General features: G+C 50.9%; 10 protein-coding genes, 2 long non-coding RNA genes and 2 other non-coding genes across 42 annotated transcripts in view; 9 read left to right on the top strand and 5 right to left on the bottom strand.

The window, feature by feature from the left end:
* ZNF605 (zinc finger protein 605) overlaps positions 1-18,503 on the top strand; it is a 28,617-nt gene extending 10,114 nt beyond the window's left edge. For 2 of the 3 annotated variants that reach the window (XM_066371273.1, XM_066371272.1), the window contains exons 3-5: positions 1,808-1,928; positions 2,155-2,247; positions 5,618-7,934. In XM_066371273.1, coding sequence (XP_066227370.1) covers positions 1,808-1,928; positions 2,155-2,247; positions 5,618-7,407 — 2,004 coding nt within the window. In that variant the 3' untranslated portion in view covers positions 7,408-7,934. Of the gene's footprint in view, positions 1-1,807; positions 1,929-2,154; positions 2,248-5,617; positions 7,935-18,219 lie in introns of those variants that run through there. The other variant, XM_066371274.1, reaches the window with a different exon arrangement.
* Positions 18,504-18,571: 68 nt separating this feature from the next.
* On the top strand, positions 18,572-54,906 carry CHFR (checkpoint with forkhead and ring finger domains). 6 transcript variants are annotated; one of them, XM_066371266.1, is made up of 17 exons: positions 18,574-18,877; positions 24,320-24,419; positions 29,225-29,334; positions 30,552-30,611; positions 30,734-30,940; positions 38,289-38,456; positions 40,351-40,510; positions 41,366-41,520; positions 41,611-41,773; positions 44,424-44,566; positions 45,940-46,056; positions 46,502-46,585; positions 47,120-47,190; positions 48,161-48,248; positions 51,025-51,132; positions 51,568-51,640; positions 54,625-54,902. In XM_066371266.1, the coding sequence occupies exons 1-17, from the start codon at positions 18,745-18,747 to the stop codon at positions 54,788-54,790; spliced, it is 2,106 nt and encodes a 701-aa protein (XP_066227363.1). In that variant the 5' UTR covers positions 18,574-18,744; the 3' UTR covers positions 54,791-54,902. The 6 variants fall into 6 exon arrangements, 5 of the variants coding, with proteins under 5 accessions (XP_066227367.1, XP_066227368.1, XP_066227363.1 ...); XR_010749395.1 differs by lacking the exon at positions 54,625-54,902 and adding an exon at positions 53,322-54,560 and having other exon boundaries at positions 18,575-18,877; positions 51,011-51,132; XM_066371267.1 differs by lacking the exon at positions 54,625-54,902 and adding an exon at positions 53,474-54,560 and having other exon boundaries at positions 18,575-18,877.
* Positions 33,451-33,526, top strand: TRNAT-AGU (transfer RNA threonine (anticodon AGU)). The gene has a single exon. It is a non-coding gene; the product is annotated as a tRNA-Thr (tRNA).
* A 3,233-nt stretch (positions 54,907-58,139) lies between the features above and the next one.
* Positions 58,140-98,579, top strand: GOLGA3 (golgin A3). Of its 3 annotated transcripts, none has more exons than XM_066371256.1 (24): positions 58,140-58,465; positions 65,810-66,122; positions 66,544-66,702; positions 69,738-69,850; positions 71,126-71,781; positions 72,203-72,314; positions 74,537-74,843; positions 77,877-78,079; positions 81,112-81,249; positions 82,699-82,860; positions 83,150-83,518; positions 85,499-85,576; positions 86,226-86,489; positions 87,415-87,509; positions 87,865-88,081; positions 89,852-89,995; positions 90,506-90,703; positions 91,406-91,522; positions 91,800-91,939; positions 92,584-92,716; positions 92,926-93,048; positions 93,655-93,819; positions 94,562-94,725; positions 95,276-98,579. In XM_066371256.1, exons 2-24 carry the CDS (start codon positions 65,990-65,992, stop codon positions 95,493-95,495), a joined length of 4,410 nt encoding a protein of 1,469 aa, XP_066227353.1. In that variant the 5' UTR covers positions 58,140-58,465; positions 65,810-65,989; the 3' UTR covers positions 95,496-98,579. The 3 variants fall into 3 exon arrangements, with proteins under 3 accessions (XP_066227353.1, XP_066227352.1, XP_066227354.1); XM_066371255.1 differs by having other exon boundaries at positions 66,544-66,822; XM_066371257.1 differs by lacking the exon at positions 66,544-66,702.
* A 117-nt stretch (positions 98,580-98,696) lies between these two features.
* Positions 98,697-103,180, bottom strand: LOC136395835 (uncharacterized). Its single transcript, XR_010749393.1, has 3 exons — positions 102,928-103,180; positions 99,849-100,014; positions 98,697-99,502 (listed from the first exon to the last, which is right to left on the bottom strand). It is a non-coding gene; the product is annotated as an uncharacterized lncRNA (long non-coding RNA).
* Positions 103,181-103,434: 254 nt separating this feature from the next.
* ANKLE2 (ankyrin repeat and LEM domain containing 2) lies at positions 103,435-126,019 on the top strand. The gene is made up of 13 exons (XM_066371250.1): positions 103,435-103,718; positions 107,273-107,737; positions 110,046-110,252; positions 112,296-112,489; positions 112,566-112,754; positions 113,644-113,766; positions 117,045-117,111; positions 119,183-119,355; positions 120,250-120,356; positions 121,188-121,378; positions 121,776-122,412; positions 123,974-124,105; positions 124,533-126,019. The coding sequence occupies exons 1-13, from the start codon at positions 103,532-103,534 to the stop codon at positions 124,753-124,755; spliced, it is 2,895 nt and encodes a 964-aa protein (XP_066227347.1). The 5' UTR covers positions 103,435-103,531; the 3' UTR covers positions 124,756-126,019.
* TRNAV-AAC (transfer RNA valine (anticodon AAC)) lies at positions 107,821-107,896 on the top strand. The gene has a single exon. It is a non-coding gene; the product is annotated as a tRNA-Val (tRNA).
* Positions 126,020-126,650: 631 nt separating the features above from the next.
* Positions 126,651-134,507, bottom strand: PGAM5 (PGAM family member 5, mitochondrial serine/threonine protein phosphatase). 2 transcript variants are annotated; one of them, XM_066371253.1, is made up of 6 exons: positions 134,237-134,507; positions 131,445-131,623; positions 129,350-129,475; positions 129,182-129,270; positions 128,925-129,055; positions 126,651-127,592 (listed from the first exon to the last, which is right to left on the bottom strand). In XM_066371253.1, the coding sequence occupies exons 1-6, from the start codon at positions 134,425-134,427 to the stop codon at positions 127,442-127,444; spliced, it is 867 nt and encodes a 288-aa protein (XP_066227350.1). In that variant the 5' UTR covers positions 134,428-134,507; the 3' UTR covers positions 126,651-127,441. The 2 variants fall into 2 exon arrangements, with proteins under 2 accessions (XP_066227350.1, XP_066227348.1); XM_066371251.1 differs by having other exon boundaries at positions 128,925-129,058; positions 134,237-134,506.
* Positions 134,508-134,519: 12 nt separating this feature from the next.
* On the top strand, positions 134,520-144,817 carry LOC136395833 (uncharacterized). Of its 3 annotated transcripts, XR_010749391.1 has the most exons (4): positions 134,520-134,614; positions 135,020-135,111; positions 143,227-143,379; positions 144,733-144,817. It is a non-coding gene; the product is annotated as an uncharacterized lncRNA (long non-coding RNA). The 3 variants fall into 3 exon arrangements; XR_010749390.1 differs by lacking the exon at positions 144,733-144,817 and having other exon boundaries at positions 143,227-144,726; XR_010749392.1 differs by lacking the exons at positions 143,227-143,379; positions 144,733-144,817 and adding an exon at positions 135,452-135,555.
* On the bottom strand, positions 138,148-148,181 carry PXMP2 (peroxisomal membrane protein 2). Its single transcript, XM_066371254.1, has 5 exons — positions 148,008-148,181; positions 146,402-146,515; positions 144,790-144,952; positions 141,092-141,211; positions 138,148-138,505 (listed from the first exon to the last, which is right to left on the bottom strand). Exons 1-5 carry the CDS (start codon positions 148,127-148,129, stop codon positions 138,437-138,439), a joined length of 588 nt encoding a protein of 195 aa, XP_066227351.1. The 5' UTR covers positions 148,130-148,181; the 3' UTR covers positions 138,148-138,436.
* Positions 148,182-148,410: 229 nt separating this feature from the next.
* POLE (DNA polymerase epsilon, catalytic subunit) lies at positions 148,411-196,413 on the top strand. Of its 4 annotated transcripts, none has more exons than XM_066371260.1 (49): positions 148,411-148,505; positions 149,894-150,035; positions 151,223-151,303; positions 151,698-151,742; positions 151,906-151,998; positions 152,329-152,483; positions 155,092-155,233; positions 155,345-155,425; positions 156,131-156,238; positions 156,540-156,650; positions 156,913-156,998; positions 157,257-157,376; positions 158,062-158,194; positions 158,290-158,403; positions 158,491-158,703; positions 158,891-158,998; positions 163,619-163,747; positions 163,823-163,925; positions 164,013-164,159; positions 164,451-164,596; positions 167,740-167,888; positions 169,030-169,122; positions 169,305-169,449; positions 171,446-171,603; positions 172,181-172,376; positions 173,437-173,651; positions 175,847-175,949; positions 176,259-176,339; positions 176,450-176,572; positions 177,204-177,413; positions 177,554-177,760; positions 178,015-178,158; positions 179,432-179,572; positions 179,785-179,938; positions 180,013-180,119; positions 180,307-180,483; positions 180,564-180,787; positions 180,949-181,169; positions 181,441-181,645; positions 182,750-182,923; positions 183,740-183,865; positions 185,151-185,283; positions 186,789-186,969; positions 188,529-188,660; positions 188,819-189,012; positions 193,680-193,880; positions 194,179-194,304; positions 194,874-194,963; positions 195,100-196,413. In XM_066371260.1, exons 1-49 carry the CDS (start codon positions 148,444-148,446, stop codon positions 195,211-195,213), a joined length of 6,843 nt encoding a protein of 2,280 aa, XP_066227357.1. In that variant the 5' UTR covers positions 148,411-148,443; the 3' UTR covers positions 195,214-196,413. The 4 variants fall into 4 exon arrangements, 3 of the variants coding, with proteins under 3 accessions (XP_066227357.1, XP_066227358.1, XP_066227355.1); XM_066371261.1 differs by having other exon boundaries at positions 186,786-186,969; positions 193,713-193,880; XM_066371258.1 differs by having other exon boundaries at positions 186,786-186,969.
* Positions 196,414-198,381: 1,968 nt separating this feature from the next.
* Positions 198,382-201,564, bottom strand: P2RX2 (purinergic receptor P2X 2). 4 transcript variants are annotated; one of them, XM_066365995.1, is made up of 12 exons: positions 201,319-201,564; positions 200,971-201,106; positions 200,810-200,881; positions 200,659-200,734; positions 200,484-200,580; positions 200,273-200,353; positions 200,046-200,184; positions 199,635-199,765; positions 199,325-199,415; positions 199,135-199,200; positions 198,956-199,033; positions 198,382-198,643 (listed from the first exon to the last, which is right to left on the bottom strand). In XM_066365995.1, exons 1-12 carry the CDS (start codon positions 201,492-201,494, stop codon positions 198,641-198,643), a joined length of 1,146 nt encoding a protein of 381 aa, XP_066222092.1. In that variant the 5' UTR covers positions 201,495-201,564; the 3' UTR covers positions 198,382-198,640. The 4 variants fall into 4 exon arrangements, with proteins under 4 accessions (XP_066222092.1, XP_066222090.1, XP_066222091.1 ...); XM_066365993.1 differs by having other exon boundaries at positions 198,382-199,033; XM_066365994.1 differs by lacking the exon at positions 200,273-200,353 and having other exon boundaries at positions 198,382-199,033.
* Positions 201,565-209,913: 8,349 nt separating this feature from the next.
* On the top strand, positions 209,914-215,553 carry LRCOL1 (leucine rich colipase like 1). The gene is made up of 5 exons (XM_066363811.1): positions 209,914-210,013; positions 211,546-211,671; positions 211,789-211,914; positions 212,015-212,137; positions 215,404-215,553. The coding sequence occupies exons 1-5, from the start codon at positions 209,924-209,926 to the stop codon at positions 215,551-215,553; spliced, it is 615 nt and encodes a 204-aa protein (XP_066219908.1). The 5' UTR covers positions 209,914-209,923.
* Positions 215,554-216,625: 1,072 nt separating this feature from the next.
* FBRSL1 (fibrosin like 1) lies at positions 216,626-273,614 on the bottom strand. Of its 11 annotated transcripts, none has more exons than XM_066371249.1 (20): positions 272,914-273,610; positions 260,172-260,369; positions 249,859-249,963; positions 248,011-248,046; positions 237,714-237,743; positions 228,304-228,349; positions 226,552-226,888; positions 226,251-226,471; positions 225,540-225,608; positions 225,157-225,371; positions 224,446-224,496; positions 224,156-224,251; positions 223,593-223,661; positions 223,446-223,475; positions 223,192-223,263; positions 222,145-222,277; positions 220,191-220,268; positions 219,917-220,000; positions 219,520-219,724; positions 216,626-218,766 (listed from the first exon to the last, which is right to left on the bottom strand). In XM_066371249.1, exons 1-20 carry the CDS (start codon positions 273,190-273,192, stop codon positions 217,785-217,787), a joined length of 3,336 nt encoding a protein of 1,111 aa, XP_066227346.1. In that variant the 5' UTR covers positions 273,193-273,610; the 3' UTR covers positions 216,626-217,784. The 11 variants fall into 11 exon arrangements, with proteins under 11 accessions (XP_066227346.1, XP_066227345.1, XP_066227334.1 ...); XM_066371248.1 differs by having other exon boundaries at positions 222,145-222,274; XM_066371237.1 differs by lacking the exon at positions 225,540-225,608 and having other exon boundaries at positions 272,914-273,609.
* Between the last annotated feature and the right edge of the window lie 3,891 nt (positions 273,615-277,505).

Genomic DNA, 277,505 nt, shown 5'->3' with positions numbered 1-277,505 from the left:
GGCAGTGGTGGTCTTGGAGGACACATTCTTCCAGTGTTCTACTTTTAGGTAAGAACGTGAATCACGGGGCAGAAGTGATCATAAAACCTTCAGGTGGCCCCCAAAATATTCTTAGCTGGCAATGTTTTTGCTTCTGTTGGCAAAAGACAGCCAAATGGGTGTTTTCCTTCAGCCCCGTTTCTTTACCTCCTTAGCTCATGAAACAGACTGTTGGGTCCCTTCACCTTTCAAAGCCATACCTACCCGCTGAACTAACTCCTCTCTCTGTGACCCTCCCTTCATTCCTGTCTTTACCTTAAAAATTCTGTGGTCTGGCCCTGGCCGGTTGGCTCAGTGGTAGAGCGTCGGCCTGGCGTGCGGAAGTCCCGGGTTCGATTCCTGGCCAGGGCACACAGGAGAGGCACCCATCTGCTTCTCCACCCCTCCCCCTCTCCTTCCTCTCTGTCTCTCTCTTCCCCTCCCGCAGCCGAGGGTCCATTGGAGCAAAAGATGGCCCAGGCGCTGGGGATGGCTCCTTGGCCTCTGCCCCAGGCGCTAGAGTGGCTCTGGTCGCAGCAGAGCGACGCCCTGGAGGGGCAGAGCATCGCCTCCTGGTGGGTGTGCTGGGTGGATCCTGGTCGGGCGCATGCGGGAGTCTGTCTGACTGCCTCCCTGTTTCCAGCTTCAGAAAAATACAAAAAAATAATAATAATAATAATAATTCTGTGGTTTAAACTAGTGCACAGTAACACTGACTTTTCCCTTTTTGTGCAATTCTGTGTCAGAAGCCCAGCTGCCGGGTGCCAGAGTTGCCCATTAAAGCAACAGCCAAAATTAAAGTAATTGAGCCTTTAATCACAGACAGCGATGGTGCAGCCAGAACCTAACCATTTACCATGGCACAAGGGTCAAGGGTCAAGGGTCCAAGTGGATCAGCACAGATGTGGGGTTGTCCCACTTCCCAGGGATCCCCGAACAAGCTCCATCAGTTTTATGGTCGGGGGTCAGGAGGAGGGTGAGGCATGGAAGGGCTGTACGGAGGGAGTAGGAAAGTAGTGGATACTAATTCAGAATGGAAAGAAGTAACTTCAGGTTCCCCTCTCCCTCACTTCATAAGGAGTTCTTGGCCAGGGCCATTCCTTTGCCTTTTGTCCACATGTGCTGTATCTCCTTGTTTCATGGCCTCTGTTACCACCTTATTGCCTCTGGCCCAAAACAACAAAGTATTTGAGAACGTGATTTTTTTTCTTAATATTTCTGGCACCTAGTACAATTCCAGGAACTTTAAGTGCTCCATATCTGTGTTCTAGAAGCTAGCGAATTACCCCAAACCTTAGTAGCTGAAAACACAAAACATTTATTTCCGTTTCTGTGGGTTAGGAACCTGCCAGCTGTTGACCCATTTGGTTCTGTAATCAGATGTTGAGCTGTGGTCATCTCCAGGTAAAAAAGCAGGATGATCCCCAGCTAAGCTCATGCACATGGTTGGGGGACAGGCCTCAGCCCCTTCCTCTTGGGCTTCTGAACAGGGCTGCCTCTCAGAATGGATTTCCCCAGAGAGAGCAAAAGAGGGTTCCCAAGATGGAATTGTATTCTTCTTAAAGTTTATCCTAGAGGTGACATTTCATCACTTCTGCCCTGTTCTGTTCAGTGGCAGTGAGTCAGTAAGTCCAGCCCATATTCAGGAGGGGAGGATTACACGGAAGCATGACTACCAGGAGTTAGAGGTTATTGGGACCAACTTGGTGGCTGCTTACCTCTATTGAGAAGAAAGCCTGTGTTCTACGTGAGAACCACTCAGTTTTAACAGGGATTATGCTTTTCCTAGATATCATTTGAGGATGTGGCTGTGGATTTCACATTGGAGGAGTGGCAGCTACTCAATCCTACCCAAAAGAACTTGTACAGAGACGTGATGTTGGAGAACTATAGCAATCTAGTGTTCTTGGGTAAGAACATTCTTGTGTAATGCAGTGTGTGCCCAATAACTGGAGCCCTATAATTTTACGGATTTTGAGCTTAAGTTTGTATATAAGTCAAAGAATCTTTGAAAGATTTGGAAGATTTTTATTCACTTGCTTTATTCTGTAGCCTCTGTAGTAAGATAGTTTTCATATTTAAGAGTCCTGCAGCCCAAGCAATTGTGTCCAAGGTTTCTGTGTTTCCAACTAACAGGTTATCAAATTATCAAACCTGAGGGAGTTTTCAAGCTGGAGCAAGAAGAGCCCTGGGTAATAAATGAAGAAACCCTAAGTCACAACTTCTCAGGTGAGAACTAATCAGGTGTATGGCATATAATGATAAAGTTAAATCTCAGGTTTTTGATGATACGTTGGCACTCTTGAAATGTTATTTATAACACTGTTTAAAGTTCCTAAGTCTTTAGAGTTGACTCAGGATGGGTGAAATAGTTCTGTGTGACTTAAAGTTCTCTAGATCCTGGTCTCCACATCAGGATGTATCCTCTTTGTGTGGAGCTAAAGGAGAAATGCACCCCCATCTTACCCACATTGGTGGTTAGTCATTCAGCCCTCGCTTCCGTGGATGAGGCTCTTTGTCCAGCTTTTCCAGTCTGTTTCCTTCTCTATGGCCCCAGCCAAACCTTTCCTCCTCTTGAAGAATTCATGGATTTTTTTTTGTATTTGATTTTTATGTTTGGTTTGTTCTGTGATATTATTAATACTTTGAAAAGAAAAATCACCCTTATCAGATAGCTCAGTTGCTTAGAACATTGCCCAAAAGCACAGAGGTCGCTGGTTCAATCCCTGGTCAGGACACATACAGGAGCAGATCCATGTCCCTGTCTTTTTCTCCCTCTCTCCCTTCCTTACTCTCTCAAATCAATACAATAAATATTTTTTTAAAAAAGGAGCCCTGGCTGGTTTGCTCAGTGGTAGAGCGTCGGCCCGGCGTGTGGAAGTTCCGGGTTTGATTCCAGGCCAGGGTTCACAGGACAAGTGCCCATCTGCTTCTCCACCCTTCCCTCTTTCCTTTCTCTCTGTCTTTCTCTTTCCCTCCCGCAGCCAAGGCTCCATTGGAGCAAAGTTGGCCCTGGTGCTGAGGATGACTCCATGGCCTCCACCTCAGGCGCTAGAATGGCTCTGGTTGCAACAGAGCAACGGCCCAGATGGGCAGAGCATCGCCCCCTGGTGGGCGTGCCGGGTGGATCCCAGTCGGGCACATGTGGGAGTCTCTCTGCCTCCCAGCTTCACACTTTATAAAAATACCCCAAATAAAGAAAAAGAAATTTAGCCCCTATCTATTCAAAAACCAATATAAAGCCTTATTCATGTAGCAGCAGTTTTTATGTTGAATTTTGGCTATCTCCTTCCTGTTTCTTTGCCTACATGTCAGTCTAAGTTTCTCTGGCCAAGTAACTTAAAAACTCAGAACCTGAATTTTCTCATCTCTAAATGTGGGTATTAACACCTACTCAGAACCCCTTTGGGGTCTCGTTGCTCCGATCATAAAGCTCTTTGCAAACTGAAAATGAACCGGTCCACCTCTCTGCAATGCTGCCTTCCTTGCAACTTTATCATTCTTCCCCTTTGTATCTTTGCTTATTTACTTTATTTTTCTATGTTCAATTCAATTCCTTTGCCTTCTCTTCTCCCTCCTTACTTTTCCCTTCCTTTCTGGAGGTCAGAACAGGTTTCATAGGCTTCACACCAAGGTGTGGGCAGGCTGCAGTCCTTTCTGGAGGCTCCCAAAGAGTTCCATTTCCTTCCTTTTTGAGCTTCTGAAGTGCACCTTTGAGACCCTGCCAAATCTTTCATCTTGCAGAGTACTTCCTGGGAATATTACCTCACACTTGCTAATGATGAATATCATTCTAAAGTAAACAAACCTTTAAAAGATCACTTTAAAATATTCAATATAAGCCCTGGCCGGTTGGCTCAGTGGTAGAGCGTCAGCCTGGCGCGCAGGAGTCCCGGGTTTGATTCCTGGTCAGGGCACACAGGAGAAGCACCCATCTGCTTCTCCACCCCTCCCCCTCTCCTTCCACTCTGTCTCTCTCTTCCTCTCTCGCAGCCAAGGCTCCATTGGAGCAAAAGTTGGCCTGGGCGCTGAGGATGGCTCTGTGGCCTCCGCCTCAGGCGCTAGAATGGCTCTGGTTGCAACAGAGCAATGCCCCAGATGGGCAGAGCATCGCCCCCTGGTGGGCATGCCAGGTGGATCCCGGTCGGGTGCATGCGGGAGTCTGTCTGACTGCCTCCCCGTTTCCAACTTCAGAAAAATACAAAAACAAAACAACAACAAAATATTCAATACATAGTCATATTGTGGAAATTACAGTTGTATTTTTTGTGTGTGTGTGTGTGTGGCAGAGACAAAGAGAGTCAGAGAGAGGGACAGATATGGACAGACAGACAGGAAGGGAGAGAAGACGAGAAACATCAATTCTTTGTTGCAGTACCTTAGTTGTTCATTGATTTCTCATATGTGCCTTGACTGGGGGGCTACAGCAGACTTAGTGATCCCTTGCTCAAGCCAGCAACCTTGGTTGGGCTCAAGCTGGTGAGCTTTGCTCAAACCAGATGAGACCGCGCTCCAGCTGGCGACCTCAAGGTCTCGAACCTGGGTCCTCTACGTTCCAGTCCGACGCTCTATCCACTGTGCCACCACAGTGGATAGAGCATCAGTTGTATTAGTCTTACAGTCTCAGGCTACAGTTGTATTTAGTCTTACTGTTACACAGAGAATTCTTGTGGTTTGGAATAATTTCCTTTGATAGCATTATATAGAGATTCAATATATAGATTGTAGATTCAGTTAAAATATGAAAAAACCTAAATAGAAATGTTGATGCTGAGCTCTGGAGAACTCTTGGATGATTCTAGGAAGTACTTCTAAGGATTGTGCACTGCTGTTTATCAGTGATTCAGGTGATAGTATTGAATGAATTTGTTTTTAAATTTTATTTGTTGATTTTTAGAGAGAGAGAGAAAGAGAGAGAGAGAGAAAGGGGGGAGGTGAGGAGCTGGAAGCATCAGGTCGTAGTATTTGATGCTTCTCATATGTGCTTTGACTGGGTAAACCTGGGGATTTGAACCAGTGATCCCAGCATTCCAGTGCGCCACCACAGGTCAGGCAGAATGAGAATGGTTTTTAAATGTAACAGTAATACACAAAAGTAATGTTTCCCATCTTTCCGCTGTAAAGTTGGTATCCTACATTGATTGTGCATTGTAATCAATGTTTATTCCTTTAAAAGCATTCAAAAATGGTATATTCTTGCTTTTTTGTGGACTTATTATTCTCAGTCTTCCCTATGCTGATGATGGTGGGGTGCTTACCTGTAACCTTCACTGATCTGTTACTAAGAAGTTTAAGTAAATTAACTACTCCAGGATTTGTTTAGAAATTGTTCCAGTCTTTGTCTCATGATCACTGTTCCTTGAATATATTTAATCTTTTCTTATTTAAAAGTTTGTGTTTATTATAAACATTTATAACTCAAAATGTTTCCATTTCTGTTAAAATTTTTTAATGCCTAATAAGTAGACACTGTATTTGGGAGGGTTTTTTTTGGGGGGGGGGGGGACTGGGATCATAGGCTCCATTTGTTGGAAGTTTTATTTAATAAGCATAATCATTGTGGGATTTACATAGTCTGGTTCTTTTTTTCCTTTTTTAGAAATCTGGCTAAATAGTAATTTTAAAATGTGGCACCAGGATAATCAAGACAAGCTTCAAAGTATGGAGAAAGGGCAAGAATATGATATTTTTGGAAAAACATTTCATTCAAGCATTAACATTGTTCATTTAGGAATGAGACTCCATAAATGTGGCACAGGTCAAAAAAATTTAAAGCATTCTTTCGATTTTCTTATTCCAAAAAGTAACTGTGGAAGAAAGAAACTTGAGCTCAGTAAGAAATTGTTATTCTATATCAAAACTGACCAAACCCATGGTGTAGTAAAGTACTGTGATTGCAACAAATGTAGAAAGACCAGCAGTAAAGGGTCATGGCTCATTACAAACCACAGAACACAGAGAGGAGTCTATCTATGCATGGAATGTGGCAAAGCTTTTAACAAGAAGTCACAGCTTATTATACATCAGAGAACTCACACAGGCGAGAAGCCCTATGGATGCAGTGAATGTGGGAAAGCCTTCTCACAGAAGTCATTGCTCACTATTCATCAAAGGACTCATTCAGGAGAAAAACCATATGGGTGTGGCGAGTGTCCAAAAGCTTTCAGTAGGAAGTCACTGCTTATTTTACATCACAGAACTCATACAGGAGAGAAGCCCTATGGATGCAGCGAATGTGGAAAAGCCTTCAGTAGGAAATCACAGCTTAAAAGACATCAGATAACCCATACAATAGAGAAACCCTATGGCTGCAGCGACTGTGGGAAATCTTTCTCCCAGATATTAAAGCTCATTACACATCAGAGGACACATACGGGAGAGAAACCCTATAAATGTAGCGATTGTGCAAAAGCCTTCTTCTGGAAGTCACAGCTCATTACTCATCAGAGGACACATACAGGTAAGAAACCTTATGCATGCAGTGAGTGTAAAAAAGCCTTCAGCAGGAACTCTCTCCTCATTAGGCATCAGAGGATTCACACAGGAGAGAAACCCTATGAATGCAGTGAATGTGGTGAAGCCTTCATCAGAAAACCACAACTTACCAGACATCAAGTAACACATACAGGAGAGAAGAACTATCAGTGCAGTGATTGTGAAGAAGCCTTCTTTAAGAAGTCAGAGCTAATTAGACACCAAAAACTTCATTTAGGAGAGAAACCTTATGGATGTGTTGAATGTGGAAAAACCTTTTTTGGAAAGTCACAGCTCCTTACACATCAGAGAACTCACACTGGAGAGAAACCTTTTCAATGCAGTGAATGTGGGAAAGCCTTTACCCAGAAGTCAAGCCTGATTTCCCATCAGAGAACTCATACAGGCGAGAAACCATATGAATGCAGTGAATGTGGGAAAACCTTCAGTGAGAAATCAAGTCTCATTCATCACCAGAGAACCCATACTGGAGAAAAACCATTTGAATGTAGTGAATGTAGGAAATCCTTTGCCTGGAAGCCACAGCTACTTAGGCATCAGAGAATTCATACAGGGGAGAAGCCCTATGCATGCAGTGAATGTGGGAAAGCCTTTGTTCAGAAAGTACAGCTAATTAAACATCAGAGAAATCATACAGGAGAGAAAACCTATGGATGCAGTGATTGTAAAAAAGCTTTTTTTGAGAAGGCACAGCTGATTATACATCAGAGAATTCATACAGGAGAGAGACCCTATAAATGTGGTGAATGTGGGAAATCTTTCACTAGAAAGTCACACCTTATGAGGCATCAGAGAATTCATACAGGAGATAAATACTATGGGTGCAATGAATGTGGGACTACCTTCAACAAGAAGTCACAGCTCTTGATCCATCAGAGAAATCACGTACTATAGAAATGACAAGAGTGCAGTGAGTATGGAAAGCCTGCCAGCAGATGTCATCCCCTCCTACCACTTCTGGGGAAATCACAGGAGAGAAACCCTATCAAGGCAGTGACTGTTGCAGAAAGCTTTTACTGGACAGGCAAGTGTCACTAAACAATTCAGAAAGAGGAGAAGTTTTTTAAGTAGACAATATAAGAAAGCATTCTCCCAGAACACAAAATTTCCTACACATTGATGAGTCATCTGACAATACTGTGATAGTACAGAACCTTTTGGTGAAAGCTCATTAAATATTTAAAAGAAGACCTAAACAGGAGAAAAACTGTATTGTCATAGCAAGTGAGAAAGATTTCATTAAGTAATGGGTAACTCAAAGTACACTAGAGAATATGTAAGTAGGGAAACACTGAATATTAGAGGTTTCATATGGAGGAGTAGTCCTAATAAGAAGAATTTGATAAGCATGATCCAATTGAAATAATTCTATAATGAATTTGTATATAAATTATTATAAAAGATGGTCCTTTTTAAAAATGGTCAATGTGTTTTAAGTGTGAAGACTTCTGTTTCCTGCCATGGTGGTAGAACAAGGACTAGATGAACTCTCCTGCCTTAAACAGCTAAAAACTGTACAATATGTATGAAATAATGGTTTTTAGACACATGAAGCACAGGTGTATGATCCCTGGCAGAAGGTGGACAAAGTGATGGGAGTTTTCAGGCTGTAGTTCAGGGAAGGGAACAAACATATTCTTGCTGAACTGAATAAAATTGCTGAACTGGCATTTGAGGAGGCCTTGGTAGCTAGAATTTGCAGGGGGTAGTACTGGAGAGAAGGGAGCTTCTCAGGGAGAGAACTGCAGAAATCTACAAGGCATCCACTGGAGTCTTTTGGCTTAGGACTGATTTGCTATCTGTGAAAAACTACCTGAGGCCAGGAAAAGTAGGCTGGAAAGCAATAGGCTGAATAGTTCCTGGGACTCCATGCATGGCTGAGAACAGTTCCCACCAGCTGGAGTGGAAACATCTTTTAACACATGGGGCATTGGGTAGAATTCCCAGAAGACTCTTGCCTTAGTAGTGATGGTAATTAACCCTAGATTAAAAGCTACTCTGGCCTGACTTGTGGTGGCGCACTGGATAAAGCGTCGACCTGGAACGCTGAGGTCGCCGGTTCGAAACCCTGGGCTTGCCCAATCATGGCACATATGGGAGTTGATGCTTCCTGCTCCTCCCCCTCCTCTCTCTTCCCCCTATTCTTTTTTTTAAATTATTTATTTATTCATTTTAGAAAGGAGAGAGAGAGGAGAGAAACAGAGAGAGAAGGGAGGGAGGAGCAGGAAGCATCAACTCCCATATGTGCCTTGACCAGGCAAGCCCAGGGTTTTGAACCGGCAACCTCAGTATTTCCAGGTCGACGCTTTATCTACTACGCCACCACAGGCCAGACCTCTTTCCCCTTTTCTAAAATGAATAAATAAAATCTTTAAAAAAAGAAAAAGGTAAAAGCTACTCTGGATCCACAATGTCTGATATCGAAAACTTACTGACATGCAAAAAAGCAGGAAGATGTGATTCTTAACCAGTAGAAAAATCAGATAGTAGAAAGAGACTTAGAAAAGACTGAGGTGGTTGGAATTAGTAGACAAATTGTTCATATAGCTATTATAAAAATAAAGTAGAGGAAAACATGAGTTTGATGAAACTTGAAGTAGAAGATTTATTTGTTAAAGCTCAAATGGTACTTCTCAGGATGAGAACAACATCTTAAATTAAAAAATTTTGTGAGCCCTGGCTGGTTAGCTCAGTTGGCTAGAGCATTGTCCTGAAACAAGGTTGTGATTTCAATCCCTGGTCAGGGCATATGTGGAAAGCAACCAATTAATGCATAACTAAGGGGAACAACAAAATGAATGCTTCCCTTCCCCCGTCCCCTCTCTCTTTTCCTCTCTTGGTCTCTCTAAAAATCAATCAATCAATTAAAATCAAATTTAAGCCTTGGCCAGATGCTTGATTGGTGGAGTGTTATCCTGAAGTGCAGAGGTTCTGGTTGATCCCCAGGTAGGGCAAATACAGGAACAGCTCGATGTTACTGTCTCTGTCTCTCTCTCCATGCCTCTCTCTCTAAAAAACAATTTGTGGTAGAATTAAGAACAGATTAGAACTACAAAAAGAATAAACAATGCACTTGAAGAATAAGAATAAAAACTACGCCTGACCAGGCAGTGGCACAGTGGATAGAGCGTCGGACTGGGATTGGAAGACCCAGGTTCGAGACCCCGAGGTTGCCAGCTTGAGCGAGGGCTCATCTGGGTGGAGCAAAGCTCACCAGCTTGGACCCAAGGTCGCTGGCTTGAGCAAGGGGTTACTCGGTCTGCTGAAGGCCTGTGGTCAAGGCTCTTATGAGAAAGCAATCAATGAACAACTAAGGTGTTGCAAAGAGAAACTGATGATTGATGCTTCTCATCTGTCTCTGTTCTTGTCTGTGTGCCCCTATCTATTCCTCTCTCTGACTCTCTGTCTCTGTAAAAAAAAAAAAAAAAGAATAAAAACTACACATACGATGCACACCGAGGAAAAAGATGAAGGGAAGAGAACGGGGAGTCTATTTCTATTACAGTGGTGTAACATACATGTGATTGGAGTCCCAGGAGAGACTAGAGGCAAAAGAAAGTATATGAATAAGTAATAGCTGAAAAATTTCCACATATGGTGGAAAGTATAACTACACATATTCAAGAAGCTCAAAAAACCCAAAACAGAACAAAACATGCCAATGGACATCATGTCAAATTTATAAAAACCAGCCCGACTAGGCAGTGGCACAGTGGATAGAGTGTCGGCTTGGAATGTTAAAGACTCAGGTTTGAAACCCAAGATTGCCGGCTTGAGCATGGGCTCATCTGGCTGGAGGGCAGGGTCACTGGCTTGAGCATGGGATCACAGACATGACCCCATGGTTGCTGGCTTGAGCCTGAGGTTGCTGGCTTGAGCAAGGGGTCACTGGATTGGCTGTAGCACCCCCCCCCCCAATCAAAGCATATATGAGAAAGCAAACTATGAAACAACTAAGGTGCCGCAACTATGACATGATTCTTCCCATCTCTCTCCCTTCCTGTCTTGGGTTTCTCAAAAAAAAAAAAAAAAAATGAAAAAAGTAAGAATACTAAAGTACCTGAAGAAGACAACAGAAATGAAGACTGCAGACTTCTGGTCAGAAACTATGCAAGTAGAAGACAATGGAGTAACATCTGTATTACTGAAAGGGGTGGGAGTGGAGGGCTGCAATCTAGAGGTCTATTACACATCAAAAACATCTTTCAGCCTGACCAGGCGGTGGCACAGTGGATAGAGCGTTGGACTGGGATGCGGACCCAGGTTTGAGACCTTGATGTCGCCAGCTAGAACACGGGCTCATCTGGCTTGAGCAAAAAAGCTCACCAGCTTGGACCCAAGGTCTCTGGCTCGAGCAAGGGATTACTCGGTCTGCTGAAGGCCCGCGGTCAAGGCACATACGAGAAAGCAATCAATGAACAACTAAAGTGTTGCAACGTGCCTGACCAGGTGGTGGCGCAGTGAAAAGCACGTCGGACTGGGATGTGGAAGGACCCAGGTTCGAGACCCCGAGGTTGCCAGCTTGAGCGCGGGCTCATCTGGCTTGAGCCAAAAAAAGCTCACCTGCTTGGACCCAAGGTCGCTGGCTCGAGCAAGGGGTTGCTCGGTCTGCTGAAGGCCCGCGGTCAAGGCACATATGAGAAGGCAGTCGATGAACAACTAAGGAGTCCCAACGAAAAACTGATGATTGATGCTTCTCATCTCTCTGTTCCTGTCTGTCTAGTCCCTGTCTATCCCTCTCTCTGACTCTCTCTCTGTCCCTGTAAAAAAATAATAAATAAAAATTAAAAAAAAAAAATTATATAAAGTGTTGCAACGAAAAACTGATCATTGATACTTCTCATCTCTCTCAGTTCCCGTCTGTCTGTCTGTCCCTATCTATCCCTCCCCTCTCTCTGACTCTCTCTCTGTCCCTGTAAAAAATAATAAAAAAGGATGAAAAAAAAATCCGAACATTAAAAAAAAAAATCTTTCAAAAATGAAAGTGAAAGAATAATTTTCAAGAAAACAAAATCAAAGAGATTTTATCACCTGTAGACCTGCCTTTAGGAAACATTAAAGGCAGTTTTGGGGCAGCAGGAAAATAACACTACATGGAAATTTGGATCTTCAAGAGCAAAGGAAGAGTTCCAGAAATAGTAACTATGTGGGTAAATATAAAATATATTTCTCTCATTTTAACATCTTTTAAAGGTAATTGACTGCATACAGCCAAAGCAATTACAACATATTTTGGGTTATGCTCTATTTAGAAGTAAAGTATATGACAACAATTGTGTTAGGTGTGAACTTTTAAAATTGTTGAATAGACTGCATCATCTGAGTCAGAAACCTGTTTCCTCAGGGCTCAGGATGACTTGGATTTGTAGCAGCTGCACAGGAGTTATATGTGTTGTGGATCTGTATGTGTGCTGGTTTGTTCTCTCTACATCTCCATATCCATTTTCCTCCTTTCTCTGCTTTGCATCCCCGGGGCTGTCCTCCAAGGACTGCTTGGCTGGGGTGTCTGCTTAGTGTAAACATGGGAAGTACTTGTGCAAGATAAACGGATGGGAGGAAAGAGGCTGGAGTATTTACTTGTCCCTCTTGTTGGACCGCAGTTTGGCAGCACCTCTCCGTGTGTCACTGCAGCTCCCAGTGGGCAGCCCCAGCTTTAGTTTAAGACATCCCTCTCCTTGCTCTTCAGACTTAAGGGTGATCACTTAAGTGTGTGCAGCACACTTGGTTCTGCCTTCTGGCTGCTTCCCCTGGTTAGTTTCCTTAATTCTGAACACACATCTGTAAATAGTCCCTTTATCAAATGTTGAGCTGACATTTTGAGTGTGCCCTGTGCTAAACAATGAGCATCAGTTACTTGTGTCCAATGGGGCATAGATGGACATCTATCAGAATTTTCACAAAATATTAATTTTCTATTTGTTCTATTTGTGTTTTAACAACTCAGTACAAATTAAAACAAATATTGAAGTGTTTTTCTGTTTTCTCTTTTGCTGCAAATGTAAATGCTCAGGAGGTGTTGCTGTCTGCTACATATGCAAGTGGTCTCGCAGCTGTTACCCTTCATCAGTAGTAACCACAAAAATTTATGAAGTCTCATGCTATCTCTGGGTTAGCCAAACAACTTACAAGAAGGCATTGTTATTTAAGCAAATTATAGAAAACGATAACTCATTACAAAGTGAGGAAAAAAGGAGCGATAGATTGTACTTCCCAGTACTCTGATTTTTAAAAAGTATACTTTGCAGTTAAAACATCTTCATTTCATATTTTTTTATTATGTTAATTCATGTAACCTGTAACCACAGACAAGAGTTTTCATTTCTGTAGTCATTCACTCTCGAGAACCTCTTCAAAGGCTCCACACCAGTCCCCATCACAAACTGTAACAAAAGAACATCAACTTTTCTAAGATCAAACCAGAGTTGCGGCACACATAACCTCATGAACCATAGTAAGCTAGGTTGAAATAGAGGCCAGTGCAGCCTGCAGCATCCCATCATTTGTCAACTATCTCAGCAATTTCACCTTCGTTTATCCTCTCTCATCAGTATACAAACTCATTTGAAGGGAGAGAATTGCCCTAAGGCTGCATACCCAGCAGTATCTTCTCTTACACCTGGTTCTGCATTACAATCTACATTTTGAAGGAGCGTTTCATGCAGGTTTTCCGTTCTGTGTAACTCCAGGAGGCACCATTCACAGTGTAGTCTGTGTTACTAGACTTGTATGGCGCCCTGGTCCTGACTTTAAGGAATTACCTAGCAAATGAAATGAATATTTTGAGCTTGGGCATAACTGGAATACAGCTTGGTGACAGTTCCCTGCAGTGGTCTCTCTGTAGTAGTCCTGTGTGATCTATCCATCATAAAAAAATGGTTTCTACCATCAGGATTCTCCCTGCCCTCTTTATTTCCCACATAGTGAAAGGAAAGACCATTCTTACTCCCATTATCTTAGTAAATTTTATTTCATGATGTCTCCCTGCAGTTTAGAAGTAGGAGGTGTAACATCTCAAGACCAGCTCAAAGAATGAAATTTAATTAGAAAAATGAAATTTAACTGAGATATCTAAAGAATGTTTTTTCCTTATACTGTCATTACCTTCTAACCCCCACATTCGATCACCACATCAACTCATGTACATTAAATGGAGTCACTTTGGCCTGACCTGTAGTGGTACAGTGGGTAAAGTGCTAACCTGGAATGCTGAGGTTGCCAGTTCAAAACCCCAGGCTTGCCCAGTCAAGACACATATGATAAGCAACTACTACCAGTTGATGTTTCCCACTCCTCTCCTCTAAAATAAAATTTTAAAGTCTTAAAAAAAATAAATTAAAAAATATATATATACACACAGATATATATACATACATACACATATATATATATATGGAGTTTGTCCTTGAATCAAGATATTGTTGACATCCTGTCAGAGACTGACTTAGAATTCTAAGATTAACTTAACATTTTAATTTACTTAATATCTGTATCATTACATTTAGGTATTTATCGATAATCTATAAATTGTTAGAGGTGCCCAACAAAGAGAATGTAGCTATAGAAGCAGTCAAGGCTGAGATGAAGAGAAATACAACTGACATTTGTAACTTGAGATTTCTATCATTAAAATATTTATTTAAAAAGTATCTAGCTCAGTCCTGGCTGGTTGGCTCAGTGGTAGAGTGTTGGCTTGGCATGTGGAAGTCCCAAGTTGGGTTCTCAGTCAGGGCACACAGAGAAGTGACCTTCTGCTTCTCCACTCCTTCCTTTCCCTCTCTCTTCCCCTCCAGCTATGGCTCAGTTGGCTCTAGAGAGTTGGCCTCCGGTGCTGAAGATGGCTAGATGGCTTCAGCCTCAGGCCTAAAAGAATGGCTCCAGTGGCAACTAAGTAACAGCCCCAGATGGGTAGAGCATCGCCCCCTAGTGGGCTTGCCCGGGTGTGTGTGTGTGTGTGTCTCTCTCTCTCTCTCTCTCTCTCTCTCTCTCTGGGTTGGGGTGCATGTGGGATTCTGTCTCTCTGCCTCCCTTCCTCTCACTTAAAAAAAAAATTCTCAAACTCAAACACAAAAAGAAAAGGGATGTTGATTACCTTTCTGGTGTTTGTTAGTGATCATGTAAAGGGGCATTTGAACCACAGCTGCTGCCACCACAGCCATCCAAATGGCAGTGGGTTAATGCCCAAAACATGATCACAGGACAGCGTAGGCAGAATCAAGTTCCATATATTTACAGATTTAAAAAAAAATTATTTTAGAGGAAGAGGGAGAGAAACATCAACTTCTTGTTCCACCTATTTATGCATTCCTTGGTTGATTCTGGTATGTGCCCTGATCCGGGTCCAAACGGGTAACCTTGGCAGATAGGGATGATGCCTCTAACCAACTGAGCTACCCAGCCAGGAAGGTCCACACATTTATCCTATTGTGTATTATGTTTGTATGAAGCAGAATGTGTCAAGTGATGATGTCTGAGATCTGAGACGGGCCGTACTTCCCATACGAGGAGGAGGAGAATGAGGAGGTAAATAGTAAAAAACAAGGCTGTTCCTTTGGTGAAGCGCAGTCTCTGTGCGCTGCTGACTTTCGCTTCAACTGACAGTGCATCTGGGGGTTAAAGGGGCTGTAACAGCTCAGGATACTTCCCTCTGGGCTGTATTTGAAAAGAAAACCTCTGTGCCCATATGATTACTGAGTAAACTATTTGACGAATCAGTATGTGTGAGTGATCTTTTTTTTTTTAAGATTTTATTTATCCATTTTCATTGGAGAGAGAGAGAGAGAGAGAGAGAGAGAGAGGAAAAAGATAGAACAGAGGGAGGAGCAGGAAGCATCAACTCCCATATATGCCTTGACCAGGCAAGCCCAGGGTTTTTTTTTGTGTGTTTTTTTTTTAATTTGTTTTTTTTTTGTATTTTTCTGAAGCTGGAAACGGGGAGAGACAGTCAGACAGACTCCCGCATGCGCCCGACCGGGATCCACCCGGTATGTCCACCAGGGGGCGATGCTCTACCCCTCCGGGGCATCGCTCTGCTGCAACCAGAGCCACTCTAGCGCCTGGGGCAGCGGCCAAGGAGCCATCCCCAGCGCCCGGGCCATCTTTTGCTCCAGTGGAGCCTTGGCTGCGGGAGGGGAAGAGAGAGACAGAGAGGAAGGGGGGGTGGAGAAGCAAATGGGCGCTTCTCCTATGTGCCCTGGCCGGGAATCGAACCCGGGTCCCCTGCACGCCAGGCCGACACTCTACCGCTGAGCCAACCGGCCAGAAGCCCAGGGTTTTTTGAACCGGCAACCTTAGCATTCCAGGTAGACGCTTTATCCACTGAGCCACCACAGGTCAGGCCTGTGTGAGTGATCTTTAGGAACAATAAACTCTGGCTTCCATTCCAGCTCAGTTTCCCAAACCTGCTCTTAACTCCCACAAGTTTCCATCACGTTATGATCAGCTACACCTAAAACTCAAGTGAAAAGCACCTCTCAATTCAGTTGCTGGCTGTGTTGATTTAGTGCACTGTCAAGCCCTTCACTCAGCTGGCTGGGGTAAGGCATCTGTGAAGAGGGAAAATGGTCGCATTTTTCCAAACTAAACTTGGGGACTCCCCTAGTCCTATTAGGCTTAAACAAATAGAACACTTGCAGTTTAGCCGTACCAAGAACATAATTTCCAAGAAAAATAGAGATTAATTATTATTATTATTTTTTTTTTTTTCTGAAGCTGGAAACAGGGAGAGACAGTCAGACAGACTCCCGCATGCGCCCGACCGGGATCCACCCGGCACGCCCACCAGGGGCGATGCTCTGCCCACCAGGGGGCGATGCTCTGCCCATCCTGGGCGTCGCCATGTTGCGACCAGAGCCACTCTAGCGCCTGGGGCAGAGGCCACAGAGCCATCCCCAGCGCCCGGGCCATCTTTGCTCCAATGGAGCCTTGGCTGCGGGAGGGGAAGAGAGAGACAGAGAGGGAAAGTGCGGCGGAGGGGTGGAGAAGCAAATGGGCGCTTCCCCTGTGTGCCCTGGCCGGGAATCGAACCCGGGTCCTCCGCACGCTAGGCCGACGCTCTACCGCTGAGCCAACCGGCCAGGGCGAGATTAATTATTAAATACAAAATGCTTGGATATGGTAACTAACATAAGTGACTGAAAACATTTTTTTTTTTGTATTTTTCTGAAGCTGGAAACGGGGAGAGACAGTCATACAGACTCCCGCATGCACCCGACAGGGATCCACCCGACACGCCCACCAGGGGCGATTCTCTGCCCCTCCGGGGCGTCGCTCTGTCGCGACCAGAGCCACTCTAGCGCCTGGGGCAGAGGCCAAGGAGTCATCCCCAGTGCCCGGGCCATCTTTGCTCCAATGGAGCCTCGGCTGTGGGAGGGGAAGAGAGAGACAGAGAGGAAGGAGAGGGTGAGGGGTGGAGAAGCAGATGGGCGCTTCTCCTGTGTGCCCTGGCCGGGAATCGAACCCAGGACCTCTGCATGCCAGGCCGACGCTCTACCACTGAAACATTTTATTTAAAGGTAGGAGTTGTATTAAATGGGGTGTATCTGTGGGCTTACAAAGAGTTTTCCCCTAAAACTCTTCCCTCAGAATTGCTCCTTACATTCAAGACAATTCACCATGGGAAGTATTTTTTTCCTCCTTATTATAGAAATCACAAACACACAGTATGCAGTAAAACATCATCAATGCACAGGTACCCACTAATTATAGATATGACAATAGCCTCTACCTTATTTTTTCATATCATTCTTTTGGTGAAGCATTTTGAAGAAAATTATAATTATGACATTTCATCCCTAAATACTTTTAGTATTATCTCTGAGAAAAGACATTGTCCTGCCTGACCAGGCGGTGGCGCAGTGGATGGGAGCGTCTGACTGGGATGCCAAAGACCCAGGTTCGAGACGCCGAGGTTGCCAGCTTGAGCGCGGGCTCATCTAGTTTGAGCAAAAAGCTCACCAGCTTGGACCCAAGGTCGCTGGCTTGAGCAAGGGGTTACTTGGTCTGCTGAAGGCCCGTGGTCAAGGCACATATGAGAAAGCAATCAATGAACAACTAAGGTGTCGCAATGCGCAACGAAAAACTAATGATTGATGCTTCTCATCTGTCCCTGTCTATCCCTCTCTGATTCTGTCTCTATTAAAAAAAAAAAAAAGACAAGACATTGTCCTGCATAACTACGATAGTGTAACTACACCCAAGAAAAGCAAGAACCTCATATTGTCCAGTAACTCAAGGGAATAGAGCTGGCTCAATGGATCGAGCAGCTGCCAGGTGTGCGGTTGGTCCCAGGGCATCAGCCTCAGGCGCTAAAAATAGCTCCGTTGATCCAGCATGGACCCTAAAGGGGGTTGCCCAGTGGATCCCTGACGGGGCACATGTGGGAGTCTGTCTCATTATCTCCCCTCCTCTCATTAGGGGGGGAAAAAAAGAAAGAAAAACATTTCTCAAGAACTTAACTATTGTAAAGGCATTATCACTCTACCTGGAGCACAAGCTGGGTTGAAGGGGTTATATTTAAGTATTTAATCATCTAGAATAGTTCCCTTGTGATATACAACAAAATGAAGGGCTTCCTCACTTGTGAAATAAAAAACGAAAACTTTTTTTCTCTGTTACGCCGTACGACAATATTGACCTGAAATTACTCACCTGAAATAACGATAATGGGGTAGAAATGGATCTCAAATTTTAACACGGCTTTTCTCCTAGGACTCTGTCAAACTGGTTGAACCTTGCGTACCTCACTGCACTTCCACACGCCTTTGATAATTTGGGTCGATGCCTGCTCTCCAAGTTACTCCGTCCCTTTTGCCCAAACTTAACATGGCGCCGGCAAAAGCTACTCCGGAGATCCGCGAAAACGCAGTCCTCCGTACCAGCATCAAACATGGCGTCCAGACTCACAGCCTCCCATCTGCGCACGATTCTCTGGCCCCCAAATGCCCACTCTCTATGGCCGCTGTGGGTTCCACTCTAGCCGCGGAGCTCGATGGGTGCCGTCGCCAGCCAATTGCAGGGCGCGGAAGGCACTGGCCCCGCCTGGCTGATCAGCTGAGGCATCCGCGATGTCTGTTGACAGCGGCAGCGCGGCCGGTTCCGGGTTCGGCGCGGGGCGGGGGCTAAGCCGCGCGGCGTGGTCTGGCGGCGGGGGGCACTGAGGTCCGGAGGCGGCGGGGTACGGCAGCGAGCCGCAGCGTGTCCCGACGTCTCCGGGTCTCGGCCGATGTGAATCCGATGGAGCAGCCCGGGGAAGGCGAGAAGCCGCCTCAGCAGCAGCCGTGGGGGAGGCTCCTCCGCATGGGCGCGGAGGAGGGCGAGCCGCATGTCCTTCTGAGGAAACAGGAGTGTACCATCGGGCGGAGGCGAGGTGCTGGCCGAGGGCTGGGGTGGGGGTGGAGGGTGGTGACCGGTGCGGAGGGTGCGGACCCGGAGCGGGCGAGCCGTGCCCACCGGCCGTGGGAGGGAGGCGCTAGGCGTGGCGCCGCGCGGACCAGTGTTTCTCTTGAGAGCGGCCATTGACTCTCTGGGTGCGCCCGCCGCGTCCGCGTGCCTCCTGCAGGTTGCTCCGTCATCGGAATCCCCCTGTTCGGGAGGCCTGTGATTTGACCCTCGGTGCGCAGTCTCCTCCGCCTCTGGCCCGCACGGAGTGTCTCCTCTGACCTCCGTGTCATAACGGCGTTAGGGACCAGTCCGAGGGGAGGTCGCTGGAAAACTCAGAGCTTTGTGGACATTTAAATAACGCGCTCTTGAACAACCAGTGGGTTAGAAAATGCACAGGGAAATGAGAATGGACCAAAACGTACGGGAGGCAGCGAAAGCAGTGCTTACAGGGACATGTGTAGCGGAGGGCCCTTCATTAAAAAAAAACAAAAAACTTAAGTCCTCCCTGCTAAACCAGAGGGAAGGTGCCCGCTCCCGCACTGCCTGCCCTGGCGGCCTTGGCCGCCGTTGACCTCCTCCCTGCTTCCCTACAGGAAGAGCAGTGCCCTGGTCAGGCCGAAAATCTGTTTAGTTTATTTGCATACTTTTAAAAAAAGAATGAGAAAGATTACTGTTTAAAATCAGATGTTTTTGGTTTTATATTACCCCTTAGGATGGACTTTTCAGCTGTTTTAGGTTTCAGTTCTTTTTTATTTTTTTTAATCCCAATATCAACTTCTTTTACAACTTCGGAAGTGCTTACATATCATTAGAAACTTTTGAAAAACAAACTATGTGGGTGGGGGTCCTCGGGTTAGGACACAAGTTACGTTCCTACCACGCTGAAGCTGACAACCCAAATTTTGGTGTAAGTCTAAAAACACCCTAGCCCAAGTCATTGACCTATCCTAACACAGTTGTAAAGTCATCATCTACAGTGGTAGTCAACCTGGTCCCTACCGCCCACTAGTGGGCATTCCAGCTTTCATGGTGGGCGGTAGTGGAGCAACCAAAGTATAAATAAAAAGAGATTTAACTATAGTATTGTTTTATAAAAATTTATTCTGAAAAAAAAAAAAGATTTATTCTGCCAAATTTAGCGAAAATCCGACATAAAGTACTTGGTAATTATTATTATATGCTTTAACTTGCTGTAACTCTGCTTTATAAATTTTGTAAAGTTACTTCCCTACTTTATAAATCACCATTACTGTGGAACCGGTGGGCGGTTAGAAAATTTTACTACTAACAGAGATACAAAGGTGGGCGGTAGGTATAAAAAAGTTGATTACCCCGATCTAGAACATAAAAACACAGCTAAGCCACAGAAAAAGGGAAAGGACATAAATATACTGTACTGTACACTGGACTGTAGTAACAGAAGAAATGACAAAAATGAGTGTAAAAATAGCTGTTGGCGTAAACTGAAACATTCATATCTAAATTTTTTTACGTTTTTATAGGTGTGAGCCAGTAAACTTAAAACATTGTATGTTGAGACTGTCCTTACCAGAGGAAACCTTGTAATTATAATTGATGTAATTGGAAGTTTGGTGAAGGCCATGGAACTGCTGGATTTTCACTTGGCATTGTGCTAACAACTTATCTTTCTGTGCCTTTGTACTCATTACATAGTCACTGGAAAGGTTAAGTGAGGTTACCTGTGTGAAGTACTTAGGAGGGGTCTGATTTAGAGTTAGCCATTGTAACTATAACAGAATATTATAATAATGTCATTTTACATGTTAATACAAGGAGCAAAAATGTATTGAGTTCATTTGCTTCATAATAGAAGTCCTTCCACTGAATGTATTAACTTTGCCAGTAAAACCTACAGTTGCTGTATTAGTACTTCTGCTCAGGCTGCCCTAACAAAGCACACCACAGATGAGGAAGCTTAAACAGAAATTTACTGCCCTGGCCAGCTGGCTCAGCGGTAGAGCGTCGGCCTAGCGTGCGGAGGACCCGGGTTCGATTCCCGGCCAGGGCATACAGGAGAAGCGCCCATTTGCTTCTCCATCCCTCCGCCGCACTTTCCTCTCTGTCTCTCTCTTCCCCTCCCGCAGCCAAGGCTCCATTGGAGCAAAGATGGCCCGGGCGCTGGGGATGGCTCTGTGACCTCTGCCTCAGGCGCTAGAGTGGCTCTGGTCGCAGCATGGCGACGCCCAGGATGGGCAGAGCATCACCCCCTGGTGGGCAGAGCCTCGCCCCATGGTGGGCATGCCGGGTGGATCCCGGTCGGGCGCATGCGGGAGTCTGTCTGACTGTCTCTCCCTGTTTCCAGCTTCAGAAAAAATGAAAAAAACAAACAAACAAAAAAACAACAACAAAAAACAGAAATTTACTTCTCTCAATCCGGCAACTGGGAAGTCCAAGACTAAGATGTCAATTGGTTTGTTTCCTGGTGAGAGCCCTCTCTCTGGATTGCTGCTTCTAGCTGTCCTCACAGGCTGGACAGAGTGCCTGGTGTTGCTTCTTATAAGGTCACAGCCCTCTCAGATTAGAGTCTACCCTCACCTCCCATAGGCCCTATCTCCAAATACAGTCATGTTGGGGTCAGGGCTTCAACATGAATTTTAGGGGTATGCAAATATTCCATAAGAGTTCGAGGACTGGCCTGACCAGGCGCTGGCGCAGTGGATAGAGCGTCGGACTGGGATGCGGAAGACCCAGGTTTGAGACCCCGAAGTTGCCAGTTTGAGCGTGGGCTCATCTGGCTTGAGCAAAAAGCTCACCAGCTTGGACCCAAGGTCACTGGCTCGAGCAAGGGGTTACTCAGTCTGCTGAAGGCCCGCGGTCATGGCACATACGAGAAAGCAATCAATGAACAACTAAGGTGTCACAACGAAAAACTGATGATTGATGCTTCTCATCTCTCTCCGTTCCTGTCTGTCCCTGTCTATCCCTCTCTTTGACTCTGTCCCTGTAAAAAAAAAAAAAAAAAAAAATCGAGGACTGTATTTATTATGAAACAATCATACATCTGCTATGTACAAGGCATTATTTGGAGGGAAAGGGAGAGCCAAGTTTACATGTGGGGAGGGAGATGAGGACCTTGCTTTCCCAAAGAGATTCCCGTTCTTGGTAAGTGATCGAAATGTGCCCCAACCATGTGAGTGATTTTTAACCAGCTGAATGACAAGCAGGGCACATGCCAAGAGTAGAACTTCAGCACTAAGTATCTCAGTTCCAAATTAGAATGCTGATGTTCTAGTGAGCAGAAGCCTGTTCCAAACCCACTCACAAGTCACATAATGTGACTGGGGCTGAATCTGGGGCTTGAGGAGAAGGTCCTTTTGACTGTGCTCAGTGCAATGGGGAGATCTGGAGCACAGATGAAATTAGCCTAGATAAATGTAACGGCACTTCCCATATTGTAGAATGCTGGTGCACATAATCTTTCTAATACTTGAGGTTTATAGAGGCATCGTTCGCATATGGTCAACGTCACCCTTTTGTTGTTCAGTGAGTTTTTTGGGGTTTTTTTTTTTTTTTTTTTGCATTTTTCTGAAGCTGGAAACTGGGAGGCAGTCAGACAGACTCCCGCATGCACCCGACCGGGATCCACCCGGCATGCCCACCAGGGGGTGATGCTCTGCCCATCTGGGGCGTCGCTCTGTTGCATCCAGAGCCATTTTAGCACCTGAGGCAGAGGCCACAGAGCCGTCCTCAGCGCCCGGGCTATCTTTGCTTCAATGGAGCTTCGCCTGCGGGAGGGGAAGAGAGAGACAGAGAGGAAGGAGAGGGTGAGGGGTGGAGAAGTAGATGGGCGCTTCTCCTGTGTGCCTTGGCCGGGAATTGAACCCGGGACTCCTGCACGCCAGGCCAACACGCTACCACTGAGCCAATCGGCCAGGGCCTGTTCAGTGAGTTTTAAGAAATGGAACCACTGCTATAGTCACCCCAGGAAGTTCCCTGATGACCCTTTGGAGTCACTTTCCTCCCCTCAACCCCAACTCAGGGCAACCACCAATCTGATTTCTATCCCTATAGTTATGCCTTTTCTAGAATGTCATCTATGTAGAATCACACAGATTCCATCACAGTCTTTTATATCTGGCTTCTTTGTCTTACATAATGCTTTTGAGATTTATCTTTTGCCATTGTATGTATCAGTAGTTCTCTTCTGTCACTGAATAGCATTTCATTTAGATGTACAACCATTTGTTTATTCACCATCAGTTGATGGACATGATATTGCTTCCCACATTACGTTATTTAAAAATAAAGCTACTGTAGCCTGACCTGTGGTGGCTGAGGGGATGGAACATCAACCTGAGTGCTGAGGTTGCTGGTTCGAAACCCTGGGCTTGCCCTGTCAAGGCACATAGAGGAAACAGAACTATTATGAGTTGATGCTTCCTGCTTCTCCCCCTCCCCCGCACCGCCTGGTCAGGCTAAGTGATTAGATATTAAAAACCTGAAAGCTGCCTGACCAGGCGGTGGCGCAGTGGATAGAGTCGGACTGGGATGCCGAGGACCCAGGTTCGAGACCCCGAGGTAACCAGCTTGAGCGCGGGCTCATCTGGTTTGAGCAAAGCTCACCAGCTTGGACCCGAGGTCTCTGGCTCGAGCAAGGGGTTACTCGGTCTGCTGAAGGCCCATGGTCAAGGCACATATGAGAAAGCAATCAATGAACAACTAAGGTGTCGCAACGAAAAACTGATGATTGATGCTTCTCATTTCTCTCTGTTCCTGTCTGTCTGTCCCTATCTATCCCTCTCTCTGACTCTCTCTGTCTCTGTAAAAAAAAAAAAAAAAAAAAAAAAAAAAAGAAAAACCTGAAAGCTTTTATTCTTTAGATCTAGAGAGAACAAAATATTTGAGGATTTTTCCATTGTATTTTATGAGAATATAGGATTGTGTTTACTATAGCTGCATCTTTAAATTTTCTTAAACAAATACATGTGCCTACTATAATTTGTTCAGTCATATATTCTGAGACTGTTATTGCTCCAATTTTGTATGGTTTATGAAACCTTAGGTTACACAGAGAAGAAATTAAGGACTAAGTTAAGATACTGAAGAACTACATAACTAAACTCTTTAGTATTTTTAAGTTCTTTATTATTTATTAGATTTGCATATGAGTACATATTGTAAAATTTTTACCCAGAAGCTGTTGCTGCTTAGCTGGAGGTAATGAGGCATCCTCTCCCCAATGAGGAATCGGGAAGGTTTAAGACAGAGTTCCTAATCCCTTTACTTTGGATTAGCACAAATCCTTTAAAAGTTTTTCTTTGTACCTTGCTTGATTAGATGTTTCCTGAAGTGCATATAATATGGGCCCTGATTTCTAGTCACATGCAGACATACCCTGGTTAAGCAAAGGGTTGTATTGTATGTGCTACCTACAGTCATACTCCAGGTGTCCCCCTTTGTGTTTTAGGTTGTGACCTTTCATTTCCTGGCAATAAACTGGTCTCTGGAGATCACTGTAAAATTAGAGTGGATGAAAAATCTGGTCAGGCGTCTCTGGAAGATACCAGGTAAGCTCTTTCTGAACTTTTCTGTGTCCTCTTATAGCTCAGGAACCTGGTTTGAAGCAGTGACTGTGGAGAAGAAACAAGGGTTAGTTTCTGTAACACACTAGTTGGCCAGGCCTTTAAGGTATTAGGAAATGTACTTTCTGCTCTCCAGGATGGGATACTTAATGACAGTTGGGTGTAAACAACCCTTCTTGAGTGTATTCAAATTTAAGCAAAAATATCTCAGAAATCAGACTTAAAAGACAGTGAAAAAGTTTTGTTTTTTTGCAAACCTACTTAAGTTAGACTTCTTTCCCCCAAATCAATAAAAAATATTTTAAAAAAATTAATTCTTACACAACATTAGAAGAACATAAAAGAAAAAAGCTTTCTAATATTCCTGTTACCAATTAAAAATGCATATATGTTTATTTTACATTAATGAGATTCTAGTCTGTATCCTGTCATTGAATGTGCTTTTTTCAACTTATAATGTCTATGGAGTACTTGACATCTCAGTGCATCTAAATCCATCTCATTGTTTTATTATTATTACATAATAATGGGAACTTATTATTTTGACTTTTTTTTTTTTTTTTTACAGGAACAGAGAGATAGAGTCAGAGAAAGAGATAGATAAGGACAGACAGGAACGGAGAGAGATGAGAAGCATCAATCATCGGTTTCTTGTTGTGACACCTTAGTTGTTCATTGATTGCTTTCTCATATGTGCCTTGACCACGGGCCTTCAGCAGACCGAGTGACCCCTTGCTTGAGCCAGCAACCTTGGGTCCAAGCTGGTGAGCTTTTTGCTCAAGCCAGATGAGCCCGCGCTCAAGCTGGCGACCTCGGGGTCTTGAACCTGGGTCTTCTGCATCCCAGTCTGACGCTCTATCCACTGCGCCACCGCCTGGTCAGGCTTGACTTTTTTTTTTATAAGTAACACTGCAGTGATCTTCAAACTCTTTGCATTCCTATCTGATTATTTTCTTTGGATAAACTTATAGGATGGAATGCTGTGTCAGAATGTGCCTATTTTAGCTGGTGGCAGTGGCAGATGACTTTCAGCAGTATGCTGAGAATGTCCTTCCCACCAGATAAGTTTTTTTATTTTTGTAAAGGTCAGGAGCTGTGAGATTCCTTAGTAACTAACAGTTTTATGGACAGCAGACTAGGAATTGGGATTTTTTTTCCTTTTTTTTTTTTTTTTTACAGGGACAGAGAAAGAGAGAGAGGGATAGGGATAGCAGACAGGAACGGAGATGAGAAGCATCAATCATCAGTTTTTCATTATGACAGCTTAGTTGTTCATTGATTGCTTTCTCATGTGCCTTGACCGTGGGCCATCGGCAGACCGAGTAACTCCTTGCTCCAGCCAGCGACCTTGGGTCCAAGCTGGTGAGCTTTTTCCTCAAGCTAGATGAGCCCGCGCTCAAGCTGGTGACCTCGGGGTCTCAAACCTGGGTCCTCCGTATCCCAGTTCGATGCTCTATCCACTGCGCCACCGCCTGGTCAGGCAGGAATTGTGATTTATTCAGAGTCCTGGCACGGCTGTCCCTATTGTCATAGGTGGCAGGTGAAGTTTAATGTCCAATTACAGCCATCCTCCTGTGCCAGGTCCTGGCTCTCTCTTTTTTTTTTTTTTTGGTCCTGGCTCTCTTGCACAAGCTGTGTGACAGTATTAGCTTCCTGTAGCTGCTGTAACAAATTACTGCAAACTTAGTGGCTTAAAACAACACAAATTCATGACCTTAGAGAGCTGGAAGCCCAAGTTCAACTCAGATCTCATTGGACTAATGTCAGGGTGTGAGCAGGGCTGGCTCCTATGGTCTCTAGGGGAGAATCTGTTCCTTACCATTTCCAGCTCCTAGGGGCTGCTGCATTCCTTGGTGAGGTGCAGGAGGGAAAAGAGCTAGTCCAGGCAGAAGGAACCACAGGCGCTCTGCATGGTCAGACGAGCAGTGGTGCAGATCTGGGCAGTAGACCAGAGCAGGAGGACCCGAATGCCATGCTCTAACCTGAGAACAGTGGGAAGTCATTGGGGGGGTTAAGCAGTAGAGTGAAATCAGATGTTTTCCTTAGGAAGAATGTGAGAATGGATTGTGAGTAGAATTCCAGCAGCAAAAGACCCTGGCAGTATTGTGCCTGTGCCACCAGTGTTTGTAAGTGAGGCTTCCCTGCGTGCAGCCACAGCCTTTTGATGACATACTGTCTGTGGTTATTTTCACACAATGGTGGCAGAGCTGAGTAGTTGAGATGGAGAGTTCATGACCACACAGCCTGCATTGTATGTGCTCTGATCCATGGTGTGTCTTGATCTTCTGTCATATCTGCACTCAGGAGTCCCTCCTTAGGGAAGTGCTTCCTGTCCCATCTGACTCAGGTCCCTGTGTGTCCCTGCCACATTGGCACCTCTCCCAGCCAGCAGTATATCCCTGATTGACTAGAGTGACCTCCCAACTCCAGTTTCTAACACACTTTAATAGGGAACAGGGTTCATTTGAGCAATGACTGACCTGGCTCATGTTTGCTGGAGGGAGGTCTGTAGATAGAACCAAGCACAGAAGCAGGAGAGAATCTGGAAATCAAATCCATAGCTGATGGCACAAGTCCAGGGGTCCACCAGGAGGCAAGTTAGGGACAACATGTCACTGGAACAGCAGAGGCATTTAAACACTTGAACAGCCCTGATCAGATAGCTCGGTTGGTTAGAGCATCATCTGGATGCACAGAGATTGCCAGTTTGATCCCCAGTCAGACAGCTGTTCCTATCTTTTTCTCTCTCTCTCCCACTCTCTCCTCCTTCCTCCCTCTTCCTTCTTTCTTTTTTTTAAATTTTTTTTATTTTTAATTTTTTTTATTTTTTTTATTTTTCCGAAGCCAGAAACGGGGAGGCAGTCAGACAGACTCCCGCATGCGCCCCACCGGGATCCACCCGCCACACCCACCAGGGGGAGATGCTCTGCCCATCCAGGGCGTCGCTCTGTTGCAACCAGAGCCACTCTAGCGCTTGAGGCAGAGGCCACAGAGCCATCCTCAGCGCTGGGGCCAACTTTGCTCCACTGGAGCCTCAGCTGCGGGAGAGGAAGAGAGAGACAGAGAGGAAGGAGAGGGGGAGGGGTGGAGAAGCAAATGAGCGCCTCTTTTATGTGCCCTGGCCGGGAATCGAACCCGGGACTTCCGCACACCAGCCCGACGCTCTACCACTGAGCCAACCAACCAGGGCCTCCCTTCTTTCTAAAATCAATAATATAAACATTAAAAAATAAAACACTTGAACAGACTGGCTGGTTGCTGGTTGGGCTATTGGTAAGGTAGCAATGCTTTTCCTCAAGAGAATTGTAAGGTGCGCCTAACCAAGCAGTGGCGCAGTGGATTGAGCATTGGACTGGGATGCAGAGGATCCAGGTTTGAAACCCCAGGCCATTGGCTTGAGCACAGGTTCATCTGGCTTGAGCATGAGATCGTACACATGACCCCAAGGTCACTGGCTTGAGCAAGGGGTCATTCTCTCTGCTGTAGCCCCCCCCTTCCCCGGTCAAGCCACAGATGAGAAATCAATCAATGAACAACTAAGGAGACAAAAGAGCCACAATGAAGAATTGATGCTTCTTACCTCTCTTCCTTTCTATCTATCCCTCTCTCTGTCTTTCTCTCTGTCTCTGTCTCACACACACATACACACAAAAGAATAGTAAGGTGACACTTGCGTCTCTGCCTTGTTAAATGTTCACATCATTCCTCTGAAGTATTTTATCATTTTCAAAGTGCTAATTTTTTTATTGATGTATAATTGACAAACAGTGTTAGTTTTAGGTAATATTTATGTACATTACGAAATGATCCCCATAAGTCTGGTTATCATCTGTCACCGTACAAAGCCATTACAATATTATTGACTATGCTGTATATTACCTCCCATGACTCATTTCTTTTATAACTGGAAGTTTGTACCTCTTAATGCACTTCACCTATTTCACCCTGCTCCTCAGCCCCTCTGCACTCTAAATAACTCTGTTCTGTTTGTTTTGTTTTTAGATTCTACATATAAGTGAAGTCTTATGGCAGTGGTCCCCAACCCCCGGGGCGCGAACTGGTACTGGTCCATGGGCCATTTGGTACCAGTTCGCAGAGAAAGAATAAATAACTTACATTATTTCTGTTTTATTTATATTTAAGTCTGAACAATGTTTTATTTTTTAAAAATGACCAGATTCCCTCTGTTACATCCGTCTAAGACTCACTCTTGACGCTCGTCTTGGTCACATGATACATTTATCCGTCCCACCCTAAAGGCCGGTCCGTGAAAACATTTTCTGACATTAAACCGGTCCGTGGCCCAAAAAAGGTTGGGGACCACTGTCTTATGGTATTTGTCTTTCTCTGTGTGACTTACTTCACTCAGCATAATACCATCTAGGGCCATCTGTGTTGTCACAAATGGGAGTATTTCATTGTCTTTTGTGGCCAAGCCATATTCCATTGCATATATGCATCATTTTCTTTATCCAGTCATCTTTCGATGTGTATTTAGGTTGCTTTCACGTCTTGGCTCTTTTGAGTGACGCTGCAGTGAACAGAGGGGTGCATATATCAAAGTGATATTATTGAATTGTCTTCTTAGTGATGGTAAAAAATGAAATTTTGGGAGTAGTGAACACACAATGCAATGTAAAGATGACAAATTGTAGAATTGTACCTCTGGAACCTATATAATTTTAACCAATGTCACCCAAATAAGTTTGTAATAAATGAATAAATAAATAAATTTTTAACTAAATAAATGATTTTAAGTAAGATAAATTGCATTTTTGTTGTCTCTGCAGCACCAATGGAACAGTAATTAACAAGCTGAATGTTGTCAAGAAGCAGACTTGTCCTTTACAGACAGGGGATGTCATCTATTTGGTGTACAGGAAGAATGAGCCGGAGCATAGTAAGAGGGAAGCTCATTGGGTGGACGCATGCATGCTGTGCGGTTGGGAAGTCCTATGCAGCTGGATCACTTTGTGGAAAGAGAGTGTTGAAGCAGATACTTCATATAGGAACAGTAGTGTTAGTGATATTACTTTTACTGTTTATATTGATCCTGGTGTGTGTGATTCCCATTCAAGAATGGGAGAGTTGGCCTTACCAGGCGGTGGCGCAGTGGATAGAGGATTGGACTGGGATGTGGAGGACCCAGGTTCGAGACCCTGAGGTCTCCAGCTTAAGCGCAGGCTCATCTGGTTTGAGCAAAAAGCTCATCAACTTGGACCCAAGGTCGCTGGCTCAAGCAAGGGGTTACTTGGTCTGCTGAAGGCCCGTGGTCAAGGCACATATGAGAAAGCAATCAATGAACAACTAAGGTGTTGCAACGAAAAACTGATGATTGATGCTTCTCATCTTTCTCCGTTCCTGTCTGTCTGTCCCTGTCTATCCCTCTCTCTGACTCTCTCTCTGTTTCTGAAAAAAAAAAAAAAGGAATAGGAAAGTTGACCTTGCAGTCTGAGCTGTATTCAAAAATATCACCATGTTCATGAGCCTTGAACCTCAGAATGGCAGCCACGGAGAAGTGAATGGGGATGGGTTAGGTGCTTAGAAGAAGAACTGTGCATTGTGGGTAGTAAGTCCTAGAATAGAGGACTGGAGGTCATGTTTGGTCCTGCTATGGAGACATTACAGGAGACAGGAAAGCTTAGGCTGGGTTCCAGTGGGGTGTTTCTAGCTCTGAGGGTCTGTCTTTGTGTGTGGAAGAAGAATGATACTGGACAAGGAGAATTAGGAAGGCTTTTGACGTTTATCCCTAAAACAGAAAGAAAGGGTGGCTATTCTCTAGGTTGTCCACAGCATGATCATATTCAGTCCTGGGCCACGCAGAAGGGTCTTATGTCTGCTCCTTTTGTAAAATGACAAGAAGGCATAGATTTCCCACCTACTGGGTGCCTTGCCTCTCCTTCATCTGATTCCAAGCTATTTTCCTGAGGCTTGTTTTAAAGTTGGTTAAAAAGTTTTAGATTATTTGTTTTAAAATCCCTGAAACTGGTGAATGTTGTTAGTAGCTGATAAGTCAAAATAGTTAGCAGGGACCAAGTGACTGAAGGGAAGAAAGAAAAATGAGTTCTGGCTTGGTACGTGAGATGACACTGCTCTGATTGGGTTAATTCCTTTTAGACGTGGCATACCTATACGAGTCTTTAAATGAAAAGCAAGGCGTGACACAGGACTCCTTTGGTAAGTGAGATCACAGCAGGGGACTGTTGATTGTGACAAGGAAGCATCTTTGCTAGGATGTCTTGCCTGAAGCAGCGGTGCTTGACCCCTGACCGCTCCTTGTACTGCTTTTGTGCTTACAGAAGCTAATAAAGAAAACGTGTTCCATGTGACCAAAGATACCTCAGGTGCAGGGCGGGGTGATGAGCCCCATGTCCTTCCGTCGTCACCTACCACTCAGGTGTGCTTTGAGGAACCACAGCCATCAACATCGAAGTCGGACCTCTTCCCGTTGGCCTCTACCTCTTCCATAGAGCCCCCTATAGGGCGAGCACCACCCTCCAGCTCTGGTGAGACGGGTTCTGGGTGGTAGCTGTGTTGCTCTCTGTTCACTAATTTTTTTTTTTTGACAGAATCAGAGAGAGGGTTAGATAGGGATAGATAGACAGGAAGGGAGAAAGATGAGAAGCATCAGTTCTTCGTTGCAGCACCTTAGTTGTTCATTGATTGCTTTCTCATATGTGCCTTGACCAGGGGGCTATAGCAGAGTGAGTGACCCCTTGCTCAAGCTAGCGACCATGGGGTCATGTCTATGATCCCACTCTCAAGCCAGCAACCTCGGGATTTCGAACTTGGGTCCGCTATGTCCCAGGCTGACATTCTATCCACTGTGCCACCACCTGGTCAGGCTGTTCACTAATCTTGACCTATGTTTTTATGACACAGATAAGCCACTAAGGAATTCAGAGCTGGCATCAGGCTCTCAGCAGAAAGATTTCTGTATAATAAATATTCTTGTTACAGACCCAGGAGAAATGCTAAGGATCAGAGGCTATGGTACAATGGTACTTTTCATAGTTTATTGGGAGATAATTCACATACCATAAAATCACCAGGCAACCACTGATCTGCTTTCTGTGTCTATGGATATGCTTGTTTAGACATATCATATAAATGGAATCCTACATTATGTGGTCTTTTGTGTCTAGCTTCTTTCAAGATTCATCTACAGTAGCATGTTACTTCAAAATAGTTTTAGATATTTTGGTCCTTACAAAGCATGAATACTTTACCTTCCTCGCTGTTTACTAGAAAGAAATTCAGACTAGGTGCCATATGATATAAACATTGCCTTGTAGTGTTATTAGCAACAGAATATATGTGTACATTTATTTCTGAAATTGGGTCATATTATATGTATTAATATTTTTAATTTCTTAGCTGTTCTTCTGTTTTTTTCCCAGATTATGAGCAGAATTACCTTTTCAAATTTAAAAAAGCCTTTTTGATATTTTGATTTGAGGAGAATTAACCCTAACCCTAATTTTGATTTTCTATAATCAGGAAAAATGGTATGTTTCCTGTTTATTAAGCTCTGTGATATTCTTCAGTAATGTTTTAATAGCATTCTTCACCTAGTTTTGGGATTTTTATTTTTTTGCGAGAGAGAGACAGATGGGAAGGGAGAGAAATGAAAAGCATCAACTCATAGTTGTGGCACTTTAGTTCTTTGGTTGCTTCTTATAGGATAGTTATTTATTCCTAGAATGCTTGTCCTCTCATTCTTACATTATAGACTAGTCTTCAGATTTTTTTTTTAAACTTTTTTTTTTTTTAGATTTTATTTATTCATTATAGAGAGGGGAGAGAGAGAGAGAAGGGGGGAGGAGCAGGAAGCATCAACTCCCATATGTGCCTTGACCAGGCAAGCCCAGGGTTTTGAACCGGCAACCTCAGCGTTTCCAGGTTGACGCTTTATCCACTGCGCCACCACAGGTCAGGCCATCTTCAGATTTTTTACTGATACAGACCCTCTTAAATTTCAGTGAGGATGATAAGATGTGAGAAACAGAAAAACTGGCTCCCAGAACAAAGTCCAGGGGTGCACAGCCTACCACAGACTTATCAGCTCAAGATGTTACCTGTTGGCCCTGGCCGGTTGGCTCAGTGGTAGAGCGTTGGCCTGGCATGCAGAAGTCCCGGGTTCGATTCCCGGCCAGGGCACACAGGAGAAGCGCCCATCTGCTTCTCCACCCTCCCCCTCTCCTTCCTCTCTGTCTCTCTCTTCCCCTCCTGCAGCCGAGGCTCCATTGGAGCAAAGATGGCTCGGGCCCTGGGGATGGCTTGGCTCCTTGGCCTCTGCCCCAGGCGCTAGAGTGGCTCTGGTCGCGACAGAGCGACGCCCCGGAGGGGCAGAGCATTGCTCCCTGGTGGGCAGAGCGTCGCCCCTGATGGGCGTGCCGGGTGGATCCCGGTTGGGCGCATGCGAGAGTCTATCTGACTGTCTTTCCCCGTTTCCAGCTTCAGAAAAATACAAAAAAAAAAAAAAAAAAAAAAGATGTTACCTGTTTATCACACATTGCCTCATTGTCCTCTTGCTTTTCATCTTGTGGTTTCAAGATAGCTGCCAGTATTCCAGCCACCACAACCACTCTCAAAGGCAGGACCAGCAGAGCCTCCACATCACTGATAATCAGAGAAATGCAAGCCAAAACCACAATGAGATATCACCTCACACCTGTTAGGATGCCTATCATCAAAAAGATGAGAGAGAACACACTGGTGAGGATGTAGAAAAAAGGGAACCGTTGTGCACTGGTAGTGAGTTTATAAACTGGAATAGGCACTATGGAAAACAGTGTGAGGTTCCTCAAAAAAATTGGAACTACATCTATCATATGACCCAGCTATCCCTTTTCTGAGTATATATCTGAAGGAAGTGAAGTCACATCTCAAAGAGATACCTAAACTCCTATGTTCACTGCAGTATTATTTATAATAGCCAAGGTATGGAAATAGCCTAAGTGTTCATTAATGCATTCATGTATTACTTGTATAATATTAAGAAATTAAAGCATAAGCCCTGGCCGGTTGGCTCAGCGGTAGAGCGTCGGCCTAGTGTGCGGAGGACCCGGGTTCGATTCCCGGCCAGGGCACACAGGAGAAGCGCCCATTTGCTTCTCCACCCCTCCGCCGCGCTTTCCTCTCTGTCTCTCTCTTCCCCTCCCGCAGCCAAGGCTCCATTGGAGCAAAGATGGCCCGGGCGCTGGGGATGGCTCTGTGGCCTCTACCTCAGGCGCTAGAGTGGCTCTGGTTGCAACATGGCGACGCCCAGGATGGGCAGAGCATCGCCCCCCTGGTGGGCAGAGCATCGCCCCCTGGTGGGCGTGCCGGGTGTATCCCGGTCGAGCGCATGCGGGAGTCTGTCTGACTGTCTCTCCCTGTTTACAGCTTCAGGAAAAAAAAAAAAAAAATTAAAGCATAAACAAATATTAGGTTGAACAAGTTGTTCAGATGGAAACTTAGCTACCGTTGTATAAACTTGGGGAAATTTTTCTGTCTGCACACCTAAGTGTATACATACTAACAAAAACACAGGTAATAGGGCCAGGGTGCCTACTAAATGTGAGGTAGGGTGCTAAGTGCTTTTGTAAGTTTTAAGTTAATTCTAACTATGCGCATCATAATCGTCATTCTAGAGTGAGAAGCCCAACAGAGCATAGAAAGCCCTTGAAACCATAGCAGGAATGAGACCCAAAGCCAGGAGTCAGCCCAGGAAGCTTCCTCTTTTCTTCCCTTAGTATACAAGATAATTTGTTCCTAAAACAATTATAAGTTTTTTTTCTTTTGGCTATGATAGGCTAAAAAATTTTTTCTTTTAAAGTAACATCATTTGAATGTTACAGACTAGATACATATTATAATGCAGTAACATAAATGAGATCTTTATTAAGGTAGAAATTATTGGAAAGTTTTTTACCTTTCTGTCAAATCCATTTTGATTTATAACTATACTTGCTTATGAAGACCAGTGCTTTCTGCCTGACCGGGCGGTGGTATAGTGGATAGAGTGTTGGACTGGGACGTGGAGGACCCATGTTCGAGACCCTGAGGTTGCCATTTTGGGTGTGGGCTCATATGGTTTGAGCAAAGCTTAGCAGCTTGGACCCAAGATCGCTGGCTTGAGCAAGAGCTTACTCAGTCTGCTGAAGGCCCACGGTCAAGGCACATATGAGAAAACAATCAATGAACAACTAAGGTGTCGCAACGAAAAACTGATGATGGATGCTTCTCATCTCTTTGTTCTTGCCTGTCTGTCCCTATCTGTCTTTCTCTGTTTCTGTAAAAAACAAACAAACCAGTACTTTCCCTGGAAATCACCCATTCTCCCTGTCTCCCTTTGTCACCCTTGTAAAACAGTTCACACTCCATGTCCACCTGTATGGTCTTCATCTTTTTTCTTTTTTCCCATTGATTTGAGAGAGATGGTGGAGGAAGGGAGAGAGGCAAGTATCAATTTATTGTTCCACTTAGTTGTGTACTCATTGATTGCTTCTCATATGTGCCATGACCAGGGGTTGAACCCGTGACCTCTGGGGTACAGGGTCAAACTTTATCTGTTGAGCCACCCGGCCAGGGCCTGGTCTTCATCTTGCAGTGAGGCCTGCAGTACCCTCTTCCTGAAAGGTCTGTACGTGAACTGTGTCAGGTGTGTTACATGGTGACTAATGTGGGATTGGCTCTGATTAGACTGAATGTTCAAGGCTCATCCCAATCACAGACATTGGTGCATTTTTCCTTGTGAATGTGCTGCGTGCCCCCAGCTCCACCGAGCATAGCAGTGGGCACAAAGCATTTCAGAAATGAGTTGAGTGGATGAGTATTTCTAAGGAGCGTATATACCATATTTCCCCATGTATAAGACCATATTTTTTCCAAAAATTTGGGGTCGAAAAACTGGGTGCATCTTATACAGTGGTTGCATTTCCCACTTTTTCATGTTTGTTTTTGTGCTTATTGTTGAAGATAGTGATTTGTCATCAGACACAGGTGAGGAAAAGCTAATGGATGGGGGTTTTGACAGTGATGAGTTGTATGAATTTTATGATGAATGAAACTTGAGTTCAATAACTTTATGTAATACATTATTTTTCAAATTTCGGGCCCCAAAATTAAGGTGCGTCTTAAACATGGGAGCATCTTTTTTTTTTTTTTTTGTATTTTTCTGAAGCTGGAAACGGGGAGAGATAGTCAGATAGACTCCCGCAAGCGCCCGACCGGGATCCACCCGGCACGCCCACCAGGGGCGATGCTCTGCCCACCAGGGGGCGATGCTCTGCCCCTCTGGGGCATCGCTCTGCTGCGACCAGAGCCACTCTAGCGCCTGGGGCAGAGGCCAAGGAGCCATCCCCAGCGCCCGGGCCATCTTTGCTCCAATGGAGCCTCGGCTGCGGGAGGGGAAGAGAGAGACAGAGAAGAAGGAGGGGGGGGGTGGAGAAGCAAATGGGCACTTCTCCTATGTGCCCTGGCTGGGAATCGAACCCGGGTCCCCCGCACACCAGGCTGACGCTCTACCGCTGAGCCAACCAGCCAGGGCCACATGGGAGCATCTTATACATGGGGAAATACGGTGTGTGTGTATATATGTGTGTGTGTGTGTATGTGTGTGCGTGCGTATATATATATATATATATATATATATATATATATATATATCAGGGCTACCGGAAAGTTCTGTCCGTTTCTATCATAACAAGTTTTGACATGCAAGCACGTTTATTTGGCGCATGTGTGCCTCTCTATTTTTATCACTTAATGTATACATACTGATGTAGCAAATTAAGTAAAACAAAGTTGGTTCACGTTAGTCTTATGTGTGAAGCCATAGTGTACCCGTGGCTACTGATAAAGTTCATTTACGCCACTGTATTTGATATGAATTTCAACAATGAAGAAATGCTACAGAAGCATGTAGAAATTTATTGAAAGTGTTTGGTGAAGGTACAGTTTCTGATAGGACATGCAGAAGATAGTTTGAAAAATTCGAAACAGGTGATTTCGACCTTTCTGATAAGCCACGTTCTGGGCAACCATCTTTGATCGGTGACGATGTTGTTAAGACCATGTTGGAACAAGATCCTTTTCTGACAACATCGGAGATCGCAGAAAGGCTTAATTCAGCTCAGCAAACCATTTCGGACCGTATTTGGAAGATAGGATTGGTGTGGAAATATTCAAGATGGGTGCCACATGAATTAAGTCAGAAGAATTTGGATGATCGAATCGTCATATGCACATCTCTGCTTGCTCGGAACAAAATCGAGCCCTTCTTGAACCGGATTAGAACTGGGGATGAAAAGTAGATTACCTACGAAAACATCGTAAGGAAAAGGGCATATTGTGAACCTGGAAAACCTAGCCCTTCTACCTCTAAACCAAATTTGACTCTGAATAAGAGAATGTTGTGTATATGGTGGGACATTCGAGGACCAATGCATTATGAGCTTTTCAAACCAAATGAAAAGTTCAATTCAGAGAAGTATTGTCAGCAACTGGATAATTTAAAGACAGCAGTCCAAGAAAAGAGGCCGGCGATGTTCAAGAGGAAGAAGATCATACTGCATCATGATAATGCCAGGCCACATGCTGCTTTGGGGACTTGTCACAAAATTGCAGAACTAGGCTGGGAAATTCTGTCGCATCCACCATATTCCCCGGACTTAGCACCCTCCGACTATCACTTGTTTTTGTCCTTAAAAAATTTTTTGAAGGGCAAAATATTCAAAAATGAAGACGATGTCAAACAAGCACTGGTTCCATTTTTTGCATCAAAAGATAAAACATTCTGACCTGTGGTGGCACAGTGGATAAAGCGTCGACCTGGAAATGCTGAGGTTGCTGGTTCAAAACCCTGGGCTTACCTGGTCAAGGCACATATGGGAGTTGATGCTTCCAGCTCCTCCCCCCTTCTCTCTCTCTGTCTCTCTCTCCTCTCTCTCCCTTTCTGTCTCTCTCTCTCCTCTCTAAAAATGAATAAATAAATAAAAAATTAAAATACTTTAAAAAAGGGTATCAAAAGATAAAACATTTTTCAAAAATGGGATATACAAACTGCCCTCACACTGGCAAGAAATCATGAATAATAATGGCAATTATATTATTTAATAAAGTTTATTGACAGTTTAGCCCTGGCCGGTTGGCTCAGTGGTAGAGCGTCGGCCTGGTGTGCAGGAGTCCCGGGTTTGATTCCTGGCCAGGGCACACAGGAGAGGTGCCCATCTGCTTCTCCACCCCTCACCCTCTCCTTCCTCTCTGTCTCTCTCTTCCCCTCCTGCAGCCAGGGCTCGGGAGTTGAGCGGAGTTGGCCCGGACGCTGAGGATGGCAGGCGCTAGAATGGCTCTGGTTGCAACAGAGCGGTGCCACAGATGGGCAGAGCATCGTCCCCTGGTGGGCATGCTGGGTGGATCCCAGTTGGGCACATGCAGGAATCTGTCTGACTGCCTCTCCGTTTCCAACTTCAGAAAAAAATAAAAAATAAAAATAAAAAAGTTTATTGACAGTAAGAAAAATTTGTATTTTGTTTTAATCCAAAAATGGACAGAACTTTTGCGTAGACTGTATATTTGTGTTTGGAGCGAGAGACAGAGAGAGAGAGAGAGAGAGATATTGATTTGTTGTTCCACTTATTTATGCACTCATAGGTTGATATTTGTATATGACCTGACAGAGGGTTGAACCCAGAATCTTGGCTTATTGGGACAACACTCTAACCAACTGAGCTACCTGTCCAGGGCACATAACATTCTTATCATGGCATCTTGGACTCTATGCCTGGTTTGAATCAGTGGCGTTTCAACTCCCATTCTCTTGCCTTCTCAGTTGGATGGATCAGAACCTCTTGTTTTTCTCTCTCACAGCTGCCAGAAGTGTTGAGTTCTCCCTGAAAGTGTGTGGGCCACCTGTGACAAGCAATGAAACCTCCAGCATCCCTTCAGCTGTCCCCAGCAGAGAAGGAGCATTCTTTTCTCCATCCAAACCACAGGATCAGGAGGGTCTGGAACCCATTAAGAAGAGATTGAGAGAAGGTTCGAGTCTTGCGATATTCTGTGCCTTGGCCCTCTGACTGCCATGGAGCCCTGGTGGGCCTGTCCCATCTGCCCCCCATGGAGCCTCAGCTTTCACAGAAGCACAAGGATGTATCTCAGACTGACATCTGTAGTTCCTCAGTAGTTTCCAAATGAAATTCAGGGTCCTTTCTTTCCTGCTTAGCATCAGAAGATGCTCTTGGTCTGGAAATGTTGCATCCAAAAAAAATTTATTTATTTTTTTGACAGAGGGAGAGTCAGAGAAAGGGATAGACAGGGACAGACAGACAGGAACGGAGAGATAAGAAGCATCAATCATTAGTTTTTTGTTGCGCATTGCAACACCTTAATTGTTCATTGATTGCTTTCTCATACGTGCCTTGACCGCGGGCCTTCAGCAGACCGAGTAACCCCTTGCTCGAGCCAGTGACCTTGGGCTCAAGCTGTTGAGCTTTTGCTCAAACCAGATGAGCCTGCGCTCAAACTGGAGACCTCGGGGTCTCGAACCTGAGTCTTTCGCATCCCAGTCCGACGCTCTATCCCCTGCACCACTGCCCAGTTATGCTGCATCCAAAATTATATCTCTGTCCTGACACAAGTAATTCTTAAGAATATGTTATCTCTAAGATAGTCTGTACCTCCATATTAAGGATCATTTAGAGAAAAATCTGTACTTTAAAATACAAAGTTAAGAGTGTAAAAAATATCTGGGAATATTGTTGCAGGACAAGAGCTGTAATGTACATCAGGCCTAAGAGCAGCTCACAGATTGGACAGCAGCATAGGAAGTGTCCATAAGGTAGGACTTCAGGGAAAGAGCTGATTATCTGATATAACTGATTAGCTTGGGGAGAAATCTGCAACAAATAGGTAAAAAATAAACAACTGTCAAAATTAAGCCATTTTTAACCCCAGTGAAGATGAAAAGTTATAGAAGAAAACTTAATGATAATTTATTGTTTGGCTCAGCAGTAAATATGTCAGCAAATAACCTACATACAATATATTGAGCCAAAAATTGTGTTGCAGGAAATTGGGAAGGGGCCCAGGGTACAGAATCTTTCTGTACTTTAGTAGATGTCAGAAAGTGAGTCTAAAATCAACCTAAACATAGCATTACAATTCAGAAGCACAAGGTCCACATGAGGGGAAACAGCTAAGACACAGGAAAGCAGTTTCCTTGGAGGAGGTAGGCTGAAGGTGAGAGGCTGGGCAGGAGGCCACTGCTTGTTTACTTTTAGGCTTTTTAACTGTGTTTATTTTATGAAAAATGTTATGATTAGCAATACCTGAGCATTCTAGAAAAAAACAACAGAAGAAAAAAGAATGTTCTAAAAGCTCCTGGTAATGTCTGAGAATCTAAACTTCTCAGCAGTCTCCTATGTATATAAGTCATGGTTTTTGTTTGTTGAAATAAAAATGGTATTAGACACAACTACTATTTGATATCTGGCCTTTATCTCCTTCTTCTGGCTTAAAACAACATAATTTATTCACTCATAGTTCTAGAGGCCAGAAGTCTGAAATCAAGGTGTCAGCAGGGCAGTGCTCCCTCTGGAGGCTCGGAGGGAAACTTCATCCCTTGATTCTTCCAGCTCCTGGTGGCTGTTAGCATTCCTTGGTTTGTGGCTGCATTACTCCAACCTTAGCTTCTGTGGCCTTTATCTCTTAACCATGTCTCCTGATGTCTTTTTTATGTCGTTAACTATTCTTCTAAGTCAAAACTTCCACGTATTGGAATATGAGACTTAGGGCTTTGTTAAAAATGCCCTTAAAATATTGATGAGGACTGTTCTGTCTGCAGGTTGAGACTTCATAAAACAAACAACAAAACAAAAGATTGAGCATCTCTTTCTTCCTTGGTTGTACGGTCACATGTCCCTTTCTTTTGCAGACAAGGAGCCTGACCAGAACCTGCATTTGTTGATCACAGACCAGTGTAGAGATACCCACAGTGCCCTCGAGGAGGTCAGAGCTGCAGCTGAGAAGCCCGACAAGATGGAGGAGACTCTCACATGCATCATCTGCCAGGATCTGTTGCATGACTGTGTGAGGTGTGCACACACTGGGAAGCTGAGGGCTGTGGATGAAGCAAGCCTCTGGGTCACTTTTGGGGTTGAGTCTGCTATTGTTACTATTGCCATTTTACTTGAATGGCTGACAAGCTAAAAACCTGGCCCCAGTGACTGAGGCTACAGAAGAACCCACTAGACTGATGTGGCCTTGGTTTACATGGTCATGTCTAAACTAAGTGCCTAGTCCTCCTCAGACATAGATCAGGTGAAGTTAAGGAAAAGTATTAGTTAACATAGAATGAATGTCCCAGAATGTAGGTCCCAGAAGTGGCTTTGGGAGAACCCTCTCTTCTTGCTTTTCTCTGGAAAGAGTTAGAGCCTATCGAGTTTCAGCCTAAATGCAGACCTTTTATACTTGCTGTCTCTGTTCCTCATATACCTGAAGTGACAGTGTGCTCTCTGGACCTCCTGGAATACACAATTGCCACATGACTTCTACTTTCTTTTAGTTAACTAAGGCTGAGTTAAAGTAGCTTAGATTGAATGCTGTGTTTTCATGTGGGGACTGTTTCTTAAGTGGGATGTGGGAGTTGGGCCACATTCCCAGAAGTTAGCCAAGGATGCAGATGCTGCCAGCTGTGGGCACCACACAGAAGGACAGGCTCCATGCCCTACTGAGGCAAAAGCCTTGGGGCTGGTGGTTTTCTTGCTTTTCTGTTTTGTTACCAACCCTCACCCTAGGCAAGACTACATCCTCCTCTGCAGAAAGAGGCTTGTGCTCCAGGCAGACCATTCCCCATGTACCCTGGAGCCTGGGGGCTGCTGTGCCTGGGTGGGCAGACACTTCTGCATGTGCTCTGCGGGACGTCTGAAGACCTGTTCCTGTTCCCTCAGCCTGCAGCCCTGCCTGCACACCTTCTGTGCGGCCTGCTACTCAGGCTGGATGGAGCGTTCCACTCTATGCCCCACGTGCCGCTGCCCTGTCGAGCGGATCTGTAAAAATCACATCCTCAACAACCTGGTGGAGGCGTACCTTCTCCAGCACCCAGGCAAGTGGGACAGCTGCCAAGATCCTAGAGACCAAAGTTTGTCCCTAGGGGGGCCTGCCCACCAGTAGAGCTGTGTCCTTTAAATTTCAGACAAGAACCGGAGTGAGGAAGATTTGCGGAGCATGGCTGCCAGGAACAAGATCACTCAGGACATGCTGCAGCCCAAAGTCAGAAGGTCTTTCTCGGACGAAGAGGGCAGTTCGGAGGACCTATTGGATCTGTCAGATGTGGACAGCGAGTCCTCAGATATTAGGTGAGCCTGCACCATTTTTTTTTTTCAGTTTATTGAGATGTAATTGACATGCAGCACTATGTAAATTAAGGTATGTGGCATGATTTGACATGTCGTGAGGTGATTTCCATAATAACCAATATTGCTGACTTCTAATCACATACCTTGACTCACTGGCTGTGACGATCATTATTTAACATGTTCCTTGTCCCACCCAAGCACACATATTTTCTTTAGCTTATTTAGTGATTAGGTGGTACTACAGCGTCAGTTCTAATAGCCATTTGTTAGGGTATTGCTGCAGAAAAGACGCTCCCTGGCTGAGAGGGTACAGTTTTGGGAAACTGTATTTAGTCTGCTGTAGAATGCTGAGGCTCCTGATTCAGAAGTCCAGCATCTGAATTTTTTTGTGTGTGACAGGGACAGAGAGAGACAGAGAGAGGGACAGATAGGAACAGACAGACAGGAGAGGAGAGAGAGGAGAAGCATCAATTCTTCGTTGTGGCACCTTAGTTGTTCATTGATTGCTTTCTCATATGTGCCTTGACCGTGGGGCTACAGCAGACCGAGTGACCCCTTGCTTAAACCAGATGAGCCTGCACTCAAGTGGGCAACCTCGGGGTATTGAACCTGGGTCCTCTGCATCCCAGTCCAATGCTCTAGTCACTGCGCCGCCGCCTGGTCAGGCCAGCATCTGAATTTTAACTCAAGGCTGTAATATTTAAAAAGACAGCAAACCCCCCAATTTTTTTTCGTCTTTTTTTTTTAAGTAGGAGGTGGGGAGACAGATGTACTCTCACATGTTTCCCAATCAGGATCCACCCAGCAACCCCCATCTGGAGCCAATGCTTGGACCAGCCGAGCTATCTTTAGTGCTATGGGCCAACACTCAAACCACTAGAGCCCCTGGCTGCAAGAGGGGAAGGGAGATAGAAGGGGAGAAGGAGTAGAAGAGAAGCAGATGGTTGCTTCTGATGTGTACCCTGACTGGGAATTTAACCCAGGATGTTCGCATGCCAGGCTGACGCTCTGTCCACTCAGCCAACCAGCCAGGATTGTGTCTTTATTTCTTTTCACAAAATGTCTCAAATGACAGTCAAGCAAACAGAAAACGAAATCATCTTATTTATCCATCTGGCCATTTATATATGTGTCATGCACACTTCTTTAACAAAGTAAGATGGATTGTACTTATAAATGAGTGTTTTTATAAAGATGAGGTTATACTGTGCATATGATTTTGTAATTTTCTGATGTTTTGCACTCAGAGACAGTGCTGCAGTGGGTTCATGCATTTGTAGTTTCATGCACATGTACAGTCATTTCCCAGCAAGGCTGCACATGGAAGGGGATCAGTCAGGTCAGAGTCTGAGTGGAAAGAGGCCTCACTGAACTTTTTTTTTTTTTTTTTTTTTTTTTTTTAAAGAGACAGAGTCAGAGAAAGAGGGATAGACAGGGACAGACAGATAGGAATGGAGAGATGAGAAGCATCAATCATTAGTTTTTCGTTGCGCGTTGCAACATCTTAGTTGTTCATTGATTGCTTTCTCATATGTGCCTTTACCGCGGGCCTTCAGCAGACTGAGCAACCCCTTGCTCAAGCCAGCGACCTTGGGTTCAAGCTGGTGAGCTTTTGCTCAAACCAGATGAGCCCGCACTCGAGCTGGCGACCTCGGGGTCTTGAACCTGGGTCTTCCGCATCCCAGTCTGACGCTCTATCCACTGCGCCACCGCCTGGTCAGGCTGAACTCTTGACATCAGTGTCCTCAAATGCCTGGCAGGAAGGTCCTGGTGATGGCTCTCCTGTGAATGAGGATGAGCTTCTTCTCATGGTTTTTATTTTTTTTCTAGTGAGCTCTTACCTTTTCTTCCCTCAGTGGTTCCCACCATTGTTGCGGGGTCAGGAAGGCATTTTCTGACTGGATGCGAATGGTTTTTACCATCTGCAGTGTTTGAAAGCCCAGCTGGGCTGCGTGAAGCTGGCTGGGTGGTACACAGCTGCTGGTTTCTTGGAAAGCTCTCTGAGGACATAAGTGTTCAACTGCAGTACATTTTGCTCTGATTTTAATAACGTGCACACATTTCTTGGGTGGCCAGGGTGACGGTCCTGAGTGCCTGGGGTGGCCTGACTGTACCTTGGGATGCAGCACACAGCTTGCCCAGCATTAAACATTTGCGAGTCATCCTGCTCATGTGGGGACTGAGTGGCCATGCTCCGGGGATGTCATGCAAAGCAAGGAATGAGCAAAAGATGCCTTAGGACTGCAGGAGCAGCGAGGGACAGGGGCTCAGAAAACAATACAGAAAAGGGGAACCGGGAGGGGGCAGAGAGCAGATCCTTAGACTGTTCCTGTTCTGGAGTGAGCACAGAGGGACAGGGTGCTCATCCTAGACACACACTGAGCGACGGCAGGTGCTACAGGGCTGAGGCATGAAGTGGAGACAAGGGCCACATATGGAGAAGGTACTGCCAGACTCAGTTATACTGTGCATATGATTTTGTAATCTTTCTATGTTTTGCACTCAGAAACAGCGCTCCTGTGGGTTCATGCATTTGTAGTTTCATGTATGTGTCCAATCATTTGCACTCAGAATGTCACCACTAGCTACGTCCCTAAGAGTAGCTGTCACCCTGCTCTTCTGAGTTCAGGTCTGTGTGCTTCCCTTGCAGTCAGCCATACATTGTGTGCAGACAGTGCCCTGAATACCGGAGGCAGGCAGGACAGTCCCTTCCCTGCTCGGAGCCTGTCAGTGAGCAGGGGGCACCGCAGGCATCTAGTGACATACCATCAACATCCACCAGCATCACATCAGGTAAGACAGCAATGCTTTCTGTGCTTTGACTCTGCTGTGACAACTTGGGATGCTGGCACCTCCCTGCTCTGCTATCCCCTGCCTCAAGTGGTTCTACCACCTCTCATAGCTTGTTGCTTCTTGTATCTGTTTAGGGCTAAGAAACCAGATGATTACATTCACTTGTGGACCTCTGCTTCTGGACATTAGTGGGGATTCAGTCATGATTCTTACATTCAGCCCCCGCAGTCCAGTACATGGGATAGCTGGTGTCCTCTAGTGGTGCTTGCCAAAGCCAAAATGACCATCACTCATGGGCTCCTCAAAAGAGAGAGTGGCCTCTTTCCAGCAATGGGCTGTGGTATTTCCAGAGCCACTTTGAGTTCTGTCTGCTCACTGCCTATTTCCAATGGCTAGGTCCCCAGGTACCATTAAGAAAGGGAAACACATGGAATCTGTGGTTTTTAACCCCACAAAGGTATGGCCTCTTAGCCACTTTTGGCTTAAACCCATCATAAGGCCAGTGATCCAAGATTGTGACCCAGAGCCACATTCTTAAACATCTGCCATAGTGTCATGCCATGGCTCTCTTAGTGACATCCTGTAGGCCGTGTGGACAAGGATGGGTAGCACAGTGCTTAGTCACCTGCTGGCCGCCACTCACTAGCTGGACTCCGTCATCTGCAGAATGCAGACGAAAGTCCCCATTGGGATGAGGTCTGGAGCAAGTGTGCATAATCAAAACCCCACGTGGATGGTGAGTGTCCTGCTAGCCCGCGTACACATAGCACCTGATGCAAGTCAGCCAGTCTTGCCTGCTAGGCCTGTTTATTTGGAGGATGCTGAGAGTAAATATAGAACTTCCTTGTTTTATGCTATATGCTCTATGGCTTGTTCTTTTACTTTTTTATTTTATTGATTTAAGAGACAGGAAGGGAGAAGGAGAGAGCGAGACTTTTATTTGTTCTACTTATTTATGCATTTATTGGTTGATTCTTGTGTGTGATTCTTCAGGGATTCTTCAGTCCCCTGACTGGGGATTGAACCCACAACCTTGCTGTATCAGGTCAGCGTTCTAACCAACTGAGCTATGGGTCTAGGGCAGCCTGTTCTTTCTTTATAGGAAATGGCAGGAAATCTTTGTGCTCTTTGAAATCTTGATACAACCACTGAACCAGAAGATAACTTTGATTGTTTTCAATCTACTTAAACTCCTCTGTTTTGAATATAGACTGTCAGTGGCTGTTGAGGAGACTAGGTCTGACTTCTCCCTGGGTGTTCGCTTAGGTTTCTTTATCTTTGTGTGCACTTTGTAGCCGCCCCTTTAGACATTTTCTAATCTCCTTCTGCATGTGTCCTGACACACCAGCCTAAAAATCCTGTCTGTTCTGCAGCCCAGGATTACGTGTGCCCCTTGCAAGGAAGTCACGCTATATGCACCTGCTGCTTCCAGCCCATGCCTGACCGGAGGGCAGAACGTGAGCAGGATCCCCGCATTGCCCCCCAGCAGTGTGAGTAAGGGTGTGTGTGCTTCTGTCTGAGCATTTCCCACCACAAAGCCTCCCCTGTGTGTCCTTCAGGCTCAGAATTCAAAGTGTGGTGGATGCTTGTGTGTGGTGGGAAGTAAGGACACAGTTTTGTTTTTCCATCGCATAGTCTGTGGTCTCCGCATGGCCATATGAGGCATTCAGTTTTCCCACCAATTGGTAGGCTGTCTCTGCCACGCACCAGGTTTCCATGCATGATTTTTCTCTTTCTGGAGTCTGCACCTCACATCTGTCCCCACATTGGGATACAGTTCTATTATGTGTCACTTTTAAATCTGGTAGATAAATATGATGCTTTAATTTAGAGTCTAGGGGTTGCTATTAAAATTGAGATTTTTGTTTATTTGACGGCCCTTTGACCTGATTCCTCACTAAGGTGTCCTGCCTGATGATTGTGCTGTGTCCACAGGTGCTGTCTGCCTGCAGCCTTTCTGCCATCTGTACTGGGGCTGCACCCGGACCGGCTGCCTTGGCTGCCTGGCCCCCTTCTGTGGTAAAGCCAGTCTTCAACTGCTTCAGCCTCTGCATGTTCTCCTGGTGCACTTGAGGGTGGATGGGGTGGTGTGGCCTGTTGCGTGACTGACGAGGGAGAGACTACTGTAGTTCACCACAAATTAACTACCTTGTCCTGACATACTGTATGGGTTTCCCATTTCAAAGTGTCAATTCAGAACCAAGCAATAATTGGTTTCAAACCAAGTAAAATTTGGGGGATACTGAGTTCAAAGTTAGGAGGATTTATTTATGCACAAGGATCACCATCCCTAAAAAGGCACAGTCTGGCTACATCCTTCAGACTTGTGACAGCAGACCAGGCACTGAGAAGACTCGGAGAGCTGGCCGTTTCAGAAGGGAGGGATGAAAGTCATTGTACTTGTTCTCTGTGTAAAGTTGTATTTTGTTGTGGAACATTTTATTGTTTGTAGACACTCAGATGAAGGAAATGTGGTTATCTTAGCTCCTGGGTGAATGATGCTTTCATGAAATGTCTATAAAATGGATAATGTTGCTTCCCTGCACCCAACAGAACTCAACCTGGGAGACAGGTGTCTGGATGGGGTGCTGAGCAACAACAACTATGAGTCCGACATTCTGAAGGTACTCGGGTTAGGCCAGGGCCAAGAGGAGGCTTTCCCAGAACTTTTTTAGTTCTCTCAGTAACTGTATTTTCTGACTCATGCCGCCACTGATTGTCAGCATCCTATCGGTATACTGTATGTCTGTTTTTCCCTATGTTCCAGACACTGGGTGTTTCCTGTATGCCCATCATGCCATGAATCTACAGCAGTTGCTTCCATGGCTTGACTCTCGCTCGCTCCCCCAGAGGGTTTGTGGGCTGAGCCAGGGCCTTCTCTCCGGTTCTCTTCCTTTCTAATCATTTCCTTCCCCGTGTCAGGAAGCAATCCCAGCTCTTAGAATTTTAGCGTTTAATGTGCACATCAGTCCCTTGCCAAGGACTTTGCCTTCACCCCATTTACGTGCAGCACCACACATAGCACTGAAGGCCTTCACACCTACATTGCACGTGCCTGAGCACCCCTGCCCATGGTTAGATGTGCACTTGGCACTTCCTTGTAAGTTGACGCAGAAGGGGCTAAGCAGCTCGGTGTGTGTGAGGGCAGAGCGCAGATCCAGAGCCTTAGTTTCCTTGTCACATGGTCACAGGCTGGTTGCTGCACTGTGGATGCTCCGCCCAAGGTCAAGTGTCTCACATTCCTGTGCTGGGAACACCCTTGCAGAGTTTTAGAGAGTATATGTAACTCTACAGTAAAGGTTATGAAGCCAGCCTGCCTTTTGAGGCTTTGAAGAAGTATCTGGACAAGAATCTCTGTGCACTGGTTTGTGGATGTGTTACCACATTGATTCTGGGTGGCCTGGTGCACAGGTTCTCTTGGCTGTCCTAAACTGTGGTCTTGGAAGCAGGCCCCCATAAAGACATAGCTGCCCTCCTTGACACATTTAGGTTATTGGGCTTTGGCTTTTTCCTGCCTTCAAGGGCCTTCTATGAACTGGTTACCCTCTTGTCCAAGCTTGTGTTTCTTCTGCTGCCCTTGTTTCTTCATCATAGAATTACCTCGCAGCCAGGGGTTTGACATGGAAGAACGTGTTGACTGAAAGCCTGGTGGCTCTGCAGAGGGGAGTGTTCCTACTGTCTGGTAAGCTCATTGCACTTGCTGTCTTCTTGAGAATGTTGCTTCTGTTCATGGTCTCTTGGCCTCCTGTGACGCAGTCACACCTGCTAGGCCACCTTGGCAGTACCGCCTGTCTGCTCTCCCACATCCATAGTTTTGACCTCCGCCCACTCTGGCAGAGGCAGAGAGGCCCTTATACTTTTGAATTATGTTAAAAGTGGGCTTTGAGTCTACATGACACATTCCAGGGTCTTTTCTCCCAGACACGAATGAGGGGCACAGCCTGAGAGATACTGGATCCACTGCTTGTTAAAACTTGAGATCTAGCCCTGGCCAGTTGACTCAGCGGTAGAGCGTCGGTCTAGCTTGTGGGGGACCCGGGTTCGATTCCCGGCCAGGGCACATAGGAGAAGCGCCCATTTGCTTCTCTACCCCCCCCCCTCCTTCCTCTCTGTCTCTCTCTTCCCCTCCCACAGCCAAGGCTCCATGGGAGCAAAGATGGCCTGGGCGCTGGGGATGGCTCCTTGGCCTCTGCCCCAGGTGCTAGAGTGGCTCTGGTAGTGGCAGAGCGACGCCCCAGAGGGGCAGAGCATCACCCCCTGGTGGGCAGAGCATTGCCCCTGGTGGGCGTGCCGGGTGGATCCCGGTCAGGCGCATGCGGGAGTTGTCTGACTGTCTCTCCCCGTTTCCAGCTTCAGAAAAAATACAAAAAAAACCCAAAAAACAAAAAAACAAAAAACAAAAAACCTTGAGATCTTGTGGCCAGTTGTTCCTTAAACCCTCAGGATTCTCGATGGCCTGTCTTCAGTGTGTGGGTTACTGTGGAGGTGTTACCCTTCTCCCAGGGACACCAGTGTCTTGTAAGATGTGATTTTTGTCACTGAGCAAGGGTGCAGAAAAATCAAGTGATTTTTTTTTTTTTTAAATGAATGACTGGAGAGGTTTGCTGGGAATCCTTCTAAGCTGTTTCTGTATCATGGGCACACTCCAGGGAGTGTCTCAAGTGTTCTCTGCTGGGCAGCTCTGTGTGGTTCCCCAAATCTATCAGCTGGATCTTTTTTAATTGATCAACTGATTGATTTTTGATAGAGAGAGGAAAGGAGAGAGTGGGAAGCATTCATTTATTGTTCCACTTAATTATGCTTTCATTGGTCATTTCCTGTATTTGCCCTGACAGGGGATTGAACCTGCAACATTGGTTTTTGGGAACAATGCACTAACCAATTGAGCTACCTAACCAGGTTCTGTCAGACTAAGTCTTAACTCCTTTCACTTTTTAATAAGAATGACACACTAACAAAAAAACTGTAAGTGTATAGGAAAGTATGAAGGCTACAGTAAAGACCATTTTGCCTTGACTGAATAGCTCATTTGATTAGAGCGTCGTCCTAAGATGTAAAAGTTGTGAGTTCATCCCTAGGCAGGGCATATACAGGAACATCTCTCTCTCCCTCCCTCTCTCCTTTTCCTCTCTTCTTCTCTCCCTCTCCCTCGCTCTCTCTCCCTCTCCCTCCCTCTCCCTCTCCCTCCCTCTCCCTCCCTCTCCCTTCTTCTCTCTCCTTCTCTCTCCCCCTCCCTCCCTCTTACTCTCACTCCCTCTCTCTCCCTCCTTCCCTCCCTCTCTCTCTCCCTGTCTTCCTTTCTGCCTATCTCCCTCCCTCTCTCTCCTTCTCTCTCCCTGCCTCCCTCCCTCCCTCTCTCCCTCTCTTCCTTTCTGCCTATCTCCCTTCCTCCCTCCCTCTCTCCTCTTCCTTTCCGCCTCTCTCCCTCTTTCTCTCTTCCTTTCTCACAAAATCAGTAAGTAAATTTAAAAAAATAAATATTAAAAAATAAAGTGAAAATTATTGGAAAGCCCACCACCTAAAAACATATGCAGTGATAATATTCTCATGACCATATATACACGTGTGCACATAACTTTCATAAATAAAATTCTACCACATAACCTATTCACTCAGCAATATATCTTGGACCCTTTCTATGTCTATAAAGATCTATTCCTTGATTTTTATACATAATATTCTCATAGAGTTTGTTTACCTAATTCATTAATATAGGATATTTAGGGTTTTTTGTGCTTTTCACTGTCAGAAACTACACTGAAGCTGCTGAATGTGCAGCTTGTAGAATTGAAAATAGTCCCCTTGGATAAGTAAATAGGGCGGTTGGACAATGGTAATGGTGCTCACAGCTGAGGCTTCATCTTGTTGACTGTCTTCCCAGGGCTGTGCCTCGGGATTAGGGGCCAGCATCCCCTGAGCCGGCATCTGTCTTTCAGGTCTTATAAATAAGAAAGAGGCAAACAATGGTTTATTGTTGTTTTATTTGCCCATGTTTGATTATTGACAGACTTGAGAATCTGTTTGTTTTATAGGTCATTTGACATCAGCTCATGTTTGTGTTAGGCTATTTGGATTTTGGGTATGGATCTGTGTGATGGCTTTGTTATTTTAGGGTTGGCACGTGTCCTTGGTGTCACAGGTGTTTACCACTGTTTCCTTAGCTCTACCCTTCCCTGTACATGTTTCCATTGTGATGTTTGCTATGGGTACTCAGAGTTACAGACCCTTTCTTCTGTGCCATTTGGTCTTTATGGCATACTTGAAAATAGCTAAAAAAAAATCATTCATTCCTCTCAGTACTTTTTTGGATTTTTGAAAATATTTAATCCAAATGGATTTTACAGTAGAAAATAAGTTGGCATCTGGATTGGTTTTGTTTTTGTTTCCCAAATGTCTAGCCCACTGTCACCCCCATTTATGTCTGTCTGACCATGCCCACATGAGGCATGTTCTTCCAGATTACAGAGTCATGGGGAGCACTGTACTGTGTTACTGCTGCGGCCTGCGAAGCTTCCGAGAGCTGACCTACCAGTATCGGCAGAACATTCCTGCCTCTGAGTTGCCAGGTAAGGACCACCCCCCATGTGGTCCCCATCTGACTTCTGTTTGCTGTGGCTTCTACACTCCTGCATAAAAGGTAGATACTCTGGGCCTTTGCTTCGTGTTCTTAGCAGAAGGCTAAGAGCCATGTCACTGTGCTCTGTCAGGCCGTCAACTGCCTGGTGTTAGTTCAGGGCCTAGGTGTTGGCTATGATGTGGGTTTCTAAAACAAGATGCACCACACGTCCTATAGACAGCTGGATAATCTCATTTCCTGAATTGGGTTTTCAATTAAACATTTTCTCCTTTTCTGAAACAGTGGAAGGAATCTAGTTGTAAAGTATAACAAAGTACTGTGTATTTCAGCTGCAATTTCTCTTTGGTTCTCTAGGTAAGCTTCCTGAGCTGAGTTTGTGAGTGTGGTGTGCACATTACACATTGTGATGTTTTTCCCTTCCTAGTGGCTGTAACTTCCCGTCCTGACTGCTATTGGGGTCGCAACTGCCGCACCCAGGTGAAGGCCCACCATGCAATGTGAGTGATGTTGTGCTCTGCTGGGCAGGGGCAGAGTGTCAGCTCAGGTGCTTGAGGTTAGAAGAGGGGCAGGCACAGTCCTGTAGAAAGGCGGACCTTCGTTCTCCTAACATGATTTTTCAAGTGTGGCAGCCAAGTTGATATCTCAGCTTTTAGGAATGTTTGTGAATTAGCCAACTATCCACTTATAAATATAACTACTTGTCATTTAGGAACTCTGCTCTCCTGTTATTTCATGAAAACACTTGCATGGGAATGTTCGCCTCCATCTTTCACCTCTGTGAGCACAACCTTCGTTCCTAGCCTACTCATTCAAGGGTTATTAGCACTTTCCAGATTCGTGGCTGTGGTCACTGAGAGTGTCCTTCCCAAGCCACAGCCCATACTTATGCCTAGATCTGCACTGTACACTTGGGTCTATCATTAGTGCTGTGAGCAGGTGTCTGTGGTCACTCTAAATTGGTCACTCACTGTTTCCTACAAGGTCCTTAAAGGCCTAGTCACAGTGACATCCACATTGCCACCGAGGTTGTCTTTAGGAGTAAGTTCATCTCCGCTTTTAAATTGTTGGTGATGCCTGACCAGGTGGTGGCACAGTGACTAGAGTGTCAGACTGGAAAGCGGAGGTCCCAGGTTCAAAACCCCGAGGTCACCAGCTTGAGCGTGGGATCATAGACGTGACCCCGTGGTCGCTAGCTTGAGCCTAAAGGTCACTGGCTTGAGACCGAGGCCAGTGGCTTGAGCAAGAGGTCATTCTCTCTGCTGTAGCCCCCCAGCGCAGGTACATATGAGAAAAAAATCAATGAACAACCAAGGTGCCGCAATGAAAAATTGATGCTTCTCATCTCTATCCCTTCCTATCTGTCTGTTCCTACCTGTCCCCCTCTCTGACTGTCTTTGTCAAAAAAAAAAAATTGTTGGTGAGATGATCATATAGTCAGTCACATGGAGCAATACCCCAGTCATTTGTGATTCAAATTATAATACAGTTGACCCTTGAACAATGCAGATGCGAATTTTGTTGGTCAGTTGAAAACCTGAATTTAAGCAGACTGCACAGTTCAAACCCACATTGCTCAAGAGCCAGCTATACTTAGTGCAAGAGACATGGAAAGAACTTAGGTAAGGGCGGCTCCTTCTGAGGAATGACTGGAATAAAACTCTTGCTTTATGTTTAAGCAAAAATAGTATACAGAGCAGACCATTTTATTATAAGAGAAGGAATTTATTTCATTGGTAACTGGCTAACCTTTCTTGATAAAAGCCTGAATAAGAAGAGCAAAGGCACAACTGTCTTCCTCTAGGAATACCCTGCTCTTATTGGAGATGAAAGTGGCTGCACTGTCACCCACAGGGCTGTCCATCAGGCACCATGGGAATGTTGAAGATGCATAGCTTTGAGTCTCTTCTCCAAAAAATGACCTACAGTGTTCAATTTCTATTTTAAAATTTAAAAAAAGGAAAAAAGCTGCCTTTGGGGGGGGGGGGTAGTTTCTTTGATGGTATTAAACATATGCCACTGTGAATCCCCCATGCACACAATTTCTCCTGTGATTGTCCAGTGGGCGATTTCACAATTGTTTTATTTGAATACTTCTTGTGCTCGCTTTGGCAGCACATATACTAAAATGAATACTTCTCTGGTGCTCTCATGTGTAATTTGACTGCTTTCTCCCTGCAGGAAATTCAATCATATCTGTGAACAGACAAGGTTCAAGAACTAAGTGTTCGAGGAGGCACCAAGATGGCTTGGTAGTACAGGGGTCAATGACAGAGTGTTTCAGGAAATACTAAATATGAACATTTTAAGGGCATTTTATACTCCCCCCTCAGGGCACGCCTCGGTCTCTGCGTCCAGCACTCTGGTGTGACTTTTTCTTCTGTGGAGGAGATCCTGTCAGTGAGGCACCAGCAGTGGCCTGGGAGACCCAGGGCGTAACCCTGTCTTCTGAACTTGGGGCTCCCGAACTACATCAGCCAGAAGAGCCATCAGCTGTCCCCACCTACTGAAATTGTGATGAGCAAGTTTGCTCTCGACCTTTCCCACAATTATAGTGAAAATGCTCATCTCTCTTCAAGAAAAATTCTATGGGAGGAAAAGGAAAGTTTGTTAGAGCATTTTGTTGTTTAAGGAAAAGGTTTACAGCCCACAGTCTGTGCAGTGCCCTTCAGGGAATGCCACAGCTCTTACATGCTTTTAAAAAAAAATAGTGTTGGTACTTATCTTCTAATGAGAGTTAAATACCACAAGATAGCACAAGTAATATAATTTATAATTTACAAATTGACTAAAATTGGGGATAGTATGGTATTTGAAAAAAGTAAACTATGTTTCTGTTTATTAATAAAATGATCACATGTCCAGAACTGCTAACCCTGGACACCAACACTGAGTGCACAGCCTCCTTCCAGGTGTGGGTAAGTTGCGGCGCCACCACCCTCAGCCTGCAAGGGAAGTAAAGTGCTGACCCCTGCTGCTCCTCTGTCAGCAGCATATCTGCAGGCCCCACCCAGTGTCCCCATGGTCTTTATTCCTTCCTGCGGGGCAGTGGCCATGGGCGGCTAAGGTGCCAGGTGCAGGTCAGTTCTGGTGGCATTCTGATCCCCCTGAAGCAGCCCCTTTCTGCTGAGCACAGAGGGCCTTTGCTTCCGCTAGTCCTTGCCCTTTCCTCGTGTTGGGTGTGCTGTCATCTGGAATAATACTTGAAATTTTGTTCTTTGTAAAAGAAAAAATGTTTTTATCTTTTGTTAAAATCACCTATTATGTTTGTTTGCAAAATTGTAACTTTTTTGCTTCTCAGGAATAGGGTTTTCAACTCTTGTCTTGCTCTTGATACAGACTGGGAAGCAGCACCTGTTTGTGAGAGAAGGCCTCTTTCCTGCATTCTAATAAACAAGCCGTGTCTGTTTCTCTCTCCTGCATGTTTGTGTGTGTGTGTGTGTGTCTGTGTGTGTTGGTTTCAACGTGCTCCTTGCCATCACAGGGATGGGCAGCTAAAGACGTCACTAATTACTACTACTAAGGAGATTTCACCAAGCTGGCCTTCAAGTGACCCAGGCCTGGATTCCCGGGGTAAGCACCAGCAAAAAGGCACAGGGTCTCTTGGATCCAGTAATCTAAAGGAGCCACTGCCAGTTGTTCCACATTGAAGCCACGATTTTGTGTCTAAGCCCCAGGCTCTACTTGTAGAGCAATGAGGCTTGTCCTCCTGTCCTCCACACCTTAGGATATTGGCTCATCACCCCCTTGGTCCACCTTGTCTCTCCCCAGAAGTGAGAATAAAGGTATAGTCCCTTGGAGAATATACCCACATTTTTTGCCTAGGTTTAAAGAGAACACGAAACCTTGTACTGTACTGGATCCGTTTGTGAGGGGGAAGGCACATGCCACATCAGACTGCAGAGCTCGTGGTACAGGCCAACTCCGGTAAAATGGGTTCCCCGTTTCTAATGAGTGCACAAGCTAAGAACATTGTGGTCAGCTGTAACACTCAGGTGGATCCTTGGGACCAGGGCAGCTGTTTTACAGAGCTGGGTGGGTGTGACCCACACAATGTTTTTATGACTTTATGAATTTCCTATTCCTCAGCAACCTCTTACCCCAGTTGGGCTGAAGTCCTGCCTGTTCTGGTGGTTCAGGATGCCTGTGGGACATGTAGCCAGCTTGTGTAAGGGATACTTCCTCATGTTCTCTGGCTCCTTCACCCTTTTCCCCAGGGCAGGTGCAGCTGAGTCCTACAGCTTCTCAGCCGTTCCCCAGTCCTGAATCTCTCTTGGGTTCCCAGCATCCCCATCAAAGGAGGGGCCAGCCCTGCCCACACACCCTACTTCATCCCCTCTGAGGAACTGCACTAGATCTCCTGATCTGCAGTCCAAGGTGAGTGATCAGTCCTGTGGAGGCCTTGTTGGCCAGCATCTCAGCTTCAGAGCTAGTGCAACGAGAACCTAGCAAAGCGTCCTAATACCTCTGAGCTAACTAGGTGATAATCACAGGCCCAGATCTGAGAGCAGCAGGTGGCATCAGTGGATTTTATCCCAGGGAAGTGCCCAAACCAGGACAGGCAGTGGAGTCCCAGTTGGGCTTTTCCTGCTGGAGTTGTGTAGCCAGGTCAGCCCAAATGCTGCCCAGAAACACCCAGGGTTTGGGTCAGGATTGCTCTGTGGCAACTGCCAGGAGCCTGGTACTAGGAAGAAAGCAAGAAAGAGTTTAGAAAGGCCAGAGTGGGCCTGACTTTGGCTGGATGCAAAAATGTAAACAGTATTGAGACCCTCCTCCCTCTAATGTCGGTCGGTAGCTGTCCAGACCTCAGCTTCCATCAGACAGAAGCAGGTTTTTTGGTAGCTTCTTAATTTGTTCACAGGAAAGCCTGTCCTTGACTTCATCACTGACTTTGAGAGCTGAGCCCCATGCACCTCCCAGACCCTAGCACTCAGGCAGATAGGGCAGTAGAGGGGCAATCCCAGGCAAGAGGAAGACTAGTGTTGAATATCAAGTGTTGCATCCAAGAAAGCAGGCTGGCTGCTGTACCAGCAAGTCCCCAGCCCAGGAAGCCTCAGCCACCCAGGCTTGATCCCTAACGGGAACCCTGGTGATGGCAGCTTAGGTAAATAAGAGTACCAGCCAGGTCTCAATGAATCCCCTTGGAAATGCCAGCCATGTGTGAGGTGGGGAAGCAGAGAACAGGTATTCTTTTGGGGGTTTGTAGCTCCCTGTAGAATTAAGTCCTCTGTGCTTGATGCAGGTGGAGTGCAGCCTAATCTGGCCTGTCTACTCCAACTGCTTCCCAGCCTTACTGCACATGTTACCTCTTAGGTGAAATGGAAACAATACAGCACTTGAGGTCTCAGAATAACCTGGCATCAAGGAAGCTCTTTACCTCCAAGGAGAGCTTTCCAGCACTTCATTGGGCATGACACAGGCTGTTGTCTCTGTTGCAGTTGTGTGCCCCTTGCTTCTGTTACCGGCCTTTCTATTCTATCCCTTTGGAAGTCAGCAAAAGAGAATGCAACAGAGATCAGTGCTTTTGGTACCATGTCTAAGAAACCCAATGGGGAGAGGCATACTATGTTTATAAATTTAAAAACAAAGATGTCAATTTTCCTCAAATCGATCTCTAGTTTTCTAATTCCTATCAATGTCTCAGGAAGGGCTTTTGTAGACAGAGAAGTTATGCTAAAATTTCTATGGACAGCCCTGGCAGGATAGCTCAGTTGGTTAGCATTGTCCTGAAGTGCAGAGGTTGCTAGTTTAATCCCTGGTCAGGGCACATACAGGAACAATATTTCTGTTTCATCTAAGTATCCATCTATCTCCCTTTCTCTCTTGCTAAAATCAATAAATAAACTTTTAAATTTTTTTAAATTTTATTAAAAAAAATTTTTTTTTTTAGTTTATTCATTTTTAGAGAGAAGAGAGAGGGAGAGAGGAAAGAGAGACAGGGGGGAGGAGCTGGAAGCATCAATTCCCATATGTGCCTTGACCAGGCAAGCCCAGGGTTTCGAACCGGAGACCTCAGCATTTCCAGGTCGACGCTTTCTTTTCTTTTTTATTTTTATTTTTTATACAGAGAGAGTCAGATAGAGGGATAGATAGGGACAGACAGGAACGAAGAGAGATGAGAAGCATCAATCATTAGTTTTTCGTGTGACACCTTAGTTCATTGATTGCTTTCTCATATGTGCCTTGACCGTGGGGCTATAGCAGACGGAGTAACCCCTTGCTCGAGCCAGCGACCTGGTGAGCTTTGCTCAAACCAGATGAGCCCCATGCTCAAGCTGGCGACCTCGGGGTCTTGAACTTGGATCCTCCGCATCCCAGTCCGATGCTCTATCCACTGTGCCACCACCTGGTCAGGCTCCAGGTTGATGCTTTATCCACTGCGCCACCACAGGTCAGGCTTAAACATTTTAAAAATAATAAAATTTCTATGGATAGACATGCCCTCAGAACAGCTAGAACAATGAGGAAAAATGATAAAGTGGGAAGAATTCCCTTTCAGGTATCATAACTTTCTGTAAAGCTCCTGGGATAGGCAGAGAAGGAAATCACAGAACAGAGCAGAGACCCGAAAACAGACCCACGTAACAGCCAACTCGTTTTTTGACAAATGTGACCAAGCAAGTGGATGGAGAAAGGACAGTCTTTTCAATCAAGTATGCTGGAACAATGTGACATCCATAAGCAAATAAGAAAAAAACACACAAAAAACCCTCTTAAACCGCACGCCATGCGCCAATGTTTTTTTTTTTTATTATATTTTTAATGGTAAAACGCTACGGCTCCAAATCAGGAGTCAATTTTGCCTGGGCGCACTGGGAAGTCTGGGTTCAGGGTGCCAGTGGGGCCCGAAGCTCCGCCCCCGTTTTCCTAGCCTCACCCCCAACGGCTCCGCGAGCTGGAAGAAGGCCACGCCTACAGCCTGACAGTTGGGCCCGGCGGGGCTGGAGCCACGGATACGCCATTTCCGCCGGAAGCTCAATTGTCTTGTTTCCTGTCGGAGTTGGTCCTGCAAGTGAGGAAGTTGCGTTTCTACCCAGGGAAGGGTCACAAACTCAGTTTCTGAAATCCTTCTCGGGCCAGTGGTGAGTGGGCTCGATGCTGGCCCTACAGCTAGAGAATGCCCCGCCCAACTGCGGCTGCTGACGAGAAGAGGTCGTTCTCTCTTCCGGAACCAAGGCAGCGCGCCCAGGCTGTTTCCGGGGGGTGTGTGTGACGAAGTCGGCGTCTCGTCCCTACCCGCGCCCCGCCCGGCCCCGCCCCTAGCGCGGCCACGTCTCCGCTGGAGCTGCCGGGCCTGGCCGCCACCGCGGTTCCTCAGCGCCCGGGTGAGAGTTGTAAGAAGCTTCCAGGCCCGGACTGTCGGGGAGGGCGTGGGGCCGCGGAGCGGCCACGACGCGGTCCGGGCAGAGGCCGGATGAGGGGCCGCGAGGGCTGAGCGCACCCGTTGGGCCGGCCGCGTCTCCTCCTGGAGCGGCGACGCCCGGAGCGAGCCCCGCTCTACGCCGTTGGTAGCCTTGGGGCCCGGAAGCCTATTTGTGCAGGTGTCAGCGGATCTGGTTTCGTGAATACTCCTCCGTTCCAGTCCCTGGAACGCTGTGTGCGCGTGACGGGGCGTGATTTGTGGCAAAGGTGCACGCAACTGCTGTGGGAGCTGCTTAGGCACCTCGGGCAGCGCAGAAGGCCCTTTGCAAACGTGCTGTCAGGATGACAAGTGTGACAATGGTGTCGCGTGGTTAGTGTTGAGACCGGGTTTAAAGAGTCTGTGTGGCCCTTTGCCTCTCCCTCCACCTGAATTGCATCTCGTTTCCCGGTGCTTAGAGCTGTTTTTTCCGGGGCGGACACTTTCCAGAGCTTGTGGACCCGGTATTGTCACTAGCATAGAGCAGGTGAACAGCTCAGACTTCCTTCATCAGGTATTGGTTGAGTGTTGGTGGTGTGCCAACACTCTCCATGGTAGAACTTGGGATAGGGAACCCCTGCCTTCACTGAGCTCACGTTGTGGAGGGATAGAGACAGTCAGGTGATTGCTGAGAGTATTGGCTGGTGCTTGGATGGATCTGGGAGGGCTTTTTGGCAGAGGTGACTTTTGAGCCAACGTCTCTATGATGGGAAGCCAGGCATCCAAAGTTATGGAATAAGAACATTTCAGGCAGAGTGAGTAGCAAGTGTGAGCACCCTGAGGAAGGAGTAGTTGGTGTCATGAGAAAGGAGAAAAGTAAGGGCAACAAGGATGCAGTGGAGGGAGGGGCCAGATGAGGTGCAGCTCTCTAGTTTATGGTGGGAGGCTTGGATTTTATTGTCAGTGATTGAAAGCCACCAGGACAATGTAAGTCATATGCAGGTGACTCATGGGTTTTTCAAAGGGTTGAATTGTCCCTTTAAAGGGATATTATAAATATAACCCTTTATGAGAGTGAGATCTCAGTGACAGTCTATCTTGAATAGACAGAAAACGAAATAAAAATAATGGACATCATTGAGATTCAAAGTAGCCTTTTTTTCTTTTCTTTTTTTGGCAGTATACTTTTAAGTGAGAATACATTCATTTGGCTTCTATCAATTTTGACAAGCAACAGTTGAAATAACAGTAATGACATTAGTGACCATTTTTTGAGGTAATGGGACAGACCCTGTGCATTTAATGCTGGGAAAAGTTTTGTATTTTTCTTGTCATCTGACTGGTGAGAATGGTTAAGCAGTGTGTCCATTCTTTCACAGCTGAGGTGGCAGGTTTGGGATTTGAAGCCCAGATGTCTCTGCTTGAGCTGTCCAGGAGGCTTCCCAGGGATTCACAATGTGCATTGGTCTCTATTTACTTTTGGTCACTAGTATGGCCTCAGCTAGACATTATCCTCTTAAGGAAATTCTGTTTTATTTTTGACCGTGCTCTGATGTTTCTAAAGTCAACAGAAACAACTTAAGGTGGTATAGATGGAACTGCTACATGTATATACCGAATTCATGTAATCTGTATGGAGAAAGCTGGGAGTCACCCAGGTGCCTAAGACAGTGGTTTCTCAGCACGAGGTCTCTTGATATTAGGCAGGGTTGAATCTGGAGTTAAGAACACCTTGGGAGGGAGGAGAACGCTTTGTGATGTTCTAAGTGATAACTTTGCCCCCTGTCCTTCCGCCAGGAAACACAGAATGGAGGTAGCTAAAAATGGAACTGGATAAGACTCATCTTTTTATTTCTTTAAAAAAATTACAGAATGTATGTTACTAATAACAGCTTCCCAGCTGTCTGACCCTCCTATTTGTCCTGGTTTTGTCAGCAGTCTGAGGTCATGACGCCCTGAATGACTGAGTCATGATAAGTACAATTCCCACGAGGCTGAGAGTAGATGGAGTCTGTCAGTTCATTACCTGTAAGGAGGCTGCAGTGGGACAAGAGACTCTGTCTCTTGTCCTGCTGCAGGAGGAGCTGCACATGAATAGGAGCCATCTTCATGAGTTACCATAATTAGTCACAGTTGCAGGGTCTCGCATTCTGAAGGGGGTAGGACTACTTGCGAATCAAAAGGTTTCTTGTTTAGCAAGAAATCCAAATAAGGGGAATTAAAGGAGTGGAGTATGTGATGACATTGGGCTCAGACAGCTGATTCATTTGTCTCTACTTGTTTTTAGTAGGAATAGAGTTTCTCTGTATTTGAAAAGGCAGTGTTCATACTGACAGATGCAGAAACTATCATTTTGCTTTGGAACCATTAGCTTGGTCTCTAAGGAGTGGAACTCTGTGGAACCAAAGATTTAAGTCATTAGCCTGCCTTGGGCATCAACTCTTAAGTGGGGATGTTTGAGGGGTCAGGGCAGACTTGGAGTGGTGGTTTTTGCTTCCAAGGATCTCACAACGTGATAGATGGGCACATGCACAGTTATGGTGTGATGTGCATGCATGGGTATCGCGATGGCAGAAAGGTGTGGGCCCGACCAGGTGCTGTTCCTGAGTCCCAGGAGAGACTTCAGAATAGCACACATGGTACATGGAAGGAATTTGGGAATTTGCCTGGTGCTTCAGGAGGGAGGGCATTGCAACAGAGGGCCCATCTTCTGCCTGAAAAGCACTCACCTCTCTTTTGTGTGTTCTAGGGAGTACTGCAGTGATGTAGGTGCCTTCACCAATATTTCAAGGCAAAGCACAAACATTTTCTCTTGCTGGGGAGCTTGTCAGGATGACCAGCACATACAATGTGCCACATGCAGTGAGCATTGATTCCATATTGGCTCTTCCACATCTGTATTCTGTAACCTTCTGTCCCTGTGATGAAGGGGACAGCTTAGTCATCTTGTGCTGATGTGCCTCACCTGGATTCGTGGGCTCTTCTCTGTAGCATCTCATCCTGGCCTGGCCAGCATACCAGTAGCCACCCTAGGGAGTCCCTGGGATTGGAGCTCTGGGACAGGCTTGGTGGGCACTGTGGTGGTTTTTCATAGAGCCAGAACCATGTAAATCGGTGATTTTCTGAGGGGCCTGTGGGACCTGCAAGTTCAGTGGAGATTCCAAGGGTCTGTTTGTCTCTCAAACCACCACCACTTGGAAAGTCTGAGGATGAAAGAGGTCACTGGTAATTGTAGACACAAAATGAGATTGAGAACTCACTGCAGTCAGGATTGTGTTTTCTCCAGCCTCAGCACCTCCCTTCCTTGCTCTGATTCAGATGTTGTTTTAGCCTGGCACCCAGTGCCTTTAGATGAGCTACAGTGGATTATAGTTTGTGTTTTCACACATTTCTATCAGCAGTTCTTCCCAGTACAAACCCTTAGTGCTAGTTTGACACTTAATAGTAGATACAACCTTTTGTACAGGGTGGAGCAAAAGTAGGTTTACAGTTGTTCATATGGAAAATAATACAATAATTAACAAATAATAATACAATAAAATAAACTGTTTTGCATACTTACAACTCTAAACCAACCCCGCCACCCCGTATTGTTTTTTTTTATTTTAATTTTATTTTTTTGGTATTTTTCTGAAGTTGGAAACGGGAAGGCAGTCAGACAGACTCCTGCATGCACCCGACTGAGATCTACCTGGCACGCCCACCAGGGGGCGATGCTCTGCCCATCCGGGGCGTTGTTCTGTTGCAACCAGAGCCATTCTAGCGCCTGAGGCAGAGGCCACAGAGCCATCCTCAGCACCCGGGCCAACTTTGCTCCAATGGAGCCTTGGCTGCGGGAGGGGAAGAGAGAGACAAAGAGGAAGGAGAGGAGGAGGGGTGGAGAAGCAGATGGGAGCTTCTCCTGTGTGCCCTGGCTGGGAATCGAACCTGGGACTCCTGCACACCAGGCCGACGCTCTACCACTGAGCCAACCGGCCAGGGCCACCCCGTATTGTTGACAGCACTATTGTTAACCCAAGATGTCTTTGGCCTATAGGGCAACAGACAGCAAGGAGGAATGTGTGGGTTATTAGAGCTTTGAGCCAACCGTCCTTGGGTTTGCACAAAGGTACACTTATATTGCTAGTCATTTGCTTCATTGGTAGAGCAGGTGATGCCAACCCCTGTGGTTGCTGATTCACAGGACAGGGTGAGATTTTCAGAGCAGGCACAGTTATGTGAGCCCTCCTTGTGAAGACCACTGCCTGGCTTCTTTCCAAAAGGGTGGGATTTGTAAGCTGGAGAGGAGTCACGTAAAGTTTTGTCCTGAAACGTGAAACACAGAACAGTGCATAGGATAATATGAGATATACAGTCTGTCCATAAAATCATGGTGCACTTTTACTTTTTATTTTTTTTAATTTTTATTTTTTTCAGGGACAGAGAGAGAGAGTCAGAGAGAGAGGGATAGATAGACAGACAGACAGGAACAGAGAGAGATGAGAAGCATCAATCATATCATCAGTTTCTCGTTGCGACACCTTAGTTGTTCATTGATTGCTTTCTCATATGTGCCTTGACCATGGGCGTTCAGCAGACCGAGTGACCCCTTGCTTGAGCCAGCAACCTTGGGTCCAAGCTGGTCAGCTATTTGCTTAAGCCAGATGAGCCTGCAATCAAGCTGGTGACCTCAGGGTCTCGAACCTGGTCCTCTGCATCCCAGTCCGACGCTCTATCCACTGCGCCACCGCCTGGTCAGGCTCATGGTGCACTTTTGACCGGTCACAGGAAAGCAACAAAAGACGATAGAAATGTGAAATCTGCACCAAATAAAAGGAAAACCCATGCCGTTCCGCTTGGCTCAGCGGTAGAGCGTCGGCCTGGTGTGCGGGGGACCCGGGTTCGATTCCCGGCCAGGGCACATAGGAGAAAGCGCCCATTTGCTTCTCCACCCCCCCCCCTCCTTCCTCTCTGTCTCTCTCTTCCCCTCCCGCAGCAAAGGCTCCATTGGAGCAAAGATTGCCTGGGCGCTGGGGATGGCTCCTTGGCCTCTGCCCCAGGCGCTAGAGTGGCTCTGGTCGTGGCAGAGCGACGCCCCAGAGGGGCAGAGCATCACCCCCTGGTGGGCAGAGCATCGCCTCTGGTGGGCAGAGCATCGCCCCTGGTGGGCGTGCCGGGTGGATCCCGGTCGGGCGCATGCGGGAGTCTGTCTGACTGTCTCTCCCCGTTTCCAGCTTCAGAAAAATACAAAAAGGAAAAAAAAAAGAAAAAAAAAGGAAAACCCAGTTTCTGTAGGATGATGTGGCAGCATGTGCACATGCGCAGATGATGACATAACACCGTATATACAGCGGAACAGCCCACGGCCATGCCAGTCGAGATGTGGATGGTACAGAGGAAAGTTCAGCGTGTTCTGTGGCTCGCTAAATTCGAGTCCGTGACCAAAGTGCAATGTGAAAATCGGCGCGTTTATAATGAAGCGCCACCACATAGGAATAACATTACTCGGTGGGATAAACAGTTGAAGGAAACCGGCATTTTGGTGGAGAAACCCCATTCTGGTAGGCCATCAGTCAGTGACGAGTCTGTAGAGGCTATACGGGATAGCTACCTAAGGAGCCCTAAAAAATCTATGCGTGAGCCCACATTGCACTGCACTGAATAGGTATGAAACTGGGAGAGTTTTCCTTTTATATGATGCAGATTTCACATTTCTGTTGTCTTTTGTTGCTATCCTGTGACCGGTCAAAAGTGCACCATGACTTTACGGACATTATATATATATATATATTTTTTGTATTTTTCTGAAGCTGTAAACGGGGAGAGACAGTCAGATAGACTCCCGCATGCGCCCGACCGGGATCCACCCAGCACGCCCACCAGGAGCGATGCTCTGCCCACCAGGGGGCGATGCTCTGCCCCTCCGGGGCATCACTTTGTTGCGACCAGAGCCACTCTAGCGCCTGGGGCAGAGGCCAAGGAGCCATCCCCAGTGCCCGGGCCATCTTTGCTCCAATGGAGCCTTGGCTGCGGGAGGGGAAGAGAGAGACAGAGAGGAAGGAGGGGGGGGGGTGGAGAAGCAGATGGGCGCTTCTCCTGTGTGCCCTGGCCGGGAATCGAACCCGGGACTTCTGCATGCCAGGCCGACGCTCCACCACTGAGCCAACCGGCCAGGGCTGACACACTGTATTTAAATGAAGTGAATGCCAACATTCCCACAGAATGAGTAACAGTTAATAACACCTTAACTGTTGACGAGGAAATGAGATGATAATATTCTCAGCTACTTTACAAGCAATAACCAGTTGCCAAACTGGGCAAAGTTTTTTGTTCCCTTAAACAGCCTCGCAGAATGGGCTAAACAATGCTGATCCTGCTAGAGATGCAAGACGGGTCTAGAGTGATGCCCACAGTCACCTCCTGTGAGATACTCCCTCTGTCTCCATTCCACGGTGACTGTCTTGCCATGTTCTCAACCCTTGTGCTTCCCCAACACAGTGGCCTGTGACCATGTTCCCATTGCTGGTTCTGAGTGGGGCCTTGGCACCTTCATACCATGTCTCCTGGACAGGGTGCCCTGTGAGCTATCTGAGCACTTAGGCCTGCATGTCTTACACCAGGGGTCCCCAAACTTTTTTCACTGGGGGCCAGTTCACTGTCCCTCAGACCGTTGGAGGGCCAGACTATAAAAACAACTATGAACAAATCCCTATGCACACTGCACATATCTTATTTTAAAGTAAAAAAACAAAACGGGAACAAATACAATATTTAAAATAAAGAACAAGTAAATTTAAATCAACAAACTGACCAGTATTTCAATGGGAACTAGGCTCCTCTCGCTGACCACCAATGAAAGAGGTGCCCCTTCCGGAAGTGCGGCGGGGGCCGGATAAATGGCCTCAGGGGGCCGTAGTTTGGGGACCCCTGTCTTACACAGAAGTCCTGGCCACATGTGTCTATTTATACCCAACTTAGTTAAATTTAATTAAGTAAAAACTCAGTTCTGCAGTTGCCAAAACCTCACCCCCCTCATACCCCCCTATCCCCATTCAGTATGTGACAATTTATAGGGCCAGTTATGGAGCTTCTTTGTCCTAGCTGGACAGTCTGGCCAACACCAATAATGACAGTAAGCACCTTCAGGAACAGGCCCAGGTGTGGCTGGATCAGCATTTTATCCTCAAAACCTAGGATATTATAGGTGCTTACGGATTTTTGTTGAATGAATAAATTTGTATTTGTTTCTTATACAGATACAAATTGGGAAGCAAATATTAATCTTGGAATTGTTACTTCAAATCTGACAATGAGGTTTATAATGTTTTCTTTCTGTTTTTCCTTCTGTCAGGTATCATGAGATTACTTAGTTTGATTTTAAGCCATTTATAAGACTTTAAATCAGTCAAAAATGGAAAACCTACTGCAGTCCTTCCCGGGGAATCCTGACTGTTGGTGATGGCAGAGGCGGATCCTGCCAGCAGCTCACGTGCAGCCCCCGAATGTCAGCCTAGTCTGAGTTGTCTTAACCATGGATGGAGCGTCGGTCATGCATGGTGGCCTCTTGGAGGATGGATCCTGCAGTGGCGCCCCAGTCTGCCCTGATACCGTCCCGAAGGCCCTGGACGCACAGGTCCTACCTGACCAGTGGGATGAAGCCCAGTGTAAGTCACAAGGCACTCTGTGCCGCTGGCACAGGAGGACATGGATCAGATTGTGTTTTGAAGGAAGACCATGGTGTTTAAGACAGTAATGAACTTTTTGTTTGAAGTGTGTTTTTAGTAATCATATGAGTTTTTTTTAGTTGATGCCAACTTTAAAGTAAGTATCAGGTGTGTTAAACCTAACAGGAACTTCCCCACTTTATGCCCGAGCAGGGTGGAGCTGCAATGATTTCCCTTAAGGTTTCTGTGGGTGTTTCTCACACATTATTGTGCTCTTCTCCCAGAGTGAACAGATGTAGGGTGTGGACATTACTCATGCTCACATTTCTAAATTCTTTTTTGTCCTGTTTTAGCTGCACGTATATACGCATATGACCTGGGTTGTTGCCATTATGATAGCCCAGCATGTCCTCCCTTTCAGGTGCCAGCATTGAGATGAACAAAGCTGTGGATGAAGGAGAGAGCCTAGATACGCCCAGCAGGGGAGATGTCTTTCAGAATGGGCCGACACCACAGCTCCCAGGCCCGCCGTTGGCTCTCGGTCCCACCATGAGCCCAGTGGGTCCTGATGCTCCTCCAGGTGTGGCTGGTTTCCATGACAACCTAAGGAAGTCTCAGGGGACTAGTGCTGAGGGCAGTGTTAGAAAAGAAGCTTTGCAGTCTCTCAGACTCAGTCTTCCTATGCAAGAAACGCAACTGTGTAAGCATCCGACCCCTGGCCTTCTTCCCCTCCCAACCCTCCCCCCATGGCCTGTTAGTCACCACCTTCAGAGACACTTTGTTTTGTAAGACGGTGGACTGTGCGTTGATCAGATGGCTCCATTTCAGAAGAAGAGCGCATATATGTTCATGGTCTGGTGTTGATGCTGGTGCTCCAGGTCCAGATTTAAAGAGCCTGTAGTCTTTTGTCATCCTGGATGGTCAATAGGCAGCCTGTGGGAAATCAGTCTCAACAGCGACACTTTGAAAGCTTTCTTTTTTCTTTTATTTTTATTTTTTTATTTATTCATTTTAGAGAGGAGAGGGAGAGACAGAGAGAGAGAGGAGAGACAGAGAGAGAGAAGGGGGGGAGGAGCTGGAAGCATCAACTCCCATATGTGCCTTCACCAGGCAAGCCCAGGGTTTCGAACCGGCGACCTCAGCATTTCCAGGTCGACGCTTTATCCACTGCACCACCACAGGTCAGGCCGAAAGCTTTCTTTTTTTTTAAATATTTTATATATTGATTTTAGAGAGAGGAGTGAGAGAGAGGGAAAGAGGAGGTGAGGGAGCAGGAAGAACCATTTCTTGCTTCTTGTATGTACCTTGACTGGGCAAGTCCAGGATTTTGAATCAGGGACCTCAGCATTCCATGTCGACACTTTATCCACTGTGTCACCACAGGTCAGGCTGAAAGCTTTTTATTTTTTAATTTTTTTTATTTTTGTCAGAGAAGAAAACAGAGATAGGGACAGACAGGAAGGGAGAGCAACGAAAAGCATCAATTCTTTGTTACGGCATCTTAGTTGTTCATTGATCACTTTCTCATATGTGCCCTGACTGGGGGACTATAGCAGAGCGAGTGACCCCTTGCTCAAGCCAGCAACCTTGAGCTCGAGCCAGTGACCATGGGGTCTTGTCTGTGATCCCATGCTCAAGCTGGATGAGCCGCATTCAAGTCAGCGACCTTGGGGTTTCGAATCTGGGTACTCTGCGTCTCAATTTGTTGCTCTATATCCACTGCACCACCGCCTATGCAGGCTGATAGTTTTCCTTTATGAATTTTTTTAATCAACGTTGATTTTGTGCTGATCCCTGGGGAGAAAGGGGTGAACAAGTCACAAACTGGCAGCCCAAGAAACCTCCAGGCCTTTGACTAATACTTACTTTCTCATACCCAGACATAAAATTTTACACAGTGGGGTTGTATTACACATGCTGTATTTACCCCTAACCATTTAGGTCAGCCATACCCTTTAGGTCACATCGCACCATATAGGTCTATAAACAGTCAGGTTTGCATCCTTGCTATTTTAAAGGAGATTGTTGCATGTTTTTCTCACTTATCACTTCTGTGTGGACATTGCCCCAGGCCATCCGCTACAGTGCGTGTCTTGGTGCTCATGCCCACAGCATTGCTGCTGCAGCTTCTAGGACTGCATCCCAGAACCCTGCTTCTTGGTCCAAAGCAATGGGGATTTTTATTTATTTCCATCCCATGTGGTCATAAAGCTAGGCTACTAACGACTCATGCATGAGAGCATGGTGTCGCCCACCTCTTCTTCACCCAGACACTTTCTTTTCATTTTTAACCAGTTTGATGGGTGCACCTGATGCTTCCTGGTTACTTTAATTTGAAACTTGCACTTCCCTGATTACTAGAGCTTTGAGCATCTTATTCTCTGTTGGCCGTTTGGTCAGTGTTTTGTGTGAATTGTCTGTTCATATGCTTGGCCCATTTTTCTTTTTGATTGTTTGCCTTTTCTTCACAGACATTATTTTGTTGAGGCTGTAGTGTTTTTTAAAAGTTTTTGTAAGTTCATTGTCAACATTTAAGTCGAGACTTATCCATGTAAAATCTTGGATTTCTGATCTGAGGATGTGTGATCTCTGGCTTCAGTTGCCCACATGGCAGTGACCTGCAGCCACCTACTGCCTTCCTGGGGAATGTTCACTCATGACCCTGACTCTCAGGCTGTATCTTTGGTATTGAATTTGCAGATTTGGCTTTCCTACCTGTAGCCACAGGCCTGTGGGTTTGTGCCATCTGGACTGCTTAGTCTTGAGAAAAGTATTAGAGGTCTGATAAATGCACAAATTATTAATGACATTGGTGAATTCCTAGTGACATTCTTAAAATTCCAGTGTTAGGTGTTAGGGGTTATTTAAAACAACAGCTGCTTATCTTCTAAGAATACACATCTGAAGGTGGTGTTGTATACACAGTGGTTAAATTTGGACATTTATCTGCTCTCATCAGCGTATTCCCCTAAGCAGCATCCAACATGCATGTCTGCTGTAGTAAAAGGCCTTTGATTTATACCATGGTACTCATGGGTCACCCTTTGTTGTTCAAAGTAAAAAATTTGAGATTAGATATTTTAAATTCTGTTATTGACCAAAAATATAAGATGACTCGTTATTGCAGGAATCTAGGTAAACTGTGGATCAAATCATATCTCCAGATGTCACTGCATAAAGAAAGAACGTTTTGTGTGACATGCTCACATGACTGGGTGCCATTCCATCACTACTGCTCTTCACTGGTTCCTCTGTAACCTCAGAGGTCAGATTAGAGCTCAGTGAAGACTCGCCACAGGCTCTGACTTTGATTTCAGTTCTTTTGTTACTGAGAGGCAAGTTGCCAGTATTCTGTTGTACCAGCTGGATGCTGTAGGGAACCCCGCCCCTGGGTGTGGCCAAGGTGTCTTCTACCAGATGGTTCTCCCCTGCAGCCAGTGTGCAGGGCTCACAGTTTCTGTCCATCTGGAAGTCGGCCTTTCAAACTAGACAGCATGCATTTATGGAGCTAAATCATATTGGTAATGAAATGCAGAATAGCCAAGCTGCTGTCCTGATTTTCCCTCTGTGCCCTGGTGCTTTATGAGTTTCTAAATGACTGTTTCTCCACTGCAGGCTCAACAGAGGCTTCACTGCCTCTAGAGAAGGAGGAGCAGGTCCGACTTCAGGCTCGGAAACGGCTGGAGGAGCAGCTCAAACAGTACAGGGTGAAGCGCCAGCAGGAACGGGTGAGTCCTACCCTTATTTTTTTAATGTTATTTAGAAAATTTAATTTAATAGGGTGACATTGATCTGTAAGAGTACATAGGTTTCAGGTAAACATTTTTATAGCATTTGAACTGTTGATTATATTGTATACCCATCACCCAAAGTCATAATTTTCCATTACCTTATATTTGTCCCTCTTACACCCTTTGCCCACCCCACCCCACCCCCTTTTTTTTGAGAGAGTGAAAGAGACAGGAATGGAGAGAGATGAGAAATATCAACTCATAGTTATGGCATTTTAGTTGTTTATTGATTACTTCTCATATGTGCCTTGATTGGGGGTCTCTAGCTGAACCAGTGACCCCTTGCTCAAGCCAGCGACCTTAATCTGAAGCCAGTGACTGGGCTTCAAGCCAGCAACCTTTGAATTCAAGCCAGCAACCAAGAAATCATGTAGATCAGGGGTAGTCAACCTTTTTATAGCTACCGCCCACTTTTGTATCTCTGTTAGTAGTAAAATTTTCTAACTGCTCACCGGTTCCACAGTAATGGTGATTTATAAAGTAGGGAAGTAACTTTACTTTACTAAAATTTATAAAGCAGTTACAGCAAGTTAAAGCATATAATAATAATTACTTACCAAGTATTTTCTGTTGGATTTTCGCTGTTTGGCAGTTGTTTATAAAACAACTCACTATAGTTAATATCTTTTTAGTTATACTTTGGTTGCTTTGCTACCGCCCACCATGAAAGCTGGAATGCCCACTAGTGGGCAGTAGGGACCAGGTTGACTACCACTGATGTAGATGAACCCATGCTCATCTATAAGCGACCTGCACTCAAGCCGGTGACATTGGGGTTTCAAACCTAGGACCTCAGTGTCCCAGGTCGACGCTCTGTCCAGTGCACCACCACTGGTCGGGCTCAAAAGGAGTTATTTTATTAACTTGAAAATGTTTAGGTTTCTCTAAAGGCATGAACATGGGAGAATAGTCAGGAAGATGTTGTAACGTTGATGTGAATGAGGAAGGACTTGCTAATAGATGTTTTTAATTATAATACCGGCACAATCATTGATGATGTGTGCTTGGATGGTCACTGGATGTGACCAGGGACAGAGAGACTGCAGAGCACAGTGGGTAAGAGCGGAGCTGGAGGGGGTGGGGAGTGGAGGCACACACAGAAGTTGCTGTTTGTCTGGGAGGGACCATCATCTGTGCAGCCTTTCTGGGCAGCACATCTTGACTGCTTTTGTCACTTTCAAACAAATCATTGTGCGTTTCTTTCCTTCTCAGTCCAGCCAACCTGCAGCTAAAACAAGACCTTTTAGCACACTTGATCCTGAGCTCATGTTAAACCCAGAAGCCTTACCGAGGGCCAGCACCCTGGCCATGACAAAGGAATATTCCTTCCTGCGCACCAGTGTGCCTCGGGGACCAAAGGTGGGCAGTTTAGGGCTCCTGGCACATCCTAAGGAGAAAAAAAGTTTCAAATCAAGCAAAATTCGGTCCCTAGCTGATTATAGAACTGAAGACTCGGACACTAGGAATTCAGGTGGAAATCTTCCAGCCACAGACTCCTCCAGGGGCTCCCTGAAGCAGAACCGAGGCAGTGTGACGTCAGTGGTATCTGAGGTCAGCCTGTTCCCTGAGGCTGACGACCTGGAGAACTCGTCCCTGACTGGAGACAACACATCTGAGGCCGACGGGAATGAGAGCGACAGCTCCTCCTACAGTGGCGTCTCCACCCAGGGTGTGCGCGGCCTTCTGGTGAACACACCAGGTGCACATGAAGCCTCCTATGTGGTCAATGGTCAGGAGATTGCTGCCAGTTCCCTGGGCCAGTTCCCCTCCATCTCAGATGTCCTCCAGGCCGCTGCGGCCGAGCACCGAGACCGGGGCCCAGAGTTCAATGGTGAGATGCGAAGCCGGGCGGACAGCATCTGCAGCAGGTGGGCAGCACCCCCAGAACCTACCCTCCAGCATAGTGGCTGTAACACCTTAGTCCTTAATGTTTCATATGCACACGAGTCTGTTGATTTGTAGAAATGGAATTAGAGCTACTCAGTCATCATCTGCAGTACTAGGACATTCTGCCTTCCAGCTTTTGTGCAGACCTGCCTCAAAAAGGGCACAGCTGCTTACCTTGACTCTCACCTCCACACAGGAGTTCCAGGCACACACAGCTGAACATGCCTGACTGCGGGTGGGAGTGTTGATTGGCAGTCCTCCACTGGAATCTGTCTGCTTATTTACTTTAAACCTTTGGGGAAGAGTAGTAGGGGTGTATCTGTGGTTTGGAGAGTGTGGACAGATGTGATCTGATGATCACTCATGTTCCCATTGGCTGACCATTCGTGCCTTTTCCTCCAGTGTGTCCATGGAAAGTTCTGTGGCTGAAACTCATGATGAGATGTTGCAAGTTCTTAAAGAAAAAATGAGACTTGAAGGACAACTGGAAGCCTTATCCCAGGAGGCTAGTCAGGTAAGGGGTGTTTGGTGATATGTCATGTGCTTCCTGATCATTGGGTAGACTTTTATTCATCCTCACACATAGCAGCAGCCAGGCCTCTGTGCTGTGTCTGGTCAGCCTGGATTGTCATCTCAGACTGAGGCGTGTGAGCTTTTCACTGGCATTTCCTGCACCTTTGCCATCGCTGTCTAGATCTACCTACAGGATTTATTCACTCTGATGTCAGATACCCAGCCATGCCTAAGAATCAAATTGTTGTGGTTGACCTCACCTTGTTCTGGCATAGTAACTTGTCATCTTTGCCCCTTTAATGCTTTTTTTGCTTCAGATTCTGCTTTTTCTTTTCTTTTTTGATAGACAGACAAGAAGTTAGAGAGATAAGAAACATCAATTCATAGTTGAGTCACTTTAGTTGTTCATTGATTGCTTCTCATACATGATTCTCTGGGAAGGTGGCTGGCTATGTCCCAGAAACTTGACCAGGGGGCTCAAGCCAAGCCAGTGACACCTTGCTCAAGCCAGCAACCCCACATTCAAGCTGGTGAGACTGGCGACCTTCGGGTTTCGAACCTGGGACATCAGCGTCCCAGGTCAATGCTCTAGTCACTGTGCCATCACTAGTCAGGCTCTGCTTTTTCTTTTTTTTTTTTTTTTTTTTTTTTAGATTTTATTTATTCATTATAGAGAGGGGACAGAGAAAGAGAGAGAGAGAGAGAGAGAGAAGGGGGGAGGAGCAGGAAGCATCAACTCCCATATGTGCCTTGACCAGGCAAGCCCAGGGTTTTGAACCGGCAACCTCAGTATTTCCAGGTTGACGCTTTATCCACTGCGCCACCACAGGTCAGGCTCTGCTTTTTCTAATATGAACCTTGCTGTATTTAGTTAGCATATTCCTGAAAAATCATTTTCCATCCTTTAATTTTCAGCTTTTCTGTCAGCAGTTAGAGTAAATCAATTCAGTTGAATTTGATGCCATGCGCCTGGCATTGAGAGCAGGAGATGTGGTGCTGGGTAGCGTCACAGTGTGAGGGGTCTCTCGGGTGGGTGTTCATGTGCCAGGAGTGGGTGCTCAGCCAATGCGCTGCTCAGGTTTGTTGTGGCTTCTTGTACTGCATGGTCCTGGGACAGACCCATCGTTTTGGGTACTTAAACTGTGCCGATAGGAGAAGTGACTGTTGATATCTCAGGGTTAATTTTGTGGTACATGGTTTTCACTTTGTTGCACTTTAGAAGGTAACTGGACAGTTGTGTTTCTACTTAAGCTGCACAGCCGACCCCGGGACAAGCTAAGAACCTTGTGTTTTTACTTTCCGTTCTTGTCCTCTGGAGTACTGATTGGCTGTGCAATTGTGTCCAAACAGACTTCATGGTTGCTCTGGGCATGATGCTCGTCTCTATGCAGATGTCCTCACTGTAGAATCACATCACTTTTGCTCAGCTAACTTGGTATCTTTGGGGGTCTGTTCTTCTGTTGATTTGGTTATTTGTCTTCATGGTGTCTCATTTCCCCTGTGTGTAGAGGTGCAGCTGTCTCCTCTCTGTGTTCAGGAATTTCCTGCACACCTTGATAGGCTGCCTTCAGGATGGGTGGAGCACGTGCCCTTCACTCCTGTGGATGTGTTCTTCTGTTCTCGGGATTCTCAAGGCCCCACTTTTCTTTTCCCTACTTTATCTGCAGACATTGGCCTTGGAGGTCCCACCACCCAACACAGAACGGTGCCCCAGGTTGCCTATAGCCCCAACTGGCCCCTCAGAGGCCCTGTGTATGAACCATCTCCCTGCACATATGTTGCTGATTTGTTTCCCCAGATCTTAACCCGACTACTGTTCATCTTTGAGGATCCCTCAGGGCTCCTGGTATTCTTCCTTTTCATGTGGGTGTGCAGGTACTGGTGCACGTTTTAGTTTTTTGAACAAATACGTTGACTGACAACCTAAGGGTGAGTGGGCACTTGCACAGCCCTCCCCAAGTGCTGCGTACTGGGGTGCAACTGTGAGAAACATGCAAGTTCTAGTCGCCCTCCTACCCCAGGCCTTTCTGGAGAAACCCGCCTTCTCTGGGGGTGATCATCATGTTAGATGACTGGATGGTTTGGAAAACATGGTGCTTTCCTAGAAAGCTCACCTGTCGACACCTTTCTTTGTCTTGCCTGGTTAGTGTGGCAGCCTTCTTAATGCACAGGATAGAAGGGACTTAATTTCCTGATAGTCAATCTGTTTGGCTTTCTTTCCAGGCACTTAAGGAAAAGGCAGAGCTGCAGGCACAGCTGGCCGCCCTGAACACACGGCTGCAGGCGCAGGAGGAGCACAGCCACAACAGCCAGCAGAAGCAGGATGCGCTTAGCTCGGAGGTGGACACCTTGAAGCAGTCTTGCTGGGACCTGGAGCGGGCAATGAGTGACCTGCAGAACACACTGGAGGCCAAGAATGCCAGCCTGGCATCCTCGCACCATGACCTGCAGGTGGCAGAGGAGCAGTACCACCGACTCCTGGACAAAGTGGAGGAGATGCAGAGCAGCATGCTCAGCAAGGACAGCACAGGTGCGTGCATGGGCTCGGCAGGCCTCTGCGGGCCTGACAGGGCAGGGGCTGCAACTTTGATGCCTGCTCTAGGGACCATTCTTCTTTCAGATGAATGCTCTGGGTGGTGCCTGATTTGTACACTAGGTGCCCGCTTTTCTGAAGTGGGAATTATTTCTAGTACATTTCTGCATGGGTATAAGTGGGCTCTGACCCTGAGTCAGTCGTTGTTTCCACTCACCGCCCACAGAGTCCATCATTGGTGGGCTGGAGCTGCCTGCTGTTCCACAGAACTGCAGGTCCTATTTAATACATGTAAAGATAACGCTTAGATTGTGGATTAGTAGACCTTTATTTTTCCTACCTTGAGTTCAGCTGTGGTCTAGCTGGATTCTTGTGGAGGTCACCTGTGGAATGACAGATGGAATACTGGGGTTCAGGGAACCTGGGCGGCAGGCCATGTACAGAGAACCTTAGGCACTCCACATCCGCCAGGCACCAAGAACACTGGCTGCCAGCTCAGGACCTCTCTGTGTCGACCAGATGTCAGACCCTCTGATGCAGGCTGCAAAATGAGCCTCTTCTGGCAGAGTGGGCAGTAGGCGGTTGTGAAGGACTCCATCTCTCAGCATAAAGTCTGGCCGTAAGGCTTGTGGCAGTAGGTTTTAGGTCTGATGACACAAAGAAAAATGACAGGCTACAGTCACAAAGGCTTTATTCTAAAAAGAAAGCACCAGTGAAAAAACAGAAAGGTAGACTGTTTTTAAGAGCATTCTAAGATACCCAGTTTTTTTGTGTTTTTTTTTGTATTTTTCTGAAGTTGAAAATGGGGAGGCAGTCAGACAGACTCCCGCATGCACCCAACCGGGATCCACCTGGCATGCCCACCAGGGGGCGATGCTCTGCCCATCTGGGGCATTGCTCTGTTGCAACCAGAGCCATTCTAGCAGCTGAGGCAGAGGCCATAGAGCCATCCTCAGCGCCCGAGCCAACTTTGCTCCAATGGAGCCTTGGCTGCGGGAGGGGAAGAGAGAGACAGAGAGGAAGGAGAGGAGGAGGGGTGGAGAAGCAGATGGGCACTTCTCCTGTGTGCCCTGGCCGGGAATCGAACCCGGGATTCCTGCACGCCAGGCCGAAGCTCTACCATTGAGCCAACTGGCCAGGGCTGGGATACCCAGTTTCTTAAGAAAATTATAAAATCCAGGAAGTTCTGAACACAATAGTTTTATTTATTTTTCATTTTTCTGTTTGTTTAAGATTTTATTTATTGATTTTTAGAGAAAGAGGAGAGAGAGAAAGGGGGGAGGAGTGGGAAGCATCAACTCATAGTAGTTACTTCTCGTATGTGGTATGTACCTTGATCAGGCAAGCCTGTGTTTTCAAACCAGTGACCTCAGCATTGCCGGTTGAGGCTTTATCCACTGTGCCACCGTAGGTCAGGTCACAATAGTTTTATGATTCTGGGTTGCAAGGCCTGATGTGACCAGAGCTCATTGGGCAGTGAATAGCCCTATGCTCACACAAAGCTCAGTAACATATTTTTTGCATTTTTTTGGATGGTTTATTATTTAAAAAGAGCCTGAGCCCTGGCCAGATAGTTCAGAGCATCATCCCAAAGTGCAGAGATTACCAGTTCCATAGCCGGTCAGGGCACATACAGGAACAGATCAATGTTTCTATCTCTTTCTATTGCTTTCTCTCTCCAAAATCAATAAACATTTAAAAAAAATAAAGAAGGCCTGACCTGTGGTGGTACAGTGGATAAAACGTCGACTTGAAACACTGAGGTCGCCAGTTCGAACCTCTGGACTTGCCTGGTCAAGGCACATACAGGAAACAACTACTATGAATTGATGCTTCCTGCTTCTCCCCTTCTCCCCCTCTTTCCTTCTCTCCCTTTCTCTCCCTCCTCCTAAAAATCAATAAATAAAATCTAAAAAAATAATAAAAATAAATAAATAAAGGAAAATAGCTTGATCTGTGGTGGTGCAGTGGATAAAGTGTTGACATGGAATGCTGAAGTCACCAGTTCGAAACTCTGGGCTTGCCTGGTCAATGCACATATGGGAGTTGATGCTTCCTGCTCCTGCCCCCCTTCTCTCTCCTTTTCATTCTCTCTCTCTCTCTTCTCTAAAATGAATTTAAAATATCTAAAAGAAGAAAAATGCTTTAAAAAAACCCTGGCCTGACCAGACGGTGGCGCAGTGGATAGAGCGTCGGACCGGGATGCGGAGGACCTAGGTTCGAGACCCCGAGGTCGCCAGCTTGAGCGCGGGCTTGTCTGGTTTGAGCAAAAAGCTCACCAGCTTGGACCCAAGGTTGCTGGCTTGAGCAAGGGGTCACTCGGTCTTCTGTAGCCCCACGGTCAAGGCACATAAGAGAAAGCAATCAATGAACAACTAAGTGCCACAACAAAAAACTGATAATTGATGCTTCTCATCTTTCTGCGTTCTGGTCTGTCTGTTCCTATCTATCCCTCTCTCTGACTCTCATTCTGTCTCTGAAAACAAAACAAAACAAAAACCCTGAAACACTGGAGTTTGTAAGTAAGAGGAGGCTGCAGTGTGTTTTTGAGTTTTTTTTACAGAGACAGAGTGAGAGTCAGAGAGAGGGATAGATAGGAACAGACAGACCAGAATGCAGAAAGATGAGAAGCATCAATTATCAGTTTTTCGTTGTGGCACTTAGTTGTTCATTGATTGCTTTCTCATATGTGCCTTGACCGTGGGGCTACAGAAGACCGAGTGACCCCTTGCTCAAGCCAGCAACCTTGGGTCCAAGCTGGTGAGCTTTTTGCTCATACCAGACGAGCCCGCGCTCAAGCTGGCGACCTCGGGGTCTCGAACCTAGGTCCTCCGCATCCCGGTCCGATGCTCTATACACTGCGCCACCGCCTGGTCAGGCTCAGCCCTGAGACTTTAAACATCACTGCCATGCATGGTGGCGATGGGCTGGGTCCCTGCCCTTCAGAGAGGCTGGCCTGACTTGGACGTTGGAAGAGAGCTGTGGCTCCTACTTTGGGCTGATTTGAGTGCTGTGTGTTCTTGCTTCCAGTGCATGACCTGCGACAACAGATGACAGCCTTGCAGAGCCAGCTGCGGCAAGTGCAGCTGGAGCGCACGACGCTCACCAGCAGGCTAAAGGCGTCCCAGACAGAAATTGCGTCTCTGCAGAATGTCCGGCAGTGGTATCAACAGCAGCTTGCCCTGGCACAAGAGGCCCGGGTCCGACTGCAGGGTGAGATGGCCCATATCCAGGTATGGCCCTGATAGCACTGGTCAGCTCACACTTCATGTCCCATGTGGAGCAACTGCTTTTCCCTAAAATAAAAAGACTTTTGTGTTTAGATTTTACAGATGCATTTTCTAAAAATCTGCTAACCACTTACATAACCCATACTTACCCTGTACAGTAAGCACCTTCGTGACCTGGCACGGGCTCTCACAGACTCTGCTTGAGCACATCTAACCTTAAAACATCCTGTGAACCTAGCTCTCAAATCCACGTCCCCCTGGTCTCGGCCCTCCTGTGATGTTTCTGACATGCACAGAGCATGGCACACATTCCCCTCCTGGCTGGAGCTTCTCTCTTCTCCAGCTGCTTCATCACCAGAACCTCCGCCCTGTCCTTTTTTGTAGGGGGCCAGCACAGGTGGGAGCAGGCACAGGTGCACAGGCATTCTGGGGCTTCTCCCTCTGGATTGCATTCTACAACAGCTGGCAAGTGGCTGAAATGTATTTTGCTTTAAACTTCAGAGCTTTAGATTAATTGGGTTGATATTGGGTTGATAGTGAAGGTTCTAACTGGAGCCTCCACCAACCTCGGGCTTCTTTTTTTCTTTTCTTTTTTTTTTTTTTAGGGAGAGATAGAAACAGGGAGGGAGAAAGATGAGAAGCGTCAACTCATAGTTGTCCCACTTTAGTTGTTTATTGATTGCTTCTCATATGTGCCTTGACTGGGGGCTCCAGCTGAGCCAGTGACCCCTCGCTCAAGCCAGTGACCTTTGGGCTCAAGCTAGCAACTATGGGGTCATCTCAGTGATCCTACACTCTAGCCAGCGACCCCATGCTCAAGCCCGATGAGCCCGTACTTGAGCCGGTGACCTCAGGGTTTCAAACCTGCGACCTCAGTATCCAAGTCAGCGCTCTATCCACTGTGCCACTGCCAGTCAGGCTAGCCTCAGGCTCCATTTGGAATTTAGCAGTGGGTTTTGTCCCTTCTCCTTTTTTTTTGTTCAGATAGAATATTGTGCTTTTTTTTTTTTGTATTTTTCTGAAGCTGGAAACGGGGAGAGACAGTCAGACTCCCGCATGCGCCCGACCGGGATCCACCCGGCACGCCCACCAGGGGGCAACGCTCTGCCCACCAGGGGGCGATGCTCTGCCCCTCCGGGGCGTCGCTCTGCTGCGACCAGAGCCACTCTAGCGCCTGGGGCAGAGGCCAAGGAGCCATCCCCAGCGCCCGGGCCATCTTTGCTCCAATGGAGCCTCGGCTGCGGGAGGGGAAGAGAGAGACAGAGAGGAAGGAGAGGGGGAGGGGTGGAGAAGCAGATGGGTGCTTCTCTTGTGTGCCCTGGCCGGGAATCGAACCCGGGACTTCCGCACGCCAGGCCGACGCTCTACCACTGAGCCAATTGGCCAGGGCTATTGTGCATTAATTAAAACTTTATCAAGTAGAGAATGTGAAATAGCAACTCCACCAAATTCTCCTTTTCTAAAAATCTAAAGTCTACGCATGTACAAAGTAGACATTTTCTTTCTTTTCTGAAGTTTTTCTGTATTTATATTGCACATTTAAGCTACAGGACCAAATAGACAACCATGGCTCTGTTTACAACATACGTACTTAAAAATAAATCACTTGCCCTGGCCGGTTGGCTAAGCGGTAGAGCGTCGGCCTAGCGTGTGGAGGACCCGGGTTCGATTCCCAGCCAGGGCACACAGGAGAAGCGCCCATTTGCTTCTCCACCCCTCCGCCGCGCTTTCCTCTCTGTCTCTCTCTTCCCCTCCCGCAGCCAAGGCTCCATTGGAGCAAAAATGGCCCGGGCGCTGGGGATGGCTCTGTGGCCTCTGCCTCAGGCGCTAGAGTGGCTCTGGTCGCAACATGGCGACCCCCAGGATGGGCAGAGCATCGCCCCCTGGTGGGCAGAGCGTCGCCCCTGGTGGGCGTGCCGGGTGGATCCCGGTCGGGCGCATGCGGGAGTCTGTCAGACTGTCTCTCCCTGTTTCCAGCTTCAGAAAAATGAAAAAAAAATAATAATAATAATAAATAAATAAATCACTTGACAAGTTAACATAATTTTGAAGCTAGGGTGCATTTATATGAGGCATGAAGTATTTTAAAAAGCCAGACTTATGTATCTGATGCCGGTCAGAAATAGAGGTTGGAAGATAAAAACAGGAAGTGTCCAGGGAGTGGCAGTTTGAGAAATGTAACTGCTTTTTTCAAATACTGGTGGGATCCAGCTTCAGTGCTCCTTAGTTAGGGTGTTTACTACAGTTTCCCCCTTGTCCCATGAACACAGACATGTTCCCAAGGCCACCCAGTAGAGAGGAGAGTCAGGATGGTCTTTATTCTGTTGTTGCCTCGAGATGCAGTCCCAGTAAATGACGTCTCCCTTGCTCTGGCAGCTTCTACTCGGGACGTACCCATTGGATTTGGATGTTACATACTCGAAGGTCCAATTGCAGACCTGTGTGTCCTTTAGACTTCTCTTTACTGACTGCTCCTCTGGGTGCCAGCAAGTTTATACCTGGGCTCCTTTTTCTGTAGGAAGCCTGACTGACAGCCTAGGTCATATCTGGGCTAGATTGCCAGTGATATTCCCAGGAATGGCAGAGGTCAGCCTGGTGTATCCAGGACAGCCAAACAGTAGGAGGGAAGGACCTGAAATGTGTCTGGTCACAGCTGGTCAGTTCACCTGAGGGGCAGATCTCCAGTTCCAGCTGCATCTCCATCCAGACGAGGCCCCCACCTTAGGGGCTCACAGATGCACCTGCAGTGGGAACTTCTGTGTAGGTCTTGCCACAAACTGCATATTCTTGGGGGAATGGCCACTGGCCTCTGTGCTGCCAGCCTGTCTGTCTTGGCATACAGAACCCACTGACCCTGTAATCAAGGTGCCTGGCAGGATGGTGGGCAGTGAGGCTCTGTGTGGTGTGGGCTTCTACGGAGCAGTCCCTCATGAGCCATCGCCAGGCAGAGACTCTCGCCCTGGCAGTCTTGGTGACAGGCTAGTCTGTACTTTGCTTGAAATCTACCAACTTTCCACCTTATTTTTTCTTTGCAGGTTGGACAGATGACCCAGTCAGGCCTCCTAGAGCACCTAAAACTTGAGAATGTGTCCCTGTCCCAGCAGCTGACAGAAACCCAGCACAGGTCCATCAAGGAGAAAGAGCGCATAGCCCTGCAGCTCCAGGGCATTGAGGTGGGGGCCGTGCCATCCCGTGGCCAGGGCGTGTTAGTGGTTTTTGTGTTTTGGTCTTCTGGGATTGGACCTGTTTTAGACACTAATCAAGGTTAAGAAAACAGACAAATATATACGTACATGTAAATATTAATGTTACATATATGTGTTTGCATGTTTTTAAAAACATTGAACAACTGGCAGTGGTTAGGTATAGTGATTCAGTTCATCACATTCTCCTATCCAGGTACTACCCAGGCCCAACCCTGCTTAGCTTCTGAGATCAGATGAGATCGGTGCGTTCAGTGTGCTATGGCCGTAGACCTCACTTTCTCATTCAATGGTCAGTGGTAACTTGACTCCTCTGACCCATGGTGGGCCTGGGTCCTGGTGTTCAGCTCAACGGTGGGTGGTGCTGGACAGAGTAGGCAGGGAAGGAGTTTAGTACAGTGCATGGCTGACAGCATTTTAGAGTCTAGCAGTAATAAGCAGTTTCTTGTCTCTGAGCACTCAACTTGCACTACTGTTTAGTCTTCCAGTGTGCGCAGTAGTCAGTGTTAGGGTAGCTGCCCCGCAGTGTTTCCAGGGAAGTGGGATGCAGCAGCTTGGACTGGGACCCGGTACCTGTTCTTTTTTTTTTTTTTTTTCCCTGTTCTTTTTTGAAGCTGTGAGACCCTGGATGATTTCTTGACCTCTCTGACCCTCATTCCGTTTTTGTAGAATGAGAGTTATAATATCTACTTCTTAGGCTTGTTAGGAGAAATCAAGAAGAGAAAAGGGCATGTGACATCTCGGGGGTGTGTGGTATGGCAGTTTTGTGCCTCGAATATCACTGACCTTTTAGTCACGTGGAAGGTCAGTGTCCTGTGACTGGTGTGGCCTCCCATATTCCCTTCTCTGCAAATGGCAGATGATATGGATGTGGGGGAAGAGTTGTGAAAAACATGCTCTTCATGGGCTCCAGCATCAAAAGAACTAGAAAACTCTACAAAATGACTTTTTTCCTGCCAACACACCTTGATGTTGTGTCTTATCTACAAAGTCAGAATGTAAGGGTCCCCATATTGTCCTATGACCTCTGGTCTCTGGTTTTACCAAGTAGTATCAAGGTAATCCTGTGATGGGATGTTCCACTTGTCACACCCTGAGATAGGGACATGCCGTATACCATGAGGTGTCATGCATCAATCTTCGTCTCTGGTCTTCACGGGTTTTTGCTTGCCTCTCCCTCTGCCAGGCCTAAGTGTCAGTGGGAGGGGCCGTGGGCAGAGAGCAGGCAGGGTGGCCTGTCTGTGGGCAGCGGGAAGTCTCCAGCCTTCCACTCTGTACCCCTCGGCTCCTCCCTTTACAGGTCGTGGACAGATGGTGATGTGAATGAGGGTCTTTTACCACCTGCTGGGTTTTCCTGTTCAGTCTTCTGTGGCCATCAGGTTATCCTGCTTTTTAAAAAACATTCTCTTCTGGACCCAGGCTGACATGTTGGACCAAGAAGCTGCCTTTGTGCAGATTCAAGAGGCGAAGACAATGGTGGAGGAAGACCTGCAGCGGAGGCTGGAGGAGTTCGAGGAGGAGAAGGAGCAGCTGCAGAAGATGGCGGCCTCAGCAGCAGCCCTGGAGCAGCAGCTAGAGCAGGCAAGCCCCTGCGTATCCTTGAGTAGGCTTCTGGGGCTGCATTCTACTGGCCTCACTGTATGCGTTTGTGATTATCCATCTGCTGAATTCATTTTAATGTCACATCATCGGACCTGGCTGCTTTCACAAACCCAGCTAGGTGCTTACTTCTGCAAGTGTTCTTGTATGCCAGACCTTCATGTACAGGAGACTGCCAGCGAAATGTCCATGCAAATGGTCTAAAACCTGAACAGGGAAGCAATGTTAATTCTGGAGAGGGTGGTCATACTGAGTCTAGTCCCTTTTCCAGGTGAAGTTGACATTGCACCAACGAGACCAGCAGCTTGAGGCCTTGCAGCAGGAGCACCTGGACCTGCTGAAGCAATTTACTGCAACCCAGGAGACATCACAGAGCCGGGAGCAGGCCCTCAGTGACCTGCAGGTGCGCTACGACGAGCTGCACACCCGGCTGGAGGAGCTGCAGGGCGAGGCAACCACCAGGGACGACACCATCCGCTTCCTGCAGAACGAGAAGATTGTCTTGGAGGTGGCTCTGCAGGCAGCCAAGAGTGGTGGAGAGGAACTCAGCAGAGGAGCCAGATGCTTGGAAGAAGATGCTGAGGAAACGTCGGAAGTTTTGGAGCAGTTAAGACAGGAATTAGGCGTGAAGTCCAGCCAGGTAATGCCATTTGCCATCTTTTTGTATGAGTTGCAATCATGCATGTGAGTATTAACACTGATGATTTGGTTTTTCCTTTGAACCCCTTGTTTTGTAAACATGAAAGTGCGGCCAGAGCCGGGCCCAGGGCTCAGCTGGGGAAAGACCCACTCCCGCTGGTGGTGAGCTCCCAGCCTGCTTTAGCCATTCATTGGGTGTCTTAACAGCCAAGAGCTAGAAACAGTTATTTAGTCTTTGAAAGGAAGCTACCAGAAACACAGTTTCTGTCCGCGGATGACGTGAGCTCAGATAGAGAAAGCTGTGTGGAACTTTTGTCTTTTCCTTCCTATGTTCCTTAGCAGTGGGACTCAAAGGACATGGCAACAGGATAGTCTGGTATCTGCAGGTGAGGTGGGTAGATGGCCAGAGTGTCTGGATGTGTGGACATAAACTAGCACCCACACCTGGGAGCTGTTATGCTAACAACTGACATGTAGGTGAACATTAAAAATATAGACAACCCTGGCTGGGTAGCTCGGTTAGTGTCATCCCATCACGCCAAGATTGCAGGTTTGATCCCGGTCGTGGCACTTGTAAGAATCAGCCAATGATGCATAAATAAGTAGAATAAGTCAGTACCTTTCTCTTTCTTTCCTCCTTTTTCTCTCTAGAATCAATTTAAAAAAAGAAAATACAGATAGAACAGGAAGCTTCACGGTGTACAGGAAGTAGAGTTGGTTGATGTTGGAATAGTTTTGTCCTCTTATCCCACCCCATAAGCAACAAGATGAGAAAAGAAAATGTTAGTAAGGCCCTGGCCGGTTGGCTCAGTGGTAGAGCGTCGGCCTGGCGAGCAGGAATCCCGGGTTTGATTCCCGGCCAGGGCACACAGGAGAAGTGCCCATCTGCTTCTCCACCCCTCCCCCTCTCCTTCCTCTCTGTCTCTCTCTTCCCCTCCCGCAGCCAGGGCTCCATTGGAGCAAAGTTGGCCCTGGTGCTGAGGATGGCTCTGTGGCCTCTGCCTCAGCTGCTAGAATGGCTCTGGTTGCAACAGAGCGAAGCCCCAGAGGGGCAGATCCCCTGGTGGGCATGCCAGGTGGATCCCGGTCGGGCGCATGTGGGAGTCTCTCTGACTGCCTCCCCGTTTCCAACTTCAGAAAAATTAAAAAAAAAAAAATGTCAATGACATTTTTCTGTTGGGAAGTAAGATCGAGGGAGGCTGTGTTTTCTTTGCAGACATTGACCAAACTAAGTTACTTTCTAGGACAGACACATAGGCAGCTCATCAAACCAGCAGGGATGTAGTTAGAAGAATTGCACAAGTTCTGTTGATAAATTTGAACTGTATTTTACTGACAGTAAGAGAATATCTGCCTGACCAGGTGGTGGCGCAGTGGATAGAGCTTCGGACTGGGATGTGGAGAACCCAGGTTCGAGATCCCGAGGTCGCCAGCTTGAGCGCAGGCTCATCTGGTTTGAGCAAAGCTCACCAGCTTGGACCCAAGATTGCTGGCTTGAGCAAGGGGTTACTCGGTCTGCTGTAGCCCCTCTGTCAAGGCACATAGGAGAAAGCAATCAATGAACAACTAAGGTGTCGCAACGCAAAACTAATGATTGATGCTTCTCATCTCTCTCCATTTCTGTCTGTCTGTCCCTATCTGTCCCTCTCTCTGACTCTCTCTCTGTCTCTGTAAAAAAAAAAAAAAAAAAAAAGAATATCAGCTGATACTGGGAAAGCTCTGAAAGAGACGTTTGTTGGAACTAGGCATTATTGATCATGTTTGAGTTTTGCCTGTATTATTATTAACCGAGTCACTGATAGCCATACCTTGGATTAGGACTCTTATTCTGAACACAGTGGTAGGGAGTGGTGGTGGCGTTCCTGTCTCACTGAGGAGCTGTCTTTCCAGCCCTGATTTGGATCAGAATGCAGGTGTATCCCTTGTAGGCACAGGACCCTCCTGGAGCCATCAGTAATGTCTGTGCACGTGTCCCTTGTAGGTAGAACACCTTCAGGAAGAGGCTGCCTCTCTGAAAAAGCAGATGCAGAAAATAAAGGAACAGTTTCTTCAGCAGAAGGTAAAGTTGAGTTGTTGTGTTCTTTATGGAAAAAAAAGTGTCTGAAAACAATCTTCTAAGTGGTATAATCACTTCACTGGAACAAGCTGGTCTAAGAGCATGGTAACGTCTAGATGCATTCAGTTTTTAAAGGTACTTTCTTGACTTTTAAGACATGCCCTTCACCCTCCCATTTTAATGAGGTGTGTCCTCAGTGGGATTGGACCATGCAGATCATTCCCTGTGGTCACAGCAAAGGTGTGCATCACCACCACACTGGCTAAGTTTCTATTTAACACACACTTGGAAAGTGACACCATGACACAGCTTTGACATAGGTCATGGTGCACACATGGTAGACTTTTACTTTCACGAAGCCTGTGTCCATATGGGAGAAAGGAGAGCACATTGCTAGCCAGGAGTGCAGCTCAGAGAAGGAATTGCCAGAATCCTGAAAAGATGGACGATTAAGGTGCCAGCAGTTGGCATGACAGCTCCGCGTTTTGGCCAGACATGTTCAGGAATTATATAACAGATGTCTCAGTGGAGGTTATCTTGGGTGTAGTGAAATGTTATCTATAGCCCTAGATAAAAAGGTGAGCATTTTTGTGTAAACCTAGTGTGCCCTGGGTGGCCCTGCCCACCCTGGCTGCAGCTTCTATCCTGATAGGTGATGGTGGAAGCCTACCGACGGGACGCTGCCTCCAAAGACCAGCTCATCAGCGAACTCAAGGCCACGAAGAAGAGGCTGGACTCCGAGGTGAAAGAGCTGAGGCAAGAGCTGATTCAGCTTCAAGGGGATAAGAAGTCTGCAGAGGTGGAGCAGTCGCGCTTGCAGAAGGAGGTGTCCCGGGTCCAGCAACGGATGGTGGCTCTCCAAGGGCATCTGGAGTCGGTACAGCATGAGCGTGATGAGATGGAGATGCTCCTGCAGGTCTGGGACTCACTGATGGTGAAGGCTGAACTGTGTGGGGCTCCCCTAGTGGGTGGGGCAGCGGTTATCCTGATGGGCTGGGCGATGGTTGCACAGTGGCAAGGGGGCTAGGCTCGTGGAGGGAGGTGGCACTGATAGTGCTGGAGGAAGGTGTCAGTGCCATACAGTGACCCAGGGGTCACCTGGATCTGGAGGGCAGCACAGAGTCCCAGGCTGCAGCAGCTGTTCCTGCTCTGGGCAGTGGGAGCTGGCGAGGGGTGTGACATGGTGTCCCAGCCAAGGTTCCTGTGTGCGGGCTCTGAGGGTGCAGCGGGAGCTAGTGGAGATGGCCATGGTGGCGAGGGTCAGCGACGCCGAGACAGAAAAAGCACAGCGCCGTCCACAGCCTGTCGGGCTGAGGGGCGTTCCTGAGATGAGAACTAGGGGTATGTCAGACCAGGGCTGTTTGACTTCTGAGGCTTTTGAGGTCTCAGGAGGGGGCCAGGAGGCAGGATACAGGGGGGCAGATTAGCTGGAGGCCACAAATTGAGAGTTTTGGGAACAGATGGCGTCGGAGCCCCATGGGTACGGATGGAACTACAGGACACAGGGGCCCAGTGTGGGACACCTGCAGAGCACGTGTCCTCATGGACGTGTTCAGGGCAGCGAGGGGAGCCAGGAGGAGGCCAAGGCCCTTAAGCTAGTTCACTTCACTCCTTCTGGTTCTGGGGAGCCTGGGAGGAGGGAAGTCTTTCTTGGTGTTCCCTCCGTCACTCTGACATAAGCAGCTCGAGACACCTGACCTCTCTGAAGTGGTCACTTGTAAAAGGGCAGAGCTCTCTGTCAGGCCCTTCAAAGTCTGTGTGCTCAAGGTGGCCTTGACACAGGACCTCGTACCTGGGAGGCAGGTGGAACTTCATCCTCACTGGCTCTTCCTCCTGTGCAGTCTCTGCAGTTTGACAAGCAGCAGGTGGCTGCGCTGACGGAGGCCAACGAGGTACTGAAGTCACAGATAGAAGAGCTGCGTCAGGGAGCTGCCAGGTGAGTGCTAGTCCTTGCCCTTTCTGCTTTTACTGTCACCTGTGTTTGTGACCTGCGTTTGTTGGACCCCCAACTCCCACCCCAGCACATCCCACACATGCATGCACACTCTGGTCCTATCAGCCGTGATTTATTCGTGAACCTGTGGTTGGGTCCACGGCTCTGTTGTGTTGGGTAGACGCATGTGGACAGTGCAGAAGGAGCTGGGCAGGTTTGAGTGCAATGCTGGGTGCTGCGAGTCACTGACATGGGCCACATTCAGGAGTCTTGGGTCTGGGGGTGCAGGAGTGGGAGAGATGAAGCTGAGCACAGGTAAAGGGGACTCAGGTGGCCTGTCTTCTCTGCCACACCCCAGAGCCATCACTGAACAGAAGCAGCGGGTGACACGGCTGGGCTCAGACCTGAGCAGCGCTCAGAAGGAAATGAAGAGCAAACACAAGGCCTATGAGAGCGCCGTAGGCATCCTCAGTCGCCGCCTGCAAGAGGCGCTCACAGCCAAGGAGGTAGCTGAGGCTGAGCTGAGCCAGCTGAGAGCCCAGGCAGCAGATGGCCCCAGCGACCTCACACTACATGTGGGTACCATGTCTGCTCTGGCCCTTTGGGGGTTCTCAGGGTGGGGAGCTGAGGGGTTATGAGCATTTCCCCTGAAACCCTCATAGAACCCTAGGAAAGGGGCAGAATGAGTGTGTGGGCAACATTTCTCTAAAATTTGGTATGGTATGTACGTGACCAGGAACCTGAACAGCGTGAAGGTCTTCTCACTTAATCCCTGTGAATCTGTTGGATATGCAGGGTCAGCTCGGACATTCAGTCCTCACTCAGAGTCCACGGTGTCCTTGCTGCAGCTGGCTCCTCTTTACACCCCTCAGTGTCTGAGGGGCATCTCCATGAGCATTGTGTGAGCTTGTGAGGGTTCCAGTGAGTATAGGACAGTCCAGAAAAGCTTTTTGGAGGAGGCAGCATTTGACTGGTCTTGATAAACAAGGCACTGGGGTGGACAGGTTGAGCATCTTAGCAGATGGTTCTGGGAATGGCCTGCACAGGATGGACAAGGGTCAAGGTGTGTCTCAGATGCAGACTGACATCTCAGGTAGGATAAGACATGCAGCTACCCTGTTGAAGGACAATGAGGCTAGGAGAGGCTGCAGCAGGGAGAGAACAGGAATGCATGCAGGTGGCAGAATAAAAAACAGCTGGCCGGGTCTGCGCTGGTGTGCACAAGCATGGGCAGACCCTGTGTCCAGGTTCAGGCAGTGGCAGGTAGCTCTTTTGACAGATGTCTTTGTCCTGGAGGCATGGGGAAGGGTGCCAGTATTATGAGCCCATAGCCTTTTGCTTGTTGATTATTTTTTAGGTAACAGGAGGCTGGCATCACAGGTGGTGGGCAGGAACTCCTGGCTGGGGATTTGGGTTGGGGGGAACTTCATGACATGAGGCTTTCAGACTTGCTCAGGTCCCCTTCCAGCTTTGGGTCTGATGGTTTTTGCTACTTGGAATAAAATTCCATCTGAGTAAATTAATTTGCATTTCATTTATTATTCTCCAATTTGAGTTCCGCTTGTGTTTAGTAGTTTCATTTCTTCTGTGGAGTTTGTTTCTGTCTCCATGATTGTCATACCCGTTGTGTTTTCTTGCCAACTTAAATACTCTTTCTCATTTGCTTACTTTATAAAATGTTGGGAGGGGAGAATTTATTCAAGTATAGTTTTCCTTGTACTATAAAATATTTATTCTTTTAACTTCTTGGCTGATGTGGGGTGGGAGGAGCAAAACCTCTAGATTGCCCTCCGCTTGCTGCAGGACCTCCACCCAAGAGCTACAAGCTGTGCAGTCTATCTTCATTCAGTGTAAGACCGAGCTCAGCAGGTTACTCACCTTCCGGATTCTCATAAGTTAGGCTGAGGTGACGTATATACTCAGACTCCTTATTTGGTGGCTTAGTGGAGAAACAGGTGTGAACATCACCTGTACCCAGCGGCAGGGAGAGTGCATGTGTTTACATGCGTATGTGCATGTGTGTGTGCGCACATACATGGTGCTGGTTATATCGTACCTGCTACAGCTTGTCACAGGTAGTAACTTATAACTTTTAACCTGCAATTCAAAATTTTCTGTATTTTCAAAGCATTTAGCTGAAGGTTGTTTTGTTTGTGAGTCGCTGCTGTGTTTGTACAGTGGTTAGTTAAGTCCTCTAAAGGGGAGGTAGGTGCTGTGAGAAGTATTCACTCATCAGTGTGCTTGGCAGCCTCTCAGGGTCTAGTGACACGGGCAGAGGGAGGTCAGTACCTGCCATGGCCATATTGAAGCCTATGACCCAGTTCACCTTCCTGTCCTGTTGTTAGGAGAAAATCCAGGCCCTGGAGTTGGAGCTGCAGACCGTGGGTCAGAGTAAGGTGATGCTGGAGAAGGAGCTGCAGGAGGTCATTGCGCTGACCAGCCAGGAGCTGGAGGAGTACCGGGAGAAGGTGCTGGAGCTGGAGGACGAGGTAGATGAACTTGTGGCCGTACAGCAACATGGACAGGCCACACCGCTCTGGGTGTGCCTCTAGAACAGGGAGAAGGGGCCGTGGAGTGTCAGAGCCCAGCCTGTGTGCTCGACCAGACCGCTCTGCTCTCCATACGCCATCCGACCGCTTCTCTGGATCTTTGACCGCTCAAGTGCTAGATTCCCCCGCCCCCGCACACGGTAACACCAGCTCTAGCAAGGATGTGTCTGCTACCTCCTGTGTGGTGGGTGTCAGAGGTCTTGCGGCAGTTGTACTCCCACCTAAGACATCCTAGTTGCAAATACCAAGGACAGTCTTGACCTTGGTTCAGACAGGCTTGACTTTTAAAGGTCCCACGTGCCTGTCAGGCCCTGAGACAGGCGCTGCCCCCCGCTGGTGTGGTGCATGGTATCTGTTGCTGTGTTTTGTGTTGGCTGTTCTGTTTCTAGTGGGTGACATCTCTGCTGGCCAGAGCATGTGACTATATGACTTCGCTGGTATTTGTTTCAGCTTCAGGAATCCAGAGGCTTTAGGAAGAAGATAAAGCGCCTCGAGGAGTCAAATAGGAAGTTGGCTCTGGAGCTGGAGCACGAGCGAGGGAAGCTCACGGGCCTCGGACAGTCCAGTGCGGCTTTGCGGGAGCACAACCATGTCTTAGAGACGGCATTAGCCAAGAGGGAGGCTGACCTCATGGAGCTAAACCTTCAGGTACTCAGATTTATGCACAGCATGGTGAAGGCCGAGTAGCACCCCAGGCTTACTGTGCTCTCTGTGTGCTTTTGCCACAGCACTTAGAGGAACAATGTGCACACAGGCCCAGGCTCGGCCAGTAACTGAGTCCTGGGTGAGCTTGGGGCGGGCAACTCCTGTTGTTCCAAACTGGGCTTCCCCAGTTCAGGACAGTCCCATTATACATAAGGGACTAATCCCAGTGGGGGTTTCACCCCAGATCCTGTTCCCAGCTCAGGCTCAGTAGCCTCTGGGAACTGGGGAGAAGCTAGGCATTTCACAGAAGTCCTATGGCCATCAGTGGCCTTGAATTTTCCAGCCATCAGACTTCAGTTTGACACTGTTCCTATACCTGCTGTTTGACCGTTCACATCACCTGCCTCACCATGGAGGTGTTGCCTTTATAACCCTGATTCATGTGCAAATTGGTGGCTGTACGCTTGAGGATGATTATGCGATCATGTGCCTGTCAGCTCAGGTGTGTGTTCATAACAACTTCTGAAATGCAGTCTCCATACTTCCTATCTCCTTTGATTTGGTGGTAACATGTTGTGAGGCCTGTGGTGCCTGCTGCTGGACCCCATGTGGCACTGATCGCAATGGCCCATGCTTTGTCCTGGGCTCTGCAGGCCGTGGCATTGGGTGTCCTTACTGACACGTCCCCTTGGCACTGTGCTACAGGTTCAGGCCATCATGCAGCGCAAACAGGAGGAGGACCGCCAGATGAGACAGCTCGTGCAGACCTTACAGGCTGCCCTGGAGAGAGAGAAGCTGGAAGTACACAGCCTCAGGAAACAGGTATGTGGCCAGCGTCTGACCATGTCTGCAGCACAGCCATGTACAGCCTTTGCAGGGCACATTTTCAGTGTCTAAAACTGGGCGTGGGCACCTTGACACAGCCATTCCTCCAGAAACGTACCACATGCATACTTTTGCTGGCATGTCCCAAGCACAGTGTCATCAGGGCCTGGGTGACAGTGGGGGCTGGAGAGCCTTGGTGTCCACAGGACAAATGAGGGTAAAGGGCATACTGCTTCGGCCTTGGCACCTGCTGAGGTCAGTGTCCTCCTTCCAGGTGGCTGCAGCCAAAGCAGAAGCAGGGCACAACCACCGCCACTTCAAGGCTGCCACCTTGGAGCTGAGTGAGGTGAAGAAGGAGCTGCAGGCCAAGGAACTCCTAGTGCAGACACTGCAGGCGGCGGCCGAGCGTCTCCAGTGAGTGTCCTCAGGTGGAGGGTTTGCTGCCACAAAGTGCCCCTGGAGCTCTCCCCATTTTCAGTTAGCACATGGCACATTCTGCGGTCTTTGTATGAGCAGGTCTGGGAAGAAGATATTGGTCCTGTGTCAAGAAGCCTGTGTTTTCCCTGGCCGGAGAGGTCGTTTGGTTAGAGCGTAATCCCAAACTGTGAAGGTGTGGGCTTGATCCCCAAGTCAGGGCACATACAGGAATAGTTCAACTTTCTCTCACTAAAATCAACACATAAGATTAAAGGGAGAAGCTTGTGCTTAACCCCCACATTTCAGTTTTGATGCTGCTGTCCCCTGTGCACCCTTCCAGCCCTTCATTGACAACAAGAGTTTCCAGTGTGAGGGACAGGCTCCAATGAGGGCATCCTTCAGTTGCTATGACTGTAGGAACTTGGGTTGGTCCCTGTGATGCTGTCCGTTCCACCGTAGTCCCAGGGGGTTTATGAGGTTAGTCAAGTCAGTGCATCTAACATTCTTAAACATTCCTCACCCACGGTGAGCTGTGCGTGAGTTTCACCAGGATGGGTCACATGGAGCTGACACCATTTTGGCGGGGCAGGGTGTCAGGTTGGAGGAGTGCTGTCATTGTGTCTCCTTGTTTTCTGTGCCAGGCTTCAGGAAGGGAGACATGCCCAGGAAGTGGCCCAGTTCCAGGCGGAGCTTGCTGAGGCAAGGACACAGCTGCAGCTCCTGCAGAAGCAGCTGGATGAGCAGCTGAGCAAACAGCCTGTTGGAAACCAAGAGGTGATTGTTGGGGGCGGCTTAGCATCTCAGCTAAGGGGCATGCAGGCCTGGACTCTGCTGCTGGGCAGGCCCAGCCCCTTCGCTCCCTGTGTGCTTGCACAGGGACAGGGTTTTGTTCTAAGAGTGATGTTAAGCAGGATGTATAGGGATAGAGCACTCTGTGCAGAAAGACACTGAAATTCTGCTCACATGACTTTTTCCCTCTATAGATGGAAAACCTCAAGTGGGAGGTGGATCAGAAGGACAGGGAGATCCAGTCCCTGAAGCAGCAGCTGGACCTGACTGAGCAGCAGAGCAGGCAGGAGCTGGACGGTGCCGAGCGGTCTCTGCAGGTACTGGGCACACGGCCTGAGGATGTTGGGCAGATTTTACCTTAGACGGTTGTGACACGAGCCGTTACTGCACCTGCCGCATCAGTGGTGACAGTGAACTGTGAGTCATTCCATTCTACAAGAACCTTCAGGTCATACAGCTGATGGAGGCTAAGGACACCAGAGCCTGGTGCTATGCCTGGGCTAAGCTGTGAAATGTGGCAGTGAATGACAAAGCACATAGGAAAGACCACTAGTTGGTGACACCTCCACACACAGGTGTCTGGGCAGTCCTGACTGCTGTGGGAGGGTCAGGGGCGTGACTGACAACCAGAATCGACTTTTATTCTTGCTCAGTAACTGAGCATGGGATTCACACAGGGGACCCCTGGGGTTTGTTGTAGGTGTGACCAGGGCCACGTCACCAGCTCCTAGCAGAGGCCCTGACACAGGGTAGGAACATGGAGGATGTGAGTGTAACTGAGCGTCACAGTCTCTTGATGGTGGGAGGAGCTGGAGCCAGGAAGGGGCCTCCTATGACAATCAGTACTCCCGACACACAAACGGAGGTCTTTGAGTGCATTTGAGATCTTGTACCTTTGAAATATATGACTTGACATCCTTTAGAATATCAAGTCGGAGCTGGAGATGATGCGGGAAGACCTGTCCGTAACCCAGAAAGACAAGTTTGTGCTTCAGGCTAAAGTGTCAGAGCTGAAAAACAACATGAAAACGCTGCTCCAGCAGAACCAGCAGCTCAAGCTGGACCTGCGACGTGGCACGGCCAGGACGGTGAGCAGGCCGTACCCTCACAGCAGCGGGGACTGCAGGCCTGTGGGTGGGCAAGCGGTCTCTCAGACATAAAGTTGTATTTGACCCTCATTCAGCAACTACTGTGTGAAAATAAGTGGTAAGAATTCTGCCTGGACAACAAGCCAAGTCATTTTATTTTTGTGCATTTTCCAACAAAATGTTTGCTGCTATTAGTGAGTTCAGGTGCCATTTTGTTTTGAGGCCATGGTTTGCTGTGTTAATAAGATCCCCAGCCCCTTAGCGAGCCTGCCTGGGGCTCAGCTTGGGCACCGGAACCCCGAAGCTGCGGTCAAGCCCTGCTCAGATTGTTGTATGCCTGGTGTTTGTCTCTTCTCAGGGTACATACGTGTTTTCCCAGTCAGAGAAGCATCTCGGACTCAGAGCTCTATTAGCACCATTTGTCTGCCTGTGCACAAAGTTTAAGTCTTAGAAAGGGAAGCCATCTGGGTTGGGAAACTTAATTTCTTAGGGAAATTCAGTCAGGGTCATACTCTCTCGTGGGAATTCCCTCATGGAAGCTCACGTTTAGGTCTCAGCTCCATCCTGAGAAGCCAGGACTGTGACTTGCTGTAGGAAGGTTTTTGGTCTGGCTGTGACTGCCAGATGAGCGGACATGCCTTCCCAGGGCTGTGTGGGGCTGGGAGACAGGTCTGGAAGCACCTGTGGTGGCAGAGACCACAGGGTGGACAGCAGAGAGTTAACCACATGCTTTTCTGAACAGAGAAAGGAACGGAGGGGTGATGCCAGCCCTTCCAGCCCCGTGACGCCAGTGAAGGTCCCAGACTGCCCTGTCCCAGCATCACTGCTGGAGGAGCTGCTGAGGCCTCCGCCTGCTGTGAGCAAGGAGCCCCTGAGGAACCTCAACAGCTGTCTGCAGCAACTGAAGTACGACAGGCTATGTCATGTTGCTTAGTCTCTGAATCCCTTGTGTACCTCGGCAGAGGCTGCTGCAGCACTGGTCTTGCCCAGGCAGGGTTGAGCAGGTCTCTGTGAAGTGAGGTACATTGTAAGGTGCGAGTTGCCTGCCTCTAAATGACCGTGAGACTCCCTAAGTCAGCAGGACCTGTGCCCTTAAATTCCCATCAGCGTGAGGCTGTTCAGAGGATGTGGCCATGTGGGGATGTGTCTTTTGATCCTGTGAGGGAAGCCACATGTGAGTCCCTCAACTCTTTTTCACATATCCCTAAGTAGAAGCCTGTTGGCCTCTGCACAGTTCCAAAAATAGTGTCGAAAGCCCCTTAAGTTCTCTGACCCCCATTGCTGTTGCTGTTGCAAATAGAGAGGTTCTGTGGGTCCCTGAAGACACCACAGATGTGTGAGCAAACGGCCATCCAGTTGAAGCTTGTCAGCCTACACATCCCTCTTGGGGAAGCAATGGTATCTGTCCTGGTTCCTCTCTGACTGGCCTTCCTACCTTTGCCCCTTGTGTCTCCAGGCAGGAGATGGACAGTCTGCAGCGCCAGATGGAGGCACACACTGTCACCGTGCACGAGTCACTTTCCTCGTGGACTCAGGGGGACCCTGCTGGCAGCCCCAGTTCCATGGGTGACCGTGCCAACCCCGGAGGAGACGCAGAGCCACCCAGTCCCAGCAGAGCATCCATAGAAGGGCTGGGAACGGTGACCACCAAGCATCCCCAGCCCGAGTGTGTATAACTCCCAAATACTCTCTCACAAGGTTTCATATCTGGGTGAGCTCTGTTTCCCTAAGTGATGGAATTTAAGTTGTGTGTTTGTCTTTACAAGGAGTAAGATAACAGGGCAGTCACCTGCAGCTCATGACCAGCTTCCCCACAAAGCGACCAAATCTTAAAATCCTATTGAAGCACTCATTGACGGTGTTAAAAGTTCTCTGAGGGTCGTTTGCAGGAGGCAAACCTAAGGAGTGACTTGGACGCTGCTCTGCAGCTGCATGTCCCAGTGACCCCGGTCATGGGTCAGCTTCCTTGCTTCCCTGTGGGACCCAGTATGAGCTCACCTTCCTGCGAACGGGAAACTTGATTTGCACCTTTGGTTTTTATTTTATTTTCATAGCCACCCCACCATAGGAAGTATATGTAAATACTGAGAATCATAACCTAATCTTTAAAAAGTATGTTCTTGTGTTATTTAAAAATGAGCTGAATTGTCTGCTTATTGATTGCCTTTTGAAAATCTGCTGTCAGGAAATAATAATGTACATGTAGAACTAAGGGATGTCAGTCAGAAAATTATATTTTAAGAAATATAATTATTTTATTTACTCTACCTTCTAAAACCAAAAATTCTTAGACAAAGAGTGTTTTTTGTTTTTATTTCACTTTATTTTTGAGGGTCTTTCCCTTGTCATAAGTGCACGATGCTCACCTGCTCAACCCGACCCTGCTCAGCCTCACCTTAACTCCTAGGCAGGCTCTCCAGTCACCAGGATGCCCAAAATGATGGCATAGTCACCACACCCTGACCTGATGTGTGAGGTATGGGGAGAGGCAAAGACCAGGAGGGGCGGGTGTGGTTCCAGTCCATGTAACACAGCTTCTGCAGGCCATGCCTGTGCCCAAGTGGAAGTGTGCACCAGGACTCGCAGTCATTGCAGACACATTGGTCTTGGTGGTGACAGCCATCAGGAGGTCCGAAGTCCTTCATCGTCTCACCTGGAGTGCAGTGAGGTTTCTGGAAGAGGCAGGTCAGCCCCAAGAGGAATGGTGGTGAGGTCCCTGTGCTCTTCCAGTGTGTAAAAACCTTGTTTGAAACCTGGCACAAGTGTGGGAGGTTTACTTGTACACACGTCCCACCTAAGTACTGTACTTACACCCGCAGAAACTGATGGACTTGAGGGCTGTAAATTTTCCTGAGTTTGCTAAGAAAACCTAAAGTAGTATTTATTGTAGTAAGTTAGAGAAGAGCGAGGTGAGTGCATGCACACGCTGTGCAGACCTATTGCTTTGAAGATGGAATGACATGTCCAGATTTGGCTCTGCATGAGCCTGTTACTGTGACCTTTATCTCATTTGTGGAGAAAACAGTGGTATTCTGAAGCTGTCTGTGTTCTTTTATATATGCTGTCAGCAGGTTTGTCTGTAAAGTAGTGTTACCGCAAAGACATTTAGTGTTTAGAAAAGGTTCCCCAGCAAATATTGAGACTTCTAAATATGCGTCTTATTTATACAGGGTCAATCTTGAAACAATACTTGAAAACTCATTATAAATGTATCCTACTTTTGGAAATCGTTTTTGACAAAATTGTTTTTGCACCATTGGAAGAGAAAGATAATTTATGTTCTTATTTATTTTGGCTGCATCACCCTTATTTTAACTTTAAAACCAAGAAATGGCACTCAGCCCCATGCCTCAGCAGTTCTCATACCTACTGTGGAAGGGCTGCCAGTTGTTACCGTGTCCTTTCTCTTAGGAGAAACTAATTCTGAATGCATCCATTAAGGGGAAGCTATTCTCTGTTTTAACCCCCTTCCTTCATCTGGCCACCTTCTGTGTGTGCGTGTGTGTGTGGGTATGTGTGCGTGCATGTGCACATTTGCCTCTGGCTTCCTGTCATTGCTCTGTGCCACCTTCAACCTCAGTTCCCATCCTTCAGTCCAGCCAGCGCCTAGCCAGCTTTGGTCTGGGATTCGGGTGCTCACTTGTTTTCTGTGGGCTTCTGCTTTCTTATCTCCATGGGACTTTGCTGTCATTTCTACCTCCCAACATGTGAAACATTCTTCTGTTATGGGCAGAAGTGGGAATTAGGAATTTACTTATGAAAAACGGCAGTCAGGGCTGAAGTATTTATAACAGCAGGTTCACCACTGCATCATATTTGTGTTTCTCTCTCATCCTATGTGATGAATATGCTGTCATGTCCTCACTCAGAGAACATTGGCTTGGGCACCTTATTGTGTCATTACTTATTTTTCTTATGTTGCAAAAGAACCCCTATTGCAATGTGATTATCATTGATTACTCCACAAGCAGATGCCACAGATCTGATAGGTTTTGTTCTACATGGTGGGGCAAATATAGGTTTACAGTTGTTTGTATGGAAAATAATACAAAAATAATATAAGAATAAATTTTCTGTTTCATGTACTCACAACTGTGAACCTACTTTTGCCATACCCTGTAGTTGGAGAGATAATAGGCTATTATTCTTTTTGGTTAGGGTGTGAAATGGGCTCTTTTTGTCCCAGGGTCCAGGTAGCAGGGAAGTTGGCCTACAGCCAGGGCATTAGGATGTCTCACTGAGCTACTCACAGCTTAGACTTTCCTTGTTCTAGGGTACCTACTAGAAAGTCACCATGATGACATGCATTTCTACTTCATGAGTATTTTTCTTAACAAAAATTAAACATGGTATGTAAAGATTTCTGGCAGTGAGAGGGACCAGCATGTCTGAAGAGAAATGTCCCTTCTTTAGGGACCCACGACATTGACAGCACTGTTAATATGTGAGACACTCAGCCTTATTCACACTAGTCCAGTGACCACGTCCCAGGCAAATGCCATGTGTGGTGGTCTCAGGTATAATAGGCTCCTCGGGATAATGTTTGATGGTCTAGAAAACTTGGTGGTTTTAAGTTATTTATTTATGTTAAAATTTATTTCATTAAAGGGAGTCCTCAGGTTGGGGTTGTTCAGGGGAAAGGTGTCACCATGCACAAGTTGTGACTTTAAAAAGCATGTTCATTTTTTATAAATTTAAGCGTGCTTGGGAATTCCTTAAATTTTGGTGCAATAAACTATTTTTTGTTAAAGATTTTCATATTTCATTGGGGGGTTTCATATATATATATATATTGTCGTGTTTGAAAGTAACTTTTATCTTATGTTGTCACTCTGTCCAAATACTTGTCTTGAAAGAATTTCCATGTTGCTGAAGTCTCAGGCTCTGAAATCTAGCTTCTTATGGTGCCTTGACCCGTACTGTTCCCTCTTGTCCCCACGGCAAGTGCTGCTACATGCCAGTCTATATCAGGAGAGGGGTCTGCAGGAACAGGGGATGTTCCAAGTGAGCGGGAGAAAAAAGTGGTAGCTGCTCCCATGCTGCGGACATCCACGGAGCGTCCTGTACTAGGGTGTCGTCGGCCAGCACTGAGCCCTGCTGACACTCGTTCTGACAGCAGCAGGACCATAAGTCTTAATTTTGAGGCACCCAAGTTTTACCTCTTTTATACTTTATTCTTTTTTTTTTACTTTTAATTTATTGATTTTAGTGAGAGTGGAAGGAAGAGAGCAGGAACACTGAGCTATTTGGCCAGGGCTCTTTTTTTTTTTTTTTTTTTTTTTTTTTTTTTACAGACAGAGAGAGAGGGATAGATAGGGACAGACAGACAGGGACGGAGAGAGATGAGAAGTATCAATCATCAGTTTTTCGTTGTGACACCTTAGTTGTTCATTGATTGTTTTCTCTTATGTGCCTTGACTGCGGGCCTTCAGCAGACCGAGTAACCCCTTGCTCAAGCCAGCGACCTTGGGTCCAAACTGATGAGCTCTTTGCTCAAACCAGATGAGCCCGTGCTCAAGCTGGCAACCTCAGGGTCTCGAACCTGGGTCCTCCACATCCCAGTCCGACGCTCTATCGACTGTGCCACCGCCTGGTCAGGCTGGCCAGGGCTCTTTCATACTGTGTTCTTGATCAAGAAGAGTAATCCACAAGGAGAGTCTTCAGTGAAATATGTCACCGATATCTAGCATGGTGAAATGTACAGAATAGAATCAGTGATCAGAGTGTGATTTTGGGTGGGAATCTCTGTTTTTCCCCTGTGACTTTTATCCTCTACCCAGGGGTCAGGTAGCTTGTGACAACACAGGTCTGAATGAGGCTCCCTGACCATCTCTTTTTGTGGCTATAACTTTTTCAAGTATTGAGGATGCAATGTTTCTTTTCCTACAATGACCATGAAGGGAACGGTCACATGCATCAGAACATTTACGTATAAAATTGCTAAACTTTTGTAGGCACTGAATGAATGAGTTGGTGAATTTATTTTTCAAGCTCTAGTTTCGATGTTCCTGTGCTGTACATCCTCTTACCTGGACAGGGAGTCACAGAGGGTCCTGGGTGCAGGTTTTTAGGTAGCTTCCTCCTGGCTCATGGGTGGCAGGTACCAACAGGGATGTGTGTCCAGTGTGAGATTGAGGACCTTCCACAACAGGAGGCTCACTGTTGAAGTCAGGAGGTCATTCCAAAGTCTCATACCTTGAGATTACATGGGAAATACAAACAGGATTATTTACACAGTTGGCATCCAGTTTGATGGATAAAACGACAGCCATTGGAAATCTCCGAGCCTTTCTTCCTACATGAGAAGGAATTCTCAACAATCAGTAACTTGCTAAAACCAGAGCAGCTTTTATTGGAATTTTTCTGCTTCCTTTATGCATGTTTTCACTTGATCGTGAATGTTGCAGAATGTGGTAAACCATGTACTTGGGCAAAGCCTTTTTCCTGAACACAGCAGGAGATACTGAACTGTTGCAGGTCCCTTGTTAGCCTGTTTGGTGTGGGCAGGGCTTCTGGGGCAGGTTTTTCTCTCCTCCAGGCTCATCTGTCAGGTGGAGGGGGAACCTCCTCCCTCAGGAACAGCATGCTTCCAGTGGTGTTGGGATGTGGGGGAGGGATGGCTGTGACTTTAGGAAGCCCCTGGAGGTCCTCCACCTGGTTTGGGAGTCACTAGAGGAATTTTACGTGTGATCTGGGTCAGAGCCCTACAGAGGGCTGGTGCCTCCTTACAGCTAACTCTCACTGGGGGAGCTTCCTTTTGTTTGTGAGCCTTAAATACTTGGACACTTGAAAGTGACTATTTCAGCACTTAAACCCCAGCATATGAAAGCTAAATGCCTCGCCTCATTTGGAACACAACCTTCCTTTAACTGACTTCTCAGTGGTTCTCAGTCACTGGCCCCGCCCACAGCAGAAGTCCTTGTCACCCCCCAGCCAGGCCCACAGCTCCATTTCACCCCCCTTTCTCTGCTCAGTTTAGAACCAAACATAGTTGTGGGGCTCACCCATAAGCTCTCCAGACCTTCATAATCATCCTTCTACTCCTGTTTGAAGCACACATTTGCTCATTCATTTTAGTAGTAACTCACTGGGCCTGCAGAGCCAAGTCCATGCATGCAGCTTGGCTCTTAAATCCTCTACGATATGGCCCAAATCAACCTCTCCGTCCTTTCTTATTGGTTCATTCAACATTTATTGAGTTATATGTACTGCTCACAAAAATTAGGAGACATTTCAAAATGAATATGAAGCGATGAAAGTATTTTTTAAATTAAACAAGATCAGAAAAGCAAACAAGTCAAAGAAAGTAGTTTGATTATGCAAATGAGATGCAAACTCAATTGTGATTGGGTAGCAAGTGACATATCAAAGGCTTCTTTTTTTTTAATCGCTTCATATTCATTTTGAAATATCCCCTAATTTTTGTGAGCAGTGTAGTTGTATCTCCTGCTTTTTCACCACATGGTCCTCCTCTGCCTTCACAGGATGGCAAATGCAGGTTGTGGGGCAGGAGTCAGCTGTTCCAGGCAGTGAGATAGTGCGCAAGGTGTGTCCCTTCCAGGCCAGGGCATTGACTGGCTACTGCAAAAACTCTCCATCTTGGTGACAGCATCAATACCGGGTGGTCCTGCTGGTTAGCATGAGGACCTGAATGAAGTGACAGTGACTGACCCACAGTGAGAGGAAGCACAAGCAAGAAACAATTCTTGTTCTCAAGCCTCTGGGGGATTGTGGGTCATTTGTTACTGCAACTGACCCAGCCTCTCCTGGCCAGTGTCTGTGCCCACCACGTGCCAGGAGTGCTCTGTGCCTCACACAGACACCTTTCCTGCTCTCTGGGACCTGTGCTGCTCTGCCTTTACTCACTAAGTAGACATCTATGTGCTCTTGGCTTTTCAGCACTATACCCAGAGCTATTGAAAAACCAGCTCTCCTCCTTGAAGAAGCCTAATTTAGTATTTGAGGATTTTGTGGATGCTTTAAAAAAAAAAACCCTGGCCAGATACCATACATGAAAGTGATACCTGGCCAAATTGTTGGTTCAACCACTCCCAGAAACAGAATCTTAATCATCTAGTTGGGAATTTTCTGGTCAACGCCATGAGGTCATCACTCACATAAGCCCTCCCCATTCCCCTCCACGCTCCCCACCCCTGCTGCTGCCCCCAAATAAAGGGGCAATCTTCATGATAAACCACTTGCCATTCATTTCCCCCAAAGGAAGGATGTCCGGCCCCAAGAATCATCTACTATATTCGTTTGTCAACAGCTCACTTGCCCCCCACCCTTATAAAAACCTTCCATTTTCCACAACACCTCAGTGCTGCTGGATGCATGAATCACTTAATACAGCCAATTAGATCGTCACATTGACTCGGTTGAATTTTTTTTTTTAATAATTTGGGACTGTGACAAAGGTGCTAGAACATTCTGCAGACTTGCACTTTCACACTGAAAGCTGCAGGGCGAGCTCGCTTTGCGCTCCCAGCAGACGTGTGTCTAACTTCCAACGCAGCAGCATCTCACCGTCCTCGAAACCACTGACACTGAACCGAGTTCACCACAGTACCAGCCAATCCGTTTTATGATTTCGACTGTCAACGTCAGTTATATATTATTATTATTACTATTATTATTATTGATTTGAGAGAGAGAGAGGGAGAGAGACAGAAACATCGATCTGCTCCTGTCTGTGCCCTGACCAGGTTAGAACTGAACCCGTGCCCATGAGAACGACCCTAACCCACTGCGCCATCTGGCCAGGGCCCTCAGATTTTTTTAGATTATTTTCGGCACTTTAAAAATTACTGTGTAGGCCTGACCTGTGGCGGCGCAGTGGATAAAGCATCGACCTGGAAATGCTGAGGTCGCGGGTTCGAAACCCTGGGCTTGCCTGATCAAGGCACATGAGGGAGTTGATGCTTCTTGCTCCTCCCCCTTCTCCCCTCTCTATAATGAATAAATAAAATCTTAAAAATAAAAAAATTACTGTGTAGTTTCCATGCTGCAAAGTTCACCCTTCTGTTGTTTGGCATGCGCCCCGCGCCGCATCCGTCTCCAAAGCTCCCCGCCCCGGCAGCCCCCGCGTGAAGTCACAGGCCGGCTCACCCGCAGTTTTCCCACGCCTCTGGATGCTGCCGCGCCACAGGTGAGGGGATCCAACCGCGGCGCCAGTGGAGCGGGCTGCACGGTTAACAGAAAGTTCTCTCCGAGACGCGCGGCAGCTGTCAGTCTCCGGCCTCCTTCTGCTGGGAGAAGCCGCTCTACGGACCAAGCCGCCAGAAACGGTGCAGTCCAAAAACGTTCCAATAGAATCGTTTTCAGGGAAACCGGAGCCGCCCGGCAGGGCCACACACCGAGGGCCACCGGGACACGCCCCCTCCTGGGGCACGCCCCCGGCCCACGCCCGCTTCAGGACCCGCGTCCCGTGCTGACCGCACCATTGCCTGACGGTGCGTTCTCTGACCCTGCGCCTTCAGAGGTCGGGGCTGCAGCCACACTTTCTCGCTGCGCCGCCGGATGCGCGTGGGAGCGCCCTAGCTCGCGCGTGTTGCCCCGGCCCTGCGCCGGCCGACCCCTGGAGGGGCACCATCAGGCAGTGGCGCGGGCATCCCGAGACGCGGGGGCCTGAAGGGCGCGGGTTCCCTCGGCCGCGACGGCGGCGACGACGACGACGGCGGTGGCGGCGGCGGCGGCCAGGAGGGCGGTGGCGATGCTGTGGCCGCGGCTGGTGGCCGCCGAGTGGGCAGCGCTGGCCTGGGAGGTGCTGGGAGCCTCGGTGCTGCTGCTCGCCGTGCGCTGGCTGGTGCGGCGGTTGGAAAAGCGGCCGCGGGGCCTGGGTCCGAGTGCGGCCCCCGCCCCGCCTCCCCGCGCGTCCGTGGACCCGGCCTTTAGCCCCGGTAAGGCCCCTCCGCTCCCCTGCTCCCGGCGTGGGTCCCACCCCTGGCCCGAGGGCGCAGTTCTGGGGAGAAAGCGGGAGTGAGACTCTGGGGTCCTTAACTGGACAGACGACAGCGCGGCGCGGCGGCCTCTGGGTGTCGTTCTGTCTGTCGTTCGGAGCGTCGTTGCCCAGGAGCCCGCTCGCGTCCGGCGCCCCCGTGTTTCCGCGCAGTCTGCACCCGTTGCGCCTCCCGCACGAGCCTGCGTTCTACGCCGCCTCGCCCGCAGGTCGTGCCGGTGGGAAGGAAATTTTTTTGAGCAGAAAGCGAAGTGGATGATTCCGCCTGGGGCCCTTGGGGCTGAAGGGGTCCCGACCTCTCGACGGAGGAAGGGGCCCCCGGAAGGCCGGCTATGCGGGGATGTCTGTGGCCGCCTGCGCTCGTCCCCCTAACCAAGCTCCAGGCGCCGGCTGGAGTGATGTGCTGACCTGTCCAGTTAGTTAGTTCCATGGTCGGCGCGGCCAGGAAATTCAACCGCGAGACTGGAAACCACTCAAACCCGGGATGTAAGGGGGCTGAGGTGACAGGGTCTTTTTGCATTTAAAAGCATTTCTTTCTGGCCCTGGCCGGTTGGCTCAGCGGTAGAGCGTCGGCCTGGCGTGCGGGGAACCCGGGTTCGATTCCCGGCCAGGGCACATAGGAGAAGCGCCCATTTGCTTCTCCACAGACGCCCCCTCCTTCCTCTCTGTCTCTCTCTTCCCCTCCCGCAGCCAAGGCTCCATTGGAGCAAAGATGGCCCGGGCGCTGGGGATGGCTCCTTGGCCTCTGCCCCAGGCGCTAGAGTGGTTCGACGCCCCGGAGGGGCAGAGCATCGCCCCCTGGTGGGCAGAGCGTCGCCCCTGGTGGGCGTGCCGGGTGGAGCATGCGGGAGTCTGTCTGACTGTCTCTCCCCATTTCCAGCTTCAGAAAAATACAAAAAAAAATTATTTAAAAATAAAAATTTAAAAGCATTTCTTTTTAAATGTTTGGTTTCCCATTTTTAAATCATCTTAGACGTATAAACAATCGATGCAGTACGAAGTAGAGAAAACATGGGCAACGAGGTTCAGCAGCACCAGCCTAGTAGCTGAATGCAAATTAAACGGGTCATGAATGAGAGACCTTACTATACTCCCATTACGATGGTAAATTAAAAATGACCGATATTCCAAACGCTGAGAAACTGGGTCTCATTTACTGCTGGTGGAAATGTTAAAGGTGTAGCCACTCTGAAAATAGGCAGTTTCTCAAAGAATTGAACCTGCACTGCACTCTGGGACATTTTTCCTAAAGAACTGATATTTCACTCTGAAACACGTAGACGAATATTATAACTTGATTTGTAATTGCCCTGAACTGGAACCAGCCCAGAATTCTCTTCAGGTGTGAGTGTTAAACAAACTGTCTCGGCAGTGAAACAGATGTTGGTCCCCTCTGCACCTGCACAGATCTCATTGTCATTGTGCTGAGTTATAAGGACATCTGTAGGTGGTCTGCAGTGTGCAATTCTATTTATATAACATTTATTTGTTTTTATTTAGAAATTTAATTTAATAGGGTGACATTGATCAGTAAGAGTACAGAGGTTTCAGGTGAACATCTCTGTAATATTTGAACTATTGATGGTATTGTGTGCCCATCGCCCCAAGTCAGATAATTTTCTGTCACTATATATTTTTTATTTATTTATTTATTTATTTATTTTTTTTGTATTTTTCTGAAGCTGGAAACGGGGAGAGACAGTCAGACAGACTCCCGCATGCGCCCAACCGGGATCCACCCGGCACGCCCACCAGGGGCGACGCTCTGCCCACCAGGGGGCGATGCTCTGCCCCTCCGGGGTGTCGCTCTGCGGCGACCAGAGCCACTCTAGCGCCTGGGGCAGAGGCCAAGGAGCCATCCCCAGCGCCCGGGCCATCTTTGCTCCAATGGAGCCTTGGCTGCGGGAGGGGAAGAGAGAGACAGAGAGGAAGGAGGGGAGGGGGTGGAGAAGCAAATGGGCGCTTCTCCTATGTGCCCTGGCCGGGAATCGAACCCGGGTCCCCCGCACGCCAGGCCGACGCTCTACCGCTGAGCCAACCGGCCAGGGCCTTATATTTTTTATCTCTTTGCTCGCTTCCCTCCCACCTCCCTCCCCTTATTAACCACTTCTATATGTGGCCATGAGCCTCAGTTTTATATTCCACCTGTGTGGAGTATATATTTGTCCCTCTTTATTCCCCTCCCTCTGGTAACCACTTCACTTTTATCTATGTCCACGAATGTGTCTATATAACATTCTTGAAATGACAGTAGCGATAGAGAATAGATCAGTGTTGCCTAGGGTTGGGGACAGTTGAGTAGTGTGCAGTAGGTGTTTTTGGTGCTTGGTGCCTAAATCTCCATTTGTTGTATGTCTGATATTCTCTGCTTTAGGTAGAATCACTTCCTGAGCACCTGGACTGGAAATCTAGAAATTGTCCAGGCTGACTGCAATCCCTCAAGGCCCTTGCATGACATCTAATCCATCCGTAATTAAGACCTGTTCTTGCCCTGGCTGGATAGCTCAGTTGGTTAGAGCAGTGGTCCCCAACCCCCAGGCTGCAGACCGATAGCGGTCCGCAGAGAAAGAATAAATAACTTACATTATTTCCATTTTATTTATATTTAAGTCTGAACGATGTTTTATTTTTTAAAAATGACCAGATTCCCTCTGTTACATCTGTCTAAGACTCACTCTTGACGTTTGTCTCAGTCACGTGATACATTTATCTGTCCCATCCTAAAGGCCGGTCATTGAAAATATTTTCTGACATTAAACCGGTCCGTGGCCCAAAAACGGTTGGGGACCACTGGGTTAGAGCATTGTCCAAACGGGCAGAGGTTGCTGGTTCAATCCCCAGTCAGGGCACATACAGAAACAAATTGATGTTTTTCTCTCTCTTCTCCCCCTTCTTCTCTCTAAAATCAATAATTTTTTTTTAAGTGTAAAAGAAAAAGACCTGTTCTAATCTGAGTCCTTGTCTTCAGCCCCGTTACTGACATTGGTCAGTTGCTGCCCATTATTTCTTACCTTCTCCCCTGATTCTAACTGACAACGCTTAACCTGTCTCCTTAGATTTAACTGCTATTTCTCCAAATACTTATTTTTTTAATATTTTTACTTATTGATTTTTTTTTGAGGTAGAAAAAAACATTGATTTGTTGTTCCACTTATTTATGCATTCATTGCTTGATTCTTGTGTGTGCCCTGACGGGGGATCAAACTCACAGCCTTGGTGTATTGGGATGATGCTCTAATCAACCAAGCTACCTGGCCAGGGCCTCTTCAAATATATTCATTAAAGCTCCTGCTCAAGCCCTGGCCAGATAGATAGCTCAGTGGGCTAGTGTCATCCTGAAGCACAAAGGTTACCGTTTTGATCCCCAGTCAGGGCACATACAGGAACAGATCAATGTTCATGTCTCTCTTGCTCACTCACTTCTCTCACAAAAAAAGAAAGGGAAAAAAATGTACATTTGAGCTGTCAAATTGATTTGTGTTGTTTTGGGCCTAGGTGAAATGACCATGGATGCCGTCTTAGCTCGATTGAAACTCCTGAATCCAGATGACCTGAGAGAAGAAATTGTCAAAGCTGGATTGAAATGTGGACCCATTACCGCAACCACAAGGTTCATTTTTGAGAAAAAATTGGCTCAGGCTTTATTGGAGCGTGGAAGAACACTGCCATCACACCCTTCTGACCAGGCCGCCAGAGCTCTCAGCCAGGATGCACAGATGATTTTGAGGTCTGCTGTAAGGAGCCCTGCTGAGCAGGTCAGCTTTTCTGAAGAAAAAGATTTTGGTTATAGTGTGGGCTTGAATCCTCCGGAGGAAGATGACTTGAAGTCGAAGCCTTGCTCGGTGCCCTTCAGTGCTGCGACTGTGCTCAATGACCCCAAAACCCTGGTGAGGGCCTCTGCTGAGCCACCTCTATACTATGGGGTGTGCCCGGCCTACGAGGATGCCCCAGCGAGAAACGGTAATGTGTTAGGCGTGATGTTTCTTATAGGGAGGGAGTGCCTGTACAGCAAGGGTAAAGTGATCTTAAAAATCTCAACAGCAGCCCTGGCCGGTTGGCTCAGCGGTAGAGCGTCAGCCTAACGTGCGGAGGACCCGGGTTCGATTCCCGGCCAGGGCAAACAGGAGAAGCGCCCATTTGCTTCTCCACCCCTCTGCCGCGCTTTCCTCTCTGTCTCTCTCTTCCCCTCCCGCAGCCAAGGCTCCATTGGAGCAAAGATGGCCCGGGCACTGGGGACGGCTCTGTGGCCTCTGCCCCAGGCGCTAGAGTGGCTCTGGTCGCAACATGGCGATGCCCAGGATGGGCAGAGCATCGCCCCCTGGTGAGCAGAGCCTCGCCCCATGGTGGGCGTGCCGGGTGGATCCCGGTTGGGCGCATGCGGGAGTCTGTCTGACTGTCTCTCCCTGTTTCCATGAAAAAAAAAAAAAAAAAAATCTCAACAGCAGGCCCTGGCCAGCTGGCTCAGTGATAGAGCGTCGGCCTGGCGTGCAGGAATCCCGGGTTCGATTCCCGGTCAGGGCACACAGGAGAAGTGCCCATCTGCTTCTCCATCCCTCCCCCTCTCCTTCCTCTCTGTCTCTCTCTTCCCTCCCGCAGCCAAGGCTCCATTGGAGCAGAGTTGGCCTGGGCGCCGAGGATGGCTCCATGGCCTCTGCCTCAGGCGCTAGAATGGCCCTGGTTGCAACAGAGCAATGCCCCAGATGGGCAGAGCATCGCCCCCTGGTAGGCATGCCGGGTGGATCCCGGTCGGGCGCATGCGGGAGTCTGTCTGACTGCCTCCCCGTTTCCAACTTCAGAAAAATACCAAAAAAAAAAATCTCAACAGCAATACAGAAAGGTTGCAGGTTTGATCCCTGTACAGGGCACATACAGGAACAGATAGATATTTCTGTCTGTCTCTCTTCTTCTTTCTCTCACTCTAAATCAGTAAATAAGTTTTAGAAAATCCCAACAGGATAAGAAAGAATAATTTATTATTTATTATTATCATAACCTCATCACCCCAAATTAACCACCATTGGCATTTTTTTTTAATTTTTTTACAGAGACAGAGAGTCAGAGAGGGATAGACAGAGACAGACAGACAGGAACAGAGAGATGAGAAGCATCAATCATTAGTTATTTATTGCGCATTGCAACACCTTTAGTTCATTGATTGCTTTCTCATATGTGCCTTGACCACGGGCCTTCAGCAGACCGAGTAACCCCTTGCTCGAGCCAGCGACCTGGGTGTCCAAGCCGGTGAGCTTTTTGCTCAAACCAGATGAGCCCACGCTCAAGCTGGCGACCTTGGGGTCTCGAACCTGGGTCCTCGGCATCCCAGTCCGATGCTCTATCCACTGTGCCACCGCCTGGTCAGGCCATTGGCATTTTTTATAGAAAGTGCTCCTAAAAAGTTCTTTTAATCTATATATAAATTTTTAAAAACTAAGAAAAATATTGTTGGTTAGTTACTATTTGTTAGTTAATCATCTCCCTTCTCTTTTTCAACGTAACCTGAACACTTGTTATATTAATGAATGCAAATGGCCAATGAAGGTATAAATAATTTTCAATATTAAAGAATTACAGTTTGAAACAAGTAAAATAGCATTGTAAAGAATTAATAGAAACTTGATATTGATTATTAGAATGTAATATATATATTATATATATAGTACATAGAGTGAAATTATTTTCTTCCAACCCAGTGATGTCTTACTCTCTGGAAGTAACCATTTAATAACTGCTTTTGTATATATGGGGGTATATAAGTGTACATTGTTTTAATTTTTTTTTAAGATTTTATCTATTGATTTTAGAGAGGGAGGGGGTAGGGAAGTTGCTTCTCATATGTGCCTTAACTAGACTGGTAAGCCTGGGGTTTCAAACCGGTGACCTCAGCATTCCAGGTCGACACTTTACCCGCTGTGCCACCTCAGGTCAGGTGAGGGATGCATTCTTAAACTTTGAAAGCTGCCACCCTCCCAAAGGTAGAATTTTATTTTTAAATATGGAATAGTATTTTTGGATATAAAATTACATGTGTGTGTAAAATATGTATCACCTTCTTTGTATTCACATGCATAGATGATCAAGCTTATTGTGTTTTTTCGGCTAGCTAAGGCCCTTTCTCTTCAGGATTAAAAATCTCAAGCATTAATACAAGAGAAAAGTCAGACAATAGGGTAACAATTGTTTACAGTTAAACACAGGGCCTTTGGGTATGACTACCTGACAGTGGCTCCAGTTACTCATCTTTATTTTCTGTGTTACTTTTCCTACACAGAAAGGATTCATGTTTATGAAGATAAAAAGGAAGCATTGCAAGCTGTCAAAATGATCAAAGGATCCCGATTTAAAGCTTTTTCAAGCAGAGAAGATGCTGAGAAATTTGCTAGAGGAATTGGTGATTACTTCCCGTCTCCAAACAAAACTTCTTCATTACTTTCTCCTGTGAAAATAGCATCACTCTCTAGCAATGGTGGCTTAAAAGGTAAATTGTATAGCAGTTCACAACTTGGCATTGCTATCAAATTTGCCCATGGGTATTTTCGTGCCTGTTTCCTGATATACAGGAATTAGTTTTCTCTGTCTTTACAAGAAGTTCAGTTTGGCAGGAAGTGAAAGCCCAGGCCTTGGAGCAGCTGGAAGAGAGTGTGTTGTTGGTCTGGGGAGACTGGGGACCATGAGGGTAGAGGCAAGGGGGCTGAGTGGGCCAGGCATCTACTCTGGGCTGTGATGCTGACAAGGCTTTTAGAGAAGCAACAAAGGGACCACTGTTACCCTTTTTGTCCTGTTCCCTCTGTCTCCCTCTTTCACTGCTGTCTTTTGGATTCAGGGGCATTTTTTGATGCTGAGACCAATCTGTTTTCTACCTGAGGCTACACCTGTTTCTAGTTCTGTGACACCAGCGTTGACGTAGACAATCTATCTAGTTAGAAACCTGATGATAGGTCTCCTAGCTCAGAATCTTATTTTGTGATAGGTCTTTGTCATCAGCATTGTACAAAGTTCAAGCCTCAGTCTTGTCCCCTTTGGAGCTCACAGCTGTCCTGCTTCCTAGGCTGGCTGCGGTTCAGAGGAAGGAAGGCCCTCTCCGAGCACACGTTGGGCCATCAGTCAAGACTCTCATCTGCTTCCTTTCCTTGGTCCCTTACTTGGCCTTACAAGGGTGCTTTTTTTTTTTTTTTTTTTTTTAATTTTTTTATTTTTATTTTATTTATTCATTTTTAGAGAGGAGAGAGAGACAGAGAGAGAGGGAGAGAGAGGAGAGAGAGACAGAGAGAGAGAAGGGGGGAGGAGCTAGAAGCATTAACTCCCATATGTGCCTTGACCAGGCAAGCCCAGGGTTTCGAACCGGCAGCCTCAGCATTCCAGGTCGACGCTTTATCCACTGCGCCACCACAGGTCAGGCATGCTTTTTTTTTTTTTTTTTTTTTTGTATTTTTCTGAAGCTGTTAATGGGGAGAGACAGTCAGTCTCCCGCATGCGCCCGACCGGGATCCACCCGGCACGCCCACCAGGGGGCGACGCTCTGCCCACCAGGGGGCGATGCTCTGCCCCTCCGGGGCGTCGCTCTGTTGCGACCAGAGCCACTCTAGCGCCTGGGGCAGAGGCCAAGGAGCCATCCCCAGCGCCCGGGCCATCTTTGCTCCAATGGAGCCTCGGCTGCGGGAGGGGAAGAGAGAGACAGAGAGGAAGGAGAGGGGGAGGGGTGGAGAAGTAGATGGGCGCTTCTCCTGTGTGCCCTGGCCAGGAATCCAACCCGGGACTTCTGCACGCCAGGCCGACGCTCTACCACTGAGCCAACCGGCCAGGGCCACAAGGGTGCTTTTTGCATGGGAACCAGAATGATTTCATGCACTTACAGGTTTTCCTCTGAGCAGTTTGTGGAAATTCCCCTCAAAAAGATCTCTTTCAGATTTCTTCAAGTGTTGTGATTAAACTAATAGAAGTCCCTTTGGCTCACTGCCTTTATGGGAATACTCCATGTGCTTTGAAGATCTGAGGAGGAAAGCTGGTGGCCATGTGACCCCCTCTCCCCCTCCTGAGCTCGATGCCCCTTTACAGAGTTTTCCCGGCTGGAGTCCAATGTGTTGTTTGCTCTTCGCTCACATACTACTGCCATGTGTTTGTGCCATGGCTGTAGGCTAGGACTTCGTCCTTCTGCTATGTGTTCTGTCATTCTTTCTTGCCTTTTACTCCTGAGTAGATCATAGGCCTTTGTGGGACAAACTTTTATTGCCCTCATTATAGCACATAGGGAGTGCTGAGAAAGAAATGCTTGTGAAATTAAATGTCTTTTTAATCACATTTATCAGTGGATTATATATTATAGGTTCTTTCAACTAACTGCTTTTTGGATTTCATGTAAATACTCTGCTTTATTTCTTGTTGTTATTGTTGGTTTTCTATTTAATTACTTTAATCTTTATTAATTTTTTTCTATCTTTATTTTTAGTTCCTTTTCAAATCTGCATTATTTGTATATGTAATTTATTGAGATTAATTGTTCTTAAAATCTGTCTCTTAACAGACAGCTTGTGCTTATCTGAGTCAGAAACAGTAAACAAAGAACGAGCAAACAGCTATAAAAATCCCCGCACACAAGACCTCACTTCCAAACTGCGAAGAGCTGTGGAGCAGGGAGAAGTAGACACCTTCTCTGACCTTATCTGGAGTAATCCCAGGTATCTGATTGGGTCTGGGGACAACCCAACCATCGTACAGGTAAGCCTGCGTTCAGCTTCATTAGCTTCCTGTCTGTGGGTGACAAAAAGGAAGCTCAAAATCTGTTTTCCGTTAGGAGGGATGTAGGTACAACGTTATGCATGTTGCTGCCAGAGAGAATCAGGCTTTCATCTGCCAGCGGACTCTCGAGGCATTGGAGAACCCTGAGTTTATGCGGCTCATGTACCCAGATGACGCCCAAGACATGTTGGAGAAACGTATTTGTTACATCCTCGACCTGTACCTGAACACTCCTGACAAGGGGGTGAGTGTGCCACATTCTCTTTCTTCAGTGACATTACAGCCAGTCTTATGGTTGCAACAAAACTCGTGTTCCTGGTTTTGAGTATTAATGCATTCCTGCATTATGTCAGTGCATGTGGAGAGTCAGGAAAGAGACGTGTATTCATTGAGCTCAGAGCGCTTAGAAAGATGGTTGGAAAATAAGAACCACCCACACACACAGGTCCACCCGCCAGGCAGGGTGCTGTGATCCCCAGGCCACTCACTGGTCTGCAGGCAGCAGTTGATGGTGCAGTTGTGGAGATCCTGGGGAAGGATCCCTCCAACAGCAAGTCAGAGCACTGAGAAGCATTGTAAATAATAGGGGCGCTATATCTTTTTAAATTAGTGATTTGGTTTTTTTTGCATAAATCCCCAGAATTGCTGGGTCATAGGTATTTCTATTTATAATTTTTTGAGGAACCCCGGAATAGAGAGTTTAGTTTATATTGGTATTAGCTGGTAGAGAATTTTCTTTGAGTACACACCAATTTCATAGACTGCTTTATTCTGGATGTTGCCTTCATCTGTTTATTTCACATTTTGAGCACTGATTATAAGACATCACAGCAGGACCTGTGTTGTTTAAGCGACTCTTTACTGGGCAGGCATCACACCCCAGCTTCATTGTAAGCTCTCTGCTAGACCTAGGCACCAGGCACTAGATACATGGTGACTAGGGCACTGTGCTGGGCTCAGGCCCTGGTATAAAGTGGATATGTGGTAGCATGCCAATATTCTTCAGCTATAAAAACGTCTTGTGTTGTCAAGGTTTTTGTTTTTGTACTAAATACCTGTTTTCATCATAAAGCAACCTTATGAAACAAAAGTGTGTAAATAAGAAATAAGTGTTCTTCCTCCGCACCTCTCAGGGCTATGACACACCGTTGCATTTTGCTTGTAAGTTTGGAAACGCAGATGTGGTCAACGTGCTTTCTTCACATCCTTTGATTGTAAAATGCCCACGGAATAAATGTAATCAAACACCTGAAGATGTAAGTACCTATTAAAATGCTGTTGCTGTGTAGTGTTAGAAATGAAAATACATAAAATTATAGTCTACAGTTACAACCACTGTGAAGTCAGGAGGCTGTAACTCTGTGAATGTGTGTCTCACGGGCACACTGTAGAATTTGGCTGCTGAGGAAGTCGCATCTGCAGAGCCTGAGGGCATGAGCTGCCCCAGTGTGCTTATTTTATTTTCCCAGAACAGGCAGTCAGTTGTTTTCACTAGCTCACAGCCTTTTATCAAGTTCCCTCAGTGTACATACCTCAGTTGACCAGGTTCAGAGAGAACAGAGGAGGTGGTTGTTATGGTCATGATGGTGGAGATGAGGGTGGTGGGGGTGATAAAGATGATGATGCGGATGGTGGTGGTGGTGGTGGTGGTGAGGATGGTGATGAAATGATGAAGATGATGAGGCTGATAGTGGAGGTGAGGGTGGTGGTGATTATGATAAGGATGATGATGCTATAAACAGCTGACATGCTCAGCTCAGGGTGTGCCAGGAGCTCTCCTAAGTCTCTCCCATGTATTCCCACCTGGCCTGCACAAGCTTTATGAAGCAGCCTGTGTCATGACCGATACTGGCAGCTGAGCAGAATGCACCTTAGAGAGAGCAGAGGTGTGTCTGGGCCTGTGAAGTGGACTTGACCATAAATTAGAGCTCTTAATTGATTGAACCTGCCAGCCCTTTGAGAATAGAACCTGTAAGAACCCTGTCTGGTAGCAAATGCCTTCTTTGTAATTGCTGTGCTTATGTAGTAGTGCCCACTTTCTGGATAAAATTTAGAATACACGTGAACAAAATAAAATCCAGACAATTCAACAACTCAGATTTTAACGTTATTTTGCATATATCTGACTCAGTGTTTTCTGTGCACATGGTATGTATATTTTTTTCAATATAAAATGATGTGTGGTAACACGTTTTTAAACGCATTTGACATGGCCTGACCTGTGGTGGCACAGTGGATAAAGCGTCGACCTGGAAATGCTAAGGTCGCCTGTTCAAAACCCTGGGCTTGCCTGGTCAAGGCACATATGGGAGTTGATTCTTCCAGCTCCTCCCCCCTATCTCTCTCTCCTCTCTCTGTCTCTCTCTCCTCTCTAAAATGAATAAATAAAAATAAATTAAAAAATTACAACCTTACCTGTTTAAAAAAATTTTTTTTAAAGCACTTGACATCTCAGACCCAGCCGAGTGGCTTTGTTTTGTTTTTTGGGGTTTTTTTTGTTTTTTGTTTTTTTTCATTTTAGAGAGGAGAGGGAGAGACAGAGAGAGAGAAGGGGGGGAGGAGCTGGAAGCATCAACTCCCATATATGCCTTGACCAGGCAAGCCCAGGGTTTCAAACCGGTGACCTCAGCATTTCCAGGTCGACTCTTTATCCATTGCGCCACCACAGGTCAGGCCTAAGAGTAGCTTAGTTTGTTAGAGCGCAGTCCCAATACACCAATATTGCATTTCGATCTCCAGTCAGGGCACATACAAGAATCAATCAATGAATTCTTAGGTAAGTGGAACAACAAGTCATTGTTTTCTTTTTTCTTTTTTTTTTTTTTTCTTTTTTTTTTCTGATGTTGGAAACGGGGAGGCAGTCAGACTCCTGCATGCGCCCAACCAGGATCTACCCGGCATGCCCACCAGGAGGCGATGCTCTGCCCATCTGGGGCGTTGCTCTGCTGCAACCAGGGCCATTCTAGCACCTGAGGTAGAGGCCATGGAGCCATCCTCAGTGCCTGGGCCAACTTTGCTCCAATGGAGCCTTGGCTGCGGTAGGGGAAGAGAGAGACAGAGAGGAAGGAGAGGGGGAGGGGTGGAGAAGCAGATGGGCGCTTCTCCTGTGTGCCCTGGCCGGGAATCGAACCCGGGACTTCTGCACGCCAGGCCGACGCTCTACCACTGAGCCAATCGGCCAGGGCCGCCTTTTTTTTTTATTTGCAGAGACAGAATCAGAGAGAAGGATAGATAGAAACAGACAGACAGGAAGGGAGAGAGGTGAGAATCATCAATTTTTCATTGTGGCGCTTTAGTTGTTCATTGATTGCTTTCTCATATGTGCTTTGACCGTGGGTCTACAGCAGACCGAGTAACCCCTTGCTCAAGTCAGTGACCTTGGGTCTAAGCTGGTGAGCTTTGCTCAAACCAGATGAGCCCGCGCTCAAGCTGGCAACCTCGGGGTCTCAAATCTGGGTCCTCCACATCCCAGTCCGACGTTCTATCCACTGCGCCACCTCCTGGTCCAGCTCATTGTTTTCTTTTTCTCTCTCTCTTTCTCTTTCTTTCTCTTTCTCGTTGTCTCTCTCTGTAGAAATTAGTAAAGAGCAAAATATAAAAGCATTTGACATCTCTTATAATTAGTTACAGACTTAAAAAAAAATAGCCTGACCAGGCAGAAGTGCAGTGGATACAGCATCGACTTGGGATGGTGAGGACCCAGGTTCGAAACCCTAAGGTCGCTAACTTGAGCCCAAGGTCACTGGCTTGGCTGGAGCCCCCAGCCAAGGCATATATGAGAAAGAAATAAGTGAACAACTAAAGTGCTACAAGAATAAGTTGATGTTTCTCATCTCTCTCCCTTCCTGTCTGTCTGTCCCTGCCTGTCTATGTGTCTATCATGCTAAAAAATAAAACCACTTAGTTGCACTAATTCCCAGGTACACTGTAGGAATGATTGTATTACAGGTTGTTTCTCACAGGCTGGCAGGAGATGATAGTATGGTAGTTCCTTCCTTATTTGAAGGTTATTGGTTTTTTTATTCTTTTCTAACAAAAATGTTCTTGTCACTACAATTCTTCAAGGGTTTACAGAGTTGATTACCGTAGTTGCATAAAGGAAACCTCTGTGTTCCCTGCGACATAGGTGTTCCGTGTCAGCCCTGCCATAAGCAGGGTCCCAGACAACAGGACTCAGAGAACTGAAAATTGTGTCTGTCTCCACATCTCTGCTCTGACTTGATCATGCAGTCTAAGATTTCTTTTTTATGCAGAAAATTAGCAAATATGCAGCAGCATGGAGAAAGGAAATAAAGTTCACCCATGCTCTCAGAGGTTTTTATTTCTTGTCCTGGCTCCTTAAGAATGTTTCAAAACGTGTAGAAGAAAGCTTGTACTGTTCAACCTGCGATTGTTTGGGCTTTATGAATATTGAGCATTAAATACTATCCTTATTTTGTTCACTTAAAAACTTGCTTTAATAAAACTTTAATAATAAGAAAATGTGATAAATTAAGATTTAGAGTGAACTTCACTTAACTGTTTTTTTAAACAGGTTATTTGTGAAAGAAGCAAAAATAAATCTGTGGAGCTGAAGGAGCGGATTAGAGAATATTTAAAGGGTAAGGAGGGGTGTCTGTGCTGGAGTGTGAGGCCCCTTTTTGGGCAGGACCTGGACAGCACCCCAGCCTGGTTGTGTTCAGAGTGAAGCGAGGGTTGCTTGTGAGCCCATTTGGCAGCCCTCGTTATGGTTACTGTTTCCTGAACTCTCTGCCTTCTTATAATCCCTCCTTTCACATCTTGTGTTGTTCTGAGAGACACTGTTATTGGTCACTTGCCTATTATCCATGGCCTCACCCCTTACCCTCTGCTGGCCACTCATGCAGCAGATGTATCTGACCTTCCTCAGGGAGAAGTGAACAGGAGGGGTTGTGCCTGAGCCCCCTGGTCATTCAGTCGTTCGTCAGGAACTCCCTGTCATCCCATTCTGCATCAAGCCCTGCCCCTCCTCCACAAAGTGAGGTTGTTCCTCCCTTCGCTCTCCGGCAGTCCCCACTCCTACAGCTTGGCCACCCTGGATCTCATTACCTTGGACTGAGAGTTGAATTGCCTGCTCAGCTTTTCAAGACGTGACCTGCCAGTTCTGTGGGGGTCTACCTCCATTCTCGGTGACCTCTGGTCAGGAGTTTGTGGGACTTGTGCCTCCTAACATGTAGCTTCCAGAGTGTGAAGATGGCTGGTTTCCAAAAGGGACCTTTCCCACCACTTTCCTCTGTGTTGTTTCCAGTGAGGTTCAGGTGATGCAGTAGAAGTGCCTTTCCCTGTCACCTTTAGCCAGAGGTCTTTGACCTCCACTGGTTGGAGCCTGTCTCTCCTCTCTTGGTTTCCTTTTTATTCTAACCTCCATAGGTGGTTCTCCATTTAACAGGTGCTGCTGCCACCTCCTGCCTTTTTTTTTTTAATTTTTTTAAACAGAGACAGAGGGAGAGTCAAAGAGAGGGATAGATAGGGACAGACAGGAATGGAGAGAGATGAGAAGCATCAATCATTAGTTTTTCGTTCTGTGTTGCAACACCTTAGTTGTTCATTGATTGCTTTCTCACATGTGCCTTGACCGCGGGCCTTCAGCAGACTGAGTAACCCGTTGCTCGAGCCAGCGACCTTGGGTCAAAGCTGGTGAGCTTTGCTCAAACCAGATGAGCCCGCGCTCAAGCTGGCAACCTCGGGGTCTCGAACCTGGGTCCTCCGCATCCCAGTCCGATGCTCTATCCACTGCGCTACCGCCTGGTCAGGCCACCTCCTGCTTTTTAAAAAATTTTTTTTTCTTTTAAAGAGAGACGGGAAGGGAGAGAGATGAGAAGCATCAACTCGTAGTTGTGGCACTTTAGTTGTTCATTGATTGCTTCTCATATGTGCCTTGACCAGGGTGGGTGGGGTTCTGCAACCAAGCCAGTGTGACCCCTTGCTCAAGGCAACAACTTTTGGGTTCAAGCCAAAGACCATGTCGATGACCCCACCCTTAAGCCGGTGACCCATGCATGCTTAAGCTAGTGAGCCTGTGCTCAAGCGGGTGACCTTGGGGTTTTGAACCTGGGATCTCAGCATCCCAAGTTGATGCTCTACCTACTGTACCACCACCAGCCAGGCCCACCTCCTGCTTTTGTAAATAAGGTTTATTTGCACACAATAGCAAGGTGTCTGTGTACATGTCTCTGGAAGCTTTCCTGCTGTACCCTGCCCTGTGACCTTACCACTCTGTTCTTCGTGATTTCACTGCAGTCTCCCTTTTTCTCCCTTAGAAATGTTTAGTCAGTTACACCAAATTGTAACATACAAAAAGGATAGGGAATTGGGAAAGAAGGGCAGTGAAAACCTTTTATTTTTAACATTTCTCCAGTTCTGACTTCCACTAATCTTGTTGACACAGTCTCAGTCTTTTAAGTTCCTGGGATGAAGAGCTGTATGCTCCTTCCTTCCTTTCCCAAGCAGAGGAAGAGTGTGGGGCTCATTGAATGAGTCTGGCACAAATGGGCCTCTTTACCAGGTCTGTCGTCTCCAGAAATTTGCAGCCTTTTTGTTGTTACTGTGGAATCACTTGCGTTGTTTCTTAGGCTGTTTCCTGGAAGCCCTACATGTGCAGTGAGGTGAGGAGCCATCCAAGCAGATGGGATTAGCTCTGGTGTTCCCCCCCAGGTCACTATTATGTGCCGCTCCTGCGAGCAGAGGACATGTCTTCCCCAGTGATCGGGGAGCTTTGGTCTTCAGACCGGACAGTGGAGGCCACTCATGTCGGCTGTGGTGGAGGCAGCCCCAGAGACCCTGTTCTGACTCTGAGAGCCTTCGCGGGACCCTTTAGTCCAGCCAGGGTGAGTTGCTATGGAAGCTTCTGGAATGAGCTCCTAGCTATACCCCCAAGAAGTGCTTAGTATTCCCAGCCTATTCCTTTGTGGTTGGTCTCCTTGGACGGCAATAAATTAGTGATGACGCTTTGGAATGTTTGTTGGAGAAATAAGGTATTGTGACCTTGTGCCTTGCTGGCCAGCCAGGGAAGATGTGGTGGGGAGCCTGTACCTCAAAGAAGTGACGTTTACCTGGGCCGACCCTCCTGTGCCATTGTCACCAGGTTCTCCCCATCAGTTTATAGACCTCTCACGGGCACTGCCAGTCTAGCTAGGCTGTCCTTTCCAGTGTTCTCGGACTGGTTTTGTCACAAGGAAACTTTCATTTGCAAACTTGCAAGTTCACCTTCTGGACTCAGGTATTTCATACAGTGGTGTATATAACCTTTCCTCTTGTTGAAAAAAAAATCTAAACAGTTACCATCAACTGTAAAACATCTCCCAAAACAAGTGGTGTCAGTTGTGATTAAATTCAGCTACATAAAACAAAACTCGAGTGGGTTAAAAACAATCATTTATTTTTCTTTCATGTGGTGGAAAAATGAAAGACTGGAGGCCTCTGGGTAGCGCTCTGTGCTGTGCTGCTCAGGGTGAGGCTTCTTTCTGAGGCCTGGTGCAGCTCCGATCCCACCGCCCACCAAGGGCTGCAGGGAGAGATAAGGGCTCCTCGTCCCTCCTCACCTCAGTCAGAATACAGCCCGTGGTCTCTCTTAGCTGTAAGACAGGTGGGCGTATTGCCCAGGGTGCATTGGGAGGCGGGGACTCTGGGAGCATCCAATTGGCTCTGTGATACTAGTGGTCCTTTACATTTGCCCGGTGGTTTGGATGCATAATACAGCTCAACCTCTTTTCTCTTCATAGGCAGAAGATTTTCGCAGACTCTGGAAAACCCCGCCTCGAGAGAAAGCAGGCTTCTTTCACAATGTCAGGAAATCAGATCCAGAACGAGGCATGGAGAGAGTGGGAAGGTACTTAAAGGCATCACATGAGTAACAGCTGAGTGGTGAAGTCATTTTGTATGCCGTGTGATTGTATGTTGACTGGGGGTGGAAGCTCGTGTGACATCTGCCTCAGAATCAGAGTTCCCAGGTAGTGCTTACCAGAATATTCCAGCCCTTTCCTGAAGCTCCGATTCCTTGTAAACCTTGTACACACTGCATTCCCACCCCACGGCCATAGCAGTCAGACAGCCTATGAGGGATGTTCATGTGTTTGGAATGAGGTGCCCTGTGTTGGGTGCTTTTTTGGCAATGGGAGAAGATAGAACACAAGACTCAGGGTGGCTGGTAATTGCTGGAAACAATCAGGGAGCTAAATTACAGCTTGAGCAAAGAAAGCATTATTGAATTATTTTAGAACTTTTTCTCACAATATGTGCCCAGTTTCAGATTTATAGCTTGAACCTGAAAAGGACTATTTTTAAAATTTCTATGTGCCTGGCCAAAACCAGAATCATATCCAACTTTATATCATTTTATGAAAACAAAAAGGTCTCTCTGTGGAGTTTTACTATTTCGCCTTTTACCTTTACACTTTGTTAATGAAAGGTGTATTTTGGTTGCGCTCTCCTTCCTACCCAGTGACTGGTTCATTCCATCATGTCCCATCTCCATGAGAAAACTGCTCAGTCTCATTATTAGGAGTGTGCTGTTTTAGAGGATGCAAAGTACTATCTTAGCCCCAAATTTAGAATAAAATAGAATCGTAACAAAGATTTCAGCCTTAACTATTTTCTTTGTAATCAGATCTTGGAGGTTTTGTTCGTTTCATAACTGATCACTTGTGCTTTATTCTTACAGGGAGTTGGCTCACGAGCTGGGGTATCCCTGGGTCGAGTACTGGGACTTTCTGGGCTGTTTTGTTGACCTTTCTTCCCAGGAGGGCCTGCAGAAACTGGAGGAATATCTCATGCAGCGGGAATTGAGCAGAAAGGCCCAACAAGACATGGTTGAAAACGAAACCTGTATCCAGGAAAAAGCCTCTGGCTTTGGTAAGGACATGTGGGGTGTCCCTGCGCTTGCAGGACCTGAACCTTGTCCTGTGGCCATCAACAAAGAGCTTGTGCCTGTGTATGTACAAAATCCTGCTGCTTCTCTCTATGCATCATATCCCCAGCACCCTGGTGTCCTCGATTAGTCAGAGGCACCAGGCGCTAGCCTACCTCTACCTGTGGCTGCCCTTGGCCTTGGCTTTCTTCTCATTTTCCTGGAGGCTCTGTTTGTAGGGTCCTGCTTGCCCTTTCCCTGGAGCATGGGGGATGGTTTGTCTTGTGTCTGCAGAGGAGGCTTTGATGAGGATTGATTGTCTTGGGGATCCACACTGTGCTGAGTGCACGTCATGCAGACTTTGTTACCCACACCTGAGGAGCTGTTTTGTCTACCTGACAGGCTCTCATGGGAAGTGCAGTAATTCCATCTCTATGAGGGCCTTTCTGGATGAAGATGATGACGTGAGCTTGGAGGAGATTAAAAACCAGCAGAACACAGCTCGAAACAACAGCCAGCCCACAACTGGGGCTTTCAGAGACTCAGTGTGTGACATCCTTCCCTTGGAGCAGAAGGCAAACCTCATAGAAGCCTCGGTGCCAGCCTGTCCACACAGCCACAGGAAAGAGTTATGCAGCCCCCCAAGTAGCAGCAAGACCCAGGGTTGGAAGAGGACGAAGACTGCTGGCAGAGAAGAAGCCCTCTGGTCCCCTGTCTCTGGCCTGACTGTTGAGTTCAATAAGCTCAATTTACAGAAAGTAGGAAGTGGCTTTCCTAAGACACCAAATAAAAATAAAACGAGAGATGAGAAGATCCTGGCATCAGGAATGGACAGTGATGTGTCAGAGTCTCCTGTTGCTGACAGACTTGGAAACAACCAAGCAAGGACGGAAAGTGTGATGTCAACGGGGATTGCCAACATGTGCCTGGGTCCCCACAGTCCCGGACACGAGGCCCAGCACATCTACTCTTCTGTGTCCTCCGAGCCCTCCCAGGTCCCCACTACGAAGGAGCCTGTCCAGAGGCTCTTCCTTTTTGGGTATGAGTTGGGTGTGTGAGTACATGTGTGACACCGTAGGGCAGGGGCATTCATGCACACTGACATGAAGGAATGTGAGCGTATGTGATACTGATTAATTATCCTAAAGCTTTCCTCTGCCCACAACCTGGTGCACATACATGCACCTGTAGTTCCCGTGTGTCATGTATTTGTAGTTCCTTGCGACTTCTCAGTCTTTCTCAGCTGGGTCTTCAGGTTGGTGGGAAACACATAATTTCCAGCTTTTCCTTGTGTTGCTGTTCTTTCTGGGGAAGTAGTCATCCCCAGAATGACTGAAACTGTCCTAAGAATGTAGCTTGCCTGACCAGGCAGTGGCTCAGTGGATAGAGCGTCGGACTGGGATGCAGAGGAACCAGGTTCGAGACCCCAAGGTCGCCAGCTTGAGCGCAGGCTCATCTGGTTTGAGCAAAGCTCACCAGCTTGGACCCAAGGTCGCTGGCTCAAGCAAGGGGTTCCTTGGTCTGCTGTAGCCCCATGGTCAAGGCACATATGAGAAAGGAATCAATGAACAACTAAGGTGTCACAATGAAAAACTAATGATTGATGCTTCTCATCTCTCTCCATTCCTGTCTGTCCCTATCTATCCCTCTCTCTGACTCTGTCTCTGTAAAAAAAAAAAAAAAAAAAAGAATGTAGCTTGTTCTAGGAAGAAAGACCTGGGGTTCAGCCTTCGTGTCTTGAGTGGTGGCCTGTCCCAGGTCTCAGAAGTGGAAATAGAACTGCATTTTCATAGCAGGGGGCAGGTCCTGAGGGTGCTCTCCCCAGGTCAGCGTGTCTTCTCTGCCACCTGAGCCTCTGCTTCGCAGCCTGGGCCCCAGCCTGACAGCTGGTGCTTGAGGTGGCGGCGGTGGACCAGCACCTACACCTGTGCTGGGTTTCTGAGTTAAGAATGCAGTGGTGGGGTGGGACCCTGGCCGGTTGGCTCAGTGGTAGAGCTTCGGCCTGGCGTGCAGAAGTCCCAGGTTCGATTCCCGGCCAGGGCACACAGAAGCGCCCATCTGCTTCTCCACCCCTCCCCCTCTCCTTCCTCTCTGTCTCTCTCTTCCCTTCCTGCAGCGAGGCTCCATTGGGGCAAAGATGGCCCGGGCGCTGGGGATGGCTCCTTGGCCTCTGCCCCAGGCGCTGGAGTGGCTCTGGTCGCAACAGAGCTATGCCCCAGAGGGGCAGAGCATCGCCCCTGGTGGGTGTGCCGGGTGGATCCCGGTCGGGCGCATGCGGGAGTCTGTCTGACTGTCTCTCCCCGTTTCCAGCTTCAGAAAAATACAAAAAAAAAAAAAAAAGAATGCAGTGGTGGGCGCTGGCTGAGTAGCTCAGTTAGTTGGAGCATCATTGCAGCTGTCTGGGGTTGTGAGTTCAATCCCCAGTCAGGTATATACAAGAGTCAACAACAACATGACTAGTGGAGTGACACATCAGTGTTTCTCTCTTCCCCCTCCCTCCCTCACTAAAGATCAACAAATAAATTTTTTAAAAAGGCAGTGGTGTTAGAAGTCTATTTTTAATCACGTTTTTCCTTTTTCTCTTTTTTAATGCCTTCTAGAGATGAGCCATCCAAACTGGATCGGGATGTTCTGGCAGCTCTGGAGTGTGCAGACGTGGACCCGCAGCGGTACCCTGCCGTGCACAGGTGGAGGGATGCTGTCCTGTGCTACCCACCCTCTGACAGACAGAGGTACCTGGGGGCCCTGGGGTTGCTGCTGCTAGCCTCCAGATCCACCTGATTCTGACCTACATAAACATGGCGATTCCCCCAGGACACTGGCCAAGCTAGCCATGACACTTGACCGTTCAGCCATGGCTGGGGCACCTCAGAGCAGAGGTCTGCAGTGGGTGGAGAGGCAGAAGGGGTGGTGTTGACATTGGAGGGTGCAGGGAGGGCTGCCCAGGGTTCCTGGTCACAGTCACGTGGGATTTGTGTGGACAGTGAAAATGGGCTTTTAATCTTCAGGGCCCAGGTTTTGAGATTCTGAGGTTCTGAAGGCCTCTTATTGGAGCCACAGTGATCCCCAGGCTTAGGTGCAGCTCAGTTCCTGTTGTGGCCTCTTATCTCCCCGCACTGCCGACCCTCTGTGCTGACAGACAGTTCTTGCTTTCCTCAGCTGGCCGAGCCCTGCGATAAAGGAGAAGTTGACATCTCAGCTGCTGGATCTTGATTTCTCTCCCAGCTGCAGCCCAGGGAGAAGTGGTTCCTCAGGGGGCAGCCCCAGGAAGCCCAGCCCCACCCACCAGTCCCCCTGCATGGGCAGCCCGGGGCGCTACAGCCCTGCCAGTGGGGGCCACCTCCGCAGGATGGTGCGCCTGGCCCAGCTCGCAGCCCTGTAGGGCTGGCGTGCGCTGCTGGGCTCTCGCTTCATGTTAAGTAAGGTTAATGGGTTTATTGCTAAAACTCACAAAAAAGGATGTATTCTGATTAATTTATTCTCATTTTGAGAGTAAATGAAGTTTAGGAAATACCAGTGTTTTGTGTAAAATTTAGATTTCTGTTGTTTTGGGAGATGTTGATGAAAGCAAACAAATTTTCTAACGACGTGGTAATGACACAGACCTCGTTCCCGTCCTGGTCGTATGTGTAACATATGGGTAGCCAAGGCCACCTTTGCTCCCACAAATCCTGGCAGGTCCCCAGAGGTAGCTGGCTGTGCTGGGGGCACGCTCACTTCAACTCAGTTCTGAAAACTAAGGTGAATTTTGTCCACCTTCCTTTTCTGGGGAGGGTCTTTCGCTTTCGGGTTCTTCTCAGACGAAGATGAAGCTTTTCTCTTGGATGAGATCTGTAGCCATTGTGAGACATGTGATATGCAGGACTCAGCAGCAGTCATGAGCTGTTTTCTTTTTCACCAGCACTGAGCTTCGGTGTATTTTATGACCAGTAAGTTGTTCCTGTTGAAATTATCCTTTAATATAGAATTCATTTCAGTTGGATTTCCTTTATAAAAAGTGTCACATTTTAGTATAGAAACTAGAGGGTTTTGACAGGTTTGAGCCCAGTTCAGTTGCTTGAATGCTGGTACTTTAGGTCCCCCCCCTTGGATCTGTGTGCACAGAGTGTGGGGGTCCCCACAGCTCCCCGTGTTACACCAGACGCCCAAAGACGGACACCACAGTGACAGACACTCTCACACGTGCAGTGTTTGTTCTGTGAATGTCCAGGGTGGGATCCAACTGAAAACCCTACCAGTGCTTTTACTGACTCCAGTGCCTTCCGTAAATCACTTTTTATCTTCCTGAACTTGCATTCTGAGACTGTACAGTGATACTAACTAGGCGTGAGATTTTCATTCATAAAAATTATTTCTTTCACATAACAAGACAGGTCAGGAGTATTAGAATCAAGATTTAGATTCGAAACTTCTAATGGTTGTTACACAAGGTGTTTTCACATATAGCATGACAATCTAGATCTAGATATAAGTAGAATATAATTCTATTGTAAAATCCAATGCATTTAAAAAGGCATCTTTTTCTCAGAAGAAATCAAAATACAGATGTATTCATCATGTGGAGGTTTTTTCTAGAAGCTTACCCCACTGTCCTGTATATTGCTGTAGATATTCAGATGGAAATTAAAACGGTGTTTTTGTTGTAATCTTGCTGGCTGCTGTTCCTGTTTTGTTAAGCGTTGGCCTTGACTGGTCCCCATGTTTCTATCAGGCAGTGGCAGTCCCAGTGACTAGCTTCCATTAATGTCGTTGGGCCCTGAAAATGACTATCCAAACACCTTTCCCCTGCTCCTCAGCAGTGTCCTCAAGTTTCTGGTTTCTGAAATGCCCTGCTTCTCATAGGTCTTATCAAGGGCAGGAATGCCACCAAAAAGGCAGGTCTGCAGACAGAACAGGAAACAGGACCTGCCTCCACCTTCAGGCTTGTGGGGTCCCAGGATCCAGGGCTCATGACTGGGGACTCCTGGCCACTCACCCACTGAGGTTAAATGTGAGTGCCGCCTGTTATGCTTGTGGTTTTAGAAGTTGGCACAGGTTTTGGCTTAGTTGTCAAAACTATTCCTAGGAAATGGTGATGGTTGCTGCTTCTAGAAAACCATTTACGGCGTCAGGCTTACTGTCCTGGGTTAGGGCCTGTCACCAATGTGCCTGGCAGGAGGTGCCCAGCAAAGCCATCAGTCGTCAGTGCACAAAATACTGTGGAAGTTCTCTGCTAAAACTGCTTTAGCAAGTTTGGGGCTGCTGTCTTCCTGTTTTCTTCAAAACAGTCACAATTAGTACTTTGAAAACCAGTAAAATAAAACTTTATTTTGTAGTCATTTCCAAAGTTGACAGAAATAGATCAAATATCCCATTTAGCTGCACTGATTGCAGAAAATGTTCATAACCACTTCATGGAAATTGTACTATTTTTATAAATTAGCAATATTTGGGATGGACACATCATGTCTAAATATTTTAACCCATGAGCATAAAAGTTGAACAGCCAGAGGCAAACTAAAGAATGAGCTGTCACCCCCTGGTCCCTCCCTCACCTGCCCAGGTGCTTCTTTGGGTCTGGAGAGTTTAGATCCAACAGTATCAGGGGTGCATGACTTTGGAGTGAGACATGGGTTTTCAAAGCAAGAACCCAGATGGAAAATTTTTAATTGACAAATACTTGACAAGAGTTTTAAGAAATGGAAAGAATGCACGAAGTGAAGTTATGAATGGAAACTGCACCCTCCTCCAAGTCCCTGGTACCCAACAGGCTTTGCTGATGGAGCCTTAAGAGGTCGTGTGGCCAGCTGTGTTTGTGACCAAAGACCCGTTGGTGCAGATCTGCCTTGTTCCCCAGTGACATCTGTGAGGCCTCCTTGAACTCCACTGGCTGGTCTGACCTGAACGTTCCCCTTTTCTGTCCTGGGCCAGAGGGACTGAAACGCGGCATTTTACATATTTCCCTCTGCTACTGCCTGGTCCTGGAGAAATGCAGTGACCGCAGTGCAGGCTGAGGAGGGGACGGAGGGAAGGCATCTGTTCTTAGCAGCTCCACGACAGAGCCAGGCATGGGCGAGGGGAGCAGGCCCTCAGGAGCGAGAGATCTTGTCAGGAGGCATGAACCCTGTGTCCCCAAGGGCTCTGAGCGCCACGCGGCCATCAGGCCGGACCACCAGGTGGGTGATGCTGCCGTTGTTGAGGGAGAGACGGAGCCAGCCTTCTGGAGGGAACTGCAGAGCTCTGGGTGGGAAGAGAGGAAGACATGCTGGACACAGCGGGCTGAGCTATCAGCCCCCAACCCTCAGAGTAGATGCCAGAGAGACTCCATCACACTGAAACAAAGGGGTGGTAGCAGCCAGCTTGTGGTAGGGAGCGACAGGTCAAGACCTGTACACAAGTCAGAAATGACTGGTTTTCTCTAAACATACAATTTGTATCCAGTGTGAGAGATGGGCAGAGGCAGCCCAATTGTGCAACATGCACTCCTGGGCCTCTCCCCAGGAACCACAGGGGCAGTGATAGCCCACGGTCCTGCACCATTTCCATGCTCTTAAAAATGCTGTTAGGTACAGTCAGTATTTGCTAAAAAGTTCAGTATTACTGGGTCACCAGGCACCCTCTTCCTGGAGCTTGGTAGGGACAAGCATCACCCCAGCTCACCCTGCAGCCTGCGGCTGCCACATGTTTTCTCGACTTAAAGGAATGACAACCTTCATGCTCTTTAAGTCTCTGAGTCACCCTTACTGTCCTCAGAGTATCCTAAGTTAGCCAGCAGAGTGCCCTCAGTAACAATGGAGACACTTTGGCTCCTTTCGGCCCTTCAGTTAACACAGGTCTCCTCTACTCCAAGCCTCCAAGTATTCCTAGTGCATTTTCAGAATGGGGGTCACCTAGCAACTGCTTAGGTTGGTGCTGTCCCAAAATATGGAATAATGCTGTGTCCACACAGCACAGTAGCCACCCAGAGCAGCAAACAGGATGGCCCCCAGGAAACATGCATGTGCTGAGCTTTGAGGCTGTGCCTCCAGGGCACTGGAGTTGGAGGGTGTGGAGCCCAGGGAACCCTGTCCCTAGCAGCACTCATCTGGCTGGGTGTTCCTAAGCAAGCTAGGAATCCCGGGCTGCTCACTGGGGCGCAGTACATATGACATCTGAGGGGGGAGATATAGTCCTAGCCACAAGCATGGTGAGCGGGGGAGCTGGCTGTGCTGTGTCCTGTCCTGTCCCTGCCAGACTCATCATTAGAAGGGGAACCCCCCAACAATGGAAGCGCTCGACACTTGATGATGGATCTGGAGGTGAAGGGAGGTAGAGTTACTTTAAATACATAAGCACTCAGCTGGCCTTTCCCTCTGTGACACACAGCTGCAGCTCAGGGCCGGCCTTACGAGGGCCCTGAGACTTCTGTGGAGCCAGGAAATGAAGACACCGAAGCCTAGGAAGGCGTTCCCCATGCCCAGTGCTGGAGCAATGCAGACGTTCTACCAGATGTGAATGGCCAGAGAGGTGGGAGGAGGAGCAGCCTGGCTGGCAAGAGGGAGACCGGGCCAAGTGTGCCTGCGAGACCCTCACCGGCACACGATGTAGCGGATGACATTGGCGTGGCAGATGAAGATCTCGTAACTGTCCTCCTGCTGCTTGGCGTCCGCCCGGTGGATGTAGTTCCGGAAGGCAGCCTCGATCCTGGCTCCATCTTCGTAATACTGCTGGGGGCAAAATGAGTCACCTAAGTGTGGGGCTGAGAGCTGGGGAGTGGGGGGTGGACAGCAGGGGGTGCCACCCATGGTGGAGGGGCCAGGGAGGGAGACCACTGTTGTGGGGGGCTTTACCACAGCCTCTGGCTTCCAGTGAGACACGGGCGGGTCAGGCTCGATGGGGGCACCTTCCCTCAGCAGGTCTGTGCTGACTGTGGAGACGCCTGTGAGGAGCAGTGACTCAGGACAGTGACTCCACGTGTCCCTTCAGTGGCTGAAGGACCTGGAGATGCCCGCACTCACCTGGCAGGTGTTTGCTGATGATATCAGTGGTTTCTACTGCACGGGTCATGGAGGAATGCACAATTTTATTAAACTTCAACCCCAAGCTTGCAAGTCGGAGACCAGTTAGCTCAGCCTGTTCGCGGCCTTAAAGATGAAACATGGAGAATTACGTGCTGCTGGAGTCCCTCTTCTTTACCCCGCAAATACTTGTCTTTACCCAGAACCATCAGGGTCAGGGGGACCCTGGGCAGGCCCTCCTGGGGGCCAGGCATCCAAGAGGTAAAACAATGAGATGATCCAGTCACCTTCAGCCCCATGCATTAAAAAAAAACAAACCAATGACCAAGGTAGAGCATTGTTAACATCTGGATTGGGTCCTACTAATTAAGTGGGTCCTTTGTACCAGTCTCACTCAACTTTGTCCAAAGACTGAGTCATGAATGCCTGTGACCCTGCTGGCTATGCAAGTACCAAAGATGAGAACATGGAGACCCGATGACCCCAGCATCACTAACTACAGACCACGCAGAAGCAAGTGCTTGTCCCCAAATATGTCTGAGGATCTGGTGGAAACACCCTCAGAAAGTCATTCAGCTGCCTGTGGTGACACCCATGGATGCAACTCCACTTCCCATTTTTGCACCCAGAACCAGATCAGCACGAGAGGCACAGTCGGCTGGACAGACCAACAAACCTTGACACTGCCTGAATTTCAATATGTGCACAAATGCAGAACATCCCATTTCAAAAAGGAAATGTTTAGTTTAACTAGTAGGTGGTGCAGTGGCTAGAGCATCAAACTGGGATGCTGAGGACCCAGGATTGAAACCCCGAGGTTGCTAGCTTGAGTGCAGGCTCACGAGCTTGAGCACAGGGTCGCTGGCTTGAGCCCAAAGGTCGCTGGCTTAAGTATGGGGTCACTGGCTCAGCTGGAACACCCCCACCCACTACCTCCGTCAAGGCACATTATGAAAGCAATCAGTGAACAACTAAAGTGCTGCAACTACGAGGTGATGCTTCTCATCTCTCTCCCTTCCTGTCTCTCTCTCCTAAAAAAATTGTTTAAAATGTAAACTCTACTTCAGAGCACCCTGCATGGCTCTTCCCAGGAATTTCTATGTATGCACCAGCTCAGGGCACAAAGTCCAGGGTTGGGCGACTCATCCATTGCACTATCACGCGGCAAGAGCAGCCCTATGCCAGACGGACAGTTAAGACATTCTGTCACTGGCCCTGGCCAGTTGGCTCAGCAGTAGAGCGTAGGCCCAGCATATGGAAGTCCTGGGTTTGGTTCCCGGCCAGGGCACACAGGAGAAGCGCCCATCTGCTGCTCCACCCTTCCCCCTCTCCTTCCTCTCTATCTCTGTCTTCCCCTCCCTCAGCCAAGGCTCCATTGGAGCAAAGTTGGCCCGGACGCTGAGGACAGCTCCGTGGCCTCTGCCTCAGGCGCTAGAATGACTCCGGCCACAACAGAGCAATGCCCCAGATGGGCAGAGCATCGCTCCCTAGTGGGCATGCCAGGTGGATCCCAGTAGGGCACATGTGGGAGTCTGTCTGACTGCCAACCCCACGCTTCTCACTTCAGAAAAATATATATATATATAAAAAAAAGATTCTATCACTCGTTCTCACCTATTTATTCTTACAAAGCTGTCTGTGAACATACATATCTGTACATACTGGACACACACTCAACAGTAACATAGGTTAAGTAAAACACTACACATGAGGTGCCCCCTTGCAGGCCCCTGGAACACACTGAGCCCCTGGTGGGGTCTTTGGACGTTATCATCTATGGCAAGACCCACCGCACAGGCATCTCATATCACACTACACAAACGTTTCATTTTTTACAAATTGAAGACGAGACCCTATACCAGCAGAAAGATTACAACTGGCTTTACTACCGTGGTCTGAAACGACACCCACACTATCTCCAAGGTCTGCCTGTAATGTAATTTTTTTAAGTTGAGGATGTTTCCAAAGTCTGTCTGGTATCAGAAGCGAATAATTACTGGTAACGACAACCCTCGAATCTAGGCAGAGGGTCCCTGACACAGGTTCAAGGAGGCAGGCTGCAGGGGTCAGTCGGGGCTGAGCGCCAGCCACATACCCAGGGGTGTCAGGGTGCGGTCCTTTTCCCGGGAAGCGTCCACATGGTACTGGGAGTGCCTGATGAGGAAGATGTGCCGAGTGGCCTTGGCTTTGCAGTGGTCTATCCTGGACGCCACGTCGTCATCTCCGGAGTCCAGGTTCCTCTTGCGCAGGTTGACCAGGGACAGCGGTTCTCGCCTAATGTTGAGATAGGAGACAGTATGTCCTGTGACCTTTCTTCACACGTCACCCTTGAGTATTTCTGACAAGATGGTCTTTCATCTTGGGAACACACAGGGAGGAGTCAATGCCCTCATTCACCCCTGAGCTCAAGTGCCAGGCTTGTTGTGGGTAACTAGACGGGAAGCAAAACAGACATGCAAAGCCCTTGTGCAGTCTGTTCTGGAGGGACAGACTGGTAACAGCAGAGTGACTAGTGACAGAGAAATGAAGCCAGGTAATAGGAAGGACTGGCTGTGGAAGGACGGCCAGAATCTCATTGAAGGGGACACTGAGGCCAAGTCTCAAACTGTGCTGTCCAATAGCAGCCACTAGCCATGTGGCTAAATTCAAAATAATGAAAATGAAATAAAATTAAAGCTCCACTTCCCCAGTTGCACTAGGCATTTTTTTTTTTTTTTTTTTTGCAAGAGAGAGATAAGAAGCATCAACTTATAGTTGTGTCACTTTAGGTGTTCACTGATTGCTTCTCAAGCCAAGCCAGTGACCCCTTGCTCAAGCCAGTGACCTTGGAATTATGTTGATAACCCCATGCTCAAACCGGCCACCCTGCACTCAATCAAACTGGTGATCTTAGGGTTTTGAAACCGGACTTCAGTGTCCCAGATTGATGCTCTATCCACTGCACCAGCAGGGGTCAGGCACCAAGCACATTTTAAGTACTCAGTAGCACATACAACGGTGAGGAGAAAATGTTTCCGTTATCATGAAACGTATATTCTGAAATTTAGGAGCTGATGCAAGGACCAGGGACACATCAACAAAACCATTAGAAATGACATGGGACAGCAGATGTGTCTGGTGGCTCACAGAACTGAAGTTAAGAGAAACTGAACATCTGTGATACTGGCAGAGGCAAACAAGAACGTACTCAGCTGTATTAAGTTCTGGGGGAGCAGTGCTGACTCCTAGTGCTCTGCCTGGCCGGTGCAAATCCATGGTGCCCATGACACAACTAGGCTGCGATGCCATGATGCCACGATGGCAGGTGTGGGGCTGAGCCAGAGAAGATGCCTGAGAACTGCAGGCACATACAAGGGTACCACATGGGAATGTTCCCAGGAAGAGGCTGCAGATTTGGAATTTTCCGCATGGAGAGTCCCCGCTTCCACGAATCTAGGCTTAAATCTCAAAGTGAACCTGTTTCCTTAAAAAGGCCTAAGACATTCAGAAGATTGTCCTGATGTCTATAAAAGAGAATATGGCCCTAACAGGACAGCTTAGTTGGTTAGAGCATCGTCCCAATATGCAAAGATTGCAGGTTTGATCCCTGGTCAGGGCACATACAAAAACAGACTGATGTTTCTGTCTGTCTGTCTGTCTCTCTTTCTTCTCCACTCTCTAAAATCAATAAATTTTTAAAAATAAGCAAAATAAAATAAAAGGAGATGGCTCCCAGTCTAACCATAAGAAACACAAATTTCAACTGAGAAACATTCTATAAACTGTCACTGTCATCAAAACAAAAACGTGAGAAACTGTCTCAGCCAAGAGGAAACCTAAAAGATATGAAGACTGTCATGTGGGACCCTAAAAGAGACACTGACAACAGGTAAAACCTGACTTAATCTCAATAAAGTATGAGGTCACTGGTTGTGGCAAATGTGCCCCACCAGTGTAAGATGTTAACAACAGGAAATAAGGTGTGGAGTGTACAGGAACCCTGTTATCTCTACAATTTTTCCGCAGATATAAAACTATTCAGAAATAAGTTTATCTTTTAAAAATTAAAGGTTAAAATAAAAAATACCTATTTCATTCCGGATACAACCAGGCTAGGAGTAAATATTAGTTCTGTCCCCCTCACCCAGCAAAGTGTCCAACAGGAGCTGGGAATGTTTGTCCAATAGAAACACGACACCAGCAACGTTGGTAATTTTAAACTTCCAAGCAGGCACATGTAAAAAGTAGGAAGAAACAGGTGGAAACTTCAGTAACTCACTTTATTTAATCCAATGTATCAAATATACTATCGGCACATAAACAATATTTAAACATCTGCACTACTTTGGTTTTAAATTTTAAGTGAACATTAAGTGAAACTAAAAATTCCTGATCACAGGAACCACCTTTCAAGTACCTCAATACAGACACGTGGTTGGGGCCAGGGACTGACCCAAGGTCCCTGGAGGCGTCTGCTAGTCACGTCCCCGCGCGTCCTCCCTGCACGGAGAACCCTTAAGGCGCGGCGTCATTCCGGGGCACCGACACCCGTCCTGTCTCGGCTGTTCAGACCAACATGCCACATCTAAGCCCAAGAGTTACAAGCCGAGAGAGGGGGAACAAGGGTGACAGCCCCAACGAGAGGTCCAGATCCTCTACCTAAAACTGAACACCACCACTGAGTCACAACGACCACTACCCCGGCTTCCTTTCCATGTACACCGTCCCCGAAAAGACCCTCCAGACCGACGAAGGGGCTGAGGCTGGGGTCGCCTCCCATCACAGCCAGAGACCCCGCACGAAGCCCGCTTCCCTCCGCTGAACCGACCAGCTCAGACGGCGCGGAGCTTCCAAGGGCCCGGGAAGACCCACCGCCCGGCCGCCCCACTCCACCGGCCGGCCCCGCACCTGTCCCAGTTCGGGTCCCAGACTCCGGGCCCGGGGCGCGCGGCCCCCGCCCAAGCTGGAGGCTCGACCGCGCGCGGCTCCGCATCCACGCTCGCGCGGGGCTTCCCCACGGCCACGGCCGAGAAGAGCACCGCGGCCGAGCCCCCCGCCAGGCCGCAGGCCGCGAGCTGCAGCGCCTGCCGGAACGCCATGCCGGCCCGTCCCGCGCCGCGCAAGCGCTCGGGGACGGGGACCGCGCGCCGCGAGGCACACGCTTTTCCCGGAAGGCCACTTCCGGCGGGCGGCCGGCGCCGCTGGGCGGAAGTCCCGCCTCCTGGGGCGCACGGGCCGCGAGGGCCTCTGCGACCGTCTGTTTCCGGAAAAAGGCCTGGCAGCGCGGTGAGCAATGCTTCTGTGAGCTTTTCCTCCGTTTGCTGCGGAAGGGGGGGGGGGGGTAGGTCCAAAGGTCCGAGTGCAGGTCACTCCTCCCTTTGAGCGCGCGTGTTCACGTGGCGCCGCCCTGGGGTGCACGAGGGCAGCACTGAGCCCCGCCCTTCGGCCGGGACAGCGCGGGGACTGTAGTGACCGCTCTGCGGGAACGGGAGCGGAGGGAGGGCGGGAGAGGCGGCCTCGGAGATGAGAACCTGGGGTTTGGTTTAGTGAACTGGGAGTCCTCCGCGGGGCCCGTTTGTACTGTAGTAGAATGTACACACACGAGGTTACTGTCAACCCCGTACCCGGGGCGTGACGCACGTCCACACTGCCGCCGTCACAACCCTCCATCGCCACTCCTTTCTCTTCTAGAACGGACGCTGGGCACTCGCTCCCCCCTTTCCCTCCTGGGCAGGCTCCCACCATCTGCTCTGTCTCCGTGCGACTGACTCTAGGGACTGCGTGTAAGTAGAATCACGTAGTATTTGTTCTTTTGGGACCAGCTTATTTCACAGTATAATGTCTTCAAGATTCATCCATGGAGGAGTCAGAATCTCCCCTCCCCCTTATTAAGATTTTATTTATTGATTTTACAGAGAAGGGGGAGAGGTGGAACAAGAAGTATAGTAGTTGCACTGTAGCTGTTCATTGGCTGCTTGTCATATGTGCCCTTTACCCAGCAAGCCCAGGGTTTCCAACCTGGGACCTCAGCATTCCAGGTCAGCGCTCTAACCACTGCCCCAACACAGGTCAGGCAAAATCCCCCCTTTTTTTTTTTTTTTTTTTTTTTGTATTTTTCTGAAGCTGGAAACGGGGAGAGACAGTCAGACAGACTCCCGCATGCGCCCGACCGGGATCCACCCAGCACGCCCACCAGGGGCGAAGCTCTGCCCACCAGGGGGCGATGCCCTGCCCACCAGGGGGCGATGCTCTGCCCCTCCGGGGCGTAGCTCCGCTGCAACCAGAGCCACTCCAGCGCCTGGGGCAGAGGCCAAGGAGCCATACCCAGCGCGCGGGCCATCTTTGCTCCAATGGAGCCTTGGCTGCGGGAGGGGAAGAGAGAGACAGAGAGGAAGGAGGGGGGGGGTGGAGAAGCAAATGGGTGCTTCTCCTATGTGCTCTGGCCGGGAATCGAACCCTGGTCCCCCGCACGCCAGGCCGACGCTCTACCGCTGAGCCAACCGGCCAGAGCCAGGCAAAATCCCCTTTTTAAGACCAAATAAGATTCCACTATGGGGAGACCACATCTTGTTTATCCCATCATCTGACCATGGACACTTGGGTCATTTCTACATCTTGGCTGTTGTGACTAACGCGGCTGTGAACATGGGTGTGCAAATCTCTCTTGGTGTCCCTGCTCTCAGTTCTTTTGGGTGCATACCCAGTAGTAGAGTTCGTGGGTCATCTTTGCAGGTGTTTAAGTTGAAAATCAGATCAGACATGATCTGATTTACATTTTAAAAATCGACTCTGGATATGGAAAATGAATCTATTATCTATGAGCTACCCATATCTTTGCTTAAACTTGGTGTCTTGAACCCATACATTTATGTCTCCTAGAAGATTCCTAAGACAATAGTAAAACGATTAAAAAAAAAAAGATAAGTACACGAGGACATTTCTGAGTCTACAAGAAAGAATCAATCAGTTGACAAAGTTTTGTATATGTGCTGCCAAAGTGAGCACTCAGCTGACAAAATTTTGGAAGCTAGAAATGGGATCTTTGACCTGGGAAGATGGATCACCATTGCCTGTAGTGAGGGAAGCCAAAAAGCAAGTTCACGCAGTCCAGTGAGTCTAAAAGGTCTGGGGAGTTCCAGACATTGGCTCCCACCTCGGAGGACAGGACGTAGATGGCGCTGAACAGGAGGGTTGCCTTTTACATCCACTCCGTCACCTGTACATTCAGGTGAACACTTCACCACCATCATGGCAGAAGACTAAAGAAATTCCATTCCAGAGAATTTGAATGAAGGACTGGATTTGAAACGCCAGTCAATTGAGACTGGAATGCAGTAACAACAGTGAGATTATATGAAAGTCACATACTAATAAAGGGGACCTCGAACCCCTTTCCTCCAATTAACCACAGGAATGTTGGCTACGAGGCTTATACCCAGTTCCACTACAAACACTATCCTTTCCCCAGGCAAGAAATAAAGAGGACCAGCCCAAGGGAAGGCCTCAGTTATGGAGAAGGGGTGATTCCCAAGAAAACCGGTCCCTGCTTGGTAGGCCTACAGTGACAGTGCTGTTTGATAAATGCAGCCCATTCACACTAAGCTTCCAGAGAATTCCTGAGTGACTTTGAAACACTGAGACACAAGCAAGGATCAATAGACATTTCAGGAAATCCTGATTGGGAAAGATCAAAATAAGGAAAATCAAGCTCTGGTTAAATACAAATAGCACATGGAACAAATGATTTCAGAAAATGTATAATTAAGATCCAAAGGCATATATCCAAGACACTAGGGTGCGATACTCTTATATTAGGAAGGAATGTTTAAGAGAGAAAAGGGGTGGGAAAGGTTATTGTAACAGCATAAGGAGGGCAGAAAATCAGCTGAAAGTTAGCAAATGTTATAAGGTTTCTTAGAACATCAGGGGAAAGTCCAGCTCGAACATGGGCCAAAGTCAGTGCAAGGTCCATCACACCAGACACTTTTTTTCTGTGGCATCAGGTAACTAAGTAGTAGTATGTTTTACCACAGTTGTTTGTTTTTTTTTACTTCTTTTCCAAGTGAGTTGAGGGGAGATACAACTCCTGTAAGTGCCCTGACCAGGATCCACCTGGCAACACCTGTCTGGGGCCATGCTCACAGGGAGCTATTTTTAGCACCTGAGGCAGAGGCTCCACAGAGCCATCCTCAGCGCCAGGACTGATGCGCTAGAACCAATAGAGCCATGGCTGGGGGTGGGGGGGTGGGGGGAGCAGATGGTTGCTTCGGTGTGCCCTGTCCAGAAATTGAAACTGGCACATCCATATGCTGGACTGACACTCTACCATTGAGCCAACCAGCCAGGGCTTACCACAGGTTTTGTTTTTGTTTTTTTTGTTGTTTTTTTAAAAATTTTATTTTTTTACAGAGACAGTCAGAGTGAGGGATAGACAGGGACAGACAGACAGGAACAGAGAAATGAGAAGCATTGATAGTTTTTCATTGCGCATTGCGACACCTTAGTTGTTCTTTGATTGCTTTCTCATATGTGCCTTGACCGCAGGCTTTCAGCAGACCGAGTAACCCCTTGCTTGAGCCAGCGACCTTGGGTCCAAGCTGGTGAATTTTTGCTCAAACCAGATGAGCCCACGCTCAAGCTGGCAACCTCGGGGTCTCGAACCTGGGTCTTCCGCATCCCAGTCCGATGCTCTATCCATTGCGCCACCGCCTGGTTAGGCACCACATTTTTTTTAAAAGGAAAGATGTGAGGGTAGCCCTGATCATGAATTTTTTCCAAAGCCACAACAGTCATTCTGAGAAATTAAAATCACCACTGAAAAAGCTACATTATAGTTTATTGTGATTCTAATTCAGTCCAAGGTGACAAGTGAAATCATCTTTACTGTATTTTAGTTTCTAGGCAGTACCTCCTAGCTCAGCTACTGCCTTTTTGAAATACAAGATTCTGACATGAAGAGATTGCTGTTTCTCCATCATTTTAGGGCATGTTGAATCACGTGATCTGGAGTCAGATTAGTCTTGACCTGGCTGTTCCTGCAGTCACCCTGGGCAGGAGAGCATCCCCTCAGACAGAGCTAGTGTGCTTGACATTCTCGTCAGGCCATCCTCACTTCCCCAGGGAGGCCAGGTAGGCATACCAGAACAGAGCCACCGTGTTGGCAAAAAGCACCCGGAACTGCCAAAGAACACAGGCCAAAGTCAGTGCAAGGTCCCTCACACCAGACACCAGTCCTTTAGGACAGAGTTCCTTCACTGTTGTATTTACGGGCCATTACTTTGTACAGAGAGCACTGTGCTAGGCCCCCAGTGGAGAGGTGTGAGGAAGACAAAGAGTTCCACCTAACTACAGGCCAGCCGGGAAAACACAGTAACTGTCCCTCACCTTCCCTTCATTAACACTTTGGTTCCTGGCTCAGCCTCTCTCACCCCAGGACCAGCCATCATGCAGGTGGTTTCATGCAGCTCTTCTGATACCTACATGACCTGCTCTTCACTCAAAGCTGTTACTGTCCCATTGCCATGCTTCAGTGATCTCATAGATAAACCCCTACCTGAAATCACCTCTAGTCAGCAAGTCTACCTGGCATACAAGCTCCATGGAAGAAGCAGTCTGGTTTACTTCATTTATCACTATACTCCACGTCTAGAGCAGTGGGGCATACAGTAGGTGCTCAATAAACAGTTGAATAAACCACTGCCCCTTAAGCATCTGCCTGCAACCACCTAAAATGGGAACTCCAACTGAGGCAGGAAAGTAAGAAGCTAGGAAAATTCCTTGGCAAGTGGAATGGTGAAACTGAGATGGTTAAAAGGCCGAGCCAGATAAGTCCCAAGGTCTTATCTTCCGTAACCAAGGACACAAGAGCAGATGGTTTATACATTTCTGATCCCGCTGGGGCAGACCTGCCTTTTCCAGTCTGGTCCAGTCCCTCTCTCTCCCCAGTGACATTCTTTGAAGCTGAAGCTGACCAGAGAATGACCCTGACTCCTCTAAACCCTCGCTCATCATAAAGGGCACATCTGATGGAAAGCTGATGAATATCCTATTGAGATCCTCCCAGAAAATTCCAGCCTTTCAGAAAGCAGATAAAGACCCTAAGACGACAGACCCAGTGCTCACTTTCCCTAGAGCACACTCATGCCTCCCTTCACCCTTATTTCCTGAGGTGGGTACCTTTCTTTCAAAGTTCTAAAGGTTCCTACGAGACTTGCAGCCAGGGGAGCAGTGGGAGCTCCTGAACCTGTCTCCAAGGGCCCTCCTTTAGCCACTATAACTACTTCCTGTGTCCACGCAGCCCAGCTAGCTAACTCCTTTTGCCTCTGTGACTTTTAAAGGGCCAAGGCAGCCTTGCCTAGACTCACTCCTGTGGCTCTGATCTCGCCTCTTCTAACTTAAGTCCTTCCTTTCACTGTCCCCAGTTTTAATAAACGTACTCTCAAAATCATCTAGATTCATGTGAAAGCTTTCCTGCACAAAGTCAAGAACCCAGCCATTCCAAATGGTGCCAAAGCAGACCCGCCTCAGTCCTGGTCCCTTTCCGGTAACACAACTACACAGCATTCTGTCCCTACAGATTCAGTTTTCCAGCCGGTCCTCTGACAACCGTAGATTCCCTCCATGTCCTCAGCCATCCTGTCTTCTTACGTCTTTATTTCCTTCTCTATATGCCTTAGATTCCATACCATAGCTCTAATTTCCTTACCTTCTAGTTCCCAGGCTGCACCCCTGCAAAACCTTTGACCCTCCCTGTCTCTCACAACCTGAACCCCAGGCCTGTGCACATGCTGGTCTTCACCCTCTGTGTCAAATGTGCAGTCTGCTTTTACTCCCCTCAATCCAGCCCCAACCCACCCTCTGCCCTCCAGAGGAAAGAAGGTATAGACAGAGGTCCCCAGGAACAGTCACTGCTTTCCTCTCTTGACATAAAATGCCTCTTCTGATACCTGAGGCCCCTCCCTGTGGTGGGACAGCACATGCACCTCTCTCCATAAGACTGATCTAAGTTTCTAGCTTCACAGCTTCCTCCCTACCCTCGCCCAACTGTTCTAGACTTACTGCAAAAACAAGCTGGCTTAATGCTGATGGCCTCCTCTCCTCTGGAGCCTGGTGTGCAAGCAGCGGTACCTGCTTGACCAGCGCACCCCCCCACACACACACACTCCCCATAAGAGCCCTAGGCCCTGGGTTTCTCTCCTACCGGCTTTCCTAGGCGGAAGAAACGTGGCCTCTGTGTTGGTACATTTGGTTGGTGGGCGAGTGCTTGTTGTGTGTGACCACAGGGGAGGAAGGGAGCAGAGCACAGGAGGCCTGTGGACCCAGCTGTGGATCTGTATTTGCTGCGGGGCTGTAATCAGCCTAGGACGAGCCCTTCGAGCAAATTTCCACCCCTGGGAGCTGGACGCACAGGAGTGATACTTCGAATGTAGAGACGCTGGATAGGATAAGGCGGGGCTTGCCACGAACTGAGCGGCGCGCCCCAGCAATAGGCTTTCACGGCCGCATTTGTGCTGTTCCCGGACTGGGCTTTTTATAAATGTTTGCGGGACAAATGCATGAAGGTGGACATCTGCTCGGGAGCTGCACCCCACTACGGCGCTTTGTCCCTGAACCCAGAACTTAAGGATTCCGGGCGGAGTCTAGAACCTGGTGACACCTAAGCTCGAGGAAACAGATTATTGCCAGGGTGGCAGATGGCTGGTGGGAAGCAGCCTCTGGAGGCGGCGGATGTCCTGTGGCCCTTCGCAGGGCGGCCGGCCTCACCTGCAAAGGGACGTAGTTGACGTTGATGAATTGCACTGGGGTCCAGACGCGCCAGTTCATCCGCAGCGCCGGCCAAAAGGCGCTCCTCACCTTGGCAGCGCCGGCAGCCGCGTCTCTGCCCTGGAAAGGAGGGAAATGCGGATGGTGAACGAGCCCCACTGCTTCTGATCTGAGATTGGGGCACCAGGGTCTGGGGTAGGGGTCCAAAACCCTAACACGGTGGGGGTTTTTAAACTAGACTTTGCTCTGTTTACACGTTGACAGCACACATATATGTGTAATGAAAGGTGCAGTTTAAGGAGCTCACCCACCGTCCAGATGGAAGAAAAACCAGAACAGGGAGCACTGCTCACACTGGGTGACGTTTGCCCACGACCCTCGGACAAGGCTGACCTGATACGATGGTTTGATCCATCATGCTGCTGCTGGCCCTGCGTACCTGAACTGCTACTTATGGATCAGCAATTAGGTCTTTCCAAAATAATCGCCAAAGTTGATGTATTTCCTATCAAAACTTGTCAGTTTTTAAAACATGGAGCCCCCACCACCCGCCCGCCATGGCCAGGTGGTTAAGTGGATAGAAGGTTGTTTTGGTGTGCTGAGGTCCTGGGTTGGGTCCCTGGTCAGGTCACATATGAGAATCAACCAATCAACGTACAACTAAATGGAACAACCAGTGGGTGTTTCTCTCTCTTCCTCCCCCCCACAAATCAATGGGAAAATTTTAATAATGGACCCCCCAATATTTATTCTAAATGCCCCAATGAAGGATAAATGCACAACAGCCACCTCGTAAAGGATAATGATGGAGGTCTACCTTACTACAAAATTTAAAATACTATAAAATATGGTGATGAAGTGTCTCCCCCCATAAAATCAATAAAAATATTTAAATGATGTGATAAGTTAATGTTTCAAAATACAGAGAATTGTTAAATGGTAATGAAACAATTAGCTACTTAAGTGTTAAGCTATTAATACCAAGACAGAAGTATATCTCCCACTCTAAATAAAAATAAAACCATGAGAATACTAGGGGAAAGTACAGAATATTTCTTTTATCTTTGGGTTTATCAAAGTATACAAAATAAAATCATAAGAATAAAAGAAAGTATAGGAGAGTATTTCCAACATCTTCCTTTAAGGAAGCCTGCAAAGGAAGCAATGTTAGATCTGAACACTGGATTTTCAAAACTTCTTTATGGAGACACTATAAAAAACTTCATTTTTATAACTTAAAAACTTTATATGAAGTTAAAAGACTAACATCAAAAATTGGGGGAAGCCTGACCTGTGGTGGCACAGTGGATAGTGTCGACCTGGAACACTGAGGTCGCCAGTTCAAATCCCTGGGCTTGCCTGGTTCAGGAACATACAGGAAGCAACTACTATGAGTAGATGCTTCCTGCGTCTCCCTCTTCTTTCTCACTCTCCCTCTCTTTCTCTCCCCTCTCTCCAAGAAAATAAAAATAAATAAAAAATGAGGGAAAATGCCTAACATTTGTGTTTGGCACAGGATATCCTTAATATAAACAGATATACAGCCTGACCGGGCGGTGGCGCAGTGGATAGAGCGTTGGACTGGGATGCAGAGGACCCAGGTTCAAGACCCCGAGCTCACCAGCTTGAGTGTGGGCTCATCTGGTTTGAGCAAAGCTCACCAGTTTGGACCCAAGGTCACAGGCTTGAGTAAGGGGTTACTCGGTCTGCTGAAGGCCCACGGTCAAGGCACACATGAGAAAGCAATCAACAAACAACTAAGGTGTCACAATGAAAAACTAATGATTAATGCTTCTCATCTCTCTTTGTTCCTGCCTGTCTGTCCCTATCCATCCCTCTTTCTGACTCTCTCTGTCTCTATAAAAAAAAAATAAAAGAAAAATAAAAACAGATATACAAATCAGTAAGGAAAAAGCAAGCACTGTAATAGAAAATAAGCAAAGCTCACAGAAGCATATAAAAAGGTGTTCAACTTCATAGATATAAGGTACAATATTTTTCACCTATCAGATTGCAAACTTTTAACTTACAAAAAAAGTTTTCCATTGATTTGAGAGAAGCATCAATTCACTGTTCTCCAGTTGTTCCCTTTAGTTGTGCACTCACCGATTGCTTCTCATATGTGCCCTGAACAGGGTTTGAACCTGTGACCTCGGTGTGCTGGAACGATGCTTTATTCACTGAACCACCCAGTCAGGGCCAATGGCAAACTACTTAAAAGGAAAGTACAACCACAGTTGTCAGGAGTGTGGGAAACAAACCTCATACAGATGAAAAAGCTGTAAGGGGTAAGTACACTGGAGTCACAAAGGCTGGGTCCTGACCCTGACTCTGGACCCGCAAATCACAGGGATCATAATAGGCCAGTTATTTACCCCTCGGGCCTTGGCTTACACAGCTGTCAAATGGGGTGGAGGTGGGGCCAAAATGACATGAAGCGCTCAAGACAGAGCTTAGGACAAGGCAAGTGCTCGATAAATGTCAGCTGGTGCCATTACTTCTGCCTCACCACAAGGAGGATAAAGGAGGATGACCTTTTCAGACAACAGTGCTAGGAATTAACCAAACGGGAATCCTTACACAAAAGGGACAGGCATATGGTGGAGTGCTGTAACTTGATGTCTATGATCAATGCGTTGGCTGCAGTGGCAGCTGGAGTGTGTGTGATTGTGAGTGTGTGAGGTCTAGTGTGATCCCACACACATCATTTATGTGTTGGGTACTTGATGCGTTTTGGTAACTCCACACATATAGGTATAGGATTTTTGCTTTTTAATGAAAATAAAAAGAGAAACGGCCGTGGTACCCTCACTTCTAATGTGGGCATCCTTTGCTTCCTCCTGGCTCAGATTTCCTTAGGACTTCCCAAATGTTTCTTTTTACTGCCAGGGACTTATCAGCAATCACTGTTAAGTCTAAAGAAACATCTTTCTTACTTATACCCTGGGTCACTTTACACAACAAGGGGTATTCTCCTGTGTTAGGAACAAAAACGCAAGATGTTTCAAAATAAAACCTGAGAAGCCTTCACCTGGCTTTGATCAGTTGAAACAAATTTCAAGGCAGAGCATGGCATAACTTTGGCAGAGCAGAACAGAGAACAGGTAGTGGGGGTTGGAGGTGCCAGGGGACTGGGAAGGACCTTGCCTCGGACACATAAGAGCAGAACTCTCATGCAGTGGGCTGTGACATGAAGTCTGGGCTGTTGAGGCAGCTCTTCAGAGCACTCAGGATGTCCAAGCACTGAGTCAGCTCAGGCTTCTGCACCACCGGGATCTGCAGCTCCTAGACCACACATCTCTTTGGCAGTCTTGTGATGCATGTGGACCCTTTTCAGAATCATGTTTTATAATCTATAACATATACAGGACCACAGAGGAAATAATTATACTGAAGACAGATATAAAAGTATCCAGAAAAGTTTTATGATGGACTGGTATAAGTGCTTTATTCACACATTCAGTGACAAGACCTAAGAGCACAAGCATCAGGGATACTCAGGGATATCTAACTGATGTGTGACTGGCACTGTGAATACAGCTGCGCTTTGCTTCCCATATTCATCAAGGAAAATGTGAGCCTTCCGTTTGAGGGTCACAAAAGGTTCACAGACCCCCCTGAATTCTACCCCTGGATGCCAGGTTAAGAATCCCTGTGCCCAGTGAGAAGTTGCTGTAAGTGCTGCGGCAGGGACCAACCTCCAGGAAGTTCATGACGAGGAAGAACAGCAACAGGAAAGCTGGCGCAAAAAGGAGGCGGTCCAAGAGGAGCCTCCTGACCCCTGCCCAGGGGACCTCGGGAGGGATCCAGTGCTCCATGAAGAGGTAGAAGAAGTGACTTAGCGGCCCTGTGAAGAAGAACCTGAGGCCCCCGGGGGGTGAGCTGGACCGCCCTTCTCTGGTCTAGGCTCACCCCCAACACCAGGTTCCCAACCCCGCCTCCCGGTGTCTCTGAGCACTGACCACACAGACCTGTGGGCCTTCTGGAAAGCATGCCTTCTTTAAATGTCACAGGAATTCCTTTTTGCCTGACAGACTAGACTCCTTCCTGCCTTGGACCCACCCTACCTTCATGTGGCCAGCTCCTTCTGAACACTGTTGGCTTGGAGAGTTCTTTCCTGATTGTTCTAGATAACAAACCCAAGACTGTCTCTGCCACTTCTCATTCCAGACCCCATTTTGTTCTTTTCATAGCATTTGTCACTGCACGTCATGATCTCATTTGTTTGGTAATACCATATAGTGTCCTTTCTTCACCCCCTAAAACTTCCACAGGATAGGATCACGTCTGTCCATTCACTGTTGTGTCTGCAGTGCCTGGACTGCAGGGCCTGGCTCAGAAGGTGCTCAGTAGTAAACAAAAGGACACACTTCTGATGTCGGAGCTTTCCATCAAACCCTCTAGGGTCATGAGCCAGGGTGGAGAGAATTGGACCCAACCAACCACAACATCTATTGAGACAACTGACCTGCAGCTTCATAAAATTCAGCAATAAAAAGATGGGCAGAGACCCAGGGGGTCTCCCAACGTCTGACACTGAAACTCTTTAAACAAGTGGTTCTCAGTTGTCCTTTCCCATCATGCCAGAGAAAGACGAGTGGCCTAGAACAGGGGTTCTCAATAGGAGGAGAAAGAAGTCTTAAGGATGGAAAACTGGTTGGCTAAGGCCTCCAAGGTGATTCTGGTACACTCCCCCTCTCTAGGGGTGAGGAGGGGCTTATAGCTTTAAATACATTACGGAAAATGTGATGAATAAAATTAATACTTAAAAAAATAATTATTTGTGAATTATGAGTTAAAAAAAATCACTTGTTGCAAAACATTGCAAATTAGTCCATCTATACAAAAACTATTGTTGGCCAGAGAACTCATGGATTTAATTAGTAACTCGTGAATCTCTGTGCTTTTGCAATTCAATAAGTGGTTCAGAAACTGGATGTTTTTCAGGACACCTAAGTATTTCTTTTCTGAGGGTTTATACTATGAAAATCACTAACTGGCCACACTTGACTGTTTTCTACTTTCAGAGGTCTTTGAGTCTTAAAGTCTGACTGTAGTTTCAGGTGAGTTATCCACTCTTTGTTTCCTCAGGCCAATGAAGAGGCCACTCTCACCCATCGAATTCAAAACAACCATGTAAAACAAGAAAATAAGTGAAGGTGACGCTATCCGCTGTTCTGATTTCACCCATGATTACTTCAGTGCTTTTAAAAATTATTTCCCCAAATTAGTTTGTTCCAGAAATTTGATACCTTAGCTTTGTTGTACTTACTCTGCTACTGGGTTAGCCAGCCCCATTATGGAACTCACCCATAAATGGCATATCTGACAGGCCCACTGACATCTAGCTTTTGAGAGCAGCTTTCTTTTTTCCGCTTCTTAATCATCTGGGCCAGGAAGTTCCCAAGTGCTGACAAAATGCCACTGTGGAGAGACAATAAGACATCAGGAGTAACCAGCATGCGGGCTCTGTTCCTGCCTGGAGTTAGCAGGACTGTTCTGAGATCATGCTGGGGGTGGGTAGAGATGAATCCTCAACAAAGCAGCTGCAATGCAAGGTCCCTGTGTCAAAGGGTGGGGACAGCAGAACACACACAGGATCAGGGAAGATCTATACTTGGTGGGCTGGTCGGTGTCGTTATCCTTTTGATATTACACTATAATTTTACAAAAGGTTACCATGTGTAGGAGAGAGGTAACAGGAGGAATCCTTATGATGAAAATATTCTGCATTTTGACTCTGCTAATGGATAAAACCTGTACATATAAGAATGCTATAGAACTACACTCATACACACACACGACAAGTATAGGAAAAGCTGGGGAAATCTGAATATGATATGTGCATTGTATCCATGCTGGTGTTCTGGTATGATATTGTGTTTTACAAAATGTTACCAAAACTGGGCAATGTTAGGGAAAACGGGGCAAGTAAGTGTACAAGGGACCTCCCTGCATTATTTCTTGTAACTGCATGTGAATCTAATGATCACAATAAAAATAGGCCCAGTCACTCCAAGCCTTGGTCTACAAGGAGCTCTCTGAGCTAAAATATCCAAAAGTCTTAAGGTGGGTAATAAGGACCTTGATCTGGTCCTGGGTTCTTTCTTCCTCATCTTCTCCCCTGCTCACTGTCCTTTTTTTTTTTTTTTTCAGTGAAAACAGACCTTTCCACTCCTCAGTCATTAGCTTGCTCCTTCCTTAGGACCTTTGTATATGCTGTACCCTCTGCCAAAGAACATTTGCTTCCCTTCTTTGCATGCCCTGTGCCCTCCCTCCATTCAGGTCTCTGTTCAAATGTCACCTCCTTGGGTACGTTCCATTTTATATATTTACCTGCATTTTGTCTAGTTCTTCACTAGAATGCCAGCTCCAAGAGGGTCAGAGCCTTACCTACCTGTCTTAAATCACGGCGGATGCCCGGCACACGGGAAGCACGGAACACACTTGTAAAAATTAGTTAACTAAAAGTAATGACAGGGTGTGTGTGTGTGTGGGGAGCTGTCTTATAAAAAGTTTAGCGCTCCAGATCAAAGGGCGGAGCTCATCAGCAGCACCTGGGCGCTGTGCTAAGAGAAACCTTGACCACCTCGCCCCTCTCATTCTCAGAGGGAGGGCTAGACCCCCGCCCACACACACAACACCAGGCCCCTCGGCTGCGGTACGATGTCTGCAGGACGACCCTCCCGGACTCAGAGCTTTCCTTGTCTGGCTCCTCGGAGTGCTCAGCTTCAATGCCTACAAATGACCGTGCGGTGCCCGCTGCACAAAACCGCAGATGCCGAGCAGGTTCCAAGCCTTGGGAAGCCGATTTTACACGCGGGATTTCGCTTCCCCACTCAAACCCCCCGGAAGGCGTCTACACGGCTGGGTCTCCGCGGCCGCCCCCGCCTGGCCCCGTCCGCGGCGCGCCAACCTGGTGGCCGCCTTGGTGAGCACCGGGTAGAGCCGCAGGAGGCGCAGGTACTGGGCGAGCACCCGCCGCGGCAGCGCCCCGAGCCCGGCCGAGGACCGCAACCTGGACGCTGCCGGTGCCATCGCCAACGCGCGCGCACGGCCCCCACCCCGGGTCCACTATGCGTGGGGCGTGGGGACGGACCAACATTTCCCGCCCCGTCGCCACCCGCACAGCTGCCCATGATAGAGCTCGCCGTGCGCGGGCCGCGCGCCTCCGCACACTTTTCTCTGGGTCCCTAATGGGTCGCCTCCCCTCGGGCGCCGACGGCGATTGGAGTGCGGCGGGGCGGAGCGCACCGAGCCTCCTGATTGGGCGGCGGTGGGTGGTGCTTCCTACTTCTCGCGAGAGTTGGTGGGAGCGCGCCAAATTTCTCCGGTGCAGCCGTGGCGGCGCGATGGTGCTGAGGAACTGCGGGCGTCGGTACCCGGAACCGGGCGTGGACAGCGAAGCTAGCCGGTGCGGGGCGCCCCGGTTGGGCAGCAGGCTCGGGCCCTTCCTCCCCTGGGGGTTGCTGGGCTCACGTTGAGGAGGCTGCGAGCGTGCGGTATGCGCGGGGCGTTCGCCGGGAGAGGGGTGGCGGCCGCGCCCCCGGCCTCACAGAGACCTGGCGTCCGAGCGCCCCGTCGCACACAGTCTCGTGCTTTGCACGCGTCTGTAACCTCGCGAACCCCGCTTACGGAGCCCCCGGAGAACCCCGTCCGCGCAGCACACGCACCGCATGACCCACGTGACCGACCGCTGCTTGCTGCCAAAGTAGAACTCGGGTCCGACTTGGCCATCGACATTCTTGCTTTTTTTTTTTCTTCTTTTTTTCTTTTACATTGTACCGTGTTGCTGACTTTGCAATTTCCTTTCTTCTTTTAAAAACCTATTTCTATCTTACGAAACCTACTAGTAATCTGGTTGAGTCTCTATTCCCCCCCCCCCCCCCAGGAATGGTCAGCCTCCAGCAGAGGTGCCTGCACGCATGCCCGTGGCTGCAGATCCCACGGGCTCCCACGCACCCCGGAGGGAGGAAGGTGCCCAGGCTCTGAGATGGCGCGTGAGACCTCTGACTTTCCAAGTGCTTTTACAGTCATTGTCTCTTACGATATGCAGGAAGGTCTTGTATAGTAGTAGGTATTGCTAATTCCATGTTACCAACAAACTAATAACAAATTTAGGAATTAGCATTTTAAAAAAAATTCTTATTTTGAGATATTGTAGATTTTCACGTGGTAAGAAATTGTGCAGTTGGAGGCCCACACTTGCCGAGTCAAGACACATACAAGAAGCACCTGCTAGTTGATATTTCCTGCTCCTTTCCAGCCTCTCTCCCCCCTCCTCCCCCTTCCCTCTCTCTCCCTTCTCTTTTAATAAAAAAGCCTGATCGAGCGGTGGCGCAGTGGATAGAGCCTCAGACTGGGATGCGGAAGACCCAGGTTCGAGACCCCAAGGTCACCAGCTTGAGCCCAAGGTCGCTGGCTTGAGCATAGGGGTCACTCGGTCTGCAGAAGGCCCGTGGTCAAGGCACATATGAGAAAGCAATCAATGAACAACTAAGGTGTTGCAATGCGCAATGAAAAACTAATGATTGATGTTTCTCATCTCTCCATTCCTGTCTGTCCCTCTCTCTGACTCTCTGTCTCTGTAAAAAAAAGAAAAAAAAAAGCCTGACCAGTGGTAACAGTGGATAGAGCATCCACATGGGATGCTGAGGTCCCAGGTTCAAAACCCCGAAGTCACTGGCCTCAGAAAGGGCTCTTCTGGCTTGAGTGCCGCCCCCCCCCCCCCACCCCACCCTGGGCACGTATGAGAAACAATCAATGAACAACTAATGACTGGCATTCTCTCTTGTCACTCAGGGAGGATGGCCCCTCTTCCTCTGTCTCGGCACTCAAGCGCCTGGAGCGCAGTCAGTGGACGGATAAGATGGATTCACGGTTTGGATTTGAGAGGCTCAAGGAGCCAGGGGAGAAGACAGGCTGGCTCATCAACATGCACCCTGTAAGCACCTGAGCTTTTCCTCTTCCCTCCTCCTTTGTGCCCTTTGTGGTGGCATAGCCATGGGAACCTGTTGTCTGAGTGACACAAGTAGATAAGGGCTTGTTTGTAGCTCTACTTTTTAACATCCTGGGGCCATAGAAGACATTGAGAAGACCAAAGTCCCTATTAACTAAGAACTCAGCTTTCAAGAATGAGGGAGAAATTCAGAGAAATCCTTGTCTAGAGGCTGTTATGCTGGGGTTCTTGTGAATGGGGCTTGTGGGAGGGTTTTGTTTTTACTTGTTCACTTTTTTTTGTGGCAGAGACAGAGAGGGACAGACAGACAGAAAGGGAGATGAGAAACATCAGTTCTTCGTTGCGACTCCTTAGTTCATTGATTGCTTTCTCATATGTGCCTTGACCGGGGGCTACAGCAGACCAAGTGACTCCTTGCTCGAGCCAGCGACCTTGGGCTCAAGGTGGTGAGCCTTGCTCAAACCAGATGAGCCTGCGCTCAAGCTGGCGACCTAGGGGTCTCGAATCTGGGTCCTCCACAGCCTCTGACGCTCTACCCACTGCGCCACCGCCTGGTCAGGCTATCACTTATTTTTTATTATGAGAGTACATTTAAAGCTGGCGAGAGTTTAGGAGATGCACACTTGCCGAGACAGCTCAGCAATGGATGTGCACGAAAGAAAGGCGCTGCTGGACTTAAGAAAAAACAAGATACAACATACAGAAAAGATGGACACGGGACTCCCAAGCCCTAGGACTGAGAGCCCAGATCTCTGCAGCCTCATCAAATTTATTCGTGTCTTTGCTCATCAAGCAAATTAGCAGAGCCTGGGTCAAATTAGTCTACAATGGATTCAGGTGCAGAGAAGGATGATTTATACCTTTCTGGTATGTAGGGAAAGACCATAGGGATCAGCTGTTTCCTTTAAACTTATTAGTGCTCGCTGGGCAGCATTCTGTCCCACAGGACTTGGCGTTCCAAAGTCTGCACCAAAGACTTGTCTCAGGGCAGTCTAATCTCTCGCCATTTTCCTACACACACCTGTGAGGGAAGAACAGGGGAAGGGAAAGGTGTGGGTGTGCTCCCAGGAGGATGAGCACGCTGGAAATGTTCTGTTTTTAAAGAGTAGTAAGAAGGTGCCCTTGTACTGTGTAGAGGAAATCTCATGCCCATGGTGACGATTGTATTGTAGATTGAGATTTTAGATGAAGATAAACGCCTGGTCAGTGCAGTGGATTACTACTTTATTCAAGATGATGGGAGCAGATTTAAGGTAAGCCCCTGAACCCCAAGGTGAAAGCCACCGAGTGATGAGGCACAGCTGGGCCCTTAATGATGAGGGTTTGTTTAGCTCTGCAGCTATGAGGAGAGCTTGGAAGGCCTCCAGGGCTACCTGGACCCCATTAGTAACCTGGGTCCTTAAAGCGCCTCAGTCACCACTTAGGCAGGGTTTGCTAAGAGAAACTAGCTGGGAAAGACTGTCCCTTAGACCGTTGTCCAGCCAAGTGTGCACCCCCTCAAAATCTGTTGCCCCATCTCTTAAGAGATGCCAAGGTCAAGGGTGCACTGGATCTGGGCTGCTCACGGGTATAACAGTAAGCAGCCTGTTTTCACCATTCTCCCTTTTTCTTTCTTATCACCCCTGAATGGGTTGGTGACTTTTGCAGGTGGCTTTGCCCTATAAGCCATATTTCTACATTGCAACTAAAAAGGTAAGTCTGTAGTTTGTAGAATCAGTTCAGATGAATTGTTTCTCTTCCTTGGCAGGGGTGGTGGGGTGTGGGGCGTCAGAACTGGAAATAGGCTTCTAGAGAAACAGCAGGGAAGGAAATAGATTTTAGGTGTGGGAAGTCCTTATATCTGGTGTTGATTTAGGGTTGTGAGCGAGAAGTTTCATCTTTTCTGTCCAAGAAGTTTCAAGGTAAAATTGCTAAAGTAGAGACCGTCCCCAAAGAGGATCTGGACTTGGTGAGTGTCACTCATATGTTCCAGGGTATGTGAAGCTGGGTCCACTCTTCCAGGAGTTACATGGCAAGAGGCCTCATTTGGCACCTGTGGGTATGGGGTGGTATGGGTCATGGGGCCTTCATAACTAGATGCCCTCTTCAGAGACCGCACTCATGGTCTGTACTTCTCGTGGTATAGTTGGTGCCACATGCAAAGTTGGACAAGGTGCTGTGTGGCATTGCCAACTCTTTGACAAATGCATTTACCTTTGAGTCGTTCTGCCCTGATTTTCTTTCCCCAATAAAATCCTTTTTCTTTTGAACTCATAAACATGATTTCTTCACTCCATAGCCAAATCATTTGGTGGGCTTGAAGCGAAATTACATTAAGCTGTCTTTCAACACTGTGGAGGACCTCATCAGAGTGCGGAAGGAGATCTCCCCCGCCGTAAGAAAGAACCGGGAGCAGGGCCACACCAGCAACACCTACACGGCCATGCTTTCCAGGTAGGTTTTGTTCTTACAGGCAGAGTAGCCAGTCAGTTCACAAGACTGTTCCTCGTTTTTCCTAAGTTGGTAAGATGGATACGAGGTGGGAAAACTCAGCAATTAAGTTACCTTAATGATTGACAAGGTTCAATGTAGAAGCACTTCTGAGCATTTCAGTAGAATTTCTAATTTTTTTAATTTACTGCTTTTAGGAAGAGAGAGAGAAAGAGAAACGTTGATTTGTTGTTTCACTTATTTATGAATTCACTGGTTGATTCTTGTACGTGCCCTGACCGGGAATCAAACCCACAACCTTGTCCATTGGGAGGATGCTTCAACCAACAGAGCTATCTGGCCAGGGCCTTTAGTATAATTTCTTTTCTTTTTTTTTTTTTTTACTACAGAGACAGAGAGTCAGAAAGAAGGATAGACAGGGACAGATAGGAACGGAGAGATGAGAAGTATCAATCATTAGTTTTTCATTGCAACACCTTAACTGTTCATTGATTGCTTTCTCATACGTGCCTTGACCACGGGCCTTCAGCAGACCGAGTAACCCCTTGCTCAAGCTGGTGAGCTTTTGCTCAAACCGGATGAGCTCACGCTCAAGCTGGCAACTCGGGGTCTTGAACCTGGGTCTTCCGCATCCCAGTCTGACGCTCTATTCACTGCGCCACCGCCCGGTCAGGCTTTAATAGAATTTCTTATGTGCTCCATTTATGTTAAATAAGTTGTGGTTTCCCATGTTGTATTTTACTTTCTATTTTAGCTGTCCCTCTTTTCTTACATGGGGTGGGTTTGTTGCTCTAAAATTGAGTTGCTGTAACACTAAAGACATTTTAGATTCTAATTCCACCCCCTTAACAATCTTTTCATGGTTTATGGCAATTGTTAAGCTGTCTACACATTTTATTAAGTGCCTCCGTTTACATAGCACGTGTTCTCCATAGAAGCTTGGATATTATACGGAGAAATTTAATATAGGACATCAAACACTGTTCACAAATGTTTAGACAACAATAATAGAGCAGGGTAAGAGATTAAGAAGGTGAAATCTTGGCAAACTAAAATTTGTGTTGACTTTCGAAAAATTAATCGTATCTTCTGACAGAAGATCAATTTGGAACACTAAATATTTTGCAAACACCTCTCCCCCACCCCAACCCATTAGTGGCCCATAAATTACTTTTCAGAATATTACAAGGTGTAAACAGACTAAGTTTTCAAAATCCCGAGTCACTCTAAAACTCATTGTCTGTCTTTTCCCCCCCTTAATTGTTCATTCAGTATTCCGAAGCTTACTGGACTAATACTAGGGTGAATATTCTTTTTTTTTTTTTTTTTTTTTATTTATTTTTTTTACAGAGACAGAGAGAGTCAGAGAGAAGGATAGATAGGGACAGACAGGAACGGAGAGAGATGAGAAGCATCAATTATCAGTTTTTCATTGTGGCACTTTAGTTGTTCATTGATTGCTTTCTCATCATATGTGCCTTGACCGTGGGGCTACAGCAGACAGTAACCCCTTGCTCAAGCCAGCGACCTTGGGTCCAAGCTGGTGAGCTTTTTGCTCAAACCAGATGAGCCTGCGCTCAAGCTGGTGACCTCAGAGTCTTGAACCTGGGTCCTCCTCATCCCAGTCCGACGCTCTAACCACTGTGCCACCGCCTGGTCAGGCTGGAGTGAATATTCTATTGACAATAATTTCTTGCTTGAATATGGTAGGAATAACAATGATACAGAAATATAATGCTCACAAAAGTTAGGGGATACTTCAAAATGAATATGAATGACAAAATATTCCCTAATTTTTGTGAGCAGTATAGTTACCATTTACCTGTCTCTTGACCTTGCCGAGAGCCTTGTGATTGTTACCACACAACACTCCCTGAGTGGGCCTGTTATTGTCACTCTGGTTTTCTTTTTCTTTTTTTTTTTTTTGTATTTCTCAGAAGCTGGAAACGGGGAGAGACAGACTCCCGCATGCGCCCGACCGGGATCCACCCGGCACGCCCACCAGGGGGCGATGCTCTGCCCATCTGGGGCGTCGCTCTGTCGCGACCAGAGCCACTCTAGCGCCTGGGGCAGAGGCCAAGGAGCCATCCCCAGCGCCCGGGCCATCTTTGCTCCAATGGAGCCTCGGCTGCGGGAGGGGAAGAGAGAGACAGAGAGGAAGGAGAGGGGGAGGGGTGGAGAAGCAGATGGGCGCCTCCTGTGTGCCCTGGTCGGGAATCGAACCCGGAACTTCTGCACGCCATGCCGACGCTCTACCTCTGAGCCAACCAGCCAGGGCCGTCACCCTGGTTTTCTTGAAGAATAGTTTCAATGAGGGCAGGTCACACTTGTAGATGTGCCTCCCAAGTAAGGATTTTCCTTCTTTATTCTTTTAATTAGGGTGTAACCTACATCCTATAACGTGTGCATGTCATAAGTTTACACTGAATTTTCTTGTATCTGGCCTGCTGCTCAGTTAGGAAGTCATCCAAGATCACCCTTAAGAAGGGCCTGTCCTGGTCCTCTGAGCCACCTTAATTTAAATTTTGTGTTTACTCTGTGTGGGCTTTTGTTCCCCCTCCACAGCCCCTCATGAAGTGTAGTTGAATAAGCTGCTCTCTCTGTTTTTCAGTGTTCTGCAAGGGGGCAGTGTGATTATGGACGAAGAGGAAACCTCTAAGAAGATTGCCGACCAACTGGATAACGTTGTGGACATGCGAGAGTACGACGTGCCCTATCACATCCGCCTCTCCATCGACCTGAAGATCCATGTGGTGAGTGGTGTGGCTTATGGGTGCTGCTCGAGAGCTGGAGGTGGGATTGAAGGGTAAAACCATGGAGAAACAGACTCGGAGCTCTTTAGTTAACGGCTGCACGTCCCACAGGCTCACTGGTACAACGTCAGACATCGAGGAAGCACCTTGCCAGTGGAGATCACTCGTCGGGATGACCTCGTTGAACGGCCTGTAAGTGCTGCTTCCATTTCCTCCAGCCCAAGTTTCCCACTAGTTTTTGGAGAGGTCTAATTGAGTGCTGAAATGTGAATTTGATTCAAAGGTTTGTTTGCTTCTTTTTCCTAAATACCTTCTGAAAAGAATTATGAAGTCATCATTTTTCTGATCTTTTTCTGACCCACAACTATAATTTCATTTGTGCCTGTGCATCCTTAGGTGATGTGGTGTTTGAGTTGGGCTGGATCTGAGCGTTTCGGGGACCATCCCAGTTTCCGTTTGGGAAGTTGTAGTGAATGATATAGTAGAAAGTGGGTTCATAACAGGAAAGCCCGGATTCAGGGACAGCTTCATGATCTTGGGGAGCCTGTACTATTTTCTCATTTTCAAGATGAAGATGTTGACTCTGAACCACAGTCTTGTGTCATGGTTGTAACGCTGTCAAAATGAGGTCATGCGTTTTAAAGAGCTTCGAGACTCAGGTGTTGTACAATTCTAGGCTTTTCCTACAATCTACCCTTAATTCGTAGGTGTTGAGTTGTCATTCCACCTGTGAATTATGGTATTCTTGTTGGCCAGTCAGCCTCAAGATGCCTGTTCACTCTTTTTGGGAACCTTTCCCTGTGGCAGATCAACTCTTAGTTTTAGCAGCAGGAGGTGAAGAGCAGCTGATTGTGGGTGTGGTTTGTGGCTGATTCATGTTACATTTTGTCCCTCTAGGACCCTGTGGTTTTGGCATTTGACATTGAGACCACCAAACTACCCCTCAAATTTCCTGATGCAGAGACTGACCAGATTATGATGATTTCCTATATGATTGATGGCCAGGTAAGCAGTACCTTTTGGGGTGTGACCTTGTCCCCAAACCATAACAGTATCTACTCCACAACTAGTATTCTCTTGGGTGAATAATGAATGAGTAGAGTCCAAGAAAGTGAATAAGCAAGCTGTTTTGACACTCAGCCATGTTCCTACCTTCTGATGGAAATCTGAGACTCTCAGGGTGTGGGGAAGCTGAGTGCCCTCCAGTTGATGCTGAGGTTGTTGTAGTCGGAGTTTCTGGGCCGTGTGCTGAGGGGTGTGCCTCAGCGTTGTGTCTAACCCACGCAACTGCTGGTAAACTTTCCAGGGCTACCTCATCACCAACAGGGAGATCGTTGCAGAGGACATTGAGGACTTTGAGTTCACCCCTAAGCCAGAGTATGAAGGGCCTTTCTGTGTCTTCAATGAACCCGATGAGGTACAGAGGTATTGCTGGGAAGCTGCCAGTACTGTAGTGGGACAGGAAGAAGGCATGTGGAGCCTTGGCATGCCTACAGTCAGAATAGCAGCTTCTGGGCTCTGTTCTTTGACGTGGTCCTTGTTCACATGCAGGCTCTGGTGGGGGCAGAAATAAAGGACTGCCATGAGGTTGCTTTTCCAGTACTTTGGGAGAAGTACTTGGAAGTAGCTTGAGGAAGAGGAAAAGCAACCTTCTGAGTGCAGTGATTTATTGAATTCAGGTTCATCTAATCCAGAGATGGTTTGAACATGTCCAGGAGACCAAACCCACTATCATGGTGACCTACAATGGAGACTTTTTTGACTGGTGAGTCTAATGTCTGACTTGTGAGTAACTAGAAAGTATTTGGGTAGGTACTTTACATGATATAATGGATATGCTTAATGGTACTAAACTGTGTGTGAGAAATGGTGTCAATGAAGAAAATTGGGAGGAGTGGCGTTTGAGGAGTTGACGTGAGGAGCTCCGGTGTTGGTGCAGTGTCCCATGGGGGCAGTCTTTCCTGTCCCTAAGGAGATTAGAGACTAGCCTCCCATGTGGTTATCAACCCTCTCTCATGTCTAGGCCGTTTGTGGAGGCTAGAGCAGCAGTCCACGGGCTGAGCATGTACCAGGAAATCGGATTCCAGAAGGACAGCCAGGGCGAGTATAAGGCACCCCAGTGCATCCACATGGACTGTCTCAGGTAGTTCCCACAACTGACCTCTGGAGGAAGTTAAGATGGGCACAGGGTCGAGGGGCATGGGGTGTCCTTGTGTGTGTTGCTTTGCTAACTGGATCATGTGCAGAGGGGTGGTACATTTTACAATGGGTCCTGAGGGCAGTGGTGTAGTGAACATAACTGGTGCCCAGGGCACGACACTTTATTGGCGCCCCCCTCTCCTTCTACTACGCTTTTCTTGTTTGTCTTGGAGACCATTTGGCGCCCCTCTGCGAGTGGCGCCCGGGGCATGATAGACCCCCTTCTCCCCCTTCACTATGCTACTGCCTGAGGGGGGAGGAGAGCAGGGCAGTCCCCAACAGCAATGACAGGACAAGCTGCAGGAGGGTCTGGGAGAGGCCTGGGGTGTGGGTTCCTGCCCACCTTCTATTTCTCCCTGAGGATGAAGGAAGGTTTGGGGGCCTGAGGCTGTGATCTAGCATCTCCTGTGTTTGTAAGTGTGTCTGTGAAACTAACAGGATCCAGGTGAATGGTTTTCACAAGGGGCCTGTGCTGTGTGGGGTCTCAATGCAGATCTTGAGGGTACCTATTAGGTCTCTGCATTTTGCTGTGTGTGTGTGTGTGTGTGTGTGTTTAGCTTTGTTGCCTCTTCACAGGTTCTTAAACTTGTCTCAGAATCACCTCTGGCCTTTGCTCCCCTTCTTTCCAGGTGGGTGAAGAGGGATAGCTACCTTCCTGTGGGCAGCCACAACCTCAAAGCAGCCGCCAAAGCCAAGCTGGGCTACGACCCTGTGGAGCTGGACCCTGAGGACATGTGCCGGATGGCCACTGAGCAGCCCCAGGTTCATGTGCTGTGCTGACTCTGGGGTTTGGGTTTTGAGAGGGATTAGTATCTCAAGACGTGTCGTTGCCCTTATCTCTCTTGTTTTCTCCTCAGACTCTGGCCACTTACTCAGTGTCAGATGCTGTGGCCACGTACTACCTGTACATGAAGTATGTCCACCCCTTTATATTTGCCCTGTGCACCATCATCCCCATGGAACCTGATGAGGTCAGTGCCTCTCCTGGTCTTGGGCAGCTGATGCAGACGTGGCTATGGCATTTTGTGTGTGGGTTCAAGCCTGTTGTTTCCCTTTAGGTGCTGCGGAAGGGATCTGGGACACTGTGCGAGGCCTTGCTGATGGTGCAGGCCTTCCATGCCAACATCATCTTCCCCAACAAGCAGGAGCAGGAGTTCAACAAACTGACCGACGATGGCCATGTGCTGGATGCCGAGACTTATGTGGGCGGCCACGTGGAGGCCCTAGAGTCAGGCGTATTCCGCAGTGACATCCCCTGCCGGTTCAGGATGGTGCGCCCCTCCTGGGTCTCCCGGGGCTTAGTGGCACCCATAGCCACAGGGGCTGAAGTGAGGCCCTCACTGGGCATCCTTTGGCCTGCTCTGGTCCAGGACAGTGCAGCATCCCACCTGAGGTAGGTTGATTGGTGCCAGAGCATTTTCCCATCTAATCTGTGTCCTTCTTGGTCATTTGTACTAGAATCCTGCCGCCTTCAACTTTCTGCTGCAGCGGGTAGAGAAGACCATGCGTCACGCCATCGAGGAAGAAGAAAAGGTGCCTATGGAGCAGGTCACCAACTTCCAAGAGGTAACACTCCAGAAGGGGAGAAAGTGTTCATGTGTACTGCCTTGTAGACTGCTTTTTTTCAGTTGTGTGCGTATTATGCACCTACTGCATTCTGGTGCTTGGGCACTGAGTGGGGTGGGAGACTTTCACAGGCTCTGGGAACATGGTGTTGGGTCTCGTGCCTAGATCATTTGGACTGTGTAGGCAGTGAGGGGTCATTGGAGTCTTTCCGTTTATTTCCTTGTTAAGGAGACTTAAAATGATGACAGTAATTTCTAGGAATTACAGAGTACAATATAGTGACTGTAAAATTCATCAAATACAAATCAAAAGTTTCATGTACCGTGTGTCACCTGACTGGAGACCCCAGGCACCTCCCCCTGTTCTGGTCCTGGTCCCTCTGACAAAACATGTCCCAGGTCTCTTGGGCTCTGCAGTAAGCACTGCAGCGTGTTTACTGATTCCTATGGGGGGAGTTTGACCAGTTTTAGAATTCAATTTAAAAAACACCTTGTAGCAGATTCAGTAGGCCAAACTCAAACAAGAATATGAGCACATTTTCTACAAATTACGAAGATTTGCTACAGCTCTCACTTACTTTGGGAGCTCCCAGTGAGCCACCCTGGAAAGAAGAGAGTCTAGGTGTAATGACAGATGTGTTAAAGATCACCTTATAGCCCTGGTCGGGTAGCTCAGTTGGCTAGAAGGTCCTCCTGACATGCCCAGGTTACTGATATGATCCTTGGTCAGGACACATAGAAGAATCAACCTGTGATAGCATAAATGAGTGGAAGAACAGATCAATGTTTTGCTTTTTTTCTCTCTCTCTTCCTTCCTTCCTCTCTCTAAAATTAATAAATGAAAAGAATTTTAAGCCTGACCAGGTGATAGCACAGTGGATAGAGTGAGTGTTGGCCTGGGAAACTGAGGACCGAGGTTTGAAACCTCGAGGTCACCAGCTTGAGCGTGAGATTATGGACATGACCCCATGGTCGCTGGCTTAAGCAAGAAGTCACTGGCTCAGCTTGAGCCCCCGGTCAAGACACACATGAGAAAGCAATCAATGAACTAAAGTGCTTCAACTATAAGTTGATGCTTCTCATCTCTCTCCCTTGCTCTCCCTCCCACTCTCTCTCTCTCCCCTCCCCACCCCCAATAAAATAATTTTTTTTAAAAGACACCTTACAAGGGATAAAGGTGCACCTTCAAGTCTGGGAAATCATGAAATGAGTGAGGAGAGCTGATTAGAGGGACTCAAGGCACCTTAGAGAACTAAATTATATAATACTACTAGGTTAACTCTTTAAAGGAGTTCTCTAATTTTGAGTTGCATTTCTTAACTACAAAATGAACTTACCAAGTACACATTTACCAGATGTTCTGGTTTAACTACAGGTTACGTTTTGGGGAGTAAATGAAAATACGTGACCATCAGAAGCCTTTTTAGCATTATCTCCATGTAATTTTTTTTTTTTTTTTTTTGTGACAGGAAGAGAGTCAGAGAGGGACAGATATGGACAGACAGGAAGGGGGAGAGATGAGAAGCATCAGTTTTTCATTGTGGCACCTTATTGTTCACTGATTGCTTTCTCACATGTGCCTAGACTGGGGGGCGCCAGCAGACCGAGTGACCCCTTTCTCTATCCAGAGACCTTGGGCTCAAGCTGGTGAGTCCTGCTCAAACCAGATGAGCCCGCGCTCAAGCTGTTGACCTTGGGGTCTCGAACCTGGGTCCTCAGCATCCCAGTCCAACGCTCTATCCACTGTGCCACCGCCTGTCAGGCTCCATGTAATTTCAGTGATAATTTTTGTTAGGGCAATACTTTTAGTTCTAGAAGCTCTTGGTTCTTTTTCAAATGAGCTCTGTTTACTTATTAATGTAAAAAGTGCGCTCTTTCTGTGTTTTACATGTTTGGTGTCTTGTATTTTTTTTTATAAATAAATTTTTATTTTAATGGGATGACATCAATAAATCAGGGTACATATATTCAAAGAAAACATTTCCAGGTTATCTTGTCATTTAGTTCTATTGCATACCCATCACCCAAAGAGAGATCGTCCTCCATTACCCTCTATCCAGTTTTCTTTGTACCCCTCCCCCTCCCCCTCCCCCTCCTTCCCTCCCCCCACCTCCCGTAACCACCACACTCCTGTCCATGTCTCTTAGTCTCGCTTTTATGTCCCACCAATGTATGGAATCCTGCAGTTCTTGTTTTTTTCTGATTCACTTATTTCACTCCGCATTATGTTATCAAGATTCCACCATTCTGCTGTAAGTGATCCGATGTCATCATTTCTTCTAGCTGAATAGTATACCATGGTGTATATGTGCCCCATCTTCTTTATCCAGTCTTCTATTTTTTTTACAGTGAGTAAAAGCCTTTAAGCAAACTCTTGGCCAATACAGCAAGAATCCATAAAAGAGTAGTGTCCTTAACATGTTCACCAAGTCCAAGTTGGCCCCATCACCATACCAAATCCCTGAAAAATGCAACCCAACCACAGTTCAGTCTGTTAGGAGCTGTCACAGGGAGCAGGAGTCCAGGAAAAGTCCACATCCAGGAAAAGTCTGCATGGCACTGGAATTGTTGTCACCATTCTACACTTTGCAGCTCATGTCCAAGTCCCAGTGACTGCTGCTTCTAGCTGGTAATGATTCAGGTAGACTGGAAAAGCCATTTGTAGCATGCGTGGATATGGAGCTTCTGTTCTCCTCTGCCTGGAGAGATGAGACCAGGGTGCTTTTCCCTGGAGCTCTGCAACTGTGGCATGGTAAAGAGAACCTTGGGATACCCTAAGCTGGGTGGCAAAGGTAGATTCATAATAGAAGTTGGCAAAAGGGGGAAAGAGAGCTCTAAATTAGGAGTAGGTCCCAGCCTGAAATATGAGTGGGGCATTGAGGTAGGAGGGACAAAGGAAACACTATATATTAAGCAAAGCCGAAGAAAATAGGACTATCAACACCCACAACAGAGATCTTTGAGGGAAGAATAAAAAAACCTGACTATTCAGGCAAAACATAGTTAAGTGGCCCTTGTGCGAATGAGATCAGTTTACCTGCTTCTTGGAAGAAATACCCTAGGCTTGTCCACAGTGTCGTAGATGGGGCCGACGGCCCTGGGCACCTTCAGCCTTCAGTGGCAAACCCCAGCTTTCTGGGCAAGGTTAGGTCATAGGTGACTGGAGCAGGGCTGGAAGAGACTGAACCCTCCCTTAGAGGAGTGAGGGGGAAGCCTACCTTCCAGTGTCCCTGTTTCCTCACAGCAGAGGCATGTAAGCCTGGCAGGCTAGCTCAATGACCTTCCTTTCCACTATTGAAACAGGACCTATTTTTCTTTTTCTTTTTTTTTTTTTAAAGAGTTTATTCATTTTAGAGAGGAGAGAAAGAGAGAGGGGGGGAAGGGAAGAGCAGGAAGCATCAACTCCCATATGTGCCTTGACCAGGCAAACCCAGGGTTTTGAACCAGTGACCTCAGCATTCCAGGTCAACTCTTTTTTTTTTTTTTTTTTTTTTTTGCTATTTTCTGAAGCTGGAAACAGGGAGAGACAGTCAGACAGACTCCCGCATGCGCGCGACCGGGATCCACCCGGCACGCCCACCAGGGGCGATGCTCTGCCCACCATGGGGCGATGCTCTGCCCATCCTGGGCGTCGCCATGTTGCGACCAGAGCCACTCTAGCGCCTGAGGCAGAGGCCAAGGAGCCATCCCCAGCGCCCGGGCCATCTTTGCTCCAATGGAGCCTTGGCTGCGGGAGGGGAAGAGAGAGACAGAGAGGAAGGTGCGGCGGAGGGGTGGAGAAGCAAATGGGCGCTTCTCCCGTGTGCCCTGGCCGGGAATCGAACCCGGGTCCTCCGCACGCTAGGCCGACGCTCTACCGCTGAGCCAACCAGCCAGGGCTCCAGGTCAACTCTTTATCTGCTGTGCCACCACAGGTCAGGCCTATTTTTCTTTTTAATTTACTTACTTTAGTTTATTTTTAAGAGAGAGAAACATTGATCTGTTCTGCATGTGCCCTGACCAGCGATCACACCCATAATCTGCATATCAGGAGATGCTCTAACCAACAGAGCTATTTGGCCAGGGCAGGTTTTTCCATGTTTTTCTGTTTTTGTTTTAGTGTGGTGGGGGGATATTGAGCTGTTCCTGTATGTGCCCTGATTGGGGATTGAACCAGCAACCTTTGAGCTCTCTGGCCATGACATGTATCTTGTACTTTTCTTTTTCTTTTTTTTTTTTTTCTTTTTTTTTTTAATTTATTCATTTAAAAGAGAGAGAGGGGGTAGGGGTAGGAAGCATCAACTCCCGTATGTGCCTCGACTGGGCAAGCCTAGGGTTTCAAACTGGTGACCTCAGCATTCCAGGTACATGCTTTATCCATTGTGTCACCACAGGTCAGGCACTATTTTTTTTTTAACATTCATTTTAGAGAGGAGAGAGAGTGTGTGTGAGAGACGGAGGTGGGGGGGAGCTGGAAGCATCAACTCCCATATGTGATTTGATAAGACAAGGGCAGGGTTTTGAACCGGTGACCTCAGCACTCCAGGTCCCTGCTTTATCCACTGGGCCACCACAGGTCAGGCTATAATCTCCAGTTTCTATCTTGGTTACCAGCCTCCACCTTCTTCCTCTTTCTCTGTAGGTGTGTGATCAGATTAAGACCAAGCTTACCTCCTTGAAAGATGTTCCTAATCGAATCGAGTGTCCTCTTATCTACCACCTAGATGTGGGGGCCATGTACCCAAACATCATCCTGACGAACCGCCTACAGGTAAGACAAGTTCCTGCATCAGGATGGAGTTCTTTCTGTGTAACCCCTAATTGTTCCCTCCCATCCCCTGTGCAGCCCTCTGCCATGGTGGACGAGGCTACCTGTGCGGCCTGTGACTTCAACAAGCCTGGGGCAAACTGCCAGAGGAAGATGGCATGGCAGTGGAGGGGCGAGTTCAGTGAGTGCTTGCCTAGGTGGGGGACACTCAACGGGAAGCTGATGGGCTGCTCTCTGTCACAGACTTTTCTCCTGTCACCTTTCCTAGTGCCGGCCAGTCGCAGTGAGTACCATCGGATCCAGCACCAGCTGGAGTCAGAGAAATTCCCTCCGTTGACCCCCGAGGGCCCGGCACGCGCCTTTCACGAGCTGTCCCGTGAGGAGCAGGCTAAATATGAGAAGAGGAGGCTGGCAGGTGAGCAGCCTCAACCACTTTGGGGCCTTTATTGGGCTGTGCTGGTACAGCATGGCCCAAGTTCAGTTAAACCAGTCGTGGAAACACATCACAGTGATCAGCTTCTGTAGGCTCCCTTTCTTCATTTCTCCTTCAACAAGTGCTCAGGTGCTCTCTTTCCCATGGTCTCAGCATGTTTGGCCTGCTCATACTGGGGCTGACCACATATCTTTGTTGGCCTCTGTTGCATCCTGGCTTCCTTTGCCTGTCTCCCATGTGGAGTCTCAGTGCTCCCCTTTTCTTGTGCTTCAGATTACTGCCGCAAGGCATATAAGAAGATCCATGTGACCAAGGTGGAAGAGCGCCTCACTACCATCTGCCAGCGGGAGAACTCTTTCTACGTGGACACTGTGCGTGCCTTCCGGGACAGACGCTATGAGTTCAAAGGTCTCCACAAGGTGGGTCTTACTTTTCTCAGATGCAGACCCTTGCTAGGTGTTGTGTGGACAGTGGTGTATATATAAATACCTCACTTTCCTGCTTTTGGTTCTTTAGTGTGCATTCTCAGTGAATTGCTGGATCAGACAGTGATGGTGTTTTTAATTTGGGGGGAACCACTAGACCAGTGGTAGTCAACCTGGTCCCTACTGCCCACTAGTGGGCATTCCACTTTCATGGTGGGCGGTAGCGGGGCAACCAAAGTGTAAATAAAAAGATAGGTTTAACTATAGTAAGTTGTTTTATAAAGATTTATTCTGTCAAACTTAGCGAAAATCTGACATAAAGTACTTGGTAAGTAATTATTATTATATGCTTTAACTTGCTGTAACTGCTTTATAAATTTTACAAAGTAAAGTTACTTCCCTACTTTATAAATCACCATTACTGTGGAACTGGTGGGCGGTTAGAAAATTTTACTACTAACAGAGATACAAAAGTGGGCAGTAGGTATAAAAAGGTTGACTACCCCTGCACTAGACCATCTTAATTAAGTTAACTGTTAAGTTACTAGTTCATTTGTCTACCTCACTGACAGTGTAGTGACTGTCTTGTTCAAAATTTAATGAGGCCCTGGCCGGTTAGTTCAGTGATAGAGCATTGGCCTGGTGTGTGAATGTCCCGAGTTCAATTCCCGGTCAGGGCAGAAAGGTGAAGCACCCATCTGCTTCTCCACCCCTCCCCCTCTTGCTTCCCTCTCTCTCTCCCTCTCTCCCTCTCCTGCAGCTATTGCTTGATTAGAACGAGTTGGCCCCAGGTGCTGAGGATGGCTCCATGGCCTCCACCTGAGGCACTAAAAAATGGCTCCAGTTGCAACAGAGCAAGGGCTCTAGGTGGGCAGAGCATCACCTGCTAGTGGGCTTGTCGGGTGGATCCTGGTTGGGGTGCATGCAGTCTGTCTCTGCATCCCCTCCTCTCACTAAAATTAAAAAAAAGAAAATCTAATGAGTAACCAGCACATAGTAGGCACTCTATGAGTCTTAAGTTTCCTGTTCCTTGAATACTAAACCTTTAAAGACATTTTTTCTCATATTAGATGGGGAATTTGCTGAAATACTTTTGGTCTCTCTAAGACTTTATTTAATGGTTTCAGAGAGAAGGGGGGAGGAGCAGGAAGCATCAATTTATGGTAGTTGCTTCTCCTATGTGCCTTGACCAGGCAAGCCCAGGGTTTTGAACCAGTGATCTCAGCATTTCAGGTTGATGCTTCATCCACTACGTTATCACAGGTCAGGCTCTTCATCTCTTTATCAGTTGCTTTTACCCAGGACCTCCTGAGTAGCTCTCGTCCCCCTAAGTCCACTTAATACAGACACAGACAGGTCTGGCTCCTCATCTCAGGTCACTATGGCTTCAGGAGGTTGGTGATGCAGTGTCCCAAGCCCACCCCATAACCTCTCTTAGCTGAGACTCACTTCATCACACAGAGTAGTTGGAGGTAATCTGCTAATGGTAGCATCACCGGCATGTGTCAGGGGTATCCCTCAGCCTCTCTTTGAGGTGTGGCATCCTGGGAGGTACAGTCTCTGTGGGCATGAGAGCCAGGTGTCGCCATTTGCCCCCATCCGCTGGGGTTGAGGCTTACTGTGGTCCTGCATCCACCCAGGCCTAGCATACGTGATTTGATGGCTTCTAATCTAATGCTGATTCTCTAGAGCTTTTGTTCATCAGGACATTCACCAGTACCTGGAATGTGCCAGACACTCTTCTAGTACAAAAAGTGAATCAGGAAGTGAGATGAAGGAGCATGTTATATGTCTGACTGCTGCTGTGCTGCATCTAACTTTGCAAACAGGGAAGAAATGCGGTTGGAGTGCCTGAAGGCCCGTGTCAGTCACCCTCCTTGGTGGTGGTGGGGCCACTTGATTGGGGTAAAAATTGACATGGGGTAGATCTCACCCTTTCAGAGGGCAGTTCTGTGGCTTTTGACAAACATTCAGCTGTGTAACAGCCCCCATAGTGACAACAGGTTCATTACCTCCCAACATGTGGTATAGTGTCTGATAGGTAGTCGTGGTCCCTAGACTCCAGCTGATGAATGCATTGGTACCCCAAGGGGCTGCTGCCAACAGTGTACACTTTGATCTCTGTCAGCAGTGACTGAGTTCTGTTGTTTGAGAATCCCTGTAGCACAGCTTGTCAAGTGTATCAGATAAAAGAGTGAGTGGAATCACTAGGCCTCTGGCAGAGCAAAGTTCCTGCTCTTCAGATATGCATTTCATTGGCTTCTCCAAGTTTTCGCAGTCAGGTCCTAGGCTCTGTCTCTGGAGGCTGAAGTTGCCTCAAGTCTGAGGTACCCAACTGGGTTGTTGCTGTAATAGAATATTTTCTCCTAGTCTCAGTCCTCACAAGAAATAAAAATGGAGCATGGAACCTGACCAGGTGGTGACACAGTAGATAGAGCATTGGACTGGGACTCAGAGGACCCAGGTTCGAAACCCCAAGGTCGCTGGCTTAAGCAAGGGGTCACTCAGTCTGCTACAGCCCCCCAGTCAAGGCACATATGAGAAAGCAATCAATGGACAACTAAGGTGCTACAACAAAGAATTGATGCTTCTCATCTCTTTGCCTTGTCTCTCTGACCTTATCAGTCCCTCTCTCTCTCTGTCACACATACACACAAAAAGTAGAGCATGGACATGTTCCTTTGTGTTTAGAAGGTTTTTTTAGAATGTCTTCCTCATATGAGGCAGTTTTAAATGTGAATTGGGACACATGGGAACTACACACATCCTTCTGCATTGCTCCTTGGTTGGGGCCATGCAGATATAGTAGAAGACAAGTTGATACCATATTCTCAGTAAGTTTCTTTGGGGTAGAAACAGCATAATGGTACACAGGAGCATGTCCTCCTCCCTAGAAGGTGTGTGCTGAGGTATTTAGTGTCTCCAATGTGAGTGGCAGTCCCGAGGTGGGTGAGAGTGGAAGGGGAGGATGGATAAAGGAAATGTGGCAAAATAGCAACAGTGTTCTCTAGGAGGAACACATCTGGTCTTCTTTCTACTTGTTTTCAAATTTCTGTATATTTTAAATTTTCGAAATAAAACCCTGGCTGTGACTAGAGTATGTGATCTGTCATCTGGGAGGTGTGTTGTGTTCCCAGGTATGGAAAAAGAAGCTCAGTGCAGCCATGGAGGTGGGCGATGCAGCCGAGGCCAAGCGCTGTAAGAACATGGAGGTGCTGTACGACTCACTGCAGCTAGCACACAAGTGCATCCTCAACTCCTTCTATGGCTATGTCATGCGCAAAGGGTACGCTCCGCCCGGACACTTGCTGGGGGCCGTAGGGCATGGGTGGGGGGAGGTGAGGGCCACACCAACTCACAGGAGAAGCAGGAGGGCATCGGCACTACTAGACAGGGTCATCTGAACATCCTGGGTAGGAGAGAGCAATTTGGTAGGTTCTGTCCTATATATGTGACTTACAGAATGTCATCACTGGGACCGGGGAGACAGTCCCAGCATTTGGCAGTTGCTAAGCAACACTGTGTGACTAATGAGGGGTATAAAGTTGATTGAGAAGTTGAGTGTGAGACAGAAGAAAAGCCAAGGTGGAGACTTCCCAAGGTTAGGCGCCACAGGAAGATGGGGCCAGGTGGGGCCTAAATGTGTCCATTGGACACAACCTGGTCAGTGGGGCTTCTGGGAGAGCAGGTTGTTGAAGGAGGTCTGGCCATTATGTGCAGAGACTCAAGGCGGGTCAACAGGTCAGCTCTGGAGGAAGAGAAATACAGTGGGTGGCAGAAGGACTGGGTTTAAAGAAGGGCCACTTTATTTGTGTTGTCACTTTTAGTTGTTCATTGATTGCTTCTCACATGTACCGTTACCAGAGGGCTCAAGCCAAACCACTTAACGCTTGCTCAAGCCAGCCACCTTGAGATCATGCTGATGATCCCACACTGAGACTGGTGACCTCGGGGTTTCAAACCTGGGACCTCAGTATCGCAGGTCGATGCTCTGTTCACTGCACCACCACTGGTCAGGCAGTTTGTGTTGCTTTTTAATGGCAGGGTGTGGGCAGAGAGCAGGCCTAGAGCTGAAGCAGAGTTTGGGGCAGGAGGCACCTCTAGCTAAGATGAGGTGCGGAAAGTGAGCAAGGAGAGTGCAGAAGGCTCATGGGGACACCTACCACCTGGGCTGCTGTGGAGAGTTCTCTGAGGTGGAGGTTGTGATCTGTTGTGCTGCCTCCTTCCAGAACTTTCCTGAGCTATGCCCACACCCTTAAGCAGGGACAGTTCTCTGTCTTCAGCGCAGATGTGAATTCTCCCTTAGTCCTCCTGTCCTGCTTCAGAGTCCCTTTCATGGTGTCCTTCTCTTTCTCCCCCTCTGAACTCTCCTAATCCCCCTCTGGAGAGAGACCCACCCACCCACAGGCTCTGGCTGTTCTTCCCAGGGCCCGTTGGTACTCCATGGAGATGGCTGGCATTGTCTGCTTTACGGGGGCCAACATCATCACCCAGGCACGAGAGCTGATTGAACAGATCGGGTGAGTCTGCCCCCGGGGGTGGCATGGCCTTCTGGGGAGGGTTGGGGTGGGAGGGAAGAGGCCAGCAAAGACAGTTGGAAAGTGGGAGGGCTTCTTCTGCTGTCAAGACTTGACACAGGTTTCTTGCTACACGGAGCCACAGTTCAGCATCCATGTGGCCTCATTTCTCTGTTTCTCTGAAGGAGGCCCTTGGAGCTGGACACAGATGGAATATGGTGCGTCCTGCCCAACAGCTTTCCTGAAAATTTTGTCATCAAGACAACAAGCATCAAAAAGCCCAAGGTGACCATCTCCTACCCTGGGGCCATGTTGAACATCATGGTCAAGGTGAGCCTGGGTTTCCAGCACCACCACTCTGACGAGGACTTGGGAGAGGGAACTGTGTGGGCTCCCACTCTGCTCTCCTTACTAATAACTTCAGACCACATGCCTCTGATTTCAGACTGTTTCTCTGTAGCCCAAGGATTTGTACAGAAAACCCTGTACTCAAAAGTTACTGGCGTTTATGTTCTACTTCAGCACAGCACCTAGACTGTTTTGCTTTTAACTTTTTGTTTTGGAATAATATTAGACTTACAGAAAAGTTAAAAACGGAACAGACAATTCCTTTATACCCTTCAGCCTGTTTTTCTTAATGTTAACATGCTCTGTAAACCGTGGCACACTGTCAGCATCGAGGAATTCAGGTGGCACAGCACTATAACTGAACTACAGTCTTTATTTGGATTTCCCAGTTTTTTCCAGACCCTGTGCTGGGTTCAGGCATCCTTCTCCTTTACCTCCTCTAGCCTGGCAGCCCCTTGGTCTTTCAAATCTTTCCTGACCGGGACCTCTCCCTTCCATGAGTACTGATGAGGTGTCTTGTTGACTGCCACTCAGTTTGGATTTGTGTTTTTCCTGTGATTAGACTGAGGTTTTTTGGGTTTGGGGAGGAATGCCACAAGTGACATGCCATGGGGCACTATTGGTGTGTGGTGTTGGGATCTTACTCTGGTCACCAGGTGCGGCCGCCACTTTCCCAAGGCCTTGTTCTAGAAACAAGAAGGGAGTGTCCTGTCCACCATGCATCAAAGCACCACGGGAACAGTAACTGAGTAGATGTCTGAAACTGTAGGTGTCCACTGGTTCAGCAGCATTGCCTCCCCACTGCCGCAGTCGTCACTGGTGTTCCTGGTTTTTCCCTCTGTGGTGATTCAATTTCTCTACTTCCTGTACATTTTTAATTGAAATCCTTCTATTACAGAGTTGTCACCCTTCCTTCCCACTTCCTTCCTCCCTCACTAGTCACGTAGTTGTGTGTTTTATGTCCATGTGGTCTCGTGAACATTGTTATCTTGAGCTGTAACTGGCCACTGTCCTGCTGTGTTTGCGGCTCGGCTTGTTCCCCTGGCCACTGGGCTCCTTCACATTAGCACTCCCGTTTCTGAGACATGCCTGTTCTAGGGTGTGGGTGTGGCTTTGCTTGTTTTTGGAACACTTTCTTCCTGCTTCATCTCATGTTTTCCTTGTTCCAGTCCTGGAATCAGCATTTCTCTAAAAAGCCCTGTTCCTTTTCCTGGAAATGGTAGAAATGTTTGTGCACTTTTATTTCTGTCCTCAGTCTTAGACTACTTGCTCAAAAGCAGGCTTGTCAGTTTCTTAACTTAGCCCTTTCTTCCCAAGCCATGAGCAGGGTTCTGTCAGCTGTCAGTAATATCATTGGGTTCTTCTCTCCCAGTCTGCAGTCCCTCTTGGGGTTACCATGCAGCCTTGTTGAAGATCTTCTAATTTGCTTACAGTAAAAATAGAGTGCAGTTCTGTGGAATTGTGTGTCCCCCACCACAGAGCCACACAACAGCTTCGCATCCCGTAGTTCTAAGTGCAGCCTCTTAGTCATCAGCTTCTCTCCCATTTCCACATCTGATATCCTAGTGTATATGTGTTTGTTTGTTTAATTGATTTGGGAAAGAGAGAGACAGGCACAGCAGTCTGTTTCTGTATATGCCCTGACCAGGGATTGAACCAGCAACCTCTGTGCATCAGGTTGATGCTCTAACCAACTGAGCTATTTGGCCAAGGCACCCCAGTGTGTTCTTGTGTGGTCATTTTGCATTTTCCAAAATGTCCTGTGTATGGAAACGTGTGTAACCTCTGGAATCAGCAGAGTGCACATCGGTTCATCGCTTTGGACGTGTATCAGAATTTGGTCTCTTTCTCTGCACAGTTGTTTCTGTTGTACAGAAGGCCCCATTTGCTGATCCCTCCACTGCTTGGAGGGCAACTGTTTGTGTCCAGGTCTGGATGATGACAAGTGAGGCTGCCCCTCTTCGTTCTGGTTTTGCAGGAAGGCTTTACCAACGACCAGTACCAGGAGCTGGCTGAGCCCTCCTCGCTCACCTATGTCACCCGCTCAGAAAACAGCATCTTTTTTGAGGTAGATGGACCCTACCTTGCCATGATCCTTCCGGCCTCCAAAGAAGAAGGCAAGAAACTGAAGAAGAGGTATGAATCCCACAGCTTCTGCTTGGGAAAGGAAATGGATGAATTAGATTTAACAGCCTGTCCAGGAAATGGACCAGGGGCCAGGATGGGGACAGACCTCAGTTCTGTCATTTGGCCTTTTTGATTCAATTTGGAAAGCTTTTGTCAACACTGATGCCACCAGCTCTGTTCTCCATCTGTTAGATTCTGGTTCTACAGGCTGCAGGCCCTTAAATTAACATTTTTAAAAATTGATTATTTGCGAGAGACAGAGAAGCATCAAGCTGCTGTTCCACTTATTTATGCATTAATTGGTTGATTCTTATATGTGCCATGACTGCAGTCCCTCTTGGGGTTACCACGTAGCACACGTAGTACTCATGAGCAAGCATCAAATTCTGTAATTTTGGCATATTGGATTGACACTCAAACAAACTGAGCTACCAGGCCAGAGCCCTTTAAATCATTTTCAAGTTGGAGAGAGAAACCTCAGGGTTGAGAGGTATTTACTGCCAGGTGGATGCAAGAGAGGGTCAGAAGGGCAGTGAAGAGCAGCCAGCGTTGCAAGCTGTATCATGACTGCTCACCTTGCTTCTAGGTACGCCGTGTTCAATGAGGATGGCTCTCTGGCCGAGCTCAAGGGTTTTGAGGTGAAGCGTCGTGGGGAGCTGCAGCTCATCAAGATCTTTCAGTCATCTGTGTTCGAGGCCTTTCTCAGGGGCAGCACCCTGGAGGAAGTGTATGGCTCTGTTGCCAAGGTGGCCGACTACTGGCTAGATGTGCTCTACAGCAAGGTGAGGCCGCCTCCCCACCTGGCTGTGAGGAATCCTACAGGTAGAAACCCTGTGACACGTGAACTAGGCTGATGCTAATGAAATCCCAAGACTCACTGAGTGCCCTCGCTTCTGTAGGTGACAGGGTTCTATGAAGGAGACAGATAATGTGATCAAAATGGAATCTAAGAAAAAATTTGCCAACCATCACATCAACTTCTTTGAGTTTTAAGTCTTTGTTGGCTCTGTAAATGCTACTACAGTTTAATGATGGTGCTGGCTTATCTTTTTTTTTTTTTTTTGTATTTTTCTGAAGCTGGAAATGGGGAGAGACAGACAGACTCCCGCATGCGCCCAACCGGGATCTACCCGGCACACCCACCAGGGGCTACGCTCTGCCCACCAGGGGGCGACACTCTGCCCCTCCGGGGCGTCCTGGCTTATCTTTTAATGTGCCTTCTCATGGAATGTGTCGTTATCCCTGTGCTCCCCTGTAGTGTTTGTGTTTTACTGAGGTTGTGTAGGTTAATTTATATATCTACTTCTCTACTATTGGGTATCAAGTAGACTTCAGGTTTCCGTTGTGATAATATTACATCAGACATCTTTGTACAAAAAAAGAAACAAACATTTTTATATAGATGCTTTTCTCTCTCCATCGTTGGCTAGAAAGAGACTTTGTGTGTGAAAAGAATACTGGAATATTCTGGAATATTCTGGAATATTGGCTGGCTCCCTTTGCTTTGTGGGTGTCTGGTTCTTGGCATGTCTTTTCTACATACAACTGACTCACACACGAGAGTGAGCACCAAGGGGGAAAGCACACGTAGTACTCATGAGCAGGCAAAACTTACGGGCTTTTGGGGATGGGAGGTCAGGTTTGTGTGTGCACAGGAGCCCAAACCAGCATTAAGGCTTTGTGTGTGGTTTTAAGTCTTGCTGTGTCTGGTACAACACAGCCCTTAGAATACTCAGTCTTCACCTCATCTGCTGGGGAAACATGATTTCATGGGAAGAAGTCCTGGGTGAGCTGGGGACACTCCTTTACCTCTATGTGATGTTTTGCCCATTCTTTCTCCAGGCAGCTAACATGCCTGATTCTGAGCTGTTTGAGTTGATCTCTGAGAACCGTTCCATGTCTCGGAAGCTGGAAGATTATGGGGAGCAGAAGTCTACATCTATCAGCACAGCCAAGCGCCTGGCCGAGTTCCTGGGGGATCAGATGGTGAAGGACGCAGGGCTGAGCTGCCGCTACATCATTTCCCGGAAGCCTGAAGGCTCACCCGTCACAGAGAGGTGAGAGCTTCCAGGGTTAGGGACTGAGCCTCAGACCCTCTGAAGATGAGATGATAGGAAGGACTTGCTGGACCCTGGTAGGACCCCAGAGTGTGCATGGTGAGCCCAGCCACCTGGAGCACCAGAGAACCTAGGCTCTTGAGGGTCAGCTACAATGCACCCCATCTTGAGGTCCAGTCACACCCTTGAGGACACTGGGTGCACCCTGGTTGGAGAGGTGATAGTGGAACAGCAAAGGACTCCATCGCATAGCAGCTTCCAGTCTCGACTAGAAACGTCAGGGTCAGTGGGGCAGTTCTCCTATCACCCCATGCTATTTGGGCTGTTGAAGCTGAACAAGGGCTACACGAATGGAAAGGAAAATGCAGTAGATCCAAGGCATGCTTTTCCCTGTGGGTGGCACATAAACTAAAAGGAAGGACCACCCCTCCCTGTTACCACGTGACTGTGGGCAACTTGGGAAAGTGCAGAGCACTGTCAAGAAAAGCTGGTTCAGAGACGGCCACTATAGTGCCTCCTCCGTGACAAGGTGTGTCTCTTGCCTGGAGTCTGGCAGCCCTGTGACTTGCTACGACAAATGGAATGTGGCAGAAGTACCATGTGACTTCTGAAACCTAGCTGCAGATGGCCTTGCAGTTCTGCTCTGCCCTTTAGTTTCCTGGAGTGGCTGGAGAGGCCCAGACCACGGAGCCTGAGAGGTTGTGTGCAGAGGGAGGCCACCATAGCTACACAGTGACCCCAGAGGGGACCATCTGAATTGCAGACTCATAAGCAAAAAGATAGTTATTTCAACCCATTAAGTTTTGGGCTGGTTTGTATACAGCAGTAAATAACTCATAAAGCTAGAAACTTAAGTAGTCAGTGTTCTTACCTTCATTAGGAAGACCAGCAGAGAAAAAAAATGAATTAAATACCGCAAATATTTTCTTAAAAAGAAACTCCCAGTCATAAAACATGGAATTTACTATAAGGCTAAAATAGATTATACAGAGTAAAATAAAGATTCCCTATATATCAGTAAGAAGACAGCCCAGAGAACAAATGGACCACTAATAGGAATGGAAATTCGAAGCAAGTGGCCAGCACATGTGAAGATGTTCAGACACAGGAGCCAGGAAATGCACCTTTTAGTTGGAGACAAAGATTGATGATACCAGTTGTTGATGGCCATGTGGACCAGTGTTCACAGTGTACATGGGACCATGGATGACAGTCACTTCAGAGAGAAACCAGTGCATGGGGACGGAGAGGACGCCCGACTTACTGCATAGTCAAGCACTTTTGGGGACACGCCTTGCACAGCTGCCATGTTTACATTGTGCTGAGTGGCAAAATTTGGGAATGCGATAAGTGACCTTCAAGCAGAAAGTAGATAAAGGTATCTTATGCAGTAAAATGCTGTACGAAGTTGGAGGGGCTCACAGCTATGTTAGACACTGAGAGTTCAAAAACAGCAGGTTACAGGGTGATGTATACAGTACAGCACCTCTGTAGCGTTTACAAATATGGAAAACATTCATATGTTTATGAGTACATGCAAATAAAAGTGGTATAAAGACACACAGGATCAGTAATAAGGACTGAGCTCCTTTCTGTGTGAGGAGAGTCAGTAGGGCTGCATGGGGTAGGGGAGGCTTCATCCTTGTCTCTATTTTCATACATGAAGTAAAATGGCAGGGCTTGAAGCCTGAGGACTAGGTTGGGTCCACAGGTGTTGGCCGTCTTCCTGAGTTTCTTTATGTTCATAAGATTTCACAGTAATAGATTTTTCCATCAGTGAATAAAAGGGATATTGACAGTTGCCCTATCACTTTGCTAGTGACATGCAAACTGGCTCATTCTTTCAGGAAAGCAGGAAACCCTTCCTGTACATTACCCTAATTATATGTGTGCACATGATATGTCTTCTAAGTGAGGGTATTGGTTAATGGCTCTGTTCACAGTGGTGAAACAACAGACCACATGGCCAGTGATGATGAATGGTTATTTTATTGCAATAAAGTATTATTTTAGTTATTAAATACAATAAACATTAGATATAAGGTATAGTTTATGCAAAACAACAGCATTAAGTGAAAACAGGTTACAAACTAGGTCTGAGTCCTTATTTCCATGTAAAGTGCTGTACACTGATGAGCACCGTGCCAGGTGCAGGAGATGTTCTGGCTCTGAGCGCTGTGTCTCTCGTCACCCAGGGCCATCCCACTCGCCATTTTCCAGGCAGAGCCCACAGTGAGGAGGCACTTTCTCCGGAAGTGGCTGAAGAGTTCTTCCCTCCAGGACTTTGACATTCGGACGGTGAGTGCTGATTTGTTCTGCTATCGGAAGGTCAGGAGGAAAACTAGACAGAGCAGCATCCCTGACTCCTCAGCCTTTTGCCTGGAGTCTTCACTCTTGGTGTCCCCCTTTCTGACATGTGAGGGGTGAGGAAATAGTTACCTATTAGGGTCCTGGCGCTGCAAGCATCATTTAAGCCCTGTATCTCAGTTTCCTCTGACAAATGGACGCTTTCATCATAGAATTTCTAACAGGAAAAGTAAGACATGGGGAGGTGCAGTGTTGCTGCTGCTGCTTTTTCACATGCCCTATCATTGTCCTTACACGCAGATTCTGGATTGGGACTACTACATTGAGCGGCTGGGCAGCGCCATACAGAAGATCATCACAATCCCAGCAGCTCTGCAGCAGGTGAGGTCAAGAGCTACAGAAGCAGGGCCCAGTGTGGCTTAAACACCACAAGAACCTGGGCATAGCCTGAACTCACAGTCAGACAAGTGATCAGTCCCACCTTCATTTAGGTAAAGAACCCAGTGCCACGCGTCAAACACCCTGACTGGCTGCACAAAAAACTATTAGAGAAGAATGACATCTATAAGCAGAAGAAGATCAGTGAGCTCTTTGTCCTTGAGGGCAAGAGACAGGTAATGGGACCCAGCCCGGGACAGCAGAGGCCACGATGGGCAGGACTGGGCCAGTCCACGGGCACACGGCACCAGGGTCCCCATGCTACTGTCCGTGAGGTTGGGTGCTTCCATTCGCGTGTCTGGAATTATTTTTTTCTAAAAATGTACACCTTGATACTCTGCCTTTTCATTCCTCCCAGGGTTCTTTTATGATAGGAAGCACTGAATCCTCGGGCTGGGTGAAGAGCCATCTTACCATAAATGTAGAGTGTGCCTGTAGACTGAGTGATTTGGAACGAGTCACTGTAGCTTGAGACTTCTGTTTTCTAAACTGTAGAATAGAAACTAAAAAATATTGAAGACAGTATAATGACAGGTGTGAGGTTGGGAGGGAGGAAGAAGGGAGCTTACCTGCTCTTTGTAATATATTTCTTATGAAAAGGACAGTTCTGGACCAAACAGAATGGTGGCACTTCAGTGACATTTCTGTTTGACCGTCTACCTTACCTCACTATTAAAGTGAAAAATAGTTTATAGTCTATAATGAGTACTTTTGGGTGCAAGTACTTTATCCCATTCAGATGGTTTTCTAGAAGTGGAATTTTCTGAGAGAGAGCTCGTGTTTTAAGTCCCCTTTGGGTGGCTGTAGGTGGGCATGGCCCAGGCATCAGAAGGCACCCAGAGCCTTGGTGCTCCCGACATGGAGGACTTCGGCCTTACGAAGCCACCCCGCACACTTGTCCCTGTTGCTACAAAGAGAAAGACCCTCTGGGAGAGCCAGGAGGAGTCTCAGGACCTGGGACTGAGAATGTCTTGGCAGGAGATTTTGGGGCAGCCTCCAGCCCTTGGAACTACCCAGGTAAGAAGCCCTCAGGCATCGGGACTGGTCAGTGGGTAGAGGGAGCAGATGCTGGTTTGGCCCACACGGGGATGCGCCGTCTCCCAGAGGGTCTACTGAACAGTATGGAGACCCTTAAGTTATCCTATTATCTGTCCCAGGAAGAGTGGCTGGTCTGGCTCCGGTTCCACAAGAAGAAGTGGCAGCTGCAGGCCCGACAGCGCCTCACTCGCAGGAAGAGGCAGCGTCTGGAGGCAGAGGGTGTACCACAGCCCAGGGCTGTGCGAGACAGGCCAGCCACAGGGCTGGGGAGCTTCTTGCGAAGAACTGCTCGCAGCATTCTGGACCTTCCATGGCAGATCGTGCAGGTGTGGACAGGGATCCCTGGGAGTGTGGGACACCCTGGGGCAAGAACATGGCCAATGGGAAGGGGTGTCTGGCCAGCTCAGGATCCTGGGGACCATCCCTTAGTCTGGGATGGATTAGAAAGGGCAGATTTTAACCTCCATGCGTCTGATTGTAGCTGGTGCTGGAGGCCACCTAGGAGGTGGCCTGTCCACAGGTGTCAGGTGCTTTCTCTGGCAGGCTTACATGCACAACTGTGCAATTGGTTCCCTTTCAGATCTGTGAGACCAGCCATGCTGGTATGTTCAGACTGTGGGCTGTCATTGGCAGCGACTTGTACTGCATCAAGCTGAACATCCCCCGTGTGTTCTACATAAACCAGAGGGTGCCCAAAGAGGAGGAGGGTCCTGCATATCGCAAGGTACGGGAGGCAGCTTGTGCCTCTGAGGTTGTCTCCACAGCGATTGAGGTCAGAGGCTGGTGGGCTGTGTAGCCCTGAACGAGGTGTTCTGGAGCCTCCATCTCCTGAGAACCTTCTCAGATACTGCAGTAATTATTGGACCGTCTGTGAAGGAGTAGGCGCAGAGCAGGTCTCAGTGATAGGAGCTACTGGTGTCCTTGCCCTGGTGGACCATCCTGTGTCTGATGTCCATGTAGCAGGAAAGGGGCAGGGTGGACACTTGTCAGTCCGTATGCACTATCTCCATAGGCTTTTCTGATATGAAAGCTTTATTATAACATAATTCACACACCATACAGTTCATTCATTTAAAGTACAGTTCAGTTGCTGGTAGCATGTGGAGTTGTGCAGGCAGCACCACAGTCGACCCTAGAACATTTCCATCACCCCTAGAAAGGCATCCCGGGCCCCTTAGTCTCTCCCCCAACCTAGTAACCGCTGGCCCACATTTGCCTCTAGATGAGCCCAGTGTGGACATTTCGTATATTTGGTACTGTGGGTGGGCCTCTGCCTCCTCCTCACTCAAGTCCTCATCAGCTCTCACCCGGTGTCTCTGAGCACCTGGCTTGCACCACCCAGAGTACTGTCATGGCGGCTGCCCGTGTGCACTTCTCTGTGGGATGCTGACATGTGGGTGAGACAAGACCTGCATGCTGGAAGCTGGGGTGAGTGAGGAAGCTTTCAGAAGGTGAAGCTCCATCCCAGAGATGCAGCAGAATGTGGACATGGAGGCAGAGGGTGTATGTAGCACAGCAGGGACAGGTGTCCTAGAGCTCCTGTAACTTACTTGGTTGTAACAGTGGAACTTGGGAGAACAGCATTCCTTTTCCTTTTGGGATACTCTACCCTTTGGGTGCTTTCCCTGCTTCCTCCTTCACCAGGACTGCCCCACTTTGTCCCCCATGGGCTCCTCTCCCCATCCTCTGACCAGGAAAATGGTTTCTTGGGTTTTTTTTGCATCCTGCACCCTCTAAACCCAGGAGAAGATAGAGGAAAGTAAACTGGGAGCATCTGCCTCACCCAGTCACTGCTTATCTGCTTCTCAGAGGCCTCAAGTTGTTTCTGAGTTGTGCTCTGAGCTTTTAGTTTTACACATTAGAGTGAAATGGTGTGTACTTCATGGTTGTGAGCACTGGAAGTGCCAGAACTGTTTAAACAATGCTTGTATGTGTGTGTAACAACCATCACCACTTAGCTTGGCCATGTAACAAGGTCATCACTGTGTTGTCCCTAGGTGAATCGAGTCCTTCCTCGCTCCAACATGGTCTATAATCTCTATGAGTACTCAGTGCCAGAGGACATGTACCAAGAACACATCAATGAGATCAATACTGAGCTGTCGGCCCCGGACATTGAGGGCGTGTACGAAACTCAGGTAACTGCCTTACCACCTGAACTGAGCAGGAATCTAGCTGGACGGATAGAGGAAAAAGAACCCACGTAGGGCACAGACAGGCTAGCAGCAGCCACTATGGACTCTACCACAAGGACAATTTCAGCAGCATGTCTGCCAAAGACAGCCTAGAGCAGATGGCTATGCCCTGACGGCAGCCCCCCAGTCAGCCTTCCCGCCCTGACCCTTTTCAGGTGCCATTATTGTTTCGGGCCTTGGTGCACCTGGGCTGTGTGTGTGTGGTTAATAAACAGCTGGTGAAGTACCTGTCAGGCTGGGAAGCAGAAACCTTCGCTCTCGAACATCTGGAGATGCGCTCTCTGGCCCAGTTCAGCTACCTGGAACCAGGTATGGCGCATGCCAGCTGCCCCGCTGGTCTCCATCTTCCACATGTCTTGGATGACCTGTATGTCTTCCTGTAGGGAGCATCCGCCACATCTACCTGTATCATCACACACAAGGCCACAAGGCACTCTTTGGCATCTTTGTGCCCTCACAACGCAGGGCGTCCGTGTTTGTGTTGGATACTGTGAGTTCCTGGGGCAGGGGTATGGGAGGGTCAAACCACAAGGCAGGGAAATCCCAGCCCCCTGCCTTATTGTCAGAAGTCTTTGTCCACAAGTGCCTATGGCAATTGAATTAGATCTGGAACCTGAGAGGCAGGGCTATCAGCCATGTCCAGGGGTGAGGGAGAGGTTGACGTGGCCCTTGTCCAGGTACGAAGCAACCAGATGCCCAGCCTCAGTGCCTTATACTCAGCTGAACACAGCCTCCTGCTGGAGAAAGTAGGCCTTGAGCTCCTCCCTCCCCCTAAACACACGTTTGAAGTTCGGGCTGAGACCGATTTGAAGACCATCTGCAGAGCTATCCAGCGCTTCCTGCTGGCCTACAAGGTGAGTGAGGTTGGGGTGCTGCTGTGTGAACCCCTCCCCTCATGTTGGGTCCCCCTAGCCCCTTTCTCCCCTGTACCCAGGAGGAGCGCCGTGGGCCCACCCTCATCGCTGTGCAGTCCAACTGGGAGCTGAAGAGGCTGGCCAATGAGATTCCCGTCCTGGGGGAATTCCCGCTGGTGCCTGTCCGTGTGGCCGACAAGATCAGCTATGGAGTCCTGGACTGGCAGCACCATGGAGCCCGGCATATGATTCGCCACTACCTTAACTTGGATACCTGCCTATCGCAGGCCTTTGAAATGAGCAGGTGAGCAGAGCACAGGGCTGTTTCTTGGCTTTGCTGCTGCTCTGCCCACCTGGGTTGTGGCTGATCTGTCAGTCTCTGACAGCAAGTTGGTCTTCCTGGTTCCCCCCACCCACCGGAGGCCAACCTGGGACTTGCCCACAACCGTGACCTTGACCCTTCAGGTACTTCCACATCCCCATTGGGAACCTGCCTGAGGACATCTCCACCTTTGGCTCCGACCTCTTCTTTGCCCGCCACCTCCAGCGCCACAACCACCTGCTCTGGCTGTCCCCTACACGGCGCCCGGACCTGGGCGGGAAAGAGGCTGATGACAACCGCCTCGTCATGGAGTTTGAGGACCAGGCCACTGTGGAGATAAACAGTTCAGGCTGTTACTCTACAGGTGGGTGGGTGAGGCCCACAGGTACTTTAGGGCTGTGTTTCTGCCATTTGTTGTCATTCTGTGGTGGAGAGAACGCTCAGCACTGATCCTCAGAGCTCAGCCAAACAGGTGTGGGATGAGTATAGGCTGGACTCTGTGGTCAGCCTGAGTGGAGTACTCATTGGCCGCCATGGCAGCTGCAGGCAGCAATAATGTTTCTGGGTTAGTCCTTGCTGGGGTCGGGCTCTGAACCCATGGGGTGGTCAGTGCACAGATTGGTCTTTGTGTGCAGTGTGCGTGGAGCTGGACATCCAGAACCTAGCCGTTAACACCATCCTGCAGTCTCACCACATCAATGACATGGAGGGGGCCGACAGCATGGGCATCAGCTTTGATGTGATCCAGCAGGCCTCCCTAGAGGACATGATCACTGGAAACCAGGCCGCCAGCGCCCCGGCCAGCTATGATGAGATGGTCCTGTGCTCTAACACCTTCAGGTACCCGAGGCCTGTGTCCCGAAAACGTATCCTGACCTTTTGTTCTTGTGCCCTCTCCTCTTCAAAAGCAGAATAACTGAGTTTGGGGTCTAGAAAGAACATTAGAAATTCTCTTATCCTTTGCCCTTGTTTTGGGAAACTCAGAGCTGAGACAGTATCATCGAGGCTTCCCTCCACCCACCCCGTAGAGTCAGAAATGACTGTGGGTACAGGTTCCCCGTGCTGTGTTCTGGGCCCCTTCCCCTGGCCAGAGGCATGTAGGAAACCTCCATTTAACTCAGGGTGTGGAGAACGTGGACATTTATCAAGTGTCTGCTGTGGGACACACAGCAGGACATGAACTAGGGTTCAGCCAGGCAGAAAGTGGTGTGAGTTACAGAGTTTGGGTGTCAGAATTGCTGTGACGGGGTGACACTGTGACAGGAAGCATGCATGCTCTTCACGGCTCCCATGGCTCCACCTGGGGGTGTGGCCATTGCCCGCTGTAGAGATGAAGAAATTGAGGCATGGGCTGACAGCATGCTGTGGTCACACCGCAGCTGAACAGCAGGGTTGGCCTCCAAGAATACATGCTGTGATTCCAGAACCAGGCTCTTCAGCCATCAGTCTTGGTGCCTTCCCACAAGAGGACAGAACTTGGGAAAAGATGAGGAGGGTGGCAGAAAGGCTCAGGGACAGATGTGCACAGTGCAGTTGGGGCCAGGGGCTTCTGTGCTGGGAAGTGGACAGTTCAGTCCTGAAAGATGGGGTCGGACCGCAGGTTGCAGAACTGTCCCTCCAAGTGAAAAATGGCTTCATGGTGCCCTGTGCAGTCATTTGGGCTGTTGTAGTGAGGCGCACGGTAAGGATGGAATTGCCGCATGTGAGAAGAAATCTTGCTAGACACCACTGTCTGTTCTGGTTCTCCTGGCAGGGTTACATGCCCGCTGCACACCCACTGACTCTGGTTTGTGTCCTGGTGCTGAGGGTGAGGGAGGGTTGAGAAGTATGTGGGGAGGTATTGGGGCCTGGCCTCTTCTGAGGAGTGTGGGGAGCTGCGGAGAGCCGAGTGACGGGGTTTGGAAGGGGATGGGGACCAAGGGGGACACACTCTCATGCTTCTAGGATCCTGAAGAGCATGGTGGTGGGCTGGGTGAGGGAGATCACGCAGTACCGCAATGTCTACGCTGACAACCAGGTGATGCACTTCTACCGCTGGCTGCAATCCCCGTCCTCACTGCTCCATGACCCCGCCCTGCATCGCACACTACACAACATGATGAAGAAGCTCTTCTTGCAGTGAGTGCCACCAACCCCTGCATCCCCAGACCCAGCACCTGTGAGATCGTAACGGTCCATTGTAGCTTCACACGGGCGGCATCCTTCCAGAGAAGTGCTGCAATGTAGCACTTATGCCGTGTTTTTGCACAAGTGGTTGTACACTGTGTTCTGCACCTCCTTGTCGTAGTTAATGGCAGGTCTTAGAAGTCTGCGTGGGGTTATACTGTCCACACTACTAGACAGTCAGGCTGTTCCCAGAACTTGGTTGTTACAAATAACCAAGGAATGGCCTATGTGTCGGGTCATGAGAAGGCACCTGTAGAATGATCTCCAGGAAGTGACACTTGCAGATCTGGTAAATTTTACAACTGGGAGAAATGCTGTGGGTGTGTTGCCCAAGAGCTCTCGGGCATGATCATGTGGTCAGACATGATCGTTCTGCCAGCCCAGCCCCTCCAGCGTGGTGGGCATGGTACCGACCTGGTGATGGGAGTGGCTGTCTCATGGGCTCCTTATTTCAATCCTTGTTATGAATGAAGTGGGACTTTATCTCTGCATTCTTTGTCCTTTTTTCTCGTTTTTGTTTTTTCCTCATTTATTTGTATTGAGTTCTTTTTATATAATAGCCATTTTCTTTGATGAGTTGCATGTTTTTCTTTTCTGATTCTGTTTGGCTTTGTTAATGGTGAGTTTTCCACGCAGAAATCCTCACTCAATGTTTTCGAGTTCTAAACATGTTTAGAGTGGCTTTTCTGCTGATCATCAGCTTTTCTCTAATGGTGTCTTCTGGGATTCTCTGTAGCGTCTTTGTTGATTCTGTGCTTGGGTCCTCAGGCTCATCGCTGAGTTCAAGCGCCTGGGGTCATCAGTTGTCTATGCCAATTTCAATCGCATCATCCTCTGCACGAAGAAGCGGCAGATCGAGGATGCCCTCGCCTACGTGGAGTACATCACCACCAGGTGTCAGCATCGCCTCCTCCTCAGTCGGCTCTGCTGTCCTGTGCTTTCTGCTTGCAGACCTCCTGTAATGTGTTTGTGGCATTGACGTCCTTCTCCTGCCTTTAGATATCTGAGAAAGCCTGTATTTCACCCTCATTTCTGAAAGATAATTTTGCTAGGTATAATTGTATGTGAATCTTTGAGTGTTTGTTCTGTGTTTTTTTCTGTATAATACCTGTCTTTATTTTGTTTATTTGTTTTTTTAAGTGAGAGGAGGGGAGATGGACTCCTACATGCTCCCCAGCTGGGATTCACCTGGCAACCTCTATCTGGGGCCAATGCTCAGACCAGCTGAGCTATCCTTAGCGCCTGGGCCCAACGTTAAAACCAGTTAAGTTACTGGTTGCGAGAGGGAAATGGGGTAGGGGGGAGGTGGTTGCTTCTGACATGTGCCCTAACCTGGGATCGAACCCGGGATATCTGCACACCAGGCCGATGTTCTGTCCATTGAGCCAGCCGGCTAGGGCCTCTAATATGTCTTTAAATTCACCAGTCTTTGGCAGTGTTTAACCTCCTTCAATCCCACCCAGTGTATTTTTACTTTAGACGTGCTGTCTTCCAGAAGCTTGGTTTTAGTCTTTATTTCTAGAGTCCACCTAACATGTGGAGTTTTCCTTAAACTCTTTGGACACACAGTTATAAGCACTTTCATGTCCTCTTCTGCTTATTTTAACATCGGTGTCATCTCTGATTTGTTGCAGTTGGTAGATTTGTCTTCTTACTCTGTTCTGTGTTTCTCTGCTTCCTTGCAAACTGGTGATGTTCAGTTGGATCCTGCCTTTTGTGTTGGATGTGTTTGCATTCCTGTAACTCCTTTGGGGCTTTATGTTCTGCTTCTTGGAAACAGTTTGATCCTTTTGGGCATTTCTGAGATTTGTAGGCAGGGCCAGAGCAGCATTTAGTCCAGATCTCACTACTCCCCACCCTTGATTCAAGACTTCTATGAGCACAGCCCAGTGCCCCATGAGCTGCAAGGCACTCTGGTGGCGGTAGGAATAGGTTCGTGGGATCGGGCTCTGGGGAGAGCTTAGGGACCAGCCTTAGAGAACTCAGTTTCTCCGCAGCTGTCACCTCCCCTGCCCTCCATGCTGTTACTCCCATCCAGATGCAAAAGTCTCCTTACTAATGTTTGTCATTCCATAGGAAGTTTGAGGGTTTTAACTGAGTGGAGGATAAAAAGGAAAGTGGAGGAAAGAGGGAAAACTGTTAATTTCACTTAAGCAATCTCTGTTTTGCTCTTTTTTAGCATTCATTCTAAAGAGATCTTTCATTCCTTGACAATTTCTTTCTCTCGATGCTGGGAATTTCTTCTCTGGATGGATCCCTCCAATTATGGTGGCATCAAAGGAAATGTTCCATCTAGTATCCACTGTGGACAGGTGAGGTGACCAGTCCTGGGTACTGAAATGACATTGGGATCCACATCTGTCCATTTGCCACACACTATGATCACAGGCTGAGTGCCAGGAATAGCTTCAAGTCTTGGTGGTACAGCAGCAAACACAAGAGTCCCTGCTGTCACATGTCTGAGGGAGAGGTCGTGAGCAAGCAGATAAATAGGTGTAGAATCAGGGTCAGCAATGGTGAGGGCTCAGGATCAATGGCCGGGGCCAGGAATTGATTGACGTGGGGAGGTCCTGGAGGCCTCTGAGGAGGTGACAGGAAAGTGGAGTATGAACAGTATGTAGTAACAGTAAGGCCCAATGACTGGGATGGGGGCAGTGTTGACAGGTGCAACCGAGAGCTAGCCTGGGCAGGCCACTTGTGCCCAAGGCCAGGATGGAAACTTGTCTTTTAGTGACAGAATTGTGAGTAGGAGAGTGACAGGCCCTGACTTACACTGTACCCAATGTGGATAACACTGTAGGAGCACAGTTAATGTCATACAGGGCAGGGTAGAGGCAGGGAGAGAGACTCACTGGGTACTGAAGGTGGAGGGGCCGCGGGGATGGATGTGGGGTGACACACGGGCATGTGCTCTGTGTGTGTGTGGATCGTGCCCAGGCATGTGAACCCAGGTGTCTGTTATGAGGAGGACAGGACAAGAGCAAGTATGGGGTGAGGGGTGTTATGCTCTGTTGGAATGGGTGGTGGTTTTCCACACCTGATGTTTGTTCAATATACGCAAACAAGGTGGAGGCACAGGTCAGGTGGTAGCAGGGGTATTTGGGGAGGGGTTGGGAACGGGAACTTGAGGTCATTTGTGAGCACGGCAGCTGGAGAGGTGGTAAGGTCACTTGGGGTTGTGTGGTTGTGAGGACTGAGCCCCCCCCCCCCCGGGTGGGTCCCCATGAGGAAGTGCCTGTAAGTGGGGAGTCAGGAATGGGAGCCATGCTGCTGAGAGCCACCAGGAGAGGCTGTCCTTGGGTGCTGTGGTTGGGTTGAATGTCCGTGGGGACCTGAACGGGAGGGTAGAAGGTGCAGGCAATGTTGACAGGCCCTGGGAAGGCAGTGGTGGTTGCTCTAACGATGGCAGATGGCAGAATTCATGTGTTGAAATGGAAGGTGCTGTTGAGAGCAGAACCTAGTCGGGCTGAGGCATCACAGAAGGGCACTGACCCATGAGATCTGGAACTCGGACCAGAGAACTGGTTGCCCAGAGCACCATTGGTTCGTTCTTCCCTTCCTGGGCAGTGGGAGAGAGCGATTGTGGAGTGAATCCTCAGAAAGGGCAGACTGAGAACAACCATTTTCGTGTACTGAGCGTTGAACACCAGGCATATCACACAAACGACACACTATTAGGGCATCCTACGGGACTCTGATGGGCTCAGGAGGCGAGTGGCCCGACAAGGTGGAATCAGGTAGACCAGATTTAACATACACACTTTGGGGGTACTTCCCACTGTTACGGGCAAACACAGCTGGGACTGTGTTACAGCAGGACTCCCAGGAAGAGGGCAGAGCACAGGAGGTGGAGGAAGAACCGGAGGAGGTAGAGGGCGAGGGTGATGACGGTGTGCAGGAGCCAGATATAGAGGACTTGCTGGAAAACAACTGGAACATCGTGCAGTTCCTGCCACAGGCAGCCTCCTGCCAGAGCTACTTCCTCATGATCGTCTCAGGTGAGCTGTCACGTCTGTGTCATCTGTGGAACAATGTGGCCCTGGTCCATTTACCTCACATGACAGTAAACAGTTGGGAAATCGGGTCTGCCAGACACACGCCTATCATCAGGGTTCCTGAGACCTTCGCCCTCTCATGGTGCCTGGTGAGCAGGGCTGCCCCAAGGGGGCCCCCCCAGGTCTGTGTGTGTACACATGTGGTAACTAAAGATAAACCCCAAGTAGGAAAGATGAAACACGCTTCCTGAATCAGTTGCCCACAGATTTTGTGGATAAATTTCTGCCATTGGGAACTCCTACCATTGATTGGGTCGAAAGGGTGTAAAGCAGTGGTAGTCAACTTGGTCCCTACCGCCCACTAGTGAGTGGGCATTCCAGCTTTCATGGTGGGCGGTAGCGGAGCAACCAAAGTATAAATAAAAAGATTTAACTATAGTAAGTTTTACAAAGATTTATTCTGCCAAACAGCGAAAATCTGACATAAAGTACTTGGTAAGTAATTATTATTATATGCTTTAACTTGCTGTAACTCTGCTTTATAAATTTTGTAAAGTTACTTCCCTACTTTATAAATCACCATTACTGTGGAACCGGTGGGTGGTTAGAAAATTTTACAACTAACAGATACAAAGGTGGGCGGTAGGTATAAAAAGGTTGACTACCCCTGGTCTGAAGGTTTAGTATTTACAAACCAAGTTATCCAGGTTGATATGCAAACAAAGCACATAAACGAAATACCCGTCATAATTCAGAGTTAGTCATAGAGCAGCAGAACAGTTAATGACAAGCTCAGTCAAACTCAGCGATGCAGACATATTCACGTAACTGCAGAGGTAGTTTCATTTGTGACTATTTTTTATATTTTAGTCTACTTGTCCCAAGTCTCCTTTTCTCAAGTTCTTTTGCAACATATGGGGCCCTGGCCGGTTGGCTCAGCGGTAGAGCGTCGGCCTGGCGTGCAGGAGTCCTGGGTTCGATTCCCGGCCAGGGCACACAGGAGAAGCGCCCATCTGCTTCTCCACCCCTCCCCCTCTCCTTCCTCTCTGTATCTCTCTTCCCCTCCCGCAGCCGAGGCTCCATTGGAGCAAAGATGGCCCGGGCGCTGGGGATGGCTCTGTGGCCTCTGCCTCAGGCGCTAGAATGGCTCTGGATGCAACAGAGCAACGCCCCAGAGGGGCAGAACATCGCCCCCTGGTGGGCATGCTGGGTGGATCCCGGTCGGGCGCATGCGGGAGTCTGTCTGACTGCCTCCCCGTTTCCAGCTTCGGAAAAATTAAAAAAAAAAAAGAAAAGAAAAGAAACATATGGGCCTGGTGTGCTTACCCCAGAATCAGGTCTGTTTTTGTCTCTGTCCAGTGAAGGTTGATGGGAGTTGCATTTATTTACATAGCGCTCTCTATGCATGAATTTAGGCATCAGTGTGCCTGGCTTATTCTCATTTCTGTAATGGACTGGGGCTCTAAATGCAGCAAATAGAATCATTACCAATAACATTCCAGCCCAGGCTGGCCAGCCACAGGGTCTTCCTGAACCCAGTGTCCTGGGCCTCCCCTCTGCAGCGTATATTGTGGCCGTGTACCACAGCATGAAGGAGGAGTTGAGGCGCGGCGCCCCGTGCAGCACCCCCGTGAGAAGGCAGGCAGCCAGCCAGCAGTCCCAGGAGGCCCAAGGGGCAGCTGGAGCCCTTCCCGGTGAGTGTGCCCTTGCTGTGTGAGGCCACTGTTGTGCCTCTGACCGGATCCCACTGTGCTCCTTTGGGTCCCCCCTCCAGCATAGGGTCCCCATGTCCTTTCCTTAGCATCCTTGTTGCTGTGTGAACTGGGAATTGAGATGTCTTTTTCTCTTCCAGGAATGATCACCTTCTCTCAAGATTATGTGGCAAACGAACTCACTCAAAATTTCTTCACCATCACTCAGAAGATTCAGAAGAAAGTCACGGGCTCTCGGAACTCAGCTGAGCTCTCAGAAATGTTTCCTGCCCTGCCTGGTTCTCACTTGCTGCTTAATAACCCTGCGCTGGAGTTCATCAAATATGTGTGCAAGGTGAGGATGCTCACTCTAACCTGTGTGAGGAGCTTGCACTACCGTTAACATGTGTAAGGCAAGGGGCCAGGAGTAGGCCACTCGTTTATCCCACACTCACTGTGCACCATTCCGTACAGCCACTGTGTGAGCTACTTGGGGTCCTGGAACTTGTGCTCCCGTGAGGGGGACAACAGATCAGTGAGGGACAGGTGAGTTCAGGGAGCACGGGTGCTGTGAGCTGGGATCAGAGATGAGACCTGTTACCAGGAGGGTCCAGCCATATATTCCCAGGGAAGAATGCTGTCTGGACAGAGGGGTCCAGAGACCCTGGAGTGGGATGACCTGGGGCTTCTGGTGAAATGGCAGGTGCTCGAGGTCAGGTGGGGCTATTGGGCCAGATGAACCACACAGAGCTCCCAAAATATCCAGGCTTCTGTAGAACCTCAGAGGAGAGCCTGCTTGGATGCCAAATGCCTTTCTGGGAAAGGAGATTGAATCAAGTGTGGGATAATGTTACCAGACAAGGACAAGTAGGCGCCCTCGCCCAGAGCACTTGACTGTCCATTAAGTCACTGCCCAGCATACTGCATGGACGCTGCAGGATCAAGTCACTTCTGACTGTGGCAGAGAAGTGGTGTAGTGGACCTTTTCAGTTCCTTGGTGGACTTTGGAATCTTTAAATTTTACTTTAATTAAGGTATAATTTACATACAGTAAAATTTACCATGACATTTGGCACAGGCACACTCTTGGGACATTGAACATTCCATCACCCAGCACAGTTCCTCACCCCTGGTTCATGCTGATCCTTCTGTCCCTGTGTTTGCTTACTTTTTAAAATTTGTACGCAGAGTCACTTACTAGAGTACAGTTGTTGGGTTTTCACAGAGGGACAGAGCTGTGCCACCAACAGCAAGGTATAGAGCAGTCACTCTCACTGAAAAGTCCTTGTGCTGCTCTGTGGGACTCGCCCCTTCCTCTCACTTCTTCCGTGGTGACCTCTTCCAGAGTATCACGAGGGGAATTGTGGGCCTGGCTTCTGTCACTTAGCAAAGTACACTGCGGTTCTCCATGTTGTGTGTCTCAACAGTTTATTCCTTCCTGGCCAAGTGGTGCTCCATTCTGCAAGAACCAGTTTGTTATTCACTCACTGACAGAAACATTCAGGTTGTTTTCACCTTTTGGCGATTATTTTTTTTTTTTTTTTTTTTTTTTTATTTATTCATTTTTAGAGAGGAGAGAAAGACAGAGAGAGAGAAGGGGGGAGGAGCTGGAAGCATCAACTCCCATATGTGCCTTGACCAGGCAAGCCCAGGGCTTTGAACCGGCAACCTCAGCGTTTCCAGGTTGACGCTTTACCCACTGCGCCACCACAGGTCAGGCCTTTTTGGCGATTATTAATAAGCTGCTGTGAACACTCATGTAAATTTTTGTTTGAACATAAGTTTTGTTTCTCTTGGTTAAAAACCTGGGAGGGGATTGCTAGCATGTATCATCTGTGGTGTTCTGAAGTAGCTGCTCTGTTCTGTATTCCTATCAGCAGTATCACAGGTCCAGTTGCTCTACCCCCACCAGGACTTGGGATTAATTTTCAAGGTTTTAGCTGTTCACATAGCTGTGTGGTAGTATCTCATGGGTTTGCTTTTGGTTTTGTTTTTAAGTTGATTTTAGAGAAAAACAGAAACATCAGTCTGTTCCTGTATGTGCCCTGACCAGGGATCAAACTGGCAACCTCTGCACTTTGGAACAGTGTTCTAACCAACCAAGCTATCTGGCCAAGGCTATATCTTGTGGGGGTTTTTGGGTTTTTTTATTGTTGTTTTTGTCTTTTTCCAAAGCTGGAAACGGGGAGGGAGTCAGACAGACTTCCGCATGTGCCCGACTGGGATCCACCCGGCACACCCACCAGGGGGCGATGCTCTGCCCCTCTGGGGCATTGCTCTGTTGCAACCAGAGCCATTCTAGTGCCTGAGGCAGAGGCCATGGAGCCATCCTCAGCGCCCGGGCCAACTTTGCTCCAATGGAGCCTCGGCTGTGGGAGGGGAAGAGAGAGACAGAGAGGAAGGAGAGGGGGAGGGGTGGAGAAGCAGATGGGCGCTTCTCCTGTGTGCCCTGGCCGGGAATTAAACCCGGGACTCCTGCACGCCAGGCCAACGCTCTACCACTGAGCCAACCTGCCAGGGCCTATATCTTGTGTTTTAACTTGCATTTTTTTATGGGTTAAGTTTTTGTGTCATCTGAGACATACTTGCTTTAATCAAGGTCACAAAGGTTTTCTCTTGATTTCCTCTACAAGTTTTATAGTATTAGGTTTTACGTTCAGTCTGGGATCCATTTTGAGTTAATTTTTTTTATTTTTATTTATTTTTTATTTTTTTATTTTTTTTGTATTTTTCTGAAGCTGGAAACGGGGAGAAACAGTCAGACAGACTCCCACATGTGCCCGACCGGGATCCACCCGGCACGCCCACCAGGGGGCGATGCTCTGCCCCTCTGGGGCGTCCCTCTGCCGCGACCAGAGCCACTCTAGCGCCTGGGGCAGAGGCCAAGGAGCCATCCCCAGCGCCCGGGCCATCTTTGCTCCAATGGAGCCTTGGCTGCAGGAGGGGAAGAGAGAGACAGAGAGGAAGGAGGGGGTGGGGGTGGGGGTAGAGAAGCAAATGGGCGCTTCTCCTATGTGCCCTGGCCGGGAATCGAACCCGGGTCCCCCGCACGCCAGGCCGACGCTCTACTGCTGAGCCAACCAGCCAGGGCTGAGTTAATTTTTGTATAATGTGCATATTAGAGATTGGGGTCCATATTTCTACACGGGCGTATCCATTTATTCCAGCACTGTTGTTGAAATGATTATCCTTCCTCCATTGTATCATCTTTGTGCCTGTTTGAAAACGTAATTGGCTGTGTGGGTCTGTTTCTGGATCTCCGTTAATCTGAACATCTGTCCATCTAGATTTCTGTTACTTTATCAACAAGTCCTGAAACCAGGTAGTGTGACTGCGCTCCAGCTGCATTCTTCTTTTTTTTTTTTTTGTTGTTGTTGTTGTTATTTTTTTACAGAGACTGAGAATGAGTCAGAGAGGGATAGACGGGGACAGACAGGAACGGAGAGAGATGAGAGGCATCAATCATTAGTTTTTCATTGCGCGTTGCAACACCTTAGTTGTTCATTGATTGCTTTCTCATATGTGCCTTGACCACAGGCCTTCAGCAGACCGAGTAACCCCTTGCTGGAGCCAGCAACCTTGGGTTCAAGCTGGTGGGATTTTTGCTCGAACCAGATGAGGCCGCGCTCAAGCTGGCGACCTCGGGGTCTCGAACCTGGGTCCTCTGTATCCCAGTCCGACGCTCTATTCACTGCGCCACCACCTGGTCAGGCTGCATTCTTCTTTTTTGGATTGTTTTGGCTAGTGTGGTTTCTTTGCTTTTTTGTATAAATTTTCAAATTTGTTTTAAAAAAAAAGTCTTTCTGGAATGTTGACTGCAGTTGTTCTCAATCTATGGGTTAGCTCAGAGAATGGACACCTTACTGTTGAGGTTCTTAGTCTGTTTCTCTAGGGCTTTGATTTCCTTCATCAGTAGGGTAGTCAATATATAAATATACATATTTGCAGTGTTTCTATGTGTTTGGTGTTGATTTTATTTTATTTATTTATTTTACATTTTTTCCATTGATTTGAGAGAGGGAAAAGGAGAAAGAGAGAAAAGCATCAGCTCGTTCCCTTTTGTTGTTCTGTTTAGTTGTGCACTCAGTTGCTTCTCATATGTGCCCTGAGCCAGGATTGAACTTGCAACCTTGGCACGCTGTGATGATGCTCTAACCATCTGACCTACCGAGCAAGGGCGGCACTCATATTTTTAAACTTCAGTATCCAGTTGTTCACTGCTAACAAAGAAATTGATGGAGTTTTGTATAAACTTTGTTTCTTGCAACCTTGCTAAACTTTAGTTTTAGTAGCCTTTTTGTAGATTCTTTGGGAACCTACAGTCTGTTGGTTCTCATTACAAGTAGTATTTGCGAACTCACCTACTTCCTAAAATCTACTTATCTCACTGGCTAACATGAACTTCAGACTGGACCATAATCAGTCCTCCCAACAGGGTCCTCTTAAGTGGCATCTGGTTCTGGCTCCTGGCATCATGCTAGACAACAGAGCTTTAGGGGTGGGAGAGACCTCTCCTTATGGTCAGGAGGGTTACACTCCTCCTCCTCCTCAGCTCACATGGGATTGTAAAGCTCCAGCAGCAGTGGCTCCAGATGGGCAGAATGTCAGTCCCAGGCGGGGGTTGCTGGGTGGATCCCAGGCGGGGTGCATGTGGGAGTCTGTCTCTCCGCCTCCCTGCCTCTCACTTGATAAAAAAAAATAAAGCTCCAGTAAACTCAGGACTGTCTGTCATTTAGGAAGAAGGGGCAAATGAACACAACAGGCAGAGCCAACTTTGGTGTGTGCCTGAGTCCCCACAGTTGAGGAAGTTCATCAGACCTGGGGCAGGGCCGGGCCACCGCTTGTTGGCCGTGTTAGGGAACTGCTGCTGTAGAGGAGGCAGCTGTCCTCTGACAGGATAGCAAGGCTTGAGATGGGTCTGTGAAGGTGCCGCTCACAGATTCGCCTGCAGGGTTTTCTCGTCCAGGCAGGGCAGCAGGGAGTCCCTGGGGGCCACCCCTCACCTGCACTTCTTCTGTACAGGTTCTGTCTCTGGACACAAACATCACAAACCAGGTGAACAAGTTGAACCGGGACCTGCTCCGCCTCGTGGATGTCGGCGAGTTCTCAGAGGAGGCCCAGTTCCGAGACCCCTGCCGCTCCTACGTGCTCCCAGAGGTCATCTGCCACAGCTGTAATTTTTGCAGGGACCTGGACCTTTGCAAAGACCCCTACTTCTCTCAGGTGGGCTTCATGAGAGATCTGTCTCCACCCGGTGTCAGTTACACTAGCTAGCTTTGACATGAATTAGAAATAGTCAACTGTCACACACTAGAACATTGTCCCAGTAAACATGTAAGGATGATGTTGGTGTAATGAGCATGTCCAGGAGCCACATGAGCCACCAAATGCAGTTAACACACATCTCATGAGAGCTCTCCTCTCTGCAGTCTCTTCTTAACGCTGGTCTTTTCAGCCCAGTGTGGGGACATTGCTGAAGAAAACTGGGTAGAGGGTGACCTGCTCCCTCTCCTTTGCCCAGGATGGAGCTGTGGTGCCCCAGTGGCTCTGCGCCAACTGTCAAGTCGCCTACGATTCGTCAATGATCGAGATGGCCCTGGTGGAAGCCCTGCAGAAGAAACTGATGGCCTTCACCCTGCAGGACCTGGTGAGCAGCAGGGCCTGGCACTGGGGCTTTGTTACACACCACACACACACGCAAACCCACGCACAGGGCTTCTCCGTAAGCAGTTTGTACCCATGGGAAGCTAGAGGTGTGTGCTGGTTTCAGGTCACAACCTGGCCCTCTGAGATAACCAACTCTTGGGCCAAGCCTCATCCACAGCCCAAGTGGTTTAATCTGACAGCATCTATTGGACACCTACAGTGGCCAAGTGCTGGCTTCATGGACCATGTGTTCTAGTAAAGAGAGACAGAAAACACGATAAAGTGTATAAGCTGGATGCAAGTTGAGAACCTACAGTGTGTGTGTCTTTGTGTGACAGGGAGTATTCAGCGATAGATGCAGGGACTTCTCAGCAAAGACCCGAGGAGGGGTGGGGTCTAGGCAGAGAACAGTGGCAGCTGTGACCTGGAGCAGGGGGGTGCCCACAGCAAGGGTGCTGGAAAGCAGCTGAATGTTTGGATGAGGCCTGCTGTGATGTCTCCATTTTATCCACAGTTGAGGTGCAGCTATGGAGGGCAAGGGGTTCCTGACCAGGGCTTTCCTTGTTTCAGATTTGCCTGAAGTGCCAGGGTGTGAAGGAGAACAACATGTCCGTGTACTGCAGCTGTGCAGGTGGCTTCACACTCACCATCCACACCAAGGTTAGCACTGCAGCCCCCTTGGCTATTGCCCTGTCTGGCCCTTGCCTGCATCCACTCTCCTTGTGCACCTAGGCCTTGGCCTGCGTCCCTGCACCTCCTGTGGGACTGGGCCTCATAGTGACTGGTCCTTTCACAGGTCTTCATGGAGCAGATTGGAATTTTCCGGAACATTGCCCAGCACTACGGCATGTCATACCTCATGGAAGCTCTGGAGTGGCTGCTGCAAAAGAACCCCCAGCTGGGCCCTTAGCAAGCTGTTCTCTCTCTCTGCCTCAGCTTACCAACTCGTGAACATGTATGGAGCATGGCACCAAAGAAACACTTGGAGCTTTCGGGGAGTGGGTCACTCTGCCCAAATTAGCCAGAGCAGGAAATGGCCCACCTCCGGGTTCCTGGTCCCAGCCTTCATCTGGTCAGCCGAGGGCCCGAGAGCATCTCCAGCGAGGGGCCTGATGGGTCATTTCTCATTACACACATGTGGCTTCTTTTGCTGTTGCATGGCCCTGTCCTTCCCGTCCTCTTGAGCTGAGAGCGGCTAAAGGCCAGGTCCAGGGTGAAGTGACACCAGAGTAGGAGTCTGCAGCCCCCGCTCCCTAGTCACTTGTTACTTCAGAGAAGCGCCATCCCACAGCTTCAGCGCATGAGTGTGGACCAGTTCCAGGAATCAGGATGACCGCATGGGGACCTGGGTGTCTCATACAATGGGTTCCTGGGACTCAGGCTTCTCTGTGGAGACTTCCCAATCAGAGCAAAGGCTGCAAGGGGTTTATGTCAGGTGCAGTCACTCATCTGGGCCAGGGCTTCTTGGATGGGGCTTGGCCGCAGCCACCTACCCTCAGAACCCGCTTGTGCACAGAGGAGAGCCCGGGAAGGGTAAGGTGCACTTGACAGCATGTTACCACCTGGATAATTTTTCACCCATAAGACTTTAGATTCTTCCAGAGGGAGGGCAGAGAAGGAAACAGCAGGTGCAGTTTTGTCAGGTATAGGTAGATTCTAGTCTCAGCCTCAGGGATCGCCTCAGGACCTCTGACCTTGCAGGACACCCAGCTCAGAGTGTCCTGCCCAAGGCCTGGACTCAGCACCAGCTTATTCAGAGCCCTGTCCTGCAAACTGAGGTGGGGGGCAGACTGGGGATGGCTTCAGCACCAGAGCCTTTACTCAGCACCAGCTTCTCTGTTCATTCTGTTCTATTCAGCTCCAGACATAAGGCAAGTTCTCTGTACCTTGTTTTTAACAAAATGTACTGCTTACAAAAATCTGGATATGTTGTTGCTTTGTATTCATTTTTGAAATATCCCCTAACTTGTGAGCAGTCTACTACTGGGAACAGGAAATGAAAAACCATCAAGTTGGTGAGATGGCAAACTCAGAAACCCTGAATAGTGGGCTCTTGGGAAGCCCAGATGGGCTGTGGGGGCCCCACAGAGCCTGGTTTAAATTTGTCCTTGCTAGCTAATTTGTGTCAACACTCAGTTACACTTTGAATTTTCATCTGAATTCTACATTTCTTAAAATATATGCTGTATGTTTGCACAGCACCCCAGTCTAGGGAAGAGAGGGAGACTAAACAGTGAACAGCTGTCTGTGTGCTTTGTTGGCCCCTGGTTACCACCCACTGGGCTGGGCCTGGCCCAATGGCAGAGAGAGAAACCTGACGCAGGCTGGAAGATGGACAGAGCCCAAGTCAGCCCCAGATGGAGATCAAATCAAATTAGGGCTGGGAGGATGTGTGGTAAGCTAGGCTTCCTGGTAGTGATGCTGGAGATGTGCCCAGGGGCAGAAGTGGGGGCCAGGCCAGCTAGCAGCCTCACCCTGGACATTGGACTCCCTGTCCCTGCAGCAAGATGAGGCATTGGGCACCCTGGCCTCTGCAACTCCTGTTTCCCAGAGGCCAGCTTGGACAGGGGCATTTGGGGTGAGAGGCCCTGGTCATTCATGCTTGGGAAACCTGAGCCCCTGGCCCCAGTTCTTGAGCTTACATCTCAGCCCCAACTGGAAGAGCCAGTTTCGCTAAAACTAGAGCTGAACATGCCTGAGCCAGTCAGGATGTCCTAGGCTTTTGGGTGACCTGAGCAACTGACATCCCAGGGACAGAAGGGTCTGTGGGGGGCTTCTGGAGTGTTTGCTGGCTAGCTCTAGCAAGTGGAGCCAGCCCAGCTTTTCAGTGTGGGCAGCTGGGAGGGTCATTCAGACTTGGGGGCCCCAGAGCTGGTGTGGTTTGAACCCTGGTCACATGTGAGATGTGCATTTGGCTCATTCCTGCACAGTAGCCATCACTGTTGCTAGAGAAACCACTGACCAGGCAAAGCTGCTAACTGTAATAATTGTAGCATCCCAGGATGTAGTAGCCAGATTACCTACAGGCCTGACCAGGTTGGTGCTGGCTTCTTACATTTGCCCTTGCCCTGTCCATTCCACTTCCCAGCACCAAATTCCTACCTTGCAGTGTCCCTCAATCCAGAAAGGCTTTCTGGTTTAAAAGCCAGCGGGGGACCCGGGTTCGATTCCCGGCCAGGGCACATAGGAGAAGCGCCCATTTGCTTCTCCACCCCCCCCCCCCTTCCTCTCTGTCTCTCTCTTCCCCTCCTGCAGCCAAGGCTCCATTGGAGCAAAGATGGCCCGGGCGCTGGGGATGGCTCCTTGGCCTCTGCCCCAGGCACTAGAGTGGCTCTGGTCGTGGCAGAGCATCGCCCCCTGGTGGGCAGAGCGTCACCCCTGGTGGGCGCGCCGGGTGGATCCCAGTCGGGCGCATGCGGGAGTCTGTCTGTCTCTCCCCCTTTCCAGCTTCAGAAAAATACAAAAAAAAGCCTGACCTGTGGTGGCGCAGTGGATAAAGCGTCAACCTGGAAATGCTGAGGTCGCAGGTTTGAAACCCTGGGCTTGCCTGGTCAAGGCACATATGGGAGTTGATGCTTCCAGCTCCTCTCCCCCTTCTCTCTCTCTGTCTCTGTCTCTCTCTCTCTCTCTCTCTCTCTGTCTCTCCCTCTCCTCTCTAAAATGAATAAATAAAATTTTAAAAATTAAAAAAAAAAGAAAAATACAAAAAGAAAAAAAAAACAGTGGGATCCAAGTTTTCCTTTCCCTCGGACACACCACCTCCTGGCTTCTATCTTTGTTGCCACCCTTTTTCCTTAGTTTGAGTCTTGGGGTGATCCCTGTAGGGAGCTGGTGAATGCATTTAGGGCAGTGCTAAGACCAGTTAGGGGGTTGTCCCACAGTCATCCTGTCTCCCACCCCTACTGGCCTGGTTGAACATGATGATCCTGGCTGGATATGGAGGGCAGCAGCATGCCTGCATACTGTACCAGTCTAGTAAAAGTGCTTGCAGCCCCCTACACAGGAACCCAACATTGTACATTTATCTTCAGAGCCTCAAGACACTTCTCCCAAAACATGAGGCCAAATGGTTCTGGTCACAGGTTTATTGGATTCTAGATATGTAACTTCTTGGCTAGGAGGCAAGCAAAGGGTCTGGGCAAATAATCCCAGACTGTGTGGGTAGAGACTGTAAAGGTCAGGGACAGCTGGAGAACAGTGCTGCCCCCCTCCATCAGCCCACTGCCCAGTTGCACAGGGTCCTTTGGTTCCCAGTTGTGAGGAGACATGTTGTGTGGGGGCAGGGCCTGGGTTCTACACAGGTCCCAACCATACTTCAGGGCCAGGCCCAGCCTTTGTCACTGTGAGGGGAAGTGGAGGTGGGCTCAGAGCTGGGCTAAACCTCGGGGGTCTGTGAGCATGGAGTCCTGCTGGGAAGGCTTGGAGGCCCCAGGCCCTGGTCCTGCACCCCAATTGGGAATGTCCACCATCTGCTCAGATGGGGCAGAGGTGGGACAAGGCTGTGGTGGCAGGGCAGCCTGGGCCTGACTCTGCCCCTCTTCCTGTGGTCTGCCTGGGTCTGTGGAACAGGGACAGGTGGGCGGAGGGGCCTGGCCCAAGACAAGGGCCAGGGTCACAGGCCAGCTACTTGGGGAGTGTCTTGGCGTACACACCTTGTCAAATTTCTTATGGCTGTAGACTTTGTTTTTGTTCATGAATGTTAGCAAGATCCAGTCACACAGGAAGGAGCCCTATGGCCAGCAAGACAGATGTGTGAAGGCTTGGCAGGACCCCCCAACCACTATACATACACACTTGCACACGTGCCTGGACCCCAGGTTGTGCTCCTTACCACCCCAATGGAGGTCAGTGCCGTGGCCACATTAATGATGGTGGGAATCAGACTGAACTTGCCTGCCTGGGGAGAGGAAGCTGCTTTAGACCGCAGGTGTGGGGTCATGTCATGGGGGACATGGAGCTGTACCTGCTCAGTCCTGGCCTGTCCCAGCTGAACCCAAGGGAGGGAGGGATGGCTGGTTTACCTGTCCATGCACGATGACATCGATGCGGATCCCATAAGCCTTGATGAGTGTGCGGGTGGTGCTGCCATTGATCTTGTAATACTTGGCAAACCTGGGGTGGAAGGACCCAGAAGCATTTCAGAACCTAGGACTGGTTCCCAAGCCCTAGCTACCTGACCCTAAGGAACAGGAAGTGGGGGCCTATCAGAAGGCTGCAGTTCCAAGACTGCTGACCACTGGCATCCCTAGGCCTTTGAGCATCTGCCCTGTTGGCTTCTGGAACCACCATAGCCAGGTGGATGAGGACCCAGTTGTCCCAAGGCCAAAGTACCTGAAGTTGTAGCCGGATGAGGCTGGCACATGCTTGGGGTCGAGTCTCCGGAAGGAGTACTTGGGGTTGCAGTTTGACGCTGACAGGTCCAGGTCACAGTCCCAGTTGATAATGGCCCCAATAACACCTCCCTGCCCAGAAGTGGGCACCGAGATGGGGGTCAGGGCGAGTACACAGGACTCTCAAGAGCCCCTGCTGAGGCTGTGGGGAGGGTGCACTTGATGGAGCACCCAGGGCAGCTCAGAGAGCCAAGAGCCAGGGTGCTCAGTGAGCGCCCCACTTCTGAGGCGTGAGAGAACAGTAGGAGCTGTGTGACCAGGAGTCAATAATTTAGGTGGGCTGGCTGATCCTCTGCAAGCAGCACCAGGCTGGTCAAGACTGCGAAGGGACTGGGCAGACAGGAGCCCTCACCTTGTGTGCCAGCTCGGTGAAGTTCTCTCCCGCCTGCTCCACGATGAAGCCCAGCCTGAAAATGGGGCAGTACAGGTGGGACACCTCATGGAAGGTGCAGTGTTTCAGGTAGCTGTCCTTTCGGTTCTCGATGTTGCCCCTGAGGAGGCCCAGTACATTAGGTGAAAGGGGCATTCCCAGGAGGCAGCTCCCCTGGCCAGTCCTGTCACCCACCCTAAAGCTCTTACTTGGAGAACTGGAATTTGGGGTAGTGAATGCTGTTCTTGATGAGGATGGTGAAATTGGGGGCCATCTTACCAAGAAATTGGCTGAGGAGACACAAACTAGGTGTGTTTAGTCTCCACCCCAAGCTCCCCAGCAGCACTGCCTCCCCCACCCCAACCCCAGTGAGGAAGGAACAGAGTCTGTGAGGTGGGTCCCAGCTGGGTGGGAGCACACCTGACCGAGGCCCCATCTTCCACTGGGCACCAGCCCGACACCTCGCAGGTCTTGGCGTCCCCATGGTAATATGGTACGCAGCGCCCGGTCCGCACACCTGCGGGCACAGGTGCTCAGGTGGAGAGGGGCGCACCCTGGCTACCGCCCCCAACTCCGCCACCACCTCCACACTGACCATTTCCAAGCATGTCCAGCTGCCCGGCCACACAGTCATCATCGGAGTTGCAAGTGGCATTAGTGACCCTCACACTCTAAGAAGAAGAGCGCTGGGTCAGGGGTCGGACACCCTCAGTCCCTCACCCGCTCCGCCCTCGACCCTGCCTCACCTCGGGACAGGTTCCCAGGGTCTGGGAGGGGGTGACCTCGATCCTGGTGATAATGCTAAACACGCTGCCTCCCTGGACTCAGAAAGAGGGGACGGTTGGTCGCCGTAGGCAGCTCAGCCACCATCGGTCCAACTCTTGGGGGTGCTGAGAGCGGGGCGCACCTCGGGGGGCTTGACGTACTCCTCCACGTCCCACACTTTGTGCTCCGACGAGGTGATGCCCTTGACTTTGGTGATGACGGAGCTCTCGGGGCCCGTTTCTCGGTCCTGGTAGCTCTTCTGCACGATGAACACGTACCTGTGGGGGCACAGGGCCAGCTCTGGAGGCGACCGGAGACCTCACATCATCCCCCTGCTCCCGCTCTGGGGACCCTTTCGACCCCCTCTGCCTCGGGAATCCCGTGTCCTCTTTGCCTCCGCTGCTCCAGGAACCCTCGTCCTCCTCGCCCCGGAGACCTCGCGTCCTCTCTGCCCCCGCCCTGGGCGCCCCCCGCCCCCGCGCGCACCCACCACACGAAGTAGAGCAGGATGAGCAGTTGCACCGCGCGGTACACGACGCCCAGGCGCCGGTTCTTCACCACGATCACCTTGGGCGTCTCGTAGTCCCAGAAGGCCGACCAGCAACCCCGGGCCAGGCGCCGGGCCGCGGCCGCACCCGCCGGGGGCTTGGGCTCTGTGGCGGCCATGGCCCCGCCGCCGGGGAAGCCGCGGCCCGGAGTTCCGACAGTCGGGAAGGCGCGGAGCTGAGCGCACCCGGGGCTGGGGGCGGGGCTGGGGCTCCGCGGGGGCCGCCCAGAGGCGTGGCCTGTCCCCGCCCCACCCTACCCCCAAGTCAGGGTCCCCAGCGGGCTCGGGGCACCGGGAGGGGTCACCCAATGCACCTGGCAGGTATCACCAGGCGGGCCCTGCAGCGGGAGCTCCTGGAGCGGTTGGAGCGGGGGTTGTGGGAAGGGCGTCCCCGAGGGAGGACACTAGGCGTCTGCGGGGGGTGGGGGGCACATTTTCAAGACAGGGTGCAAGACGTGCCACAGAGTCTCGCCATCTGCTGCTCCGCGCTCATTGAACTGGAAGGGCAATGCTATTTAAAAATACACAATGTGCCCTGGCCGGATAGCTCAGTTGGTTAGAGCGTCGTCCCAAAGCACAGAGGTTGTGGGTTCCATCCCCAGTCAGGGCACATACAGGATGTGATGTTCCTGTCACTCTCCCTTCCTCTCTCACTAAAGCCAGTAAATAAGAAATACATGATGTTATGTGTTGTACCCCAATAAAGCTGGAAATATATATGTAAGTCTAAAGTACGGCAATTCCCAAAGGGCAGCCTGTGATATCTGCCCTGGGCTCAAGAGATCCTGAGATCCTCATCTCTGTAGCGTTGGAGCCTTTCTGGTCCAGCTGCTCCCCCACCACACACCCTGCTCCCCTCACCTGCATCAGGCAGTGCCTCCAAACTCTTCTATCCACTTCCAGTCCTCCCCAGGGTACCAAGTGTAGGAACCGCAGGAGGGCTCAGGCAGAGCCCAGAGGTGGAGGTTGAGGAAGAAGACAGAGGTACGGAGGACAGATGCAAGAGACTGAGTCACAGGGCCAAGAAAGAGAAGGCAAGAAGGGGGAAAAGTGATAAGTAATTGAAGAGAATTATCTGATTTGAACGAAGACCCGTGTCTGTAGGTTGATATGACTTGCTGGGCTCAGGGCAAGATGACTTTAAAAAGAGGTACACACTTACAAAGTCTGGGTGAAACGTCTGAATTCCAGAGAAACCCACGCCACACTGCAGGTCACCTTTCGCCGCGGTGGACTGCCGAGGCATTTCCTCTTCTGAATTATGTAGTGTTTTCTCCTTATCTTCTCTCGAAAGAAAAGATATAAACTCAGGTTTGTCCAAGAATTTAATGATTTATTTTATTGTCTTAGCTGAGTTTTCTGCCCTGTGTTGTTATGGAGAAGGGTCAGACCACAAGGAGCTTATGAGCATATCTAACAAGGTAGCTTTGTATTATATGGAACTCGGGTAGTCCCCTAAATCCAGTGCCAATCCTGTGTTTAAGCGGAGTCTGGGGATTCCAAAAGTTTATTGTGAAGTTTAGATTTTTATTTATTTATTCATTTTTATTAGAAGGGGGGGGTAGAGAGAACAGGAGAAGGAGCAAGAAGCATCAACTCCCATATGTGCCTTGACCGGGCAAGCCCAAGGTTTTGAACCAGCGGCCTCAGCATTCCAGGTTGACGCTTCATCCACTGCGCCACCACAGGTCAGGCTTATTGTGAGGTTTAGATAAGGTGTCTGAATGTCTGCTGGTAGGAAATTTAAGAAAGCAAGTGGAAACTTCTCATGTAAATTTGTAACAACAGCTAAGGTGTCTATAATTAAAATCTATAATTTGCATAAATACATTTAAATAGGTTAAAAATTAGCGTTAAGAGGACTGAGTCTTAATCCTTTTTTTACTTAAGGCATTTTAACAAATGAAAAAATTAAGTTATTTAATTGAATTCTAAAACCTTCGGTTAAATAGAAAGATTATTCTCTGGCAAGAATAGAATTAAAAAGTTATTTTTTAAAAAAAGTTATTTATAGGCCCTGGACGGTTGGCTCAGTGGTAGAATGTCAGCCCGGCATGTAGAACTCCCTGGATCGATTCCTGGCCAGGGCACACAGAAGTGCCCATCTGCTTCTCCACCCCTCCCCTCCCCCTTCTCTTTTTCTCTCTCTTCTGCTCCCACAGCCATGGGTCCATTGGTTCCAGCACATCATCAGCCCCAGATGCTGAGAATGGCTCCATGGAGCCTCTACCTCAGATGCTAAAAATAGCTTGGTGAGCATGGTCCCTCATGCATGGAGCATCAGCCCCAGACCGGGGGGGGGGGGGGGGGGGGGGGGGGGCTGCCCAGTGGATCCCAGTCAGGTGCATCCCGGAGTCTGTCTCTCTATCTCCCATCCTCTCACTTGGAAAAGAAAATATATAACAATGTAAAATCAACCAAGTGTTAAGTAAAAGTTCAAATAGATTTCCTTTTCTAAACACCTTTCTTGAGATAAGACTCACATGCCATACAGCTCACCCATTTAGGATGTACTATGCATTGTTTCTATAGTGTAGTCACAGAGCTCTGCAAACTTCACCTCGATCTAATTTTAAACATTTTCGTTTTATCACCCTACCTAAAAGAAACCCCATACCCAGTACCAGCCCCTCCCCTGCTCACCCTACACACTGTCCCTGTCCCTAGGTGATACTGTCTACTTGTGTGGTTTCAACTGATGGCTCAAACACTCAGCCTGAGCTCAGGTGACATTGCTTTTCTCCTCCCACATGGACCCTGGCCGTCTCTGGGACTCCTCCCTGACTGATGCAGGGGAATGTGGTGCTGCCTGCATCCTGGGCTGGTCACCTCAAGTCCTCCTGGGACTCAACACTGCTTCTGTGGCAGCCAGACATGAGGAAGGGTGTGGCCTAGTCTTCACCTCTCTCCTCTCTCCCATTACCTGCAGACCCATCCTCAACGCTGCCTTCTTGATCACCCATGCCCTCCCTCCCAGCATCCCTACCACATCCCTTAAACACACCCAATGCCCTCTCTGTGACCCCTCTGATGTTGGGTCCATTTCCCAAACTAGACCCAGAGCTCCTGGTGGATGAGGGGGACACAGCTGGTTCCTCTGCATAGCCCAGGACAGTGCCTGGCACATAGCCAATTGTAAATAAGTCAGTAAATGTTTATTATGAACAAACTGTGCAGAAATAGACAAGAGAGAACAATGTTCTAAGAGGACAAACACGCTGTTTGTCCAGAGCCAGGCACCCAACCTCATCCCATCAGACACACAGCAGGCCGACGGGAGCTCAATGGTGGAGACCAGAGGCGAATTTAATTGCGAGCGCACTGGCCGCGTGCCCTGGGCCCCTACTTCTGAAGGGCCCCACAAAACCCCAATTTTACACTTTTTTTCTAATGTAAGAGGCCCAATATTTTCTTCTGCGTCCAGGGCCTCAACCAACCTTAATCCACCTCTGGCCCAGGTGGGGAGGGAGCCCAATGTGAATGGACAGGGGGCAGATTCGGCTTTTTGGGCTGGTTCTGAGTTGTAGGTAGAAAAAAACCAGGGTGGTGTCTGACCTGTGGTGGCGCAGTGGATAAAGCATCAACCTGGAATGCTGAGGTCGCCGGTTCAATACCCTGCACTTGCCTGGTCTAAGGCACATATGGGAGTTGAAGCTTCCTGCTCCTCCCCCCTTTTCTCTCTCTCCCTCTCTCCTCTCAAAATGAATGAATAAATAAATAAATAAATAGATAGATAGATAGATAAAAACCAGGGTGGTTTCGGTCACCGATCCAGTACTGGCTGTCCAGATAATTGCTGCATTGGATCCTCAGATATTGTGTGGGCCAGAGGCTTCCCGTCATGCATGGCCAGACATGGTCCACTGTACATTCAGTCTCTTGGCCGGGATGATGAAAGACATCCTTGCAGGGTATAGAGCAGGAACAGGACCAAGAAAGGATTGGGAGGTGCCCCCGTGACTTTGCGACAACTTGGCCCTGTGTGACTCTCCACTTTGGGGGTTGTAAACCAACCTGGCTGGTCTCCCTTCTACACAGCGGAGCAGATAGGACCTGAGAGAAAAGGTGGGAGCAATTGTCAGCTACCAGGGGCAGTCCTTCTGCAGGGAACATCTGATCTCATGCCTTCACCCGCACGGTTGGTTTTTCTGTGTGTGAGTTTGCCAGCGCCTGCCGGCAGGGCTGAGAACCTGGGCAGGGTACACCTCAGCAGTGACACCTTGATTGCGGGTGCCAGAGGCTAAGCCAGCCTTCCTATGCCCCTTGTGGAGATTCAGAGGCACCGATGGGAGGGGTTTATGCTCAAAACATGGTAGCTGTGGTTTAGGGAGCTGTACTGTCTCCAGTTTGGCATGTCAGCTCTTATTTGGCAGATTGAGATGCTGTGGAATTCCATCTGATGTTGGTGTTTGGAAGTAAAAAACGGTGGAAAGATGTCTGGTCTGAGAGATTGATAAACAAATAGATAAGAGACTGCAAACATAGAATGTATTTCAAAATAATAATCAGGGGCTGTGAATAGGCACTTCTTCCAGTTCAGAAGCAACTACGCACCCTGGGCCACCTGAGACGTGCTTTTATTTATTTATTTATTTATTTATTTATGGTGGTAAAATACATACAACGTAAAATTTACCACCCTAACCATGTTTACATGCACAGCTCAATGGCATTAAGCACATTGACACTGTTGTGCAGTCACCGCCACCATCATCTCCAAACTTTCTCATCTTCCCAAACTGAAGTTCTGTCCCCACTACTCGAGAATTCCCCCTCCTGCACTCCAGCCCCTGGTGGCCATCTACCTACTCTCTGTCTCAGTGGATTTGACCATGCTTGGTCCCGACAGAATTTGTCCTTTTGGGACTGGTTCATTACCCTCAACATAATGACCCCAGGTCCATCCATGCCACAGCCAGTGCCGGAATTTCCTCCCCTTTTAGGTGAATAGTGTTCCATTGTGGGAATGGGCCACATTTTGATTATCCGTTCACCTGCCAGACACTTGGCTTGCTTACACCCCTTGGCTGTTGTGAATGACGCTGCTGTAAACGCGGTGGACTGTACCTTCCCATAAATGGCATTCCCCATGTGGGCACAGTGTGTGTGTGGCTGTGTGGGCTGGGGTTGACCAAGCACATCGTGCCCAATTTGTTTTTGTTTTTTTTCCCAAGACTTTATTTATTCATTTTAGAGAGAAGAGAAGGAGGAGAAAGAGAGAGAGAGAGAAGAGGAGCAGGAAGCATCAACTCCCATATGTGCCTTGACCAGGTAATCCCAGGGTTTTGAACTGGTGACCTCAGCATTCCAGGTCGACGCTTTATCCACTGCGCCACCACAGGTCAGGCTCGTGCCCAATTTGTAAACGGGGCCTGGGAACTTCTCAAGGGCCTGTGAAAAGGTTTGAAATCAGAAAAAAAAAACATTTTTTCCCCTAAAGTTAAAAAAAAATAGTGCAAATCTGACATTTAAAAATGTTTGAACTGTGATTCAAATTTAGCTTTTATGTAGTTATAATAAGTGCATTTGATGGGTTTGATACGCCATGGAAACAGGGCTTACAAAGTTCGGAAATGGCTATGGGCTTGCCGATAAATTTTTATTTTTTTTTTACAGAGACAGAGAGAGAGTCAGAGAGAGGGATAGACAGGGACAGACAGACAGGAACGGAGAGAAATGAGAAGCATCAATCATTAGTTTTTCGTTGCACATTGCAACACCTTAGTTGTTCATTGATTGCTTTCTCATATGTGCCTTGACCAGGGGCCTTCAGCAGACCGAGTAACCCCTTGCTTGAGCCAGCGACCTTGGGTCCAAGCTGGTGAGCTTTGCTCAAACCAGATGAGCCCGCGCTCAAGCTGGCAACCTCGGTGTCTCGAACCTGAGTCCTCTGCATCCCAGTCCGAGGCTCTATCCACTGCGCCACGGCCTGGTCAGGCATCTGTTGTCATTTTTCTAGAATCACATGATTAGAGGCATCTAAGACCTTTGACCAGCTGTGAGGGAAATACATTTGAGTTCATGCCCTGTCGCTGTCCTTCAAGGTGAGCAGGAAACAGAAAGGGGTATGGTCAGCAAAATGTACCCATATCCGTGGAAAAGAGGGAGGCTGCTAGCTAAGGACCAGCAGCGGAGTCAGACCAGAGGCAGACAAGTGGGGGTGCCACTGAGGGATGAGGCCTTCCTCTTCCGTCCACACCTGCCGGTGCCCCTACCACCATCACTGGGCTCAGGAGCAGTGGTGAGAATTCTTTCCAGGACTGAGAATGAATCCACCCCCACCCTCTGGTGGCTCTAGGGGAAGGGGTGTCCCTGCCCCCCCAGGCAGCCCCTCTCTCAGCCCCTGGCTGAGCTCAATCTGTGCTCTCACCTGGTTCACTGCTCCCCTCCCACTACTGTGTCTCTCCCTCCTCCCTGGGGAGACTCGGGTTTCTAAATTCCAGGCCCAGAGAAGACAACCAGAAAAGCCAGAGGGGGAGGGGAGGGGAGACTTGTGACCTCAACAGTCTGATAAGCTTGAAAAACTGAATTATGCTGCTTTGCAAGGCAAATAACCCCAGGAGAGGACAAAGGGGACAGAGGTGTGACTTCCTGGAGTCATCGGAAGACCAGCGGTTTGGGTGGGGGGAAGGGAGGGGACAAGACACATTTACCCCAGGAGCCTACCTGTCACTTCACAGAAAGGAAAGCTCACTCCCAGGAGGGCTCAGGTCTCCGTAAGGTGCTGCAGGGTCAGAGCTGAGGTCTGATTTGAGGCCTGAGGAGCCTGAAGTCACATCTCAGGGGCCAGATTCTGAGGGGGTGGGGCTTACAGACAAGGTCGGGGGATGGAAGGACCCCTGTGGAGAGGGGGCGTGGCAGAGACCCTGGTGGCGGAGACCCCAGGGGGCAGAGCAGGGAACACGGACGTGGGCTTGTGGTCCATGTGAGAGACACATGAAGCTGTGACCATATAGCCTGCCCACCGTCCCCGTCCTGTGCCGCTCAGCCAGGCGGGACCCGGCGTGGCCCCGTGCCCACACACAGGCTGTACCGCAGAGCTTGGGAGGATGTGCCAGTGCCAGGCCTGCTCCTCTCAGAGTTCTGGCCGTTTAGGGAGTGACCAGACGGCTGCTGGGCATGGGTGGCTCTGTTGTGAATGTGCTCAATTCTGCTGTTTTTGTTCACGTTCAAATGGTAAATTTCTTACAATTGAAGAGCCTACAAATTGCCTACAATTGAAGAGCAGGCAGCCAAGCAAATACCGACGGGCAGCATGCAGGCCAGGCAGCTCAGGCCTAGAGCTGAGGGCAGATCCAGACTCCTGGTGTCAGGCCTGCACATGTGCCCTGGGGGTGCCCCATCTCCCCATGCTCATCTCCCCATGCTCATCTCCCCAAACCGTGGCAGAGTGAGGCCCCAGGATATGGATAGGGTCAGCTGCTCTGGTAGGTCTCCCCAGAGGGATGCACAGGAGACCAGTGGTGCCCTTCTGACTCGAGGGCGCCCTCCAGCGACCAACATGCTCTTGTTTAAACTAATAAAGGGCCTAGTCATCCTGAAAGGAAGGGTTGTTAAAAACCCATTTCCGGCCTGATCTGTGGTGGCATCTACCTGGAACACTGAGGTCACTGGTTCAAAACTCTGGGCTTGCCAGGTCAAGGCACATATGGGAGTTGATGCTTTCTGCTCCTCCCCCCTTCTATCTCTCTCTCTCCTCTCTAAAAAAAAAAAAAAGAATTAAAAACAAACAAACCATTTCCGCATGACCAGGTGGTGGCACAGTAGATAGAACGTCTACCTGGGACGCTGAGAGCCCAGGTTCGAAACCCAGCAAGTCTCAGGTTTGAGTGCAGGGTCACTGGCTTACTTGAAGCCCAAAGTCGCTGACTTAAGCAAGGGGTCAGTGGATCAGCTGGAGCCCCCTGGTCAAGGCACATATGAGAAGTAATCAATGAACAACTAAGGTGCTGCGACTATGAATTGATGCTTCTCATCCCTTCCTGTCTCTCGTCTCTCAAAAAAAAAAATCAAAAATCTACTCAGCTATACTCAAGCCATGAAGATACCCCTGGATTCACAGTATTACTCAATGAAAGGAGGCAAGAGTCTAGGTCCTTGTGGGAAAAGCAGACCTATGGGGGACAGGAAAAAGATCCTTGTTTGCCTGGGGAGGGGGCACAGAGGATTTTTAGGGCAGTGAAACTACTCTGTGACATCATAATGATGAATACATGTCATACATTAGTCCAAACCCATAGATTGCAACACTAAGAGTGACCTTGGGGTGATAATAATGTATCAGTATTGGTTGCTCAGTTGTAACAAACATGGGACACCAATGTAAGATGTTAGTAGTACTGGAAATTGAGGCAGGAGGAAGCTCTATGTACTTTCTGCACAGTTTTTCCATAAACCTAAAACTGCTCTAGAGATGAACATCTATTAATTTAAGAAACATCCATTTTGCAAGAGGAAGATTGGGAGGAGGAGGGAAGAAAGTGGGTGCCCACACCGGGTGCCTCGGGAGCAGAAGTGGCCCTGGGTGTTGACAGGACTTGCCCGCCCGATGGCGCATGCCGGGCACTGGTTGCTGCTGTTCTGCGTGCTGCTCCAGTCCACGGTGGTGAAGGAGGAGGTCCTGCTTGCACCCCGCAAGGTGAGCTCCAGCCCCACCTCCCTGCACCAGGCAATGCCTCCCCCACTCAGCCCTCCCTCAAGGCACTTGGGGCTTCCCGGCCTGCAGGCACCCAACCCCGTGTGCTCTGTGCCTGGCTCCCTTGATGCCCCAGGATCGCATGTTCCTGTAGAAGTCCTCCTCTGTCCTCTTATTTTTCACCTCAAAATTGACTCCAGACCTTTTAATGAACCTCCATGCTTGAGGCAGCAGCTTCCAGTGGGCTCCAGCCCCAGGTGTCCAAGGTCAGTTATTTTTTTTTTTCCCTTTCTTTTTTTTATTAAGTGAAAGGCAGGAAGGCAGAGAGACAGACTCCCGCCTGCACCCCAACCGGGATCCACCTGGCACCTTCTTCTGGGGCTGCTGTTCTGTTGTTTGGCAACTGAGCTATTTTAGCAGCTGAGGCAGAGGCCATGGAGCCATCCTCAGTCCCCAGGGCCAACTTGCTCAACCATTCAAGCTATGGTTGTAGGAGAGGGAGGAAGAGAGAGAGAGAAAGAAGGGGGAGTGGTGGAGCCTGATCAGGCAGTGGCGCAGTGGATAGACCGTCAGACTGGGATGTGGAAGACCCAGGTTCAAAACTCTGAGGTTGCCTGCTTGAGTGCAAGGTTGTTGACTTGAGCAAGGGGTCACTTGCTCTGTTGTAGCTCCCCATCAAGGCATATATGAGAAAGCAATCACTGAACAACTAAGGAGCTACAATGAAGAACTGATACTTCTCGTCTCTCTCCCTTCCTGTCTGTCTGTCCCTATCTGTCCCTCTCTCTGACTCTCTGTCAAAAAATAAAAAATAAAAAAAAAATAGAAGGGGGAGGGGTGGAGAAGCCGATGGTCACTTCTCTTGTGTGCCCTGACTGGGGATGGAACCCAGAACGTCTGTACAGCGGGCCCACACTCTACCCACTTAGCCAACTGACCAGGGCCAGGTTTATTATTTTTAAATGAATTAATATATAAATATGTGACACTTCCCCCCATGTTAGTGCCCACTGCAGCAGATGCTGTCATGGGTAACCCACACCCACAGCAGTGATATTTTGAGTTGGTAAAAGAGTTTTTGAGACCAGAGGTTTGAGGACCTCACTTAACGCTGACGATGGCAGCCTCTGTGTGGAAGGCTAGACCCTCAGCTCTGGCTTCTATTGCTCTGTGACCAGGTCAGGTTATTTCCCTCTCTGAGCCTGAGTTTCTCACCGTGAGCTGTTGTGCAAGTGTGTGAGGCACGTGGCCCAGCTCGTGGGAACTTCTTTTGCAAGCACTTCTCCTGCTCAGCTCCTCACAACCTTCCTTCAGCCTTATGCCTCAGTTTACCCTTCTGTCCACGTGGCTCAGGACACAGACAACTCTTAGCTCCCATCCCCCCTTCTCCATTGGCCTCCTGGCCATCCACCCTTCTTGCCCAGGAGAGCTAAGTTTGAAGGCTGGTGGGACACCGGGAAACTGACAGCAAGAGGGGTCCTTTTGGGAGTCTCCTGCCACCCTGGGAGCGGGTACATGCGGCCCTGACTTTGCAGGGGACTGGGAAGGCCTGTGAAGATCACTGGGAGTGTCAGAGCCACTGCTGCGTCACCAGCAGCATAAAACTGCAGCAGACCTGCAGGCCCCGGACCCTCTTCATGGAGTGCATGTTCTGGCGGAAGGTGCGCGCAGAGGGTGGGTTTGCTCGCGGAGGAAGGTGGATGGGCCAGAGGGTCACCTGGCTCTGGGAAGGTTCTCGTGTGGCAAAGGTCTGGCCTCTCCCCCCCCATCCCCCGTAGCCCAATGGCTATAAATGCTCGAACCACCTGGAGTGCCGCAGCAGGTGCTGTGTCACCAACAGCAAGAGCCCACTCACGTTCTGCACGCCCAAGATGATGATGTTCCAGTGCCTGCCGTGGGGCAAGGTGAGGGTGCGGGCGCGGGCGGTGGGGAGGAGCGCCTGCCAGGCTCCATCGGGTGGATTTTTAGGCACCTGGGACACCCAAGGCCTCTGTATCTCCCTAGCCCAACTGGGACTACTGCTCAGGCCACAGTGAGTGCCAGAGCCAGTGTTGCATCCGCCTGACCAAGGTCACCGCCCCGCGCTGCGTGGCCCGCAGTGGGTTCCTGGCGCAGTGCCTGCCCCCGGTGAGTCCTGGGGAGGTCGTGCAGCCAGTGTGTGTGTATGGGGCGGGGGGGTTGGAAAAACCGTCAGAAGGACACAGATCATGGGCAGAGTGAGGATCCAGGTCTGTCAGGGAGCCCGTGGAAACGATGCTGATGTGTCTGGTGAAGGGTGAGGACGCCTGGGGACAGGTGACAGTGGGGCTGCCACCACCCCAGGGGTGGAGGCCTGAGAGAGGACCCTGCCCAGGAGCTCTGCCCTCCTGCCCCTCCCATCTCCTTCTGGAACCTTCCACTGGCTGCATCTCGCTAGAGGAGCAGACTGAGGTGAGGGCGGATGGAGGTGGGGGAGCACAGGGAGCAGAGACGGGCGTCAGGGACAAGACAGCACTGCCCATGTGTGAATACTGAAGTACACGTTTTGATGGTGGAATCCATAATGTCTGTCTGAGAATAAAGGGGTCTCTGATTCCCAGCAGTCAGGACCCACAGATGTTCAGTACCTGCATCCTGCCATGGTGTTATCAGCACCCAGGCACAGCAGGCGTTCACAGAAATGTGTCAAATTATGGCCAAATGAATCAGATAGTCCCACTGGTGTCCTCATCCCAGACAAGCTGAGTCCATCAGCAAAGTGGGAGTAATATCTGGTGTTTTTATTTTTATTTTTTGAAAATTGACTTAGAGAGAGAGAAAAACACGTCAATTTGTTTTCCACTTGTTTATGTATTCATTGGTTGATTCTTGTATGTTCCCTGACCGGGAATCAAACCCGCAACCTTGATGTATGGGGATGACGCTCTAACCAACTGAACTACCCAACCCAGGGCCCATCCAGTGCTCTTAAGATACCGCATCCCGAAAGCTGACTTCCTTCTGCTCCTGTACGTAGGTCCTCTGTCTCTCTTTATTTTCTAATTTTTTGCTGTGTCCTTTTTTTTTTTTTTTGGGCTGTGTCCTTTAGTGACACAAACAGGTATCTGTCCCTGGATCTCGGCGATGGCCCCTCTGTGTCTTGTCACGTCTGAATTAGTGGGAGCTTGCCCATGTCACGCTGCTGGTTCTGAGACCTGCAACTTAATGACTTAGCATCAATAAACTACTGATTGAACAAAAGTGTGTTTTGTCACATCTATTTTTTTTCCAGACAATAAAGGCAAAAAAAAAAAAATCTATAGAAAGTTGTGGAGACCATGAAAAAACAGTCTGCTCAGGCCTGGTGCAATAGTGACTTCCTGAGAAGCCCTGTGAATCAGTGATCAAGTGGGACCTGGCAAAGCGAGGCCATGCATCCCGCATCCCCTCCCCCCAGGGGTTTACATAATAAAGACACTTAAGTGTCTCTTGTCACGGCAAGTAAAAATAGTCCATTGTCCCGGACTGAAAGGGCTCCCTAAACATTGCTGACAGTACAGGAAATACAGGGACAAGTGTGGACAGTAGAGCTGAATCAGGCTGAACACCCACACCCTGGCGGGCAGCGTTATAGCCACACCATCTGCAAGACCCTCATGGCTTTGTTTCTTTGGCCTGTGGGACCTCTCTGTCGATTTGCAAGGAGAAGCCCCTTGGGAGGCGCGTTCCCCTGGAGGTGGCTGGGTGAGCGAGCCTGGTGCACAGGCTCGTGTCTAACATCACACGCTGCCCCATCACAAGTCAGCAAGACTTCAGGTTCCGTTCCCTCAACATCTGTTCTCTTCTGCTCAATCAGCTGGATCTTGTTTTATTCAGGTTCCGAGGTCTCTCGTATAAAACTGGCTTTTCCTTCCTTTGCAGGTAGGGGTGAACTTGTGGCTCATTTCTTTTTTTTTATTTTTATTTATTTATTTTTTTATAATTTTATTTTTTTAATGGGGTGACATCAATAAATCAGGATACATATATTCAAAGATAACAAGTCCAGGTTATCTTGTCGTTCAATTATGTTGCATACCCACCACCCAAAGTCAGATTGTCCTCTGTCACCTTCTATCTTGTTTTCTTTGTGCCCCTCCCCACCCCCTATCCCTCTCCCATTCCCCCCTCCCCCCCGTAACCACCACACTCTTATAAATGTCTCTTAGTTTCACTATTATGTCCCACCTACGTATGGAATAATACAGTTCCTGTTTTTTTCTGATTTACTTATTTCGCTTCGTATCATGTTATCAAGATCCCACCATTTTGCTGTAAATGTTCCGATGTCATCATTTCTTATGGCTGAGTAGTATTCCATAGTGTATATGTGCCACATCTTCTTTATCCAGTCATCTATTGATGGGCTTTTTGGTTGTTTCCATGTCCTGGCCACTGTGAACAATGCTGCAATAAACATGGGGCTGCATGTGTCTTTACGTATCAATGTTTCTGAGTTTTTGGGATATATACCCAGTAGAGGGATTGCTGGGTCATAAGGTAGTTCTATTTTCAGTTTTTTGAGGAACCACCATACTTTCTTCCATAATGGTTGTACTACTTTACATTCCCATGTGGCTCATTTCTGATAATAAGATCTCTGTAGAGTGTGTTGTGGGGGGACTTTCATGGAAAAAATGGGGTCCTCCTCCTCTTCCTGCCTGGAACTCAGAAGTGATGGCTGAAGTGCAGCAGCCACCTTATTACCCCGAGGAGACATCAAGTACCATGGAAGCAGGAGCTAAGGATAAGGAAGCAAAAACAGTCGGACCCGTGTGTTTAACGACCTGTGGAGGGAGGAGGACAACACTCAACTCTTAAGACCAGAATCCACAAAGAACCTGAACCCTGTCTTAAGTCATCACCTTCACGTCCAGCCAATCTCATGACTGATATCACCCAGAATACGGGTTTCCCTTTTATTTACTATTTGGAATAGATTTCTTTATCTTTGAAGTCAGAGGCTTGCATGGAGAGGTCATAGTATGTAAAAAAAAAAAAAAAAAAAATACACAGCACATTGCCTGACCTGTGGTGGCGCAGTGGATAAAGCGTCGACCTGGAATGCTGAGGTTGCTGGTTCAAAACCCTGGCCTTGCCTGGTCAAGGCACATATGGGAGTTGAAGCTTCCTGCTCCTCCCCCCCTTCTCTCTCTCTCTCTCTCTCTCTCTCTCTCTCCCCTCTAAAATAAATAAATAAAAATAATTAAAAAAAAATACACAGCACCAAGTCCATTTGAGAGGTGGTCCTGGTTGATGCCATAAAGATACCAGCGGGATCACTATTCTTAGCTCAAAATATTCTGGAGGTTTCCGGAGTGGAAGCCAGACCTTCACGGCTTCTGCATGGTATGACCACCTAGGTCTCTGACCCCAGCTCCTCTCTGTGTTCCTAGGATCCTGTCTCATTGTCTCTTGGATCTTCCCATCTCCGGGCCTTTGCACTAGCTGTTGTCTCTGCCGATGCTCCCCTGGAACGCACCACCTCCCCCTCTGAAATCGTCATCAAATCTCACTTTCTCAACGGGACCTCCTTGATCACCTAGTAACGCCCGCCCCTCTTGTCTTCTCGTGTATTGGGCCTTCTGGGACACCATCCGGGGTACTTATTTGATGGTGCCTCATTCCTGAGAAGGTGGGCCCCACGTGGCAAGCACTCTGCACCCAAACCCAACCAGGATGCAGAAGGGAGGTTTCTAGGAAGTACGAAGATGGCAGCTCAACTCAGCACAATTCCCAGGCTGGCCACCAGGTGGCAGTGTGGGCCTCATCTGGTCACACAGGACCCAGGTGCCCCCAGGTGCCCCCCTCTAATGAGATGGAGCGTGGTCAGCGGGGGCCTCCTCTGCAGATCCTAAAATTTTTCCTTATCTGCAGAAAACAGCAGTGTGCTCACTGGCTACTGCCCTAGTGTGGGTTAACCAGGATGGAGAATGTGCGTTTGAGGAATTTCAGGGAGACACGTAACTTCAGAACCTCCGTCTGATTTCTGGCACAGGGGTCACTCTCCCTTTCTCAGGCATGTCATCCCCACCCCAAACCCCTACTCCTTCCTTTGGCTTCTAACTCAATTATTTCATTCCTTCCCACGATCTCCCTGGACTCCCAGGCAATCTCGGTCAAGGGAAGACCCTGAATTGCATTCACCTCCAACTATACCCATGGGTGAGCTCCCTGGGGGGCTGGGGAGCCTGTGTCCCCTCACTGTCATGCTCCCTCCCTCTCTGAGCACCTATGTCTCCAACAAAGTGTCGCCTGGCTCAGCATGGTGCTGGGACAGGGGGCAAGGCCACCTTCTGAGATGTGACCCTGGAGCCAAAACCCAGAACACACAGCCAGAACTGAGCTGTGAGGGCAAACAGGCGGTGGGGTAGGGGTAACGGGAGGAGAGCAGGGCTGAAGGCAAGATGGGGTTCCAGGCAGAGGCTGGGAGGAAGGGGTTCCAGCAGTGGCAACAGCCCTGGGGGACATGGGGTGGTGACGCTGGAGGCAGTGAGGACCAGGAACCACTCACAGGACAAGGGTGTTTGACAGCCCAGGACCCTCCCGCAAATGCCATACAAAACTTACTTGACCACCTTTTTATCCAAAATCAATGGTGTATTTTTCTTCATCAACTGACTGAGGACAGAATGTTTAAAATCACCGAGCCTACCGTGGAGACACGTGGCTGAATTACAGAACATGGCTGAATCAACCGACTGTGGGTGTCGGGAAACAAGAGGGGGATGTTCGTGTAGTTATGAAAACAAAACTGAAACCAAAAGGACATCACACAAGATGTTAGCCGGTGGAGGGACAATACTGAACAGATGTTGGCTGATGGCCATCACAAAGGAAACATAAGTTTTTGTGACCAACTTTAGACTCTTCACTTCTAAAATCCTACTTGTCAGGGATAGTTCGGAGAACACAGCACAGTCAGCACAAGGGTCCACAGAAGTATCCACGTGGCCAGTGCCCGAGGCCGATGCTCGGAGCTGGGGGTACTGCCAGAACCTTCCCCTTGGCAGTGACCCTGCATGGAGCACTTGCATAGTTGAAAGGTCGACCAGAGCTGCAGTCAGACTTCTGAGCAGTCCCCGACAGCGGGCAGGCTTTGTGACCGCATTTAACAAATAGACACAGGGCTCTCTAGAAACTTTTTATAAAGTGTACCTAGATTAGCAATTTAATAACATCATATATTTATGTTAATAGACTATTTACACTTGTTCCATTTTTATTTTACAAAAAAAACTGAAAAAAAGAAATCTTACATCTCTGCATAATAAGGCAAAAGACCAGTTTTGTACATTAATTATTATTTTAATATATATCTGTAACTTCGGTTCCAAGTACCAAGGGAGGGCCAGGGCCAGGCCTGAGTGGGGGCCTCACAGTGTGTTGGACAAAATGACCGTTTTTTCCTCCATAAATAAGACAAAAGCCTGGGGCTCTGGAAAGGGATCTGAGGCTGTGAAACCACAAATAGGAACTAAAAGTTAAAAAGCAAAACTTCTTTTTCTTTTAAATGTCTAAGAGCACAAAATTGAAAAAAATACAAATCTATTATAAACGCTTTCACCTGTGGGGGGCAAAAATGTATAAACTTGAATTTTCTCCCCTTGGCCTGATCTGGAGCTCGGAAAACATCTCCCCAAAGAGGCCGAGTGTGAAACCCCGACCACAGGCTGTGGTGGAGGGTGGAGGGGCGTCACGCAGACCGAAGGGGCTGTGCTTAGTTCTGGGACGTGCACGTAGGGGGTCAGCAGTGCAGGTGCAGAAGGCCGAGGGGCTACCGTGCCTCCACCTCTGGTGGGTTTCGCGACGGAGAGTAGTCCGGGGCCTCGCTGGGCACCGCGAGCGGCGTAGTCCTGCTCCTCGGCGGTGGCCCGGGGGGTGTGGGCGGCCCGCCCACGGTCACCAGCGACGGCGGTGCACCAAGTGCGGCGTTGGCAGGCGGGGTCCGCGCCAGGAGTCTGTTGTGCAGCGTGGCGGCGGCGGGCCCGAGGCGCGGGTAGTGCAGGGCGCCCAGCGTGGGCAGGAGGGCCGCGCCATCCAGGGCTGGGCCAGGCAGGTGCGGGGCGGCGCCCAGGTGCGCGGCGGGGCTGGACAGGTGCGGGGAAGCGCCCAAGTGCGCGGCCTGACCGGGCAGGTGCGGGGAAGCGCCCAAGTGCGCGGCCTGACCGGGCAGGTGCGGGGAGGCGCCCAGGTGCACGGCCGGAACGGGCAGGTGCGGGGAGGTGCCCAGGTGCGCGGCCCGCGCGCGCTCCAGCTCCTCGCGGCGCGCCTCCCGAAGGCGCTCTGGGCTGTGGTCGTGCGGCTCGCGGTCGCGGTAGGGGCGCTCCGGAGGATCGAGGAAGGCAGAGTGCGGCGCGCGGCGCGGCAGCTCCAGGCTGCAGTAGGCCTCACGCAGCGGCTCCCACGCGAAGGTCAGGCGCTCTCGGCCCAGGCCGAGTTGCAGAGGCGCGCGGTGCAAGCCGTCCCCAGGGGTCTCGGGAGCGTCGCCATCCTCCCCGCGCTCCTCCTTAACCTTCACGTCATCCCCCGGCGGCTTCCTGGGGTCCCAGCTCAGGAGGCCGGCAAGGCTCAGGGTGTCGCCCAGGGCCACCTTGCTGCAGGGGGACTGCGGACATGTGGCCAGCTTGGCGCCATCTTCCTTGGCTGGAGAGCGGCTCTCCTTGACGCGTGGCTGGCCCTGGCTGCGGAGCGGATGGCTGCCGACAGGGGCTGCGGGCGAGGCCCGGCTCAAGAGGCGCGGCTTTTCCAGGAGGTCCCTGGGAGTGAGACACCCTCCCTCAGCCTTGGGGTGGGACAGAATTCTGCTAAGACGCCCCCAAAGCAAGCGGTCTGCTACGAAGTTTCCGCCTGGGCGCAGTGAGGCCACTGCCCATCAGTGACTCCATTCTCCTGGTGGGTGCTTTGTAACTAGAAACCGGCACCCCCAAGGCCGTTCCTCTATTTCTACTCCTCCCTCTTTCTGTAAACAAGCTGGAAACCAGTTCTCCATGGGGACTGGCTGCTGGTCCTATCAATCAGGACAGATCTTCAGTCAGGACCCTAGGGGTGAGTATCTGCCAGCCTGGGACCACCTTCCCTAGCCCAGACTCAGGGGTGCTTCTTGGCTGACAGCAGGTGGGACTGTGGCCAACCCCAGGCTGCATACCCGATGAGGAATCCTAGGACACCCCCACCCCCGTCCCATCCCTCGAGTATGTTGGGGCACCCCCCCAGCTCATTAGCCCCAACCTGGACCATGTGGCAGCATCTTCTGCCCACCCAGAGCCAGGGCTCAGTTAGCAGGATCCCCTCCCCTGTGGATCTCAGCTTTCCCAGAGACCCTGGTGTTGACAAGCACACCTTCCCTGCTGCCCCCTCCTCAGGAGGGAGAGACCTTTGCCCAGATGGCTCTGCCCAGATCCTGCCACCCCATGAGGGGTCCTCCCTCCCTGGCCTTTCCCAGATGTGAGGGTGCAGCCTTCACCCCTCTCCCGATGAGGGAGATCATGAGAGCCAGGAACCCCACTCACCGCTCCCTGTCCTCCCGGCCCTTGTCTGGCTCTCGGTCGTGATTGGTCAGGGCTGAGACCCGCTCGGCTTCCACAGGTTTGGGCCAGGGGGGTGGCGTGGGGAAGGATGGTGGTGCCTGGTGCAGCCGGTTCCAGGGCTCATGGGGGCTGTGCAGGCTGTGCAGTGAGGAGCCTTCCTTGGGGGCAAAGATGCTATTCCCTGCAGCTAGTGAGGAGGGGGTGGGGCCATGAGACTCTGCCCCCCCCCTTGCAGGACTGTTAGGGAGAAGCATACAGTTCTTGAACCCCACGCTAGCACTATGATCCCGCTGCAGACCACACAGGGAGCTCACGCGAAGGGGGCAGGGTGGGGAGGATGTGCGTGCATCCCGGAGCAGGCGTGTGGCAGGTTACTCACTCAGCGCGTGGCTGCCCAGGCCTCCAAAGGCGCTGCTGCCCAGGCTCCCCAGGCTCCCCAAAGTGCTCGGTCTGCTAAAAGGGTCTATGGGGCAGCAGGGGCTCAGGGGCCTGTGTGGCTCTTGCTGGGGCTCCCATGAGCACCCTCCCCTGTGGCTCTAGAATCTGGTAGGTGCCAACGATGCAATCTGAGGGTTGCCCGGGTTCTCAGGGTCCCCTCCCCACCCACCTCCAGCCCCCAGCCCTGAGATCACATAGACCTCAGGGGCACCCACCTGTCAGGTGGCCAGTGGGCAGGAAGCTGCCGGGATGGGCTGAGGGTCCGAACTGGTTGGTGGCGAGGTGGGCAGCACCTAGGAGGGGGCAGGTCAGTGGGACCTGGAGCACCTGGGCTCATCCCTGGAGTGGGGCTTCCTACCTCCCACTTGAAGGGTGTGACCAGGCAGGAGGACCCCAAAGGGGAGCAGGAAGGAGGTGCTGATGGCAGGGCAGCCCCTGAGGATGGAGACTGGGCCTTCACAGGCTGCGCCTGACCTTGGTGACCCTGGAGTTTCTGAGAAGCTAATGGATGATGGATGACCCTGGCTACCTCACAGCAGTTTTGGTCTTGGGTCCTGGTGGACACGGCCTGAGTCTTAGCTGCTAAAGATGGCAGCTCTTGCTGCATGTCCCAGCTACAGGACACAGCCCCCAGGGGCACCATGGCATCAGCCCCCAGCCCCCAGAACGGAGCCTCAAGGGCGAGCGGGGGGGGGGGGGCACCCTTCACGCTAGAGGGTGGATTTCTGGTGAAGATGGTGATGTGGTGTCCCTAGTGTCCTCCAGCTCCATCTTTGGAGACCCCAACAATGGTGCCTCATATCCCTTGGTGGTGGCTGCTGCAGGCGCGTCCCACCCTAGGCACGAGGTGTCTAACCTCTACGAGCTCCTGGCTGCAGTTGCCTAGGTTTCTAAGTGACTCATAAGCCAAAGAAATCAACCCAGAAACTGGAACTAGCCTGCCCAGTGCTGATGGGAACGGTGTCAGACACATGGTAGGCGTGGCTAGGGACTGTGTGTGTGTGTGGGGGGGCAGCACTGGGAAACGAGGCACATGGGGAGGGTCCGTTGCAGATACTCTTCACTTCCAGCTCCCAGAGTCAGGATAACACTCCTGAGCGTGGTGCAGGGCGCCGCCTGACAAGCAAGTGGGCACCGATGGCACAGCTTGGTCTGGGTGGGGCATGTGCCAGAGAAGGGGCTGCAGAGCAGGACCAGCGAGGGGAGGGCAGGAGCTCAGGTTCTGAGCTGCAGAGGCCCCAGCCTGGGCCCCACATGGAGCTCCAGCCTGATGGACACTTCCCTGGGACCCAGACACCCGAAGACGCCTCTGCTCAGGCTGGCCTCTAGGCCACCGGGACACTGTCAAGAGGCCAGCTGGGGTGACCCTATCTACACCTTTCCCCCAGCCTGCTGACAAAGGCTGTTCTCAGCCCACACCCATGGGCCAAGTGGAAGCAGTGAGTGTAGGAAGGGGGGTGAAGGGGTGTCCTCTGAGGAGGCGACATCCTGCAGGTACTGACAGCGGGGAGGGGAAAGCAGCAAGCCTGAGAAGGCTGTGCACAGGGGTGGGGGGTTTCTCCCATTTTGGAGAGGAAAGGCTTGTGCAAACGCTGGTGTGCTATGCTCTCCTCCCATGCAGGCAGGGGAGCCCATGTGACCACCCTCAAGAAAAGCCTGGGCGCAGGGTCCCTAGGAGCTCCCTGGGAGGTGGCAGGCACGTGTGGGGTCACAGTTTGGTGTTGGGAGAATTAAGCTTGTCCCAGCTTCACCCCACAGCCTTCCCTCTGCTGCCTGAGCTGTGTCCTGCCACTGTGAGCCCCCTCTTAGCCGTGGGGTGGTGTGTGTTGAGTCCTGCTAGCGAATTGTAGAACCTGGGGGGCTCCCGGGGACCCCAACATAGCACAGCTGGTGGGGGGAACATGGGGTTTCTGCCATTCTGTGAAAAGCCAAAGCCCTTCCCAGAAGGGAGGTGGTGTTGGAGGAGGATGTCAGAAACCAGCCCCCAAGGCGGGAGTAGGGAGGGTGCAGGCTGGGATCAGGTCTACTGTGGGGAGGGCCCGCTGAAGGGCAGAACAGCCAGAGCTCGGGAGTGACATGTGTCCCAACCTAGCACCAGCCAGAGGGAAGAGGCCAAAATAGCCGTCCGCTTCCCTGGCCTGTGGGCGGCCCAGCGCCAGGAGGTCTTACCTGAGCTGGAGAAGAGGGACTGGCCCAGGTCCTGCGGGTAGTGGAGGCCTGCGAGCAGGCCCGGGGCGGGGGCTCTGCCCAATAAGTCCAGCTTGGCGCCCACCTCCAGTTTGTGGGGGTCCAGCTGCATCTGCTGAGGGACAGAGTGTGTCCAGGGCAGCCTGCCTGGGTACCACACCTTATCCCCGACGGGCACAGCCTACAGCCCTAAGAGCACCGGCTGCCACCAAGCGCCACAAGAGGCAGAGGGACCCCTGAGCCCTTCCTAGCTCCACCCCCGTGGCCTCGGCCCTTCCTGGGCCTGCGGGTATCCTGGCACTGGAGGTGCTTTTGCTTACAGCAATGACGTCAGGTGCTCTGAGCCCCCCACGAGCTGCCTGTGAGCAACGCTGGCTCCTTCACTGACCCTCTGGGGTCCCGCAGGAGCACCTACACTTGGAAACACACAGTATTTTGTGATAAACCCCTTTTTGTTGACCTAGCCTTTATAGCACACTCGGGACATGAGAAGACTATAAAATTGCAAGTGGGGATAACTTACTGAGACACCAGCAAGCGGGTCTCAGGGCCCTTCCATGATGCGGGGGCCGTGTGCCCCACCCTGGTCCCATTAGAGGCCTCTCACAGTCCCCTGGCCCAGGGTCCTCAGGTCCCCTGTGGCTGCCTCTCCCTGCATCACTCAGGGAAACTTCTTCGGAGCCCCCCCAGCCAGGGCGCCTGGCACCACCCTGCTGGAATGGCCACAGTCTTGGCCCTGAGTTGGGTTCTCGGTCACTGGGCCTCCCAAGAGCACACACCACCCGGAGTGCTTCCAATCTCCTTCACTCCTCCCAAACTCCAGCCTGGGTGGCCCTGGGTGACATGGAACCACCCCCACAGTGGGGAGTGACCTTGGACTCCCACCATCCTGTCTCTTCCCCACCTCTGACCCCTCAGAGCCCAGCCCAGCCCAGCCCAGTGCCCAGGCAGGGGCACGTGGCAGACATCAGAGGGTCTGACATTCATGTGCACCCACGGTCTGGCCAGTCGGACAAGCGGCCGGCTCACCTTCATCCGCTGCTGATGGTGGTAGGTTTGCCAGGCGATCTGCACGTGCACGGCACACCACTTCCCGGGTTTCTGTGACGGAAGGGCGACATCTTCAGGGTGTGGCTCTGACCTCCTCACTTGCCCCCCCAGGTTCCTTGCTGTCACAGGGCACCCCCAGGACCACCCAAGAGGTGCCCAGAGTCCTCCCCAGCCATGGACCCACCACACTCTCCGTCCAGGGCAGACGTGCACAGGTGTGCACACACACTCACCCTGACTGCTGTCCGGTACAGGTCAGACACCTGTCGTCGACAGAGGAGTCAGTGTTAGGTCCAGGCTCTGCAAGCAGCCGAGCCCCAGGAGTGGGTGGGGATGTTGCCCAGGGACGGGGGGATGGCGTGGGCCCAGCTGTCACCTACCCCAGGGCCCTTGTGGAGCAGGCTGTGGACAGCGCTGGCCCGGCCTGTTACCTCAATTGGGCTTGAAGTCTAAGGGGAGAGGGACAGGGCGTGAGAAGCTGCAGAAGCGCTGCCACCTTGCCGTGCACACTGCCACCTAGGCCTGCCTGGCTTTCCACCGAATCCTCGGCCCAGGAGGGAGGGAGGAACAGGTTCTTGATGCTGACATGCTTAGACCAGGGTCTGGGCGTAGGGAGTGTGCGCAGAGGGAGCCCAGTCACTAGTCCTGGGGCCTCTGTGCTTCCTGTCCCCCAGACCTCACCCCTGCACAGCTCCCCCATCCAACCCCGAGCAGCCTCACTGAGGAGGGTGAACAAGCACGACGCAGGGCTCTCGCAGGCCCTGGTGCGCAGCATGCTCCCCACTGGCAGTCGCCTATACTGCAGCCCCACTGAGGGTACGAGGGTGCTGCCTTGGGGCTGAGTCCCCACAAAAAATGAAGGTCTCCAGTGTCCTGTGCACGCTGCCACCCTACCCCGGGGGATACCTCTGTGTCTGCCCCACCTCCCAGGAACAGCCGGTACCTTGGGCTGAAAAGCGCCCTGCATAGACCCAAAGGGGCCTGGGTGTGGGAGCAGGGTGGGCAGTCCCGGGATGGCAGGAGGGAAGGACGGGAAGAACTGCAGAAGAAAGAGGGAGGGCGTTCCAGGGCTACACTGAGCAGACCAGCCCAGGCCTCTAGCGCCCCCCCCCCCCAGCCCTTCTGCATTGGCAAACAGCAGGAAGACCTGTGGGAGGCACAGCCTGCCCTCCACCCCACAGCCACCAGCCCTGCCCACAGCAGGCCACGCAGGATGGAGGCAGGGACACTCACGTTGGAATGTCGCAGGTAGGGGCTGTCCAGCTTGGGTGTGTACTTGTCAAACTGGAGGGGAAGAGAGTGTGAAGGGTGAGGCCCACCCTGCACATCAGTGCCCTCCACGGGCCCCTGCCCACCCTACCCAGCAGGCCTGGCGGTAGCCTGGATGAACGTCCTGCCTCTTGGGGCTGCTAGTCTGTAGCCAGCTGTCCCTGGGCCCCTGAAGGCACTGGCCCCACGGTCCTCCCGTCCTAACAGTCCCACCACGGGAGGAGAAAGGGGTGCACACGCCCGCTGGGCCAGCAGCAGAGATAGGAGGTGGCAGCTGCAGCCATGCTGGGGGCATAGAGACCAGGGCGGGTGGTCAGGCTGCAGGGCAGAGCCCAATGGGAGCTGCGGGGTCTCCACCCCAAGAGCAACTGGCTTATAAGTCAAGTCCTCTTGGCCTGGGGAAATGGGAGGGCCTGGTTCCTGTGGACCCTCAGTCCAGTCTGGGCCACCAGACCTGCTATCTTGTGAACCAAGATGTCTAGGACCCTGAGTGGGGACAACTGGTCCCAAGGCCATGTCACATGTATGCAATGTGGGGCACCTGTCCAAGCCCAGGACGGGGGGACCAGAGCAAGACCAGGAGGGGCTGGGTGGACAGGAAGGGATGGTGTCGGTCTGCGTGCAGGCGGAGTGCATGTGCCTGCTGCCTGTCGTGCCCGCTCGGGGGCTACGCACCGGCGGGGGTGCGGCGGGTGGCAGGACCGGCGGCGGGGGCAGCCCCGCGGGGAATGGGGCGAATGTGTGTTGGTGCTGGTGTGTGTGCTGGTGTGTGTGTTGGTGCTGGTGGAACTCCGCCCGCAGCAGAGCCCCCGGGCCCAGGGGGGCGCCGGGCCGCTCGGCGCTCTGGACCAGAAAGCGCGCGTTCAGCTCTTGCCTGAGCAGCTCGGGATCTACAAGAGAAAAAGAGAGAGACGGAGAGGCCCGTCGGCCGCGGGCTCCCGGTGGGGCGCGGCGGATAGTCACCTGGCACTCCCGGGTTCGGCAGGCCAAGCCGTGGTGGCCGCTCGCTAGGTGCGGACCCCAGGGTGGAGGTAAGAGAGGGGCCTGTGACCATGTACCAATCAGAATCCCCGCATGAGGCTGGCAATACATGATTGGCTGGCTGAATGAGATCAACAGGCTGGCATCTAAAGGCAAGAGAGAAGACCGTGAGCCCCGGGCCCACTGGCCGCGGGGAGCTTGCCCGGGGAGGCCACCCAGACCATGTCCTGGCCCCATCCCGGGCACTGAGCTGCCCCCAGCCCGGTCTGAGCTGAGTCAGATTTTCAGAAAGACACGGGGAAACCATGAGGGACCTGAATTCAACCCTGAGGGGGACAAGTGCCAGAACCAAGCAGGAGGGGGAAGGCCAACTCTGCTCCCTCCACTGCAGACCAGCCCGACCCGCACCTGCAGAACCCTAACCCCACACACTAGGATATGGATGGAAGACACAGCAGGCCCTGGGCAGCCTCCAACTCCCCATCCCCAACTGCTTGATCAGGTCTGGCATGGGCTCAGAATGGAGTGGGCACATGTCTGTTCATACACATGCGTGTGCGTGACTGAGGCCCTGGCAGGACCACCTCTGCACAGGGCAGCCGGACCCCCCTGGGAAAGGCAACCTTCCGGGGGTCTGTGGTCAGACAGCAGCGCCTCTGGAGCAGGGGTAGGCTGTGCCTTGGAGCCTGGCACCCCTCGCCTGCCATTCCTTGCCATATGCCCGGAGTGAGAATCACGGAGCGAGGGGACAGTGACCCTGGCCCCTACAAAAGGGCGCCCGAACCTACCGGCAGGGTGTCCTGGGATGACCAGGCTGTTGGCCGGCAGCGCCGGGGGTGGGGGCAGTGTCGCAGGTGCGGCAAACATGGCCGCTGCGTGGTGCTGGTGCTGGGCCTGTGATCGGAGCGCCAAATGTGAGGTAGAGAGGTGGGCACCTGGCCCGTGCGGCGACAGGGATGCGTGCTTCACGAGCCCGAGGCTGGCGCTGCTGCTGGCGCTGCTGCTCCTGCTATGGGGATGGGGGGCTCAGTGCCCACCGCCGAGTGCGCACGCCCATCCACCAGCCCCAGCCCACCATGCGACGCCCACCTGAGGCTGTGTAGGCTGTTGTGCGCAGCCTGGCCCTGGCTGTGGCCGTGGCAGTGGCCGGGGAAGGCGCCCAGGGGTAGAGGCACGTGTGTTGGGTGTGGGGCCCGGGGCTGTGGGGGCGCGGGCAGCGGCTGCGGGGTGACACGGGGCAGGGCGGGCGCTTCCTTCTTGACTAGCGGGCTGGAAGGGGTGCCGGGCGCGCGGCCGCCGGAGGGTGCGGGGCTGCGCACAGACGGCAGGAAGGGCGGTTCGGTGCTCAGCTCGCGGCTGCGCTCCAAGCCTGAGACCTTGGGCGCTGCCCCGGCCTTGGTCTCGGACTTCTCGCCCAGCGGGGGGCCTGCGGAGAGAGGGCCCAGGGTGAGCCAGCATTTGATGGGACCCACGAAGGTCCCTCTTTCTGGAAAGACCCAGTTGACTCTGGGCCAGTGGCCTAGGGGAAGATGTGCTGTTAAGGAGGAGGCTGCTGCGCCCCCACACAGCCTGGGTACCCACCACCTGCAATGACTCCACTCCCCTCTGAGCTGTGGGTCTCAGCTCTGGCCATGACCTCACGCTTATGCCTGTTCATTCCTCAGCTCCCCTGCCCAGCAGGCCAGGTAGAGGGCAGGTATCCAGGCCAGAGGCACCACTGCCACCCATCTGGGCTATTTTGCCTGGAGGAGGTGGTGTCCCGGTTTCCCAGGAGGAGCAGAAATCCAGGTGGGCCTCGGGCCCCAGGACGTGGGTCCTCTCGGGTCACCTCAAAGCCTTGGCTAGTTCCCTGAACTTTGCTCACACATGTGAGTGGACCCTGGTAGTGGGCTAAACTGTGCCAAACAGATACATCTAAACTAGACCCCCATGCTTATTTAGAGAAAGGGTCTGTGCAGATGTAATCACACTAGCAGTCTTGAGGGGAGGTCGGCTTGGTACAGGGTGGGCCCTCAACGCAGTGGCAGGAAAAGCACAGCCACAGCCCAGGGCAGCCCAGGAGCTGGAGGAGGCGGGCCTGTCCCCTGGAGCCTTTGCAGGGTAGTTATGACTCCGTAACCCCAGGCTTCTAGCCTCCAGAACCACCAACACTTGTGGTTTCAAGTGACCAAAACAGTGGAACCCATTGCTATGGATGCCGCCTGTATGTGCCACAGGCCTGTCCTGTCCAGTCACATCTGGATGGAGCCTTCTGAGCACAGGGGCCCCCTTTCTGTGTTAGGCCTGGTGACGACCCCTCTGGGCCACAGCCAGGACCAATAGGCTGGTCACAAAAGCCTATCCTGGGATGGACACCAGCATCCACTCCCCAGGGCAGTGACAACTAGGAGAGCTGTCTGGGACAGTGGAATGTTGTACACCTGCCCCGTCCACACAGGGCCACAAGCCAGGGGGCGGGCAAAGCCGAGGTGGGAGTCTGACCTACTTCATTTTGGTGTAACACATATGTGCACTGTCCGCATGGCGGCCAGCCCACTGTGAGACGGCGGAGCTTGCACAGGTGTGGAGCCACCTGAGCTTGTGACCCTGGGGAGATCGCGAGGACTCCATTTTGGGAGCATCGTCAGGTGGTAGGCACCCAGGCCAGGGCCACGTGGCTCTGACAGAGGCCCCACCCCTGCTCCCTGTCTTCCCTCTTAGCTTTCTCCTGGGGACACTTCCTCAGTCACAGCATCTCACTCCTCGGTCTCTGCACCTGGAACCCAACCCACGACCCTGCTGACTTCAGGATTGACCTGTCCCTTCCCAGAGGCTGGAGTCCAGGCCATGGGACGCACTTACCTTTATCTGCTGCAGGGGCAAAGAGCTTCTCGGAGCCCACAGATGCCTGGAGGAGAGAGGAGGGTCAAAGTGAGCAGGTGAGCCCAGCCCTGGCACCCAGGGGGCAGCTCTGAGCAAGTTCCTGTTTAGCCCACAGCCCCCACATAGGTGAGTGGCCACACAGAACACTGGGTCCATAGAGGAACCACAGATGCCTACTCAGCAGCGATGAGGGGGCTCTGAGTCACCCTGCCAGGTGGGGGCTGGAACTTGGGAACCTGAGCCTCACTGGGCGTGGTGGAGGAGGAGGGGGAAGAATCCGGAATGCTCAGGACATCACCTGCCACGCCTCAGACCACCCTGGCCATGGTGATACGCGGTCAGGGTTGGGATATGGCCCCTCGATGTCTGGATGGATCCCCTATGGCTCAGGAAAATAAGCTACGTGAGGCTGCCCCCAGCAGCCCTTTCATTCCTGGCTGTGTTTGTTTCTAAACACCATCAAAATGTGGTCTGTGTGCCATGCCATCTACCCAGTGAAGATGTGCACTTGAGAGGTGTTTAGTGTATTCACGGTCCTGAGCAACCGCTACCTGGACCAGTTTTAGAACATTTCCACCCCCCACCCTCCCATCTCCCCAGCACCGCTGCTCTGCTCGGTGTCTACAACGACCCCGTCCTGGACTTCTGGGTGCACAGAGCAGCCAGAGGCTGCCGCTGCTGTGGGGTGTCTAAAATACCGAAGGGCATGCCACGAGGATAGCCGCAACCAAAACCCAGAAGACGGCAGGTGTGGCAAGGTCGTGGAGAAACTGGAACCCTGTAAAACAGTGCGTCCACTGCAGGAAACAGGATGGGGCTCCTCAGAAGGGTTCAACAAAGAACTGCCGTCTGACACAGCAATCCCACCACTGGGTATGCACTCCAAAGAACTGAGAGCAGGGACTTGAGAGATTTGCACACCCATGTTCACAGCAGTGTTAGTCACAGCAGCCAAGAGGTGGCAGCAACCCAAGTGTCCATGGCTGGATGATGGACAAGCAAGACGTGCTGTGTCTGCACAGTGAAATATTATGCAGCCTTAAAAAGGAAGAGAATTCTGATTCCTGCGACAACACAAAATCTTGAGAACATATTGCTCGGTGACATAAGGCAGTCACAAAAGGATAATTTCTTTTTTAAATGACATACAAGATCAGATGGGTTTAATTGATATTCTCAGAGCATTTCACCCCAAGACAGGAGAAGATACATTCACAAAAGGACAATAACTGTGTGAGTCCACTTAGGCGAGAGACAGAATCACAGAGACAGAAAGAGGTGGCTGTGAGTCTGTGGGGAGAGGCAGGTTGCCCAGGCAACTGGGGTGTGATGGAAACTCAAGGTTAGGAAAAGGGAGGCCAAGACCCTGCCTTGTTCCTTAGGTCAGAATAATTGTGGAATGATTGCAGACATAAATGAAGAAACAAAACCATACACGGTAGCCTATACAATCGTGCTGGAATGGTAACCTTGGTAACCACGTCCCCCAAACCCAAAGAGAAAACGGCAGCAAACGCAGTCTGGAAAACACAGCCAATGGCAGGCAGAGATGGGGACCCTTGACAGCCAGCTGCAATGGGAGGAGGGGACCCAACAGGGAGGGTGGGAGCTCAGGCCCCACCTCCCCATCTGAGTGTAGGCAGTGGAGAGTCTGCCCGCCAGCCTGCCAGACCATGGGGGACCCCTGGGGCAGCCCATGCCCACCCACACGGACACAGGGTCAGTCTGTGCCCACCCAGGGGCACCACTGCCATGACCTCTTCCCAAGCTTCTTTCTACGCATGTTTGTTTTCTCCTGCGCAGGCTATGTTGTGAGTAGCGGTCAGAGCCCCCAAGGAGTCTCGTGGGGGTGGGGGTCTACCTGCGCTGCAGGGGAGGATGGGGCAGGGTCTCAGTCGGGGGGGGGGGCTGGCTGTGCCTGCCTGACTACCCCATCAGAGGGCCACCCAGACCCTCAGCCTTCCCGACTGGATCCCTTCCCCACTGCCAGCGTAGTGGCAGCCTCCCCTCTAACGACACCATTCCCTTAAGGGTGTTCTGATGGCCCCTCTGGGTGACAGGGACAGAGCTATCTGCTCAGCAGCCTCCAGGGTCCCCAGCTTGGAGATGCGGCCAGCAGGCCCCCTATTTCCAGTTGGCTGATTGCGATGAACTGAAGGGCTACCGGCTCAGCTGGCAGATGGGACCTGCAGAGCAGCACTCAAAACATCGTGGCCGTGACTTCTCTCCATCAGGGCCTGGGTGGGGGTTTAGGGAGCCGGTTCATCTAAGGCTGCCAATCCCTGCCATGTTCTGGTTTAGTTCAAAGCCATGGCCCAGAGCACCAGATCTTGGGGTCAGGAGGTGGTGCCCCAGACACTGGGAAAGGGGAAGTGAGGGGCAGGAGGCAGGAAAGGACAGCGGTCTTCCCAAGCCTTCCAGGCCCCTGGGATGCTGCCCTGGCAAATGCAGGTTCACTGGTCCCCATTCCCCCTCTGCTACAGTTGAAGTTTGCTCAGGGAAGTTGAGTTCCTGCAGGTAGGGGTCCTGGCAGGAGCTGGCAGGTTTCTGCACAGCGAGGGCCTGGCATTTGGCCAGCCTTGGTCACACCCATCTGAAGGGTGGGCGGTGGCACCTCCCAGCCTCTTCCCAGCGCAGGTACAAAGGACACCTGCTGGAACTAGCCCCTGGACCCAGGAACTGGGTCCTTTTTATTCCACAAAGAGGGTCTGTGACTGGGCAGCTGACTCAAGGGAGGTGGGGGCAGCCCGAGAGTGGCCACCAGACCTGTGACAATAACTTCCTGAGGATTATCTGCTGGGATGTGACCCATGGGAGCCGGCAGCGACATCCTTCTCCAACGCTGGCACAGAGCCGGTTTGGGGTTGGGAAGTCCCCGGGCTGCAGGTTCAGGGTCCCGATCGAGAGGTGTGCCCGGCAGAGCCAGCACTGACTTTCCCGAGGTGCAGTAATCTCGGCGGCGGCGGCGGTCAACGCGCGCTTTGTCTGCGTGGACCCGACCCGCGGCACAGCCTCCGCTGGCCGCGCCCCGCCCCAGACAAAGAACTCCAACTCCAGGCAGGTGAGCGCGGCGGCCGCCGGGAGTCCGGGTAGCCAAGTCCGCGCCGGGGCGCAGACAAAGGCGTGCACCCGAACGACGCCCGGCCCCGCCTCCTCTGCTAGACTGCATCCGTACCCGCCCGCCGCCACGTGCGCCCCAGGGCAGAGCCGGACGGGCATTGGGTCTTTCCGCGCCCGGTTCCGGAGAGAGACGGGGTGGGCACAGCGCCGGGGGCCTATTCCATGCCTCGCTGCTCTAGAGGGGGTGGTTGCTCTCTGGACCCCAGCCCCAGAAGTCCTGGGTCCCTCCCCGAAGCCGCCAGCGCTCACTTACCGCGCGGGCGAGCCAGGTCCTGCGCGCTCTGCAGGCGATCGCGGCTAGTCCTCTGGCTGCAGCAAGAGCCAGAGCCAGAGCTGAGCGGCATGGACGCGAGCGGCGGAGCGTGGGTCCCCGCCGGCCTCGACCCGTCGAGGTGGCCCCTCTCCCGGCGCGCCCTGCCTAGCCGGAGTCCGGGCCGGGGGCGTGCATGTCCGCGGCGCCACCTCAGAGCTCTGGGCAGCGTTCAGGGGGCTCTGGGCCCCCGGGCGCCGTCGGAGGCGGCGCGGGGCCCGGCGGCAGAGGCGGAGGGCGCACTGCTGATGGGCGGCAGGCGGTGGTGAGTGAGTGCGGACGGGCGGGGCGGAGGCGGGGCGCGAGCAGGCCCAACTAATCCAGCCCCGAGGCGCAGATCTGTCCGCGTGGGGCCGCCCGCCCGGGTCCGAGCGGTCGCCGTCCCATCTCGCTACCAGATAAAGGCTCGCAGTGCCAGCGAACGCTTTGTGGACCCGACTCTTCCCAGGTTCAGAGCAACGAGTATTGACGGCTCCTACGCCCACGTTACGGAGGGGGAAACTCAGTCAGGGAGCAGCGAAGTCGATGAGCTGAAACTTGGAGGGCAGAGCCCCCACACCTGTCCAATGTAAGCTCTGCCCTCCCTGCATCACGGTTTCACCGTCTTGGAAACGGAGATGCAAGTGGGAGAGCCAGTGGTTATCCTAGTGCAGACTGGCTCCTGGCAGCCTGTGCCAACCCTGGCCACCACCGGAGCTGGGCACATTCTGTGAGCAGAAGCTGAATTCGGATCCAGGAGGAACTCCCGCCCCCAGGAAGGCTGCGGGTGCGTCTGACACCCATCCAGGCCCAGATGGCCTGCACCTCCATTCCAACGCATACAGGCGGAGCACCCACCCTGTGAAAATCATGTGAAGAGACCCAGCAGGGCAGGTTCCTGGGATGGAGGGTGCCCCACCTCTAAGCTACCGTGGAGCTGGGGGCACCAGGTTGGCTCTGGTGGGTTGTCCAGGGACCTGTGGCCTGTGAATCTGAGGATGGCAAAGCAGAAGTCAGGCTGCTACTGGGGTCAGGTGCGCCTGATGCAATCCCAGGGTCCTTAAGAGTTAAAGACGTTAGCTATCCTGCTGGCTTCGTACTTGGAGGAGGGGCCAGGAGCCCAGGAATGTGGGTGCCTCTAGAAGCTGGAGAAGGCGAGGAACCGAGTCCCCTGAGCCTGAGAGACCCACCCAGTGAGACCCTGTGGGACTTCTGGCCTCTAGACTGTAAGATGACCAACTTGCATTTTCTGCCACCAAATTTGTGGTAACTCGTCCCAGCAGCCACAGGAAACTTGTGCTTGCACCCAGGAAACCAATGAGGATGTGTATGTGGGAGGCCAGCCTGGGGCACCCAGACACCTGTCAGCAGGCCTGAGTCAAGCTCAGTCTTATGGGAGCCATCTGGATGCACAGGGAATCCGCAAGATAAGCGAGACAGGCAAGCACATTAGTAAAGGGCCCAAGAACGACAGTGACGGGCAGTCAGGGCAGTTCTCCCAGGGAAGCCCAAGGGAGGAGGAGCCAGTGTTGAAGGCCCAGACGTGGGAATCACTGCGGACGAGGGAACCACAGGATGAGGTTCCAGTTTAAGCAGGAAAGAGATTGGATCCTTCTATAGAGCTGGGAACCTAGGAGGCTGCTAGGAGCTGCTGTGACAGCCAGAGGTGGGGACGAAGAAAGAGGGGGGTGGGGCATCTGCTGAGATGGGGACAGGGGCTGTTCCCCTGGAGACGTCAGTCCCTGAGATGGTGACCAGGGTGCCTGTCATAGGGCTGTGAGGATGGAGGAGCCCTCTGTGTGAAGGGGCCTTGTGTTGCAGTACTCCTGTCTGATGGGAGGCAGGGAGAGGAGAGGACATTGCTCCAGGCAGGGTCCCATCTCTGTCATTCCTGTGTGAGCCGTGGCAGGTCCCACGCTCATAAGAGCTGACATACACCTCAAACGAGGTCCTGAACCCTCAGCCGAAGGTGTGTCCTACCCTCATGCATCCTCGAGGTGAGGGGCAGACACTGAGGCTGCCCCACTGCCCTCAGTTGACTGGAGACCCCGCCTCTGGCAGGAAGGGTTCCAGGAGCTCGTGGTGATGGGGACAGCTGTCAGGAACTACGTGGCCGCTGCTGGGCCAGCGCCAGATGCTGCAGCCAGGAGGTCTGCTGTCCAAGGGAAGCAGCCCCAGCCCGGCCACATCACCCCATCCAGGACAACTGCCAAGGATGGGGCTGTGGAACAGGGACAGGCTGGCTGGCAGCTCCCCAGTCCCACACAGAAGGACCCAGCGGCATGGCTATGGCCTGGGGAGGATCCTCGCCAGCCGCATGCCAATTGCCAGTGTCCACACAGCAAAAGCCAGAAAACCTACAAATCTCGCAGACAGGCTGACCTCATGGTGAAATTAGACCCTGCCTACTCTCAACCAAAAATGCAGATTCAGTCAAAGTGGCCACAGCCAAGAGGGGAAAGTGCAGACGGTGCCAAAGACGAGGGTTTCACAGAAACGAGGAGACCCAGAGGAGAGCTGAAGGAGGATGTGGGAGTTGGGCCTGATGCGGGGTGGGGGCTGCGTGAGCCTCTGAACCTGTTGAATTTGGAATTGGGGTCTCTGCGGGTGTGGTTAAGACAAGGACCCCAAGACAAGGTCATCCTAAAATCGGGTGGCCCTAGTTCCAGTCACTGTATCCTAAGAAGAGTAGAGACACAGATGCAGGGGGCCCAGCCCATGAGGACAGAAGTGAAGACTGGAGCCACGTGGCCACAAGCCAAGGACACCCAGAGCAACCATGGGCTAGACAAGACAGGAGGGACCTTCCCCTGGAGCCTGTGGAGGGAACTTGGCCCTGTGATGTGTGGGCTCTGTACCTCTATTCTCCAGGAACGGGAGAGGATGAATTCCTGTTGTTTGCACCCCCGGGCCGCGGTCCCTGAAGCCCGTGAGGTGTGAGGTGGGCTCTCTGACCAGCCTCTGAGAGTCATGTGTCCTCACCAGCATCCAGAGCAGAGTCACAAGCTCCACGGGGCTTTCAGGGATAAACGTGTACAAGTGTGTGTGTAGGTATGTGAGTGTCATGCATGAATGCACGTGTGTGTGTATGACGCAGGGAAGGGCGGTGGGCTCCAGTAGTGGACAGGGCCCATCCCAGGCAGCAGGCAATTAGGAACCCATTTAACAAAGAGGAGACTGAGCCTCAAACGGTGGAGGGCTGGCTGGGTTTAACTCTGTGCTGTACTACTGTCCTCAGAGGATCCCCATCCTGCCCAGCCCAGTCCCGCCCATTCCTGCAGCCCGGAAGCTGGACAAGGCTGAGTGCTGGGAGCACAGTCCGGCACAGGGTCTGGTAGAGGCGTCCTTGAGGGCAGGCTGTGGCCATAGGCCACGGGAGAGAGTGCTGGCCAGCGGGCCACCTGGCTGGGCCACTTGGGCTGACAGCAGCCAGTCTGGGCCCAGCAGGCCACCTGAGGAGCCCCACACAATTTTTCACACCATATTTTTCCAATAAAAAAACAGTTGGACACAAACTGCAGTCTCGTGGAGGGGCCATCTGGCTGCACGGCGCCTGAGCGTTCTGGCAGCATAGATCCCCCCACAGCCGCGCCCAGAGTGGGTGGAAGTGAGAGGGCTCAGGTGTGGGGAACGAGGGTAGGGGTTAGGGGTTACAGCACAGGTGGGCAAGGGGACCGTGGGCAGGGCCTGGTGCGTTAGGAGGGTGGGCTGCATTCGCAGGGGAGGTAGTGGAGACCTAAAGCTGTCTGCACACCAGTCCAAGGGCCATGATGGCCGGACAGGACCCCAGGCCCTGGCAGGTTTGGGAGAAGCAAACTGGCCAGAAGCAGGAGGCCCAGCTCCTCCTGCTGCCGCATTCAGAGGAGGTTTCCTGGGGGCGCGCCCACCTGCCCTGCAGTCCCCGTGCCCAGCACGTGCAGAGCCCACAGACAGACCTGGGACAGGACATTGTCCGTAGCTTCCCACTCTCCTGTCCAACCTGCCTGTGGGCTGTCCCTTGTCACTGGGCCTGTCCTCCCAGTGCAGCTCAGGTGTCTTCTGACCGGCTGTTTCCAGGCCACCTTGCGTCAGAGAATATGACAAGTTGCACTTGTCAACCCGCTCTGCAGAGCATGAGTCCCTGAGGGCCAAGCGAGGAAGCGAGGGTTGGGGAGGCGTCCAGTGGATGCCAAGGAGCTGCCGGGGGCCGCTCTAAACATCTGCTGTCAGTCACGCACCAGGTGAGGCCCGGCATTGCTGTCAGTGACTCTGGTCCCTCCCTCCATGTCCTTGTGGCCACACAGTCAGGACTTCTGCTGTCCTGGAAATACTGTGGACACACTTGGCCTTCTGGCTGGGCCAGCTCCTCCTACAATGCTCAACGGCCTCACCAGGCTAAGTGCCAGAGGAAGGAAGTCACAGCACCCAGAGGGCAGTGGCTTTCTCTCTGCTGGGGGGAGAGGGAAGGATGGTGACTTTGGCTGAGGTCCTGGGCAAATGTCCACCAGGGCATCTGCTTAATGGGCCTGGAGAATGTCCCTCACCACCCAGAACCTGGCTGGGCGAAGGGAGACAGAGCAGCTTGGGTCTCTCCGACTATCCAGACTCCCTGCTCATTGTCCCAAACTCTGGAACCAACAGCTTCCAGCACTGGGTGACCTTTGCCAAGGAGGATGCAGAGGGGTTGGACCACAGGCGATTCTCATGGTGCACAATCAGTGTCCAGGAGGGCTGAGCACTGGGGACCCGGGCACGGTGAGGCCGTGTGGATGGACCGCCGGGATATGGCACATGGCACCTGACGCACTTGGAACAAGGTCTGAGCTTCTTCCTGTGATCTACACAGCATGGCCCTTCTGGGCTCTCCCTCTGTCCCAGTCCCACGGGATGCTTGGCACCATCATCCCTGCCTCGCTGTGCCAGTCCTTTGACCAGCGGGGCGGGAACATGGAACACAGGTGGCACGGGTGCTACCGCACAGCTGCCTCCATGGACCGAAGCGTGACTGAGGGCGGAAGCCACGTGCCGAGGACAGCCAAGCGGAGAGACGGCAGCTTGATGGCCAAGGACAGGCCGTACCAGCCTGTCTGCCCACAGCTGGACAGCTCCTGCTCAGTGTGGTCAGGACACAGGTACACAAGAGCTGCGACCCATATACCCCGGACCTCCCAACAGGACTTACTCCATTTCACAAAAACTCGCCTAAACACATGTTCGGCAGGCCCTCCTGTCCACAAAGTGCTCCTGGGTACACCTCTGCACGGCCTGGACACTTGTTCTCCTTCATGCCCACTACCCTCAGCGGGTCTCCCACAGAGATGAGGACTCCCAGCCCTGTGAACCTCACCATTTGTGACTCTACCTATGGTACGTTCCCATGTTCACCAAAGACAGTGCACCCAACCCGCCCGGGTCCCAGCTGCGTGGCCTCAGTAGAGATCTCTGAGTCTACCTCAGGGCTTCTGGACAAGTAGACACTCAAGGTCATGACCCACTCCCCACCCCCCAGCGCAGATCTCAGTACAGATAGCTGCTGATCTGACAGCTCTGGGCAGCCTCCCCCACAGATGACCAGGACCGAGGCTCCCCAACCCCAAGGCCAACGCCGCTAGGCTGCGCTGTTGCTGCAGAGGGGCTGGGTTATGCCCGCACTGAACACTGGCTGCGTCAACCCCAGTGAGCGGCTTCCCCGCTGTCCCTGACGCTAGAGTGGAGTCTCTGTGTTCTGGGGACACTGGGGGCTGCGCCTGGCTCCAAGGGGCATGTCCACGGCACCCCCGACCCAGTGATGCCGCTGCTGGGGCCTTGTCCCGCAGTCCCAGGGAGCCCACCACAGATGTCCCGGGCACCTGGTCCTCAGCCAGGTGAGGTTGGGACCCCCACATCTGGAGAGACCATGTGGCCCCTGTACCCCTATAGGAGAACCAGAGCCTTTCTGCCAGGTCCCCAAGACAACCTCCTGGGGTCAATGTCAGCGGAGGGGGGTGAAGCAGGGGCTTACCTTGTCATCCCCATCGCTCTCGCTGTCGCACTGTGGGGAGAGAGAGAGGTGAGTCAGTGCCCATGGCACCGCACATGCGGCCCACCCAGTGTCGCTGGAGGCCGCAGTATCCGCACCAGAGCGGACTGAGCGTGGGATGGACAGAGGGTGGGGCTCCAGTAACCCCACATCCAACTCTGGGCCTCAGGCCTGGGGCAGGGGTGTCCTCAGCCAGTGGGCCCAGGCCACAGGCACACCCAGGTTGGAGCTCCATCGCAGCCGTGGGGTGTTAACGGCGAGGGCAAGGCCGAGGTGAGAGAGAGGAGAACATTCGACTGGGCACATACCCCCACCCCCCAGAGCAGACACAGGGCCAGAGTGAGCCATGAAGCCCTCGTGCCTGAGCCAGCCAAGGCCCTCCTGACCCCAGGGCCTGCTGGAGCCCAACCGTGAGTGGTAGGTAGAGCTCTGTGGAGGGGCAGCAGGGAGGGCCCTGGGGAAGATGAGGGGACTGGACAGGCCAGGCTAGAGGTGCTGCCAACAGGGAGGGAAGGCAGGGTTACCCACCCTGCTTGCCCCTGAAGATGCTTCCGGTAGAAACTGCTTAGTGTTCGTTCAACTGGTTAAGGAGAGACAGTGGCCATCACACAAACTAACCCTTGTTTCTAGTGTCAGGGAGCAGAGTTTTAACAGAGAAACATGCCTCTGGAAGCCACGGCAATTTCCTCCTTAAAGAACACGAAGAAATCTATACCTTCCCACCAACTGAAATTATGACACGTTCATACCCAAAGGGTCCCACTGCTGAAACGCCTCTCTGGGCCGCACAGGGAGTGCTGCCCTCTCCCACGTGCCGTTTCTGAGGGAACTGCCCCTTGATTAACCCAAGCCACCAAGTGCAGTCACACGGCCTGGGGACGTGTGGCCCGGTCTCCTGTCACACACCACACAAGGTGGGGAGACTGCGGGTGGCTGAAAGGTGGCGGGGGAGGGGGGGACGGGGATGACAGCAGAGGTAAGCATGGGAGACAGGGCTGGAGAGACGAGCGGTCGGAACATACCGAAACATGCAAACAGTCATTGCCTTGCGAGCTGGGACTGAACTCTGCTGTGGGACCAGAGGGAAGTCAGGGTGGTGACTATGCCAGGAGAGAGGGGTAGGAACTGAGGGAGCTGCACACCCATCAAGCCACTGGGGGTCGGGCCTTGTGTCCACACACCTGTCACCTGGGCCTGGAGCCACCTCAGGCCGTCCCCCCCCACCCCACAGCTCCTGGGTGGTGGTGTCCCCGTGAGAGCTTAATGACCCACCACCAAGGAGGGGCGAGGGCATGGGTCCTGCCATTAACCATGCGGCACACGCCTGTCAGCGGCACAGGCCGCGTTGTAAATGAGTTCACATTATTAAGTCTATTGAATTCATCTGCACTGCTATGGAGTGGGAACTGAACAAGGGGAAGCCGGGACTGCCTCGTGGGACTGCCCACAGAGGTGACCTTCATGGGATCAGGCTGGGCTGGGCAGCCCTGGAGACCATCACTCCCATGCAAGTGGGGTCCAGGCAGAGTGTCTGCAGAGGAAGAGCAGACCCCAGGGCTCTGGAGCAGATGCCTGCTCTCATTCTGTGCAGCCACCTATGCTATGCAGCCCTGGGCAAGTCCCTTGACCCCTCTCTGCCTCTGTTTATGTTTCTGTGAACCAGGGACAACAGCCCACCTACAGGTTGTTGTGAGCTTAATGGAGTGAATGCATGCAAAGGTTAATGAAGTGCTGGATATGTCCTCAGCATGACTGACATAGCATGATGGTACCTTCATCACCACCATCACCACCAGCATCACCACCATCGTCACCTTCACCATCACATGCCTTCACCCCTTCCCTCATGTCAGACCAGCCTTTGCCGGCATCAGGGCGCCTGCCTGGCCTGGGCACAGACACCTCCCCCCAGACCTGCTGCTCCTGCAGCACCTGCACAGGAGCTCTGCTCCCCACCCCTCCCCACGGGGAGACACCAGTTAGCACTGCGGCCCAGCCGCAGCTACACACGCCTTTTTCTCCTCTCGGTGTGAACACAAATTACTGCTCCACTGTGGAGCTCAGAGAAAGGCCATCTCCCATTTCTCACAAAACAAAGGCATGAAAAATCCATGGGCTGGGGGACCCCATCGGACATCACAGCGTCTGGGCCTGGATCAGAGATACCGTGGGGCAGGGGGAGAACGGGGGGCAGGGGTCTCCGTGGAGCAAAGGCAACAGAGGGGCCCAGAGGCTGTCCTGGTAGACAGTCCAGTCAGACCCTGCCCTGGAGGAAAGTGCTGAAAATCACCCTCAGCTCTGCCTCTGCCTTCCCCGCAGCTTCCCACTCAGGTGACCCCGCCTCAATGCAAGGGTCAGAGGGCCGAGGGCCAGTCACGGCTAGACCGCTCCTCACGGGCCGGGGCTTGCTCCCAGCTTGCACCATCACCTGCAAAAGCCCCAGCAGCTGAAACCTCAGACACCGTAGGACACCAGGCTTAAGTACAAGTGCAAGTGACAGTCCACTCCACCCACCTGAGCAGGAAGGTCTGAGCTGCTGGACAGTCGGTGCTGACCCCTTGCCCCAGGCAGTACCCATTTGGCCTGAGGTGGGTACACGGGCTTTCTGTGGGTCTAGGGTCACCCAGGAATTCCAGGCCACACAAGTTCTTGGAGGGGTCAGTGTTCATGGGGTGTGTCTTCATTGCTTGTGTGTGCCATGTGTGAGCCCACTGGCCTGCATGTGTGGGCGTGTTCTAAAACATGTTAAAGCGTGCTCTGAGGCTTCTCACACATGGACATCTGGGCATCCTGCCCATTGGGTGCTCCACCCTACAGTGTCTTGGCAGGTGTCCCAGTGTGTATGCGTGGCACCTGTGTACTCAAGTGACCTGCCACGGGGTCACAGGGCCACATACGAGTGGCCAGGAGCGCAGGCTAACAGCAGCGGGTCTCAGAATATGGGCTCTCGCTTACCCAACACTGCTCCTTGGAAAGACGTGAAGGAGGGGGAGAGTGCCCATGCACCTGCTGGGGCTTCCCTTGCTCCGTCTTGAGGGCGTGAAGTGCTTGCCTCCTTTGCTGCTGCAAAGGCCCCCTCAGGATGCAGACAGGAGCCAACTAAGTGGCTCACGGGCAGTGGAGGGCAGAGCAGCCAGGAGGGGTCATGCTAAAGGGCCAGCCTCAACCTGGGTTTGGGCTCCGCCAAGTGGAGCCCTGGGACTGGAGGGCTGGTGAGAGTGAGGGCAGGGGAGAGGGGAGCCCCTGGCACCCCACTGGCAGGGGGGGTGCACCCACCACAGACCTGCCAGTTGACGACTAGGGGATCTGAGGCAGAGTGATTCCCTCATGGTGGCTGAGACGGGACAAGGCCCAGCATCACCCCAAGGGCCTGGGGCCGCCCTGGCACAGGAAGTCACAGGTGCACCTAATTAATTATGCACAAACCGGATGGCAGATCCTGAGTCCCCTTCTTGGTTACTTAGCTAATTTACTTTTTATGAGTGTTTAGGCTTTAGAGCAAAACAAAGCACTAATTACCCAATTAACAAGCAATTGAGTTACTACAGCCTAATGGCCCAGGCACAGACCCCTCTGTGAGCGGATGGCAAGCGAGACCCACTTAGCAGAGACTCACGTGGCACTGTCACCTGTCACAGGTGGGCCAGCGAGGACAGCTGGGCCGGAGTTGGCCCTGACCAGGATACTTCTCTGGTAGCTGCTTAGAGGCCATACTCCTCACCAGCCTGACTCCCTCACCCCATCCCTCGCCACAGTCCCAGGGCAAACCTGCCGTCTCCAGTGGACCCTGCCTCCCCCAGGGCCACATTGTGACTGCAATAGCGCACACGCACACGCACGCTGCCCACTCCTGTGCTGACAACCCCTCCTTCCCTGTCCCCCACCTGCCCTTCTCTCCATGGCTGTCACAGAGGGGATCTCTGGGCTTCCTCAATCTTCTGACCCCGAGACCTAGTGGCAGCTGACTGCCCAGCAAATGTTTGGGGACAGCAAACAGTCGTCACCTTAGGGCTTCTCCCCAGCCACCCGACCCACCTGTGCTGCGGGGCACAGGCTTTGCTGGGCAGCAGTATGTCTGACATCAAACCCATCTCCCTTTTTCTCATTAGCGATTCCTCCCATGCAGCCCTCGCAGGCCCCAAATAATTAATGAGCCTGTGTCACAGAATGAATAAAACACGACCCCCAGCCCTCAACTGACCTTTTACGGAGTCGACTATATTAATATATTCTCGTGTTGTCAGACTCAAAGTGCTAACTGCCTTATGAATTATTTATCAACACAAAAAGTCTTAACCAGAACAGCGTTAACATTAATTCCTCACCGTGAGTCCCAGCAGCCCAGCCTGTTCCATATAATTGATTCTCAGCTCCCAGCGGCCCCGCCCAGTGCCCACCAGTGCCCCAGCCCGCCCTGCCCTTCGGCTGTGGCTCCTGGCACACGGGACACAGCTTGGAGGGATCCAGTGGCTTGTCCAGAGCATCTGTGTCCTGGCTCCAGGGACAGCACCACGCTCATTACACAGCATAAATGACTAGCACAGCCTGACCAGGCGGTGGCGCAGTGGATAGAGTGTCGGACTGGGACGCGGAGAACCCAGGTTCGAGACCCCGAGGTTGCCGGCTTGAGCGCTGGCTCATCTGGTTTGAACAAAAGCTCACCAGCTTGGACCCAAGGTCGCTGGCTTGAAGAAAGGGTTACTCAGTCTGCTGAAAGCCCACGGTCAAGGCACGTATGAGAAGGCAGTCAATGAACAACTAAGGTGGCGCAACAAAAACCCAATGATTGATGCTTCTCATCTCTCTCCATTCTTGTCTGCCTATCCCTCTCTCTGACTCTCTGTCCTCTGTCTTTATAAAAAATAAAATAAAAAAGTGACTAGCACAGGCGTGAAGAGCAAGCAGTACGGTGGTCCCAAATGGTGTAGACCCATACCACAGTGGCATGCATGTAAGGAGATCCTCCCATCCAGGGCTGGCCAGTGCAATGTGGCACAGGGGCCATCACGCCAGCCCCACAGTGGCCTTGGCCTCTGGGTGCCCCAAGCTGTCCACCACCCCACAAGAGACCCACAGGTGCAGGAGAACTGCCCAGAGCTGAACCACGAAGCAGCAAGACAATAGGACACATGGCCTGAGTGTCAGTGCCTTCGAACATGTCCCAGAGCCTTCGGGAGAGTGGCAGGAGGAAGGGGCCAGTGTGAGGCTTTTGGGGACTGGGGTGGCTTCTCCTAGCAGTCCTGCAGAGTGACAGAGGCCCAAATCCAAGGCCCAGTGAACGCGTGACCCACACTCCCCAGTGGGAGCAGTGGGCTAGGGCATGTGTGGGCTTCCCTGCAGTGGCCGATGCCTCTTTCAGGAGCCTGCTCCCAATTTGAAAAAAAAGTAATGGGGGGGTGACTTTTAAGGGTTTTTTTTCCCTGAAGTAAGAAGCGAGGAGGCAGAGACAGACTCCCGCATGCGCCCAACCGGGATTGACCCAGCATGCCCACCAGGGGGCAATGCTCTGCCCATATGCGGTGTTGCTCCATTGTAACTGGAGCCATTCTAGCACCTGAGGCGGAGGCCAAGGAGCGATCCTCAGTGACCGAGCCAACTTTGCTCCACTGAAGCCTTGGCTGCAGGAGGGGTTAGATAGAGAGAGAGAGAGAGAGGAAGGAGAGGGGGAAGGATGGAGAAGCAGATGGGTGCTTCTCCTGTATGCCCTGGCCAGGAATCAAAGCCGGGACTTCCACATGCTGGGCTGATGCTCTACCACTGAGTCAACCAGCCAGGGCCTTAAATGTTTTTAAAATTGACTGGAGAGAGAAACATTGGTTTATTGTTTCAGTTACTGATGTCTTTACTGGTAGATTCTTGTATGTGCTCTGACCAGGGATTGAACCCACAACCCTGGTGTATCGGGTGACATTCTAACCAACTGAACTGCCAGGCCAGGTCCGGGGAAGGGGGCTTTTAAAAATGGTGGGAGCCCTGGCAGGTTGGCTCAGTGATAGAGCGTCGGCCTGGCATGCAGAAGTCCCGGGTTCGATTCCCGGCCAGGGCACACAGGAGAAGCTCCCATCTGCTTTTCCACCTCTCCCCCTCTCCTTCCTCTCTGTCTCTCTCTTCCCCTCCTGCAGCGAGGCTCCATTGGAGCAAAGATGGCCCGGGCGCTGGGGATGGCTCCTTGGCCTCTGCCCCAGGCGCTGGAGTGGCTCTGGTCGCGACAGAGCGACGCCCCGGAGGGGCAGAGCATTGCCCCCTTGTGGGCAGAGCGTCGCCCCCTGGTGGGCGTGCTGGGTGGATCCCGGTCGGGCGCATGCGGGAGTCTGTCTGACTGTCTCTCCCCGTTTCCAGCTTCAGAAAAAAAAAAAAATGGTGGGAAAGTGCCAGTTAGACTCCAAGCTGTCTCTCAGGTGAGTATCCTGCCGTCGGATCCAGCCTTCATCCAGCCCACAGCACAGGAAACCTTGGCTGGGCCACACACCCAGGTCACCCCCAAGGCTGGCACAACCAAGTCCAGGGCTCTGGCCCCGGCGAAAACAGGCATCTCTAAAACCTCCTACCTGCCTGGCTGACAATCCTCCAAGCTCCCACAAGACTGGCTCAGAAGAGTGCCAACCGGGCCACACGTTTGGGCTGCTGGGACACTGCAGAAGCCGCCAGGACCCTTTCCTTCCTTGTCTGTCCCTGACACACCCACACCTGCCCACATTCACCCTCAGCGTGATGTCCCCTCTGGTTCCTCTAGGGACATCGCCCTGACCACCAAGTGCGGGCCAAAGCATCAGCTCTGGAAGCACAGGCTGCCGACATTCCCCTCAGTGGGTGTCCGTCTGGAGAACAGCCCTGTGGTGGGGACATTGCTGGTAACAACGTCCCCCTTGAAGTGAGGCTGTGAGGATGGGTGGAGCTAAGGCAGCTCATCAGCCTCACAACAGCTGCCTTGCCTCCCCTGTCCTTGTGGGCACAAGCCCTTCCACACGCGCCTCATAGGCTGGGCTGGGGTGCCGGGCTGGCCTCTGGCCTCCACAGCATCTAGCTCCCCATTTCTCCTTAACAGAGAAGCCCCCACGCCCTTGCGTCTGTGTCTGTGTCTGCCAGAGACAAATTCTCAGATCAGCGTGTCCTTGGTTGCAAGCAGTCAAATTAAGAAAATTACTTTCTAGCCTGACCAGGCGGTGGCGCAGTGGACAGAGCGTCGGACTGGGATGCAGAGGACCCAGGTTTGAGACCCCGAGGTCACCAGCTTGAGCGCAGGCTCATCTGGTTTGAGCAAAAGCCTACCAGCTTGAACCCAAAGTCGTTGGGTCCAACAAGGGGTTACTTGGTCTGCTGAAGGCCCGTGGTCAAGGCACATATGAGAAAGCAATCAATGAACAACAGGTGTTGCAACGCGCAATGAGAAACAGGCATCTCCAAAACCTCCTACCTCCTAATGATTGATGCTTCTCATCTCTCTCCGTTCTCTCTGTCTGTCCCTGTCTATCCCTCTCTCTGACTCACTCTCTGTCTCTGTAAAAAATAAATAAATAAATAAAATTTTAAAAAAAGAAAATTACTTTCTTTTTTTTTTTTTTTTTTTTTCCCCATTTTTCTGAAGCTGGAAACAGGGAGAGACAGTCAGACAGACTCCCGCATGCGCCCGACCGGGATCCACCCGGCACGCCCACCAGGGGCGGTGCTCTGCCCCCCAGGGGGCGATGCTCTGCCCATCCTGGGCGTTGCCATATTGCGGCCAGAGCCACTCTAGCGCCTGAGGCAGAGGCCACAGAGCCATGCCCAGCGCCCGGGCCATCTTTGCTCCAATGGAGCCTTGGCTGCGGGAGGGGAAGAGAGAGACAGAGAGGAAAGCGCGGCGGAGGGGTGGAGAAGCAAATGGGCGCTTCTCCTATGTGCCCTGGCCGGGAATCGAACCCGGGTCCTCCGCACGCTAGGCCGACGCTCTACCGCTGAGCCAACCGGCCAGGGCGAAAATTACTTTCTATTTAGTTCCAATTAGTTCTGTGGTGCCACTGAGCACCTGATGGTGTGCTGGGAGGTGGCCCCGACCTTCTGGGGCTGAAGCTGTTGAGGCTGAGCAATAACTGGCAATAAATCTGAGTAAATTAAGCCCCTTTAAGTACTGTCCATAAACCAGGTCAGATGCCAAATGCCCACCGTCACCTACTGTGGGGACATTGCTGGGGAGGCAGGACAGCGCCACCCCTGCCAGGCCTCAGGCCCCAGCCACAGACATGCACAAGTGGTGAGGGGACATGTGATGCCACATGCCATGGGTTTCACAAACAGACACACAGACATGTGGCACGCCTGCAGAATGCCAGTCACACACACACAAGGTGAGCCCATGCTACACTTAGACACTTACATGCAGTTACATACATGTGGTATGCACGTACCCTCACATATACACGCATGTTTGCTACATTCACGAACACATGGTCCACATGAACAAGCAGGAGAGGCCCAGACACACAGAGACAGCCCAGAACAAATATAACTTCTAGGTGCAGGTAAACATGACCCCGCTAAGGCCACATGGAAACATGTGTGTCACAGACACACATACACATGTCAACTTATGAGCACACAGCAGATCCTTCCCCTCACACAGCCAGCCACACGTGGGCTGCATGCAAGGCAGGCACACGTACACGGAGGCCCTAGCCTGAGGGCACTGGCATCTCGACAGGCTCCATGGTGGAGTCCTGACAAGAAGCAGGGTCAAGCTGCCTGGAGCCCCTCCCTGATGACCCCCAGCCCCAGACCTGCTGGGGCTGTGCCTCCTCTTGCTGGGCACGGGACACTTGGGTTAGTCCAGCTCCTCCAGCCCTCGGGGAGGCGGCCTCCGCCTGGCTTCCGCTTCTCAGAGGGCCAGGCTCCTGCCTGCAACCCCATGCCAATTGGACAAGAGGGCACCAGGGCCAGGCTGCAGGGACTACGGGACATGCCTGCCCCCCAGGGTCTCCTACACCTGTCTGCAGCCAGCATGGGGAACCCCACAGCCAAGTAAGAGGCGGGGCCCCGTCCCTGTCACCACCTGTAACTCCTGTGCAACAACCATGGGGGTTAACCTGTGAGCAGCTGGCACATTAATTATGGGTTCTTCTCCAGGAAACATCAAAGCAGTGCTTGGGAGATTGCAAATGCCACACCGCGAGTCGTGACTAGGAAGCAGCGGTGTCCTGGAGGCTCAGTATGGCAAGTTACTCCAAATGGGGCGTCCCTGGGCCCAGCCCCTCTGGGACCCTTGGGGACCCACACATGTCCCTCTCCCTGCCTGCCAGTGGGTGTCCCAGCCCCCCACTCTCCCGTTTACCACTCAGTTCTCCCCTATCCAGCCAGCACCACACAGTGGGTCACCGCTACCACCTCCCATCTGGGTCTGTCTGCCCTGTTTCCGTGGAGCCGGGTCCTGGCATAACTGACCAACACTGCTTGGCCAACACGGTCAATTCCAGTGTGGGACAGCCCAGGCCCCGGGAGGAAGACGCAGCACAGGAGGCCCACGTGACCGCAAGGACAGATAAGCACACCAAGGCTGCCTGAGGAGGGCAGAGTCCTCCCAGAAATGCACTGCTGAGTGGCATGGGGCCACCACCCAGAAGTGTACAGCACCCCTAAGCCTGGGAAGCTGGGTGAGGAGGGCCACTGGGAACGAAGGGGTTAGTCACACATCCTATAAAGAGCTGCGCGGTGATTGAGAGAGCCGCCTGCCAGGCCCTGGAGCTCTGAACTCACAGTAAATCAGGGACTAGAGAATGAGGCAGGCGGAGCCCAGGCCTGGCCCTCCAATGAGCCCGTAGGGCAGTAAATCTGCAGAAATGGCTTTTGTGGAGTTCTGGGTTTTTCAGGTGTCATTAACATTCCTCCCGATACTTAAGGGGAAATGAAATAAAGTCCTGGGCGGGGGGGCACAGGGGGCAGTGCAGGGAAGGCTGCACCACAGAGCTGGACAGGCCGGGCCTCATACCTGTGTCCAGGCTGAGTGCCAGGACTCTCTGGCAGGGACGAGCGAAGTACTAGGAGATAGGGTGTCAGGACGCTGGGGGGCAGCTGCTCCATGCCCAGGACCCCCAAGTCCAAGTGCTACCCAACAGGACCCCACTCCCTCAGAACCTCTGCCTACTTTGGCCCCATCCTCAGTCCCCTGCAAACCCCTCTTCTGGCCAGCTGTTATCAGACAGGACCCCCCCGAAGGTCCAGCCCCAGGGGCAGAATTGAGAAAGGGAGTTTGCACATTTCTGCAGTTACTCCAGAGGGGACAGGATGTGCAGGGAGGGGGTAGACTTACGGAGTAGCCTCTCCCTGAGACCGCCTGGGCCGAGCTCTGCAGGAAGGAAGAGAACAGTCAGTAACCAGGGCCGCAGTCCACTGGCCACCTGTCCTCTGGTCCCTGTCTGGACCATCAGGGCACCACCATCCCTGGGTACAGCTGCCAGGATGCCAAAACAGGCCCATGGACCACTCCTGGGGCCTTGGCTGGAACTACAGGCTGGGGGTCAGGACTGAAGCCACTGAGGACACAGTTGAGCATCAGAGACCCCTGACAGGGTTGGCTACGCCCAAGGACCTGCACTGGGACCTTCATTCCTCAGGGATGGGCCCAGCCCACATGTGGTCCCTTTCCTGGGCGCTATGCTTTAGGGGATCCCCTCTGTACCCCAGTCAGCCTGCCCTTTGCCAGCCTCCTAGGGTCCCAGGGATGAGGGACCTCAGTGAAAGCTCTCTGGAGGAGGAGCTGGACAGGTAACAGACGGGCTCAGATGGCAGGGTGAGCTGTGGCCTGGAGGCCGAGAGGTCCAGGAGGGTGCCCGACAGGCTTAAGGGACCACCCTCTGCCTCGAGTGAGCATTTGGGTTCTGACAGGTGGAGGCATTTAGGAGGTGGGTCCCACCCACTGCCTCACAAAAAAGGTGCTTCACACGCCCCCCAGGGTACTGGTGGTCACCACAGCTGACCTCCAAGACACAGGCTGGCAGGATGGGGTGAAGGAGAGGACAGAGAGACAGATGGCGACACACAGGGTGTAGGAACTGGGGGGCGCCACAGACCAGATTATAGAGCACTCTGGTTGGAGCGGAGGTCTGAATCAAGAATTCTTTCAGAAGGTGGATGACCACAGCGAGGAAGAGGCTGCTCCCTGTTCCACAGGTACCCTTGTCCAGCCTCTGCTGGGGCAATGGGACCCCTCCCGGCTGCAGGCAGCCCCTTGCCAGGTCCTCAGCTCCTGGGGGTCCCCACTGGGCAGAGCTCACATGGGTAGCCCCAGCCCAGGAGGCCCCACTGATGGGGGTGGCTGGGCTGCCGCAGCTGCCCCGAGCTCACGCCCTCACGCCGGCCTTGCTGTGGTGAGGGTCCCCTTCCTTCTTCCAGCTGACAGAAGAGCTGGAACTAGGGCGCCTTCTGCCCCAGACAATTAGTGGCCTATTTTCCCATCTTGTGGCAACAAGACTGAGCCGGGCAATTAGGCCTCCTCTGGCCTCTGCCCACGCCCCCCATGCCTCCATTTAAATGATAATGAGGACAACTCATTCAATTCAGTCTTCCTGGATGGCTACTTCAGCAGCTGGGGGTCAGAAAGACAAAGGCCTCTTCCAGGGTTGCCTCCTGCGAACCTTTCTGCCTGGGCACCCTCCCTCAGGGACCCCTCCCCTACTCCCAGCCCTTGCTGTGTTCCCCCATCCCCTCCCTCCAAGCTCTGGGCCCTGAAATCCCCAGTGGGGAGGGCTGCCCAGCACCACCATTGCTGGGTCCCAGGTGCCTCCCACCACCAGGGACTTGTCTGCGGGGACACTGGAGGCGTGTCCCCAGGCTCAGGCCACCTTAGCATCCAGGCTGAGATCAGCCGACACTCCTGCCCATCGCCCGCCTGAGCTGGCAAGACCAGTCCCCAGGAGCAGCGTCACACTTCTGCACATGCCCTGCAGGACCGGGACCACCATGGGTCTAACGCAAGTTGAGCCCCCGCTTCCCTGTCCAGTTAGGCCACCAGTGGTGCCCAGACTGTGCCCACTGCAGCAGGAACCTCTGTCTTCACCCAATCCCTCCTAACCAGAATCCTCATTAGTCGACAACTGTTCAGAGAACAGCCGGCACTGTCTGCGGAAGGCGGCAGGGTGCGAGTGTCCAGGGTACTCACGTCGCTGTGCTGGTCACGGGAAGCGCTCCGTCGGGAGCTGGTGGCATCACGGAAGCTGTCGTCCTCACTATTGCGGTCACCCCCTCTGGACATGGCGACCTTCATCTGGGGACAGGAGAGACGACTCAGCCAGCACAGACCTGACCCTTGTGTGGCCGCCCGCTGTGGGGGAGGGGCACAGCCAGGGTCAGGCCCCTGCCCCACCCGAAGGGGCTGGATCTGGGGAGCCGGCAGCTGGCCTGCACAGCGCTGCCCAGAAAGAGACAGCCTACAGAGCAGGGGCTCACAGACAGGGACCTGCAGCCAGCTTTGTCCCCTCCTCCAGCCTGGGGAGACTCAGGGCCAACATGCCCCCCTAGCTACACCAAGCAGGGCGGCGGTCACCGGGCCACCAAGACAGGTGGCAACTCCACCCCCTTCCTCTGTGGGCGCACACTCGAAGGCTCCCTTCAGAGCCCTCCATTGTCCCAGGCTGGCACTGGGGCCGCAGGGCTGGACAGAGACTGGCCACTGGGTGGGAGCCACTGCTCAACTTCTCGGCTCCATCCTGTCACCGGTAGGCCTCCACGGCCACTCTCTGCCCCTCATACAGAAACCCCACGAGATAGTTTGTGCCACTTCACAGGGGAACAGGGGCCCATGGAGTTTACAGGACAATGAGGGGAGTGGACTCAGAATCCTGCTCCTACTTTCATTTTACCTGGAAATAAGATCTAATCTCACAATGGTGCAGGGCAGTGATGTCCATCACAGCCCCTGTCCCTTGCCCGCCCACGCCCACGAGGCTCCGGCCGGCTCAGCCAGATGCCCCTCAGAGCCCCTGCTCCCCACGGTCACCCCAGATCCTGAGATGGGGTTTCAGCCCCCAAAAGCCACAGGCCCTCCGTTGTGTGACCAGCAGAGTGTAAATGACAGGACAGAACCAACTCCCATCCTGTCTGGGGCCCTGGTGCACAGGGAGGGCCTGGCTCCCAGGTGGTCCTGACCCGCGGCAGGCCAGGATGGCGAGGCACCTATATCTCCAGCCCAAAGTCCCAAGCAGCCCAAGCTGGGGTCTGGCTGTCCTGTGGCCTTGCCTGCCTCCCAGCTGCTCAGAAATACTGCTAGCCAGCTATGCCAGGGGCCAGGCATGCTACACCTGTTTCCAGGTGGAGTTAGAGATGAGATCAGAGGCCTGGTTCCTTCAAGTCCATGTCCAGAGCCAGAGGGTGCCCTGACTGCCCTGGGAAGGCAGGTGGGAGGCCCTGTGCCCAGCCCTGCCTTGAGGTCCATCTACCTGTCCACCCATACATCCATCTACCACCCAACATCTGCCCATCCACCTGCCATCCATCCACTCTCCAATGCTCGCTGAGGGCCTACGAGCCATCTCTGTTCTGGACAGAGAACAAATGAGGTGACCCCTCCTGACGCCTACAGAGGAGAGGGTGTCACATGGTCAGCAGATACCTACAGGTGCCAAGTAAGAAAAGCAACAACAGAGAAGACAGACAGGTTCTGAAAAGTGAGGAGGCAGCAAGGGGGCAGGGGCGATGGGGCTTGCAGGGGGAGGAGCTCTACACATTTGCTGTGGTGCAGACGGACCTCATAGGTTCCAGCCACCAACAGCTTAGCAGCAGCCTTACAACAGTTCTGAACATGCAACCCTTGGCCCCTGCAAGGTGGCACACCACCAGAATGTGTCCTCGGGTTGGTGGAGCCAGATCTCTGCCTTCAGACTGGTGGCTATGAGGAAACAGGCAGGGCATTGCACAACCCAGGGGGTCAGGCCATGGTTCTCAGAAGGCAAGGAGAAAACCTCTTCCTCAGACTCGTGTGGCTGGGGCACTGCCCTCTGAGCAGTGGACGAGGGATGGGCCCTGGGGTCCTGAGCTTCCTCTGTGACCTCTCCCCTGCAGGAACCCCATCACAGGCTCTGCTGCACATTTAGCGGGGATGTCTGCCTCCCGGGCTGTCACGGGCTCTCACACAGGCACGTGTGGTCCTCCTCGGCAAGCAGACTCACTAGGCAGCCCGTCTAGGGGTCACTGCTGAGAAGAGACCCAGGAGGAAGGTCCCAGCAACGCCCCAGGGCTGCAGGAGTCAGGAATGGCTATGCCTGGGACAGGTCCAAACAAGGAGCCACCCGTACCCCTCACAGTCAGTAGCAGGCAAGCTCACTGGAACCCCAGACCCACACCAAGACCTCAAAGACCAGTATTTGCATAGCACTAGGAAAGCTCAGCATACTCTACCTCCCAGGGGCCCCCAGAGGGGTGCCCACCCACCAACACATGGCCTTCTCCGGCCACACCCAGGCACAACACCCATCCTGCGGAGACCACACCCCCACCCGCAAGTGAGGCCCCCTTCCCCTAGAGCCCCCGCCCTGTGCAGACAGAGCAGAGGAGCCCTCCATCAGCACACTCGATGGCTCTGTCTCAGCACAAACTGCAAACAGTCTCCTCAGCAAAGGCGCGCACAGTTACAGTGAAGAGGGGAATGGTGGATCTGGGCTGTGCAGGGCACAGTGCACCCTGGTGAGTCTCACACTCACATCCCAGCAAAGGCTTCACCTCAGACAGCACTGTCAACGTCGCACGAGGCCCAGGAGCACGCACATGAGTGCAGACAGGGCAGGCGTGGCTGACTGCACACTCACCTGTATGCACATGGTGTGTGTGTGTAGGCGCTCTGTGACCACAGGACTTGACCACCCACAGACACCTGCAGACCAAGGGACAGGCCCTGGGAAGTGTAACAGAGGGCAGAGACACCCGCCAAACACCAGCAACGACTCCGTCCCCAGCAGGCTGGAGGGAAGGGACTAGACCGAGGCCCCCAGGACCAACTTCACTTCACAACACCCCGGCAGAAACTGAGACAGGCTCCCAGTGTCCCAGGTGCCCCACCCTGTGTCTACACGCAACACACACAAACACACGTGTGCACAGCCCAGGCCACCCAGCTCTCACTGCTGCTCCCTACAGACCCAATTCCTCTCAGGGAGCAGCCTCCCCAAGGTTCCCACATCCTGTGTCTGGATCTCAGACTTTCCCGAGCCCCCCAGGAGCCTCTAGTGTGCACCCCAAGATCCAGAGGCCCCAGCCCAGTGGGACCACGGTGGACGGCCTAGCTGGCCGCAAGGGTCAAGCATGTGTCACGCCCGCTCCGGCCCATGGTCCTGCTCAGCTCAATCCAGTCAATCCAGGTTCAGTGCGTTCTGCAGGCCAGAGCCGCTCACTAACCCGGAGCAGGTGCTCAGTTCAGCGAAGGTGGGGGGATAGTCCACCCACCCAAAGCCCTCACAGGGCCGGGCCATGTAGGCGGTGGTCCCCCAAGCCCTCCCTCATCCTCTGGGCTGTAACCACAGCTCTGCTCAGGAAGCCCATGTGACCAGGGCTCCCTATCCCCTGTACTCCAACTACTTGCTCTTTCCTCTGACAACTGGCACCCAGCTCTCTGGGGCTCAATGGGGCTGCCCAAACCCACCTGGCACAGCCACAGTGGGGACTGCAGCAGACAATCACATATTTCATTTGTTCTGCTGAGGAAGCCCCGCCCTCTCTGGGAACCTGAGTCCTTGGGGCAGGGCCTGTCCAAGACGGGCCTCCTGTAGACAGAGAGCCCACGCAGCGGGGTGGGGCTGGCGGAGCCAGTTGACAGGGGGTGTGTGATAAGGCCAAGGCCTCTCCCCACCCAGCTGCTCACACCACTGGCCTTCCACGTGGCCCTCTGCTGGTAAGAATGCACAGCTGGGTGGGAAGAGGAAGTATTTGGGGGAGGGGGGGGCGCTCCAGGGAAGAAGACCAGGCATGCCCTCTCCAAGATGCTAGTACCATGGGGTGGCATGTGTGCCCAGCTCCTGCCAGAAGTAGTTCCATGAGCCCTCCAAGGCTGTGTCCACCAGACTGGACAAAGGACCCTTCAGGCTCCTGTGGCCCCAAGTGAAACAGGGAGGCTGGCTGGCTGGTCTGTCACCCTGCATTAGGCTCTCCTCATGTCCCCCGCACAGGGCCTGGCATAGTGAGGAGGGCACAGGCAGTGCATGAGGATGACCCAGTGTCCCTGCAGCCAGCAGTGTCAGGGGGCACGCTAATGCCCTCGGAGGCTGGCCACTCCCCCATTACTCCATAGTTTCCAGTGGGGTTCAGATGGGTGGACAGGTGGGTGAACAGATGGAGAGAGGGGTGAGTGGAGATGCTGACCCTTAGTCAACAGGCTCTGGGCAGTGAGGAGCAGCCGTGTCATGCCCCCAGAATGGTTTCAGAGGGGACCTTGGGGCTGTGTGCCACCAGAGCTGAAGCAGGGTCCTTCGGGCTCTGTCACGCCGGTTTTGGGCTGAGCCACTCAGACTGCTATGTGGCTGTCCCCATCCGTCCAGAGGACAAATGAGCTGTTTCAAGCCACCAGCACCTCCCTCCAGCACAGCCCCCCATCTTCCCAGACTGCCCAGCCCTCGTCCAGCATGAGTTTTTAGAAACATAAATCAGTTTATGTCACTATGCTGCTTAAACCCTCGTAGTCCCTCTGCGGTGGTGACGTCCATACTACGAGCAGCCCCAGGGTCCCACACCCTCTCACGCGCACCAGGCACACGCCCATCCCTGGGACGCTGGCCAGGCGGCTCCTCGTCACTCAGACCTCCCTGACCCCAACCTAAAGGAGCCCTCTCCAGCCCCAGGAGGCATGTCCTCTCAAGTTCTTCCATTCCTGTCACTCATCAGGAATCGGAGCTTCCTGTGGGCAGGGATTGTCACCTGTCCACCACTGCAGCCCAGCCCAGGCAGGACAGGTGGGGCAGGGCTGCTACATGTCCCAGCGTCCACTCTGTCCTCTGTGTCCAGGCCACACGGGGCAACACTTGGTCACCAACACGGACAGCCAGTGAGCGGTGTTTTCCAGAATCTGCTCACTGACTCTCAGTCCCTCAGCCAGGCATGGGGTTACAGGGCTGGTGGCGGGTGCAGACAAGAATTGGGGAACCACCACCCAGGGCAGGGGCAGGGTGGTAGCTGGGCGGGTGGGGCAGGAGCTGAACAGGTGAGTCAGCCAGAGGAAGGCAGGACAGGGAGAAGGCTGGACCACAGGGCCTGTGGAACATGCATGCTCAAGACTCAGGACTCCACCCAGATTGAGGTGGAGGAACCTCCCAGAGCCAATGAGCTCCTCCGAGGGGAGGATATGCAGGGAGACAGGGGACGGAGAGGCTAGCAGCCTCACACTGCCTCTTCCCTTCTCACATGTCCAGTGATGAGCCACATCCTGTCTGCTGGAGCAGAGGGTCTGCGGCCAGGGGTGATGTGCTTTGCTCAGGGTGGGTGTTCTGGCCACACAGGCACTCACGAATAGCACCTCAGCAAGCGGGTGGCTGTACAGGGGTCCATCTTCCCCAGGTGTTCACCGAGTGAAGGGGCAGGACTGTCAGGAATGACTGGGCATTCACCTGCAGCCGGGGCCCACCCATGAGCACCGTCATGCACACAAGAGGCAGTCAAGCCCCTCCCAGGACGTCGTCCCCCCCCCCCCACCCCCGCCTGGAGTGGGTGTCCCAAGCAGACATGGAAATGACACACAGACCCACTTCTAGGATTGGGACCCTGTTAGGGGTCACCCATGCTCATGCCACGCCCCCCCCCCATGGATCCCAAGGGGTCTCCTTAGAGAGCACCTGCACGGTAAACTCCATCTCAGTATCGCATGGTCCAACATGGATGCCCCTCCTCCACCTGGACAGCAACAACCTCAGCCACATTATCTTCTCTGTTCCTCAAGGCCAAGCAGGGCCAGGTACAGCACCAGGGGCTCTCATCCCCTCCCCAAGACCCAACCTGCAGATGGGGAGATATAGGCAGAGACCTGTGCAGGGCTTAGAAAGGACACCCAGCAGAACATGGTGCCCAGGCTCCAAGCTACATTCAAGGGGTCCCTGGGGCAGCAGGGCCCTCTCCCAGATCTCCAAGACACCCCTCAAAGACTCACTCCATCCCCACTCTCCAAACAACAGGGTGGGCCACAGCCCACATCCTGGGTCTTGGGGCCAGTTCAGTCACCAGGGCCCAAACCTCCACCACCAGGGCCACACAGCTGTGCCCTTTGGCTAACAAGCTAGATCATAAAATGAGATTTAGCCTTGGCACTGGCCAAGTGTCTCAGTGGATGGAGTTTTGTCTTGGTGCCTGACATCACGGGTTCAATCCCTGGTCAGGGCACATATGAAAAGCAACCAACGAGTGCACCACAAAATAGAACTAAGTGGAATGAGTTGATGCTTCTCTCAAATCAATGGAAAAACTTTTACAAAATTGGATCTAGCCTCCAACATTTCCTATTTGCCAAATCCACAGAAAACCTATCTCCAGATCTGGCCACGCAGGACCTGCCTTTCCTCCCGGCAGCATGAACAGCAGTGGACTCCCAGGACACAGCACACATGGTCCAGTCCCCCACAGCAAGCAGCACTCCCCTCAGGGTCCATCCCAGCACTTTGAACAAAAGCATCTGGAGCCACAGGGTGGGGACAGGGGTCACATAGCGCTTTGTGGGCCCCTCTGGGTTCAGATTGAACCCGAGCCCCTTCCTCAGCCAGTGATCACACAGGGAACAGAGGAGGCCCAGAGTCCACCCACCCCAGGCTCACAGTGGGGTGTCCCAGGCCCTTGCTGTGGGGTCCCATGGTTCTTCCCTCTCTCCAGCCTCACCCCTACTAAGTGATACTCAAGTGCCTTGGCCAGCACTCCCAGGGCAGACAGGCTTAGGAAAGCAGGGCTGCAATGTCCTCATCCAATGCCCCTGAGATGCACTCAGACACAGTGTGCAGCAGGACCTGGGGCAGGTACTCACACTGTCCCACAGGTGGGGAGGGTCAGGGCAGGGGACACACATACACCATCTGAATCCCCTTCCACGTAGGAGCTTAGGGGACAGGACAGGACAAGCTGGCTCCTGAGGGCAATGATGGTAAGCTGGAGACCCCAAGACCACACCACATGGCCCCTCCTCGCCGCTCCCCCACTGCTCAGCTGGATGTGGAAAATGAGGTAGGTCCAGGTGCACAGAAAACCACTAGTCAGAATAAGTCACACATCACATACGACACACTCATCTGTTAAATTACAAACACAGATGCTGTTATAAAAATAATGGCACGGCACTTTTTATTTTCTTTAATCAGAAAAATAAGCCCCACATTTCTGGGAGATCCTGGGTGAGGACCAGGGCATCAGGCTGCAGGGTGGACCCCATCCTGGCTGGTCAGGACCCCCACAGGGCCAGAGTTCCCATGAGCAAGAGGGGAGGGGTAAGGTCTAGAGGTGGGGGCACCCCAGAGGGCATGGTCAGCACTGGAAGTGGCCATCACAGGCAGGTGACACTGTGCACAAAGCGTTGAGTGGGGCCTAGCTAGGTGGCACCCCCAGGTGGCAATGCGCCTCTCCTGAAACGGCTGCACCCCCTCCCAGGGCTCCTGGAGTCTGGACTCAGAGCTGAGCTCCCACCCCACGCCTAAAATCCCAGCAGCGCTGGCATGGGCCTGCCCTGTGCCAGGGGTCTGAGGCAAGGGATGGGAGCGGGAAAGGGGGGGGGGTAGAGACGCCCTGTAGTGTGAGGTCTGTCCCAACAGGGGATGTCCTGGGGACCCAACAGCCAGAAAGCTACAGAGGCTGAGGGCATTTTGGGAATGGCCCCCGACCCTGCAGACCCTATTGGTGCAGAGATAGGGAACGGGATGTGCTAACCCACCTCTCTGCTTGGCTACTGGGGTACTGGGGTGGAGGCAGAGTCCTGGAGGGCCATCCTTGCCACCAGCAGCTTCTACCCAACCACAGTCATAGGACCCTGGAGGAGGAGGGAAGACCAGCAGAGGCCATGCTCTGCTTGGGGCAAGGAATGTACACTGACCAGAGGGGAGAGGAGGGGCCTGAGAAGGTGAGGCCGGCAGCTCACACACTACACACACGCACACGCGCACACACACACCTGGGGGGCGGGCACAAAGACTCCAACGTACAAGGGCGTGTGGCACTTTAGAGGCACATAGACAGAGGGACCCCAGCAGTCCCTCTCCCAGAGCATGTGCGTCACAAAGCAGCGGGCACGGGAGCAGAGCAGATGTGTTGGGAGATGCCAGGGGTCCTCTCCTTCCTTCCTGGTGCAGGCAGGCCTTGGGCTGGTGTCAGCCCTGCCGGGACTCCCGCCTCTGCCGAGCCTGTTTTCAACCGCACACAGCCCGGCCTGTCTGGAGAAGACCTCCAACCAGTCTGGCAACACAGCTCAAGCTGCAGGGTGAGGCAGCTCTGGCCCTGCCCAGCGCAGCCACAGGTGGTAGTCTGGAAAACGGGTATCAGGCTCCTGGGCTCACGTATGGGGCCTGTCGCGCCACCGAGGGGGTGGAGGATCGAGTCCGTCGTGACCTCAGGGGCCAGCAGGGACGGCCCAGGGACAGGAGTGAGAGCTGGGGCTGATGGCCCTGAACTAGGTCCAGCAGGGACCGCCGAGGCTGGCTCAGTGGTCCCAGGAGCGGCCGGCGGGGTAGGGTTGGCCGTCCCAGTAGTGAGGGGCGCTTGGGGATGGGCAGCAATGGCTGCGGCTTGCAGGGTGGGCTCGGGCCCAGGAGCGACTGCAGGGGCTGGCAGGGCTGTTTGGGGCGCAGGAGCGGCCGTTTTCGTCGGCAGTTCTGTTCTGGACCCAGCAGCGGCCGTTTGGGTGGGTGAGGCTGTTCTGGGCCCATGAGTGGCTGCTTCTGTTGGCATGGCTGTCTGGGACCCAGCAGTGAAGGTTTGGGGGTGCTGCGCTTCTCTGGGGCCTCAACTAACTGCTGGGGCTGACGGAGGCCCAGCAGTGACCGCTGGGGGTGACTAGGTTGACCCAAGAGGGATCTCCGGGGCTGGCCTGAGGCCAGGAGCGCCCGCCGGGGACGGCAGCACTGTCCTGAGAGGGAGCTGCTGGGCCGGCGGCGGGGATGCAGCAGGAGGAGGGACTGCGGGGGCTGGCAGCGTGGGCAGTGGGTCAGCAGGGAGTGCAGGGGCCCGCTCCGCTGTCCTGAGGATGCTCGGCTGGGCTGGCTGTGCAGACACGGGGCCGCCCACAACCATGTGGGCCAGCAGCGTTGCCAGAGGGCCAGCAGAGAGCGCCGGGGACGACAGAAGGGGCAGGGAGCTGGGGGGGAGCGCAGGGGACGACACAGGGGGCAAGGGGCCGGGCGGGAGCGCAGGGGCGGGCAGCACTGCCTGGGGCCTAGGAGTGACCACCGTGGCCCGCAGGGCTGAGCCAGAAGGGACCGCAGGGGCCGGCTGCGCTGATCTGGGACTGGAAGCAGCCGCTGGGGCCGAGAGGGCTGACCTGGGCCCAGAAGTGACCGCCGGGGCCCGCTGTGCTGACCCGGGAGTGGCTGCTGGGGCTGGCAGGGCTGCCCGGGGTCCGGGAGAGCCCGGCTGGGCTGGCAGCGCTGACACGGGGCTGGGAGTGACCCCTGGGGCTGGCTGGGCTGGAGCTGCTGCGGGCGCTGGGCCGGGCCGATCTGGTCCCAGGGGTTGGCTGGGAGCGGCCCCCCTTCTGGGGAGCACACCTGCATGGAAGAAAGAGTACGTGTCCACCCGGGCCAGTGTGCCTGCAGACCCCCCATCCAGCCCGGCCCAGACATGCTGCCCCGCACCAGCAGCCCCATCCCCAGTGAGCTGAAAACGGTGAGAAACACCGAGAACCCCTCCCTACAAGAAGGCGCAAACCAGTAAGTCCCCAAAGAGAGGAGCAGCCACAGTGCTGAGCCACACCCAGGGCAGAGCCCAGCACTAGGCTCTAGGAGAAGCCCTGGGAGATCGGCCCCACCCACCAAGGCCCTTCCCAGCACCTGCAAGCCCGGGTGGGTGGGGCTGTTCCCTGCAATAGACCACCAACCACACGCCCCTCCCCCAAGACACACTGCACTTCACAGTTTAGCAGATGCAGAGCGCCCAGCAATGAGCCTCGTCCCCGCATGGGACACACGCTGGACACCCTGTGGATGGCGGAGCCTGACGGACGCGATGGGGAGACGGGGCCAGCCTAGCCACAGTGCACCCTGGGCCCTGCTGAGCACACCCCCCACCCTGGCCCGCACCTTGCTCTGGCTGCGACCCACCCAGGCAGGTCTCCTGCCTCTGCCCAGGGTCCAGGCTTGCAGTGGGCACCCTAGCCCCAGTCTACATGTGCCCACACCCCACGCCTGAAAACAATGGAAGGCGCTGCCAGACAGGCCAGATGCCAAGGGTGGTGTCCAGGTGCTGGTGTGTGCCAAGGGCACCCGGGGAGGGGAACACAGAGCCTATGGTTCTCTGTAGGGCGGGCCTTGCACTGACCTGCTTGGCGGGCTGCAGCGGGACCTTTTTTCCCCGGTCACAGGTAGGTTCTGGGTCCTGTTCAGGGCTGCCCACTTCCAGGGGCCGGCCGTTCTCACTTGGCTCTGCAGACGGGCAGTTTTCTGACTCTCGGGGCTTCTTGACCAGACGACGTTCCCATTTTTCCTTTCGCTCCTGTGGTTTCAGGGCCATGTCCTTCTGTGGGGGAGGCAGAACAAAGCCAATTAATCAGCAGTGAGTGACACACAGTTCTACACAGTGTCCCTCCAGTGACACAATTTACATCCTGGGCAGGTGACAGCACCTACCTAGAGGTGCTGAGCCCAGGTGAGCTGTCAAGCCAGGATCACACCCCAAAGGAGCCTCCCACGCTGGCAGGGCCACACGTGAGCAGAAGAGCGGGAGGTGGTCAGATGAGTGTGGGCAGACCTGTCAGGACCGTGGATGGTATGAGGAGAGTGATGCTGGTCCACAGCTGGGTGGGGTGAGGCAAGCAGCTCTCCCCAGGAATGCCAGCTAGTGATGGGTGAAGGATCACCTTGACTCAGCATGCAGCCCCGCCCAAGCTCAGCAGGAAGCAGGTACCCAGATTGAGTACAGCTTGGGCCCTGGTAAGGCGTGGCCCTTCCTGGGGTGCCACTTGGACTCCTGGGCTGAGGGCCATCATTGCATAGCTGACCACAGGCAGGGGTGGCCCAGCTCCAGCTGCCCATCCCCTGCTCCTGAGCCACCTGCACGTGTCTAGCATCCTGCCGCTGTGGAGTCCTATCTTGGAAAAGTGGCCCCCATCTCAACTAGGTGTGCAGATCTACAGGGGTCCCAGACCCCTTTCCCAGAACAGAGACCTGTGCCTGTCTTGCTCACAGCTGCACCTGGTGCCCAGGCAGGGCTGGCACATAGCAGGTATTCAATGCAGCATGGTCCCACACACCACCGTGCAGAGCTCCTCTTGTACAGAGCTGTACAAGGTGGCCCGCCCACCTGCAGCCCCTGCCCAGAGCCCAGCAGAGTCTGGTGTCCACTGGTAGTACGCAGGTGAGGTTATCACCTAGTGGTCTCTTGCTTGGGTCCAGGGGGACAGGAAGGCACCAGCTCTTGGGCTGCAGAAGAGGGAGGGAGCCAGAAGGACGGTGATGCGACACACCCACCCACAGTTGAACGTCCCAGGTGGCACACTCACACTTCACAGGAAGTATCCCTCAGTGACACCTGACAAAACTGTCCCTAGGTATTACCGTCACACCCCCACAGGAAGTGCTTCCTGAGGACCAGAGAGGAACTGGCCAATGAGCCAGCAATGACAGTGGCCACCTCTCCCAAAGCTGGTGTCTGCTTTCAGGTGGGCACCTGGCTGGGGTCTCAGAGGCATCAGCCCACCTGGTGGTAGGAAGGACCAATGTCCCAGTGTGTCATGGTCCCATGGCTTGGAGGTGGGGACAGAAACATGCCATGCTTGCCGACAGAAGTTCTCCAACCTCATGCCAGCAGCTGCCTCAAGACATGCCCCACCCTCCTTGTGCTTCAGAGGGTCCGCAGTTCCCAGATCACTGAGGGGACCCACAGGCTAGTCAGCCTGGAGCTACCACTCCAGACACAGGACCCCCCACAACTGCCTGCCACATGTGATTCCTGGCCTGGACGGTAGGGTAACTGACCACTCAGCACAGGGTGTTGAGCAGACTCCGTCCCTCTCAGGGTGGGACACTCCACACCCCAGGGTTAGACTCTGCCCCTCCACCCCCAGGGTTTTCCCCAACAGCCCAAGGAAGGCACAGGCCCAAGGCCACATAGACCAGGGCTCACAATGGGACTAAGACACCACCACAACTGTTCACAAAAGGTGCTGGAGCACCTTTTGACCTTGGCCCACACCAAGAACTGGTGTGTGCACTCTCCTGCATAGGGGGCTCCTCCTGCATCCTCACATCCTCACCCACTCCCTAGTGCCCACTGAGGGGCAACAGAAAAGGAGAGAGAGGAGGCTGGCCATACTGGGGGCCCCTGTAGGTCAGCGGCCATGAGGGCACATGTGGGGCACTTGACCTGGCCCATCGGCAAGGCTGGAAACCCTCTCGTGCAAAAGCTGTCTCCCTCGTCCTAGAATTCAGGTCCCAAAAGACTGTCAGCTTGCCCTATGCCATGTGGCTCTGCCCAAAGCTCCATGAGCTCCTGCCTCAGTATCAGGTAGACCCCAACTTCCTGTGTGTGGGACAGGCCTTCCCCACACTCACCTTCTGGGGCTATGACACCCGGGACACTCACAGACCATCTGCATTTCTGTGTCCTCCCCTGGAGCACCCAGGCATCTCAGCTGGAGGAAGCCACTCTCCCTGTACCTTGGCCCTGGGCTCTGTGGGTCCCCCCACTTGCATTCATTAATCTGGCAGTGAGCACCAGCTCGGCTCCAGGCACAGGTCACCAGCTCAGAAGGGAGCCAGCCTATTGGGCGAGTTGTCATGACACCCAAATGTACAGGAGAGTAACACCAGCAGGAAGCAGAGGGAAGTGGCTCCTTCAGAGCTGCAGGGAGGAGCCTGGGCAGGGCGGGGAACAGTGAGTGCAGAGGCCCTGAAGCAGAAGCCAGGGTGGGGGTAGAGAAGCCACCTGCCCCAGGAGGCAGCAGGTGAGCTAGGGTGGCAGGCAAAGGCCCTCCTGGCTTCTACATCCTGGCTCCAGGAGAGGCTGACACCCACCCCCACCCGAGTTCCCTGTCTTGTAAAGAAAACCACAGCTCCTCACATTCTCTGAGGCTTTGAGGCAGGGCTCACAGGGTCCAGACACTGCTGCTCCCACACGGAACCCATGCCCTGAGAATGGCCCCAGATAGCCCTGGGCTTCCTGGAGCAGAAAACCTGTGCCATGCACTCCCAGGCCCTCGGTCACAGGACTCCACCCTGCACTGCTGGTGAGTGCAGGAGAGCTGGCCCTGCCCAACAACCAGGGCTCTAGGAAGCCTCTGCTTCCTCCCCTGTATACAGGGCAGCAGCTACGTCTGGCTGTGGGGAGTGCTCTGTTTGGGCAGAGCCACAGGGAGGAGTGAGGCCAAGGCACATGGGAGCACACTGACAGCCAAGGCACTGGGTCTGCTGAGTGCTTTACAAACAGCTGCTTGTGCACCCATACTGGGACCCCACAAAGGTGGGGGCCCTACTGTGCACAGAGAGAGACTGGGGAGTGCTGAGGTTGCAGTGATGACCTGGGGTGAGCCAGGATGAACTCCAGCAGTCCAGGCACTGGACACTAGTGCCTCAGGACCCCCCAGCCAGCCCTAGGAGCTGTCTGCTCCCACCATCACCAAAGGGGATAGAGGCTGGCAGTGAGAAGACCCTGAGGGGGTGTCCAGGAAGGGCCTCAGTCAGCGCTGAGCCCAGGACCGCCATCTACCCATAGATCCACCTGTGTATCATCCCACAAGCACACAGACCCCTAGCACCCATGCCCAAATGCAGAGAGACCCTACATGGCGGGGGTGCAGGCACAGAGGGGCATGACCCCTGGCAGCCTAAGGCAGTGGCCCTGCAGTGAGGCCCATGGACCCTCTCAGACATGCAGGTGGATGCCCGTTGCTGTGAACCCCTGATTAGATTTTTCTGTAGCAATTCCATCGTCTAGTCAGTTCCCTTAAACATCACTACTGTGTAGCAGCAACAAAATTCCTAACTGTACTCCAATAACACAACCATGAAGACGGAAGTGATCTAAGCTGGCAAACACAATGTTCACATCCCCTCCCTGGGGGCCGAGGCTGCTTGCTGTCCTTGCGCTTGGGCCTCCAGACCCCCAGATCCTGCAGGCAGAGACACAGGTACAACCCTCTGGCAAGGTGGGCACCCTACCACCCCTGGAATCACACTGAGATCTCTGCCTTAGAATGTGGGCCCACTCTCCTCTTCCTGCCCTTTGAAAGAGGGAGGCCCTGTAGAATGACATCACAGCTGGACAATCCAGGCCTGGAGCTCCTCCTTTCAGGGGCCAGTAGGCCACCTGTCTCCAGGATCCTCCTAGACAGACCTCATCCCCTCACGGTTCCGTCAACGGCTCTCTCATTCCAGGAGCTCAAGCCAAATCCCACCTGTGCCAGTCTGAGTGCAGCCCCTACCCCCCGCCCCACTTGGCAGACCGGACTCCCTTCAGTACATCTGCCCCAAAGCTTTGGCATGGCTGTTCCCTCACTTGTCACCCCTGTGGTTCACTTACCCTAACCTTCAAGTCTGGGCTTAAACTTCCCACCCCCACATTCAGGACCAGGAAGCCTGGTGCACCTCTAACACCTGTTGCTGACATCTCAGCCCTAGTGTGGGGACCATGGGCAGTGGCCCTTCCAGCTACACTGCTGAACAGAACAGCTCACCTCACACAACCCAGTCACAGCCACCTTCTCCCACGCCCAAGGCCTGTCTACTGACCCCCAAGAAAGGCATACTGCCTGATAGGTCCCTTGCTCCTCCACCTGTACGTGGCTGTCCTAAGTGTTAGACCGTCCTCGAGGACCATCCCCGCAAAGGCCTCCCCGACACCTCAGCTGCTCCAGAAGTGTCCAAATCCTGCCACACTACACCCGAGTCCCTCCTGGTCAGTCTCCTGCTGGCTTGCTGCACTCCTCCTCAGTGACTTCTTACTGGGGCCCTGCACTGACCACCCAGGTCACTTTCTGACTCACACACAACTGGTATGTCTTGTTCCCAGCTGCCGTTCTGACAATTAGGCTTTGAGGTCAGTCTCCGCCCCTCCCAGCCTCTCACCCGAAACCTGGCCCCACAGCTCAGCCCCTCTGCAGCATACAGCATGTCCCTGCTCCCCTCTGTTCTGGAACCTGCCCAGCTGCTGCAAAGCTGTCACACGTGGAGAGCCTGCTGGGGCTGCAGGCCTGCCCTGCCTGCTATGGAGCTGCCCAGGGAGACCGTCTCTGGAGCATCTCCTGCCCGAGTGCTGTCCCGGGAGAGAGGACAAATGGAAAGAGGCCACAGGACTAGCTCAGAGAAGGGCTCCTGCTGCCCCCACACACCCTTGTGAGGAAGCATCTTCCCGGAGCAGGAACAGGAGAAGTGGGCTTGACCAGGCGTCAGCCATACCTTACCTGCTTCACTGGCCTCCTCAGTGCCATGGGACCAAGTCTCGACTCGGCGTGAAACTGAGGTCACCTCCAAGAACAGGAAAGCCAGGATGGCCACACATGGTCCCAAGCCAGGGAGTTAGAGCCCAGGCTGCACAGGTGGGGTCAGACAAGAGAAGCCCTGCCACTCTGGGCACCCACAGCCTCTAACCCCAGGCCCCCTGAGGCACAGCACAGATTCACTCCCCATGCCTGGTTCCAATTCTGCTTTGCCACTTGCCAGCTGTATAGACTGGGGAAGTGACTTTACCCCTGTGCCTCAGTTTCCCTGTCTAATACAATGGGAACAGCACAGCTCCTACTGCAGGGGTTGCTGGGAGAATGAAGTCAGTCAGTGTCTCACCAGGTGCAGAGACACTGCACCTTTGCCCTGACCTTGATTGCCGTCTTTCCTAATCCCATGACTCCTGGCCTGACTGTGATCTGCTGGCTCTTGTCTCCCACCGCTCCCTGGCAATGGGGCACCTCACATGAACAGGGCTCTGCTCCCCACCACGGACTGCCAACACCACGCTCTCTCCAGGGAACCCCTCTCTTGTCTGAGGCCCACAGGTGTCTGCAGCTAGGGCAGCGCGTGCAACTTTGCACCCACAACCTCTGCAGGGTCCAGGAGGCAGCACAAGCACAGCACTGCTACAAGGAGGAAGCAGTCAAGTATGGTCAGACACTTCAGTAGGCTGGGGTCTGAGCTGGGCAGCCTGTGGAGCAGAGACACACCTGCCAGGCCTTCTGCCAGGAGGTCCTCCCCACACATACTATACACACACACAGCCCCCCACACATAGGTAGCACACCTCACAAACACCCACACTGTATACACATGTATACTCACAACAAGTACACAACTGTGTACACACTATGCACACACAGGCACTGGTACCGGTGTGCCGGGAAGTCGGGCGGGGGCAGTCCACTCCTGCTCAGGCTGCGCACCAGGGTTCTGAATCAGCTCTCTCCCATGTCACCTTCAAACGGAGCCTGGACCACAGGGTCCTGAGAGCTGAACAAGGATGAACCTGATGTGTTTCTGGGAGTGTTCCCCAAATGATGTGGGCAAACCAGGACCCTGAACAACCTCCACATGGACTGAAACCAAACGCCACATCCACCCTGACTCCACAGCACTCAGTCCACGAGATCTCGGATTCCAGCCCAAGGGAGAAAGTACCTCCCGTGCCCCTGGGGACTGGCTCCCTGCTCCGGCCCAGCCAGCTCTGCCAGCAGCCCCACTGACCTTGTCCAGGCACCACAACCTGAAAACCCACCAGATGCTAGGAACCTCCCCAAACCTGCTGGGGCCTACTCAATCCCCTCCCGAGCTCCCTAGTACTGTTCTGACAGCCTCCTTCCAGGCACCTGTAGTCACCTGTCCGCCTGCTCTGCCTGGAGCAACCCCCGCAGAGGCATTGGATCTGGGATGGTCGCACCCAACAAATGCCAGCAAGTCAGGGAGGGAAGGACAAGAGTCTGCCCTCTGGCCTCAGTCTCTTTCTCTTCTGAGGTACAGCAACACCGCATGTGAGCATGGCCTGCCCCAGGGCCGCCAATGCAGAGACCCCAATGAGTGAGAGACAACAGGAGACCATCCCCAGTAACAGTCTGGGGGGAGGGCCACCAAGGGCCAAATGACGAAGGTTGGCTAAGACCTTGCCAGCTCACAGGCAGGCTTCCCAGGTGGCTCTGTCCTGGGTGGGCCTCCTCGGTGCCTGCTTTGCTCACCCTGCTTCCAGCCAGCTGGTCCCACAGTTTCCTTTTTCACTGTCTGCCTCCCTAATGCGAACGGAGCCAACTAACTTAGCACCGGCAGGTGGGGCTAGACACAGCCCCGGGAGTTCCTTCCCAGTGCAGAGAGGGGCTGACGGTTCCCATGCCACCCTGACTGCTCCAGGACACAGGCAGAGAGGCAGCACAACCAGCAACACAAGACAACCGCAAACCAACTTTTCTTAGGAACATGATGACCAGATCCCAGCTACAGGACCAGCCAGGCAACCTGAAGTGAGATGGCCCACACACATCACAGGCAGGGCAAGTACTGGAATTCAGGGACAGCCTGACATCACCCCACTTGTGGTGCTGGCCCAGGCGAGACAGAGTCCACGTGAAAGATTCACGCCCAGGTTGAGGGGAAGGGAAGAGGCTCACCAGAGGGAATGAGCACCCACAGGAGGGCCATGGGACAGGAAGGGAGGTGGGCGGGAACACTGCAGGTCCTGGCAGATGCCACGTGGCCACTTGGAAACTGGCAGAACTTAACCCACAAATTGCCTAGGTACAGAACAGATGGGGTAGCAACCAATCAGGAAACACTGGACACAAGGTAGGGTGGGCTAACAAGCACACAGACCCTCGTCAGAACAGACCTGGCACCACCACCCCATGGAAAGGCAGCCACCTCCCCACTTTTCAAAACCCTGAAAAAACAGCATGCAGCACACGGACGCCCCAGGTCTAGGAGCTTCTCTCAGGAAAAGCACATGCATGGGGGTTCTAGGTGGGAAGAGACATCTGTGAGTACACCGACACCACCAAAGTCTTCACAGGGAACAAAGGCAGAGGGTCTGACCTGTTGGGATGAGAGCAGTGAGGAGAGGCTGGGAGGGGCTTAGACACAGGGGTGACAACTCCCTGCCAGGGGAGGGGGAGAGTCTGACCCCAGCTTGTGGAGACAAGAGAGTAAGTCACTCCAACACATGGGGAAAGAACCTTCTGAGCAGAGGCAAGGTAGATGGCAGGGTCTGGAACTGTGTCCACATGTGTGCCCAAAGACCTTTAAGAGGCAGCTGTGGTGTGCCTACAGGTGCAAAGGACGGAGGGCAGCGAGGGGCCACAGTAGGCAGTTACTGAACTAGAAGCCCAGAGCTCAGTGAGGGGTGGGGACAAAGCCACTTCCGTGAGCTCTGGAGCATTTGCTGGCCAATGGTGTGGGACAGCAGGAGTGACCGCTCTGTCCTGCTGCAGCTGGCCCAGGACACAAACAGAGGAAGTGAAACCCTTCCGGGAGCTTCAGGGAGGGGCTGGGCCAAGTGTGGCTGAGCAGCAAGGTATAAGCCTTCCCTCCCTGCCCCATCCAGGCCACAGATGCCAGCTGAGGTGGGGCCCACAAGGTCTGCAAGGGCTGGCTAGGTCAGGGCCAGGTGCACCGAAGGGGACCCGGCAGAAGACAGAAACTGGGAGGAGGGGGCTGGGACCCACTACACATGTGTATACAGACACACGCATCCCTGGGACATGAACACACTACCATATATGTGTACACATATGGCACGCACATATGCACATGCTATGAACTTGTAGCTCTACCCAGAAACTCAGACTGGGAGCAAAGGCAAAGCAGGCTGTGCCTGCCACAGGGAAACCCCACCCGCTGACGCTCAGCCTCCCCAGGGCTGCCCCCTGCGCCCTGCAGCCTCCAGGCACTCAGCAGGGGAAGGATGTGGGGAGGCAGACAGCTCTGCCCCCTTCCCCACCATCAGGTGCTGGGGCAGTGTTAAAGGGACACATAGGGAAACTGAGGCCCAGAGGACAGCACTATGCACATGACACCCAGTAATGGTGGGGCAGAGGTGTGGGCTGTGTGACAGCCCAGGAGACCATCCCTGCCCATCTGCATGGGGCTCACGACACCTGCGCCCAGGGGTGGGATGAGCCAGTCAGCCAGCAGACTCGGGTCAGGGCCACATGGTGCCATACCATGCGAGCATTCGCCGTGGTCCCCCTCTCTCGATAAGATGCATGATGACTGGAGGAAACACTGAAGACACCCTCCCAGCCTACATGGCACGGGCTCTCCAGACCGTCTGGGTGTCTATGGTGCTCAGAGGGGTGGCCTTTCCTGGAGTTCAGGCAGCAGGCCCAGGCAAGGCCACCTGCTGCTGCGTCTGCAGATTGCATGCAGGACCCCACTCAGCTCAACTCAGATTCCTCCAAAAGAGCACTGGGAAGACACAGCCCACTTTCAGGGGAAGGTTTCATGGTTCTACAAACTGGACTGCAGAGGGCAGACCCTGGATGAGGACTTCACCACCCTGGGTCTCAGCTTCATCTACAAAGGGCGTGCAGGACAGCACCCTCAGGGCCATCATCACATGCTCCCATCACACTGCTTGTCTCTCCCACCACAGGGCGCTGACCCACAAAACAGGAGACAGTGACTGTACAGGGACCCCAGCCCAGGCTTCTAGCCCACAGTTACCAAACCTGCCGCGAACTGACACGGCTAGTAATTCCAGGTCCTGAGTGGGAATGGCAGAGAATTAAGAAAATAGACTTAAAGAGAAAAAGGATGGGCTCGGGAGAACTCTCCCATTGCAGAGATAGCTTGCGAAAGGCGAGTCTCCATCCCCTTACCTGCTTTATTTATAGGGCAAAGTGAGGCCATAGCAAATCAAACAGATCATTAAAACAAAGTCACATTTCCAAGGCATCCCAAGAATTCTCCCAAGTGCAGAAAATCCCCACCATACATAATATCTTAACTTCACAAAACAAAGGATAAAAAGGAAATTGCTTCAAGTCTTTCCTAGGGACTTGGTGGATAGGACAAGTATAAAAATCCAGCACTACAGCTAACATGGAGGTGTGGAAAAAAACAGCCTTTAGCAATTTCACTAAGCAAATGAGGTGGGGGGGTTCCAGGCAGACTGTTAGCTTTCTGTCAGTTTCCTACACCTGTCCCCAAAAAATCTAAACCTCAAAGACGCTGTTGGCTTGCAGTCCCCAACACAAACCTGCTGCTACCCTGGAGCAGCGGACATCCACAGGGGCCAAAGGGGCCATGCAGCAGCTTTGCTCTCCCCCACTGGTAGGGTGCTCCTTGGAGGGAGCAGCTCCCCATAGCTGTGGACCCTCATTCTATGCAGGTCCTAGGCTTAGTGCTGCACCCCATCACGTAATTGCAAAGTCCTCGCCCTCTCTGGACCTCAATTTCCCCACCTGAAGAGGAGGCAACCTGGAGGAGATGCTCTGTGAAGAGGTTCCTCCGGCATCAGCGCTACTCCCTGAGCCCGACTCTCCAAATAGTCGCAGCCCTGATCCCCTGTCAGGAGTGAGTGGGCACAGGAACCCCCAGATTAGGGTTCCCACAGACAGAACTGACAGCATGAGCTTCCACACATTGCCTGGTGGGGCCAAATCTCAACTCCCCACACTACTAGCCCAGTGCTCCCAAGGCCCCAGGCACATCCTGAGTCAGGCCCATCCTGGGGCCTGCTCCTCAGCCTGTAGCACACTGCCAGGTCACAGACCATGGGCTGTCTACAGCACTGAACAGAAGGAGGGGCTATGATCCCCTCAGCTACCCTACAGGCAGGGCCGCATCCTCCCCGAGGGGCAGACACTAGTGCACACCGTTGGGAGGACAGGGACCTGACTTGGGCACGGGGCTAGAGGAGTATGCTTGGGACAGAGGGGTAGGGAGTCTGTCTGGGGCAGAAGGACAGGGAACCTGCTTGGGCTGCAGGAGAATAGGGCCTGCATCCTCATGACAAAGGTAAGGAGGACTCTAGGGAAGTGGCACTCTTCTCTGTGCAGGGCTCACCTCCTGAGTGCGTCTATACCTGATGTTTGGAACATCCCATGTGGAGGCCTGGCAGAGCTCCGAGACTCATGGCTTTGGGTCTCAGTGTCCCCATCTGTGCGGGAGGACACAGGCACAGATCAATACCGCACAGTACACACTTACTGCACACTAGCCATCACTGTGAATGTCTAGGGGAAAACCACTACACTTTAGCAAGAAATGAGACCAGATTAGAGTGACAGTTTAAAAGTCATGGTTTGTGCAGAAGCCCCGTACCTTCCAGGGGTGGTGGCCTCCTCCCTAGCTCAGAAGTACAGAGAAAGGCTTTCGGAGGCCCAGGGTGACATAGAGTTCTGAGCAGAAAGCAGGTTTGTCTCACTGTGACCCAGCCAGGGCTGTGTGGAGCCCACAGAAGTCCTCTGGACCCAAGGCTGCTCTTTCAGTGCCCCGGATGCAGGAGAGGTACAGCCAAAGCCTCTGTGGGCATCACATGGACCCCACAGGCTCGTGTCACCAGGGCACACTGACTGACCTTAGGATCAGCCTTGCTAAACCCCGGTGTTCCGACCTGTGGTGGCACAGTGGATAAAGCGTCGACCTGGAAATGCTGAGGCCGCCGGTTCGAAACCCTGGGCTTGCCTGGTCAAGGCACATATGGGAGTTGCTGCTTCCTGCTCCTCCCCCCTTCTCTCTCTCTCTCTCCTTTCTAAAAAATGAATAAACCCCGGTGTTCCCTCCCACTTTTCCAGTGGTTGACTTCACAAATGTGCATGGGGCACTGGGACCCCACAAAGACAGAAGTGGTGCCTGTTCATGTCCAGCTCACAGGTTCTGGTAGGAATGGCCCCAAAACAGCCACATAGTCACTAGACAGCTTCAGACAGAGGTGACTGGCAAGAAGGACAATATGTGAATTAACCCAGGGGTTAACAGTGGGGTTGGGAGAAAGGATGCCTTTGCTTCAGACAGTTGCCGGAAGGGCCTCTTGAGTGACATTTGCACAGTGATGAAAACAGACCAAATCTGAAGGTGCCAAACTACAAAGGGCAGAGGGAACAGCAGGAATGGAGACCAAGGCCGAAGTCGAAAAGGGCTGACATGCTGGTGGGAGACAATGTTGGTGGGAGAGGGTGGGAGACTTGGCCCAGGAGTTATCTCAGACCCCGCAGATATGCAAGACAGAGGATCCCGGGGCTGTGTGGTGAGCGTCTGCTCTGACATGGGCACCCCACCTCTGTGCATCCCATGCCCAGACAAAAAGCATGCCTGCCCCTGAGCCACCTCTGCCTGGCTGCCAGAACTTGACCCTGAGCTCTCCAGAGACCTGCAGACCCCCAGGGAGATGGCGGCTTCCTGCAGGGACCTGCAGTGTGGGCACCTCCCTCACTGGAGGATCCCAGGACACTGGCCCCCAAGCTTCAGGAAAAGGAAGGGAGCTGCTACCTGAGTGATCACTAGGACTCCAAGCCCAGCAGATGCTGGTCCCTTCAAATAAATGCTGCATGGGGTGTCTGAGGGTGAAGGCTCCCCAGAACCCCAGCCCTAGGAGGTGGCAGAGCTCCCCATACACCCACTTACCAACTCTCTGACAGTATTCATTTCCCTCTCCACTCAACTGGACTCAGGCAAGCAGGGCAGTATTTGGTCAGCAAATATTGCCCTTAAGTCGACCAGAAGAGCAGTATTTGTCATCCTATTAACCAAGCCTTGAGGGTCTAAGCCAGGACCCTCTGCCTCCTGGTGCAAACAGAAACCTCAAGAGGAAGGGGGAGGAACGGGGAAGAACCACAAAGTATCTACTTTATCACCACCTCCACCAAGTCCGCCAGCGCACACCTCCCTAGCACATCCTGAGCCCCATCAAGTGATACTTTGGCAACAGAAACACAATGGGGGAAAAAGGCCGATTGTGCAGCCGACGGTCCCCGTTCGCACAGTGTAACTTTCAGAGGTTTTCTCCCCTGCAGCTCGGTATACGAACAGTCCTGCACCCACTTCAGGCTGCCGGGTCCCCCAGCAGCGACCGGGAACGCTCAGAGGTGGGTGTGCCGAAGGCCCAGGGCTGGTGTTCCCAGGGGCGCCCGCCCCGCCCCGACCGCCCCGCCTACCTCCAAGGCTTCCAGCGTGCTGAAGCTGGCGATGGCGAAGCCGTCGATGACCTCCTCCTCCTGGGAGCTGGACTCGCGGCGGCGGCGGCGCGGGGGGCGCGCAGCGGCGGCGCGGGGCGGGGGCACGCGGGGCAGGCCCGCGTTCTCCTTGCCGGGTCCGGGCTCCGGCTCCTCGCCCGACGAGGCGCTCTGATCGCGGGCGTCGCGGGCCGCCTCCCGGCGCCGGCCGCGGTCCCGCTGCGCGCGCGAGCGCCGGCTCTGGCGGACCTTGGCCTCCATGGCGCGCGATGACCTTGCGGCCGCGCCGTCGAGCTCCCACGGCCGCTGCGCTACGCGTGGCTGCCGGGTTCGGTGTGAGCCGTGCGGGCTCGGGCCCTGGGCGGCAGCGAGCGGCGGGCCGGGCCGGGCATGCCGCGCCGAGAGCCCTCAACCCCGGGCCCGGCGCGGCCTGGACGCCCCGGCGCGGGCGGCCGCTCTCATCGGCGGGGCGGCTGGCGCTCAGCGGCTCCAGGCCGCCGCCCCGGGGGCGCGCCCCATGCGCGGCGGGCGGCGGACTGCGGGTTGGGTGGGCGATCCGGGCGCGGGCAGTGATGAGGCGCCCGCGATCGTGAGGCGGCGACGGCAGCGGCGGGGACCAGAGCAGATAACAACTGACGTACTTCCGCCCGGCAGCCAGCGCCAAAGGAAGTGAGCGCCCCAACAGATCCCTGCGCGAGCCCCGCCCCGCCCACGCCCTGGCCACGCCCCTCACAGGCCCCGTCCGGGCTGTGCTTCGCCCCACCTCGGCCGCTCTCCGCTAGGCAAGCCACGCCCTCTCGTAAGCCACGCCTGTCTCTCTTTGACCAAGCCCCGCCCTCCAGCAAGCCCCGCCCTCTGGGGAATTGGGACGCCGCGCGACTCCCTTGTCTCTGAGTCCCCGCCCCTGCACAGGGAGGTGTTGGGGGTGAGGGTGTGGTGGACGTCGGCCTCTCTCGGGGTCGCGCGGTATTGGGGTCTCTGGACTTCCCCAGTCGCGGCCTGTGAAAGTTGGGTGAACGTTTCTTGCCTTCAGCCCCCCGTATCCCTGTCCAGGCTGCCTCCACCTGCCCCCTGCCCTTTTCTTTAGGGGTCTCCCTGCAGGCTGGTCGCTGACCCTGCCACTGCCCCTCCATGACTGTGCGTGCTCTCCCTGCCCCCTGCTTGGGCAGCTCACGTGTTCAAGTCCGCGGTACGCAGTTCCACAGACAGTGCACCTTCCTCCCCTTTCCCCAGATCTGGTCCCCACGTTTTTAAGGTCAGACAGCTCTCCCAAGGCCAGAGCCCCGACGCCAGAATGCTCCATGTGGGGACGGCCTTGCCCTTCCAGATAGGAGCCCCCTGCCGACAAGGCCCTGGGCCGCCTGTTTTGCATAGAGATGGTAGTTTGGGCTGCAGGGGCTGCTCTCCACCCAGGTCCAGCCAGGCACGAACCATATGCGAAGGGGCAGCTGGATAAAGCCAGCTCTTAACCAGAGGCAGATTTAATGGTGGTCGCACCCGGCGCGCTCCCTGGGCCCCGACTTCTGAAGGCCCCCGCAAAACCCCAACTTTACATTTTTTTCTAATGTAAGGGGCCCAATATTTTCTTCTACGCCTGGGTCCTCAACTGACCTTAATCCGCCTCTGCTCTTAACCTCAGACCCCGAGGTCATTAATTCATTCAACTCATTTTCAAAGGCCTTGTGTCTATGCTGCCTTTTTAGAGTGGGAGAGACCATGACCCCAGAGCCAAGTAACATGAAATACAACACAAAGAAAACTGGATAGGGAGCTGTCATAGAGTGGGTATTGGGTGGACTCAGAAAGCCTCTGAGGAGTGATAATTTGCACTGAGACCTAAGAGATCAAAAGAAGCCCTGGCAAAAAAGAGAACCTTGTTTCCTGCAGAAAACACAGCCCTGCAAAGGCACTGAGGCAGGAAAGGACTGGCTGGATGGTGTGCACAGTGACATTCTGGGAGATGCCTTATAGTTTGATGGCAATGCTAAGTTGGGGGCAGTCCCTGCCCCCCCCATAAAGACTGGGGCTTCTGGTCCACATCACCCTACCCCTTAGAGGACCTGGGGCCACAGTGTGTGCAGGGCAGGGAAGTGTGTGGTGTGGGTGCCCCAGGCTGTAGCAGGGCTGTCCCTAGGTACAGTTGGGAAGATGACTTTACAAACTTCCGGACAAAGGAATGGGGGGGCTTGGCTCCCCAGCTGCCAGCTCTTCCAGTCAGGCTCCTCTGCTCTAGCTCTTCCCCCCCTCTATCCAGGCCTCCCCAGGATGGGGACGGGGCCCCTTCGCCTCTTCCCATACCAGATTTTGTTATGAAAACTCTGACTCCCTTTTGATTTTAAGACCCTTGTTAGGAAGACAGAAAATGAAATTTGAACAGTTTCTCTGCATTCCTCTACCCCAATCCCCTTTGAGGGCAAAAAATGTGGGTGTAGGGGGGTCCCAGAAACAATATTTCAGCATTTCATTTGGATACAGGCCCTTCTGCTGGTTCTGGAGCAACCTCCAGCCTCTAACCTGCTCCTGCTGGAGCAGCTTGAAGGCAACTTCTTACAGGCCTTTGCTGTGACTCCTCTGCTCCCTTCTGGAACAATGCTTGGGAAGGTTCAAATTCTCGTGTTGAAAATTTCAAGTATACCCTGGCCGGGTACCTCAGTTGATTAGAGCATCATGCCAATACACTCAGGTTGCAGGCTCGATCCCTGTTCAGGGTACATACTAGAATCAACCAGTGAATGCATGGATAGGTGGAACAAAAAGTTGATGTGTCTCTCTCTATCTCCCTTCCTCTCTCTCTCTCTCTCTCTCACATCAATAAATAAAATTTAAAAAACAATTTAAGAAAATTTCAAGCATGACCCTGGCCGGTTAGCTCAATGGGTTAGAGTCTCGTGCTAAAACACCCACATTGCAGGTTGGATCCCCAGTCAGGGCACATACGGGAAGCGACCAACGAATACACAACTATGTGGACCAACAAATGAATGCGTCTCTCTCTCTCTCTCTCTCTCTCTCTCTCTCTCCCCCCCCCCAACTGTCTCTCTTCCCCCCCCCCACCACCACTTCCTCTCTCTGTCTCTAAATCAATCAATTTTAAAAAAAGAAAGAAAAAATTACAAGTACAGAAATAACTGTGTCTTTACTCATCTGGTCTCATAGATGCTTAGATGTGTGTTCAGGGAGAAGGATGTTCTGGGTGAAGGACGGGGATCTCTGCAGGTGCCCAGTGGGGCTTCCTCTCCGAGTTCTTTCCTCCTTTTCCAGGTGTTTTCTCTCCTTTGATTCATTTCCAGGTGGTCTGGCCAGGAAAACCAGCCACCATTTCCTTAGATTTTGAGCACAGTGGACCTCCCCCTGCAGCCAAGGTCATTTTCCCTGACTATGCACATCATAAAAGAATGACTGACTACCCCACCAGAGCTCTGAACTTACACCCAGGTTTGCAGGAGCCTGAGGAGTTAGTCTGCTGCTCACTGGTCTCTTGGGCCACTGGCGGCAGGAGTCAGGGTGCTCAGATTCTCGCTTTGACTCATTTGCTTGCACACACATTTGCCCTCTTATTCCTGAAGGGTACCAAGGGCCTCTGTGGTATGTACACCAGCAGTGGTTAGGGCACAGCTTCCAGGCCAGTGCTACTGACAGGAACCTGCTAGCTCTGTCCTGTCTAGTCCAGGAGCCACACGATGCCTTTGAGCCCTTGAAATGTGGTCCGTGCAATTGAAGAACTGAATCCGTCCATTTTATTTAACTTTAATCTGAAATGAAATAGCCCTGCCTGACCAGGTGGTGGTGCAGTGGATAGAGTGTCAGACTGGGATGCTGAAGACCCAGGTTCGAGACCCCGAGATCACCAGCTTGAGCGCGGGCTCATCTGATTTGAGCAAAAGCTCACCAGCTTGAGCCCAAGGTCGCTGGCTCGAGCAAGGGGTTACTCAGTCTGCTGAAGACCCGCAGTCAAGGTACATATGAGAAAGCAATCAATGAACAACTAAGGTGTTGCAACGCACAACAAAAAACTAATGATTGATGCTTCTCATCTCTCTGTTTCTGTCTATCTCTGACTCTCTCTCTCTCTCTCTCTCTCTCTCAAAAAAAAAAAAAAAGAAAAGAAAAGAAAAGAAATAGCCCTGTGTGGCAGGTGGCTATCATGCTGGGCAGGGCAATTCCAGAAACAGATGGCCTGGACTCCAACCATACTCCTCTCACAAGACTGGGTGGAATGTCTAGTTCCTCTGCCTCCAGTTGTCCCCTCCCCAGGGAACTCCCTACGGTGGGTGGTCTGAAGTTTCTTTCAGTTCTCCAATCCTGAAGGAGTGCAACTCATGCGAGGGCAACTGGATTGTTCACACACCTCTCTGCACCCACCCCAGTCCACCTGGGGCTCAAGAATTTGACTTGCTTGACCAGGCAGTGACGCAGTGGATAGAGTGTCGGACTGGGATGCCGAGAACCCAGGTTCGAGACCCCGAGGTTGCCAGTTTGAGTGCAGGCTCATCTGGCTTGAGCAAAAAGTTCACCAGCTTGGAACCAAGGTCACTGACTCGAGCAAGGGGTTACTCGGTCTGCTGAAGGCCCAA

This window comes from Saccopteryx leptura, chromosome 2 (assembly GCF_036850995.1).
Source record: "Saccopteryx leptura isolate mSacLep1 chromosome 2, mSacLep1_pri_phased_curated, whole genome shotgun sequence".
In the NCBI taxonomy this organism is placed as follows: domain Eukaryota; kingdom Metazoa; phylum Chordata; class Mammalia; order Chiroptera; family Emballonuridae; genus Saccopteryx; species Saccopteryx leptura.
This window is presented reverse-complemented; position numbering and strand designations above follow the sequence as displayed.

Bases quoted from the DNA above. Each gene is read 5' to 3' on its own strand.
- CHFR (XM_066371266.1), top strand. From the start codon at position 18,745: ATGGAGCAGCCCGGGGAAGGCGAGAAGCCGCCTCAGCAGCAGCCGTGG. The intron at 18,878-24,319 runs GTGCTGGCCGAG...TTTGTGTTTTAG, and splicing joins TACCATCGGGCGGAGGCGAG to GTTGTGACCTTTCATTTCCT. The intron at 48,249-51,024 runs GTAAGCTCATTG...ATGTTCTTCCAG, and splicing joins GGGAGTGTTCCTACTGTCTG to ATTACAGAGTCATGGGGAGC.
- GOLGA3 (XM_066371255.1), top strand. From the start codon at position 65,990: ATGGATGGAGCGTCGGTCATGCATGGTGGCCTCTTGGAGGATGGATCC. The intron at 82,861-83,149 runs GCAAGCCCCTGC...TCCCTTTTCCAG, and splicing joins TGGAGCAGCAGCTAGAGCAG to GTGAAGTTGACATTGCACCA. The intron at 88,082-89,851 runs GTGGGTACCATG...TCCTGTTGTTAG, and splicing joins CCAGCGACCTCACACTACAT to GAGAAAATCCAGGCCCTGGA.
- ANKLE2 (XM_066371250.1), top strand. From the start codon at position 103,532: ATGCTGTGGCCGCGGCTGGTGGCCGCCGAGTGGGCAGCGCTGGCCTGG. The intron at 120,357-121,187 runs GTACTTAAAGGC...TTATTCTTACAG, and splicing joins GGCATGGAGAGAGTGGGAAG to GGAGTTGGCTCACGAGCTGG. The intron at 121,379-121,775 runs GTAAGGACATGT...TCTACCTGACAG, and splicing joins GGAAAAAGCCTCTGGCTTTG to GCTCTCATGGGAAGTGCAGT.
- PGAM5 (XM_066371251.1), bottom strand. From the start codon at position 134,427: ATGGCGTTCCGGCAGGCGCTGCAGCTCGCGGCCTGCGGCCTGGCGGGG. The intron at 129,059-129,181 runs GTAAAGCCCCCC...TTTTGCCCCCAG, and splicing joins ACTGGAAGCCAGAGGCTGTG to CAGTATTACGAAGATGGAGC. The intron at 127,593-128,924 runs GTGAGGGTCTCG...CTTCCCACCCAG, and splicing joins ATCCGCTACATCGTGTGCCG to AGCTCTGCAGTTCCCTCCAG.
- PXMP2 (XM_066371254.1), bottom strand. From the start codon at position 148,129: ATGGCACCGGCAGCGTCCAGGTTGCGGTCCTCGGCCGGGCTCGGGGCG. The intron at 141,212-144,789 runs GTTGGTCCCTGC...CCTCCTTTCCAG, and splicing joins TCGTCATGAACTTCCTGGAG to GGCAGAGACGCGGCTGCCGG. The intron at 138,506-141,091 runs GTGAGGCCGGCC...GTTCTTTGGCAG, and splicing joins TCAACTACGTCCCTTTGCAG to TTCCGGGTGCTTTTTGCCAA.
- POLE (XM_066371258.1), top strand. From the start codon at position 148,444: ATGGTGCTGAGGAACTGCGGGCGTCGGTACCCGGAACCGGGCGTGGAC. The intron at 164,597-167,739 runs GTGGGTCTTACT...TTGTGTTCCCAG, and splicing joins AGTTCAAAGGTCTCCACAAG to GTATGGAAAAAGAAGCTCAG. The intron at 180,120-180,306 runs GTGAGTTCCTGG...GCCCTTGTCCAG, and splicing joins CCGTGTTTGTGTTGGATACT to GTACGAAGCAACCAGATGCC.
- P2RX2 (XM_066365993.1), bottom strand. From the start codon at position 201,494: ATGGCCGCCACAGAGCCCAAGCCCCCGGCGGGTGCGGCCGCGGCCCGG. The intron at 201,107-201,318 runs GTGGGTGCGCGC...GTGCCCCCACAG, and splicing joins ATCCTGCTCTACTTCGTGTG to GTACGTGTTCATCGTGCAGA. The intron at 199,416-199,634 runs GTACTTTGGCCT...CTTCCACCCCAG, and splicing joins TCATCCGGCTACAACTTCAG to GTTTGCCAAGTATTACAAGA.
- LRCOL1 (XM_066363811.1), top strand. From the start codon at position 209,924: ATGGCGCATGCCGGGCACTGGTTGCTGCTGTTCTGCGTGCTGCTCCAG. The intron at 210,014-211,545 runs GTGAGCTCCAGC...CTGACTTTGCAG, and splicing joins TCCTGCTTGCACCCCGCAAG to GGGACTGGGAAGGCCTGTGA. The intron at 211,672-211,788 runs GTGCGCGCAGAG...CATCCCCCGTAG, and splicing joins AGTGCATGTTCTGGCGGAAG to CCCAATGGCTATAAATGCTC.
- FBRSL1 (XM_066371249.1), bottom strand. From the start codon at position 273,192: ATGGAGGCCAAGGTCCGCCAGAGCCGGCGCTCGCGCGCGCAGCGGGAC. The intron at 224,497-225,156 runs GTGCGTAGCCCC...CTTCCCCTCCAG, and splicing joins CACCCGCCGCACCCCCGCCG to TTTGACAAGTACACACCCAA. The intron at 223,662-224,155 runs GTACCGGCTGTT...CTCTCCCCTTAG, and splicing joins AGGGCGCTTTTCAGCCCAAG to ACTTCAAGCCCAATTGAGGT.